The following is a 288,358-nucleotide window of genomic DNA, read 5'->3' on the forward strand; positions in this document are numbered from 1 at the left end:
CACAGTAAGCAGCCAGACCCCTAGGATGACAAGAGTTTACTTTTCATAATATTCTATTTAGCAACCACATACTTGGGTGTTTGGCATCTTTTAGGGAGAACATGACTTGCTACATTCTCTTTCCCAAGCATGTAATTAGTAGCCATGGATAACACTACAAGTTTAGGTCGAATTTAGCAGCGTTAGATCGTTTTAACCCTGCACCCATCCACACAACGAAGCCATTTTTGTCGACTTAATGGGCTCTTAAAATTGATTTCTGTACCCCTTCCTGACGAGGGGACATCGCTGGGTCAAATTTCGTATGGTGTGGATGCAATTCGACGGTATTGGCCTCTGGGAGCTATCCCAGAGTGCTCCATTGTGACTGCTCTGGACAGCACTCTCAACTCGGATGCACTGGCCAGGTACACAGGAAAAGCACCGCGAACTTTTGAATTTCATTTCCTGTTTGGCAAGCGAGGCGAGCTCATCAGCAGAGGTTACCATGCAGAGCTCATCAGCACAGGTGACGATGCAGTCCCAGAATCACAAAAGAGCTCCAGCATGAACCGAACGGGAGGTACTGGATCTGATTGCTGTATGAGGAGACGAATCTGTGCTATCAGAACTCCAATCCAAAAGACGAAATGCCAAAATATTTGAAAAAATCTCCAAGGGCATGAAGGTCAGAGGCTATCACAGGGACCCGCAGCAGTGCCGTGTGAAACTTAAGGAGCTCAGGCAAGCCTACCAAAAAACCCAAGAGGCAAATGCCCACTCATGGTCAGAGCCCCAGACATGCCACTTCTATGAGGAGCCGCATGCAATTCCTGGGGGGTGCCCCTACAACTACCCCATACCTGTACATGGACTCCTGCAAGGGAGTCTCAAACAACAGGGATGAGGATTTTGGGGATGAGGAAGATAGCGCACACCAGGCAAGTGGAGAAACCATTCTCCCCGACAGCCAGGAACTGTTTATCACCTTGGAGACAGTACCCTCCCAACCTGGGCTCCCGGACTTTGCAGGCGGAGAAGGCACCTCTGATGAGTGTACCTCTGTAAATATAATACACGGTTTAAAAGCAAGTGTGTTTAATGATTAATTTGCCCTGAAGACTTGGGATGCATTCGCGGCCAGTACAGCTACTGGAAAAATCTGTTAACGTGTCTGGGGATGGAGCGGAAATCCTCCAGGGGCATCTCAATGAAGCTCTCCTGGAGGTACTCCTAAAGCCTTTGCAAAAGATTTCTGGGGAGGGCAGCCTTATTGCGTCCTCCATGGTAGGACACTTTACCACGGCAGGCCAGTAGCACGTAGTCTGGAATCATTGCATAAGAAAGCATGGCAGCGTGTGGTCCCAGTGTTTGCTGGCATTCAAGCAACATCTGTTCTTGATCTCTCTGTGTTCCCCTCAGGAGAGTGATATCATTCATGGTCATCTGGTTGAAATAGGGAAATTTTATTAAGGGGACATTCAGAGGTGGCCGTTCCTGCTGGCTGTTTGCCTGTGGCTGAAAAGAAATCATCCCCGCTGTTAGCCACGCGGTGGCGGGAGGGGTGAAGCCATCATCCCAGAGAATTGGGTGTTTGTGCGGGGGTTAGTTGGGTTTGTGCTGCAGGTTAACCTGAAAACATCAGCCCCTCCTTTTAAATGGCCAATATGTCTTTTTCAATTTTAGTCTCCCTTTTTTCCCCCTCCCGCAGCTGCAAATGTTTCAACGCTGCCACTAGTATCTCTGTCCCAGAGGCTAGCGCAGATAAGAAGGTGAAAAAAACTGCCCTCGCGATGAAACATTCTCTGAGCTCATGCAGTCCACCCAAACTGAAAGAGCCCAGCAGAATGTGTGGAGGCAGACAATGGCAGAGGCCAGGAAAGCACAAAATGAACATGAGGACAGGTGGTGGGATCAAGAGGAAAGGTGGCGGCAGCATGATGAGAGGAGGTAGGATGCAATGCTGAGGCTACTGGAGGATAAAAATGATATGCTCTGGCGTATGGTTAAGGTGCAGGAAAGGCACAGACCGCCACTGCAGCCCCTGTGTAACCAGACGCCCAAGAATGTGGGGTGTGGGGGGCCTCCGGGCACCCAACCACTCCATCCGAGAGGACTGCCCAAGCAACAGAAGGCTGGCATTCAATAAGTTTTGAAGTACAGTGTGGCCTTTTCCTTCCCTCCTCCCCTCTATACGGAAGTGCATTTGTGTGGGGATACACACAATCGACTGTATAAAATCGCTTTCTAAAAAATCGGCTTCTATAAATTCGACCTAATTTCGTAGTGTAGACATACCCGTAGACAAAAGCAAGCAGATTACATATCAGTTGCATGAAGCTATGCAGTCTGGATAATAACAACAACATCTGCCTCCTGTTTACTCTACTAATGGAAGTATCGTGTTGACTTTATTGTCTACTCCACCAGGAATGGATACATCTTGTATTCTGGAACTCAGTTGTGCATGTCACTCTTCTGTGCATTCTTTTTGCTTATTTCTCTTTTTCTATAACACCACGCCACTTACTAGCTGCTGTTACACAGAACAGGAATCTTGGTGTGACCACACAAAAAACCGCAGCAATTCTTAGATTCAATGTCCATGATCCCCGACTGCATTGGGCTGCTTCTCAGAGCATCCCAGAATGAAAGAGCCCTAACGTTAACACACCCATCTACATGAGCAGACCCCCACCCCACCCTGTGTAGAGAGATTCTCCAAGACACAGAATTAGTGTAGCAGTTCCTAGGCCACCTTCTTCTGGTTGGCAGCATTGGGGGTACGCCAAGGGTTTCTCTATGCCCTGGCTATCTCTAGCTGCAATACTGCCACCCTGGGTCTATTGGCAGCAATATAAATTAGCACACTCTTTAAACCCCTGCAAACAGCTGTTCCAGTATGGGGGTAGCACAGAGTTGACTAAAAGCCAACTCTGCATACACTGTGCCATGCATACCTCAGTTGCGGCCAAGGATTGGGGCCAGTTTCTTTGCAATGGATTATCAGATTTTAAAAGGGACACCTGAGATCCAGAACCTAGTTCTTTGCTGATTGTAACAAATTCCAGTGTGGACTCTAGCAGGTTAAAGGAGATTTAACTTATGGTGAAGTTCCACTGTATTTAATCGGAAGAGTGTGAGGAATAGGTGGGCCAGACTCTTTCTTCACTGACACCTCTGAAAGCCCAGAGAACTCAGTGGAATGGCCCAAAGTGCGTAGTTTTGTAGTCAAGAACAAAACAAAACAAAACAGACCGAGCGCATGCTTAATCAGTGCATTTACTAGCTTCAATACAGCAATACAGTCATTCACCCTTGGAAAAATAAAACAGAACCATTCATATGAAAGGTTAAAACATGTTTTGCCCCATTTACTGTGTGCAATTCCTGTCTGATGGGAATATTTGTTTCTTAGCACTTTGTGTAACTCGACAGATTAGTCATATGAGGCCTCATTAGTATTGCAAAAAAATCACATCTCTGTTTTAACTTTACACTTATTATGTGTTCAATATCCCAAAAAGCAGACTCTACTGTATAAGTCATTTCAAGGGGAGATGGTCAATTCAAAACACAGGGGAACTTACAGGTACACTGCACACTCTCATGAAACTAATAGAGCAGTTATATAGTCAGGGGAAGGAAAAAAACCAAAACCCTGACATTCAATACCAAGCAGTGACCTCTACTGATATTAACCACTTCACTGCTGGCACTTCACACCATCTTCTCTGCTGCTACATTTTACTAATGCACTACTGAAATTAGAGATAGGTGGACTAGCTCAGATTAAAGGAGCATTCCCTGAATCTTTGCCCCAAACCTAAACTAAACAATTTTAGAGGATTAAGTTTGGTTAACTTTTTAAAATATTATTTTTCATTTTTACATCTCTCTGAACCTGCAGATCCCAGAGGGGACTGGAAGTTGAAGGGCCAAAAATGCTGTCAGGAAAGCTATTCTCATGATATTCCTGAGTCAAGCAGCACTGTAAATCCCTGGAGAAGGATCTTTCTGAAGCACCCATTTGGAGTCTCAGGAACTTAGGCAAAAGTTTGGCGGACTCTTAGCCAATCACCAGTTGACAACACATAGAATGTAATCACATACCTGGCACTTGGGGAAGTGTAAGTAGGTTTCCTCATAGGTAGCTGCAGTGGTGAGCTGGAGCCAGTTCGCTAGAACCGGTTGTTAAATTTAGAAGCCCTTTTAGAACCGGTTGTCCCATGAGGGCTTCTAAATTTAACAACCGGCCAAAAGTGGCGCCTTAGGTGCTGACTCCGCGGGTGCTCCAGGGCTGGAGCACCCACGGGAAAAATTTGATGGGTGCAGAGCACCCACCGGTTGCTCCCCACTCCATCCCGCACCTGGCCCCAGGTCAACTCCACTACACTCCGCCTCCGCCTCCTTCCCTGAACATGCCGCCCCGCTCTGCTTCTCCGCCCCTCTGCCCCAGCTTCCCGTGAATCAGCTGTTCGCGCGGGAAGCCAGGGGGAGGGGTGGGGTGCCTGAGAAGCAGGCGGCGGCTTCGCGCTCAGGCCAAGGGTGGCGGAGGCGAGCTGGGGCGCAAGGAGGGCCGCCCACGCTGCAGCAGGTAACCGGGTGTGGGGGGCATGCGGGGGAACCGCTCCCCACTCCAGCTCACCTCCGCCTCCCTGGGCCTGAACGCGAAGCCACCGCTTGCTTCTCAGCCCTCTGCGGCTTCCTGCGCGAACATGTGATTCGCGGGAAACGGGGTGGGGGGGGGCGCAGAGAAGCAGAGCGGGGCGGCACATTCAGGGGAGGAGGCAGAGGTGGAGCGGAGGTGAGATGAGCTGGGGCCAGGTGCCCCGTGGGTGCTCCAGCCCTGGAGCACCTACGGAGTCGGCGCCTAAGGGGCCACTTTTGATGTGATCAGTGAGGGAAGCAGCTGCTCCCCCTGCCCCCCCCCCAGGTATGCTCTTCTGCCCCTAGGAGCCAGAGGGACCTGCTGGATGCTTCCTGGGAGCTGCCCCAGGTAAGCCCCGCCGGGACTCCCACCTCGCCCCCCAGCAGGTCCCTCTGGCTCTTCGGGGCAGGGTGGACACCCACTATGGTGGTCCATGAGACCCTCCTGCCCAGTTCTGGGGGCAGTCAGGGGACAGGGAAGGAGGTTGGATGGGGCAGGAGTCCCCGGGGGGGGGGGGCGGGCCATGACCCCCTCGTGGGGTGAGGAGGGAACCGGTTGTTAAGATTTTGGCAGCTCATCACTGGGTAGCTGGCATATTAAGCAGTAGTCAATGCAGATGACTAATGGGAAAACAGGTAATATGACAGGTTTCAGAGTAGCAGCCGTGTTAGTCTATATTCGCAAAAAGAAAAGGAGTGCTTGTGGCACCTTAGAGACTAACAAATTTATTTGAGCATAAGCTTTCGTGAGCTACAGCTCACTTCATCGGATGCATTCAGTGGAAGTCTCTAAGATGCCACAAGTACTCCTTTTCTTTTTGTGAATACAGACTAACACTACTCTGAAAACTGACAAGATTGTAAAAGGATAGTTCATTTATCCCTGGAAGGTGAATGGTCAAGTTCTGTTTTCTTAATGAGAGACACTGAGACTTAATGCTATGGAAAACATATTGTTAGAGAAACATAATGCAAGAAAACTTTTAATTCAATTTATATTTGCTTTAAGTATCAAATCCCGACCCAGGTTTATACTTCTGTAAATGGTGCATAAAAAATAACCAGAGGCATATAACCAGCTCTACACTAGGCCAACTGACCCCAAGTATGGTTGGGCTTTAGTGCTTGCTCCCTTAGAGCTTAAGGGAAAGGAAAAGACTCTCTGTTGTTGTGCGGGGGGGAGGGGCTATATCGCTGTCTGGGGGATTCAAGTATGTGTTGGGGAAAGGGGAGGGGCTGGCAGCCATATTAAGGTGTTGCACGTTGCCAATAATATGGTGACACCCTCCTCAGGGCAATGTATTCACCTCTGTAGCTCTAGCATGCTGACAGGCTGTGGAGATCGGAGAAACTGGCCCAGAACCTCAAAGCTAGCCTCACTTCCATTGAACTCAATGGGGAGTAGATGCCTAACTGCTTTTGAGGAGCTGAGCCCTTTTGCCTCAGGCCAGGATAATTACAAATATTAAAAGCAATTTTAATTTGTTTAAATAAAAAAGATTTTTTTTCAATAAAATAATTATATTACTGAGGGCTATTGGAAAATATTGTACTCTTTCTCTGATAGCTTTCATCCTTGGTTCAGCTAAAAGTGAAATAGTAAGGTTGCTAGAAGTTATTCTGGAACTTTCCAGTATAGTAACCATATACATTCATATTTCTACTCAGAAAAAGGCAACAGATAATGGCCTTTCTTCTGAAAGGTGTATAGATTTTTATTCTAGCCGAAAATATTTAGCATGCACCACCTGATCTGGTGGAATGTTTAATGAGAAAATATAACAAGCACAGGCTGTTTCTAATTGCAGACGTGAAAACTATAGACAAGGTTAAACAAAGAGAAGCCATCATCAGGTGAAATGAGTCAATCATTAACAAAACAAAACAAAAAAAGGATAACACAGACCACTATTCTGAAAGAGACATGAAAGATTTTTGCTAAGTGGAAATGTTGGATTTTATCTTGTCATGTGATAGTGGTGGTGATTGGCCTGTTAAACATTACAGAAGAGGACAAAAGAATTAACTAGTTTGACTTAGGACTGTGAGATTAGGCCAGCTGATTCATAAAAGAAGTTTTAAAATCACTACAGAAGCAGCCATGCAGTGCGTAGCGGCTTTTATTAGATTTGATGTATCTTACAGACCGGTGAGTGAAATGGTTTCCACATGGAGAGAAAGTGGAAATTTCCAGCAGGAGGAAAGTATCCAGCAGATCATACACTTTGGAACAAATTCAAAAGAACAACATCTTCTGAAAAATGTGATTTTTCAAGACTGTGGAACTGATCTCACTCCTTTTGAAGTCAATAGCAGTTTTACCTTGGAAGGAGAATTGGGCCCAAGCTTAAGAAACAATCAGAAATCAAATTCAAAGGCTTTATACAATGTGGTCATTTGAGTTTTATTAATTGGTTTTTATTGTAGCAATTGCAGCTGTGGTGGGTATTAAAACATTTTAAATGCAGGCCCATATATTCAGAAGTGACTAGTGATTTTGGGTGCCCAACTTTAGATACTTTAAAGGGGCCTGATTCTTAGAAAGCATGGATCATGTATCCTCTGAAAGTCAGGCCTTCTAAGGTGGGCCCCAAAAAGTGAGGTACCAAAAGTCACTAGTTCCTTTTGAGAAATCATGACCATAAATAAACAAAAGCTACTAAAAGTGTGTGGCCAAATAAATGAGCCATCTGATTTTTACTGCAATGATAAGATAGGCCTGGCATTGTACCCTAAAGCTCACCAGACACTGGCTCAGGTGGAAAGAGCAGGCTGCTACCGGCCCCGGAAAGCAGTCATTCATATTGTATCATTTATGTGATCCTGTGCCAAATTAAAGGCCTGATCCCCAAAACCCTCATGCAAGCAGTCCCAGTGGAATTAACAGGATCACTCATGTGTGAGAACTGCAGGAGTCAAAAGGGTTTGCAAAAGCAGGCCCCAATACTTTACTAAAGATAAAATCATAGACAAGTAGGGCTGGAAGGGACCTTAAGAGATCATGTAGTCCAGCCCCCTGTGCTTAGGCAGGACCAAATAAACCTAGACCATCTCTGACAGGTGTTTATCCAACCTGTTCTTAAAAACCTCCAGTGACGGGGATTCCACAACCTCCCTTTGGAAGCCTATTCTAGAACTTAGCTACCCTCCGAATTAAGTTTTTCCTAATGTCAAACCTAAATCTCCTTTGCTTCAGATTAAGCCTATTACTTTTTGCCCTGTCTTCAGTGGACATGGGGAGCAATTGATCACAGTCTTCTTTATAAAGCACTTGACATACTGGAAGACTCTTATCGGGTCTCTGCTCAGTCTTCTTTTCTCGAGACTACACTTACCCAATTTTTTAACCCTTCCTCATATGTCAGGTCTTCTAAACCATTTATCATTTTTATTGCTCTGCTGTGGACTCTCCAATTTCTCCACATCTTTGTTAAAATTGGACACACAGCACCAGCTGAGGCCTCACCAGTTCCAAGCAGAGTGGCACAATTACCTCCAATGTTTTACACTTACATAAATAGAGTCCAGAATCATATTAGCCTTTTTCACAACAGATCACGTTGGATCCAACTTGTGATCCACCATAACCCCCATATCCTTTACATCAGTACTACCACCTAGTTGGTTATTTCCCATTTTATAGCTGTGCATTTGATTTTTTCTTTCCTAAGTGTACTACTTTGCACTTATCATTAAATAAATTGGTCTGAGATCAACAAGATGAATTTCAATAATTTGTCAAGGTTGTTTTGAATTTTAATCCTATCCTTTAAAGTGTTTGCAACCCCTCCAGGTTGCTGTAATCACAAATTTTGTAAGCACACTCTCCAGTCCATTATCCAATAGAAAGCTCATGTTTTTAAAAAGTGTAATTGCCAGGTGCAACATAACACCTGTGAATTATCAGATGTAACTAATCAAAACAAGCACTTCCACTGTGTCAGCGTGCCACTTGGGATGTGATTCAGATCAACACCCAAGGCCAAAACAGAAGAATATTTTTGAACATTTTGATCTATGTCTTATATAAAATAAAAACAGGAACATTTGGAATACTGAATCTGTAATTTCATTGTGGGATTCATTGTGGGATGGCACTCATTATTCAAACTTAATTCTTGGGCTTTATATTATTATGTTGCTGGCTTTATCGCCTCATAATTATTATAATTATAAAGTGCTTTATATTGTCAGTGTGATTTACAAACAAACTCATGAATCCTTACAACACCCTCAAGAAAGAGATATTATCACTCCGTTTTATATAGAGGAAGAGAGATTAAATGACTTGCTCAGGACCAAAAAAGCAAGTCAGTCCCGGTTGGGGGATCAGAATGAAATCTCTGACTCCTTGTCCCTTATGTTCAACCCTATAATTACATCCTAATTCATCGTGGCCTAGTGGAGTCTAAGCCTCTAATGCTAAAGGCTCCCTTTGCAGGTGCTTGTAATAGCTGATACTTTAGGTTAAGCATGTCAAAGCCGGGGGCAATGGGTTTTGGAAAGTCGGAGCAGAGAGTCAGCCTATTGGCGAACGCCCAGGATAAAACCCCCATGTTCGCCATTATAAACGTTTTCGGATGGTAGCTTGAGCTGCTCAGCCAGGGATGGGGGTATAATAGAAAGCTGACATTTGGCCTGGAAACTTATTCAGAGATGCTTTTTCCAGTGTTTTAGTGAAAATCCATTTCAATTTGGCCCAATTATGGAGATTTAACAATTCTGCTCTGTTCCACATATTGCGTTAATGTTGAAAATAACGCTAAGGGCATAGTGATCTCCTACTAGTCTAATGGCAGGAGGGCTGCAAAAGAACCATTATGGAATTTGAGTTCTTTAAGAATCATTTTCTGAACTTTGACTCATTCATTCATCAGCTGCGCACTAAGGCAGGGCTCAGTGTGACCCAGTGCCTTATTCAATAAGGCACAGACTCAGGAGGAGGAGCTCTGCTCCCACTTAGGGTATGTCTACACTGCAATCCAAGCTGTGACGGCAGCATGCTTAGACATATCTGAGCTACCCTAATCTAGCTAACTTGGGTACCAGGAGCAGTGAAGCCATAGCAGAGTGGGCTTCAGCACAAGATGTACAGCCCACCTGGGAAGCCCCTGCTTTTATGCTTTCACTGCTCTCGGCCCTTGAGATAGCTAGATTAAAGCTAGCCCTGGTGTTCCTACCCAGGCTGAAATCACCCTGCTCACTGCAATGTAGACATACCCTTCAGCATCGAAATGAAATAGATTTTCAAAAGTGTGTTCAGCACTTTATGGGAGCTGCTGGGTACTGAAGATTTTTTTTTAAATCTGGTTCTTAATGTCTTTGAGTGCACATTTTCTAAAGGAGTGCATGCTTTGTACAAATTGTCTATTGCCGTCTAGCAAATGGGTTTTGTATTGTTTTAAAGCACATAATAAAGGATATTTCCCCCCCTGGAATTTCTTAAGAGAACATCAAACTTCTAAAATTACTCACTCAAAAGTCAGGAAATACCAAATTAAAGATGCCTGTGATCTGGCCACCTGGATTGAAACCACTAGCTGAGCTCACATCACTGAAGCTGTTAGATAGGAATTTGTTTGGTTACTGCCAATCTGAGCTAGCCTCATACTGGTAACCTAGCACTAACTCCTGCCCAAGACCTCCTGTGTCACAGTGGGCAAGTCACTCCATTTCTCGGTGCCTCAGTTTCCTATCTGTAAAATGGGGATAATAATACATCCTTTAGCCTACCCTCTGTCAATATGTTTATTTAAGGTGTAAGCATTTATGGGTATATATATATATAGTGCCTCACACAATAGGGCTGGATCTCAGTTGTGGCCTGCAGGTGCTACTGTAATACAAATGAATAATATACAGTAATAACACTCCCATTGACATCATAACCCAAGAGGAGCAAGACTGGGCCTCAGAGGGGTAGAGTTCCATCTAGTATTACCAGTTCCCAAAGCCAGCCAATAAACAGCCAGCAAAAATCACTGCTTTAGTTTCTGGAACGAAACTAAGTGAGCCTGGAAATAGAGTCAATGAATAACCAATAAAGTCATCATAAGTCTTCAACTCTGAAATCATATCTTGGGAAAGATTGGCAGGGAGTCAACTCACATAATGTTGTGTAAATTCTTCTAGGACACAACAAACCTGATTATTAATGGGGCGAACCCTGGCTTCCATCTGGGCATGCAGATGCACATTGTTCACACAAACACCTACCTGCATAGGCGATGCGTTGCATGAGCAAAAACAATCCACTTCTGCATGTATAAGGCCCAGCTAGCAACTTCAAGGAAGCCTGTGCATGCACATGTGTTCATAGGATCCAGAGAATCAAGCCTCCAAAGGCAAATGAAGGGGAGCAATTTGAGCTCAAGAAAATGTACACATTAAGAAAAACTTGCCAGGTGTATCAAGCCCCACTTCACCGGAGGAATTCAAAATTACTTTTAAAGTCTGTTGATTTGACTAGCACTTTATTTTTAAAATTTTCGTACAGAAGCTTTTCCGTTCACCTTAGTGTTATGTGAACTTTTTCACCGCTTGCCCTGCTGTTCTGGTGATCATTTCTCATCAGAATGGCTTCAGTGGCTGTTGCCCTTCATTTGCAGTGTTGTACTTCTCATGGCAATGAGAAACTAGTGTCGGTGCTCACTCAAAATCTCTAGGACGGAGCGATTTAGAGGAACAAACTAGTTTAACACTATATTGTGGCTGAGAATTTACAGACATAAAAGTTATGTCTGCCACAGAGGGCTTTATACACACTTACATGCTGCGATGTTACCATATATATTGCAGCCCTCTCTCCGCAGAGCCTGCTCTCCTGGGGCAGCGCTGCTGCACTTCCCAACTGGCTGACTGGTACACACAGCTACCATGTGCTCATGTTCCCAGCAGCAAGTAGTTTGCTGCCAATCTGTCCCACCTCCACTACCGGACTTCCCTTCTGCTGCTGCTTGTCTGGTCATATGCTTCCTTGCCAGTCACATGGCTCCTTACCTTGCTTTCCTCTTCCAGTCCAGTCCTCACTGCTCTGGCATCCCTTCCCTTCTCACTACCTCCACATCCCGTGCCCTTTCCGAACCTTCCTTCAGCTGCTACTAGATTTCTCCCCCCCCCTCCCATTTTTGATTTTTTTTTGTACAAGAATTCAGGCCCCAAAGCGTTAAAGTAAGTACACTCAGTGCAATCATCTGTATGTTCTCACATGCAGTTTGACAGGATACAGCTCCACAGCTTCATCCAAGAATTCTTACTTTTTAGGGAGAAACTGACATCATCTGCTCTGTGTTGTTAGACTCAGGTCAGGGAAAATGTAAAGCCCTTGACCCCAAACTCTGGGCTTACAGTATTCATCCCTGGGCTCTCACTTCTGAGAATGTGTCCCTAGACCTTCCACCTCTGCCCTGCTTGCACTTTGTGTTGCAGTAACACTGCAAGTCCGTGAGGGAGGGTGGGGGTAGGATGAGTCATCCCTTTGTGGGCTTCTCTAAAGCTCTCACTTAACAAAAAATGTTATCAAACTTCCCTAAAAGCAAAGTAAAAACAAAACCAAATCAGCTTTCGCCTGAGGTGCACAGGAGCTCTTAGCTCCAGGGGAACTTTTTTAGAGGGCCTGAAAACACAGACTTGCTAATGTTCTAAAGCAGTAGCAGAGCTGAATGACACTGCAGTTTCCACGATATGCATCTGAAGAAGTGAGCTGTAGCTCACGAAAGCTTATGCTCTAATAAATTGGTTAGTCTCTAAGGTGCCACAAGTCCTCCTTTTCTTTTTGCGAATACAGACTAACACGGCTGTTACTCTGAAACAGACCCGTGTGTTGCACAACCTGGATTTTTTTTATTTTAAAATGGACTAACCATGATCCTGCTCTTCTGGAATTAATGAGCTTACATCTCTACAGTAGTCATAAACTTGTACATATTCCATGCTATATTATTATTTATATTACTTGTATAGTTCTATTATTTATGATCATAACCAGGGCCACATTCTGCTAGACCCTGCACAAACAAAATGTGTCTTTGTTACGTTAATTACCTACGTTATTGATGTTTACTGACTGTAGCTTCAATAAGAAAGTGTGTGTCTATATTTCATTGTATGAAAACAGACCTCCAATCTACTTTCTAAGGCATAAGAGGTCTAATATTCTTGTCAGGGAAGGGATGCCTGTTGGAAACTTTTATTTTCTCTTTATCTACCAGCAAACCAACAAAAGGATATTGTCTTATATAGTGTGTGAAAAGTTATTTACTTTAAGATTCCACGTGCTTTTAATGCTCTGTAGTTTGTTTGCTTAGCCATTCCTCTTTTCTGTCAAACTATGTGCTATCAGCACAGGAGGAGGAGAATCATCAGTCAATCAGTTTTAGAAATACTTATATAAAACTTCCTGAAGTAGGTCATCGAGCATGAGATTATGGCTGAGTAATGTCAGGTCAGCTGTGAATAATGTAAACACTTTCCATGACTACCCTTAATGTAAATTTGTTTGTCTAGTAGCGTTGCCTCCCTCCCTGGTTATCGTAATGAGAAACAAAGAGTGCATTAGGTACAGTAATTGAGACTGAAATATTTCTAGATAAACACTAAAAAGAACTTGGGGAAAAAAAACAGTTCCCAATTTTTTTTCTAATCACTTTAACTTACTTGGAACTGGAAAGAGACTTTTAGCTGCATCCACTGTATTTTTTTTTTTTTATTAAACATGATACTGAAGACTTGCTAAACTACCACCCTTGTTTCAAAAAGCTGACATATAAATCCTGACAATTAGTTAATGGACTCTTAGACCTAAGCGACTAACTTGGAAAACATAATGAGAAATGATAACTGGCATTATGATACTACAAAGGAGGAAAAATTATGTTACTGTACCCTCAAATGGCGAGCAAAAATGAAGATAGGCACTGCTCCAGCGAGGAAATGAAAATGAAATATTCCAGCAAAGATTAAATGTGCTGTCATCTTCAAATAGCCATGCCCTTACCATCAGCTTTTAAAGTTCTGTGAATAAGGGTCTCTATTCATGTGCACAGTCATTACTTGTGCCTAATGAGACACAGCTACAGTAGGCATCGTACCATTGGCATTCACCACACAGACCGCTAGAGCAATTCATTTCCAAGAGCAAATTGTTTCATAGTGTTTTGCAAACACGATGCAGCATCGCACTCAGAGCCAGGAAACAATAGAGACAATACTACTGAAAACATGACACTACAGACAGAACACTTTAGACAACGTTTTACATGGCACTTCATCTAGACACTCTGATGTGGCAGGCCAAAAGATAAATAATTTCAGCCAGGTAAAAAAGATAATTCTCCTGAAGGGTCAGACTCAACTGTTCTGCCTTCCGCTGTGTGTGTGTGTGGGGGGGGGTGGGAATGTGGGGGGAGGGGATACCTCCACATGGTGCAGTTTTGTAGCAAATACACATACAATACCATGGAGCAGAGGTCTCAGTATGCTTTACTGGGTTAGACCCATGTAAACTAGCCTAATACAAGAGTGAATCAAGCTCTCTAACTGATAAGAATTTTATTGCATCTACACCTCTGAGAGTTTTGCCTGCAAGGACAACTGGCTCTCGAAAGGCAAAAAAAGAAGGAAAACTTCATTGGGTGAAACCTGTAGACTCAATACATTACATAAAGCCAATGAGATATGCTAGAGTGGTGTGTACAGACCTCACTGAAAATCTGCCTCCAATGATTGCCATTGTTCTTCAACTCCAGCCTGTAGTTATTTTGAAAGGCTTTTGGCTACAGCCAGTTAGAAATGTGGGACAGCAACATTGCTTTCCCTTCACTCATATGCAGAACTACTGAGCCATTGTCACAATTTAAGGTAGATTGTTACCAGATGTGCCCATTACTTTGGGGTATGCTCATTTATTAGGGTTACTCTTCTGGGGCGGGGGCGGTTCTGTAATTCTGTCAATGTACTGCTTGTGTCACTTGTGTGTTCATATGGAGCTCTACTCCTTCCTTCTGCAAGTCCCCTCCCAGTGGAGCTATCCTGCAGGACCTAGGTTTCCCAGGGCTGGGTTCCTCCAGCCCCAAAATCAGATGAACACACACACACATGCACACGCGAACAGAGCAAGTCTGAGTGGACCAGGTCAATCAGCACTCTCAAGCTGACCCCCTTATATGTCCCTGTACTCAATGGGCTGGGCCAAGCAGCACTTTCAGCTGTCACCCTTATATGCCACAGGTTCAGCACGTCCCTATCCCCACTTTCACGTCACAATTGCACTGGTAGTAACCCACTTGATGAGCAAACCCCAGAGTATTTTGGGCACTGCAGGGATCCTTAGCTTAGGTAAAGGAAGTGTTGCTGCAGAGTATATGGGGGAAGCTAAAAAAACAAAAGAGTAAAGTGCAGCGCAAGAGAGAGAAGCAACCAGCTTAACCATAAAAGTTATTTATTGAATAATAGTGATAACTACACAAGGAGAGCCTAAACCAGCATAACAGTTACGTTATTAAAGGTAGAAAAGAAAATAGAGAAAGAGAGAAGAGAGAGGGATCTCACCCCCTTCATGGAGCTTGAACTGGTCGGGGTTCCCAGGTGATGGTGGTAGCTCAGGGTCCTGAGTGCTGGAGAAAGGCAGAGCCCCCAGCATCATCAGTCAGGAGATGGAACTGATTCAGAGTTTGGGTCCCTGCATCAGAACAATGACTGGAGGGTGAGTAGGGATTTTTGTAGAGAAAATACAATGGTTCAACGGAGAACACTAGATTTGTTTATGGGTAAACTGATGACTCAAGGGTTTTCTTTAGGTTAGACAATAGGAGCTGATCACTCTTGGCTATGGGTGATGTTTGCTTCCAGGGAGCTCACAATGCAACTAGGCTGCTTCAGTATTTTGGATATCAATCAAGGATTTATTACTAGAATTGGTCTGATCATTGCTGAGTGGGTGTGTGCAGGCATAGGTTCATTAACATCTGGAGCAGAGATCCGCCATGATGCCATGCCTCCCTGTTTTTCTGGTCCCAGAGTTCATTGCGGTTCTCTATTCTCCATTCTGTATGCAATTTGAGATGTCTCCCTGTCCCATTTTTCATGCAGATGAGGCTAGGGGAGTTGTCTCTGTTTTCCATTCTGTATGCTAATGGAGATGTGTTTATCTTCTCACCCTTGTCAGGAGGGGTCTAGGTGTGTCTATCATCCATCCTTCATTGCTCTCTGCAAGTCTTTTCTCTGATGGGTTTTGGTTTAAGCAGAGGCTGGTGGTGGGGATGTCTTTCATGAGTCAGACAGGCTGGATACTGCACCCTGGTTCCCCAAGAATACAGAGCTGACTGGTATCAGCAACATACAATGTACCATTACATCTGATCATCTCATAGTCTTTAATGGGGATGGTATGAGACTGCCTACAATGGCATGTTGCCAGTTTGTAACTGCTAGCAGCAAATATCTCCAATGGCTAGTGATGGGACACTAGATGGGGAGAGCTCTGAGTTACTACAGATAATTCTTTCCCAGGTGTCTGGCTGCTGGGTCTTGCCCACATGCTCAGGGTCTAACCGATGGCCAGGAAGGAATTTCCCCCTGGATCAGATTGGCAGAGACCCTATGGTTTTTCGTCTTCCTCTGCAGCCTCGGGCACGGGGTCACTTGCAGGTTTAAACTAGTGTAAATGGTGAATTCTCTGTAACTCGAATTCTTTAAATCAGGATAGGAAGTATGGACTGCTAGACCATACTTCCCATCAGGGAACAGAGCATACTCCCTGCACCATGTTTCACTGAATATGTCATTCTTAATAAACATATCAGTTAAGAGAATCTGTGAGATCTGTAGTGTTATTGCTGACCCACACAATGTGGTGTTCCATCCTTCTTTCACACCCTCGGTCCATATAAAACTTGCCTCTGATTTTCACCTAAATCACTCCATCAACCTACCTAATCTTTTCCCCAAGCCCCATTCAATACCTGGGGCAGCCTGACTGCAATGGTTAGATGCTAAGCATAGTAGGACTTGCCATCTCATAAATCACACAGATCCATTGTTGCTCATGGGGATGATGTTAGAAGGCCACCCAGACACTGTCCAAGGTGGCAGTGAAGGTGTTCTGATTCCGAGTATTCTCTGGTTGCCTCAGTCTTGCCCCCTCTCTGCAACCAGTCCCACCACCTCTTGGGGACAGCTGGGTTCCTGCTTACCCAGGTGCTCACTAAACTACATGGGGAGATATTCAAAAGCACCTAGCAAATTTAGGAGCTGAAGTTCCATTGGGACTTGGTAAAATTTTCAAACATACCTAAGCAATGTAGGAGCCTAAGTCCCATTCAAAGTCCCACACAGTTACTCCTCATTAATAAAAACTGTGAAGGAGATATTCAAAAGCACCTGGGCTTCTAAATCCTTTAGCTGCTTTTGAAAATCTATCTCGTTGTATTTACTGAGCAGGAGTGTTAACTGGAGAAATATTGTCTTAAGTGGAGAAAGAAGAGCTTGCTGTTTCTACTTACACATTTTTGTCTTATCTCATATTTCTCAGAACTGAGTCAATGAAGCTGTGGGAAGCTCAATGAGTCAGGGAAGCTGTGGGCTTGTCTTTGGTGGAATTGGGGGAGTAGCATCTTGGACAACTGGACAGGGAAAGAGGGGAAAAAAGTTCCCTCCAAAGTCCTATCTCTTTCCTTCAGCCATTATTAATCATGTACACAAGGTATTAATATGTCCAAATATTGTAGATTTAAAAAGTTAATATTGCCTCATTATTTAATACCAAATATAAGGACAAAAATGTACAGTGGAAAATAATGAATAATAAAACAATAATCTTTTAGGCCTTAAAACCAATTAAAACTGTTCCAGATCATATTAGGCACAAAGTCATAAGTCAGAGCATCAGCAATCCAGTGTCCTTCATTTAAAGCTCACTCTGAAAACATATCTTCTTTTGGGACCCAGTGCAACTCCCATCAAAACCAATGGAAAGGTGCCCAGACTTAAACAGGAATTAAATTGGGGGCCTTAATTAACTGTTAACTAAATCCATAGGATTATATATGGGTTAATAGAACAATATATATTATTTTTAAATCTAAACCATTATTTCTCTAAGATAAAGCATGCTTCACATAATGCTAAATACAATTTCTCATACTTTGGCCATTTGATTTGGGTTGATTCTAGACAACTTGAGATGACTGCGATTCTGATGACTTCGCTGCCATCCCTTTTTCAAACATAGGCATTTTATTTTAATTTTAGACAATGTCTCCTTCCTCCCCAGTCAGCACAGTTGGAGCACCCAGGGCCTTTTAAGAGTGAACTGAAAAGGTTTTGTAAATGAACAATGAAAGAATGATCCCCCAATAGTGAGTCAATTATAGTAAATACTGAGTATTGTCTTTAAAGGCCACTTTTGAATTCAAACACCAAGATGTGCATATAACTAAATGGAGTACCTGTGTGATCTTATTGTTGTAATCCTCATCTTTCCTGGCCCCTTCACCTTCTACTGTTTGTTATCCTATACATGGTGTCTTCTCGGAGGAGCGTAAAATATAAGAAAAGGGACAATGTCTTTCTCTCTGTGTTGTACAGCACATGGTATATTTGGCACTAACATAATAAATGACATCTCAGGAAAGACTGTTGTATTGTCAGTAGGTGTGACAGAATTCTGTGGCAAGGTTTAACAATGTCTTCATATTTCAGTGGCACAAATAAATAGTTAAATAAATATTAAACAAAAATGGGGAGAATGTGGGTGCAAATTACATGCAAACCAGTTCAAAGAAAATTACTTATGGACAAGTAAGAATGGACATTATAAATTAGAGACATTTAAGTAGGATATGGATTAGCTAGTTTTACTAGTCTAAATAGGAACATGTTCCTCACATTCAATTAGTTATTTCAAATACTTGCCATGTGTGAGAGTGTGAAGTTTAATATAGTTTACCCAAAATATTTATTAAAATTTACTTGGGCAGGGCACAAAATTAAGGCAAACTAGGACTTTTTATACTCACCCAAATAAAGGTGCCTGGAGCTGGCCCTGCTTTTATGTACGCTGGTACGTGGTTTTCAATCTTTACTATCTAAGGATCTTATTTTTATTACTATCTAACAAAATGCTACTGTGACAGCTAGCTAGTTTAGTACTGTACTTATGGTCTCATTAGTGTTATTACTGAAGCCCTGATTCTCAAAGATATTTTGCTGCTGATTTCAATGGGAAATAGACACCTAAATACCTTTGAGTATCTGGGCCTGACTGCCTTCCAAACACTAATGAATTTATCCTCAGAAGGAAATTTGGAATGTGGGTGATTGATGTGTATTTGCTCTAGAGATAGCATAGAGCCTGTTAAGAGCAGATGAAAGGACCAAGTGATGCTCTCCTGCCCCCCCTCACCCCTACCTTCCAGTTCTAGTCAGAATCTAATGAATTATTAGATGAGCACAGCTGCCAGCAGTCTTGGATTTTACACTCCAACCCATGTATCTTCACTACCTTAAAATAAGGCAAAAGTAAAAAAATGTATTTACAGAACTAGAGCACAGACTTCCAATCCCTCATTTTGAAGTCTTCTGGAAGGAAGCCTAGAATGCCACCTACATCTCCTACCTCTGTTCCAATCAGCCCCATATCCTATGTCAGATACAGCACCAAATGGAGAAAGTTTGCTAATAATTTCAAAGCCCTCTAAACAGAACAGATGCCACCCTCATTGCTGAGAATCCTAACGGTGTCTGGTGCCAACTAACCTTTTTCCCCTGTGTGTGTTTTCCTATGCCTAAAACCAGGTTTTAACTGGAAATATCACGAATGATGAGCTGCTCAATGATTTGATTAAATGTCCCTCATTTTCACCATTTTGTGTAAAAGACCGAACTTAATTTTTAAAATTATGTTTATGGCACCATAGCTATGCGTGGAGTTTTGCTGCCAAGTACAAAGCTCTATGGGGAGTATGCAGTCTACATAAGGCAAAAACCTCATGATGGGATGACAAATTAAATTTGTGAGCGGAGGTATGGGTACACAACATAAAGACAGAGTTAGGTATGCTTATTATTACTTAAGTTGCATCATGCAAAATGTATGCAAGCATCTGATGCAGGCCCAATATTTCACATTTACACACATTTGTTAGAACAGCTTAGATGCCTGCCTTTGAATAGATAGCCCTTACAGATTCATACCAAAGATCTCAGCTCTGTTACATATCTGCTTGCAGAACTCCCATGACTTCACTTGTGGGTTCTATCTGTTGTACACTTATAGAATACCTGGCAGAGACTTGCACTGCAGATAAGAATGTGGTTGGAGTACAGTATAAGAATACCTATTAGCACTTTCCTTCTTCAAAGGACCTCACAAAGGTTAATCTAAGATCCAGTTCTAAACAGCTTGTCCGATATCGCAGAGACCCTGGGTCCTACTCCTAGTGAAGTCAATTAAAGTTTTAGCATTGACTTTAAAGTTGTCCATGTACATTCTCCCAAATGGAATTGCATTAATGAGGAATTAAGTGGAACCTTGATTGAGAACCTGGATTGTCAGCTAACCAGGACTTGATTTCCATTGGGACCAAGAACAGGTGGCTCCAGTCAACCTTAACTTCTCTTCATTACATTTTATCAGTGGGAACTAGGTCCCGGCCAAGCTTATGTGTTTTTAACAAGCCTTGGTGTTCAACAATAAGGAAAACAATAAGAACTGAGAAAAATTAGAATTGAATGAAATACAAACAAAAAAGCGATTGTGCAATTTTTGAGTTATCGAAGGACAAATAAGTAACTGATTTTTTAAGCATGAAAAATTGGGCTTTCCTTGAAAGAATAACTAAGAAAAATAACCCAGTGTAAGGTTACTAAATTTACCAAAAATTTCACGCTCAGCCTGAGACCAAATATGAGATTTCAGGGCAAGGGATTTTTTTTTCATGAAATTTGGCAGTGCCTGAAAAACAAAGGTTAATAATAAAAGTGCCTTTTTCAGCCTCAGTGCTACAATATAATGACACATACCAAAGGTGTTTTACAGATGTGGATATTTTTAGGGGGACCCAGGCATCTCAGACTACATTCTAATAAATGACTAGTGATTTTGGATGCTTTACTTTTTGTAAAGTAATGTCCAAAGTGACATGTGTTGGAGGGGCCTGATTTTGAAAAAAGGACTGAGCTCCCACCATCTGAAAACAAAGCCATTTTAAGGTGTCTTAAATTGGACACCTAAAATCCCAAACACCCTAAATAACTAGCCATTTTAAAAAATGTAGACCAAGATATAATTTTGAGTAGCTCAAAGCACTTCCCCCCAAGAGACATATACTGTTTCCCTAAGAAGAAAGTTACAACTGGGTCAACTATTCTTTCCTATCAAACTGCAAAATAACCCATACAGTGAGAACACATAGCAAGTCAAGTCTTTCAGGGGCATTATCACACTACAATGTTACCAGGAGATTTCATAGAAACTCTCAGCTGCTGACTGTGCAGTTATTCCTTGTCATACAGAACATACGTATCCAATTCCCAGGGAAACATTTAATTCTTTATGGACAATATCATGATTCATTAAGCCATGGTCCATGTTAGGGCTGTGTGGAGAAAGAGAACCGTGACTCCATGGTAGCGGTGGTTCTAAGAGTTGATATGGCTTATTCAGTCAGAATTCCTCTGGGGGAGCACACATCAGAGTGGGAGCTGCAATACAGGGTGCAACATATGCCTTATGATGGGAGCTCTGCTCTCCCTTGCTTCCACTCCTTTCCAGCCCCCTTAGGGAGTCTTTGTACTTAAACCTGGGGAGCACAAGGCCTGTGACCAGCCCAAGCAGAAGTGCAGAGGGATGAGAAAAGGCTCTGTCATAAATATAAAGGGAAGGGTAAACCCCTTTGAAATCCCTCCTGGCCAGGGGAAAGCTCCTCTCACCTGTAAAGGGTTAAGAAGCTAAAGGTAACCTCGCTGGCACCTGACCAAAATGACCAATGAGGAGACAAGATACTTTCAAAAGCTGGGAGGAGGGAGAGAAACAAAGGGTTTGTGTGTCTGTCTGTAGTCGTCTTGGCCAGGGACAGAACAGGAATGGAGCCTTAGAACTTTTAGTAAGTAATCTAGCTAGGTATGTGTTAGATTATGATTTCTTTAAATGGCTGAGAAAAGAATTGTGCTGAATAGAATAACTATTTCTGTCTGTGTATCTTTTTTGTAACTTAAGGTTTTGCCTAGAGGGGTTCTCTATGTTTTTTTAATCTAATTACCCTGTAAGATATATACCATCCTGATTTTACAGGGGGGATTTCTTTATTTCTATTTACTTCTATTTTTTATTAAAAGTCTTCTTGTAAAACACTGAATGCTTTTTCATTGTTTTCAGATCCAAGGGTTTGGGTTTGTGGTCACCTATGCAAATTGGTGAGGCTTTTTATCCAACATTTCCCAGGAAAGGGGGGGTGCAAGTGTTGGGAGGATTGTTCATTGTTCTTAAGATCCAAGGGTCTGGGTCTGTGGTCACCTATGCAAATTGGTGAGGCTTTTTACCAAACCTTGTCCAGGAAGTGGGGTGCAAGGTTTTGTGAAGTATTTTGGGGGGAAGGACGCGTCCAAACAGCTCTTCCCCAGTAACCAGTATTAGTTTGGTGGTGGTAGCGGCCATTCCAAGGATAACGGGGGTAATATTTGTTACCTTGGGGAAGTTTTGACCTAAGCTGGTAAAGATAAGCTTAGGAGGTTTTTCATGCAGGTCCCCACATCTGTACCCTAGAGTTCAGAGTGGGGGAGGAACCTTGACATGGTGGCGCAGCGGTGGGATTAACCTGAAATCATTTTGAGATCCAGTTGAGATTTTTTGAACTAGAAATACAGATTTTAAAAAGGAATTTTTAGGAAGTCCAGAAGGCAGCTTTGAAACTGAAAGCAGCTTGGTTTCTCTCTGCTTTGTGGCCAAGCAGAGACAAAAGGGGATTATCTTGTGAATTGCAGGTTTCATTTGCCTGGAGGCAGGGTACTTAACTCCTGCAGGGAAATTCACAGTCTTCCAACCCAGAGGTTTGTTTTTTTTTTTCTTTTCTTCCTAAAAGTAAATAGGGGGTGTGTGCTCTACCCATTTGCCTGGAGACAAAAGTGGCAGGGTTTTTTTTAGGATTTTGATTTTTTTTTTTTGTTTTACAAGGAGCACAGGTTTGAAAAGAAATTTTTTTTTCTTTGGGCTGGGTAAGCAGGTTCCCAAGTAGTTCGAGGTTTTTTGCTTTAATTTGGGCCCAGAGCAGAGACAAGGGAATTGTCTTTTTCTGTAGGCTGACAATCACTATCAGAGAATAGGTATTCTATTCCAGCACAGCAAAAAATTACAGCCAAGTTTTGTTTGTTTATTTCTAAACCTCGGGTGTAAAGTTAGTTAAAAACAGAGAGGTTAGAATGGCCAAATCCTCGGCTCGACTACAGCTGGAATTAGCCAAATTTCAGGCTGAGGAAAAACAAAGGGAACATGAAAGACAGATAGAACTCATGCGGCTGGAGAAGGAGGTACAGGAGGCTGCCCACAAGAGGGAAATGGAGGCGAGGAAGCATGTGGAGGAGATGGAGAGAATAAAGGCCCAGCAGAACATACCAACAAACCCTAACAATCCTTCTCCAGGTACCACTTCCCATCCCAGAAAGTTCCCCACCTACAAGGCAGGTGATGATACCGAGGCCTTCTTAGAAAACTTCGAAAGGGCCTGCCTTGGGTACAACATCTCTACTGACCAATACATGGTAGAGCTGAGGCCGCAGCTCAGTGGACCCTTAGCTGAGGTGGCAGCTGAAATGCCTAGAGAACACATGAACAAGTATGAACTGTTTAAATCCAAGGCGAGAGTCAGAATGGGGATAACACCCGAGCAGTCTCGTCGGAGGTTCCGAGCCCTAAGGTGGAAACCAGACATGTCATTTACCCGACATGCCTACCACATTGTGAAACATTGGGATGCCTGGATATCAGGAGCAAGTGTTGAATCTCCAGTAAATTTGCCCTTCCTAATGCAAATGGAACAATTCTTAGAGGGTGTTCCTGAGGAAATAGAAAGATACATCCTAGATGGGAAACCCAAAACTGTAATCGAGGCAGGAGAGATTGGAGCCAGATGGGTGGAGGTGGCAGAGAAGAAGAAAACTGGTCGCAGTTGGAGCGGAGACCAGAAGGGACCACCCCAGACCACACCCTATTACCGGGGGCCGCCCAAAGCCCCACCTACCTCCCAAAGAACCCTCCAGACCCCTTATCGTCCCACCACCCCGTTCTCCAGCAACCCTCCTCGTCCCAGTGACCCGTCAGCTGGACGATGTTTTAAGTGTAACGAGCTGGGGCATGTAAAGGCCAACTGCCCCAAGAACCCCAACAGATTACAGTTCATTGCACCGGAATCACACCAGAGGTCCACAGGCCCAGATACCTCCCAGATACCCTTGGAGCGGAGGGAAACTGTGAGTGTGGGCGGGAAGAAGGTCACCGCGTGGAGGGACACCGGAGCACAAGTGTCAGCTATCCATGCTTCCTTAGTGGACCCCAATTTAATCAACCCAGAGATCCAAGTGACGATTCAACCCTTCAAGTCCAACTCTTTCAATTTGCCTACAGCCAAGTTGCCTGTCCAGTACAAGGGCTGGTCAGGAATGTGGACTTTTGCAGTCTATGATGATTATCCCATCCCCATGCTGTTGGGGGAAGACTTGGCCAATCATGTGAAGCAGGCCAAGAGGGTGGGAATGGTCACCCGCAACCAGGCTAAACAAGCCGTGAGGCCTAGCTCTGTTCCGGAAACTTCTATCAGGACCCAGTCAGAGGTGATGGACCTGGACCCCAGGCCAATGTCTGCAACAGCAGTAGTGGATCCAGTCCCAGAGACCCAGACGGAACCAGTCCCAGAACCGGAACCAGCCGAACAACCAACACCAGACCCCGTGTCAGCACTGAATCCAGTACTTGCAACCTCAACACCAGAGGGCCCCACCGAACCTGAACTGGCAGCAGCCGATAACCCTACACAAGAGGCTCAGCCGGAGCCTGAATCCCAACATAGTGCACCAGCGGAGAGCGGTTCACAGTCAACAGAAACAGCTCCATCCCCTATATCGCTTCCAGAGGGACCAAGCCTAGGTCCACAATCCCATGAGGAACTGATGTCTCCAGCATCAAGGGAACAGTTCCAGACCGAACAGGAAGCAGATGAAAGCCTCCAGAGAGCTTGGACGGCGGCACGGAGCAACCCACCGCCTCTCAGCTCTTCTAATCGATCCAGGTTTGTTGTAGAAAGAGGACTTTTATACCAGGAAACTCTTTCTGGGGGACACCAGGAAGACTGGCATCCTCAGAGACAGTTGGTAGTTCCAACTAAATACCGGGCCAAGCTCTTGAGCTTAGCCCATGATCACCCTAGTGGCCATGCTGGGGTGAACAGGACCAAAGACCGTTTGGGGGGGTCATTCCACTGGGAGGGAATGGGCAAGGATGTTTCTACCTATGTCCAGTCTTGTGAGGTGTGCCAAAGAGTGGGAAAACCCCAAGACCAGGTCAAAGCTCCTCTCCAGCCACTCCCCATCATTGAAGTTCCATTTCAGCGAGTAGCTGTGGATATTCTGGGTCCTTTTCCGAAAAAGACACCCAGAGGAAAGCAGTACATACTGACTTTCATGGATTTTGCCACCCGATGGCCGGAAGCAGTAGCTCTAAGCAACACCAGGGCTAAAAGTGTGTGCCAGGCACTAGCAGACATTTTTGCCAGGGTAGGTTGGCCCTCCGACATCCTCACAGATGCAGGGACTAATTTCCTGGCAGGAACTATGAAAAACCTTTGGGAAGCTCATGGGGTAAATCACTTGGTTGCCACTCCTTACCATCATCAAACAAATGGCATGGTGGAGAAGTTTAATGGAACTTTGGGGGCCATGATACGTAAATTCGTAAATGAGCACTCCAATGATTGGGACCTAGTATTGCAGCAGTTGCTCTTTGCCTACAGAGCTGTACCACATCCCAGTTTAGGGTTTTCCCCATTTGAACTTGTATATGGCCGTGAGGTTAAGGGGCCATTGCAGTTGGTGAAGCAGCAATGGGAGGGATTTACACCTTCTCCAGGAACTAACATTCTGGACTTTGTAACCAACCTACAAAACACCCTCCGAACCTCTTTAGCCCTTGCTAGAGAAAACTTACAGGATGCTCAAAAAGAGCAAAAAGCCTGGTATGATAAACATGCCAGAGAGCGTTCCTTCAAAGTAGGAGACCAGGTCATGGTCTTAAAGGCGCTCCAGGCCCATAAAATGGAAGCATCGTGGGAAGGGCCATTCGTGGTCCAGGAGCGCCTGGGAGCTGTTAATTATCTCATAGCATTCCCCACCTCCAACCGAAAGCCTAAGGTGTACCATATTAATTCTCTAAAGCCCTTTTATTCCAGAGAATTAAAGGTTTGTCAGTTTACAGCCCAGGGAGGAGACGACGCTGAGTGGCCTGAAGGTGTTTACTACGAAGGGAAATGTGCTGGTGGTGTGGAAGAGGTGAACCTCTCCATGACCCTTGGGCGTATGCAGCGACAGCAGATCCAGGAGCTGTGCACTAGCTACGCGCCAAAGTTCTCAGCCACCCCAGGACTGACTGAACGGGCATACCACTCCATTGACACAGGTAATGCTCACCCAATTAGGGTCCACCCTTACCGGGTGTCTCCTCAAGCTAAAACTGCTATAGAACGGGAGATCCAGGATATGTTACAGATGGGTGTAATCCGCCCCTCTGAAAGTGCATGGGCATCTCCAGTGGTTCTAGTTCCCAAACCAGATGGGGAAATACGTTTTTGCGTGGACTACCGTAAGCTAAATGCTGTAACTCGCCCAGACAACTATCCCATGCCACGCACAGATGAACTATTAGAGAAACTGGGAAGGGCCCAGTTCATCTCTACCTTGGACTTAACCAAGGGGTACTGGCAGGTACCGCTAGATGAATCTGCCAAGGAAAGGTCAGCCTTCATCACACATCTCGGGCTGTATGAATTTAATGTACTCCCTTTCGGGCTGCGAAATGCACCCGCCACTTTCCAAAGACTTGTAGATGGTCTCCTAGCGGGATTAGGAGAATATGCAGTCGCCTACCTTGACGATGTGGCCATATTTTCGGATTCCTGGGCAGACCACCTGGAACATCTACAAAAAGTCCTTGAGCGCATAAGGGAGGCAGGACTAACTGTTAAGGCTAAGAAGTGTCAAATAGGCCTAAACAGAGTGACTTACCTTGGACACCAGGTGGGTCAAGGAACTATCAGCCCCCTACAGGCCAAAGTGGATGCTATCCAAAAGTGGCCTGTCCCAAAGTCAAAGAAACAGGTTCAATCCTTCTTAGGCTTGGCCGGTTATTACAGACGATTTGTACCGCACTACAGCCAAATCGCTGCCCCACTGACAGACCTAACCAAAAAGAAACAGCCAAATGCTGTTCAGTGGACCGGAAGGTGTCAGAAGGCCTTTAACAAGCTTAAAGCGACACTCATGTCTGACCCTGTACTAAGGGCCCCAGACTTTGACAAACCGTTCCTAGTAACCACAGATGCATCCGAGCGTGGTGTGGGAGCAGTTTTAATGCAGAAAGGACCTGATCAAGAATTCCACCCTGTAGTGTTTCTCAGCAAAAAACTGTCTGAGAGGGAAAGCAACTGGTCAGTCACTGAAAAAGAATGTTATGCCATTGTCTACGCTCTGGAAAAGCTACGCCCATATGTTTGGGGACGGCGTTTCCACCTGCAAACCGACCATGCTGCACTAAAGTGGCTTCACACCGTCAAAGAAACTAACAGAAAACTTCTTCGGTGGAGTTTAGCTCTCCAAGATTTTGATTTCGACATCCAACACATCTCAGGAGCTTCTAACAAAGTGGCTGATGCACTCTCCCGTGAAAGTTTCCCAGAATCAACTGGTTAAAATCGTCCTTGAGATGTGGAAAATATTGTTAGTCTTTATGTACTTGGTAGTATATTTAGAGATGCATGTGTCTTATTAACTCTGTTTTCCTAGAGCTCCAGGAAGAAATCCCAGCCAGTGTTTCACCCTAGCTGAGATTTGGGGGGCGTGTCATAAATATAAAGGGAAGGGTAAACCCCTTTGAAATCCCTCCTGGCCAGGGGAAAGCTCCTCTCACCTGTAAAGGGTTAAGAAGCTAAAGGTAACCTCGCTGGCACCTGACCAAAATGACCAATGAGGAGACAAGATACTTTCAAAAGCTGGGAGGAGGGAGAGAAACAAAGGGTTTGTGTGTCTGTCTGTAGTCGTCTTGGCCAGGGACAGAACAGGAATGGAGCCTTAGAACTTTTAGTAAGTAATCTAGCTAGGTATGTGTTAGATTATGATTTCTTTAAATGGCTGAGAAAAGAATTGTGCTGAATAGAATAACTATTTCTGTCTGTGTATCTTTTTTGTAACTTAAGGTTTTGCCTAGAGGGGTTCTCTATGTTTTTTTAATCTAATTACCCTGTAAGATATATACCATCCTGATTTTACAGGGGGGATTTCTTTATTTCTATTTACTTCTATTTTTTATTAAAAGTCTTCTTGTAAAACACTGAATGCTTTTTCATTGTTTTCAGATCCAAGGGTTTGGGTTTGTGGTCACCTATGCAAATTGGTGAGGCTTTTTATCCAACATTTCCCAGGAAAGGGGGGGTGCAAGTGTTGGGAGGATTGTTCATTGTTCTTAAGATCCAAGGGTCTGGGTCTGTGGTCACCTATGCAAATTGGTGAGGCTTTTTACCAAACCTTGTCCAGGAAGTGGGGTGCAAGGTTTTGTGAAGTATTTTGGGGGGAAGGACGCGTCCAAACAGCTCTTCCCCAGTAACCAGTATTAGTTTGGTGGTGGTAGCGGCCATTCCAAGGATAACGGGGGTAATATTTGTTACCTTGGGGAAGTTTTGACCTAAGCTGGTAAAGATAAGCTTAGGAGGTTTTTCATGCAGGTCCCCACATCTGTACCCTAGAGTTCAGAGTGGGGGAGGAACCTTGACATCTCCTTGCATCCTTCTCTATCCTACGAACTCTCTTGCAGGGCCAGAAACAATATAGCCCTTTACTTGTATTGTAACTTTGCATATTTCTGAACTTACCATACACACTGTATTGCATTATGAAACAGGGCTGGTTTGGGCACTTTTGGCGTTGAGTAATACATGATCCACAGTTTAGCAATCCACCATCCTTGTAATGATGCACTCTTTCTCCAAAGAATTGACTCATGGAGCCGTGCCTCTTACTGTGTACCACATCATTAATGTACATATACAGAAGAGGGTGGCTATTACATTGAATTTCTCAAGCCTGAAATTTCTCGAGCATGTGAAAGCACCAGCATAGTCCATAGGAATATTCATCTTATTCACATTTTTCTTTCTCAGATATCTATTTTTAGAAAATGCATTGAGTGGGTTCTTGCACATCCACAACATCCAGTCTGTTACTCTCGTCACACTGTAGTCATTTACTTTAAAAAATCCATGTTAATTAAATCTATCCTTAAATAAGAAACTACCTGAATGATCACACTAAAACGGGTTTCAGAGTGATAGCTGTGGTAGTCTGTACCAGCAAAAACACCGAGGAGTCCCTGTGGCACCTTAGAGACTGACAAATTTATTTGGGGATAAGCTTTCGTGGGCTGGAACAGTAGGGGGAAATTAGGTTTTGTAATGACCCAACCACTCCCAGTCTTCATTCAGGCCTAATTTGATGGGAACACTTCAATCTCTTGGGTCACGCAATAACAGGCCTAAAAGTGGCAATTCTTCAACAGAAAAACTTCAAAAACAGACTCCAACAAGAAACTGCAGAACTGGAATTAATTTGCAAACTGGACACCATCAAATTAGGCCTGAATAAAGACTGGGAGTGGTTGGGTCATTACAAAGCCTAATTTCTCCCTACTGTTACTCACACCTTCTTGTCAACTGTTTGAAATGGACCACTCTCATTACCACTACAAAAGTGATTTTTCCTCTCTTGGTATCCTACTGTTAACTGAATTGTCTCATTCCCACTTGGTAAGGCAACTCCCATCTTTTCATGTGCTGTGTACTTATAGCTGCTACTGTATTTTCCACTCCATGGATCTGATGAAGTGGGTTCTAGCCCATGAAAGCTTATGCACAAATAAATTTGTTCGTCTCTAAGGTGCCACAAGGATGCCTCGTTTTCACACTAAAACAGTTCACATGAGTTAATCTAGCCAGCCACTGGATGGCACAATTGCTCTACCTAAATAATGCTAAACCAGTTTTTCTTTTACTGAATAAATTATTTGAACAAATAACATGAACAGTCTCAATTTGAACTACTTCTCTTAAAAACAATGTAATAAATGTAAGTGCAAAACCAACAAGGTACAGCAAGGAAGAAACACAGTTGTTTGAATCCATAAGTGTATATAATATTCTGCAAAAAATACTAATTTTAACAAATTAAAAAAATCATCAATTATTTGAGCAATAGACAAATGGCAGAATTCTGCTTTCGTTTACACCCATGCAGCTTCGTTAATTTCAAGGGAATAAACAAAGGCAGAAACAAAGACAGGTGAGTCTTCAGTGGCAATACAGAAGTTTAACAGAATGAAATTTGGCCTGTTTATTATCCTAAAAAAGTATTAAAATTCATAGGACCTAATTCCGCTCTCATTGAAGTCAATGGGAATTTCACAGTTGAGTTTACTGGGACTACGATTTGGCTCCTCATGTTTCGAGAACCTTATTTATTATGCAATATACAACACAAACTATTTTATCTAGCTGCATAGGTGCTAGAACTAGGAGTCCTGCGGGTGCTACCACAGCCTCTTGGCTTGAAGTAGTTTCTTTCACATACAGGGTTTACAGTTTGGTTCAATGGCTTTCAGCACCCCCACTGTACAAATTGTTCCAGTGCCCCGCCTTGCTGTGGTTTCTTTTTTTTAAAAAAAGCGAGAAAGATGTGAAATTGATTTGACATATGCTGTGGTATGGAGGGTTTAGATTATAGGCTACTACAATGTGGTGGGCTATTGTGTTATTGGGAAGGGAAAATTCTATAAGGGTGATGTTAGGGGGCTTATTCCTTCACCCACTTACTTCCCTGGTCCTTCTCGCATGAACAGAGAGCAACAATACCCGAAGTCCAAAGGTGCAAACAATTCGATGTTTATTGGGGTGAACTTCCAGCAAGCATGATTCCAGTTTCCTTCCTTAGTATCCTCCTTCCCAGCTCTGACACCACAGAGCCTTACACCTGTGTCCCTGTTCCCATTCCTACCCTTAGCCAAACATGATTCCAACTTCCTTACTCCCATTCCCTGTTCCCATTTCCCCCTTTAGCAAAACATGATTCCAATTTTCTTACCCCCATTCCCTTTTCCCATCTCCCCCTTTAGCAAAACATGATTCCAATTTTCTTACCCTCATTCCCTTTTCCCATCTCCCCCTTTAGCAAAACATGATTCCAATTTTCTTACCCCCATTCCCTGTTCCCATCTCACACACCCACATGCCTATGCCCATGCCCACCCCCACCCCCACCCACACCCACTCACTTCCTCATTGACTACAGATTATATAGTAAAACTTGAGTTCTGCTTAGCTATACCTTAACCAATCATTTTCCTGAAATTTAACTAACCAATCCTAACATATTGTAACATGATTATGTAACCAATTATATCCCACCACCTTAATTAGTTTACACCCAGCAAAATTAATTATACAGCAGACAGGAACAATCACAGAACCAGAGAGATTATACAGACAAACAATAGCAAAGTGGGAACTATAATGACAAAACAATACAGAAGTGAGGATTTCACATCCCAGCTATTGATAAGTGAGTTCTTGCCAGACAGGATGCTATCAAACTAAGTTTTCTTTTACATTTTCTAGGCACTTCCCTTTCTCTGGAGGTGATAGGAATACAGTCCTGTCCTGATAGTGCCTAACAGCCCAATAGCACCTTATTTCAATGTGACTAGTGTGACTAGTTTGGAATGTGAGGATGTGACTGTTCACTTCCCAGCTTATGGCTGCCTCTGCTGCTTAGCCAAAGGCCTTAGCCTAAGAACAGGGCCTCAGACTGTCACAGTAAGAGAAGGCCCTTACACCAGCAGACAGTGATTTTGATTCTTTCTTTTATACCTCTATAATTAGCCAAGTGATAAGAATACACCTAAATTCTTAGAGTATAGGCCTTTACAGACAGGCCTGAATATCTATATCCTAACAGGTGACAATTCATCCCTGTGTAGCACAATGCCTATGCACCACAAATCTCACTTAAGATCTCAGGTTTAAGTGTAACTAAAGAGGGGCATAGTCCTTGTGTTGAACCTCCGCACAAGGGTGAATTTCGCCAGCAGGCCCTGCTCTTGGAAGTTGTATCTAATGGGTGTATTGCTGACTTCAGTAAGGTGCATGAGAACAGGTGTCTCCTCACACAAAACAAGAAGTGGAGTCTAAGTGTTTATGACTTTAAATTGATTGGTTTTAAAATTTGTAAGGCACCTAGAATCCCAGACAGGTCCTGTAAAAATGAAAGGAAATAAATATAATCATGAAGTTGTAAAAACACAAAGCAACTATGGAGATTGAGAATAACTCAGAATTTACAGGTGGAAACAATGACACATGGCCAGTTTAGAATCCCAGAGTCTCCCAAACTGTAACAAAGCAGATTTTTAATAGGCATAATTCAGAAACAGATGAAAAAACAGTAGTTATATGAATATCTAACCAATTCAAGTGTGGAGGAGGGATTCCTTGATGAGGAAAGGAGTGTTCCCTTGAGATTTGAAACCACTGTGTAGAACTGAAAAAGCCCATGTTAAATACTACCAAATACTCCTTTACAGATCCAAGACATTACTGTTAAGTAATAGCTTGTTTTTCATCATGAGAACAGTCCTTTTTTAATAGAAATAATGATATTATTAGAATACAATTGCTGCACTAGTTGATGCTGTTATAAAAGGTGTATTGGCCATACTTCATGGTAGATTTTTCCTGCGAGTTTACCATTTAGAATCAAATTCTATATTCAGTTCATAAAACAATGCTCATTTTTAAAGGAATAGAATCAATTAACAATACATTTCTCTCTCTCTCTCTTTCTCTCTCTCTCAAAAAAAAAAGAAAAAATCAATTTCTTGCAATTTCCCTGCTCCACTGGCACAAATTGAACCTGAAACTGACAGTGCTGGCTAGTGGATGATTACTCTAAAGTAGTAGACTCCTAGGGTGGCATAGATCCCATGCATTGTAGAGGATGATGTTGCAACTTCGCAGTGTCACCGAGTCACTGTATAAATCAATGTGTTGATTTACGGTACTTGTACAACAATTGGGAAGATAACAGTTGATACAGAATAAATATACTAATTTATTCTCTGGGCTTCACTGATACCACAAACCGCAACTGATTCCTTAGTGTGAATTAAAGCACATGTTTACTTACAGCCAGGTGTTTACAATGCATATATTTTGGGCCTGATTCACCTGCCATTACTCCAGCTTTATAAATAAGGGTCAATCAAATTTGAAGCTGTGAAAATCATGTCACAGACTGTGAAATTTGGTCTCCCCCATGAAATCTGGTCTTTGGAGGCAAGCTCTGAAGGCAAAGTGGAGATCAGTGGCTCATGGCCCGGCACCTAGCTCTGAAGGGAGCACCGCTGCCAGCAGCAGCATGGAGGTAAGGGTGGCAGTACCGCCCCCACCAATAGGCTTGTGACCCCCTTTTGGGTCTGGGCCCCCAGTTTGAGAAATGTGGCTGAGAAATCACTTTTATGGCTTGGTCATGGCATAAACAACACATTTCACAGACGTGTTACACATCCACAAAATTTGCTATTTATGCTGTGACCCTAACCCATGAAAAAAGTGGGATTTCTCCGAAATTTATGTTATGCTTCTGCTCTTTAATCTTTAAGTGTTTATCTTTTTAAACGTTCACAATTATTAACTATTCAAAGAGTTAAGGATTTTCACTGACTCTACTCTCTATGTTGCCAGGGAAAATGAATTGCAGATTTTGTCCTTCCTACCATTGTCTAAGAAATAAACTTACTGGAATATTTTACAAAACACAAATATTGAGCAATTTATTTGGGGCTCTTCATCTCTCTCAATGTGCATTACAGCATGTGAACATTCTAATTATCCAGCAAATGAACATAGTGTCCACAGTTACCTCCTTATATGAGCTCCCCCCTAATATGGCTACACCCTTCAGGCTCCTGTGCTGAATTAAGTCCATTATAAATATTGGGAGAAATCCTGAGTTCATTACAAGTCAATGAGAGATATGCCATTGACTTTAATGGGAGCTAGGATAACACCCTCCCTCTTTATTTATAATACAAAGTGTTAGACGACTTTAGGACATGCACCTCATTAATACAAAAATGTTGCATTCCCAAAAACAAAAATTAGGCCTGGATCCAACAATTGATGGCACGGACTGGGCACACCTCTGCATCCAATTGCAGGATTGGGGCTTTAAAAGGAGAAACATTTTTTTCAGCAATCAGTTTGTGAAAAGGATTCTATTTCTGAGAAGTTTTATCACATGACCAGAAATTTCATCTGCGATCTTGAATTCTATCATGTCCCCATATCAAGTAATTCAATGAAGCAAATGCCATGGTCTGCTGGCTTATTGTAGTGAATCAAATGTCCAAAAATGGAATGTGGGCCTCACCCTTTAAAATGTGGCCATGAAACAGAAATATACTTGGCACCTGTCCAAATCCCACATTTGCACATGCAGCCCATGGGATTACACACCTACTCTAGCTACCCAGAAGTACAAGCAAGAGCAATTTTTGGCAGGTGTGGCCATTACATCCATGTTTGGAAATTTGGTCCAATTCATTTTAAAATACAAAGAGGAAGGTTCAACTTAATATACAAATCGGGCTAATAATACACGGTTCCAGGATACGTTCAGCTTGTGCACTAATTTTGGACTCCTAGCTTCTTCGTCATAACATTTCCTCTCCCTATCTGTCAAATGGAGTTTAAATGAACAAATAAATCCCTAAGTAAAACAGTCACCAAGAAATCAAATACAATTAAAAATCTTTGCCCACCTCACCATACCCAGCGTTAGTATGATACATTATGAAATAAACAGTAAACTGTACTGCATTGTCAGTCACTGAGTTCTTTACTTTTTTCAAAATATGGAATTAAAATTAGTCCAGTTTCAGTTTAAATTGTCCATCAGCTGGTCACTTTAAAACAAAGTATATTCATTTTGTAAAATATATCCAGTTCATGTTCTGTTTGTCTGTTGAGGGAATTATGCCACCTTAATTGTTGTTGTATCTGAGTGCCTCTTTGTATAACACTACTGTAAGTGGTACTATGTTTTACACAGTTTATAGCACTCCTGTGTTGGAGTCTTATGTTTAATAATTAAAGGTAGCTTTTACCCTGTAATTTGATGATTAAATACAGTAAAATGTTGTGCAATGGATTAAACTTTCTTGTACTTATACTTTTCTCTGCCAGAATGGATTTTTTTTTTATAAATCATCAGTCAGCAACTAAAGGCCCAACACTTCCTCCCAATTACACACATGCAGTTGCTTTCACGTCTGAAGTTTAAGAGAGAAGGATTTGCCCCTTACAATTCCATTTCAATAAGCAAGATGTTACTTCTACACTACAATAGTTCAAGCAATGTTGCAGAAACCCTGAAAAAAACAAAACAAAACACTTTTCTATGACCTTGGGCAACACATACGCAGTTCTGGTTTCTATTGTGTCTGGACCAAGGTTTCTATATGGAAAAACTAAACTGTTTTTTCCGAGTCTACTCAGTGCATGTTAGTTATGGCCTGCAGCCATACCATCCTGGATTGTGGCCTACTCCAGATCTTAATGGGGTCGGTCCTGTTTATCACCTCAATGAGAAACCACCAAGAAAACACACCATTCAGTAGGAAGTGATGTTAGTGGAGGTGGCATTCTTCCCTTTGAGTCAGTACTATTGCGCAAAATGTCCCACCAGCAGAGGAGTAGGGGACACAGTGCTGATGAGATGAAAAACTATGACCCTTACCACTTGTGCTCATTAAAGAGTCCATATCAGTTTTCTCAACATCAGAGTTGTTAAGCCCAGTGTACTCCCTACATTTCGCTATGTGTAATTACATTCTAGCTACTTAAATTCCATCTGCAGTTTCAACTGGATAAGCAATTCTTCATATCATCCTGTCCAGAAGTATTGTGTAGTGTTACTATGCATAAACAGCTATTGCAGTCCAACATATAAACATCTGCATTTGAGTAGGGGGTGATATAATTTATGTTAAAATAAACCAACAAAACAAACAAAAACCCTGACACAGGTATATCCAAGCATAACTCAGCTGAAGACAACAGTGTTGCTATAGATCAGTGGCTTCCAACCTGTTGTCTGCAGACCCCTGTGAGTCTGAAGACTATGTCTAAAATTTCCAAAGGGGTCTACCCCTCCATTTGAAATTGTTTAGAGGTCTGCAAATGAAAAAAGGCGGTAAACCACTGCTATAAATTAACATTAGTGTCACAGAGAGCAGAATTTGGCTTATAATTTGTAAAAGTGCTTTGGGTTCCTTTGGGCTGAGAACTTGCTATTTATATATCATGTTCTTTTAATGTAACACACTGAGTTTGCCTGTATAAAAATTGAGCAAGACATAGACAAGTCAAATAAAAACTTAAGACGTTAAGATAACGTCCTTCTGATTGTAAAGTTAGATTTGTAAATTCTCCAATTGGTATATGCAGATTCCCCATACAGATTTAAGCACAGATAGAGGAGAGAATAGACTTTTTTAGGCTTTGTCTACACTAGAAAGTTTTGGTGCTTTAACCATGCTGATATGGTACAACCTCCCCGTCTAGTGCTGATGGAATTACACCACTAAAAAGTGCAGACAAATTCAAGTTAGAAATAAGGCATTTTTAACAGTGACGTTGATTAACCATGGGAACAATCTACTCAGGGAAATGGTGGATTCCCCATCTTTTGAGGTCTTCAGATCCGGACTGGATAACTTTCTAGATGATGTGCATTGGTCAGACACAAGCTATTGGGCTGAATACAAGGGTAACTGGGTGAAATTTAATGGTCTGTGTTATACGGGTCAGACTGGAACTGGATGATCTAATGCTCCCTTCTGGCCTTAAAAATCTGTGAAAAACTTACTCTGGTTCAGGAAGTGCAACAAAATGTAGTGGTATAATGCCTCCACAGTAGGGTTTATACCAGCATAATTATATTTGTCAAATAAAGTATAAATAAATAGATAAATAAAATCAACCCCCATTGCCCCCCAAACCAGCAAAGTTATAGTGCCATAATTTTTTTGTGTGAACCATGCCTAAGCAAGCAGTTTTACCCTCTGAAAATTTGGGAATCCGTATTTATTTAGTATAAATTATATTTGCAGCCAATTTAGTAAGATGGAAGAACCCAGGGACTGCTTATCCTTGCATAAGTGGATAGTGTCTAGTACCTGCTCTACTACAAATAATAAAAAGTAATAGTGGGAAATTGCAGCTTTACAAAGATTTAGCTGCTACAGATGTAATTTCAATAAAAATGGCAAGCAGACGAGTAAAATCCTACACATTTGTTTTTATTGTTGCTGAAGATGGCAATAGAAATGATCTTGTTTGTATTGAGACTCAGTTGGGAGGGGCTGCATAAGTGAAGTTTTCTCATATGCTCTAAGAGCAAATATTATGCGATTTATCCTCAGAGCTATTTGGCAATTCCAAACATGCTGGAAAACCTTACACTATTACAGAGAAACATTTTCTACATATTCTCGTGCATGTGTGTGTATGCATATATATATATATATATATATATATATATATATATATATATATATATATATATATATATATATATAAACTTCTTAAAGTGATACGTATAGCATTCCTGACAGATGCAAACCCAGACCCTAATCAATGTAGCCCAGTGCCCTCTTTCTGGGCCTTGTCTGCACTGGAGATCTGTCCTGATTTCAGCCATTAGAGGCCAGCCATAAATAAAAATGAATTGGTGTAACCCCCTAAAATGGAGACAAGCAAAGCCACTATTTGCACCAGTGGGACTTACCCTTGCTGAAACTGACCAACTATATCAGTGGCTGGCCACTGATGGCTGAAATAAGGACGGATCTCCAGTACACCCAAGACCTTACTTATAAAAGGGGTGAGCTACACGCACAACTGGCTACCAATAACTGGAATTGGAGCAAATAACATTTGGTCTTATTTTGATGTGTAATGTTTTTGGCTGGAGGTGAACCTGTGGAGTTGTATTTCAGATTATCCATTGGGACTTAGGTCTTTCTGCAGAAACATCATAATTATACTTCAAAGATATTCCCAATAAGGCAGATGATCACTGTAATTTCACCAGATGAAATGACACTGGCACCTCTGGGAGGCAAAATGATGTATGTTACGAGAAAAACATGCAAGATAAAGAGCTGGCTAGCTTTTAGGCGAACACTACGGGCAAACCATACCTTCAGCTATGCATGTGCAATTCCCATTGAAGTTAGAGGGATTTGTACATGCCTATCAGCAGAATACGATCTCTTGTTTTAGATATCATTGTGCTGAATTTACTTACTTCTTCAAATGGACAGGATTTGGCCCTTTAAGTAGACTTTCATAAATGCAAGTCCCCCTTCCCATTGTTTTCATACTCAAAGTAAAACAAAAGTGGAAACATATTAATTAAGATTTGTATTTAGGATGGCATTGCCTCACCTTGCAAGGGCCTCCACACTTTAGCCCCAAGTTAATTCCTTTATGAAGCCTCAGTGGTTTGGACTGCAGAGAATCTTCTAAGGGCCTGCTGCAGGGGGATAAGAGTTGCTCTTCATGTGAGCACCATAATCACTCTGGGTTTTTTCTTTTTCTTGCCTATCCATTTCTCAGTACAGTATCACTAATACAAGCTAGTGTTTTGGACCCCCACTGTATAATACTAGCATACTGTTCTATAAAAAGTGAAGTGCTTTGGGATCCTGTATGATGAAAGGTGCTATAGAAAGTTGAAATATTATATTGGTCTACATTAATCTTCATATTTTAAAGGTTATTATAGTCAGCCAAAGAGACATTTCACAGTGATTTAATTTAAAAAAACAATTGATTTAATAGTCTCACTTTGTACCCTAATCTTTGGGTTTACTGAGATTTCTGATTCACTTAGAGTTTATTCTGGATGTTTCAGGGATACCTAGTGATGAGTCTCACTTGTGATTTTAAATTGGATATAACTGCAGTAATCCAGGCACTGTAGTCATAACAAAATTATAACACTGCCTTCACTGCCAAAGTTTGCAAAAGAATAATAATTCCTTTATCTCAAAGGCCACTGCAGGCTTTAATTCACTGGCAAACACCCACATTATGCTAAGAGAGACATAGTAACCAGGTACTGATCAAATAAGCAAAAAGAATTTGGCAAGTTAAGGTACTTAAATTCTGTGTGAACTAGGTCACTACTATTCAGCATCAAATTGCTCATATGAGATTAATTAAATTTAGTAACTCACTTTGCCCCATGAAGATTTCTGTAGTGTTGCTGGAAGCATGGCCCATTTGATGAATTTTTATTTTTCAAGAAAATATATTATATATTTATATTCTATATTTATTTCTTATTCATATACTTAAGAAAAAGTAACTAACCAGGAAAGCAGGATCCTTTTAGGAAAAAACCTGAACTACTAAACTGCACATTGCATTACAGTTTCAAGTAGTTCTATTGCAACCTCTCAGTTTTCACTGAGACAAACAGAGATAAATCTAAAATGCAAGAAACATGGGAGTGGGGAAGCACAAATGAATGCTTCCCAATCCAATCAGGGACATCAAATTAGGCAACAAATGAAGTTTTTCATTTTTTGGTCTGCAAAATAAAAATAAATATTTAAGAATTTTGCTTTTTACATTATTAGAGAATCTCAAAAGATTTTACAAATACTAATTGATGCCATCATTTCTGTAAATCAGATATAATTACATTATACCCACTTTCAGAGGCAAGATTAAGGACTTGATTTTCAAACGTGATAAAGCACCGATAGTTCTGACTTACTTCAACTGGTATTTTGGGTGGTTAGCAATTAAATCTGGCCATGTTAAATGATTGCCCAATCACACAGAGAACAGTTAGTGAGCAAGCCAGAATTCCCAAATCCTAATTTCATGCTTCAACCACTTGATAAGAATTTTCTCCGTTGGAGCTTTGGAGACACTTGAAACAAAACATAGAAGAAAATCTTAAGTCAAGGCTAATATAAAATCATTGAAACCAAAAGGGTCTGGCTCTTTGGCTGGAACTTGATCCAACTAATTTTTATATTTGACAATATGTAACACAGTAGATGGTCTGTTTTCCTCTTTCATACAACAACACATTTTCTTAATAGGAAATTCAACTTTCTGCTGGTTTGCAGAACAGTCTGCATAAGCATTCTCCCTCATATCTATTCTTGAAGAATGAGAAAACATTGGCCTCCTAATTGTCACATACAAGGTCACACTTTCAAAGTCCTGTCCAATAACTGAGCCATGGAAAATATGCATGTACCCATTTCACATGCAAAATTATTTTCTCCTTTAAGTGAGTAAACTCCATGTATTCCCATGGGCACAGACAGATACACAGCGAAATTTCATAGTTACACAAATGCATGTTTATGCTCACTCACAGCTATGGTATTTGATGGGTACTTTGAACATTGTGTGGCATATCCATTGCAGAGGCCATGAAACAATGGGACCCACAGACTACAACTTAGCTGGAGAATCCCCCTGTTTGCTTTAGGCTGGACAGTCCCAAAAGAAACTACTGTCTCTTTTCCATGATGCAAGACACCCAGAAGGCTGTGGCTGCAGAGCAGGTCAAGTTGACCTATTTGAGAGTCACTGTGCCCTGCACAATAGACTTCCTTCTCTCTCTCTCTCTCTCTTTCTCACACACACACAAATTACCAACATTGCTGAGAAGGCCCTTTGTGTCAATGGTGAGATATCTGCAGTGAGTCCTCCTCAGTGGTGGAAATCACGTTCTCCATCAGCCAAATTAAGACCTGTTTCGAGCGCAGTTCTGTTCATTTCAATGGAGCTGCACACTCTTTTACAGCAGTAATGAATCTGGCCAAATGTGTTGGTTTCTGTTTGCTAATTAAAATTTGACTGAATTTAAAAATATATTGGAGAGCGTCCCTTCAGTAACTGATACCTGAATGATTTGTTTTGCTGGTAATAGTTTTATTGCATCTTTATTTACATTCACAAATGTTATTACAGAACAATAACATTCATACTTTGGGGCATTGTTTGGTTTGAAGGCAAGAAAATGATCAAAGGCCAGATGATGATCTGGGCTGAGTGGAAAGCACAGAAGCTGAAGCGGAGCATGACGCACTCTCCCAATGCAGCCTTGGGAGGCCGGTGCGTGCTGTGTGCCCACTACTCCCCATGATGGGGAACACATCTTATTTACTGGGTTAGCTAAACATTTAGGCGTCAGTTCTTTGGATGTGCCCACACATGCACACTCTCCCAACAGCATCAGTGGGAGCTAGCAGCTTCAGCACCACAAGTTATTTGCTCATGCTTACAATACCGGAGACATCACCCTCTCAAACAATTTCAGGCCAGGCAAGTTTCCTATATAATCAAAGTTTTATTTATTTTGTACATTTTAAATGTTTTGTTATAAACCCAGAGTTTCAAGTGCATATTTCTAAGGTTCTTTTCTTTATTGCAGATCAACAAAATAACCCCCCCGCAACACCCTTCAGAATCTGCTCTTCTGCTAGTAATGCTCAGCTTGATAACAGCTTCTTCTCCTCTCTCCCCACTCCCATTGATCCCTTTTCAGTTGCTACAGTGCCACCTCATAATCCAGATCTTTACTCAAACCATCACTGTACTTTTTAGCACAGATCTGTTTGGACAGATCTCTCTCTCTCACTCACACAGACACAGACGACTTATACTTCTTTAGGTATGTTGGGTCAAATCTTGCCCTTAGCACAACGGGAATCACACAGAGACTGAAATTACACAGTAGGGGAGTACACCTACATCACTGTTGTCAAAGAAGTAGTTGAAGTCACGGCCTCTTTCATCCCTAGGCTCTAGAGGCTGTAAGGGAGGTTTCCCTCCTCTTCTGAGAGCTTGAACTACAAGCTTGTTTCTTGTCAAGGGGATCTGCAAAACAATACAAGTAGCATTAGATTAGAGCCAAACCACCTTAATCCCAATTAGGGTCACTGACTGTGCAATGAGGTGAATGTCGTGAATAATTATAAGATATTATATGCTGTAATGGTGCCAAAAACTATCACTATGTGTACAAATAACTGTGTAATCGTCCAGTTTAATAGCTGCATTTCACATCCTGTGTAGAAAAAGAGAAAGGCTTCATAAAGCTCATTTACCATCATTCCACAACAGGGGTGAGGACTGGGAGGTGCACAACATAGCTTAGTACCAGGACCACTGTCGTTAATGGGGAGAGGGCTTTGTAGGTGCATAAGTTTATTTGCTATAGCCCATACTTTGCCTCTAACAGTTCCTCAACTTCGTCCTCTTCCACTGAAATTATGAAAATTGTGGTCATTGTTCTAGCTTTTGAAAGAAAAAAAAAGAGGTAAAATGATACATTTTTCCTTTTCTTAACATTCAGAACACTCTCTTCTTATGTTGCCATATATCATTTCCAAGGTTTCTCTCTTGCATTGCTGAGTCCAAGGGCTCATGTAAGCGACATACAGATTGTTATGAACACAGCAGCCCTTACCTGAATGCTAATTCTTGTCCTGGCACTGTTGTGCTATTTTCAATTAAGCAAAAACAGTTCTTGCCAGAATTAGCAATTTATGGTCATGATGAAAGAATGACTAAGGGCTAGGAAGTGATTATGTGAATCAAAACAGAGCTAAAAAGGTTAATTTTGGTGATGTCACATCATGGGCTAGTTTTGAAAACAGCTCTGCTCATTTAGACTTTCTTGGCCTCATCGGTCTCTATAGTTGATCAGGTATGTTCTTAAAGCATAGAAATCCTTTTCATGTCGACGGTTTGGCATACATTTTTGTAGGGAAACTATTATGACCAGAATCAACACAAGAACAAAGTGCATGTCCCTTTCACAATTTACAGACACTATTTTGACCAGTGTTAGTAAAGCAGCATAACTGTGTCCTATGAAGGTACAGATGTATGCTTAAAAGTATACCCCCATTCCAAGCCCACCCCAACAAGCCAATTTTTACCCAGAATAGGAACAATCTGTAGAGAGAGGGAGGAGGGATATTTTTAGCCACGTATTAATATTCAGATCATGCCTTCATGCCCTTAGCTATGCTATGTTACACTCCTTTGAGGCTCAGAGACAGTTTACTAAGTAGCGTCTCAGCAATGGTTTAGAGCACTAGCAGGAGCGCGGCTAGCACAAGTCAGGAAGGCTCACTTCCAGATGCAGCACAGACATGCCCAAAGGGGCCCGAATTCAGGGAGTCAGATACTGTTCCAACATACTCAATGCTGCCCAATTGTTTGCTGATAAATTCCTAGCTACACTGTCAGACAGAGTTCTGGACCATCATGTGCTTTCATATGTTTACCTAAACCTATAATCATGCTTCTTGAGATTTTGGTCCAGCACTCTTTATACAGTCCTATTCCATCATAGATCAATTCTAAGCAAACTCCTCTTTCCTTAACATAGTCCTACAAACGAACTACCTTTATATTCCTAGACGAAGCATTATAGTGAGGATAACAAATATTTTTTTACAGTATCAGTGATAAAATACGAGTGTATTACAAAACATGACACTCCACAGGGATGAAATACTGCTTTTTTATTTTATTTTTTTTAGAGAGCAAGTACAATAACGTTGCATTAACTTAATGCTATGTCATAGCTGTTAAAGCTCTGATAGAAAAATAAACATCTCACAGTACACTACAGTATCAATTCATTAATAAATATAATCAAAATAGAAGTTAGTAGTCAACTGAAATGAATAACCAGCTACAAAAGTATATTATTTTAAACAAAACAGAACGTTTTCGAGACAAATTTAAGTAGTGATTCATTTTAAAAATGTCCTTTCAAGCTGGAAATGAACAATAAGAGTTACACATCTATTAAAAACCTGCTTCCCTTCCTAAAATTTTCTATGTATCAAACTTTTTAAATCTAAAGAATTATTATATATTCACATACTTTATTTTTACAAAAGGCAGCACATTAAACATGAAGATAACCCCCATATTATATTATTAGTAATTGTATCACTACTTTGCTAAATGAGACACTTTAAAGTAGTTTTACTTTTTTAAAACAGTAGTAGTAAGCGTGAAATAGATCTCAGCACAGTGAATGTGTCTAAAACTAATGTGCTTGCAAACAGGAAAAAAAGGTAGGTAGCTGGGGTGAAGCCGTGGCCCCAATGAAAACTCCCATTGACTTGAAAGGGGACAGGATTTCAACTCACGTCAACACATGCCAGACATTTTACTCATTTTTTCCTAACTACGTACCTTGTTTCAAAAGCGTGCAACAGGAAAAAACAAAAAAAACCCCAAAAAAACAAAAACAAAGAGGAAATGCTAGCTGAAGAGGAATTTCTAAAGCAAAAGAATTTCCTGGACATTTATTTTCAGAAAGAATCATCTTGAACAACATTAAAAACATACTGGGCTCTAATTCTAAACTGGCTCACGCTCCATGCAACTGCACTGATTTGTCCCATTATATACAAGCTATTCCTGCTGGGCAATTTTAACCTATTGCTGACATCAATGTACAGTACACTCAAATTTCCCTTGACTTCTATCAGAGTTCTGGGTATAGAGCAATAGGTAAAAACAATAACATTCTTCCTAACTACTGCTTCATTATTGTTTACCATGTAAGTCTTATTTTTTATATTCCAAATGCATGGCATAAACGCTATGGAGACATTTCATTTCTAATTTGATTGGACAGTTTGCGTTTCATTCAGCACTGAATGATATAGTTCAGTGAATCAATAAAATTTCTTGCTCCACACCTTGGCATTTCCAACTAAAAATAAAAGCAGATGTTTTCTTTCAGAAGTGCATTTTTCTAACTGTGAATTGTACTGCTTCCTTAGGGCCTGCTCCAAAGCCCACTGAAGTCAATGAAAACATTTCCACTGACTTCAACGGGCTTCAGTTGAGGCTCATAGAGTCCAGTCCTACAACCCTACCTCAAGTAGTCCCTCTTAGTCAGTTGTCAACATTGCTCTTTGTGTTTACATTAGGGAACAGGGTTAGGTACAGAGGGTGCGAACAGCCTCCTCATCTATGCAGGGGCTGGACACAAATGGCCCTTACACTCTACTATGCACAAGGAATACCTTGTGAGTGCCTCTGCCAGTCGAGACTCTTCCAAGTATATGGGAAGGGGCATGGTTTCCTGCACTGGCTAGTAGAACAGGTTGGGCACAGAGGATGGATACTGTACTCTCCTTAAGGACTGCACACAAACCTCACTCCCCAAAGCTCTTGGATGCATTTTGCCTGCTTTAGACACTGTGCCTTGTCAAGCTCCTGCTAAGGCAGTACGTTTTTGCACATCCCTCAACTCCGAGCTGTGCCTTAAAAGGCATCATAAAACCCAACGAGGCTAACAGGAAGAGTAGGTGTTGCCTGAAAGTAAGTTTCACAGGTTCACTGCCGTAGTTAGCAACATAGTCACAATCACACACATATGGGAAAAAACTAATTCCCTAGTGTGACTTGAGACAACAACGGTATCATAATATTTTACCAGCTACAGAAAATTATTTCTTCTCATACAATACAAAACCATACTTTACATAGGAGATTTTCGAGCCATCACACTGAAAAAAATTAATACAATTCAAATAACTGATAACACATTAAGAATGGCTAGACAAATGCAGTTTCTTTTTAAGGTCCCCTTTAAATACTGCTTGTGAATATATAGGAGTATTTCAATCTGGCACAATGAAAATTCCACATACATCATGTGCACATTTTCAAAATGAACAACCCATTTCCCCATACTCATTTGTGACACTATAATAAATGTATTCATAGATCTTGGAAGTAATTCATAGAATTACAGTGACTCAGTGTCAGTGTTTTTTTAAAATCAGAAGTAATGAGCACATTTTTTACTGCATAAGCATCTGTCCTTTCTAAAATATACGCGAACAGGTAGTTAGAGATGAATAGGCTTCAGCCCTCTCTATGCTCAAGTGTCTAGTTTAGAACTGGACTAATTAAACCATTCATACAGATGTTTAAACAAACACCAACAATTTTTCTGCAGATGCTCATGTAAAGATTGTGCTTATGGGGCATAAAATAAAACAAATAAAACAAAAAACTCCCCAAATGACCAGTTAACAATACAAATCTAGTACCTGTGTGTATTTCTTTAATGAAATGTTCCGTATTTTGGAGATGGCCTACTGTCAAAATATTTGAAATTTGTTTAATTTTTCAGTGGGCTTACCTTTCTCTCATAAGCCTGTAGTGACTTTTGTTGAGGCCAAATTTTATATTTTTTGTTTGGAGAGAACACCTTAGAGACACAATATAAAGAGAAGAAATCATGATATGAACTATGGAGAACTATCTTGTTTACAATAACTCACACAGTAACTACTACACAAAGCACAACCACAGTACCGTAAGTGCTGATCAAATTTCTTGTGAATTATGGGGTAAGTGCTTTCTCATTTAAGGTTATGTGCAAATGGGAGCACAGATCCGCACCTTTGTGAGGCTTTTGTTGGGTCATTCCTCCTCTGCACCATCCCTTCTGAAAAGCAGGGCCAGTGGCCGAGGGGAACAGCTGGCAGGCAAAGCCACAGTTTCTCATGCATGGCAGCCATCCTTGAGAATCAGGCACCGTCTTGAGGATCTTGTTCTGCCTGACCTCCCAACAGGCCTTCTAAAGATTAGCTTTTGGCCTTCTGCATTGCTAGCAGCTAATTCTTTGTCAGTAGTCCACTCGTAACCTCCTCCATGGGACATTAACACAGTGGGAGGGGGAGTTACAACTGTTCAAGACAGCAGCAGCTTACAATGAAATTTATGTTGCAAAGTTCCACTGACCCGAGTGGAATATAATGCATTGAGCAGCTGGTCTGATGGCAACATGCTGGCGATGCCCCCATTTGAGTAGAGCCGCAGTTCCAACAAAGTGCAACAGGAAGAGAGAAACAGTTATAGGATGTATTTTGGAGGTAGGGAGGAGATGTTACCATAAAGACCCCTTTCTCTCCTGTATGTGAAGTCCCCAACTCCACTTGTGTTCCATAATTTGACACTTGTGAACAATGAAGAGAAGTTATTTTAAACAATTATAAGTTATTTTTACCAAATATATCACTTAACTATATGTTGTCTTAAGGGCTATTATACTTCATTCCAAGAAAATTAGGTTAAAAATCATATTCCATTATTTAAAGAATAGGTTCACATCTTTTGTGAAGCACATGAAATCTTTCAATTAAATAAACAGTTACTGATATCCAGACTGTACCCTGTTTCCTCCTCTCTTTAACAAGTTGTGACCGGAGCAATATTAAGTATGCTCATTTCTCATGGGCCTTTATTCTGTTCCCTGTAAAGTCAATGGTAATCATCCCATTAACTTTCACAGGAGGAGGACTGAGTCCCACACTGTGCAGTATAAAGAAAAATAATTCAAGTTAAATACAGTATAAAGTTTAAATGACTCAATGCCATATACTTTTCAATAATCTATAATTAACAAATAAAAATGAAGGTTATCATGAACACAAATAAAATCAGTGTAATGTATTCCACTTTCTAGTGAGACATTTTTAAGCTGTCTGAACTGAAGTTCAGATACGACTGTGATGTGTGACATAAAAATACTTAACAGAGGAGTTTAAAAGGTGCCTTATTAGGGGGAAGTATGTAGTGACTACCACTGATAGCTAGAGCTGTTAGAACAATGACAATGGACATTTTGAGCCATTGTCTTTGTAGGATTTTTTTTTTCAAACTTCTGTTTGATCAGTGTATTAGGGAATGCTCTCTGTGAAACACAATCCATAAAGCTGATTATCTATTCCAAATCCTGCATTCCTTTCACATGCACATCTCTCACAGATTTCAATGGAATTTACTTGTACAGAAGGAATGCAGAATTGGGAGAATTCATATTTCTCGTTTCTTATAAGTACCTCAACAATGTCTATTATGCTTTTTTTTTTAAATAAAGACTTCCCCCCTTTGTTTCAGTGAAAAAAATATTCTCTGCAATAGGCACAGATTAGTATTGAATATCAGTATTTAGCACTGATAACATACATCATCTCAGAGAATTTTTTGCCAACTAAATTTTAGTGCATATTTCAAAGAGGGTTACCAGGACTTCCTAACTTTACGACAACGTAAAACAAGCCAGTCTGACTACTGGCTGTGCACTTTATATGGCATATAGCAACAAGACGACAGCCTCCATTGTTGCAGAGTTTGTTTTATGGAGAAGCGGAGTGTCTTTGCACAATTTATTCTGTGTTACAAATTCTGCCCTCAGAAGCATCCATATTGGTCCCATTGAATCTAGGAAGGATCTTGCAGACTTCTGAACGCAGAATTTGAATCTACATTAGTCAATTCAACTAGTTCTCACAGGAAAATTCCTCTCCTTTTTTCTGTATTCTTTTTCTTCTTTTGAAGTTGACACCTTCACATCCTACTGGATACATATCCCAGTGAACAGCAACAACAATTTAGGTGGTTAAATAAAGGATTCATGCAAACTGATTCACTCAGCTAAAAAGTAGCAGATGTGGAAAAATCAGACATATCAGATATTTAACAAGAAGAGAGCCCTTATTTGGCAAAACACTGAAATGTAGCTAGCAGACCAAATACAGCCCTGGTGTAACTTAACTGTCTTCAATGCAGCTCCTCTTGCCAACCCCAGAGCTGAATTTAGCCAGAGTATTCCAGTCAGCTAAAACAAAAAACAAAACCACACAACAACAACTCTCCCCCTCCCCTTTTTATACTGACTCAATTTTCACATATCTTAATACATATATATATATATAAAAGCCTCTATTTTGGAACAAAGGGAATACTAAAATGTATACACTTTATCACATATGAAGAATAAACCCTGTTTAAGTGACATTATAATCTGTAGATTTTTCAAAATACCAGTAGTAACTAAGCACTCATTAATCCAGTTATTTTTGATAAGTAACTATAAGAAGATAAACTGATGTCAAAGCAGACAAAATCAGTGGAACTTCGAAAGGAAAACCAAAAAAGTTTTAAGAAGTATCATTTTTACACGTACAAGTACTCCAATAGCTCCATCTGTTGCCATAATGTACAGGAATGTTAATATTTTAATCACAGTTTTGCCCATTCCCACAGCGCACATCAATACTAGCTACATGTAAAGTGAGATCAGTGCTTTGTCACCCCTGTTCATATCTACATTCTATGCATAACTAAATAAATTATTTTACATTAAAGTGCTACACCAACACTAATGGTCTTGAACAGTAGTAATGCACATTTCTCTTTCATAAAATACAGCAGCCATAACTTCAAACATAGTCACATTACGTGACTATGCTTACATGTTGGTTTGTTACAGTATTCAAAAAATGCATGCCACAAAAACAAACAGTATCAGTCAAGACTCTTACACAATAAAAAATAAGATAGCTTTTTTAAAATTAGAAAATGATGGAAATAGAGATTTGCAGAAAACAGTCTTCAGAACTCGCACTTGTATGTTTCATTTAATCGTAACTTGCTGATGTCGATATTTATTTCTTCTGGTTTGTCACGTCTGTATGTTACTGTTCTCGTACAAACAGTAGGCAAAAACATCTTATCCTTGAAGGAGAAGATACAGTTTATCAACAAATAGCTAACACTTATATGCAAGCAAAAAATGTACTGAATATGATTTTCTCTAATCAATTACCTTCTTTGTTGCAGATGCTCTGTAATCTGACGAAGATTTAACTTTATTGCTATTCCACTGTAGAATTATCTGCCTGATGATAAGTACATTAAGCAACCCAATCAGAAATGTAACTATAAAGATTATGAAAAAGATTCTAAAGTAGCTTGAGTCAGAGAAACATTCTGCAATAAAAGGAAAACAAGAGTGTAAAACCTAAAATATTGATAAGGGCCATCCATTAAACAAGTTTGAATTTAACACTGCACATTAATTTAGCATAGCTTCACTAAACCAAATTCCTAAAATAACCCCAAATGATTTTACATGTGAGAGTATTTAATGAAGAAGGAATAATTATTCAGATTGCCATATGCAAACTATTTTTAAAATAGCTTTAGCAGGAAAAAAATTGCAATTAGGAAGATCCAGCTATATAGTCACAATTTTTTTTATTCTTTAATGTTACAGTAGCACCTAAAGGTCCCAACTGAAATCAGGACTCCATTGTGTTAGGTACCAGAAAACAGAGTAACAGATAGTCTCTGCCCCAGACAAGACAGACAAAGGGTGGAAGGTAAAACTCAGGCTGGTCACTTTCCCTCCTGCTCAGTAGTAAAGTTGGGAATAGAACCCAGATCTCCTGACTCCTAGTCCTATGCACTGCACCAAGCTGCTTCTCTCAATAGTCTTGGCCTCTAATGGTTTTAAAAATTGACAGATCCTTCTCATAAGTCCCAAATAGAATCACTGTCACTTTTATATGCCTCTTTAAAACTAAATGTCTACGTAAAGCTATTAACTGACAAAAAGTGATTACATATATGTAATTTTCTTTGCAGTTTGGGCCCTGTCACGTGAATGGGCTTTGGCTGTGTTTATTAATAGAGAAAGACTTTTACACGCCCTCATTACTTTACAGCTGTGTACACTTAAAGACGCATTAAAATGTTTCTTTGAGCTATGCGTTCTATTTCATTTGTTCAGCTCTGGTAATGTGAAATAATGTAAACATATGAGTAGTAGTAAAACAGATGGATACCATAATCGATTTCTGTAAATCTTTCTTTAAACATTACTGAGGCAGGATTCACTATTGGATGCAACTTCTCAAGGATCTGGGAAATCTGATTTAGCAATGCTTGCCAATCACATTTCCTGTTTTTATTTATCTTTCATTTTCCCTGAAGCAAAACATAAACTTTCTTCAAACAATCACAATCTACTTCTGAAGGAGAATATAAATGCTAACTAGAGCAAGGAATGTTATTACAGAAATATCTGTGCATCAGTGCCAAGTGTTAAATACATCATTCATACGAATATTTAAGCAGGACGATATCAGATTTAATTTTGTTACAAAATAACACGTCAAGATGTACCGCATTTTGCAGGGCTGAGGAAGGCATAGGGGAAGGGAAGAGTGGGGACTTTTTTACAATTAAGTATTAACTGTTAACTAAGGGGAAAAATTTATCCCAATGCAGAGGGCCTATACCAAATCCTATACATAACTTACACTCAATTTTAAAGATTTAAATGGTTCTTAAGTGATGCCTAGTGTGCTGTGTGAGTCCTCTACGGTGGGGGTGAATTTCACTATGAATTTTGATGGTTTTCACACTTTTATTAAAGTGATTAGGCAAAGCTAGGTTTTTACATACCTGATGCTGGATCAATATAATGCACCATATAAGCACATGAGGTTTTGCACTGGTCATGTGTAGTTTGTGATGTATTGTTAGAATAATGGCACTGAACACAATTCCTGAAAATGAACATATAAATATAGCACTTCACCACCACTATAACTTAACTGCATTTTCCTTAAACGATTAAATCAACAGAATAATTAGTGTGTTCAAATAATGTTCTCTTGCTGCTAGAAAAATACAGAAGCATTTATTTATTAATTTTGAGACATGCTGTCTCTCTCTTGCAATATTTTAACCCATTGTTATTTGCAGTGTTGTTGTAGCCAAGTTGATCCCAGGGTATTAGAGAGACAAGGTGGGGGAGGTGATATCTTTTATTGGGCCAAATTCTGTTGGTGAAAAAGACAAGCTTTCAAGCTACATAGAGCTAATAGAGTGACCAGAAGAAGAGCTTTGTGTAGCTTGAAAGCTTGTCTATTTCACCAACAGGTCCAATAAAAGATATTACCGCACTCACCTTGTCTGTCTACTTTAGCCCAACAACATTTTTCAAAACTATTTGGTGATAAGTAGTGAAGTAAAATAGTCAGATGCTGGCTCAAAGCCACCCGCCCCTGGCCCTGGACTACACCTTTCATGCTGTACATCTAAGGGGGTGCAGCACAGAATCTACCTTGTGGTTTCTTTAGCTATCAGATCCACAAACTCAACATGAGCTACTAAAATAAAGGTGGGTTCTTTCCCTTCATGCATCATCAATAGTAGTAACGATCCTGCAGTCCACTTATTCCCCCTTACACCACATTTTCACTGTGTTCAATGGGAGGCACAGGAATAATTAAAGGGAAACATTTAGCCTTGCAAATGGAATTCTTTTGATGATACATTAGGAAGAATAGATATGAGCACTTTCTCTGCGCAGGGCTGGGTCTGCATTGCCTACAGAAATAAAGTAGCAAACACCTTACTGTTGTCACTAAATGTCAACAGATCAGACTCTGAATACAAACAGGGAGTAGCTAATGCCATTTTTACTACTACTTTGAGAGTAGAACTGAACTTTAAATGACTACAGAAGACAAACATCAGTAATGTTACTACAAAAATGCAATTGACTTTTTAATTAAGTTGAGATAGATTGTTCAAAGGCATGGACACTAACTCCCTTTGACTTTCAGATATAACCCAGATATTCTATTTTCACATCATTCTGCCAAGTCTTAGCATTCACCTTTTCAGACATGGTCTGGGGTTTACCTCCAACAGCATGTACACTAAACAGCTCAGAATTCAATTGATAAATATCAATTCTTTCTATTTTTACTGTTTTCTTTTTTAGATGAAGAGTTAAATTGCCCACAATGGGGACTGCAGAAAGATGCAACATTCCAGCAGGAGCTTTTGGAAGCAGCGTGCCTGAGAGATTGGCAAAAGCCTTCAGCAGCATGTCGTTTTTGCTACAATCTTTGAAAGAGTGGATAATTTACTCCCCCTTGTTAGCCCAGCTCTACTGGTTAATGGGGACGGAGACACATGGCTAAGGCCTGATCTACATGAGAAAATTAGGCTGGCATAAGCACGTTGCTCAGGGGTGTGAAAACTCCACACTCCTGAGTAGCATAGTTTAGTTGACCTAAGTGCCTGCACAGATAGCACTAGGTTGACAGAAGAATTCTGTCGACCTAGCTACTGCTTCTCAGGGAGGTGGATTACCTACACTGATGGGAGAATCCCTCTCGTCAGTGTAAGTCGTGTCTGCAGCTGTGTTGCTGTAGTGTTCTGACTGGAGCCTTTGTCTCCAGGCTCATTCTTCCTTGTCTTATTTGGGGAGAGAGCACAAGGACAGGGTTGTGACTAATCTCTCTGCAAGAGTAAGCATTGCAACAGGATTGATCCCTTTCTACCTCTTTGCACATGGGAGCAGAACTAGTCACCCGAGGTATTCATCTTTAAAACTCAAAGCTGCACTCCCCCCCAGCCAGCCCCTGTAGATGATGTATTTAGAACCAAATTAATGAATATACTACCCTCCTTTATTACTCTGTTCCCAAAACAACAGTGTTCCCTTAACCATTTATGAATAGCCTTGTTTTCATTGGCAGGAATGTTATTTTTTATGTTTTAACCTTTCTGATAAAGGGTTAGCAATCTGTGTAGCAGATACCACTTTCAGACCATCTTTAAATTATTCCCGCTTAGTAATAATGCAGTGGGAAAATATGTTGCCATGATAATCCTGTATTAATGGAGAAATATATAAAACAACCATCTTGACTACAGTTAATGGGATACTGTTTTTTGTTTGTTTTTTTACTTGTAGTAAGTTTCAGTGCATTGCATGTGGATCTGAGCATGTCACCATGAATACCTTAGCTGCAGATGAACTGTACAGTCCAAGCCTCAATTTGAGACTCAAAGCTTCATGTTTAAGTAAGGTTACATTGAGAGTAAAATTCTAATATATACAGCATCTGAATGGGAATGTTCTGGGAGAGGTCAACACAACATTAAAAATGGAAATTAAGTCAAGTTATTAGAAACATACCTGTTTTCGTCACAGGCATTGTTACAAGTAGGGCAATATTCACAAAACCGGCCAAAACTCCTTGGATCAGTACACTCGCATTTTCCACATATGCATGCTCCTCTTCCACTGCAAATCTGGCCTTTGGAATTTATGCAGTGTTCTGCTGTCAATGATGAACATTGACAGCGGTCACCTTCCCAGCCATGAAAGCATTTACATTTACCAACTTCACATTCACCATTACCTGCAACATCAGAGAGTATATAAGTGTTGAGTTAAACCCCATCTGCCTTAGTAAGTGCACGTCTTGGATCAAGCATATTCAAAATCCTTAGCATTCTCTAGATTTCTCAGAATCGGAAACGATTAGAGTTAAATTTAGAAGTGTGAAATCCCTATTCAAGTTAAGCGTAGAAGATTTTAATAAGCAACTGTATATGGCAGTTGTTTCTATTTCAAATATGTCATCTTAGTTTTCCCTTATTAAAAAGACTCATGGGTATGCCAGATATTTAGACAGTTTGTTTAATAACTCACTAAGGAGGACCTTTACAACACTCCATTTGCAAACCATGCAGACAGCTTACTTAGATGGCCGATGTACTGACACGGAGAAACATAATTGTCGCTGTCCACGCAGCTCAGGGTAAGAGGAAGATCTATCCCATTATTTAATAGGTTGTATTGCCATTTGAGGTCAAAATGACTTTCTGTGTTTTTGTCTCAGATGCCTTTTTCTATGATTTCTCAGAAATGAATGAGTTAGAATGGAAAAAGTAAGTCAACCTAAGCACCTGTTTTGCTCATAACTTACTGAAATTTTCACCTTTCAGGCTGAAATTTCCCCAGCATGATATATACCTAACTTTTGGGGGGAAATCTGAAAAAAAGCAGTTACACTGTTCTCATCATACAATGTTATTCTGAAATTTTCTAAACAGGTCTCACATTAAAGCAGATAGAGTTAAAAAGGGCACATCTAGAAAGGAGATAGTTTTTAAGGATGAAAAACTCATTTTAGTGCTTTAGTGAAATATGGTTTGATTTGGTCAAGCTCTAAAGGTTTGAAAAAAATCATGTACAAATGGTAGTTTGTTTTTGTTTTTAAAGACAGGACTATAACAACCATCTCCTAGTGTTCTGAATGAAAGAGGGCTGTATCTAATTTAGAACCACAGTAACAACACCACCACCACATGTAATGAGCTCTGCTTCATTCAATGGGAATTTAAGCATACATTCTAAAGGAGTCAAGGGCTATATAGAAGCCCTTACCTCCTTTAAAGTTTTCTATGTGAAATGTCGGGAGCCTGAGACAGCTAAAAATGTGTGCAGACAAGTTTTCCATTTTGTAGACACTTATATAGTTTCACTTTTGACATATGGTAGTGTCTATTCCCTCCCCCACCCTATATGTGACTAAAGATACTTTTAAACTTTGCTTTTTCGGGGAGGGGGGGAGGGAAGAAGACCACAGGCATATATTCTATGCTAATATATAAAGCATATGTTAAAAAAACAGTAAAGTTGCAAAGTTCTGCATTCAAAAATCAGGAAAAGTGAACCTTAACTCCCTCCCCTTCTGCATATGCATTACAATACTGTAATTATTTAAATGATCACACAGTATTATTTGCAAAAAGAAAAGGAGGACTTGTGGCACCTTAGAGACTAACAAATTTATTTGAGCATAAGCTTTCGTGAGCTACAGCTCACTTCATCGGATACTTCGTAAGCTCATGAAAACTTATGCTCAAATAAATTTGTTAGTCTCTAAGGTGCCAAAAGTCCTCCTTTTCTTTTTGCAAATACAGACTAACACGGCTGCTACTCTGAAACCTGACAGTATTATTTCTACTTCATCTGAGCAAAGTTATGTTCATAGTCACTGTGATGAACTGGGAACATGTATTTTTATGAATATATTATTAGTCTGTTTTCTTGTTCTGTTTTGTATTGCTGCCTAACTGAATGTACACAGCTATATCAAAGGAGGCTGTGAAGAAGCTGTTACAGAACTGAACAGGAAAGGTAAAACAATGACACAGGTAAGACATGCTCTCAGGTATCTTGGTTTTCTTCCATGGAATTAATATAACGGGTGGGCTCTCCAGCTAGCGGCAGACTTTGCGTGGCTGGCTCCATTCAGGTTAGGATGTTTTACTGTTCCCAAGACTAAGCCTGGGATCAAAAGAGATCCTAAAAGATCAAAAGACCAGGAATGCTTTAAAAAGTGCCCCTGGAAAAGGAGGGTTTTTTGGGGGGAGAGAAAAGGGGTCAGCTGGGAGAGGCAGCCCTAGGTGTGTCTGGAAAAAGCTGACAGGCTGTGAGGTCTCCAGTGAAGAAGGCTGTAAGCAGCATAGGTTGGTTTTCACAACTCAGAGATGGGGAATAAGCCATACCAACCTGAGCACCGGATAGAAATGTTAAGCTTAGGTAAGGGAACTTTTGTGTAGGTCAGTTATTTTAAATGTACTTCTCTAAGCACTGCGTACCTGTTGGGCAAAATAAAACATGCTTCGGTTTCTATATCATTGCAAATGTAGGCTGTCACAGGCGCCCAGAGAAAAAAAATCTTGCAGGTGCCAAGCTCACTGAACTTGCTAAATAACATGGCTGGCAACCAGGGAAGTAACCCAGAAACTCAGCTGGAGAGTGGTTGGATTGCAAGATCTCATCCCAAAGAGAAGTGGATGCCTGACACTTGAAAGGGGTGCACTCTCAAGGGACTGGAAAAGGGTCTCAGCGTGGGCAGCCTACTCAGGTACTGCAACAATTACAGTAGCGTTAAACCAGAATAACTCTACTGAAGTCAGAGCATTGTTCTAAAATTGCACTACTGTAACTGTGAACTAAGTTTGACCATCAGTGCACAGGTTGGGCACTATACAGTGAAGTGAAATTAAATACATGGATGCATTTCGTTAAACAGTGAGGACTACAAAACAGATATTTACAGATTAAGTTATGTTAAAATAAAAAATTAAAATAAAAATTTAAATTTTACTTCCATTGAGAAAAAGAAAATAATTTTGGCTGACCGATGCTAATGGTACTGTCTGCCTCTTTGCTTCTGTTGTAATGGTGTTTTGGCATTCATGTCACACTCCTGCATCAGGCAAAATTTTCATTTTCACACTTCTTTGTGAACAGAATTTCACCCCAAGAATGGAATGAAGGCCTAAAGTACCAAATCAAGAGCTTATTTGGTTTCAAACTGCTCACACTGTCCTGTTTTTGGCTTGGTTGTTCTGAGCTACTTTAGTCTGTTAGCATATGAAATTGAAGATCAACCTAAGGTCTGATGGCATTAATTTGGGGTGACCTGTAGTTATACTATGTTATGCATTTGCATCTTCTTCAGAATCCATGTCATAATATAACCAGAGATGAGCCTGAGACACAAAATCAGATCCAGAAAGATATTTCCCAAAGTTTGGTGGTGTTCGCACAAATGCATATTTAAAAGCTGCTTCTCTTCTTTTATAGAAACAACAATACTGGTATCATGGATAAGCTATCTCCGGAAAAAAATGTGCAAGAGTTTAGTCTTGAAATTCTTGAATTTAGAGATTGTCTAAGTCCAGGGTTTTGGTTCAGACAATCTCAAAAGTGTAGGAGATTTTGAGACACCTGTAGTTAACAGAGGACTTCAGTCTCCAGAGCTACAGACACTCTACCAGATTTTAAAAATAAATAAATTAACTTAATGAAATATTTAGTGTTTGACAACCATATTCATTATTGTTAGACTACATACTGTATATAAAACACATGGTTGAGCAAAAACACACTTAAATTCTGTAGCTTACCAGCACACAGGTTTCCATGGTAATATGGGCAAGAAAAGTCATCCATTTCACAGTATTTGCCATACACTTTGCCCAGCTTGGTTTTGTGACAGAGACATCTTCCACCTATGCAGTCTCCTTGACCACTGCAGATGGGCTGGTCTGGGTGCAACTTACACCTCTCAGAAGGAAATGTATCTTCACTGGAACTACAATTAGTGTCTTCACAATGGATGCTTTCACCATCGAGAAAAGTTTCATCGACACATATTCTTTTGTGCCTTGCACTGTCCTCACACTGACAGGCACAGTTTTTATATATATTAATTATGGTGGTTTCATTGAAACCAATAGGTCTGATTATCACATATTTTCTTCCTCCAGTTGTACCACATCCTTTCATTGCAACTGAGACATTAAAAAGCACCTAAGACAAAAATAAATACTGCATTTATAATGTAGTAATTATTTCCTGTAAATTGTTTCAACATTCTATCATAAATTAAACAAGAAATCATACCACTTATAATACCTACCAAGCAATAAGACTGAAGACACAGTAGCAATTAGTGAATGCATCATATTTTAGTAATGACAAAAGTAACAAGCATAGTGATACCCAATAGTACAAGACAAAAACAGCCTACATTTCATGTTGAAAAGACATTGTACATGATCTGCAGAATGCAGATTTAAAGAAAGGAATACAGAATTTGCAAAGATAGCTGTTCTATTTCTAACTTCTGACCATGATGTTAGAAATGTCCTTTTCTTGTTATTATTTACATTATGACAGCCCCTAGAAACCTCGATCATAATCGGGACTCTGCAGTGCCACACGTCCCTGCCACAAAGAGTTTACAATTTATGCCAATACAAATGTATCAACCTTTCAGAGTAGCCTAACATCAGTGAGTTAACATATCAGTAACCTTTGTGTCACTTTAAGATCTAAATAAAAGTATTTGTTCGAACAACATATACATGCATATTGCACTGTTAAGCCTGTAACACCACTTTCACTTTTTGGCACTTCACCAACACTAGCTCAGCAAATAAAACAAAGTTAAAATATTAAATATTTGAAGGTTCACTGTGTAATCTGAATGATACGTTTCCTTTGGAGACCCAATCTGGCTTTTAGGACTTCTGCATGAATACCTTGGATTAGGCCATGAATGTCCTCTTCTACTTGAGGACTACATACACTTAGTTTCCAATATGCAAAATATGATATCACTGTGACCCTTAACACTGTGTGTTGCTGGCATCTTAATGAGTGCATGGGTAGGTTATTCCCTTTATGACTTATAAATGAGCAAGGAAAAAAATAAGGTCTGTAGACTGTACAGAGTGAGATCTTTCTGGCTGCCAACTCATTCCCGCTATCAGCAAACAGAAAGCAGGGACTCATCAAACCTTCTTCCACCAGACAAAAAGCCAGCTGGAGGGGATGATGGAGAAGACCATCTTCTAAGGAATCTTCAACAAAAATCCCCACTACTTTCAAGTGGTTAGGCATGGGAAATACCTCCCTCCAACCCCCTGGATCTTATACAAATGTAACAAAAACAGCAACAAGAACCAGCCTGAAATCTGAGCCCAGAACACATCCAACTCTTGCCCTGGGATGAGAGAGGGCTACGGGAGCTCTTGGTGGCTACCTAGATTCTAACAGGGGCAGGAGAAGGACAGACAGTCGCAGAACATAGAACTGTAGAGAGCTAAAGGCAGTAGTAGTTCTGCAAATCACTTCTGCAGAGCTGTCCTTTTTTCTTCTGGTCCTTCTGTCATGGGATATCCATCTTCTTTGATATGCCAGCCCACTGATGAACTAAAACCCATGGCCTTTGGAAACTTTGAAGGCAGTAGATATTTTCCTATGGGTTGGGTCAACCGAGTATTAAAACCTTGACATTTCCATTGTCTTTTCCATTGGTAGGGTACTGCCTATGAAGGCAATCAGGCATGGGGGCCTCTTTTGAAAAGCTGCTCAGCCTGCTGATTGGAAAGGGAAAGCTCCCACCTGTGTTCATCAGAGCAGGAATATAAACAGAAAGAAGGGGTGGTAAAAGAATTAGGGAAGAAGGAAATGTTTTACTTTACTCTTCTCCAGTCTAAGGAGGTAACTAGGTCTACAGACTTCTAAATCAAAGCCCAGATACAGAAAATAAGAAACTGACTATTATATTACACAAGAAATTGGACTAAGTACAAGAAACTAAAACTGCTTATTTCTCCTTTTCTTCTCTCCCCCACACCTCTCTGACCCCCAGCTAAAGAAAGCCAGCCTTTGTTTGGCAGTTACCTCTATCTTGGGACCAGACTGAAAAAAGCCTCAGACCTGATTTGTATATGGGTAACAGAGGAGAAAGGCTGTGCCTCCAAGCAGCAGGACATGGTATATTGTCTTTCTCCCGTGTTTTCTTGATGCATGATCCTAAACTCCTGGGTCACCACTGTACAACATTTAAAAGAGTATCATGCTTTTAGGACACAGTATGAAGACCACCAAACATTATGACAGGCCTTACTAGAAAGACTAGCTGAAGTGCTTATACCTTGAAGAGGTCACAGAATCTTCCAAAGTTTTGTGTTTTGGTAGGAGGAGAAAGGAAGGAGGATTGTGCAATGAAAGGAATGTGAGAATGAAGGAAAAGCATTCTCTGAGTAAACAAATACTGAAAGGAAGATTTACTGTTAAGAAGTTAACCTCTTGAAGAAGGCTGATTTTCAGCTGCTGCTAGTTTTGGACCACATTTGCTATCTTTTTTTTTTTTTTTTTTATTAAAAGGAAACAGATAAACATTTAACTGGGAATTGGTCCTGCTTTGAGCAGGGGGTTGGACTAGATGACCTTCTGGGGTCCCTTCCAACCCTGATATTCTATGATTCTATGATTCTATGATTTGTTTTTCTGTTCATTAGACAACAGAACTAATTACAATGATACTACCTATAGCAAGCATAGGTGGGAACACTGTAGCTGAGCTTAAAGGAAAAAACTAGCAAGCCGATCTGGAACTAGTCATGCAAACAAAATCTACAAAAGCATAAACCATGGTGTAATTTCTAAATTTCACAGAGCAAATCCACTGATTTGTGACTGCATACATACATAGACATGAGTGACGTTAGCTAAGCTACATAAACCTGGTAAGAGGAATAGAACTCCTTGAACTTACACTCCAAAAAGCACAGACCTCTTTTTAATGAATTAAATAAATTGCTTTGCCAATTTAAGCAATGGAATAAAGATATAAATGCACGCACAAATAGAACCAATTACATCCACTAGAGGACAATGCTCCAGATGGACATAAATTGACCCTTTAATCTGATTTACACAATATAACCAATTACCAGGATCTCTGGGCATGTGTAGAAAACACAATTTTTAAGCAAAGAAGCAGAAAAAAAATGCCCCAAGCCATGGCCAAGCAGTTGTCAATCTGCCTCTAATGACTCTTCTCTTCTCCTTACATACCTTTAAGGCTCTTCAGCTGAAGAGACCTTTCATATAAAACATGAGCACATTCAATGGTGGGCTGTGGGGAATGATCCTCATCAATATTATTTAGATTGTTGACAACAATGCTTTGAACCTCATCTCCAGGAGATCAGTGAGAACAAACATTAGCTTTTGGTTTTAAATAAGGTTCAGGAGAAATAATGCCAAGGTGAATTTGGAGAGTTGATAATCAAGAACACAGAAATCTACTTTTGGTCTTAAAAAAGCTCTAGAAGATACCATACAACTAAGAAACATATAATACATGGCTCAATTCCTTTGCAATTGAGAAACTCAACATACTTCTTCATTATAAGCCACATTTTTGCATCCTTCCATGCCTGTTTTTCTACTTCCATCAGGACAGATTGCAGTTACATTAAAGTGTAGATCTTGGATCTGGTTATCCACCTGAATTTTCACTTCAGAGATTAGTTTCTGTAATGAAAAACAATTTTTAATTACATTGCATTTCAACATGTAATATGCATTAGCATCTAAAACATGACCATGCTTGACTGAGTGGATTTAACTGAAATGAAAAAATCTTGTCTGTTCGAATAATGGAATGAATTAAAGCATTGTTTTCCATATAAAGGCCCAATTATATTCCAAATACATACAATCAGTTAACTAGTAATCCTGAAAAAGAAAAAACGGCTACTAACCTTTCCGTAAGGTTATTGTTCTTCAGGATGTGTTGCTGATGCCCATTCCAATATAGGTGTGCGTGCGTCGGATGCACCATCGCCAGAAGTTTTTCCCCTAGTGGTATCCATCAGGTTGACTATGATGCCCCTTGGAGTGGCGCCTTCATGGCGCAGTATATATTCACCTGCTGGTTTGCCGCCTCCTCAGTTCCTTCTTGCTGACAACTCCAACAGAGGGGTAGGTGGGTGGGTTGTGGAATGGTCACGAGCAACACATCTCAAAGAACAGTTACAGAAAAGTTAGTGACCATTTTTTCTTCTTTGATTGCTTGCTCACATCCATTCCAATATAGGTGATTCCCAAGCAATCAGTCAGGTGGTGGGATCGGAGTTTCGCTGAGACACAGACTGGAGGACTGCTGTTCCAAAAGCTGCAGAATTTCTGACCTGTTGAGTGATGGCATAGTGCGAGGTGAATGTGTAGACAGAAGATCAGGTCACCGCCCTGCAGATATCCAGGATCGGGACTCGAGCCACAAATGCTGCTGAAGAGGCTTGGGATCTTGTGGAGTGTGGATTCTTTATTCGGAATTGTGGCAAGAGTGGAGGTGACACTTAAGCTACATCGTAGCACGTGCGGATGCAGGATGTGATCCAAGAGGAGATTCTCTGTGTCGAGCAAGGATTCCCCTTTATCCTCTCTGCAATAGCGACAAAAAGCTGAGTGGTCTTCTGGAATGGCTTGGTCCTTTCTATGTAAAAAGGTGCGCATCTAATGTCCAGAGACCGTAACCTCTGCTCAGGCCTATTAGCATGAGGCTTGGGATAGAATATGGGAAGAAAAATGTCCTGGTTACTGTGAAAATAAGAGACCACTTTCGGAAAGAAGGACGGATGTGGTCAAAGTTGGACCTTGTCCTTGAAGAAAACTGTATACAGTGGTTCAGAGGTGAGGGCTCAGTTTTCTGAGACTCTTCTGGCCAAAATAATGGCTACCATGAAGACTGTCTTACAGGACAAGTAGAGCAAGGGCATGTTGCCATTGGCTCGAACGGTGGCCCTGTCAGTCTTGACACTACCAGGATGAGGTCGGAAGGAGGCAGAGGCTGGCACACTTGTGGATACAAATGCTCTAATACCTTCAAGTATTGGGCACAGATCAGGTTTGAAAATACCAACCAGCCATTCACCGCTGGGGCCGAGATTGCAGCTAAGTGAACCCTGATGGACGATACCGCAAGACCTTCCTTCTTCAAGTAGAATGGGTAGTCCAGGATAACGGGCAGTGGGGCCTCCAAAGGTAGGATCTTTCTCTTCAGTGACCACAGCATAAACCTATTCCACGTAGCCAAATAGGCCACTCTAGTTGACTGCTTTCTGATACCCATAAGGACAGCTCGCACCAGTGCCAAGCAGTCCTGTTCTGCCTCACTCAGCCATGGAGCTTCCAGGTCTTCAAGTGTAGGGGACTCCAGGTTTGGGTGGAGCATACATCTGTGCTCCTGGGCAATCAAGTCCAGCAGCACCAGAAGACTGACTGGTATGCCGGTGCTATAAGGATTATGTGCACCTTTGTCCCTCCTTACCTTGAGCAACACCCTATTGATGAGCAGTGTGGGAGGAAAGGCGTAGAGAAACTTCCCTCTCCAGGGAAGGAGAAGGGTATTCAAGAGTGAGCCTGAGCTGTGCCCCAGGTATGAACAGAACTGGAGGCATTTCCTGTTAAATCTGGTTGCAAACAGTTCCACCTGGGGAAACCCAGACCTCTGGAAAACTGCATTCAAGATGTCTGGTCAGACGGACCACTCGTGATGATTGGTGAAGGATCTGTCAGGTGGTCTGCCAGCCTGTTCTGAGTGTCTGGTAGACAGGAGGCTTCCAGGGGAATGGAATTGACTATGCAGTACTCCCATAGCCTCAGCGCTTCCTGCCATGGGGGAAAAGAGCGAGCCCACCCCCTTGTTTATTTATATAAAACATTGTGGTTGTGGCACGCATTTGCCATGTACGTTGTGACAGAATGCCTGACAGGCTGGGTGCACTGCTCTTAATTCCCTGACATTGATATGTAGGGCTAATTCCTCTGGCGTCCAGAGGCCCTGAGTCCTGAGGGGGACTCCCCAAGTGAGCTTCCCATCCCATGTCCGAACTGTTGGTGACCAGCAACATTGAAGGGGTGGGCCTTGTGAAGGAGATACTGGCACACACTGTGTCTCAGTCCAGTCACCACTGGAGAGTGAGCATTCCTGCTGAGGGAAGAGTGATCACCTCGTCCAATGGGTGATGGCCTGGTTACCCAATGCCACCCATGCTTGGAGAGGCTGCAGTCTGAGCTGTGCATGCTGCACCACGTAGGTACAAGAGGCCATATGTCCCAGGAGCCTCAGGCAGGTGATGGTAAAGGACTTCAGACTATTTATGATCTCTTGGATGGCCTTGAGGCAGTTCTCTGGCAGGAGGCTCTGGCCTGGTTTGAGTTGAGAACCGCTCCTATGAACTCTGTCCTTTGAATAGGAGAGAAAATCGACTTGTGCTCGTTTATCAGAAGCCCCAGGTTCCTGAAAGTGGACTGTAAGAGGTTCATATGCTCTTCTAGCACATCTCTCAACCAACTTTTGATCAGCCAGGTAAGACCTGCACTCCTTGCCTCCTGAGAAAGGCCACCACCACTGCCATGCACTTTGTGAATACTTGTGGAGCTGCCGACAGGGTAGCTGAATCTTAGGGAAGGAATATTAGAGGCTAGGAAGACCATACTGAACTTCAACTTCTTCATAAACTTGTTGAGGTTCTGCAGGTCTAGGATGGGTCTGAGATCCCTGTTGACCTTCGGGATCAGGAAGTAGTGTGAGTAAAACCCTTTGTCTCTTAACCCCACAGAAATGACTTCCACGGCTCCCACCCTTAGGAACAACTATACTTCATGGGCCAGAAGTCTCAGGGTCCCTGAAGAGGGACAGGGAGGGAGGGTGGGAAGGAGGGGAAGAAATGAACTGCAGGGTATATCCCACTTCTACCGTGTGGAGCACCTAATGGTCTGAAGTGATGTTGATCCAGGCACAGTAAAAATGGGACAAATGGGCCACAAACATAGAGGTAAGATCCAGGCTTTGGTCTGGTGTGCCATCCTTGGGCGGACCCACAAAATGACTGCTTAGACCCCGCCGGTTGTTTTGAGGGCATAGACGTGGATGTTGAAGGGGCGTGAGGTGTATGCCTCCTCCGAAAGCCCTTGTTCCTCTACCGACCAAAGTCCTGCCTCTGCAGTTGATGAGGCTGGTAGAATCAGCCCATAGGTTGGGGCTTATAAAGTTTATGAGCCGGGGCTGGTGTGTGAAGTCCTAACGACGTCAGAGTGGCCCTGGAATCCTTCAGATTATGAATACGGGCATCCATTTAATCTGAAAAGAGAGAATTTCCCTCAAACATCAGGTCCTGAATTGTTTTCTGGATCTCATGAGGGAGTCCAGAGGACTGGAGCCAAGAGCTCAGTCTCATTACTACAACTGTGGCTGTGGTGTGGGCTGCCGCATCTGCAGGATCAAGGCCGCCTGGATGGATGCCTGGGCTACAGCTTGCCTTCCTCCATCAAAGCTGCGAACTCTGCTCTAGACTCTGTCGGTAAGAGCTCTTTAACATGGCAGACTATGAATTAAAGTCATAACAACTTACGAGGACCTGGTGGTTCAAGATCCTCAGTTGGAGGCCCTGTGTAGAGTAGAACTTTCTCCCCAACAGGTTTAGTTTCCTGGCCTCCTTTGCCGTAGGCGAGGATTCTTGTTGTCCCTGTCTTTCCTGCTTGTTTGCAGCAGCCACAACTAGGGAACCCAGCGGGGGATGAGTATATAGGTACTCATACCCCTTCAGGGGAACAAAGTACTTTCGTTCCACTCTCTTAGCCGTGGGTTGGAGAGATGCAGGGGTTTGCCTTGCTGTAAAATGGCATCGTTTAAAGGTAGAGCCACTCGAGCTGGACCTGAGGATGTCAATATGTCCACCAAGGCCAGAGCAAATTCCTCTATCTCCTTCACTTGTACATTCAGGTTCTGAACCACTCGATACGAGAGCTCTTGATGGGCCCTGTAATCAACTTGCGTGGGTGTTATGGACATACCTGCCACTGCCTTGTGGGAGAAGATGAGGAGGAGGCTTGGAATGTCATCTGGGACTGCATGTCCTCCATGGCTGGTGGGTCCCTTGTGGGGGTGTCCTAGGCCTCCTCCATTTCTGCCCCCAGAACTGAACCCCTCTCCAAAGGGGAAGGTGGAGGTACCCTCACCTCTGAGGGCACCAAGTGGGACCGACCCATGTGGGAGGCTTGGTAGGTTTGCGCTGCCCATGGAGTCCACATTGGCCAATGTAGTGGCAGCTGCCACTGGGCAGGTGGCCATGTTGCTTGTGCCAACCCCTGGGTCACCAGCACAGGATGCCCAAGGTCCGCCTGATGTCTGCTGTGTCGCGAGGTATAAGACCCTGCCTGCAACTTTGGAGCCAAGGACCCGCTCCTGAGTGATCATGGCGGTGCTCTACCCATCAACCACAGTTGAACCGCGTTGAGGAGCGGTGCCTCAATGGTGATTTGCTCCAGGAATGTGATCAGCGCCTCAATGGGCAGCAGTGCCAGGGTCGTGACCGGGTGTCGGAATTGCAACCGGCACTGGGGCTGCAATCGGCGAGGAGTGGAGCTACTAGAGAAGGAGTGAGATGCCGGGCAGTGCTTCACCATTATTGTCGGCTTGCCCAAGACAAGCCCTTGCCTCTGTGGGACAGGTTCCTACAGTACTTGGGCTGCCACCGATGGGCCTTGGCTTAGAGGAGCTGCTGGAAGGGACAGAAGGTCTCTCACTGCCTCATATGTCTCTAGGGTTGAGTCACCTCTGGCTTACCCTAGGTGGGGAGCCCACGCGCACCGGACTCAACAGGTCCCTTCCCGCGGCTGAAGTCAATGGTGCAGGCTGGTTGCTGCCCATGTAAGAGTGGCCCAACACAGGTCTCACTCTCTCTGTGGCTTTTCTCAGATTGAATTGTCCCCGGTCTGACTTCTTTGTCCTTTTCTTCTGCACTGGTGATGGGGAGCAGTGCCAACAAGCTAGGGTTGACTTCTTGGCAGTCGGGGAACTGTATGGGTGCCACATAACCAGTGCCAGGCATCCCGGGTCTCACTGAGCCTCTCTAAATGAGGGTTTTGATGCAAAGTGCTGCCTCCATTAAAAGAAATTTTAGTCTATTGTCTCTCTTCTTCTTAGTCCGGGGCTTAATGTTCTTACAGAGTCGGCATTTTTCCTGAATGTGGCTCTCTCCCAGGCACTTCAGGCAGCTGTCATGTGGGTTGCTTACCAGCATGGGCTTGTGGCATTTTGCACACTATTTGAAGCTCTGAGACCAAGGCTTGCCCCGGGACCCTGGTGGTAAGCACCTTGGTGCAGGAGCTTACAAATACCCTATCTTAACTAACTATTTGCTAACTACCAACTAATTGAACTATTTACACTCTATTTTACAGGAAACCACTAAGGAGTATTTGCATGCAGAGCAAGAGAAGGAGAGTGTTCCTCAGTTCCTTCTTCCCATCCATGAGGGTCGCTGGAAGTGGTGGGTCAGCAGGTGCCTATATACCACACCATGAAGGCACCACTCCAGGGGGTACCAGAATCGACCTGATGGCTACGACCAGGGGGAAAACTTCCAGCGACCGTGCACGTGACATACGCACAACTATATTGAACTAGACATAAGCAAGCACTCGAAGAAGAAGATTAGGGTATCCACATTCAAGTTTCCTGCTATTTTTACATACTTTTGTGACTGTGTATTTATGACCATTGAAAAACCTATTCTAATGACTGTGTGTAACAAAAACTGGTTATTGCAGTGACAATGCTGTCTTAACAGCACTCTTTAAATAAAAGAGCAAGTATGCATCTATTGTTATCTAGCAGGAAGGGTTCCAAATTAGCTTGACAGTTTCCTCTTATGACATTTTGCATCTGCTTAGGAAAATTTTCTCAGGACAAGCCTCAGGTTATTCTAAAAGCTACTGGATTATACTAACTGATTTATTCAGGACAGATGGTATTAAGCAGGCAACTAGCCAATCCTGATTGGGGCATTTGAGTACTACAGTCATATGAAACAAAAACCCAACACAATCAAAAACTGCACTACTGTGCAATGAGTCCACCTGTTCATTTTAGAGGGAATATTTCTTCTATTTGGCTTATTACAGATTTATTAAAACTGATTGCTAAAAGCTACTACTATCTGTACAAAAGTGATATGTATACTTTCCCCTATTTTAGTGGGTTTTAAATATTTAATTGGACATTTTCGCTGTTATAAAAGGAAGATAAATTACATGAATCTGAAAACATGTTTTTTGACCTCTGAAAATTAGTGACTCATCTATCGTTTTTTAGCCAAGGATTTTCAGGCAGTGTTTTCCATATATAAGCCAATAGATTTCCCTGCTTAGAACACAAGTGCAAAACGCCCACTATCTAACATTAACAACTACATTTATTTTCTTATATTAACACATTTGATTTCAGGAAGGCAAAACATCCAAGGCCAGTTCACAATGTATTTGTGCAGCACACATGCTAGAACCATTTTAAAAACTGAAAGTACCAAACCCACAAGGAAGGGAGGAGGGAAGGAAGAAAAGAAATAATGGATATTTGAGAAGTAAAAAACAGGATGAGAGAGTGGGTGGATGGAGCAGGAAAGACCTGAATAATCTTCGATAAAACAAAAAGGTTACATTGTGAAATTTTCATTTCTTCTCATTATGTCCAGGGGTATCTTCTAAAAATTGAGGTAGGATATTTGATGACTAACACAAATGTGCCATGTTACTGGTCAGAAACGATGTAGCAAGAAATAATCTACTGATACTATGGAATGCTAAAGAGGCCAGTGGCCTTAACCAAATGATGCTTAGCACAAACCTTGGAAGTTTTCTGGAAATCACCTTTCAAAATTAACATGATCAGAGAAGACACAACACAGATTAAATTCACTGAAAAACTGATTTGTATCAATTCAACTCCCGCTATTTTGTCTGTCTTTGGCTATTTCATAGTGTTTGCCTTTAACAGCACTGCAAGTTAAATGTGCAGTGACATACTTTAGTGACTTATTTGGTATGCCTTGATAATCCTCAGACCTCAAAAGACAATGGTTTGTAAAACTTTTTCCTTACACAAAAGATGTCAAATGCTCTGAGATCTCCTTGCAAGTCCAATTTTAACATAGTTATCCTGCTATGGCAAAACCTACTTTAAGACTATATCACAAGTGGACATCAGTAAATAAGACACCCCCAACTCCTACAAGTAAAAAAATGTTGTAATATACAGCCATATCGCAGATGCAATATCTATAGTTTTGTATTACATTTCTTAGCCTTTATGTAATATTGGTTTTGGGAAAAACAGCTAAAAAAGAAAGCATATGTATAGGAAAACAGAATGGGTAAAAAGTAAGAGGATAAAGGAGGGAACAGAGATAGAATATAGAACTAAGAGGGAGAAAAAAAGAGAGACCAAAAAGGAAAAAAATTAGAAAAGGCAGAAGTGACAGAAAAAAGTTAAGGAAGGCGGAGACACAGAAAATGCACCTAAACCCACAAACCACTTCCTAGGAAGTAGCATGACAACCAGTGCAAAGGATTCCTTGGGACAGTCAGGAGCAATTAAGGCACCAATAAACTGAGAACCCATTCTAACCATCAGAGGAATAGGTCACTTACAATGTTCACCAGATACGGACCTCATGCTAGGAATTTCAAAGGAGCCAGGCACTCAACTCCTATGGACTTTCAATAGGAGTTGGGCACCTAACTGCCCTAGGCACTTTTGAAAATCTCAGCCTTAGGCTGTAGTTTATTATATGTAAGAAAACTGCACAAACAAGAAAAAAAAACAATACAAAATCTTCACGGGAAACACACCTGATAGGCTTCTACCACCAAATCATTGAGATTAGCTGCTTGTGATTCTATTTGTCTTGCGACAGTACCAGGCAACAGAGGCAAAAGATCCTATGAAAAATGCAATAATTTATTCACATTTATAATCTTAAGACTGCACTTTTTAAAAATAAATCAATTGCAATTATGACTTTTATCACACCTTATACCAGTGAAACTGGTTTCCTTGAACTGCAAAGATAACATTGATGTTGTTGTCTATCAGTTTTTCAGAAAGTTGCCCAAGCGATGGATGCTCCTGAAAAATATAATGAACTATAAAAGACTTCAGTTTTGGTAGACAAAACCCATGTTAATCATATTCTGTGGTCTCTGAGCAGTAAAATAAACATACTTGGGAGTTATTCCAATCTTTGAATACTTAACAAAAATTAAATTAAACACATATGATTCATGGTAAAGTACAGGGAAATTAATCAGGACTTAGTTCAATGCTTCTCAACCTTTTGATAGAGACACCATCTTCCATGGTATTGCTTTATGGGCACTGGTACCACAGTTGTTGCCTATTAACCTTCCTCCCCCACACCTCTCTTGTATTTTTCTATGCCTGTTTTCTCCTGACACTACCCATATCTTGTCTCATTTTTCAGCTTCTTTTTCATTGTTTGTTTCCCTTCTTCTGTTTGCTCCCCTTGTTACCTGAAGACGACATACTACTCAGGATGATGAAAGTGGTAAGGACATAGAGCTTGGGGTATTTGGTGGTGTTTCCGTAAGGGCACATGCCTGTTATTGACAAATGAGGTGGTCATGGAAGCAGAGAATAGCTGCGCTAGTGCCAATAAGCAGCTACTTTCACTTGTGGCAGGGAGGGAAGGGAGGAAGCTTATAATCCAAGTGCAGGAGGATGCACCTTACCCACCATTGCTGGAGTAAGGTAACAGGAGTTATAGAACCCATCCCGACCACGGCTTTCTTCCTATTCACATCGCTCCCACCCACCCTGGACTGACTTAGCAACACCCTTGGGGGCCCACCACTCAGGCAGACACACACTGGCTAGATCAAAGTCCTGCAAGGAAATCAGATCTAACAAGGGAAAATGACCCTTTTGCACCTCTTTGTAGCAAACTTTGGAATAAAAGTTATTTTGGTAGCCCTATGTGGCATTTCCACAAAACTCCTCCTGTATAGACTACTGTAGAAAAACTAATGAGAAAACTGAAATAAAGTCTACTTATAATAGGTCTCTGTGCCTTTATAAGATGGGACAACCCAACCAGTACCGTTGGCCTGTACGGATCAGGGGAAGGGGAGGAAGTTGTGGAGATGTCATTTATTAGGATCACTATGGGATATCAATGGGAAGACCAACTGTACGATTGCAGCTGCAACAGCTCCTGTTTATACTAGCACAGCAGCAAAACATGTTGGGTGAAACAGTGCTTAGCTTTACTCAGATCAAGTGCAGTCATAACAGCAGACTGAAAGCCCATTCACCAAAGGAGAGGAATTGTGTGAATGGATGCAAGGTGCTTTTTATAGAGTTGCAACACCAAAATGTTCTAGTGTAGACAAGGCTTAGTACAGCTGGTAAAATGCAGTTTATGAATTTGGGTTGAATTCAGTTTTGGCTGAATAAAAAAATAAATAAATTTTTAAAAAAAGAGGAGGAAAACAATTTTGAAAGAATCAAAACAGTTTTGAACCAAAACTGAAATTTTTCCAGTTGGGGGATGCAGGGGGAAATAAAAAAATCAATTGTGGTTTGAAATAAACCAATTTTTTTCCAGATTTTTTGGTTTGACCACTGAACTAAAAAATCAGTTATTCACTCAGCTCTATTTCCGAGATGGTGAGGCCCAGCCCAGTAGTCAAACTGCAGGAACAAACATTCAAGCAAAGTCAGCCAGAGGCAAATCTAAAATCAATGGCAAAAGCTCTTAACGAGTTCTGTGGGAGTAGGACTGGGCTCTTAGGCCTGATGACACAAACTCTTACTTAGATGGGGCTCACTGAAGTCTTATGCATGTAACAGTTTGTAGGATTGGGTCTCAAGTCTATGCCTCAGCTAGTTAATTTATAAGTGCAACTACAGGCTACCTATATTTTCATTTTAACTCATTGTAATGTCTGAATTTGTTATATCACGTATTAAAATATCATTTTAGATGAGTTTGAAAACGTGTTTCTTATTTTAAAAAAATAAGGCCGAAGTAAAATTTGTCAACAGAAAATTCCAGAGAGCGCTAATTTTCTATTATATTACAAACATATTACAATATCATAACAAGGCACAGCTGGCAACAGGATTAGTCATTGACCCCATTTTGCTTCCTGTAAGAATCTTACTATGTTTTATGTATTTTATCTTATCTTTTCTCTCTACTAGCCAAGAAAATGTACTCCATTTTGAGACAGCCTGTCTAGTTTTAGTTACATCATTGCTCTTTTCCTACTCGAACCTACTGTTTTCTTGAATTTAGAAAATAATTATCAGAGATATTAAATATTTCAGGGGAGGAGGTGAGGGAGTGAAACAAGGACATTTCTAATCAAAAAAGGAAAGAGTCTCCTTTCCTCCCATCACTCATGGGGACCTTTAAAGGCCAGAAAGAAGCAAGGAAAAAAGTGGCAAACTGGAAACAATTTCTGTCTTAAAGGCAAGTATTTGTATGTAAATAAGGCAGAATCCTCTTAAGTGGCACAGCTAAGTGAAAACAGAACACACCAATTACTCTTTCTTCTATTATTCCCTAGTTTATTTCTAGAGGCTAGTAGGAATACAGCCTGATGGCAAATGGCTCCTCTACTTTGTAAAAAATATTGTTGGAAAGTGATCTATAAGGGAGAAAAATAAAACCAAAACACAAATAGGTGTGAGTGCTTTTTCTTTTGTAGGATGTATTTTCAAAGAGGAAAAACAGTCATGCCTTCTTTCTACACCAATGCAGAAGTTTTCTTTTTTGTTTTTGCTTGTTTTATTAGAAAGTCAGGTCTGTGTCTGTTTTTCTTGGAAGGGTCTCTAGGTGACTAGAGGATAAGTAGGATTATCAAAGGTATGAAGAAAGTAAAACTTAATCAATGGTGAGGAGGACTTTTCCACCAGATTTTAAAATATCTTATTAAAAAGTGAGTCCCTTAATTAAAGGCAGAATAAAAGGAAACCTCCATCAAAAACAGGGTAGACAAGATCTGACAACCCTATTCCTACAGTAATTAGAAAATCAGAATCACCTAACCAATCAGTCTGTTCAGGTGTTCTATAAGCAATAAACAGCATCAATCTCTATCTCTCCCAACACCTTACTGGGCATGCTTAGAAGAAGCCACAACAAATTTGATTTATTAAAAGGGCAAGGAAGCAGTCTGTAGTGCACAAATGAGAACCTAATGATCTACTAGATCAGCAGTTCTCAAACTTCATTGCACCGCAACCCCCTTCTGACAACAAAAGTTACTACACGGCCCCAGGAGAGGGGACCGAAGCCTGAGATCGCTTGAGCCCCGCCGCCCCAGGCGGGAAGGGGATGGAGGAGAAACCAAAGCCAAAGCCTGCCCTGGGTAGGGGGTGAAGCTGAAGCCCAAAGGTTTCAGACGCAGGTGGGAGGCCTGTAATCTGGGCCTCGCTGCCCAGGAATGAAGTCCTAGGGCTTTGGCTTTGGCCCCGGGGGGTGGGGCTCGGGCTTCAGCTTCAGCCCTGGGCCCCAGCAAGTCTAACGCCAGCCCTGGCAACCCCTTTAAAACAGAGTCCCAACCCACAGTTTGAGAACCGCTGTACTAAATCTTTTCCATCTGTAAGATCAGGCTGGCAGGGACCACCAGACATGCCATGTACTCTGTATGGAGAAAAACACAGCAACAATTTGTGTAGGAAACTGCACAGCAGCCCTGCATGGATAAGCATTATGCTGCTGTATCACATTTATTCCAAAAAGTCTGAAATCGTGAAAGATCCAGAGTGCAGAGAAACTCTTTCCCATGTTTGCTGCTACACATCTTCCTACATGTCTGCATGCATCAGCCAATGGCAAAACTGGAAAGAGGGTCAGCAGAACAGTTGTATCAAAACATGCTTCACTGGGGGAAATCCATGGATGACTTGGTTTGGGAGGCTAAACCTACTGCCTGTTCCACAAAATCTCTGTCACAAAAACTCAGGGCAAGGCTTGACCCCATTTGGAAGTATCCATCCACAGAAGAGTATGACCACAAAAGCCTTTAGTTCAGAAAGATCATTTAAAACTCTTTCTGCAATCAGCAGCCATCCTGGCTTAATAAAGAAGCTCATTTTTTGTTTTGTTTTATACTGGTGTTTCCAGCTGTAAACTGAATTATCAGTTAAATTCTTGACAATCACAGAAAACAATGAACTTGCTTTGTAACAGATGGACTATCTAGAACATCAGAAGAGTCTTTGGCACCAGAGAAAAGATCTATATTTAAAGCAATTGTTTAATATACAGAGCCAAATTCTCCTCTGTTATAGTAGTGCAACTCCTCTGAAGTAAAAGGGGTCACACACGAGTGGAACTGAAAAGATACTATAACTCACAAGTATATAGTCTTCTGTTCTGATGAAGGGATGCCTGTGGATTACTTTCATGAAACAGATTAAATGGAATAGTTGTTTACATCATTGGAGCAGTATAACAATACTGAAACCAAACAGGCTAGCCGAAGGGGAATAAACAAGCCTGATAAGCAAGGGGAAATATACAAAAGGTGACAGAAGGAGTAAATTAACGAAAGGACATTAGATAATCTGAAATCCAAACAGCCTTGCAGTCAGTCTGCCAAGCTTCTAAACACCCACTTGTTCCGAGAAGCATTTCAGCTTCAATGGTCACACAACACAAAGTGGCTGTTCTGGAAGGTATTCTACTGCTTTTGTACATACGCACTGTTAGCTCTATTGTGCCATTCCTGCGTACACTGTGCTTTTGGGATCAAAATCAGCCCTGGCATATACAGATGGCGTTCCTACTGAGTTAATGGGGACTACTGCTATCTTACACTGCAGCTAAATGCGTGTCTTACAGTGTGAGCTCCTGGAGGCAGCAAAGTTGCCTGTTGGCAATGTTTGTCTCATGGACGATGCTGTGTTGCAATGGCACTGCATAAACCAAAGACCCACCTGCCATTTAATATTTCCGGTATCTGCTTATTTGACTGTAATGAAATTCTGAAGCACTTAGAGGAGAGGAAAGTGATCCGGAAGAGTCAGCATGGATTCACCAAGGGCAAGTCATGCCTGACTAATCTAATCGTCTTCTATGACGAGATAACTGGCTCTGTGGATGAAGGGAAAGCAGTGGACGTGTTGTTCCTTGACTTTAGCAAAGATTTTGACACGGTCTCCCACAGTATTCTTGCCAGCAAGTTAAAGAAGTATGGGCTGGATGAATGGACTATAAGGTAGATAGAAAGTTGGCTAGATTGTTGGGCTCAACGGGTAGTGATCAATGGCTCCATGTCTAGTTGACAGCTGGTATCAAGTGGAGTGCCCCAAGGGTTGGTCTTTGGGCCTGTTTTGTTCAATATCTTCACAAATGATCTGGAGGATGGTGTGGATTGCACCCTCAGCAAGTTTGCAGATGACACTAAACTGGGAGGAGAGGTAGATACGCTGGAGGGTAGGGATAGGATACAGAGGGACCTAGACAAATTAGAGGATTGGGCCAAAAGAAATCTGATGAGGTTCAACAAGGACAAGTGCAGAGCCCTGCACTTAGGATGGAAGAATCCTATGCACCGCTACAGACTAGGGACCGAATGGCTCGGCAGCAGTTCTGCAGAAAAGGACCTAGGGGTTACAGTGGATGAGATGCTAGATATGAGTCAACAGTGTGCCCTTGTTGGCAAGAAGGCCAATGGCATTTTGGGATGTATTAAGTAGGGGCATTGCCAGCAGATCGAGGGACGTGATTGTTCCCCTCTATTCGACATTGGTGAGGCCTCATCTGGAGTACTGTGTCCAGTTTTGGGCCCCACACTACAAGAAGGATGTGGAAAAATTGGAAAATGTCCAGCGGAGGGCAACAAAAATGATTAGGGGACTGGAACACATGACTTATGAGGAGAGGCTGAGGGAACTGGGATTGTTTAGTCTGCGGAAGAGAAGAATGAGGGGGGATTTAATAGCTGCTTTCAACTACCTGAAAGGGGGATCCAAAGAGGATGGATCTAGACTTTTCTCAGTGGTAGCAGATGACAAAACAAGGAATAATGGGCTCAAGTTGCAGTGGGGGAGGTTTAGGTTGGATATTAGGAAAAACTTTTTCACTAGGAGGGTGATGAAGCACTGGAATGCGTTACCTAAGGAGGTGGTGGAATCTCCTTCCTTAGAAGTTTTTAAGGTCAGGCTTGACAAAGCCCTGGCTGGGATGATTTAGTTGGGGATTGGTCCTTTGAGCAGGGGGTTGGACTAGATGACCTCCTGAGGTCTCTTCCAACCCTGATATTCTATGATTCTAATGTATAGGTTAGGCAGTGATTCCTATTCCCCCAACTGAACTAATATTAAGCAATTTCACTAAACCCTACAAATCTGAGAAAAATTGCTTTCTAAAACTATAGAATCTTTCATACATTATTGAAGAAGACTTTTGAAAGCTAAAACAAGCCTGCTGAATAGAAACAGGTTATCATTGCATGCCAATGTATTTGATGCATTTTTTGCATGAATACATAAAACAGTAAGTCATGTCGTGTGGAATTCTGATGTATCTAAATCTCTGCTAACTCTTTAAACCCCTCTGGCACAAGACTCCTTTTAGTGTGCCAAGATCGAATTAGTTCCTTACTATTATACGTCATCCTTCCTGCCTGATTTCTACAAGGCCCTATCCTCTACTCCCTTCAATGCCACAAAGCATCCTCCCTGACCTTAAAGCATTGTCATCACTGTTTGATTTACTAGAAGGAGTCCCTACCATATAATGCAAGACTCCTGCAAATTGCTAACATATTCTCGTGCAGAGTAATGCAACAAAATGATAATTTCCCTCCTTCCCTTTTACATTCTATACAACAGAGGCAGGTGATCTATCAGATGGTAACTTACCTCCTAAAAATACCTTACTATATTGTGCTTTGCAGAACACTGCTGACCCCACCAAAATGGATTACTGAAATATTTTACACCAGATAGAAAGGATATCAATAATTTTACTTCCATCACACTTGTTCTTGGTCCTACACATCCTGCTTACTAAGGCAGGTCTTAATGTTTTACTAATTTAAGTAGAAGCATCAGTTTAGTCCCAATTTAAAATCTTGATTTTTAAGTTTGACAATGCATTGGCTTCCCAAAGGTAAGAGTGTATGACATATACCTTACCATACTTGTAGCTTTGATATACACATTATCTTTCAGATGGCAATTTCCATCATTGGGAATTACTATCCCGGCCAATTTACTATCAAGGGCCAGATGAGAGGTCTGATCTGTCATCACAAGAAGTAATCTCTTTGCTTCTTTGCGCCAACCAATATGGCTCTAAAAGAAAAAAAAATTTCATGAGAATGAAATGTAACTCTTTTAATTCTATAATGGTAAATATGACTAAGGAAGTCCAATGTAAGTCTACTTTTAGGTACTGCACTGCTTAAAAACGAAACAAACACTGAAGCTGAGTGTAAGCACACACTCAAGGCAGATAAAGTAGTTAAAGCACTTCTTTACATATGGGGCTGGGTATTTATCCTGAAAAGCACTCTTTTAGCAAAGTTCTGCACATGTTTAAATGCTTTAGAGAACTGAGGCATAGGGTTAGCAAGTCCACAAGAAATGAGTTCTGTTAGTTTCGATCCACCTTGGAGCAGATGGATTTATTTTCCATTGACTTGTCTCCTCTCCTCCGCCTCCCTCCACCTTTTTTTTTTAAAAAAAGGGGAATAACCCATAAACACTGAGTCAGAAATATTTGTTGTGCAATATACAATGTGCTGGTACAACACAACTGCAAAATTCCATTTGTGATGTTAGTACCTATCAACTCAACTGCACAGTGTTTGTAAAATTCTTTGATTTGAGATCACTACATACAAGAAATGCATAAAGCAATTTTCTGTATGAATGCAACACATTTTTGAATATACTTAATGATACCAGAATCAAAATAAGAGAAACACTTTTTTTTTGTAAATTCCTTTTACTACACAGCTTCTCAAAAGGGACACAAAACATAGCATCAGTTAGGATATTGCAGTCTACTAAACAAAATTTAACATGAAAAAAAAATCACAACTATCAATCATGGGCGCCAGGTTTGTGTAATTTTTGGTGGTGCCCAGAAAGGGTCCAAGCAGAACCGTCCCGTCCACAGGACAGACCAGGGCAACTGCCCGGGGCTCTGTGCTTTGGGGGCCCCACGCTTCAGGGGGACACAGGGTCCAGGGTGGACTGGGGGAATAGCGAGGGCCTGGCGTCGGCAGCAGCGAGCGACCTGGAGACGGGGCAGAAACCAGAAAGAGGCGGGGGCTTGGGGGAAAGGGTTAGAATGGGGCAGGGGCAGAGCAGGGGCAGGAAGAGGTGGGGCTGGCTGCGGCCAGGTTGCTCGCTGCTGCTGGCAGCATCATGTATCACACCCATGCATTCGGCAACCCAGGCATATATTCAGCGGAGCTGCAGAGCTGGCCTGTGTCTCCTAGCTGTGGTGCCTGCTCTACCAAAATTTGTGTAGCTCCATGTCCTAACCTGCCACTTCTTGGGACAGGGTATGTCGACAGTAAGATGAAGTTTATGGCCATATGCAAATTAGTCCATTAAATAATTGGATAAAATGCCCGATGGAGCTGCACAAAACTTATTAGCTATGACTCTGAGAAGCACAGACCAAAGGATGGTGAGTTGAAGGATGGCAAAAGAGTGGGTTGTGAAGTATTATCCTAAACAATTAAGCTAAACTATACTTGTAAAAATTAAGTGACCAGAGAACATATTGTGATATGGTATCTTTTATTTTTCCTCTCAGAATTTTTCATTCACTCTCTAATTTGTAAAGATGGTAATTGGCAATGAGTCTCCTACTCAAAGCAAGTTAGAAAGTTCTGCTCTATGAAAAATTAGTTCATATTAATTAACTTACAGCTCACACTTGTTGTTATAAAATGCACATTGTTCCTATCCATTTTAGCCCATTTAGTTAATTCAATTAACAGGAAGGACTGTCTATACTCATGAATGTTTTCATTCTATTATTTTTGGGAGCATATAACCCCTTTCGAACTTGAATGTCAGAAGTATGGAATGTATCCAGTGATCAACATTTAAATGCGAGAAATCCTTTCAGTACTTCAAAGTAATTTTTGTAGCAGATGTGAATAGGATATCTATGTTTTGTGTTTATTTTCCTGCTTTACACTATTTATCTTTTAAATATAAAGAAGCCCACAGTTAATCTGTTTTTGGTGGGGTGTTTTTTGTGTGATTATTCTCTCAACTCATTCCCCTTTCCTAAAAGAAAATGTATAAATGGATAAGAGAGAAGAACCATGAAAAGAAGCCTGATCCTCTTGACTTGAACGGTACCATTGTCCAGAAGTCCTACCTGCTAAGCTGGACAGGAATTGCATTGCTTGACAAAGCAAAAAGTAAGAGGACTGGATGGCACTCAACTTTCTGAATCATGTAGATCTTTCCTCATTCAAGAGTATGAAGATGTTTCTGTAAGCATGCAGTAAAGTGGGTTTTTTGTTTTTTTTTAAAGTACAAACTCTTTACAAGATTGAACTGACACTGAAATGCATCTGTATGCTAAAACCATACAAGGCAATGACAATTTAGTCCTCAAATATTTGCTAAAACGGAGGATTTTAGAAGTTCAAACCACATGAACAGCCCTTAGAACAAAGGTAGAGGGAGGACTCTGTATTGCTCAGTGGGATCCTTCTTTGGTCAGCTGAAGAACAGGTCCGCTCTTTAAAGAGCCTAAAATTGTTAAGTGGGATTTTATCATTATTGTGTCTGAATCATTTACAAATATAAAATATGTTCAGTTTATATTTTTACAGTTAGTTTTTTCTAACTGCCAACCCTGAAAATCCAACCCATGATAGGAGAATCAAGATGGGAATTTTCCATTGTCAATAATAAAAGTTTTCAGGCCAAATCTGACACTCAGTTACACTCGTTCAACTCCTGACTTTAAATTACACCTTTAATAACTTGTGTAAATGCAATTGATAGGAGCTTAGTAAACAATACTGTTGATGCAGGAGAACTTACTCCCAACTCTGTCTCCCATTGCGGTGTTGACTCTGCTGTGCTAACGGGAATAAGACACAGTAAAACTTATTTTTTGTCACCAAAATCAGCACTCTTGCAGCGGATCACACACACGCGGACCAAATCTGTTAAGTAGGAAAGTGCCATTTTTACAAGGGCTGTCAAGTGATTAACAAAATGAATCGCGATTAATCACACTGTTAAATAAGAATAGAATACCATTTATTTAAATATTTTTGAATGTTTTCTACATTTTCAAATATATTGATTTAAATTACAACACAGAATACGAAGTGTACAGTGTTCACTTTATTTTTATTACAAATGTTTGTGCTGTAAAAAACAAAATAAATAGTATTTTTCAATTCACCAAAAACAAGTACTGTAATGCAATCTCTTTATCATGAAAGTTGAACTTACAAATGTAGAAATATATACAAAAAAATAACAGCATTAAAAAATAAAACAATGTAAAACTTTAGAGCCTACAAGTCCACTCACTCCTACTGCTTGTTCAGCCAGTCACTCAGACAAACAAGTTTGTTCAAATTTGCAGGAGACAATGCTGCTTGCCTCTTGTTTACAATGTCACCTGAAAGTGAGAACAGGCATTCCCATGGTACTGTTATAACGTACGCCACAAGATATTTACGTACCAGAAGTGCTAAAGATTCATATGTCCCTTCATACTTCAACCACCATTCCAGAGGACATGCGTCCATGCTGATGACGGGTTCTGCTAGATAATGATCCAAAGCAGTACAGACCCAACACATGTTCACTTTCATCATCTGAGTCAGATGCCACCAGCAGAAGGTTGATTTTCTTTTCTCGTGGTTCGGGATCTGTAGTTTCCGCATCGGAGTGTTGCTCTTTTAAGACTTCTGAAAGCATGCTCCACCCCTTGTCCCTTTCAGATTTTGGAAGGCACTTCAGATTCTTAAACCTTGGGTTAAGAGCTGTAGCTATTTTTAGAAATCTCATATTGGTACCTTCTTTGCGTTTTGTCACACCTGCACTGAAAGTGTTCTTAAAACGAACAACATGTGCTCGGTCATCATCCGAGACTGCTAGAACATGAAATATGTAAAAGAACACGGATAAAACAGTCAAGGAGACATACTATTCTTCCCCAAGGAGTTCAGTCAAAATTTAATGAATGCATTATTTTTTTACGAGCGTCATTAGCATGGAAGCATATCATCTGGAATGGTGGCCAAAGATAAAGGGGCATTTGAATGTTTAGTATATCTGGCACATAAATACCTCACAATGCCAGCTACAAAAGTGCCATGTGAATGCCTGTTCTCACTTTCAGGTGACATTGTAAACAAGAGGCAAGCAGCATTGTCTCCTGCAAATTTGAACAAACTTGTTTGTCTTAGCGATTGGCTGAATAAGAAGTAGGACTGAGTGGACTTGTAGGCTCTAAAGTTTTACATTGTTTTGTTTTTGAGTGCAGTTATGTAACCAAAAAAAAAAATCCACATTTGTAAGTTGCACTTTCACAATAAAGGGTACTTGTTTACCTATTTCACATTACGGTACCTGTATGAGGCAATTGAAAAATACTATTTCTTTTGTTTATTGTTTTTACAGTGCAAATATTTGTAATAAAAATAATAATATAAAGTGAGCACTGTACACTTTGTATTCTGAGTGGTATTTGAAATTAATATATTTGAAAATGTAGAAAAACATCTAAAATATTTAATAAATTTCAATTGGTATTCTATTGTTTAACAATGCAATTAAAACGGCAATTAATCGTGATTAATTTTTTTTAATCATGATTAATTTTTTGAGTTAATGATGTGAGTTAACTGCGATTAATCAACAGTCCTAATTTTTAAATAACCTTTTTTCCCATACAAGAGCCACATCAATTATCAGCACTGAAAGGGATTCCCCTACTCAGTCCTCCTCCAGTAAAAGGACAATGAACTTCAAGGGGAGCCTTGATGATGGCTTGGAGATTGGAATGGTGCTGGGGGGAAATGTCATGCCTCTGTCAGGCATAAAGATGATAAGGAGCATGATTGCTATATTATAAAGGGCTCAGTATCATTGAGAACAGAAACAATGATAAATACACATCTGTTGCTGAACTGCCATTCAGTTGTTTGTTCAGAAATCTCCTTACCTGGCACACAGCTGCCTGAAGCATAGCATCAAACCCCCCTTCAGGTGTATCAATATTCCCAGAGATCTTTTGTTTATTCACAGCATTTTTGAACTCTGCTATGTTGTCAGTCAGGGAGAGCACATGAATGTAGCCATGAGGTGGCATACAATCTAAATTATAATCACTGTAAGAGAAAACAAAGCAAGCCCAACATATTATATTATTATTTAAAAATAATTTTTATAACTGCAGTACTAAGTGGGTTTTTCGAACATGTGAACATAGCCATTTTGAAAAATATATATTTTGTTTTTTTTATAAAAGAATCTTTATTAGACTCACTGGAACTATAAATATTTCTAGTTTATGTTGAACAAAAAATAGTTTATGTTCTTTTTTCTTCTATTTATGTGAAAAGTGTACCCAATCCTAATTGCTTTCATGTAATCATAACAAAAAATAAGCAATGCTGAAGTATAGAATTTAATGTACAGCAAAACATGGCAAGAGACAGTATAACCTCAAACAGCACATTATCCCTTTGGAATCCCTAAGAAAGGGAACAATTAGACTTTAAATTCAAAGTTTCTGTGTCCCGATAAAAAACTACTACATACTAAGGACCAGATCCTGTAACAATTTCACATGACTATGAGCTACAGAATCAAAACCTAAAAACTATCAACTCTAAAGGGCATAAACATGCATATACCTCACATTGAGATTAATAACAGTTGTCTAGCCACATGGATGGAAGAGTAAGTTCTCAAATTCCCAGAGGTTAAACAATTTTTACCACTTTATGTTAAGGAAGCTTTGAGGAAGAGATAGCTGGGCTGATTCCAGAACCCATAGATTAGGCCCTTTTTCTGCAACATAGTTAAGCACTGACTTCAGTGGGACTGAGGCACATACATAAGTGCTTAAATAATTCAGAAACACAGTTCCTTATCCAAGGCCCATGAAATAACTGAAAAGATGCCCACTGATTAAATGGACTCAGGCCCTTACAACAGAGCTAATATGTAGCAACGAGTATATATGATGTAAAAAAGATTAATATTAATTATTCATAAACAACCTGATTTACCTATAAGGGAATTTGGATTTGTTGTGTGGAGTCTTGTTCTGTAGAGGTTACGGAAAGTGATCCCTCACCTTACATGCATGTTGAATACAAGGAATAATGTCTGTGACATGCAAAAATAATTGGTCCAAACCTGTACTTCTCACTTGGGGAAAATGGGGGTCTGGCCAAGTAAGAATGGCAGAAGCAAACCCAAAAGGTTCTTATTTTGTTTGTTAAATAGAAAGGGAGAAATATCTATTACAGGGATGAAAGCGAAAATTTCAAGGGAAGCATTTTAACACCCAAGTTTTGAAAGTACTGTACCTAGGAAATAAACATGTAAAATAATCAATCACAACATCTGACTGTTTTAAACACAAAAGCATATGTAAAATGTACAAAACGTATGTCTTAAGCGGTTCTGAAATTTTAAAAATAACCACCGAATACTGCGTGAAAGAAGCCTTTTTTTCTTAGAAACCGAACATTGCTGGGAAACCAAGCTGATATCAAAGAGAAAGACTCATTGTGAAGTTTTAAAAAAATTATAATGTAGCATAACATGTTTAATTAACTTATTATTTATACATTTTTTGTCACTTGGCATTTCCCAAATAAACACACATCATTACATACCGGCACTGATTATGGATTCTTTCTGGGTGAATGCTAATATAGGGTGATGCAGTCTTGTCCACATATGATCCAAAGCCAAGTCGAAAATCAACGGAAATATTTGCCATCTTTTTAGATAAATCAAATCCAACAGAATTTAATTTTTCTATGTTGTCGTGCATAGAAGCTGAGACATCAACTAAATAATAAAGGTCCACTGGATACTTCTCTAGAGGATGGACTTTTAACATAAAGCTTGCTTTACCTCCTGGTTAAAAGGAAACAAACAAGTTTATTACATATTTTCAAATGTACCCTTTTAATAATACTGCAAATTTACCTTTAATGTTGCAGGCACTATAAACACTTGCAGGCAAACAGAAAAAATAAATTAAAAATTAAACGAGGGTTTTAAATGTACATTAAAAATAAATTTTAAAGGGTGTGTTTATAAAACTTATTTAGCTGGTCTCCTTTGTGGGTTATTGTTAAAAATGGGCCTTTTCCTATTATCTTTTAAATTCTTCATTACACAATCCATTTGGCATTATACCAGACAGGAACCATGACTCAAAAACTGAAAGAATTTCTATCACTTCAAGGTTGATAGTTTCTAAGGGCATGTCTACACTTACCTCCAGAGCAATCGATCCAGCAGGGGTCGATTTATCACATCTAGTGAAGATAAATCGACTGCCGAGTGCTCTCCCGTCAACTCCTGTACTCCACCAGAGTGAGAAGTGTAGGTGCAGTCGATGGGGGAGCGTCAGCAGTCGACTACCTCAGTGAAGACACCGCAGTAAGTAAATCTAAGTACGTCGACTTCAGCTACGTTATTCACGTAGCTGAAGTTGCATAACTTAGATCAACCCCCCCCACAGTGTAGACAAGGCCTCACTGTACCATTTTACTTTGCTAACAAATGGGTCTGTTATCCCCATGATGGGTGTGTCTAACTCTAGAAGTATTATATACACACATACCCCAGAGAGAACAGGACCTGAAATGCCTAGTTATGTACGGCTTCAAGTTTTCCATTACATTGTTGCTAAAGAAGTCAGTGAGAAATCTTTCCAGGATTAAAGAAAAACTAAATGTGAGTTTAAGAAGAAAAATCCCTATGCTGACCTCAGACAAAACCAAACAAAGGTAACATTTTATCTCAGGATGTCAAATGTCGTCTGTCCCCCAGAGCCACATTACAATCTCTTATGTAACAAAAATCACTAACCTTTAAAAAGAACAGCCTATTGCATTATTTGTTGTTTTTGCAATACCAGCAAAAAACAGCAACATGAATACACAACTGGGTAGCATTTAATTTCAGCATTGTGAGGGTTTGAATTATTTGTTATTTCACAGCACTCAAAAATATGCTAGACACTTTGCACAACAAATAAGATTGTGGAAGATCCTTATGGAGAGATCATGCCATCTAGTATGATATGACACAATGAGGAAATAGCAAACCAATAGGGAAGGACAAGTGCAGGATAGGGGTTACAGAAGAAATTATTGTAGCTGCTCAACAAAAGCTAGTGTGCAACATGCTTGACCAGAAGGTATTTAAAAAAAAATCATAAAAAAAGTGGCTATGCATTTATTCCCGATATTAGTCTACAATGACACTACTCGACAAGATCCTCAGCTAGTGTTAACTGGTGAAGTTCCGTTGACTTTAATAGAGCTATTGCAATTTACACCAACTGAGGATCTGCCCCATTGAGTTAAAATGAAAACTATTTTAAAGGCAAATTACCTGATGATTGGGGGGGAGAGGTGAAGGGCAGGGAGGGGGATATATGAACATTTTCTGTCTGAAAATTTCAGCTTTTGTCCATGATCAGCTCTTGTATGAACAAAACAAAATTTCAGTATGCTGAAACTCCACCTATATGCATCCTACTTGCCAATGAAAACAATTTTTTTTTGTAAATGAACCTCACAGTCTTTAATTTGCAATGCAACTCCCACGATGTAAAATATTTTGTCATAAATAGAGCTTTTATTTTCTTCCACATAAATCCTGGCTTTTCTGATTACGTAAGTGAATCCTAAAAGCCAGGATTAAAAACAAAACAAAAATCCTTCCCCCACACACACTTTTATTCTGCATAACATACCATACAAACGCCATACTGCGAGTCAAATTCCTTCCACAGTTATACCTATGCAACTCCACTGGGTATAACTAAGGGCAGAATGTGGCCAATCTATTCAATTCTGAGTCTTAGCACCGTGGGCAATTTCAGTCTTATGCCACTCTTGAGCAAGAACTGGCAACTGCTCTTACTCTGTGAAACGTTGCGACGTGGACAGATGTTCATTTAGGACTAGGAGGAGATCTCTAAACTCATTTTCACTTATCGGAAGCAGATTACTTAACCAGCTTTTCAGAAGGTTGTGTTGCATATTAGTCCAAAACATTTCAGAGCCCTCCTAAAAGAATTTAATACAGCTGCTAGATAGGCCCAGATTCTGAGACCCCTACTCAGCCTGAATTCCACCTTACTCTACAAGTAGTCCTACTGCAGTCAATGGGATTTTTAGAGAAGTAAAGTATGATTCAGTGTGAATAAGGGCATCAGAATGTGACCCACCATTTCAATAATTTGAGGGGTGGAATAGGTGGACGGCTAACATTCACTTGTGTTTCACTCCTGCAGTAAGACGTGAAGATGACTCAGACCTTAATTCCCTTAGTGCTTTTCTACAGAAGACCCATCTTCCTCGTTAAATGTCCAATTGTCTTTGTGACAGTGGCTATAATTTGTATAGAAGATTTACAGTAGTATACTTTTGATATTATAAAGATAAAAAAATTTCCTCCCCTCACTTCACCTTGTGTAGGCTACAGTGAGTTGAAGGACACATGATCACACATATTTGAGTTGATCAGACAACGACTTTCCATTCGTTCGAGGACAAGTTTAGGTGTACAGATGTACCTGGGAAGTTATTCCTTATATCAACTTTAGGCGTCTTTGCAAGCATATAGTAAATGTGAACAAAAACCAAACAAAAATATAGTGCTGTCAAGCAATTAAAAAAAATCAATCACGCTTAATAGCGCAATTAAAAAACATTAATCGCAATTAATTGCGCTGTTAAACAATAATAGAACAAAATTTATTTAAATATTTTTGGATGTTTTCTACATTTTCAAATATATTGATTTCAATTAAACACGGAATACAAAGTGTACAGTGCTCGCTTTATATTTATTTTTGATTATAAATATTTGCACTGTAAAAAACAAAAGAAAATATTTTTCAATTCACCCAATACAAGTGCTGTAGTGCAATCTCTTTATTATGAAAGTTGAACTTACAAATGTAGAATTATGTACAAAAAAACCCTGTATTCAAAAATAAAACAATGTATAACTTTAGAGCCTACAAGTCCACTCAGTCCTACTTCAGCCAATTGCTCAGGCAAACAAGTTCGGTTACAATTGGTAGGAGACAATGCTGCCCACTTCTTGTTTACAGTGTCACCTGAAAGTGAGAAAAGGCGTTTGCATGGCACTGTTGTAGCTTGCGTCGCAAGATATTTATGTGCCAGATGTGCTAAAGATTCATATGTTTCTTCATGCTTCAACCACCATTCCAGAGGACATGCATCCATGCTGATGGCGGGTTCGGCTCGAAAAGGATCCAAAGTGGAACACACCGACATGTTCATTTTCATCATCTGAGTCAGATCCCACCAGCAGAAGACTGATTTTCCTTTTTGGTGGTTCGGGTTCTGTAGTTTCCACATCTGAGTGTTGCTCTTTTAAGACTTCTGAAAGTATGCTCCACCCCTTGTCCCTTTCAGATTTTGGAAGGCACTTCAGATTCTTAAAACTTGGGTCGAGTGCTGTAGCTATTTTTAGAAATCTCACATTGGTACCTTCTTTGCATTTTGTCAAATCTGCTGTGAAAGTGTTTTTAAAGCAAACGTGCTGGGTCATCATCCGAGACTGCTAGAACATGAAATATACGGCAGAATGCGGGTAAAACAAAACAGGAGACATACAATTCTCCCCCAAGGAGTTCAGTCACAAATCTATTTAAAGTATTATGGTTTTAATGATCATCATCAGCATGGAAGCATATCCTCTGAAATGGTGGCCAAAGCATGAAGGGGCATGCCTGTTCTCACTTTCAGGGACATTGTAAATAAGAAGCAGGCAGCAGTATCTCCTGTAAATGTAAACAAACTTGTTTGTCTTATCAATTGGCTGAACAAGAAGTAGGACTGAGTGGACTTGTAGGCTCTAAAGTTTTACACTGTTTATTTTTTGTTACATAACTGCACTAAAAAAAATCTGCATTTGTAAGTTACGCTTTCATGATAAAGAGATTGCACTACAGCACTTGTATGAGGCAAACTGAAAAATATTATTTCTTTTGTTTATCATTTTTACAGTGGAAATATTGGTAATCAAAAATAATAATATAAAGTGAGCACTGTGCACTTTTGTATTCTGTGCTGTAATAGAAATCAATATACTTGAAAATGTAGAAAAACATCAAAATATTTCATAAATTTCATTTGGTATTCTATTGTATAACAGTGCAATTAATTTTTTTAACCATGATTAATTTTTTTAAGTTAATCACATGAGTTCACTGCGATTAAATCGATAGCCCTACAAAAAAACAAAACCAAACAAATCTACAATCTAGGAATTTTAGCTCACAAATTTATTGTATGGGTTCACAAGCAATATAGATTGTGTATCCTCAAAGGAAGATTATTTTTATAGGAGAATCTAAACTTAGAAGATAAAGGAAGAACACAAAATAGAAAAGACCAGAAAAAAAGAAGTAGCAATTTTAAGGTTAAAGTGCCAAATTCTGCAGTCTCTGTTGAGAGTTTTCCTTAGTCAGGGACCACAGAATTTGGCCAACAGGAACTAGTAAACGAAGGGACATATTAGAACATCTAGTTTATCTCCTGCCAGGACAGGTGTTCCCTATGGTACACTGTCTACTGCTTTGTCCAATCTAGTTTTCCACCATTTCTCTCAAAAAAGTCTTTTTACAACCTCAGGGCCGCCATCTACATTACAAAAATAATCCTGTTTGAACATGACTGTGAAACATGGCTGCGGCCCAAATGCATTACAGAAATGTTTCTTCTTGCCTGTGTGAAATACTCCCCACCCATTTAGATTATAAACCTGTTAAGGAACAGTGTTTAAACTCAGGTAACACCCTAGGTTAAAATTCCGCAGTATAAATATAAGAATTATGGTTTGGTCTATTCAGGAAAGAAGAAATATTATTATAACAAAGTTGAGTCCCAGCCATATTTCACAGCTGTGCTTAAAACAAGTTTGTTTTAGGTTCTAACAGATATCACCCTAAGTCTCTTCCATATATTCAGCCTAAATCTTCTCTTTCTTCATTTCACTACTCCAAGTTACACCCTCATGTTACAGTACCAGAAATTATGAGTTCAGCAAAAGTAACAGGCATATAACAGGTCATTCAGATTCTTGTATGAAAACGGGAAAAATAAAATAGGTTTATTGATACATCTGCTAAGGGCAGCACAATTTACATCGGACGCTCTTCTCTTTGTTCTGACAGATCCATGTGTGAGAATATAGCCGTGGGAGATGATTTCATATCACTGCTTCTCCCAGATATGGTCAGTGTTTAACCTGGAGCTATGACAATGAGTTTCTATTATGCACTTTTTAAAATCTACTGTTACGCTGGGTTTCATTCTAGTTGTCCAATTCAGTAAAGACTTCCTCCCATTTCTTCACCAGATAAAAGAGATGTATATGTTATAAGCATTGTATCTAAAAAGATGTCTAAAGTTGCACAGTTTATCCATTATATTTATAAGGAATAGTATCTCACAGTTTATAACATTTATTCTCTATTTTTCATCTCTGATCCATGACCCTTGCACTGACCGCCAACATGATCCAACAATACCATTTATTTGGGAAGAACGAACTACAATATTTTGCAGTTAAAGTTGCGTTAATTTGGAAATATATGGCTTTTCTGAGAGAATAAAGGCAAATTTTATAATTCTGACAGACCATAAACCGAGAGGCAAGCTTCAGTAAAAGAGCGGTGTACCACTTCATTGGGATGCACAGCAGAGGTAGATAGTATTATCAATTTTCATTCAATTGTGGTCTGAAACAGCTAAGTAAAATGCAAATTACTGTATTTTACAGTCACTTGGATTACTTATTAAATATAATACATATGAAAAAGTCTGCTCATATAAGTGCACGTAATCCATTTAATGATTTTTGAACCTGAAGTGCATAATAAAGCTGACATATACATAATGGCTTGGAATTTTCAAAGGGAGCAAAAAGAAATAGGTTCTAATTCCCACTGAAAGTCAATAGGACTTGGAAGCCTAAGTCCCTTAGGCCCCTTTGAAAGTCTCAGGTGATGTCCCAAGCTTCACAACAAACATCACACACTTTAGCAAAGTGCTACTTTTGAATATGCACACGTGCCAGTGAGGTGAGGAAACAGGTCACCTGTGTGAGCTGTATATGAAAAGTGTGTAGGAAAAGGAGCAGCTCCCTTTCCTCTAAGGCATCAACATCCCTTTGACACTATTGTTTTGCAGGTGGGGGCTGAGGCATTGCTACCAGGAAAGAATGTAGCAGGAGTTGCAGCTCTTGCTCTAAAGAGCATGCACCACTTTGAAACTCATGGCCTTTCCAACTGATGACTTCACTGGAAATTAATGCTATTCAGACCAGTATTAATCTCCAATACATGATGTCTATCCCCTTGTGACAACGGGGTAGAGTGGATGGCTGTTGGCCAGGGATGAATTGAAACATGGCCACTGAGCCAGCCAGGAGCTTGAGGCTGAAGGAATAGGAAGATGGCTGGGGAGCAGTCTAGAGGGGCAGGCATTCCAAGCTATGCTCCAGGATCCACAAGTTTGGGGTCATCCATACAGAGCCTTCTTGAGTGTTCATGATTAGAAGACCTACAACCACTGCTCCCATCCATGAAGCTACTAGATTCTCCCCGCTCCTTCTGGATGAGGCAATTTCTGGGGTGCCTTGTGGCTTCTAAGCCAGATATATTTTGTATTATCTATTCCCTTTCTGGGTAGTTTTCATCAAATGGGATGACATGGTCATATGATATGGCATGGTTTAGATTATAGGTGAGAAAATAACTACATTACAACAATACTACTGACATTTTAAATTGCATGAGAGTCAGAAAATTCTATGCGGGTTTTTACAACAACCCTACAGTCTTCTATTCTGTTATAACACAACATACTCCAGCATTCTCACTCTAGCACTTATGTGCATTAAATTTACACTACAGAAAAAAGCAAAAAAAATCTGATTTCAAGACGAGTGTATCCAAAAAACATCCTAAATGTCTTTTTTGTGTTTGGATGCATGAACTAGTAAGTCACTTCGTAACAATTTGGTTAGACAGTCAACATTATGGACCAAAGAATGTTTTGGTATTTAGTTTAATGAGGTGGGTTTCATTCTTCCAATTCTGGGATAATTCAACAGAACTATAACCTGTCTTTTGTGAGTCTCTGGAACTTAACCTGCATATTTCCAAGTGCAAAACTCCATTCTTGACGTTAACTTGGTGGATCAGGATGGAAACAGCTAACAAATAAAAACGAGACAAAACACCGCAAAATGTTTTCACCTTCACCTCCATGTCCCTGTTTGTGAAACTCAATAGCAGCCTGATCCTGAGTTAATGGGCATAGATGCCAAGAGATATAATTTTTAGCTATATCAACAGGAACATTGGAGTTATAATTCTACAAATAGTTTTATAGATGAAAGATGGTTAGTTTCATTCTTCTAAACAATAAATTACAGCCATTGCCTCACAAACTGGATTGAAGCATCCCTGTATTTAGTTTAGATTTAATACAGTAGCAATGTTTTAGATAACCAAACCTGGACGCAGTTGGATTGAAACCTCTCCCGGTGTTACTTGTGTATTTTCTTTGTGGTCGCTGGGTATCGTTACACGAATGGTGGGATTTTCTATAAATTCTGATTGGCAGCCTTTTTTTATTAAATTAAAAATCATGTCACATCGTCCCTTCTGTGTTGCTCCTGACATGAAATCCTGGTTGAAAAGAGGCAAAAGGTACAAACCATTTTAAGTTAAAAAAATATAATCTTCAAAGGAAACCAAGTTACCAAATAACAAGTGTTTCAAACACTAGAACGTGCTACTATAATTGCAAAGACTGTTGTGCAAGGCCATGGAAGCCACATGTTATTAATAAGAACAATGACAAGCAAATACTTAAAATAGAAATTAAATCTAAACATATTTTTTCTTTAAAGGACAAAACTTTTTGAATAGAGAGATGATTTTGCACTATTAGAACAAGCTGCCTTTGGAAAAAGGATGGTATACACTGTCATTATGTCACTGTAAAATTGTTTGTTGTGCTATATTCACTAAAGCAGTTCCACCAAAGTAGTGTGATCCACACTTACTATTTTACTTCAAAATGCACTGCTCATTTCTCAGAAAAAGTCTACTGGAAATTTTGTTTAAGACAATATTTTCCAAATTAGGACCAATATCTATAGTTAAGTTACTCAACAAGTGGCCAGATTTTCAAGTTTCTGGAAACTCAGCAGCTCCCACTGGGACCAGTGGGAACTGCTATATTTCTGGAAGTCTTTTGTAGGGGGTATTTGAGTGTTTGGTGAGGAGGAAGCCTATTACATCTTCCTAGCAATTGCACAACTGTGGGTGAGCTGTACTGGGCTCAAAACCGGGGTGAAGTTCTATGATGCATGCTATACAGGATGACAGACTACATGATTTAATGGTCTCTTCTGGCCTTAAAATCTACAAGCTGCTGAGCCCATCTGTTCCCCCTACATAAGCCAGAAGAGACAGTTAGACCAGTATCCTCCTTGTTTTGTGGTTGCCTGTGTATGAGATAGGAAGTGTCTTAAATAGGGCTGTCCATTAATTGCAGTTAACTCATGCAATCAACTCAAAAAAATTAAATCGCGATTAATCACAGTTTTAATCACACTGTTAAACAATAGAATAACAATTAAAATGTATTAAATATTTTTGGATGTTTTTCTACATTTTCAAATATATTGATTTCAATTATAAATGTACAGTGTACAGTGCTCCCTTTATATTTTATTTTATTACAAATATCTGCACTGTAAAAATAATAAACAGAAATAGTATTTTTCAGTTCACCTCATACAAGTACTGTAGCTGATTTCTTCATCATTAAAGTGCAACTTACAAATGTATTTTTTTGTTACATAACTGCACTCAAAAACAAAACAGTGTAAAACTTTAGCGCCTACAAGTCCACTCAGTCCTACTTCTTATTTAGCCAATCACTAAGACAAACAAGTTTGTTTACATTTATGAAAGATAATACTGCGCACTTCTTATTTATGTCAACTGAAAGTGAGAAAGTGTGTTTGCACAGCACTTTTGTTTCCGACATTATAAGGTATTTATGTGCCAGATATGCTAAATATTCATATGCCCCCTCATACTTTGGCCACCATTCCACAGAATATGCTTGGTAAAAAAATAATTTGTACAATTTGTGACTCAACTCCTTGGGGAGAATTGTATGTCTCCTCGTCTGTTTTACCCACATTTTGCCATATAATTCATGTTATAGCAGTCTCGGACAATGACTTAGCACATGTTGTTCGTTTTAAGAACACTTTCACTGACAAAATGACAAGAAGGTACCAATGTGAGATTTCTAAAGATAGCTACAGCACTCAACCCAAGGTTTAAGAATTTGAAGTGCCTTCCAAAATCTAAGAGGGATGAGGTGTGGAGAATACCTTCAGAAGTCTTAAAAGAGCAACACTCTGATGCAGAAACCACAGAACCTAAACCACCAAAAAAGAAAATCAACCTTCTGCTGGTGGCATCTAACTCAGATGATGAAAATGAACATGTATCAGTCAGCACTTCTTTGGATCGTTATTGAGCAGAACCCGTCATCAGCATGGATGCATGCCCTCTGGAATGGTGGTTGAAGCATGGCGGGACATACTAATCTTTAGCGAATCTGGCATGTAAATATCTTGCGATGCCGGCTACAACAGTGCCATACAAACACCTGTTCTCACTTTCAGGTGATATTGTAAACAAGAAGCAGGCAGCACTGTCTCCTATAAATGTAAAAAAACTTGTTTGTCTGAGCAATTGGCCAAAAAAGAAGTAAGACTGAGTGGACTTGCAAGCTCTAAAGTTTTACATTGTTTTGTTTTTGAATGCAGTTATATTTTGTACATAATTCTACATTTGTAGGTTCAACTTTCATGATAAAGAGATTGCACTACAGTACTTATGTTAGGTAAATTGAAAGATATTATTTTTTAACAGTGCAAATATTCATAATCAAAAATAAATATAAAGTGAGCACTGTACACTTTGTATTCTGTGTTGTAATTGAAATCAATATATTTGAAAATGTAAAAAACATCCAAAAGTTTTTAAATAAATGGTATTCTATTACTGTTCAATCATGCGCTTAATTGCATATTTACTTTTTTAAATTGCTTGACAGCCCTAGTTTTAAATTGACAAAATACTGGGAGATGTAGATGACAGTAAAAGGGGGCTTCTGCAATGGAGCTCTCCCTTGCTTATAGCTCCAAAACTTTTAGACAGAGGTGGGTTTGGGTATGTTTCCCCGCATTCCAGAGCCTTAGGGATGGCTTGCGTGTCAGACTAAGCAAACTATAGAATGAGATGATCTTTCATGGAACCTTACTTAATTAACTTCTGTGGCCACAGATTTTTTTAGTGGGTTACTTTCACAAAACAGGTTGTTTTCAAAGGATAAATTAAATGTATGAGAACTTCTTTAAAAAATATCAAACAGAAGTGGATCAATCAATTTTTCTTTTATTGACAGATGAACTCGGGCTTTGTTTGCTGAAATTCATAAAATACTCCCATAGTAGCTCACACAGTTAAAGAAATGCAGAAAACATAAAATGGGAAAGAAAAAGAAAGAGGGTGTGGTTGCAAAAAAATTCTCTTACACAAGGAGTTTTGAAAGATGGTCATAACAAGCACAGACAAAATTTAATAATTAGTTTTGATGACAGAAAGTCTTTCATTTAGTTATATGAGAGCTAGTTGAATAGCTTCAAATTTGTTTGTGTTTACGTGCAAATAATGTAGCAAATTATCATTTCTGGGGTATGTTAATTGTTATTCGTGAGTATGGATGCCACCAGTTATTTATGAAAGGGGTGGCAAATCCAGAAAGTTTAATGAATTTTAAACAGGAAAAATGATTCATCTAAAATATTCATAATGACAGTGTGTTATTCATTATTTGCTAGTCACTATCTGAATTCTCTTCAGCAAAATAATAAAACAAGACAATCATTCAACCAGGGAGTAGTAATGACAACAGGCAACTCAGATGACCAACCACACATGGCAATGAGAAATAGCACAAGGGTAAAAGACATTGGCCTGTTCTACATTTAAAATGTAGCTTGACATTGCTATGTTGGTCAGGGGTGTGAAAAATCCACTCTTGAGTGCTGTAGCTCTACTGACGTAAACCCTCCCCTCCCCCCCCCAGTGTACATGCAGCTAGGTCAATAGAAGAATATTCCCATTGTTTATGGAGATGGTGTTCATACAGTGATGGGTTATGGCGGCAAAGCTACAGCACTGTAGCTATTCCAGTATAGTCCCTAAAGAGTACACATGCCCATAGTGAAAGAGAAAGGGTGACGTTTGTTCACAAATTACTGGATGAACACTTGGGGGGTAACAAATACACATGTAGAAGTTGCAGTCAGTGCATACACAGAAAGAGAAAAATAGTACCATCAGTTCTAATTAACAACTTTAAAACAATCAAATTAGCAATTTTTGTAGTATATTGAAGAAATATAAAAATACACACTTTAAAAATTGCATATACAAAATGGAAAGTTTAAAAGTGATTTTGTAACAAAACAATATGGAAAAATACGCAAAGATTAAATGTAATAATGTAGTATTTTAACTGACCCACCATTGAGCCTCTAAAATTATGCTGGCATGAAGTGGAGAGAGAGAAACCCATTGGCTGCAATATGAGCATCAAAATACATGACCCCTTTTGAAGACAGCAGATGACATCTTACACTATTACTAATTGCCTAAAGGTGCCCTTAAAAGTTTTTGTGAACTTTTAATTGCCAGTAAACAATCTTGCAAATAAAATAAAATAAAAACCTACAAGTCACCCTTAACACCCTACGGAGACATGAAAACTCATAACTGGGTATATACAAATTGTAATTAAGTGGTCATTTGTCAAAAACAGAAACCTCGCTGTTTTCAATACAGTACTGATTTCAGAATAATTCAATTTATCACGAAAGCATTATAATTCCTGGTAACTCACAAAACTGAAGGTTTACTGTGTCAAAAATAGCAAAGCATCAGTTCTTCCATATGTGACAAAGAAAATTATGTATGATGAAATCAAATTGACTCCAAGAAATTCAAAATCAAAACATTACTAGAAAAGTAATTTGCTGAAATGTAATAAGCACAAATATGAAAATGATTTGCTTCTGATATATAATGAGAGTGTTTAATACAAATTATTGATAAATAATTTCGTGTTGTTGAGGCCAAAAACTTTTGAACTCCCCAAAGTTACTTTTAGTCTGCCAATGCTGTCTATAAAGTAGATGGAAAACATAAAAAGGTTCACACTTTATTTAAAAATTACTGTAATTTTCCAAATAAAAAAAGTAACATTTTCTCTTTTGGCAACAAAATATATTTCACATGATTTCTCAGGTGTTGTCTCCAAGAGTAAGTCTAAATAGATTTTCCCCTGTGATTTCTCAATATCTTTCTTTTTCATATTTTGGAGTTCCTTCATCTGCGTGTGTTAGAAGCATCTAAAATAAATAAATACAACAATAAAACAAAGAAATAGCTCACCTCCTGAGAACACCATCCACACTCTGGGCCCAGGGCAAGGCACACTGTGCACGTTAGTGCATTTGAAGTAGCACATCTGTTTTCCGCTGTAATGAAATATAAAAACAAACATTAGTGATTCATGATGGTATGTGGGAACTCTGTAAAATGCCTAACTTTAAACTCTGATTAAATAAACTGCTATTTAGCAGATTAAGACTGATGACAAAGTTTTTGAATAAGAGAAGGAAAGGACAGAAGACAGGTAAACAGAGAGCACCTATGCAAATCTTAATGACTACATTCAGATAATTGAAATATTCTTCCCACCCATCATTACACTGCTTAGCATATTGCTTCGTCCCTGTGTTTTTGGAGGGCATGGTGTCAACTCTCACTATTCTCAAACCTTTCATACAAAAGACTGGCAGTTTGCCTCTGAAACGAGATCTATTCTTCTAGAGTTAATCAGCCCTCTCTGAGCATCAACATGAAACAGACTCTTTCAGCATATTCAGTGTAAGGCTATGTGTACACTGTACTTTCATCGTTAAAACTTTTGTTGCTCAGGGGTGTGAAAAAAAGTTTTAACGACAAAAAGTGCCGGTGTGGTCAGCGCTTCTTTGGTGGGAAACACTCTCCTGCTGACAAAGCTACCGCTGCTCATTAGGGGTGGTTTTATTTTGTCATCAGGAGAGCTCTCTCCTGGCAAAAGAGAAAGGCTACACTGCATACCTTACAACGGCGCATCTGTGCTGCTACAGCCGCGCCATTGTAAGGTATGCAGTGTAGACATAGCCTAAGTGATTCTCCATCGGAGTGTATGTCTGTGGTAGCAGAGACTCTTCCTGAGAGGGAAGTATATTTAAATTGGAGTGCAGCAGACACAGTGATCAACATCAAAATACATGACCCCTTTTGAAGACAGCAGATGACATCTTACACTATTACTAATTGCCTAAAGGTGCCCTTAAAAGTTTTTGTGAACTTTTAATTGCCAGTAAACAATCTTGCAAATAAAATAAAATAAAAACCTACAAGTCACCCTTAACACCCTACGGAGACATGAAAACTCATAACTGGGTATATACAAATTGTAATTAAGTGGTCATTTGTCAAAAACAGAAACCTCGCTGTTTTCAATACAGTACTGATTTCAGAATAATTCAATTTATCACGAAAGCATTATAATTCCTGGTAACTCACAAAACTGAAGGTTTACTGTGTCAAAAATAGCAAAGCATCAGTTCTTCCATATGTGACAAAGAAAATTATGTATGATGAAATCAAATTGACTCCAAGAAATTCAAAATCAAAACATTACTAGAAAAGTAACTTGCTGAAATGTAAAAAGCACAAATATGAAAATGATTTGCTTCTGATATATAATGAGAGTGTTTAATACAAATTATTGATAAATAATGCTGGAAATGTCACAATCAAATTGTGCTGCTGGAAAATGTCACAATCAATTTGCACAGAAGCCGGCAGCGACTGTAAGGCTAAAATTTTGGAAGATAATATTTTAGTTTCATATGGTCCAAATGTTAAAGCTGTAATTTATACTGGGAACAAAGTCAGTAAGTGCAAATGTAATAAATTACAGCACATGGGATCCACCAGTACACTGAATATTATAATACACAATCTTGCATCCATTATAACATGCACATGCTGCTTTAAGAGACACTTGTTTTTCATTCAAGATTTTGACATTGAATAAACCAGAGGTTCTCTAACTTTTCCATAGCATTGACCACACCTTAATAAAGATCTCAAAGATCACCTCCTTCCCATTCATCATCATGCAGGCCACTTCCCCTCCCAGAACAAAATCCTTATGACAGTTAAAACAACAGCTCACACTAAAAATAATATTGAGAAAGTATTTAATATTTTAGCTTCTTTTAATGTGATTTTAGCAGCTGGATTCAAGGAGAACCAGCATTACACAATCAGCCAGCTCTCCGCAGGCAACCAGCAAGAGCTCCTGGCATAACTGATGCTCACTTGATGATAGCTTGGGAACTACTGGTATAAACAAAATAGATCAATGTTAATAGAATAGGACCTTAAGGTGTTATCCTGCTCACATTTTTAAGTTAGTGACAAAACTCACAATGACTTAAATAGAAGTTTGATCTGCCTTCTATTTTATACGAGCTATATACAAAATGTTTTATTATAAAATATAATAATAATAATAATGCAGAGAGAGAAATTAACACATATACAAAAGGGAGAAAATATGTGTTATCAGATGACAGAGTGTTGATAAACTGAAGAGATACAGGAACACAATTTTAGATGGCAAGAGATGCAGAGGAGAAGGTTCTTGCAGCAGAAGAGAAACTGCTTGAACGGACAAAGAGGATGTCAGTGCTAGGTAAGTGGAGGGAGCATCAAGGAAAGTAAAAAGAGCAAAAACTGGTCTATGAGGTGTACTTTAAAAAAAGAAACATGGTAAACTTGGACTAGACCTGAAATGAGTGCAAGGCAGGGCAGTGTTGTTCTTTGTTACCATCCAACTTCTTTTCATTTGTGAGAAGATGGGCAGCAGTATTCTCCATGTGCTGAAATCTAGAGAGCTGGAACTTGGATGCCACAGAGAAGGTGGCACTACAAATTGAAAGGATGGGAGAAGACAGCACAGATGAGGATTTCAGTCAAGGCAGTGCACTGGCAGGGTTGTGAAGCTGACGATAGACAGATCTGCAGGAATAAGAGGGCCCAGGACAATGCCAAGGTGTTGGAGGAGGAAATAGTGGGGAGTTGCATTTAGGATTTTCTTGCTCAAGAGAATCCCTTCTCTCTTCAATTCAACATCTATAGAAGCAGGGATGAAGCCAGAAGTTTATTTGGTCATGAAAGACAGAGAGAGGAACAGAGAGAAGTCATTAAAGGTGCCAAAGGGTATAGAACGGCTGATCATCATCATAAGTGTGGCAACAAAAACAAAAGGTAGGGAGAAGCTGGACAGAAAAGAGGCTAAGACCTAAAACTTGATGTGATCCACTGAGATGCAGCCACTTCTAGCAGAAGAGTTGTTTGACAGGTAAGAGCAGAAAGTTTACAGGAGGAAACCAGCAGGAGAAAGTGATCCACAATACTGAAGGCTGCACTGAGGCCAAGAAGAACCAGGAGGGAGAAAGTGCCTTCAGCAGAAATAAGGAAAAGGTTGTTAGTTACATGGAGAAGATCAATTCTACTATTGCCATTTCCCTTAAGAGCTTTTAATATGGTGTATTGGCAGGTATGACTAAATAGATATAAATGGGCCAAATAAATCCCTTGTAATCATTTTAATAAATGGAGTTAAACCAGAAATGAATTTGGTCCAGTGAATTTCTTATATTCATTTAAGAGAGTCCCCACTATAGATGTAGACTCCAATATGCATAATATAGGTAATTTACTTGCAGAGTTCTTGAATGTATTTCTTAAAAACATTTCCCAGAATGAAATATTACTGCATGTGTAACTTTACCCTCACAAAAAGAAAAGGAGGACTTGTGGCACCTTAGAGACTAACCAATTTATTAGAGCATAAGCTTTCGTGAGCTACACTTTTCTTTACCCTCACACACTCACACCTGCCAAGAAGGATAATGAATGTCAATCATCAAAAGGATGAGTGGACAGCATCAGGAAGCTGAATAAGCACAAAACTTCTTCCAGGTTTTTTTTATTAATGGTATTGTTGGTTATGAATATAGCTAGCGTCTATTTGGTTAGAAACAGCCAGGAGTGAAAACAGCAAGAAAAAGAGGAGAAGGCCCTAAAACTCCAGTTGGGATTTTCCATGTGATAGTTAACACATGGAAGACTATTAACAAAGGAGATCTAGAGTACTGTCAGAGGGAGATCTTTTTGCTGATGACTCTTCAGTCTCAGAAGTTCTGTTTTCCGATCATGAAATTAATAACTGGCAATTGAAAGGCTTGTTATCACTGGCTTAAAAGATTAATTCATTTGGAATGAGGAGGAGGGAAAACTTGAAACTGATTTATTGATACCCAAAATAGACTCTGGCTAGATCATTAATGTTGTTCCTAAGTTTTTGTTTCAACATGATCTCTTATAACAGTTACATTTATGGACATGTTTTCATTCACAAAGTATTTATTATTTAGTTATAAGTCTATTCTAAAAGTTTAAAATGAAAAGCTTATACTAAATCAGTTTTTAAAAAAATCTTATTCCAAAAAATAAGAAACATTTTTATGAGCTGGCTCAGTAAAAAACGGAGAATTTTTCTGCCACTTCACCAACAACAGAATCCAGACAAGACTGACTTACTATACAGCCAAAGTTAAGAGCAAGTTTCTATTGGCTTAGTTAGAACTGATGTATGCCAAAAGGTATTTTAAACAAGAAGGGCCAAATTTTGGCTTGAGAACCATAGGCATATGCACATAATAAAAACTAAGTGTAGCAGGTTAAACTGCATATATCCAGCCACACATACAAAGAAGAATTCCCCACACAAATCATAATTATCACAGGTATTGAAGAAGTGAATGCACTGCTTTTTGGAAGGCACACTCTTAGGATGGCAAGCCAAAAACATTACCATCAACTTGTACCCTCTCAGATTGTTTAATAAAAGAGTACATGGAGTTGAAGGTGAGAATGGCAATTTATGATCATGTAGCATACATAACAGAATTTCACCCAGTCACTCCTGTAACAAGACCAGAAACTTTTTGGGAACTAGAGCATAGCTTTTAGAAAGACATCCGATCTTGTCTGAAAGACTTAAATACACCAACTCCTTATCTAGGCCTCTCTAGTTATTATGGTCCATAATAGCCATTATGTGGCAACACTTTGGAAGAAGGCCACAGGTTTTTCCTATGCCTGTAATGCAGTATATTAGAGTTGCCTTCACCCTTCTATCTTGTTTGATAGGCCAGACAGCTTATTCCCAATAAGTATGACAGCCAGCAACTGCCCCAGATAACAGACAGTTTGCACACTGAAAAAGTATTGCAAAAATGGCACGGACCAGGAGGGTTTCCATTTTGATTGTTTTCAGAGTAGCAGCCGTGTTAGTCTGTATCTGCAAAAAGAACAGGAGTACTTGTGGCACCTTAGAGACTAACACATTTATTTGAGCATAAGCTTTCGTGGGCTAAAACCCACTTCATCAGATGCATGCAGTGGAAAATACAGTAGGAGGATTATATATATACACATACACACATATACACAGAGAACATGAAACAATGGGTGTTATCATACACTTTATAACGAGAGTGATCAGTTAAGGTGAGCTATTACCAGCAGGAGAGAAAAAAAAAAACAACACCCCTTTTGTAGTGATAATCAAGATGGGCCATTTCCAGCAGTTGACAAGAATGTGTGAGGAACAGTATGTGTGTGTGGGGGGGAATAAACATGGGGAAATAGTTTTACTTTGTGTAATGGCACATCCACTCCCAGTCTTTATTCAAGCCTAATTTAATGGTGTCCAGTTTGCAAATTAATTCCAATTCAGCATTCTCTCGTTGAAGTCTGTTTTTGAAGTTTTTTTGTTGAAGTATTGCCACTTTTAGGTCTGTAATCGAGTGACCAGGGAGATTGAAGTGTTCTCCGACTGGTTTTTGAATGTTATAATTCTTGACGTCTGATTTGTGTCCATTTATTGTGTCTAACACTTCTTGCTCACTTTCCAAGGGGGAAAAAGGTTTGTTTTAATTGCCAATCCTGCAAACTCATCCTGGAATCTGAAAATTCAAATGAGTTCTTTCCTGCTTGCATACCACCATCAACAATATTGTACAGGGTAAATTAAGCTATCAGGATATGCTTACACTACACACTAAGTCCAAGCCCTGACTCAGGTTTGAGCCCAAGCTCCTCTTTTGTACACACACAAATCAATCTGACTTGGATCAGCAAGCATTCAGAACCTAGGACTCAGCGAGGGTAGTGGGTCATCGTCTGAGTCCCACTGTCCATTGGGTCCAAGCCCTGTTGTTCTGCAGTCTGGATGCAGCTCAAGTGGCAGACCCAAGTCAGAAGGTGGACACATCAGCACAGCTATGAGACCCAGGTCAAGCAATTGTAAACCCAGGTTTACAATACAGTGTGGCTGCTAAAGCGCGGGTTTGGAAACACTAAGTCCAAAAGGCATGGTCCCACAGACCCAGGTTTACAAAGCAGTGTAGATATACTAGCTATTTCCAGGGAGTTGCACCTATGTCTTTAAATTAATTTTTGCTATAACCAATTTCCCAGTAGGATAGCACAGGTGTAACAAAGGACAGAATTTCAGACTAAAGGAAGACCAATTTGAAAAAAAAAAATTCCTTATGAAAACCTGAGAATCTGCTATTTTTACAAGTAATCCCTCAGATTACTAGAAAAGAAACATTCGAGAAAAACATTTTTCCTCTATTTTTTCCACTGTACTTTGTGCAGTTGCCAGTAATTTGAGTTTAGCCTGTTTCACTATTTTATTGATGGTCACTTGCATCACTCTCACATGGTGCTCTGATGGGATCTCAGCTGCATGCTCTGCCACAGGATGTGAAAGAGGGTGCTTAACAGCAAGAGCATCAGCAAACCTGCAACTGAACTGAAGAGGTAGCAGGCAGATGCATGCACAAAGAAAATGGTAATGGGGAGGAGGGCAGGATTGAACAGGTTTGGTATTGCTGCTCTTGGCCCACCCAAGAGACTTTTGTCAACATGGTAAGGAAGTAAAATCCACTCCCATAACCATTAAGATCTATTTCCCCATTTAAAATTTCTAGACTTTAAAAAAAAAACTGGCTAATTTAAAAACTTCCTTATTTTAAGGAACACTGTCAACTTGAATGAAGTGTTCTGGTAGTTTCACTGAAAGAGAACAAACTACAAGAGTTAAACGCACTCATTTAGATAAATACTGTGGAAAGCATCGCTAGCGAGCAAGACTGGGAGCTGGATTTGGATTCTAGTCCTAACTCTATCATGGTCTTGCTGTGTGCTGTTGGTAGGTCAGTTAACCTCTCTATCTCTCATTTACTCCTAAATGGAAATAATAACCTTTACAAGTCACTCTGAGATCTCTGAATAAAAAGCACTACCTGCATGTGCATGGTATAGACTGACACGCAGTCAGGATTTTAAAAAACTAGGTACAGGAGATCCTAAGGCATGTGAGATCAATTTCTGAATACTGTAAACTTTATTTTTAAATAAGCAGAATTTCTAAGTCTCTATGGTCACAAAGAAAATCTTCAAAATGTTAAGTGATGCAGCATTATTTCCATGAAGCTTTGCTGCTCATAGGTTTGCAGGTCTCTGAGATGAGCATTATTAGCAAGTCTAGAAGATTTTAAAAAAAGAAATGTGGTAAATTTGGACTGGACCCTGACATATATGGCTCAGCTGTGCCTCTGTTGCTGCTATCCATCCTACCACGGCGACACTGCTATTTATACTCATGCTAGCGCAATGAGAGCTAGTGAGAGTATACCTAAGTGAGACGGGGAATCACACCCCTAGCTCATAGTATAGACGTAGCCAGAGATTAAGGAAACTGGTCACAAGTCATAACACTGTGGGCAACAGCAGTCACCTCAGTTTCATGCTGCATGGGAAATCTAGGAGCAGCAGCAGAGGCAGTCATAGGAATTATTAACTGGGAAGATCAACCAAGGAGACAGAAGTTAGGGGAAGAGTAACCAAGATCTCTTTCTATCCCCCTTCATAGCCAGAGGGTTTTGGGGTAGAGAGAGTGGCAGAGACCTCTGCCAACACAGCATCCAAGAGGCTGTGAGGGAAAGAGAGGAGACAGGTCGTTGGGGATGGAGGGACTGGAGCAAGTTTATCAGAAATATACTACCCTAAGGCAGACAAGGAGAGATGGAACCACCAAGTGGTGCTCAGAGAGAGCACCCTCCCCCTCTCTAGCAGCAGGGCGCTGACATGGATTCTGACCTTCATCAGGATGCTGCCTTGGGACCTTCTCTTGGCCTTCATATCTTCCCCTGTCCAACAGATTTAGTCCTACAGCTAGTAGGTGTCTGGAACATTTTTCAAGTCATCCTTGAAGTTGGTGAATATCCCCATCATTCACATCTAGCCCTTCTTCTCTCCCTGCATTTTCTTGTGGAGCTGTCTGCCTTTAGATAAGATGACTACAATTCCTTGATGCGATACATGCCTGTAAACACTGAGTCAAAGAATATTCTGTTTCTGAAGCCATCCTTATTCTGAATCTGTCTCTCACAGATACAAGTATACACAGTAATTTAAGATGATCATATCATTTGGAAAAAGAAAAGGAGTACTTGTGGCACCATAGAGACTAACCAATTTATTTGAGCATAAGCTTTCATGAGCTACAGCTCACTTCATCGGAGCTCACGAAAGCTTATGCTCAAATAAATCGGTTAGTCTCTACGGTGCCACAAGTACTCCTTTTCTTTTTGCGAATACAGACTAACACGGCTGAACACACTCTGAAACATATCATTTGGAAATACTCATCCCACACCCATTAGCTGCTGTGTCCTAAGTTTGATGGGTCACATTCTTGGATCTACTCAAGTTGCTTTGCAGCAAAGTGATGTTGTAAAATACCAAGAAAGCTGTCTTAACTGCATCTTTGAGGATTACCCTGGAGTAAAGGGGACCTCAGAATGCAGCTACAAGAAAACACCCTTGGTTCCTGCTCTAGGAGCATTCCTGGAAGGGACTGTGGATGTGGGTGTCTTTATGCCCTAATCTCCAGACGCTGGAATGGTCCTTTGCAGCTGTGCATGATTTAGAACAGACTGAATTCTACTCTGTGTTGCACTGGAAACCAGGAGCCAATATCTCAGCTACAACTAAGTTCCCTCTCTAGCCTAATATCTATGAGCAGCACTTCCATTAGTACCTCATCAACACTGAAATAACAGTAGGCCCTTTGCATTTAGTATATGCAATGATATGGGGAAAATACATATTTTAGAATCACACACATTTAAAAACCACTATTTATACAAAAAGTAAAATTAATAGCAAACAGGCTGGACCCCATCCTTCTGGGACTCTGTGTTCAGTGGCAATATTTAACCTTTTGAAGATATAATCTGTTTGTGAGGGTATTTTAATGTTTTGATTGACTTTTGGAATACAGAAAGAAAAAGGAAAAACAATGCTTGGTAATTTTTCAATAGACTTTTGTAATCTTAAAATATGGTAAATGATTAACATGAATCTCGGGGAGTATGGTAAATAAAATTTCAGGAAAAGAGTTTCAGGTATTAAACTTTTTTTGGTTTGGTTTTGCACACTTTGAACTTAGAATAGTTAATTAAGAAATATCCCTCTTCAATTTGTGGTACACAAGGCAATAGACAGTGCCTGCAACTGATGAATTGTCTAAGCATAAATTCATAAAGATGAACTAAGCTATAGAGATTTTGTAAGTGTCTGGCCCTAAAATGATTGAATACGCTACTACATCTTATAACACAGTACTGTGAAGTCGGTTCCTTTTATTGTTCTGTTAAATTATGAGTTCAGCATTTGTGCTTTGTTGCAGCAATTTTTGACCTCAAACACACCTAAGAGCAGGCAGTTCCTGTGTTCTGTTTTAGGTTTTTAGAATCCTCTTCTCAATAAAGTCAGTTGGGAGGTTTGTCATTGTTTTCAAAGGGAGAAGGATCACACTCCTGCATGCATGACTTGACAGGTAAGCGATGGAACAGATTACAGAATAATTTTTTTAAACTGTATTTATTGCTAATGTTGAGGACAAGATTTAAAAACAATAGCAAAAAAAAAAAAAAAAGAATGATCTAAGTTGTGCCCATAAAATATACACTCATACACCCATTGTAATCGTATGTGTAAACACACTTTTTTATATGCAATTTTTCTGTTGTGCTTGCAAATTCGTTTGTTCCTTCCAGTGTTTTGCAGGTGTAGTTTAGGTATACAAGGGTGGAAAACAGACAATACATTGCCAGACTTTAAACAGTTAATTAGTGTTTTAATGTTTCAAAACCATTCCACAGCACTTCCAAGGCAAAATGAAAATTTACAGTTGTTTAGATTGGAAGAGCACACTTAATTATGTCATTAGCTTTGTTTTAGCTAAAGATATTCTGTGTCATTCTTGCCAAACTTTAAATCCCTGATAGACTTCATATTCCTTGGGGGGGAGAGAGGGGTGGAGTCGCATGGGGGTCTTTGTACAAGCATAGTGGATCCTATGTTTTCCCTGAAAATTACTAAGCTCTCCATTCTAGGGGTGGTAGGGGTCATGGAGTGACAAGGAATTCCCATCCCATAGAAATGTGCTTTTGTCACAAAACTGCAAAACTCTATCAGTCTGAGAAGATGAAAATGGGAATGAAACCAGGTGTTAAGTACAGCAGAAATGTACATGACTCACCCCAGTTCTCCAGCACAGATATCTGTATACTAGAGGGATTCACTCTGGGAGAGGGGAGCTGCTTGGCTGAATCAGCAACTCCTCTAGGTGCACTCACTTGGCCCAGCTCCACTCATTTTTGCAACGGCACTGGCCAGCCACCACAAAAATGGACAAAATTATCCTGAATTTTAAAGTAGTGCCGGAATATACTGATGTTTCACCAGACTGAAGGGGGAGGTTCTTGTAGGATAACTGCTATGAATTTTAGCGACGATGACAAATCCTTGGGCCCTATCAGTGCTACCACCTCTGCTATAAGGAGCTTGCTGCAGCTTAATCAAATTTTTAAGGAACCCACCCCACTCCATCGCAGCTACCCAATCCCAGCCCTGCCTAGAGATGGTGTTGGACTCTACTCCAACTCTGAGCGGGAAGGGATATTTGGGAGCCATTGACAACACAGAGAGCGCCATCCCAGCTTAGTGGAAGAAGAGGGTAGGTTCCCAAATAACTGACAGTCTAGGCAAGAGTTCTGTCAGTTGACATCTGAAATGGAACAGAGTACAGGCAAAAGTAACCCCTTCCCCTATATTGACTGGGGTTACTACTGGCCTAACATGGCAGTAGCCATGGCTGCCATAACCTGGAAAGGGAGCCGCTTTCATTATCGTGTGAAGCAAAGTCAGGTTGTTGTCTTACGTTTGCCCTCATCTATTTTCAAATCTGTCCTTTTTCCAGTACTACTGTAAAATACACAGCTATTAAAATTACTGGGCACAAATTAAACCATGAGCCTCCATTTAGGCTTGATAATCAATACATAAGTGAAGAACCATCTGTTGTACTGGCTATTATAATACACATGTTTTAGGCCCACAGGAAATTGTTTATGATTTGATTTAACAGTGTGGAAGTGAGAGAGAAGGAAGAATTATTCATTACCTCATGAGCTTTCCTGAAATCCTTTTTTGTTCTACAGTGACCTTAAACTAACATAGTTTGTCCTCTGTACTAGCCCAGCGTATCCTTTTTAAGTATTAAAAGACAGTTTCCATTATCAATATAGACAGGTATTTAAAAGGTCTATGCTGGTTTGAAGTCAACAAGATCATCTTTTACATATTCTCACATATCAAAAGTGAGCAAGAAGGTAATAACATTTTCATTCCAGTGAACAAGCTATACAGTTTGAGTTCTGGTGTTCTCTCATCAGGTCATTTGTGCTAGTCCAGCACAATGTATTGTAATTGTTCATTGTTAAATAATTTTATTTCTGAAGTTGCCAAGATGATAGAAAATCTAAAATAATTTATAAAAGAAACAAATTACAGCAAGTAAAAGAAGTTTATTCCACTAGTATTACCAAAAACGCTAACCATTCTTCTGGAAAATGAACATAAAAACAGAAATATTTCTGTCTTATAGCACATATACCATACGTCCGTGCTAGCATACTTATATATTTTATTGACGTACCAGAATCAGGCAGAAAACACACATATTATCCTGATGGACATCAGCAGACAATGCAGTGGGTTAGACTCAAAGATGTTGAGGGAGAGAGGATCTTGTTTTTAAGGCACTAGATGTTCTTAATTCCTAGTTCTGATCTTTACTTTACCAAAACAAATAGCTGCCAGCGACCTTCATCTCCTGAGGGTGCAGGTATCTTAAGGCATTCAACAGTGATCCCCTTAGCCAATTAAGCAACAATTCTGTTGTGTAGAGGAATATACGCACCACACATGGATGCGGTCTGAAGGGAAATCAGTCAAATGCCGGGACGGAAGGTGGCCATGACATGGGGTTTTGAGGACCAAATATAAAGCAAAAGGGGGAGAAAATGGGGGGTCCTCACCACTCTGACAGAGATATGGAGGACCTTCAGCAATGGGGGCCAATGTTAAGTGGATACTCCTCCTCCTCTTCATGAACAGAAAATGGAACATACCGGTACTTATTTTAATTACACTAGTACTAAAAAATAACATGCAGCTATACTTATACAAAAGGTACAAAAGCAACATGCCAAAAACTTGGGGTATTTTAAAGCTTTGAGTCCAATCCTGCAAGGCAATGAGCATCCTTAACTCCCAAAGAAAGCAAGGGGAATAGAAAGTACTTTGAAAATTTGAAAAATCCAACCCCTAGAAGTAACCACCCTATTGCCTGCAGCAAGGGCATATTCCTTACCTGAGCCACTAATTAAAGAAAATTAAAGAGGGGGGGAAACTGCAGTCTCCAGATTTTTTTAATAGTTATAAATTATTCTTAGTCATTACTGTTGCCTATTACTAGTAATAGCAGGCAGAAATTACTTCAGACCCATAACAATGAAGCAATGGAAAATCCAGAAACATATGAAGAGAATGCTCAATTATCAACTTTGCAAATACTTGAACTTAGGCAAACATAGAAGTTGTTTCTTGGCAGCTTGTTGGTGCTGTAAATTCCTATCCTCCTGAAACACTTACATTTTGCTCAAGGGGTTTTTCTTATTCTGCCACCAGAACAAGAGAGAATCCTGAATGGCTGGCAAGGAGTTTACTTTTCTTCCCAAAAGGTTCCATTACAATGGACAGTACACTAATTCATTAGAGCTGTTCTTCCCTCTCAAAAGACTGCACAAAATAGCCAAGTCCATTTATATTAACAATCAACTTCAATACTGAACTGCCAGAAATGGAATGATTTTAATTAATAATCTTCAAGAGGCTTAGAACAGAATAATAAGGCATATTCTATTTTGTTCATCATAACTTATGCCTGTTCCAAGCAGATGGGAAGAAGGCAGAAAGTCTTTTAATTAGGCTGGAGAGAAAGCAGAAGTTAGGACAAGAGCTTTGACTTTAGAGTTAGCTGGGAAGGGAGATATATAATTTGGAATGGAGACTCTTAGTTGCGAGAAGTTTGATAAGAGTCCAGTTAAAAATATCATTTTTCCCTCCAGTATTTTATTTTCAAAGCATTAGGCTTGATAAGCCAGCTTTACATCAAAGCATCTGGACTACCAGCCTCCAGTACAAGCACAGGTATTTTCCATATATTGGGCTTCTGATTTTAGGTTTTAACCAAAAACAACTGATAAAAAGAACTGATAAAACACCCTCAAAATAAATAAATAACCAACCCACACTGAAATTGGTGTTTATCCAATAAACAGAAATATACCAGAAATAGTTACTCAAGCTGTGCTAATTTCACTCCTTTCCAGTGCAGTTTGTTTATTCAGGCACTACCTAGGCTCCCTGGCTTTCATCTAAGGGCTTGTATACACAGAGAATGTGATTTCCAAAGCACACTAACCTGTCATGCATAAATTCATCCCTGTAGACCTTGCTGGTGCATGCTAAAAGTTACCTAGTATGCTTTAACATAATGTGTTACAGTACAGTAATACAGTATAGTACATGTATATACCAAGGGAAAGTCCCCAAAACACCCCACTCTGTGGACACCTCCACAGAACTCAAAAATTGCTAAACTCCCCCCCCCCGCCCCAAACCAGAAGCCATATCCATATACCATATTATATGGCTTTGGGTCTTTAATGTTTGTAGAAGTGCTTTGGAGATGTATTTAAGTGTGAATTATCTCCCGAGTGGTATAGCTGCCAGAACCGTATTTTTTCATATTCTCTGTGTATAAATAAAGTCTGCTGCAGTTTCCACGGCATGCATCCGATGAAGTGAGCTGTGGCTCACGAAAGCTCATGCTCAAATAAATTGGTTAGTCTCTAAGGTGCCACAAATACTCCTTTTCTTTTTGCGAATACAGACTAACACGGCTGTTACTCTGAAACCTAAATTTGGCTTGTGGTTCTTACATCCAAAGACTCATAAAGTTACACTCACAGCATAAGATGTAGAATGGTCACAATATTTATATAAATTATTTGATCTTAAATACTAGTGTGGACCAGCTTTTCAGGTGTATATCCATCATGCAAAAATATCCCATGTTTCTGACCTCAGTTATTTTTCTGCATTGTGGGTTTAACATTTGTGAGCCTAGTTTAGTGCTCAAGAAAGGAAGTAAGTCTCCATTCACTACAATGGAGTTACAATCGACTATGCTAATGATTATTTTGGCCTTGTGACTGTAGACTTAAAAAATGCTAGCAGCCATCAAAGAAGAAATATTTTCAGCTTTCGCAATCTAATCATAGTGTCATATACTTCCTCCCTCACAGAGTGCTCAAGATCTGATCATTAGCATACTAATGGGGATTATTCACATTTTGATTTTTAATTTTGAAGGTTCTATTGTTTGTGGCTTTATATTTTGTTATATTTGTGCTTATTTCTGGTACTGATGTGTTTTCATCTTCAGGAGTCATCTTTGTGAAAGGTGTTCCTAATATTCTTATCTTACGATTTTTAATTCTTCTCTTTAGGGACTTTTTGTAAAGCATTTCAAGCATTCAAGCCCTTTGTTAATTCAAAGGCAGATTATAATATTCATTGATTCCATGTGTTAGTCACCTTTGTTGAATGGCTGAGCAGGTCAGGGTTTATTTGATGCAGATTTTCTTAATTCTGTTAAACATTCTGATAAAGAGCAAACCTGCAACATTTTACTCTTGCTCTGGAGAGAATGTTTGACCTGGATTCTATTTTAATGACGAGAGCCATCCATTTCAGATGCATTGATTGGTAGAGTATGATTGTCATTTCTAACAGAGGCCATGGGACTGCAGATCAACTCTTTTGCAGCTATTACTACAGTCCAGCCTAAGGATCAGAAAAGCAACTACTATCCCTTGGACACCTGTGGTAAGGGTATTCCTGGCCAGTGCAATCCCCAGCTTCTATTCAATGCTCCCTTCCTCAATAGCATGTTAGTTACATGCAGCTAATCTCAGTAGCGCAGAAGAAGTACAGAGGGCCCTCTTCACAGCTTACACCCTACCCATGCCAGAACAAATCTATTATAAGGCTTCTGTAGTGTGGAGTGCTGTGCATGGGGCTGTTTCCTTTATCATGGACAAGCAACAGAAAGAACATAGAAACTAGAAGAGAGTGCATCAGCAGCCAATGTGAAGAGGGTATCCTGAAACTGAAACTGTTTCAGCAATTCATGCCTTTGGTAAAAGGTACTTATCAGGCATAGTAGAAGGGAAATAATGAATAGGTGAGCAGAAAAAACAGAAGAACTACATGACCTAGAGTATTTTTTTCCTCATTTAGACTCGTTTACCTGAGGAGGGTCAAGTCTTTTCCAGAAGAGGATCACCCAAGCAGGCTCAAGGAAAATGAAAAAAGGATTTTTCTTCTTGCTGGATTGTTTTCATTTAAGGCTCAGGAAAAGCAGAGCTGTCTGAATATTGAGTATTCTATACAATACAGCTTTCACTGAGTCCTCAATGGAAATGAGCCAGCAAGAAAAAGAAATCAACAGGCAGGCCTGTCCACATGCTTTAACTGACTACCAAAATACACTATTTGCTTCAAATTTTTTCTTGAGGGACTCCTCCTTTTAAAATATATTTCCTTCATGGGAGGCTTGAATAGTATTCCCTGAACCTTAGAGAAATAACACAATAATGAAGTAGGAAGCGTTCGGTGCTAGAACAAACAGGCATGAGAATGAGATGTGATAAGACTGGCAAAACACCAAAGGAGCAGAAGAGAGAACAACTGACCATTATTATATTTGGAGCTAGAAATCATTCTATTGGGACGGACCAATAAACATCTGTCCATGCTATGATCAAAGGATCTTCCACTCTCCTAACCCTCCCAACCTGCCCCTCTACGTGAAACTTGACATAAAGAGAATATAAACTCTGAAAATCAAAAGTTTTGTCAACCCTGGATGCTGCAGCAGCAGCCATGGAACTGTTATGTCGGTGCTCCAAACTTCTGGCTCCAAATTAGAGATAAAGATTCCACGCCATCCAACCCTTGCATGGGTAGTCAGGGTAAAGCCTGCTTATTTAACGTTAACACAGGGATCATAATCTGGGTATTTCTAAGGCTCCCGCCAAGACCAAAGTACATGAATTCCAACAAATGTAAAAGCTTATTTTGAGCCACTGCTGGAATTTAAACCCACAATCTCTTGTTAATCTTTACCAACTATTTCTCAGACTGTAGCTCTTTGAAAAGTTTCATATATGTACTTAACTGACAAACTGTAGAATTATTGTTCTATATAGTTTGTCAACAAGATGAGTTAACTGATGCTGTATCTCTATGGAAGTCAACAGAATTAACTAGCTGATTAACATGGCCCAGTATAGCAATGTCTTGTATTTATCTTTTATTCTGTTCAGTGGTTTACTAAATTAAGAGGTATTTGTTTTTTAGTATTTTATAAGCACAGGATCTGTGTAAATTGCTACTTGGCAAATCTCATTTAGCAAAAGTTCCATTCTCGTGTCAGGTATTTGTTTTATTTGGCTTAACTGAACTGCAAATTTCCTTTCGTAAACGTTTCTGAACAAGAGATCCTTTGTCAATGGCAGGAAAACTAATCTTTTATCTATGCTTAGAGGACATTTAGTGAGACGTGCAACTTTGCAGTATTTTCTCAGATTTTATTTTGTGCTCCAACATTAATCCAAATGAAGGATCAAATTTTACCTTAATTTACACACCCACGCAACTCCCCATGCCACAGACTTCCATGGGTATAAGTGAATTTGGTGCTATTTTTAATGCAACTGTTAAGTAGAATTACAAGCAATAGTTAAATAGAATAAAATAGTATATTTTTATCAATAATACATGACAAATGTGTCAACAAGAATGAGTAAAATTCTGTTTTTTAAATTATATCTCTCTATGCAAGCATGTTTCTTTTTCTCTTTCACAGATGCAATACAGCAAATACATAGGTCTGAATTGTTACCTCCATACATGAGCTCTGCAAACGTACAAAAACCACAAACCAGAGGATCTCCTCACAGGGAAATACCCCCATTGGAATAGGGCTGTATGGCAGGATGGAAGCAAGAAAAATGATTTTCTACCACACCTGGCATAGGGGCATACCAGGGAGGGAGCAAAGAGGCATGGCTGTCCAATTACTCTTACTGCTAGATGTCCATAGGGAGCTGTTGTAGCACAGTGAGAGTTAGGGAAAGGATACAAAGAATTCTATAGTGCAAAGATGCCTTAGTCACCCTAGCTCAGGGGTTCTCAAACTGGGGGTCGTGAGGTTACTACATGGGGGGGGGGGTCACGAGCTGTCAGCCTCCACCCCAAACCTTGCTTTGCCTCCAGCTTTTATAATCACATTAAATATACTGAAAAGTGGTTTTTAATTTATAAGGGGGGGGTCACACTCAGAGACTTACTATGTGAAAGGGGTCACCAATACAAAAGTGTTTAAGAACCACTGCAGCCACTCCCTCAAGCCCAGCCCATGTTGAACTCAGCTCAGTCATAGGTCAAAACTTCAGGGCGAACGTGATCATTCATATTTTATAGAGGACACCAAATACAGGATGTCACTGTTTCATAAGCAACTTGATATTAAACTTTTTTTCTCATTGACATTTAGTTTGGTTCATTTTTAATTAAAAAAACAAAGCCAAAAACAAAACAAAAAAACCCACACCATGAAAGTTAACTGAAGTTATTCCATTGTTATGTCATTTAATAGGACTGAGTAAATCTTATTGAATTAGACATTAGCTTGTTACATATACAACAATTAAAGCTAAGATGCTGTTCCCATCATAAATCTTATTTTATAGGGTTATAATTTGGACATTTTAATTAACTCCAGGCTGAAACTTGGCATACAATTTTAATACCTAAGAGTACATTTTACTCTACAAAGTTACTAAAATTGGTTAAACCCTTTTCTAGTGCAGGAGGTTAAAGGTGGGGGGGGGAGGGGATTTAATTTCATGACTAAATTGCTTTATGAATTTAGAGCCATTTGCATGCATGGCCCTCAGTCTGCATGCAGGACCCCTATTGAAGTCAATGGAACTTCTGCCTGTCAGTGCCCTATAGCCTGCACTTTGGGGCTAAGGCTTGTTGGAATACCACCTGTATAACCTGTGTAAGGAATTTAAGTTCTCTCTCAACATTAATGTTATTTTTTCTTTCTTGGGGTGTGGGGAAGTATGAGGGGAAGAAACAATCACCCTTTACTGGGCTGAACAGTATTGATGAAACAGTTAAATGTTTTCACTCTGACTATAAACTGTACCTTTGCTTCATCATTTAGCGCTACAATGACCTGCATTATCCATACTGAAAACAGCACATAGGAATAACACACACTGTACGTGCAGACAGAGGGTGGCACCATGAAACTCTTTATCAGAGTTTCTCTCTCTCTCCTTAACCTTATGGGCTGCTCCGATGGGAACGTTGTTCCTCCTGCAGTTTTCTTTAGAAAGTCGATTCAACGTCAAAGGGACAGGAATTAGGCAGGATGCACCTGGCCTCAAGGGAGGAGCCCGTTCCCAAGGCACACGGGGAAGGATCCTGCAGGATTAACCTATCTCCAACCCTCCAGCTGTCAAGTGCAAGTTCCCCAAGACTTATGGCTCCTGCTGGCAGTTTCTATGAGTCAGGAGCCCTGCACCTTTCAGGCGCCACTTTCTCCAAACCTGCCCGGCAGCTGCTCACCTGCCCCCCGTTCAACCCACTCACGAGAGCAAAAAACCGACCCAAAACAAAGCCCGGCAACTTACGGCGCTGGCACAGCCCCGGCACAGCTGCGAGCACACTGGCTGCCCGCAGCATGGGGCCAGGCCCTCGTTGGCATTTCTGCAGAGAGACGATTCCAGCAGTAAGAAAAGCCAGGAGTGGGATCCACATAATGCGAAGCAGACGGCACCTCTCCCTGTCCTGGCGGCCAAGTCTCGGCTGGGCGGCTCGCTCGCTCTCAGCCCCGCCGGGGGCTCGGGCGGCTGCGGGGGAGGAGGAGGAGAAGCGGGAGGAGGGACGCACCCTTCGCAGGTAGGAGGCAGGGCAGGGGCGGCGTGCGGCGCCGCATGTCAGGGGGAGCGTAGGGACCCCCGAGCCCAGCGCAAAGCCACTTGGCGGCAGCAGGAGCCAGGTCCTTTCCGGGCAGGGACGGCGGGTGCCTCCATCCGCCCCCAGCCCGGCTCACAAAGGGCTTTTGTCTCCCCCTGCCCGGCGGCGGCGGCGGCACTTGGCAAAGCCCCAGAAGCAAGGCGTTACGCTGCCCCCCCCCCCGACTCAGGGCACCACCCTCCCGCGGGGCCCGGCCCGCCAGGTGGGCTCTGCCGGGGCAGGGTCGGTGGCCCCGGGCTGCCCCTCCCCGGGAGCAGAGAAGGCTCTGGGCGCGCGGGCCGCCCTTGCCCCCGCCGGCGTGCGGCGAGTCCGGCTCGCGGGGTCCCGCGTTGCTAGGAGACCACCAGCGGCAGGGCAGGCTCCGAGCCCGTCCGGGTGCTGGGGGCGCTGAGCTCCGGCTGCGGCGCGCGGGGCGGGGCGGGGCGCCCAGTCTCCGCCCCCGCCCGGCTCCCTTTGTTGCGCCGAGCTGCGGAATCACGGCGCTTCTCCCCGCCCCGTCTTCCGCGGCGGTGCCTAGATCCAGCGGGGCCGAGCGGGCGCCTGCCTTGGCACGGCGTCCCCAGCCTCAGCCCCGCCCCCTCCTCCTCCTGACCCCCCCTCCCTCTGCCATTGCACCCCGGGGGGGGGGCCCAGCCTCGCGACTCCCATGCACCCCACCATCCGGAGTCCTCCTGCACCTCCTCCCCTGCCCCCTCCCCCGCACCTGCCCCCACTGCACCCCCTCGCCCTCCCCCCGCACCCGTTCCCCTGCGTCTTCTCCCCTCGCCCCCCACGGCACCGCCTCCCCTCGCTCCCCCCGGCACTTCCTCCCCTCACCCCCCGGCACCTCTTCCCCTTGGCCCCCTGCTCTCACGCACCCTCCATCCGGAATCTTCCATCCCTCTTCACCTCCTCCCCTCGCCACCCCCCATCCGTCCCCAGGGCACTTCTCCGTCCCCCCGCCCCACCCCACAGTCCTCCCCTGGCCCCCCTTGCTCCCATCCCTTGCATGTGAGGAACCGCAGTTGTCTCTGCAGCCCCAGGATCCTCCTAGCCTCCCGTCTGTGCAAAAATGGGAAGAGGGCAGTACATCTCAATCACACCCTGCATGGTAGGGCAGATCTGGCAGCAGTGGGTACCATGGTCGCTATAAGGTTTCCCGCTATATGAAGCCTGACCAGGGTATTTGTGCTGAATGTTGGCATCTGCCCTTGTAGGCACGCACTCTCTCTGTCACACACCTCTTGGATAATACCTCTGCTCCCATATCTCACTACCTGTGCTGCCCAGTTGTAACTCCCAGTTCACCACCATTTGATTGCCTAGCTCCCTTTTCTCCTAGGATGCCTTGTCCCCATTAGGAATGCCTGTGACCCTATGGGAATACCCTAGCCCCCTTCCATGCCACTCTGTGTTGGTTCTCTTTTAATACTTATTTTACTCTACCTCAGATCAGGTAAAAACAAAAATAAATTAGTTTGTAACCCCTCCTTTATCTCCTCCTGTCACCCCTCTCAGGCAGTCTTCTAGTCTGGGTTTCCACCCCCTCAGGCAAAGTAGGAGTGTTCAAAGGTTAAGACTACTCCTGAGTGAGTTAGTAAGTGAGTGGAAAGTACCTTGCTTTCAAGCAAAAGCTAGGAAACTCCCTCCCTGTCCCCAGGTACATTCTGTCACTTGTACCTATCACAATAACATCTCAAATCTTCTTAAGAAAATTTAACTCAATTCAGTTTATTAAATCATTTATTTTGGGGCTCAGTTTTCAAAAGATTACATGTTGCTTTGTTTACATCTGAGAGGACCAGGATTTGTGCATCTAAGCAGCCACATGTGGAATTAGACAAGCATGACATGTTTCAAACCATGTAGATACACATGCATAGCCGTACAGCTTGTTCTTTATCAGTCAAAAGTTCAAGGGCCTATGAATACAGTCAAGTTCTTTCGATTTTTGGCTGTCTTTCTTGATTATTTAGATTGTAGCTCTTCAGGGGCAGAGATTCTAGGCACTACTATAATACAAATTAAAATTAATCTAAAAATATACCATAACACTTAAGCTTCCATTATTGTTGACATCAGTGGACATGTAGGACAGGGTACTTATCCAGAAATGGTATAAACGTTTGTCTGTGTTATTGATTTGTATAGAATTAATAATTCATTCAAATGTAACTGAAACATAATTCTTGACAAAATGACACCTAACAGTACCTGTCACATCTAATGCCCTTAAAAAGTGAGGATCGCAAAGCACTTTCCAAGCAATGCACTAAGCCTCACAGCACTGTGAGATAAGCATATTTTATTTTCCCCATTTTAGAAATTGAAGAAAGTAAAGCTTAGGTTAAATCACTTGCCTAAGATTACAGCATAAATCTGGGGAAGAGATGGAAATGGAACCAACATCTCCACTGCCAAACTGGTGTTTTAAAATGCTACACTATCATTCTGTCTCAAAATTTCCCCCTTCCTAAAATTAATTTTGGGTACCAGACCTCAACCTATGAAGGCCCTAATGTGGAATGCAAACAGACTCATAAATTATGGGAACAAAAATTATTCATTCAAGGAATTTAATGCTGTGGGATCCATTCCTTTGGCATAAAATAACTCTACAATTTCAGTTTTTGATGTAAAACAATAAAAGGGAAGGACTGCCAAGTTTGTATGGAACCTATGTAACTTTGAGACTGAAATGAAGCATGTTGGGGACACCCTAAGCTTGGCTCACTCTTATCCACAATGTCTAAATAATTGTGTCAAGACACTCCAAATAAATCTGGAATATTTTAATTAGTCTGCAAGACCTAAAAAAATCCTGCAATGGCGACCTGATTACAGGTGACCTGCATTATCAAAAACCTATTCAAAGTTGTCTGGGTGGCTAACATCTTTCTGAATGTAGTCTTGGAGTTTTTATATACAAATAAAAGCTTGTTTTCTACTTTCAAGCAAATATTGTAAGTCCGAAAGTTCCATTAGAAGGGAATATAACTTTGCAATTTTATTTGTTTGAGGATATCTCACAGAATTTTCACTCTTCGGGTCTCTAGCACAATATGAACACTATGAACACTAGTTGTGGGAGGCCTGCATATCCCTCCCCCATCAGTAGATGGAACATGTGAGTGGTACAGCCCACTGGTAACCTCCTCAGTTTCTTTTTCAAGCAAAATAATGAAATACTCCCTTGTGTGCTGCTATAAAGACACAACCTACCACTTTAAAAGCAAAGTTTCTAAACTCAAAGGGGAGGTGGGTGAGTGAAAATTTGTGTGACAGTCTCTGCAGACAAGGAGAATTACAAGAGAAGAAATTTCCCTTCAGGAGATTCTTACTCTAAGGATTAGGTAGTATGAGGAAAAGCAATACTACTTACTAATTCAGGCAGTGATGAAGATAGAGGGCCATGCTAAACAAGCAACTGAAACGTTTTTGGTTGAACCAAGGAAGGGATCAAATACCTCCAAACAGCATGAGAGCTAAACCCGAAGAGCTTTAACAATGCATTCCATAAAAAAGAAAAAAGTTCATAAAAGCAAAAACAAGGGACATCCCAAAAGAAACAAAAGCTCTAGGGGACTGAGAAAGCTTGCACCCCTCTGCTTTGGAGATTGGCCTCTGAGCTCTTCATAATTAAAGCCCTGCAAATCTGCAGATATTCACTTTATATCCGCTGATATTCACAATGCAGATATCCACAGACCATTTTTGAGGATTGCGGATCTGATGTGGATAAAAATTCTGTATCTGCACAAGACTCTATCCATAATCCAAGTGAGGTTTGAAGAATACCAACAATATTGCTTTATAAGTGTATGCTACAAGGGTCACGTAGCTACCTGTATCTGAACAGAATTAAAACATCTCTAAGCATGACAGTGAAAACTGCTCTACATTAGATAGCAGGAACCATTTTGTGAACTTAAATTATATAAAAGAACGAGGAGTACTTGTGGCACCTTAGAGACTAGTTATTCATCACAGTAGTGAGAGATGGAAATACGGATATCTTTTTGACAGTGAGATCCAAGGAACTAGTCTCAGAAGAAACAAAGCTGGATAGACCACAGATGCCTTTAATCTAAGAAAAAAAACCAAATCTTTTTAATGTTGAATTTGGGGAGAAGGACTTCACCAAAATGAACATATAGGCACTAATTAAACACTGAAAACATAGAATAGTGTGGATCAGTCAGCAGAGCCTGAAGACCATTTGCTGTGCAGACTGATATCATTGTCACCAGGAAATGAGTAAGTCTAAGCACAACAAATATTTTGTCCAGATGGATTTAAGAACTCACAGTGCAGGGGAATTTTAAATATGGGTTTCCTTGGGTGAAATGGACAGCGAGGGGCTACAGAAACACTGGACCACCTTCCATTTAGGTCCAGAGAGGCCAACATATCTACCCCATAAATGAAGTATGCAATCTGTCTGAAAACTAGGCAAATGAAAGGTGATCAAGCAGTTCATGAGGACCAGGTAAGGAAACCCAAAGGACCTGTGAGCACAATACCACAAACCTGAACTATGAATATTTTTGGCAGATTTCTTCCAAGAAATAAACATCTGAGACACCTTCTCAGAAACACCATGCCCCCAGAACTCTGCATTAAAAGGGGAGTGTTCCCAGGGTGGGATGGAGCAAATGCCAAAGGTTTGTCCTTTTATCTTAGGGTATCACCTTGCCATCTGCAACAGAGTTGAAAACTATGGTCACCACAACTTGAATTGCTTGCATAGCACTGCCACGGATAGATATGGACAGTTCACTGAACCTGTAGACTTCATCCAACTCAAAGCATGTAGAGACTTCATAACTGCACTATAAAATCTGATATGGTAGCAGAATAACCTAATATGTCTAAAAATCATGTCTGAAATTAACTCAATCCTGAGACACAACATGCATCTACTGAACAGCAAGTCAGTTTCTGGCACAGAATAAATTATAGTAAAAATATTACATTTCATATGGTTATGGTTTTCAAATGCAAAATAATAGAAAAAATTAAAAGCAATATATTTTAATATACCAAGAGCAACTGATCTACACATAAGAAATGTATGGCTTTGGAAATGTAGTTTGTACTTATTTAAAATATGAAGATTGGGTTTTCATATATAATTTCAAACATGAAAGTTACACAAGTCAGCTTCATTAATATAGTGTTTACTTCATACACAATTAAAATAAATTAGAGAACTTCTGATATAACTATACTAAATTAATTCTAAGTTTTCTCCTGCTTCTCTACATCTCCTATGTCTATACAACCTCACTATGAATTATTACTTTTTAAATAATAGTTTACTATCTTTTTAGACTATGGTAATTAGTTTTACATTTTAGGCCTTCTCTTGCTCCCATTGACATTAATCTGAACAGGTCCTGGTCTTCTGCCACACAACTATATAGAAGAGCCACATACTTGTCTGTTACATACAATCATACTTATTTTGCTTTTTTACTTTGAATTTAAAAGGCATCTCTTTTGTGGCCATTATATCAAAGAATAAAGAAAATCAGTGTGTTAACTTGTCTTCTTGTTCCACAAATGTGCAATAGCTGGACTATTCAAACTCAACAGCTGGTCTCATAGAATAGAGGTACCTGTAGCTTCTATAAAAATAGCACTTCACCACTGACTGACAAACCTTATCTACCAACCCACAAGGATATGTGTCTGTTGAAAGTTGTAGTTCTCTCTTTGAGTGATACAGACTACATGATACACCATTTTTCATGCCCATCGTAATTATGCATACAATTCCAATTATCCTAATCCAATATGGTTAATATTATTGAAACACTGGAATGCGTTACCTAGGGAGGTGGTAGAATCTCCTTCCTTAGAAGTTTTTAAGGTCAGGCTTGACAAAGCCCTGGCTGGGATGATTTAATTGGGGATTGGTCCTGCTTTGAGCAGGGGGTTGGACTAGATGACCTCCTGAGGTCCCTTCCAACCCTGATATTCTATGATTCTATGATTAATATGCTGCACATCTTTGAAAAAAGCTGTGATACATTTCATTATAAGATGTAAACATTTTGCACATTGGCACTTATTTTTCATGGCATAACACTGTTTGGTAATAATTTCTAGTTTTAGAGGACAAAATGCTAGATATTATTAATGAGAAGATACATAGAAGAAGATACTAGGTCAACATCACTGAACTTCAGAATCCACATGTGAGGAAAAGAGAGTTCTCCCGTCAACATAATTACTCCAGCCCCTGCAAGCCGCAATAGCTATGTTGGTGGGAGAAGCTCTCCCACCGACACAGAGTTGTCCATACTAGTACTTAGGTCGGTGTAACTTACGTTGCTCAGGGGGATGGCTTATTCACACTCCCGAGTAACAACTTCTACCGTAAGCTGTAGTGTGTACATAGCCTATCTTCTTGACTTCACTGAGTATATGTGTCAATGACTATTGTCATGCAGGAGACAGGTTTAGTAGTAACTTCCCTTTCCTTGCTTTTCAGCCCAGTGGAGTCTGGTATGTTGCATTTGTGAATGATATTGTTCACCATTTATTTGGATTTAAATATAACATGAAAGAAGTCCTCTCCTGTGTTCTAAGTACCAGGACCATTACTTTAAAATAAAATAAATAAATAAAAGAGGTACAAAATCATTACAAACACCCACACAGTACATTTCTTCCCCTTATTCTATATATCCATCAGTCAATCAAATTCTATGTATGAATCTATGTATGCATATTACAAATCAGAACTGTGCACTCTTCACGTCCCCTTAATTCCCAGAAGGGAATTCTTCTCTCCTTCGTATTGAAGACTATTTCCCCTATTCGGCTTCCCTCTTTGCTTTCTCTATTTATTTTACTCTCCTTTCCACTGTTTTCTTCCCCATCACTTTAACCGGACACCTCAGTTATTCCCCCAAACCTGTAACAATATAGGGTCAGTTTTAGCACAGAAAAGAGAGGAATATCCAAAGGATCCTTATAGTATCAACTATAAGGCTACAACTACACTGCATATAGGATGAGTGATTCACAGACACAATGCTAGTTTCATGACATTTGGCGCACTCAATTATGGACTGACAAATACAGGTAAAAATCCAAAGGCAAACTTTAATTGTTGACTTTTCCATTAGAGGTCACCAAGAGGTTATCAGTCTAATGGGAGGCATTTCAACTATTCAAGTGCTATGTTTAAAGTTACAATCTTGAAATTTGGTGTGCTTATTATGTATGGAACACGCTCTCTGACCTGATCCATAAAGCTGCTATCCTCTCCTCCTCCAAATCCCATCTCATGACTCACTGAGGCCGTGACAACTACAAGAAGTCAGGAAATGCTTAATGGCCAGGCTAAGGAACAGTGGAGTCCAGCAGTTGAGAGGCATTTGGAGAAATCATTTACTGACTTATGTAATATTACAAGTGTTTATTTCTATAAAGTGTAGATATATTTACTTTTCTCTCCACCACTCTTCTCTCTCTCTTTGGGGTAGGAACCATGTTTGCAGGTATGTTTGTGCAGCACCTAGCACAATAGAGCCCCAGTTCTGAAATAAGAACAATTCATTCATTATGGATAACTCTTCTCTGACACAATTCCAAAGACAAGTAGAATGGTTAATATTTTAAACAATGTATTTCTCATTAGATCAATGGGACAGTCAAGTCAAAGGTAGATCCATGGCTCTTCTTCAAACAATGAGTATATTAACTTGCAGGACTCTTTGCTTCAAGATAAGGACTCTATGGAGTTTAAAAATACACTTTAAATGTCTCGTGTATTTTATGAATTTTGTATGCCACTACATTAGCTAAGATAATAGCTCATAAGGGAGATAACCTTTCAAGCTCCAGAATAAAAACCAACCATTAACTATCTGGGGTTAGGGAGAAATGACCCACACAGGCATATTATTGCATAACTGAATAGAGCTTTAATACCTTCCTCAGAAGCATCTGGTACAGGCCACTAGTGGAGACAGGATACTGGATTAGATGAACCATGTGGCAGTTCATCCATTCCTCATTCCTTTCTCCAGTTTGGCAGAGAGGCTTCTAGACATAGCTGATGTGCTCATTAATATTTTAACAGGAAGAGTACTTTGCGAGAAATTGTGGGGACAAGCTTACACTAAGTTCACAGTCAGTCCATTTGTGTATACTGCCCCAGTGGATTGCTACCTTGACATGTTGGAGCAGCTTGAGTGTTCCCACGATCCTGAGACCAATGTTGACAGGAGTCTTGCACTCCTGTTAGGATCACCCAAGGCCGTAATATCGAAGGTAAAGTTCCAGATGAACAGTGATCTGACCCCCCCACCCCCGCAAATCCTCAATGGTAGTGCAGGCAGATGAAGAGATAATTTCTCTCAATGGCTGCGAAGGCAGATAAAAGCTGCAGCAGGATGGTGGTCTCCAATCATCTTGGTTCCTCTGCCATGAACAAAAGATCCTCATCCTGTCAAGGCCCATGTGGATTCTGGTGTTCAATCTGTCTCCACATTAAAAGATGCTCACCAAAATTTGTTGCTGTTCTCCAAATCCTCAACAAAAAAATGTCCGTAAGGGTCATCAGCAATGGATCTGAAACGGACCCTTTCCTAGTCAAGCAAGGCTGTGTCATCGCTCCAATCCTCTTCTCCATCTTCCTTGCTGTCATCCTTCTCCTCATTGCTGACAAGCTCCCCTCTGGACCTGATATCCAATACAGAATGGATGGCAAGTTCTTCAAACTCAATCACCTCCAAACCAAGACAAAGACTATTACTAAATCAGTCATTAAACTCCAGTATGCAGACAACTGAGCTCTGTGCACCCATTAGGAAGAAGATCTTCAACGAACAGTCAACATCTCTGAGACCTACAACCAACTAGGCCTCATGCTCAACACCAAGAAAACTAAAGCACTCCACCAACAGGTTCCGAACAGGTTCTGAACCACCAGGATCCTGCTCCCGCAATCAAGATCAACAAAGAGAACCTGGAGAACATCAAGCACTTCCTCTACCTTGACAGCTATCGGTCACAGACAGCCAACATTGACTAGGAGATTCAACACTGTTTCCAATGCACCAGTGCAGCATTTGGACACTTGAGAAAACATGTCTTCAAAGATAATGACATCAAGAACCAAACCAAGCTTCTTGTGTACCAGGCCATCATTATCCCTGCTCTCCTCTATGGTGCCGAAACCTGGGTCATGTACAGTAGACACCTCTAGGCTCTTGAACAATACAATCAACGGTGCATAAACAAGATCTTCTGAATCAAGTGGGATGACCGACACACCAACGTCAGTGTTCTGTACCAAGCCAAAACTTCCAGCATTGAAGCTATGATCATTTGCCACCAACTCCGTTGGGCTGGTCATGTTCTTTGAATGTCAGACACTCGACTCCCAAAGCAAGTCATGTTCTCACAACTGAGCCAAGGCCAATGGATGAGGGTAGGGTAAAAAAAGCAATCAAAGACCCCCTCAAAGCCGACATGAAGAAGAGCAACATCAACATAAACTCCTGGAAAACCCAAGCCCTCGACTGATTAAAGTGGAGAAGGATCTTGTGGCAAGGATCCCAGCATTTTGATACCCAATGAAGACAACAGGAAATGGAGAAACGGTAAAGGAGGAAAGAACATGCTGCTGTCTGACTCAACAATCTAGATCCCCCCTTCCACCAGGAAACATCTGCCCCAACTGTGATAAGATCTGTGCATCCTGGATTGGTCTCATTAGCTACCTGCGGATCCACCAACAATAACTGGCTATCGTTTCATGGAAGACAATCATCCTCAAACTCTGAGGGATTGTGGACTACAACGTGGTAAAAGCATATAGCTACTTGGAATTCAAGGGCTAGGTCATGAATTCTGTATCTCACACTGAAAGTACTTTAAGCAATTTTATGAGATCTAAACTATTAATAAAGCACATTAGAATTTAGTTAATGAAAGATATGACCAGCAAACAATCTCTAACTGGGGTACTAGACTGGAGAACTTTGGGGCACAAGTGGAAGTAAAAGATTGCAAAGAAATTTGTGAAGATGCCCCAAAATTTAACTGTGGAAGAAGATAAGAACATCTGATTAGACTTTTTCTCTATTCTCTTCCCCAGCATGTACAGTACTTAAACCAAGACTGGATGTCTTTCTAAGAGATATGGTATAGTTCAAATTGCAATTACAGAATTTATGCAGAAATTACTGAATGAGGTTTTATGGCCTTTGTTGTGTAGGACATTGTATTAGATGATCTCTTCTGTACCCACCCCCCCGAAAAAAAATCTATGAATCTTTTAAACTTCCCCTGTTCTATGAACAATTTAATTTCTTATCCTCATGTGAGAGCTGGATTGGATGAGGTGGGTGTAGCCAATAATGCAGGAATTCTGGAGTTGAATGATCATCATGTTACACAAAGTACTGAAAAAAGAATACCTGGGGAGTGGAGGAAAGATAACATAAGACAGGATAGGTGCTTTTCCTGTGGGAGCCTGAGATTTCTTCCTTAGAAAAACCTGGGGTAGAAAATATCGTTTACACGTGGCTGGAGGCATATAGGGCCTGACTGGGTTCTCATGTACACTGGTGTAAATCATAAGTAATGCCATTTATTTAAATAGAGCAACACTAGCATAAAATCAGTGTAATTGAGAAGTCAATCAGCACCATAATTCGGAAAAAATATCATAGTGACAGGTACCTTATATGTAACAACAAAAATAAAGAAACAAAATGCCGTAGTAGATCAGGATATCAGGATAAAATATAACCTGTGCATTCATTCTGAGAAGGGAGAAAATATTTTTAGAAGACACTAAGGCAAACATGATCTTATGCATTTTTTTTCCAACATGAAGGTTTAGACACTGTCCTTGTTATATGGAGCACAAGTAAGAGAAGAACACAATAGTGACTTTTTTTTGCTCTTTACCATTAACTGACTAGGTATAAGAGAGGGACAAGAACATGTTGTAACTACCAGAGTTTGAAAATGCATTTATTGGAAACTTGTGGATTTTAATTTTTACAACAGGGGGTTAAAGTGGTGATGTCAGTCAGTACTCTCTTCCCACAAGTGGGTGAAAGCCATCAGTTCTCTGTGGAGTCATGATTTATTTCTTAATACAACATCATTGCCAGATGGTCAAGCCACTTCCTCATAAGAGCACGAGAGGTGTATTCCTGGAGGAGGAAAGGGTAAGCCAAAAATAAAGAAATCAGTCTCTGTGGAGAAGCCAAGTAGATTAGGGTTTGTGAATCAGGATTAGTTTCACAACAAATATTATGCTAGACAGAGTCTGCAGGGGTTGACAGAAAAAAGAGTTCTTAGTTCCCCAACAATTCTTTTAACCTATGACTTTCTTTCTTTCTTTCTTTCTTTCTTTCTTTCTTTCTTTCTTTTTCTTTCTTTCTTCTCTAAAGCATAGTACCATGTAAATTACCCAAACATTAAAAGACTGTGCGTTAAAACAGCTCTAATTCTGTAAAGGAGAGTATAACTTTTATTATAAACTATAGATTAGCTCAGTGGTTCTTATACTATCATTCTATGGATAATATCATGGGCAGATCTCCTCAGGGACCTTTTTTCCAACATCCCAGTTCCCCATTCAAAATTCTATAGTCCACCGGAACAGCTCTGTGTGCCACTGGTGATAAAAAGGACCACAGTATGAGATTCACTGTATTAGATTATCCAATCTAGAGAGATATTTATCAATTTGACTATATAATCTGAATAATAACTGTAGCATTGCCCACAATAATTTTTATAGATTCTTCTTCTTAGCAGATGTACAACATGCCTCAGGTGGCACGTGACCAGGATTCATCACTGAATTTGGTCCGCTGGTTGGATCATTAGCTTCCCCAGCCTGGGCTGGGTACAGATGGGGAGTGTGACATGAATGCTGATCCATGGCCCCCTTTTATAAATTACTTACTTGTATAAGATTCCACCGTATACAACCGACCTTTTATTGAAATGTCCTAATTTATAATGGATTTCAGACACCTCTGAAGTAGGCAGGTATTATCCCCTTACTACAGATGGGGAAAATGAGATAGAATGAGGCTAAGTGGCTTAGCCAGAGTTACCAAGACAGTTAGCATCAGAGTGGAGACTGGAGTTCTGCAGGAGAGTACATAAGGGGACGATAGCTATGCTCCTACCTCCTCTGAACTGCTGGAGTGTTTGCATTCCAGAGGATACACGGAGAGAGCAGTCCATGGGGAATGCAAGGACTGCAGCTGTGCCTGCCTGCTGTGAGTAGTGGCATTTGGCCCATGGGGTCCCTCTGCAAAGCTCATTTCTGGGGCTCCTACATGTTCAGAAGATGTCATTTTCCTACAAAATGGCATCCTCCACAAAGGTAGGGCGCATTCTGGCTCCACTTTCACTGTGTTTGTCACCAGGTTCAAGTAACTGAATCACTATGTCAGAGGGCCCCTCACTGAGTCAATGTGATTACATGGGCTGCAGATGCCTAACTCCACCACTGCATACTGCCCTCCTCCTTTGCACAACCCATGAGATAGTTGGAAACACTTTGGCCCTCAATTAGCTCAAGAGCCATCTGTTGCTTAAAGGTGTGGGGTATGTTTGTTTTTCACTAAAGCCAGTTGGTGTGACCAGAAATGTTCCTCATTTTTAGATCTGTCATCGCAAATCCAGAGGATGTGCAGATGGGAAGAGTTATACTTTTTGGAGGGCTGCCACATGCATACAAGATTTATTTTTTTCAATTCAGTTTTGTCCCTCTAATCTCTTGCAGCTATAGTGACCTTAGCTGTTGCTTATAACAACAGCAGTAAAACATTTCCATGCATAAAGTGTGATGCATGGAAATGTTAAGCTGATGGTGTGCCCTTAAAGCATACGAAACCTTTAGGTGGCAGCCAAGGGCTACAATTTGAACTCCTATATTTACTCTTGTGTGCGGTTTATGGACTCTAGTTCTAACAATGTAGAGAATACCTATTAGAAGAATGAGTTTCCAGTCCACCCAGAGGCAAAATTAAATAGAAATTTAACACTTACAGCAAGACATCAGCTAAATATACATTTAGACACATTGGAATGTAACTGGGACCTCCCTTCCTGGCCCAGCCAGCCACAATGCCTCCACTCTGTTCTCCTGCAGATCGCTTCTGAAAAAACACTTTTCCCATTAAGCCTAAAATCTTAGTTGTTCTGCTAATCTGGCCTGCTACCTCTGGGTCAGGCGCTTATTAGTCCTGGGGCATGCATCCATGGGTGGGGTGGAGGCATACAAGGTGGTATCTCTCTCCTCACCTCCTTCCTGTACCCTGCTCAAGGGCCCATAGCAGTAACAATTGTTGTGAGCTGGGACTGCCTGTCCTCTCCATTCCTCCAAGTCATCTGGAAAGGGGAGGAAGGAGAGGGATATCACTCTGCCTTCATCCCCCTTCCCTCCACACTGGCCAACAGAGCAGGGCCAGAGTACAATGATTTGTAAGGAATAATCTAACTATACTGAAAATTATGCCTTTGCGGTCTTGGAGTGAAAGTGAGTCACCAGGGAATTATGTGTCTCAGTGCTGGCCCATTCAAGCGGGAGGGAGTTGTCAGCCCTCCCTATCTAGCTGATTATGTAATGTATTGCTCAATTGTCTACTTTTTCACCAATCCAGAAAAGTCAATGGAAAACCATTGAAGATAAACTATAAACATCAAAACCACTTGGAGGTACAAGGGAACATTATACCAGACAGTGGATCACCCTTTCTGGGAAGAAAGACAAAAGAATGACTCAGAATAGCACAGGGTGGAGAAAGAGACTCTGTATCCATTCACTGAGGAAACGTCTTGTTGAGCAGGGGTGTTTCATGAAAGATTAGATCCTGGTTCTTAGGGAGCCAGCCAGCTCTGCAGTAGACTGAACTTTGGAGCGCTACTTTAGTAGATAGGAAAGGTAACTGTTAGTAAGTGTAGGCCCTACTTTGCATTTTATGATTTTGTTTTGTATTGTGACCATTTCCATCATTCTCTCATTTTTAGTAGAACCTCCATTCTTTCTAAATAAACCTTCTTTTGCTTTATTATAAATCCTCACATGTATTGTGCATTATACAGGAGCAGTGATTTGAGGTAAAACTGGTAAACTGGAGTACACTGTTCCTTTGGGAGCAAAGGATCTGGGATTTCCGTGAGTAGCTAGTGCCAGGGGCTGGAAATCACAGAAGAATGCTTCAAGGGAACTCGGGGACTGGGATGCACCTATTGTTAACCTGCAAGGCAAAGTCAGGGCTCGCATAGCCCAGACAAGGAGTGGCTGAAAGGCTGATGGTGTTAGGAAGGTAGCACTCAGTTACCATAGACAAGACTCCCTCTTGCTAGAGGCCGGGGTAACGAGGTAATTCATAGTCCTGGGTACCCAAGATCGGTCACAATAAGGACTACCATCCTACCATTTTCACATAAGAAAATTGGTGACTCTGCAATGTACACTCTGCAGTTCTAGAAATGGGAAATGGGAAAGACCTTCAAATAGTGGCAAATATTTATTTTATAATCTTCAACATGCTTCACATAATTAACAACTATACATGGAAAAGAATCCGTTTGTTTACTCGGTAGCAAAATGCAACTACCTCTAAAGTAAAATGCAGCATATGCTCTGTTGCCATCTCTAGGATAAATTGCAGTGTTCATTATAATGGCACTAATAACCTTACACAACAGTGAGCAGTGATCCAAATTCAGCAGTGATATAAGTAGCTGTATGTGTTCCACATCAGAAAACATGTGTAAGGGGCCAAGCAGTTTACACCATTTTAACCATGGCTGTACAACTTCCATTTCAATGGCTTGCAACATTTTATGCTGGGCTGAATTTATGGGTGTTTGTTAAAGTAAGAAGGGCTTGCTTCAGCTGACACCTTCCACAGTTGCTTTTTCTGCTACTCCTTCCACTCTGCATATTGATTAAACTCACAGTATACACCCACTGAATTCCCAATGACTGCAAGCTTAGCAACTACTTTGCTTTTATAACCCCTTACACGCACTATTGGATCAACTCTCCCCACCTTGAAAGTGAGCATTCTGTTTATTCCTAGATGCAATTGGCTGAATTTGGCCAAGGAAGTGAAGAATACCACATCTAATCAAAGTAACAGAGGATCTTAGGTTTCAGAGTAGCAGCTGTGTTAGTCTGCATCCGCAAAAAGAAAAGGAGTGCCATAAGTACTCCTTTTCTTTTAAAGGAACTTAGGTAAGCAGAATGTTGTTAACCGTTATGGAATTTAGCCAGGACACAATAAAAGGTTCCCCTACACTTGCAAGAAGCGACATGGGGTATTTAAATTATTAGAAGTGGTTACTAGAGTCTTTCACCCAGAAGACCTGACAACAGTTTCTTTCATGTAAATTTTCATTGATACTGATATCAATTTCATTGATATTTATGTTCACTTACATAACAAAACATTGCAGAATGAATTTTTAGGGCTTGTCTACATTTAGAGCACTGCAGAGGTGCCACTGTAGCGTTAGTGAAGAAGCTACCTACGTCAGGAGGAGAGCTTCTCCCAACAGCATAGATACTCTGCCTCCTCAAGAGGTGGTAACTATGTCAATGGGAGAAGCCCTCCCATCAACTTAGTGCTGTCTACACCAGGAGTTAGGCTGGTATAATTACATCACTGGATTTTCCTCACCCCTATGCTGACACAAGTTTGTAGTGTAGACCAAGCCTCAGAAGCAGAGCTGTTAAATGCACTTGTTTTTAATTAAATAACTTATCACTGGGCAAATATCCCATTCAGGCATGCCGTCTCTCAAGGAATAATATTTCTTTTGATCCTATGCTTCATATCACAGTGATATTCCAAATACCTATGATCAGTGGATCATTTATGTTCTCTCCTACGCTGAGCTAGAATAAGTTCTTGTCTGACATTTAACTTCGTAGGGAATGGCATGCCATTTGTTGTTATGGGTGATTTTTAAAATGCTAGTTTGAGAAACGTTAAAAATAATCTCCCAAGTTACAGTATTTCTGTTGGATTGTAAAATCCTGCCTTGTTTGTGAGAGATAACGGTACAGTTCTAGTGTGATGTAGAAGGAAGTTGGCTGTCTGCTCACACAAATAATAATAGCAGTTGTGAGTAATTACCCTGTGGTGAAAATGCCTTCTGAAGTGGCTACATTTGAATTTCTAAGCAACTCCTACTAAACTGCCACATTTTAAGTGGTTATGGTTTTCAAGTAATAAAATGCCCATAAAATACCCTACAATAGCAAGAAATGCTCTGATTTCATTCTTTTCCATTTTTCATATCTTCGGTGACTGACTCTCTTCAACAAATCCTTGTACAAGGTCTGCACAAATGAAAAAAATGGCTGCTAATAAAGCAGCATATCAAAACATCAGTATTTTGATGTGTTAAATGTGTTGGGTCCTGACGTATAATTAAATAGGTCAGGCTAGACACTTTCTGAACGACTCTTGTACACTCCTCTGGCACAATGGAACTCTATAATAAGAGTAAAGAATCTATACAGGAGACAGAACTTTCTCATGGTACAGTCCAAGACTGTGGAATGAACTCCCACAGCAACTAAGGACTGGCACAAACTTCACCTCCTTCCACTCCAAGTGAAAGGCACATTCCTTTGTCCTATCTTTAACATAAATACATAGCAACATGTATATTTAAAAAAAATAGCAAAGCAAGATACTCCTCTGCACACACTTCTCCCCCTGGGGAGAGAATGAGAGAACAAACACCACGTGACAGATGTTAGTCACATTACTTAACGAACTACTGGAAAATGCTCAGATACAATCGTGGTGAGCACAGTGTAAGACACTATATAGAATAGAATAGTATGTGTGTCTATATAAAATAGATATTGTCATAGTCTTATAAATAAGAGGATGGCTCACTTTATTCAATTGACTAGTTACTGTATATGTTTACCTTCCTATAAAAATTTTACATACCCCAACCTTTGGTAAACCATAGGTTCCAATATGACTATAGGCAAAAGGCATTTACTTGTTATGTGATCCAAAAACACACAAAATTCCCATGGGCTTCCAATGATGTCTCCATACTTTTAGAGGAAGTTCCTAAACAAGAGGAAGTTTATTTAACCATCGCTTTACGTGATTAACTAATGACCCTCCAATATTCTTTTAGCATGAAAAAGTTACTAATTCCTCTCCTTTTTACAAGGGGAATCTCATTGCCGTGCAGGCTCCTTGTTTCATATTTTTTTAAAATTGTAGATACAGTATATTATCCACCTCAGTTTTTTGCAACATAGTCAACCTATTGTTCATTTTGCTTTTTCACATATTTCAAGACTTTGGGTCACTCTTTTTATCTATTTGTTTGTTCTACTTCTCCAAGTAACATAAAAATTTGTCTTTCAATGCTTCTCTGACCTACTTTTAGTTTTGTTCTGTCCATTTGGTGAGTGTTCATGATTCTGCTCCACTGTGGCATGGTACATTGATGTTATACTGCATGAGATCTTTGTTGAATGCAAGCGTCAGGATGTCAGAGACGCAACTGTAACATCTTCAGTTTCCTCAATTCTGCTGAAAATCTTTTAATTTTTTCTGTATTTTTCACACATCATTCAAACAAAGAATTGTTGAATGACAAGCATTAAGTGGACTCTGCAAGAAAAATATCCTTTCCATGCACTGAAGCTCAAAATGTTCTAAAACAGCTTATAATTCTGAATATTTCAGTTTTAGGATATCCAATATTAGCTAGCTAGCTAGGGCCTGATTTTCAGAGGTGCCCAAGCACCCTAGGTGCCAACTAAAATAAACTAGATTTCAGACTTAAAACTTGAGATGCAGTGTACACACAGCAACCACAGAGACACCCACCCACCCACACAGATTCTTTTTCGGGGAAACTGATGTTCATTCCTAACTAAGGCCACACTGCAGTTGCATGTATATTTTTTCCTAGATAAATGCTATTGATCCTTAGTAATCCTGCTTTAAATGATTATGCTCAAAGTTAGAAATCTTTCAGTGCTATTTTGATTAACAATCTAATAATTACAAACAGTTGTTCATGTCCATTATCTTTAGTTTCACATAAGAGTAAAGCAAAGGCACCTATCTTTTTTATATTATCACCCTCCATCAGGATGAACAATACTACTTTCTTTCTTTATTAAAGATCCCTGAATCATTTTCATACCATTTAAGTATACTGTCCTAATTTATATCCAGAAATTATTTTCTGAACTGTACATGTTTATCATATCAAGTAGATTTTAAAAACATTTCTCTATTGGCTGATGGTATAATACCTGTCTTGTAACTGATTATGCCTGAGAGAGACAATAGTGTCTCCAGACAGCCTTTATCTAAAGTTATCAGCTAAATCATGGACAGTTCATTTTCTCCTTTTTGTTTGTAATCTATGCTGGAAATACAACAGTGTGATTCACTGTTATATAAAGCAGGTCCATATTTTCTTCTCGACTGTATGCCTCTTGTCAAAGAATTCACATGCCAGCACTAATGTGGAAGTGGCATCACTGGGAAAGAATGTGCAGATAGAATAACAGTATTTATTTCTTTCGCCAAAATATTCAACCTATTTAAAGATCTTACAACAGGCAGATGGGAAATGCCTAACAAAAATACAGGCCAAGAGGATGTAGAGAAAGAACAGGTTAGGATAGACCATCTGTGAAAACTTTTTGAATGTCAGATATAAAACTTGAATAGTTGGCATAAATAAATGAAAGCCCCATTATCTCCAGATGATGCAGATGTTGGGTTTGTCTTAAACTATTACAGAATTGCTTTGACTTTGTAGCAGTAACATAAGATAATGCTGGTAAACATTTACTATCATCATCTGAGTTGAATTCAATAGGTTAACCCCCTAATATTCTCCTGCCCGTGCAAAGAGAGGTCTTTCTTCTATGCTAGTTTATACACAGCTTTTTCAGTTTGGTATATTGTGCAATGCAAGAAGGCTGATTTTGGTCAGCCAAATCTGGCAATTCTATGTGAATTCCTGAAATTGTTTTAGTGAAAATCAAAGTGGATCATTTTACCACTAAACTTACAAAGACTTCGAATTCGGTACATGAAATCTTACTATAAAATAACAGAGTATATAGTTAGGGATTCAATTTTTCTCATTTTCACTGGTTATTTTTGTGCCTAGTAAGTTTAGAATAAAATAATTTTTCTAGGTTTATCTGAATTGTGACCGAATAAATTTAAGCAAACAATCTCTTGTTTCACTAGCATTGAAATAAACATAAAATGTTAAAAAGAAATAAAAGCTTGAAAATAATCTTATTACTTGCATCTCTCAAAACTGGGCGACCGGGCAACAAAATGGCAGATGAAATTTAATGTTGATAAATGCAAAGTAATGCATATTGGAAAGCATAATCTCAACTATACATATAAAATGATGGGGTCTAAATTAGCTGTTACCACTCAAGAAAGAGATCTTGGAGTCATTGTGGATAGTTCTCTGAAAACATCCACTCAATGTGCAGCGGCAGCCAAAAAAGCGAACAGAATGCTGGGCATCATTAAGAAAGGGATAGCTAATAGGACAGAAAATATCATGTTGCCTCTATATAAATCCATGGTAATTGCATATCTTTGAATACTGTGTGCAGATGTGGTCACCCCATCTCAAAAAAGATATACTGGAATTGGAAAAGGTTCAGAAAAGGGCAACAAAAATGATTATGGGTATGGAACGGCTTTTGTATGAAGAGAGATTAATAAGACTGGGACTTTTCAGCTTGGAAAAGAGACGATTAAGGGGAGATATGATTGAGGTCTATAAAATCATGACTTGTGTAGAGAAAGTAGATAAGGAAGTGTTGTTTACTACTTCTCATAACACAAGAACTAGGGTTGACCAAATGAAATGAATAGGCAGCAGGTTTAAAACAAACAAAAGGAAGTATTTCTTCACACAACGCACAGTCAACCTGTGAAACTCCTTGCCAGAGGATGTTGTGAAGGCCAAGACCATCACAGGGTTCAAAAAAGAACTATATAAATTCATGGAAGATAGGTCGAACAATGGCTATGAGCCAGGATGGGCAGGAATGGTGTCCATAACCTCTGTTTGCCAAAAGCTGGGAATGAATGACAGGGGATGGATCATTTGATGATTACCTGCTCTGTTCATTCCCTCTGGGGCACCTGGCACTGGCCACTGTCAGAAGACAGGATACTGAGCTAGATTGACATTTAGTCTGACCAAGTAGGGCCATTCTTATGTTTTCTGTTACCATACAATAAAAAACCATATTGGCCATATTGTTGCTGTGTGTGACAAATAGTGAACCACAGAAAGCATGAACAGGAAGTGATACCAGCTGTAATTTACAGCGGACAATCTGAAGAGGACCTGTCTTATTTTGAAAGTCTTTTAAAAGCTATCTTGCCCTCCCCCTCCTCCGAAGTTTTTTTAAACTAAGATCTTAATTTCTAACCAAAAATTGGAATCGCTGTATGATACCACAATTAGTGAATACAATAAGTGAACTTTTCAAATTGGAATGAAAAAACAAACAAACAGCTTTTATAACAGCTGCTAAAGTCATGTGTATAAACCTGCTCCCAGTCTGAACATCAGGGAAAAGAAACACCAAAGGATTGTTTATAGCAAATATCTAGGATGGGGTGAAAGAAGCCCAGGAAAATAGCTGTATTTTCTGTCTTTTTTATGCTCGTCTTGTCCAGAATTATTCCATAAAAACCAGAATCCATATTTTAAAAATTTCAGGCTCAATTCAAAATTATTCATCTTCTTTCTCCATGGGAACAAACATGTTGCTATGGAGATGGACTGTAGCAAAGACAAAATATAGATGCAGATAGATTCTCTGGAGGAACTTAATTCATGACATAAGTTAAATACTTGAATAGTATAAGCCCTGTCCAGACATGTCTTGTTTTGGAGAACTGCTGCTTCAAAGATACAATAAAATATCCACAATCTTCCACTATTACTGGGAACTGCTTTACGAACAAGATTAAGCACCCTTTAAAAATAGTTTATCTCTTTTTAGATAAAATGACAGTACAGCAATCTTTTTATGGCTACATCAAGCTTTATTACAGTATAAGGGGCAATAAATAACAAGAGAACAACCCCTCACCCCAAAGATAATGTTTGCAGAAAAAAGCAGAGATTGGAGCTTTATTAATGCGAAGGGAAATCTATAGCCATCTAGTACATCCCTGCTATCACTATACTTTGCAAAAAGGCTATTTGGAACAGAGAGAGCAGAGAAAAAAGTCAGATCCTCCTTCTCCAAAAGGCCCCTACCACTTGATCTAAGAAAGAATCTCCATTAGCTGTTCAGATTATAGGATTATAACTAGGCTTGGCAGAATTCGATTTTTTATTTTTTTAAAAATAATTTTGATGGATAATATCAGTGTTTATTTTTTAAGCATGTGATGGGCTAAGTTCCCTCTAAGCTGAGTGGCCGGGAGGTTGCTCAGTTGGCTATCAAGTGCCATGCACTTCAGATGTCCCTCCCCGACTGCTGCACTGCTCCTGCCCTCTGCCTTGGAGCCCCTGGCCTGGTGCTCCTCGGAGCCTCCTGCTTGCTGTACAGAGTAGTGCTGATATCAGAGTGTTCCCCTCCTCCCAACCCTGTACCCCATCTCCACGGAGTGGGGGGATGGGACACGACAGTGCAGGATAGGGCTCAGGACGGAGAGAGCTTGCTGGCAGCTGTTGAAGGCTACGGACTGCTGATCTACTTAAAAGGGCAGTGTACTTAAAGAGGCAGCACATTTCTCTCTCTCTCTCTCACACACACACGCACACACACACTGTGTATCTCTCTGTCACATACACGTACACTGTGTCTGTTATACACACACACACAGAGTGTGTCTCTGTTTCACACACATTGTGTGTGTCTCTCTCTCTCTCTCACACACACACACAGAGTGTCTCTGTCTCAGAGTCTTTCACACTCACTTCCCAACACATACTTGTATTATTGTTGTTGTTACTTGATACTTCTTTCAAAGTATGTTTTTTTATTTTTTTGACTTTTTATTTCTCTCATGCTTAAATTTAATTCTTTGAGTAGTGAGCTCTAAAATGCCTAACCTGTCCTGGCTGGAGTAATTATCCCTATGGTAACATTTTAAAATATATATATTATATCTAGGTTTTTTGTTTCTACTGGTGGCACACATCTGCACATTACCTCAATATGATGCACATAACAAAATTCATTCCGCACATGGATAGAAAAAATTAGAGGGAACATAGGTGATGGGGTATACCTGCCCTGCACTAGGCCGGAAGTGGTTAACTCCATACTGTGGACTGAAGAGACCATGCCCCCTTTCTCTTAGTGGGCATGTACCAACTGGACCCACAGTATAAGAGGGAGCATCTCAGCTCAGTCTGGCCTGACTGAGGAGGAAAGAGGATGTGCGTTGCAGGCTCTTACTCGGGAGCTGTCGGAGCCCCAGACCAGAAAGCCAGGTGTGCCAAGACCCAGGTTAATACCTTCCTGTCTGAAGAAACCCAAGCAGGGAAGGTGTTGTCAGGAACCTTTCCTGTCACCTAGCCTGGAGAACCAGAGGGCCTGCAGACTACAGAGCAGAAAGACAGAGTAGGAAGTAACCCAGGGGAACCAGACATTGATCTGGTTGTGGTATTTGAAACAAAGTCAGCGTGTTTCAGAGGGATCCCTGCTGACCCTCCACCAGGTATGCTTGCCACTGATAGGGCCATGGGCTGGGACTCAGTGGAGTAGGAAGGGCCTGGGGTCCCCTACCCCTGTCAGCAACGCACTCCTGGATGGTGCCCCCGCCCCCATTTAGGCCATACCACCTTACGCAGGAGGGCGGCCTTACTGACTCCGGCCACTGGGCCATGCCGCCCTGTGCAGGAGGGAAGCCCTATGGACTCTGGCCAGTAGGTCATATTGCCTGAGAAGAAGAGTGGTTATTTGGACTTGGCGGCAGGGTCATAACATCCCCAGCGTATAACTACCCTGCAACAAAGCATTTTTCCAATTTTTATCTATTTAAGTTTTCACAGTTCGGGAAAATTATGAGAGGATCAGACAATATCGGGAGTCAGAAAATAATTATGTAGTGACAGTAGATGTTGAGATTCAAGAAATTAAAGCTTTATAACCATTAATACACTTTGTGAAGATCTCATATAAAAATGTACAAAGTAAATAGCCTTAAATCCACCTCTAAAAAGTTCTCATGCAGCATTTTTCTTACTTTGCCTATCTGTACATTTTGGTTATTATTGGTGGAAATATTTTTTCGTCGGGGTGTGTGTGTGCAGTGAAATTGACATCTAGAAACGTTTATGGATAAAAATCTAATCTTTCCAAGCCTGTTTATAACACATGACTGAGCAGTTCTGATTCTGTCCATTAGAGGCTAGTGGTATATACACTAGCCAATTCATTACAACCCAAATATAAAACTGTGAAGGTCATTTAGGGCTCAGGTAATCACAAAAGGGGATATTATAATGATGCTTCTCTACAGAAGCCAGTAATTCTCTGACTTACTGAAAATTTATGGAAACACACCATTATATATACATATGCTGTCTAATAACAGTTTCCATTTCAAATTAAATAGTTCTCACAGCATTATAATCTGTCCCTAGCTCTCTATTAAGTTATCATGCATGATAGTCCATTCTATTAAATAGGCAAGTTGCCACCATTCCTACAGTTTGCAGGATAGGTCTTATTTTCATGGGTCTGGCCTTTGCTGCAAGTATACAGTAGCTTGCATGACAACTAAAGAATCATAAGTGTATTTGGATTCTACAGTGATGTGCCACAAGGTAGCATCACAATATATGTCAAAGCTAGGTGTTGGTTGACTTCCTTTCTCAGTAGCCCCCCAAAATCAATCCTAAAATCAAAGCTTTTGGGGTCTGTGATTGTGAATGAATACAGAGTCCATGCATTAAAGCCTAGATTTTTAAAGGTACTTAGGCATTGCTCTGATCAGGACTGCAAGGCCAAATTGACTTAAAGGGTTAGGTCTCATTTTTAAAAGTGACTTAGTCTCAACTTTTTGTTGGTGACACGGGGCATTCTGCCAAAGCCTGCATCTTTCCCACCAGGGTGTGGGACTACCTCCCCATTGTATACCAGAGGTACATCACTTCTTGGTAAGCTAAGTGGCATTTGGATGGGTTGGCTGTAAGCCCTGACATTTTGAGAGTCTGCAAGTTTGCAGCAACATGTTGTGTGTGATCCTTCCAAGTCTTGCTATAGATCAGTGTTTCCCAAACTTGGGATGCCGCTTGTTCAGGGAAAGCCCCTGGCAGGCCAGGCTGGTTTGTTTACCTGCCGCGTCCGCAGGTTCAGCCGATCGTGGTTCCCACTGGCCACGGTTCACTGCTGCAGGCCAATGGGGGCTGGGGAAAGCCGTGGCCAGTATGTGCCTAGGTCCTCCCACTCCATTGGGTCCAGCCCAGGCTCCAAAGGGGATAGGCATGGAAGGTCACCTCTTTCTGGTGAATCTGACCATCATCCCCTGGTTTGCTTCCTACCTCCCCACTCTCTCTTCAGTTTGGGGTGTAGTAACAGCCCGCTTTCTCCCCAGCAGGAGTTCCCAGTCAGTCCCAGAAGCTCAGTCAGTCAACTCAGCATGCCCCAGCTCTCTTCCTAGTGTCCAGTAATTCTCCCTGAGCAGAGAGTGGGTGACAGGAAAAGGGGCAGGCCTCTATCTTCCTAGTTGAGTATTACCCATGGTCCAGACCCTCTCCTGTGGATCAGTTTGTCCCCAGAAGCTGAAAACCAGCTTCCTCTTTCTGGACTACCTCTTCTTCACTCTCCATCTCCTTTTATTTCATGGAGAATCAGACTTAGTTGTTGACTCTACGACCACCGAGTACTGGACACCATAGATAATTAAAGAATTAAAGTCTTTTACTTTTCCAAGTATTTTTAAAGAATTTCAATATAGCTTTTTAATATAGGGCCCCATTTGCTTGACTGCCCATAATAGGTTTTGCAGTGAAAATTTTGATACTTTAAAGCCTTTAAGTTTTCATATGAATACCTCCTTTTGATCACACACTCTTTACATCCCCAAAGGAGATGATCAACTGTTTTCCGGACCTTGCACATCCCACATAATCCATCTTTATGCCTGTTTCTTAGAAACAAATTACCATTTAAGCTACAATGGCCAGTTAAAATTCTAAATAGATTCACTTCACTCTGTCAGGGCCTTGGAGTATATCAGCATTTTCTTCTCTTGGGCATATTTCCCAGAATATTTTCCCTTTGTTTCTTTTGCCCATAGATCCTGCCATTCCTTTCTGAATTACATTTTAAAATTCCAGTTTTTTTTAAATCAATTTGCTCATGTCTGACAGCATCTTTTACTACTTTGTCTGCCATCTCATTACCCACAACGTCTACATGTGCTGGGATCTATGTTATTATTATGATTAAATCCAACTGCATCAATTCTGTTAACAGCAATATTTCATTAAGTATGTAATTTCTGCTGTCTGAAGCACCGTTTCTGTTCACCAGTAATCCTGATAAGGAATTGGAGAGGATGACCACAGCAGCTGGGTGCACATCTATGACCCAATTTAATGCCAGGATTATCCTTGCCAGTTCAGCCATCAAAATAGTTACAAAATTTGATAGCCATACCATTGTCTTTATTCCGAGCAAAGGAACACAAAATACTGTTCCCATTCTTCCTGTTTTTACCCTCTCCGGAGCCATCAGTATACATTAGGCAGTAGCATCCCCACTTATCACAAATGTATTTATTTGCTATATATCTTGCACATTTTTCACTCCTTTTCCTCTTTTCATTTCAATATACAATTCCATATCTACCTCAGGATGCAAAATTTTCCAATTATAATGGATTTTCCCAAAGCTATAGATTTTAACCTCTTTTATAAAGCCACTATATAAATCCATGGTATGCCCATACCTTAAATACTACCTCCAGTTCTGGGTGCCTCACCTCAAAAAGATATATAGTATTAGAATTGGAAAAGTTGCAGAGAAGGGCAACAAAAATGATTAAGGGTTTGGAACAGCTTCCATATGAGGAGAGATTAAAAAGACAGATTGTTCAGTTTAGAGAAGAGATGCCTAAAGGGGGATACGACAGAGTCATGAATGATATAAAGTCATGAATGATCTGGAGAAAGTGAATAGGGAAGTGTTATTTACCCCTTCACATAACACAAAAAACTAGGGGTCATCTGATGAAATTAATAGGCAGCAGGTTTAAAACAAATAAAAGCAAGTACTTCTTCACACAACACACAGTCAACCTGTGGAGCTTATTGCCATGGGATATTGATAAGGTCAGAAATACAGCTGGGTTCAGAAAAGCATTTGTTAAGTTCATTGAAGCTAGGTCCATCAATTGCTATTAGCCAAAATGGTCAAGGACACAACTCCATATTCTGGGTGTCCCTACACCTCCAACTGCCAGAAGCTGAAACTGGATGCCAGGAGATGGATTACTGGAAATTGCCCTGTTCCGTTCACTCCCTCTGAAGCATGTAGCACTGGCCAGCGTCAGAGACAGGATACTGGGTTAGAAGGACAATTGGTCTGACCCAGTATGGCCATTCTTATGTTCCCTCTTTGCCTGTAAACACCATGTCATCTTTTTATCCCCAGTATCACTCATAACACCCTTTTGAAAACTTTGCTTTATTATTTCTTTTCCCTAATTGTGCTTCCTCTCTTCCTCCCCTTTTTCTTTGTTGTCTCCTAACAGCTTTTGTGTATGTTACTAGTGATCTTAATTTTTTGCCAGGTTTCAGAGGAACAGCCGTGTTAGTCTGTATTCGCAAAAAGAAAAGGAGTACTTGTGGCACTAAGGTGCCACAAGTACTCCTTTTCTTTTTAATTTTTTGCATTTCCTTTTGCTACAGTACATCCCCCGTATGCTGACCTATGTTTTCCTCCATAGTTGCTACACTTTAATTCTGCCCCTTCCACACAAGAGTCAAATGAATGCTCTCCTCCACATTTACTGCTTCTCATTTTCCCTTTACAATTATTTGCCACATGTTGAAACCTTTGGCATCTGTAGCATCTCAAAAGAGGATGGATATATAGCTTAGTCCAGAAAATCTGGTACCCTATTGTCATTCTTTCTGACAGAGACTCTTTTATATGTGACAAGGACAGCTGTTGAGGGCTTGTTTCACCTCTTCTCCTGCTGATTAACCACTTAGCATAAATCACCTTATCATTACTTATACCTTCCTTTATTGCATCTTCAATCAGCATAGCATAAACTAGCCCTCTGGTTTCCATCAGAAATTTGAGCAGCTGACAGCTTACTTTCAGTTTTCCTAGACCCTTAACCTTATGTAGTTCCCCCACTTGTTCTTTGTTTTTACATTCCACTAACAAATCACCACCTGTAGTTTCTTAGCTCTTACTATATCACCATCACATTTTGAATCCACTCTGCTACTCTCAGGGGGTTGATATCCCCTATCTTCACATCTGTTAGCAGTGATTTCACAATTATGAAGTTTCCCCCACTGCTCATTCCTTGCTGCTCCTTCTTCTGGATCAGACACATCCACCTTTTTCTTTTTTCTAACCTTCAACCAAGTCTTCTCCCTGCCATCCCCTTCTACATTTTCTAAAATAGCTTCAGTATCATTCATTAAATCTTCCATCTCCATTTGTTCTCCTTCCTAGTCTTGTGGAGCAGTTCAGTCTTCAGACCAGGCACCTCTTCCCCCAGAGCCTTCCCCACTCCACAGCTAGGTCTGGCTTTACCTGAGCCAGCCAGCACTCTGGTTCTCCAAGCTATTACCTAGACCCTCAGCAGCATGGTCATCAAGAAATGCAAGCCTCAGCCTCCCTCTCTCTACTTTACTGTCAAGTCCCCTTTTGAGCAGATCTTCCTGTGATGCTTTCTAGACAGGTTACCAGCTCTGTGATGCAGACAGACCACTTCAGATCTGAGCAACAGGGCAATTCACTTGTGTTTAAATATCAAAGAAGGGTTGAGTGGGTCACTATGTACTCAGGAAGAAAAGGAGTACTTGTGGCACCTTAGAGACTAACCAATTTATTTGAGCATAAGCTTTTGTGAGCTACAGCTCACTTCATCGGATGCATACTGTGGAAAGTGTAGACAATCTTTTTATATACACACAAAGCATGAAAAAATACTGGCACATGATGGCATATATCACATTGGTGGATGTGCAGGTGAACGAGCCTCTGATAGTGTGGCTGATGTTATTAGGCCCTGTGATGGTGTCCCCTGAATAGATGTGGGCACAGTTGGCAACAGGCTTTGTTGCAAGGATAGGTTCCTGGGTTAGTGGTTCTGTTGTGTGGTATGTGGTTGCTGGTGAGTATTTGCTTCAGGTTGGGGGGCTGTCTGTAGGCAAGGACTGGCCTGTCTCCCAAGATTTGTGAGAGTGTTGGGTCATCCTTCAGGATAGGTTGTAGATCCTTAATAATGCGTTGGAGGGGTTTTAGTTGGGGGCTGAAGGTGACGGCTAGTGGCGTCCTTGCAACAAAGCCCATTGCCAACTGTGCCCACATATCTATTCAGGGGACACCATCACAGGGCCTAATAACATCAGCCACACTATCAGAGGCTCATTCACCTGCACATCCACCAATGTGATATATGCCATCATGTGCCAGCAATGCCCCTCTGCCATGTACATTGATCAAACTGGACAGTCTCTACGTAAAAGAATAAATGGACACAAATCAGATGTCAAGAATTATAACATTCATAAACCGGTCGGAGAACACTTCAATCTCTCTGGTCATGCGATTACAGACATGAAAGTTGTGATATTACAACAAAAAAACTTCAAATCCAGACTCCAGCGAGAAACTGTTGAATTGGAATTCATTTGCAAATTTGATACAATTAACTTAGGTTACCTTGCATAATGACTTAACCACTCCCAGTCTCTATTCAAGCCTACCTCCCCCCCCCCCCCAGACGTTCTTGTTAAACCCTGGATTTGTGCTGGAAATGGCCCACCTTCATTATCATACACATTGTAAGGAGAGTGATCACTTTAGATAAGTTATTAGCAGCAGGAGAGTGGGGTGGGAGGAGGAATTTTTTCATGCTTTGTGTGTATATAAAAAGATCGTCTACACTTTCCACAGTATGCATCCGATGAAGTGAGCTGTAGCTTATGCTACAAATAAATTGGTTAGTCTCTAAGGTGCCACAAGTACTCCTTTTCTTTTTGCGAATACAGACTATCACGGCTGTTTCTCTGAAACTATGTACTCAGGCAAATTCATTTCTGCTGATAAAAATCAAGAGATGTTGATTGTATTGTTTTCATCGGGTCTGTATCCTGTACTTAATTGAAATGTGTGTTAGCACTTAAATGTGAATTTAGTTGATGTGTAAAGCTGCATGAAAACTAATGAAGAATTCAGAGTAACAGCCGTGTTAGTCTGTATTCGCAAAAAGAAAAGGAGTACTTGTGGCACCTTAGAGACTTGTTTCTAGCTATCACATTGTGGTTAAATTATGTTTACCCACTGGAGATTGGAGCCTTGGGAATGTAAATGAAGGAACCTGTTGACTTCAAAGTGTGGGTCGTTGTGTGTTCAACAATGGGGAATCTATGGACCTATGCTGTGATGGAAATGCTTGACAGACTGTTTTCAGCTACAAGAAGGGACCCTGGGAGCGATTCTGAATCTCTGATCTATTTGGATGCTGTCAGGAGGCATTCCAGGGATCCCCATGACAGGGATCCCCAAAGCAACCCTGAGAGACCTATGGGAAACTAGCAGATACCACATCAGTGCTATCATTTGGACTTAGAAACTCTGCCTCATCTGTTATGTATTTTACTAGCTTTAACCTCTCAATAACTCATTTCTTTTTCTTAAAAAATAAATCTTTAGTTAGTTTACTAAAGGATAGGCTACCAGCATTGTTTTTGGTGAGATCCAGAGCATCCAATGACTGGCCCTTTAGGGCTGGGAGTAACCTAATGTGAGGTGATTTTTGGTTTTAACAACCTTTCATCACAGAAGTCCAGCTTGTCTAAGTGCTGGAGAGCTTAAGGGGACCAATTTCAGAGCAGCAGCCATGTTAGTCTGTATTCGCAAAAAGAAGAGTACTTGTGGCACCTCAGAGACTAACAAATTATAGTGAGACTAATATAGTAACCAGAGCACACATTTGTTACTGGCTTGGTGGAATCTAAATTATAGAATTATAAAACCCCAGTTTGGGGTGTCTGCCCTGTTTTCTGACAGTCTGACCTAAGATTGAAATGTGACTCACAACTGAGTGTGCCAGACTCCAGGACACCTCCATTTGGAATATGCTCCGCAGCTGCTGAGGGGCAGGGCCCTGTTGGCCCAATATTGCTCCACCACTCCCTTAGCCCAGGTCTACACTATAAACTTATGTTGCTATAACTACGTTGCTCAGGACAGGTATACTGACCAAACTCCCACTGTAGACAGCGCTATGATGACAGGAGGGCTTCTCCCGTTGATATAGCTCCCACCTCTCAGGGAGGTGGAATACCTTCACTGATGGGAGAAGCTGTCCCTTCGGTGTAGGTAGAGTCTTCACTGAGCACTACAGTGGCACAGCTGGATGCAGCTGTGCCACTGCAATGCTGTAAATGTAGACAAGTCTTTGTGTGGGGTCTCTAAATCAAATCACCAGCTACATACAGTTCTGCTAACTTCTAATAGCATTAATGTGCAGGATTGCTTGTAGAAGTTATTTTGTCTGAAAGATTCCCCCGCCCTTGAAAATCGTATACATGTCGCCAGACAGACAACAAAATTAGAGGTCAAAAAATAACAGCACATTTAGCCTCTGAAAACTGGTAGCAGACACAACCCTATTAAAATTCTATCAAGCAGAAAGTCCACACAGCATAACAGATACAGAGCAAGGCAAAAGAAGATAGAGTTCATCAGGCATACACAATATATTAAAAATGATTACGTCAAACAGGTTGAGTTAGTATTCAGAATAAAACCATATTAGTATGAGACAGTCAGGCCAGATGCTCACTTCTTAATTCCACACAAACAATGTCACACTGCCAAATACTTTGGAATGGGCACTTCAGTTGTGTGTCCACATCATAGGTTTTTAGTGATACTAAACCCTAGCAAATAAAATAATTAAAAAAGGCACTTATTTGGGGATTTCCATTCTACATCAAATTCCCCTTCCTTATATCAGACAGACCTTGAGCACCATTTGTCTAATTTGACAGCAGAGATGAGAATAAAAACCATTCAAAAGAGAAAGTAAATGCTAGGCCATATTGACAGTTTTACAGAACTTGCCTTCCCTAATATAGAAATGAAGTATGAGCCCCAGTTTCAGTAAATCCTCTTTTTAATAATGGGAGACAACTCAGTGAAATATTTCCCAGAGAACACTGAAAGTCAGTGGGCAGATCTTGGTCTCCACTGTGGCCCTTGTTTACACGCCTCTGACAGCATATAGGACCTGTAAAGGGAATACATAAAGCACATGGAGGAATTTTCCTGGTGCTGGAGCAGTGCTGGGATGGTGAATATGCTCCTGTGCTACCTCTCTCAGTTCTAGTGTAGAGACTTCTGGGAATACAGAGCCTCCCACCTATTCTGTGCTGCACAGCAGCCCTTGTGACACTCACCTCATAACTGCTTAAGTCAGAGTAGCCCCTAACAGTGGGTGTGATTTTGCCACTAGGCCACTCCAGCTTCAAGCCATTTTTACCTCCATGCCCTTCCCCTCTTGTACTTTGGCTTCTCTATTCCATGTCAGCAAAAATATCTTACTCAGTATATAGGAAACCCAAGAGGAGTTAATTGGAATATCAGATATGACAAGATTGCTTTACACAGAGGCAGGAGGAGGATTGTAATATCTCAACAATTCATTGTAGACTACCAAAAATGGAAGGTCCGATGTTATTCAGAGTACGTGCGCTATAAATACAAAACCACAAAAGGTCTAACGACAAAAAAATAGAATACGACAAGGCATACAGTACCGTAGTTTGCATGAAATCTACCTGATAATGGAAGTGATTGTAAAGGATACAGTCATATCTAGAAGGACAGAAATACTAAACTAATGTAAATGTCTGACAGAATGGAAAACAATTACAGAGGAACTTTGAAAGAGGAAGTGACAGCTTGTTGATATATGCTAATTATTAGAACTAGTTGAGAATTTTCCACCAAAATGTTATTGCTACAGAAAATGTGGATTCCCCAAAAATCAACATTTTCTGAGGGTAAATTTTGTTTTTGCTAAAATGTCTAAATTTTCTGTTGGGAAAATCCAAATCAAGTATTTCATTTTTGGGATGGGTTGTCTTGAATTGAAACATTTCAGTTTGTCAAAGCATATTGAAATATTTTGGTTTGGGTCAGTTTGACATTGACCTGTGTCCGCCTGAGTTGTTGTGAGGCTTCATAAGAGTTGTAGTTCAGGTAACTTTTAATGCCCCTGTTCTCCCCCATGAGCAAAGGCCCCACAACCTACCATGGAGTCTCCTCTAGTTGAGCTGCCATGATACATTATGGATGTCCTGTGAGTGTGGTGCATCATGGGAGATAAAGTAGTCTGGTCAATTAGCCTGGACTATAGGGGAGAATGGGGGCCTGAGGAACCCAAACTACAGTTCCCATGAGGCACTGTGGGAGGTCAGGAGAATCCTATATTAATGTCAAACTGACTCATATGAAACAGGTTGTTAAAACATGTCAAGAATGTTAAAAAATTGTTTTGGAAATATTGACATTTTTCTAACAAATCAAAAATTTTTGGAACTTTTCAGTCCAGAATTTTTTTTTGATATTTCAACTTTGTCTCATTTGGGGAAAAAAATGAATGTCAAAATATCAATTTTCTGTAGGATGAAAATTCTAATTTTTGATCAGGTCTACTAATTGTTAACATGACACTGTGGGCCCAAATTTTCCTCTAATTGATACCATTTCAAATCAGGAGTTGGTCCATTGAACTCAAGAGAATTATACTATTGTAAAACTTGTGTATCAGAGATGGGAGCCCATGGTACTAACAGTGCAAGTGACTTTGATGCATTTGAAAATGCATTTTAGGCTTCCATGCTTTTAGGTACTTTTGAAAATGTTATCTTTTGTCAAAAGCATTTACAAACCTTGCAAGAGAGGATGTTATCTGGCAGGTGATGAACAAAGAGCTTGGATAAAGTTTAGAGAATCGTATAGGAAGGAACATGGGAGTATAACTAGGGAGTAATGGAATGGGATGATATTGAGCAAAACAAAATTTAGGTAAATATCAGAAATTTTTAAGACTGAGCATGATTTGACTGTGCAATAAAGTCCCAAGAGAAGTCATAAAACCTGCCGCACTTCAGTTCTTTGGAACTCGATTGCCTAATAAAGATGGCTGAATACTTTACAATGGCAGGTAAACATCTCCATTTCACAGATGGTGAAATTTAGCCACATAGCATGACCTGCCCAAGGTCAAACATCAGCTCAGTGGCAGAGCCAGGAATGCAATCTTTGTCTCTTGACTCTCAATTCAGTACCCAAAGAACTGGAGATTATATGGAAGCATCTGAATAAATAAAGGTGGGATCATTTTTCTTTGAATATAAGAACCATTTTTAAAGGATAATGCCAACAGTGCAAGATTATTCCATCAAAATAAAGGAGACCAGAATTTAAAATATTATCCAAACAGATATGCTGAAATTCCTTTGAGAAGAGTTCAATAAAGTCTTAAACCTCCTGCATCTCACAGAGAATTGGTCCAATGAACAATAAATAATGTCTAAAATCATATGATGCAATATTTAGAAAAAAAAGAGTCCAAAGTCAGGACAGATTTGAATCCAATAAAGTTGTACTATTTTATATGCTACAAATGGAGCATGTGACTGAAACCACTGAATAATTTATCCTTGCGGCCAAGCCACTGAAAACTGATTGGGTCAGCAGGTATGTCGCACTTGGATGCCTTAGATAAAAAAGTTACAGTTCTGGAAGTTCAAGACACTAGAAATTATTAAATGGATTCTGTTTACTTTACATTTATACAGAGTTCAGATAAGATACATACCAAGAAGCATAAACCAAGCTCTCCACACCCATTAGCTGGCATCAGATCTCCCCATTTCTCTGTTTGCCTTCTATAGGAGGTTCTCCACCTGTCTCAGCCTTCTCTCCTTCATTCCTTGGTCTTCCCTAAATCTAGCCTCTTCTGTTGCTTTCAGATTGTAGCAGTAACACTTGCTTGGTACGTCTTTATTCTATATTCCAGCGTGGATCAAGTTCAGCACCATCCTGCAACTGTGACACCAATGGAAACTCTGTTGTATCTGAACAAAGGGGAGAAACCACAATTCCTTCAATCCAACAGACCTTAATATCTTTCTGCATAGACACTTGTCACCCCAGTACTCCCAAGTAGTAACAATAACAATTTACAAAAACATTTCCTTCCCCAGGTGTAGGAATAAACTTGAATGGAGATGGAGTAGATGGAGTGTGTGTATGCGTGTGCATGTGCAGGTAACTATGTATGTGGAAAGCTATTGTGAGAACATTAAGTCAAGAGATGGGCTTTGAATTCAGTTCTGAACACTCAAATCCATGGCTATTACCCTACCATATAGGCAGTTCCAGTGAATATTCTGTCTCTGGCACTCAAACTTCATGCTATTGGCTGATACATGCAATAGTTCTGTTGGCACATAAGTGTGGAGGAACGTAATGGTCATGAAGGAAAAGAGGCGATCTTTCAGGTAGTTCAGGTCAATCCTATTGAGCACTGAGAATATTAGCACAGAGACCTTTAAAAACAGAGTTCATTAACAGTGCAGAGGTTACTGTGTTGCCAAAATAGACAAACTGCTGCATTTCTACCAGTTGGAGCCATTTCAGGGTTTGATGATGTTTCAGTGATATAAATAAGGAGATGCAGTAATCAAAACTGGAAGTCACAAACAGATTGATCAGTGGGGCTAAATCTGTGGGGTATGAGGCCCTATCTACCTATAAAAGGTGATGTCTCCCCTAGAGCTGGCTACAGGAGACAGCAAAACCACTTAGCTTCTACATTCCCTTATATCATCTCTCTAGCCCCACTCAAAGCTAGCGATGAAGGGGAAACATTGCAGTACGATAAGGAAACAGCCCTGCAATAGCTGGACAAGGTGACTGACAAGTCTTTTCCATCTCTAAACTTGCACCTAGGATTCTATGGACATTGTATTATGGTTTTCACTTGGTCTTTCATTTTATTTAATACAAAGCTGTCACCAACCTGTACTGGGTATGAAGAGCACCAGGGTGCTCTTTAACATGAGCTAATTATGTACTCCAAGGATTTTTCAGGAAGAGCAAACTGTCCGTGCAATTACTGGAAAGCCTACCTCAAAATATTTTGATAAGGAGGTGCTTGTTTTTCCTTCCTCCCAAGAGACAGGTATTAAAAAAAAAGCACAGCACTAAGATCAAGGGGCACTGTACAAACTGGAACAACTAAGCATCTGCAGGGATTACATATACATACACACTACAGTTAAAAGAGGTTTCAAAACTAATTGGAGAGAGAAGTTAGGATTTGAAGCTAAAGTTGGAGCCATAATGAACAGATAGATAAGATATCACTCTGCATGGCTGATTTCATGGAAATGAAGTAGAATTGGCTGGAAATATTCTGATGAAATGTTTTTCCACACACTCAGGGCTTGCAGGCTCCTAGGCAGCTTGCCTGGTGGGCTGTCAAGGAACGGGAAGCCTTGGGAACCCTTCATCTAGTTTCCCAGGGCTGCCAGTCTCCCTGCTCCTCAGCAGCACACCAGGCAGGCTGTCCAGGAGCAGGAAGCCAGGAAGCCCAGGAAACATGGAAGCATATGTCGTTTCAGAAATATTGTTGGTGTTGGTGTTTCTGAAATGAAGAATTGTGGACTTCAGTTTCAAAGATTTTGAATTTTCAGTATGATTCAGGACAAGTTTTTTTTTTAAACTAAAAACCTATTTGTTTTCCATGAAAGTCTATTTCCTGGACAGTCCTAGGTGGATCTCATCACAAAACAATCAGAGCTGGATGAGGAGACAAGATGAACAAAACAGAGGCTTGAAAGGGGAGACTACACATGTGAGCTGTTACAGAATCAAACCCTAGCCCCCTCAAAAAAAAGTCCTAATTTGAGCTATAACATGTAAACGCAAGCTACCTTATCTCCATCCTCTTCCCTTCATCATAACTGTTCTCTGCATCATGCTTTGTTGTATTTAACTTAGGGATCAATACTGTGACCACTAGCAATGTAGCAGTTACTACTGTGAATGATTCCACTGAGGTCAATGGGAGTATCTGTGAGTTTACGCCCCTAGATTGCAAACTCCATGGGTCAGGGCTGAAATTCTGGCTCTACTGAAGTCAGTGGCAAAATTCCCATCAACTCCAGTGGGGCCAGGATTTCACCTCATATCTTTAGTTTCTACTTAAAGTGTCATGCACATCTATGACATGAAATAGAAATGTTAAATAATGATGTCTCTGCAAAGAGGATATTCAATCAACAGTAAGGGTCCAGTTTTCACTGAGCCCACAACATTTGCGAGTCTTATCAATTTGCATGTGAAGTTCAATTCAGATTTCAAAACTGGGTAACCTTTACAAAACCCTAATCTACAGGTACATACTTGTCTCCTAAGTTTCTAATCACACAGGGCTGGCCTTACCATGAGGCGAAATGAGGTGACCGCCTCAGGTGCCAGACTGTGTGGGGGTGCCACTAGGACTCAGAGCGTAGAAAATTATGTCTGCTGCTGGTGCATATGTATTCTCTCTGCTCTAGATGCAGAGAGATGGTGGAGTGCTGTGTGGGAGGAAGGAAGGCACAAGAGACATAACAGGCAGGCAGGAGAAAAAGTGAGGGAACAGAAAGCAGCAGGAGCTGCAGGGAGAGAGAGGAGGAGCCACCTCTTATGTACCCCTCTAACACCCCCAGGAGCCTGGACTGATTAACACTAGCTTCTCAGGGAGCTTCCTGTTTCCTGCTGCTTCCCTGAACCCACTTGAGGAGAACCGGCAGTCAACTGAAGTAGTAGGAGCCAGTCAGGCCCTTAAGACGCTGATATCTTCCCCTCACTCAGGCCCTGCTACCAGCCTGCTTATTTGTCCCCTTCAACGGAGAGTTGAGAGCCACTGTAGCTGGCGCAGAACAGCAGTCATGAGTGAAAAAAGAAAATACCCCTCTAGGGCAGCATTCAGAAAAAGAAAGAAAGCTTCTCTATCTAAGCAGGAAGGAGCTCTCCTGAGATACATAGACACAAATTTTAGAGTGGTAGCTGTGTTAGTCTGTATCAGCAAAAAAACCAAGGAGTACTTGTGGCACCTTAGAGACTAACAAATTTATTTGGGCATAAGCTTTTGTGGGCTAAAACCCACTTCATCAGGGTTTTAGCCCACGAAAGCTGAGGCCCAAATAAATTTGTTAGTTTCTAAGGTGCCACAAGCACTCCTTGGTTTTTTTTTATAAACACAAATGCTCACGGTGAGCCTTCCGGCCCCCGTGAGGATGTGAGTGGTGAGGCGATGCCTGATCTTCCAGTTAGTCAGCGTGCAGGTGACCTGGCAGCTACTGCAGCATCCATATCTCCATCTCAAATGGATGTAACCATGCACATTCCTGAAAAGTGTAGATCAGACAAGAATGTGGTGGAGGCACAAGAAACAGCTGCTGCTGAGTTTAGTTCCTTAAATCTAGATGATCCAGGACTGTGGACCCACTTGAGCAGTAGCCTGAGGGACTTCCTTGTACTGCATGGGCCACAGCAAGCAAAAAACTTAATGTCCCCCAAAGACAATGAAAATAGAAGTTTCCATCCAACACATTACTGGCATGAAATCCCCAGTGGTGACAAAGTGGAGAGGCCAGGGCTTATGTACTCAAAACCCAGAATGCTGCATACTGTTTTTGTTGCAAACTTTCAGTCTAATGTCCTAGCCACATTGGGTTCTACAGGAACAAAGGACTGGAAAAATCTGGGTAGAAATCTGATGATTTGCTGCCTTCTCATGGCATGCCAGAGAGCATCCCATAGGTGGAAAGAGCTTGAGATGAGACTAAGTTTAAAGGCCACCTAGATGATCAGCATCAAGAGAAGATTGCATCAGAGTCTCTTTCCTGGAAAAATGTTCTGAAAAGGCTCATTGCCATTGTGAGAATGCTTGCTACACAAAACCTAGCACTGTGTGGCACTTCAGATCAGCTGTATGTGCCAAACAATGGCAACTTCCTTAAAATTGTGGAGCTAATGGCTTAGTTTGATGGTGTACTCCAGGAGCATCTAAGAAGAGTCATCACCCAAGAAATGTACACACCTCACTACCTAGGAAAAACCATTCAAAATGAGATCACACAGTTATTGGCTTTGCTCCAGAATTCTTCCCATCTTGTGAATACATGATGCTGCTCTCTGGGTTGGCAAAAAAGATACCTGTTTATATCCAATACAGCATATTGTAGCAGAGAAAGTTGTGATGATTCATTCCCAGCATTGGTGGTGCAATTCCAGTAAAGCCCATGGAATTAAGCCTGCTTACACCAGTAATAAATTTGGATCCCCAAATTCTGATGATTAAAATACAAACCAAAGTTGGTTCAGGAGAGAGAGAGTTCCATCAGTAGAATGATTACCATATTGCTCAAGTTTCACACAATTCAATAAATGGAAGCAAGGTTCCAATATACAAACAATTCTCGATTAGCTGGTAAGTGGGTTGAGAGGGTGACAAAGTTCCAAGCCTGTATTAGTGGGTCCCACGCTTCCAGGCAGATTCAGTGGCCTCAAAAACTCACTAAGGCCCCAATGTGACCTTCCTTTCACAGTGTAGCAGCAAGAGTCACACCTATTAACTTACTATCATCACAGGCCAGTATGGGGGTTTGGAAGGGGAAATAGCCTACAGTCTCTCTCACTCCATAGAGCTCAGTAGCACAGTTCGGCCTCCTGGCTGGATCGAGGCCTGCTTCCCCTCTCAAGGGGATCTCTGTGGAGCAGGGGCAGGAGAGAACCTGCACCCACCCTCTACTCCAGGTTCCAGCCCAGGGACCCTAATGGTAGCCGCTGTTGGTGGTTTCCCTTTCATCACTGCAGCTGCTTTGATTCCCTGGGCCACTTCCCCCATAGTCCCCTTTTTCCTAACTTCACCCTTATCTCAGGATACAGCAATGCTTCCTTACCTCCAGCTCCTTTCACCTGGACTTCTCCCCAGGAGAAGTGGGGAGGAGAGCTTTTAAGCAGTATGAGTGAGACCTTGATTGGTTTCAGCAGTCTTCGTTAGCCTAACAGCCTTAACTGACCCTTTGCCAGTTAATTGGGGTCAGGTGCCAGCATTAGCCTAATGACCTTAACTGGTTAAGTGGCATCAGGTGTCTTGATTGGCCTGGAGTAGCCTTTGTTTGGCTATCCAGGGAACAGGTACCTACCTGCTCATTCTAAGACTGATATACCTGCCTTCTGCTACTCTCTTATCGTTTGACCCTTTGACTGCACTCTTGTCCCTGTTGTTCATTAGTTGTCCCCCGTAATTAATTGGTTTCCCAGGTCCTGTGGACCCCCCACTTAGGCTGGGGGGGGATCCTTAGGCAGTGGGCGGGCTTTGCCCGCCCACTTCCTGGATCCCAATAAGGCTACTCTTTTATCCTTCTGGTCTGAGTCTGTCACAGAGATAGACAGTTTTCTCAAGATATCTAGAATATTCAGAAGATGAGTGTTGCCAGTGATCTTACTCCATTTTAACACATGAATGAATGGATGTTAGTGCTGAACATATGGTAATAGTTGGTTCTTCCTCTTGCTTTTTAGGTAATCTCAATGAGCCAAAACTTTAGAAGCAAACCATGAAATCCTGATGAACAGAGAGTCATGGTAATTTCCTACTTGATGAGTTTATTACCCATAAAGTGGGTAAATTGGGATTAACCTATAGAACTACACATATACTGACCAGTGTGCCAGGAAAGCATTGCTAAAAGTGGCAACAATTGGTCAAGAAGCTGTGGTGGAGTTGTTTTAAATGCCGTTATTCCTTTGCACTGTGCATAGGTTAGTAGATACTAAATTTGGACCTCCCTCATGTCTTCTTTATCTGTAAATCAGTGTAAATCACAACTGTTATGTATTTTCATATTAGCTTTTCTTAGGTTACCCATAGGTGGAACTCTCCATCTGAGTTAGAACTTAACCAGAGGCCAAAAAAGATGAACCAAGGACTTGAAATGGGGTCACTGTGCTGTTGGAGGTGAAATCTTTGTGACGATACAGCAAATTGAGGCCCAAATACTGATGTTCATTAAAGTCAGTCGTTTTTCCTGATAAGATCATAAAGTACACAGGTGAGGAAGGCTATGATGCTCATAGGTGCTGGCTATGTTAGCTACACACTGAGTACCTACACGGAAGTCAATGCATTTGCATCAACATACAAGTACAAGCAGAGTTTGTCCCATTTTACATAATTTATGTCTCACTCTGGTCTAGTCATAACTCTGAGTTTTTTGACCTTTTTAATATTTCATGTTTTGAGTAGCTAGCAAGGTTCTTCCCCACAGATTACAAAGGTTGAAACAAGAGAAGAATTAAAATGTCCATTGACTCAAATAAAAAAAAGACAAAATACTGAACAAGTTAAAGCTCTAATTAATACAAAATATGAGACACTGTTACAGATTTGATCTGCAGTTCAAAGTGTTAAAGTTCATAGTCAATGCAGTTGCATACGTTAGTCTACAGATAAGTACAGACTGATTCATAGACATATGCAGAAACAAGCTTGTCTTTAGTGCACATTTGAAGGAAGTTGTCTCAGTGTGAATTGGAATCAATTAAAAAGCGCTTATTGATTTCACAGTGGAATGAATGTATAAACCAGTATATTATGGTCCAGATTTATTGGTAAATTCCAGTGCTTTGTACTGCTCTGCTGATGCAAAACAGCTGTAAACCACCTGAGTCAGTCATTTCAGAGGGTTTTACTGCTGCTTTACATCACCAGAGCAGTGTAGAGTCTCCAGAAGATACTTACAAATCTGGTCCGAAGTGTATAACAAAAATGAAAAAGTAGGTCAACCACAAGCACTGATGTGCGCACCATTACATTTTGTGGTTTCATAAACATATTTTTGAACTTCATGAAAGATGGATAGAAATCCTGTTTCTGATAAATACACATCACAGACGTGTCAGTTGTGTAAAAAACATTCTATTGCTTAAGTGATGACAATTTAGTAGACGTGATCAAGATGCAGCAGCTCAGTTTGCAAGGGGTCTCGGTGTTGTACTGAACTAGTGTGCATACATGCGTGTTTGCACACAGCTGCCTTCTACTAGAATCAGAAATGCTCATCTGTGTCATAGGCCCTTAGTGCTAGCAGCTGGCAGAAATTCTCCTTTAGCTTTAGAGGTAGGGCTGTGTGCTTTTGCAGCAGGAGAATCTGGGTCCTCTCACCACAGTTAAGAAATTTGAGTGATGATAGTGTGCAGTATAGACTCAACTGTGAACTCAGATAGCTATGGATTTGTTACAGCGTAATCTGCCACTTACACATGATGGCATATATCACATTGGTAGATGTGCAGGTGAATGAGCCTCTGATAGTGTGGCTGATGTTATTAGGCCCTGTGATGGTATCCCCTGAATAGATATGTGGACACAGCTGGCAACGGGCTTTGTTGCAAGGATAGGTTCCTGGGTTAGTGGTTCTGTTGTGTGGTGTGAGTTTACTGTTGTAATTTCTACTAGGAGGGCTGAACCGCCAAACCCAGCCATTCAAAATTTATGAGTTAGACATTCCCCTCAAAATCATGAGATTAACTTAAAAATCATATTATTAAAATAAAAAAATGTTTGTCTCCTTTTGTTTGCCTTCTGCTTTTTAGCCTTTTCCTGAAACATTAAAAAAATATAAAAAATGAAAGCAGAGATTCTCCCTAATCACTTAACTCCAGGAGCTGGGGTTTTAGAAAAAAACACCCAATATTGCCAGACTTGCAATAAAATTGCAAAAGCTGGCAATACTGGAATGTGCAGGAGTCATGAATTCATATTCCAGCTCCATCTCTCCCCAATCTCCCCAGATACTAGCTGCTGTCAAACGATACCATCTATGTTAGCATATTGAGTGGAATAACTGCAACAGAGGGGCTTCACTACAGCTCGGTAATCTTCCTGTGGGCTGAAGGGGTGTGTGTGTGTGTGTGTTCCATGCAAAGCCAGGTTACTCAGAGATGAATTTCAGACCAGGAACACATCATTCCATGGTGATGGACACAATGCAATAACCTAAATAGAATACATTCATTGTGCACATTTCCACACACATTTTTAACACTAGCACATATGCACAAACGATAGACTTTGCATATGCAAACTCATGCTCTAAAAAGTGACTATGTAAAAATAGCACCTTCTTGCCTAACAGATCTGCTCCCTAAGTATATTCAGCATCACACCCACTTATTTTAGTAACGAATATAAGGCTGTGTCTACATGATGGGGATCATACTGGCATAGCTATGGCACCATAGCACTGACTGTAGCATAGAGGGTTTTCTCCCCTATACGAACACAACCTCCCCAAGCTTTCTTCCATCCACCTAGATCATCTACACTGGGGGTTAGGTCAGCATAGCTATGTGGCTCAGGAGTGTGGATTTTTCACACCCCTGAGTGACACAGCTATGTTGATTTAAATGTTAAGTGTAGCCTGAGTTTTTAAAACTTTTCACTCATAAGCCCTGTGCATTTGCAAACATTTGGGGTAGAGTTGGCCTGTCAGTACATGTGTTTTCCATACCTAGCACAATAGTAACCTAAAACCCAGAGGCTAGTGGGCTATCACAGGACAAAAAATAAGAAGAAATAGAATCAACAAATTCTGACAGAGTGAGCTTGATTCTAACTTGGCTCATGTATCATGCGCAGAATTGTTAACTGAGTTCCAGCTGTCCAATTTTTATTGCTGATGCTGTGTGAGCCTGAAAGGACTCAGTTTGACTTGGGTTCCAGATAGAGTTTAATTGGCTGGCAGTTAGAAAACTTTTTTATTTTTATATTTCAGCAGGTTTCATCTGGAAATCATTGAGAAACATGCATATGATCTATCAAATCTTAACACGTTAAGCAGCTCTAGGATAGCTCTCCCCAGATCTAAATAAAAATACCAATATACTCCTTTAGAAAATGTTTTACTTAAGCATAATAGACTAAGTGGCCTTGAATGTAAAAAAATAATAAACTGTGTGTGTGCGCATATGTGCGTGCAGGTGGGGTGGGGTATTCCTTTTAAAGGAACCAAACCTTTAATATTTCTGATTAATGTATTGGAATGATTCACACTGGTGGTGGTGGGGCGAAAAGGGGACGGGGAGGGAAGGAATAACTACTGCCACTCCTCCATTTATAGCTGTAATTTACAGCTTTCAAAAATTATGAGAGTAAGCAAGTTTCTATTGACATCTCATTTAAAAATAGTTTTAAATGATAGCAAGCCAAAAATTAACTTCCAAGCTAATGGCTGAATTCAACTGAAACACACTGTCTGGATTTTGAAGTGTACAGACTGACTTTTTTGTTATTGTAATTTATGATTTCATTGTCCTCTCCCTCAAATGAGGCAAAATATGGTGAATATATAAATCAATCTGTAATGCTTCATTAACAGTGTAATTTTTGCTTACCATGGCCCCCATGATGGTTGTATAGGAGTGCCTTAAAGTCTTCAATGTGTTTAGCCTCACAATACCCCGAGAGATATAGAAGTGCTATTATCCCAATTTTATGGGAACTGAGGCACAGAGAGACTAAGTGACTTAACCCAGGGCACACAGGAAGTCTTTGACAGAGCAAGTCTCTGGAATCCAAGCTTAGTACCCTAACTGCTGGACCATCTTTCCTATTGAGTAATACATTGTTTTAGGGGATTATTTAGGTGCTTTTTAGGAAATTCCCTCCTCTAGAAATAACAGTATTTACTGTATAAAAGTGTGATCCTGTCAGGTGTTAAGTGCCTTCAACTCCCATTGACAACAGTGGGAATTGAAAATGCTCAACACTTTACAGAACTGGACCCCAAGTCTGTTCATTTACAAGGTTTGAATGCTTCCGTGCTTCTGTTAATACTCTGGAATATGTTTATACTTGTTAATCTGCCAGATGAAAGCGTGATATACAGTACTATCGCTAGTCCAAGGATTCTTCATTACTCGCTGTAGGAGACTTTCCAGTCATATTTGAGTTGTTGTTCTTTTCTTGGAACAAATAAAGTTCCACATCTGGATTTTCCCTAAATCCTAAGTATTTTGACAAATCACTTGATTAAAGGCCAAATTTTCAAAAGCGGCCTGAAGACTTGAGCCCACAATTTTTCATGCCTATGGTTTTGATTGTGCTGCCAATGGGAACAGGAACGGGCTCTTATTTTTTACATGTACAACTCAAATCATACACATGAATGGGTTAACTATCTGATTTACGTGCAGAATTCAAGTTTTTGCACACGTAAAGGTTGGACATGAAATGCTGCTTGAATAATTGTAGAAGACAAGATGAATGCCTTTAGGAAAATCTGACCCGAGAGAAAATATATATATATATTTAGGACCCATCAAGACAGTTGTGCTCCTCTGGGACAGTGCAGATACAAAGGCCAGAATGAAGAGTGCAAATGAGAGGCTGTGAAACAAACTTCTAGAGGAGATTAAATGAATAAAGACTCTGACCACCATTAGGAAATGCTGCAACCAGAGACACTGGCTTTCTAATTTCCCCAGGAGTGCTTGACCCCCCCGCACACGCCCCAGGCCCTGCCCCCACTCCACCCCTTCCCCCAAGACCCCACCCTGCCTCTTCCTGCCCCTGCTCTGCCTCCACCCAGCCTCTTCCTGCCCTGTTCCACCCCCTCCCCAAAGCACACCCTGCCCTCGCTCTGCCCCCTCTCCTGAGCGCCTTCTGCATGCTGCTGAACAGCTGATCCACAGCGGGTGGGAGTGCTTGGAGGTGCTGGGAGGGAGGGGGAGGAGCTGATCAGCAGGGCCCACTGGCAGGCGATGGGGGGATAAAAGGGGAAGCTGATTGGTAGGGCTGCTGATGGGTGCTAAGCACCCACTATTTTTTTCCCCGTGGGTGCTCCAGCCTCGGAGCACCCACGAAGTCGGCGCCTATGGCTGCAAAACCTTTTTTATTAAATAGTTTTTCCACCTTAAACAGAATGATTTTCACATCAGCTCCTTTTATCTGATCCCATTTTAGAAAAAAAAAAAACCAGCAAAAACCTACCCCAGGCAAAGCTTTTTATAACCAAAAAGACAACAGCCATAGACTCCATCGAGTTCATCAGGAGCCATTTTATATGGAAGATGCTCAGATACTACAGTGATGGCCAACAGTACAAAAACCTAAGGTACAGGGACATCAGTCGTCTAAAGATTAGTGCTATTGTTAGGGCTAAAACTGTACTGCAGAGTCTTTGGCATCGATAGTACTCTGGGCATCATATTGTCAGGCTAACAAGGTTACTGATTTTGTTTTAAAACGTGGTCCTTTAATTCCATTCACAGATTAATGCGACTCTCCAACTGAGTATCTGAAGCAGTCCCGACAGACGCACAGGAGGCTGTTCAGTGAACAAATACAAGTTGGCACATTTCACTTTCATTTTACACTTGGGCTAGGGGTCAGAGAGTGCTGAGCTGTTCTGTGAGCTAAGTCACCACAAAGTGTGCACGCACGCACACAAAAAGACACACCAGCTAGGCACAATCATAGACTATGCCCTGTATGTGGGTTTGGGGATGCAATATTTTCCCCATAGCCTCACAAGCCACCAGACATTGGAAGTAGCCAGGCAGTCAACCCTGAAGAGAGGCATTAGCAGTTGCACTTTCCCCTCATTTCAGGGAGCTCTAGGAGCAATTGATCCTCCCTGAGGTGGAATGGCCAATGGAGGGCTCCCTGTAATGTGGCTGTTCTGCACTGTATCAATGCAGGGCTGCACCTAAATTGCCTGACCAGTTAAACACTGGATTTGTGTATGCCATCTCTGCCCATGTGTCCATCCTGATGCTAATGAGAATCATAGACACACAAAAGACTATAGGATAGTTTGCTTTTACTGACAAACATCCTTCATTGTCATTAGATCATTTAACTATACAAGGCTTTGCTGATACTATTATTAGATGGCCCCAATTTACTTAGGGTCTGATCCTTCAGACACTTATTAGTGAGCACAGTTCAGTTCCCCCACCCCCACAAAAATCATATTTCCATGCTGAAGTGAGCTATTTGTCATCAGAGCTGCAGTCACAGTCGCTGGCAAGAATGACCTCTGTTGGCACTGAGACTTAGGAGAAAAATGTGAAACTAAAAACTGAAAAGCCCCCAAAGAAGGGAAAGAGTTGACTGATTTCCCTGTAGACTGAAAAATATGTTGCATGCTAATCACGCTAAAAAATGACATTTTTATAGAATGTCTGATTTAATACAATCAACTCCGCAAACAATTTCATGTAAAAGCAACCCACTGTTTCAAATCTCAATGACAAACTGCGCATCTATTTTAGCAAGAATACTGTTCCTAACAATGGGAGCACTTCCAAAGGTTTCTAGTTCAGTTTAATTGAGGATAATCCTCTAAAGGGTCAGAGAGTTACCAGAGGCTTGTTTGAAAACAGGAAAAACTTTGATAAAGCCCTCTGGACTTATTCTCCTAACAGTTCTTTACAACCCAAAGGGTCCATGACACTAGCCCCCACCCCCTCATAACAGGCCCCAGGTTTATGGGAAGATACTACAGCCTGATATCTCCTCCAATATCTGTAGGGGGGGCCTGATAGTCCTTCATCCCCATCAAGTAACATCTGGTGTTGTCCCCCTCCATCCAATGAAGGATGGGAGTGACTTGATAGTCCCTCTCCTTTTATTATTATTCTTAAAAAAATGCTACTGAGGTTATAGAGTCAAGCACTCAGAAATTAAATGCCAGAATTAAGGATGCCTATGCAAGCTTAGTTCATCCCCACTGAATTACATGATCACATGCTTCCTCCCTCACCCCAGGAGACCCTTTCTTTGCAGATTTTGGGGGAGGCCTCAAGTTCCCCTAATTCTGTGCTCCCCAGTGTCCCAAACTACTCCTCTAAAGACCTGATTTGCCTGAAACTCCTCAAGGTTTCCTGATTCTCTGCCTCCCTTTAATGGGTTTCTTCACAGAAGGGAGCAATGTGGTCCAGTGTGTCTATTTTTTGGACAACTCAGTTAAAACAGACGAGAAGCAGATACCTCCAAACTATCCTTAAGTCTTGTAGAACAGTATTAAAATCTTTTGCATTAATATGTGACAACTATTACATGAACAGAGCAAGGGAAAAACCCATGGATTTTACCTCACTTAAATTGCTCATTATTGCAAAAAGAATGCACAGAAATACTGCTTTGAGTAATTTCAGAAGATGAAAGAAAACCACTGCTCCTGTCCCTTAAGAAGGCACGTGGTGTCTGAATATCAAAAGAGAAGGTAACAAAAAAGAATTAGCAAGACAGCCAGAATTTCTATTAACTGTGGGATGTTTAGATCTGATAATATTTCAGTTTTGATAATTTGGCTATGTCATTTGTGAAATCTAAGGGTCATTTCTATCTAATATCATAGTATCTAAGCGCTGCTATTTAGGCTTTTGTGAGCATTGACTATTGAAGTCAATGGGATGACTTGCACATGTAAAGGCAGCTCATGGAAGTAAGTGTGTGTAAAACTGGACCATAGAATAGCCATGGCCAATGAGGGGGCGCAGCTTAAACAACGGGCCTGATTCTCCTCTCTCACCAATTTTACAACCAGGTAACTCCATTGACTCCAGTAGAGCCCCTCCTCATTTATACTAGCTAGTGTAAGATAGGTGAGCATTAAGTCCCGTGTGTGTAACAGCCACCAAGCCATTCCATGACAGATGCCAGAGAAAAAGTATATGTGGTTACCTCATCCCCAACCCCACTATCAGCATGGTTTAAATATCTGCAGTGGGACCAAACCGAACCTGTGGAATGTGCTGCTCAGACGGAACTGACTAGTGAGCTTCTGCTGTCAGCAGTGCAAAGGCAGATGACCTTATTGCTTCCAACTGCTGTTAAATTCACCCTCAACTTGTGTTCCGTATTTCTCAGTCTAATCTTTTTAGGAAGGTGATAATAGCATTCAGTGACTTCATTTGGGAATCATACCCAGTGCTTCCTGCAGCTGGCCCCTTTGCTTGTCCATGCACATTTGTAAGAGCTGTATATTATTCTGTTCTGGATTTCCCTGGGCTTAGGATCAGGCCTCACACGTTTTTTTTGTTTTGTTTTGTTTTGTTTTTTTTAAGAGCAACATTTCAGAGGCTATATTGTTTTATGTGGCAGACAGCATGCTGTCAAGAATGGGCTACTTACCATGACATTTTGCCAATACAGCGTGTGGAGCTAATGTTATCATAGGGTCCTATGATTATTTGTAATAACTGTACTCCCCCTTGCCTCCCAGGATTAGTAAAACCCCATTTATTCCTCCCGCCTAAGGGATTCTGTTGTCTACTTTTAGATCAATGTGCCCCCTGGGTCCAATGTCACCATATTTTCAGGTTCAACTGGGAAATTACTAAGGGCTAGTCTACACTACCGCTTAAGTTGATGTAACTTAAGTCACTAAGGGGGGTGAAAAAGCCACCCCCTTGAGTGACACAAGTTACATCGACCTAAGCGCTGTCCACACCACCACTCAGTCAATGAGAGACGCTCTCCTGCCAACATAACTTCTGCCTCTCGCTGAGGTGGCATAATTATGCTGAAGGGAGAGCGCTCTCCTCTTGGCATAGCGTGTCTTCACCAGACGGGCTACAACAACTCAGCTGCATCAGTGGGGTAATGCGATAGAGTAGACTAGCCTTAAGTGATGAGAGGTTTTGTGACAAGGTTGGAGGGACCCCGTCTAGTGCGGGGCAAGTGTGCCTCATCTCCCTTAGGTATAAGCGTGCAGGGTATATGTCACCTGCGTCTATGTCTCCATAACCAGAGTCAATATACTCGCCTCTATTAGCAGGGAAATGAGGTCTAATGGCCGAAGTCAATGTATTAGCCCTGCTCAGTGGGGCAGTATGGCTCAATGGCCAGAGTCAATAGATCCTCCCTCTTGGCAGGGCAGTAAGGCCTTGCGGGCAGGGTCAATGGATTTGCCCCAGTTTGCCAGGCCGCAAGGCCTGGGGACCAAAGTCACTGTATCTGCCGCTGTTAGCAGGGAAGGGTGGCACAGGGGCCACAGTCAATGGATTTACCCCCATTCGCAGGGCAGTATGGCCCAAAGGCCAAGTGGCCTCAGTCTGGATAGGGGGCCACCACACCCAGAAAGGGAGATAGTGGTGCCCAGGTAGGGGGACCCAGGCCCTCCCTCTCCACTGGGCCCCAGCCCAGGGCCCTGGTAGTGGAAGGAGCATGTGCCACCAAGTCAGCAGGGGGCAGGGAGAATCCAACCAAAACACACTGACTCCATACTCCAGTTCACTAGCCACCGGGCCACTATTCGTCTCCCCTCGGCTTCTTCCTACCATGTTTCTTGCCGCTGCGGTCTGGATATCTTGGCTGTCTCTGGGTTCCCTGGGCTGTGCTGTCCACAGCAACTCTAGACTCTTCAGAGCCTCTGTGGGTAGCCTAGCATCGACCTGGGTTGTAACATCTCCAGCTCCTATGGCCTCGGGCTTTGGCTTATCAATGGCTGGAGCCTGCAGCATGCCTCCTTACCCTCTGGCAGCCAGCCCCAACTGAGCGGAGCTGCTCCCTTTTATACTGGTGCATTTGGAGCATGCCCAATAAAGTTGAGGCTGCATGGCTTCCTCAGCCCACAATGTAGGGTTAACCCCCCTCAGTCCAGCGTGGGGTGAGTGCGCCCTATCATAGGTTTCCTTAACATGAAAATCACAGAACAGTTTTACAGTGGCATTATTCTGATTAAGTGCTGCTGAAGTCTGGTGTGCTTTTACTTGCTGAGAGGTGGGTGCAGAGGTGGAACTTTGAAAAGATTAAGTCAGATAACTTCCTAGAAACGTTTCCTTAAAGCATAAACTTCAAACATTTCAAGACTGATATGTAAAAACAATTCTAGTGGGCAATTTTCACAGTAGCAGTTATCTTCCCAGCACCCCTTGAAATTCAATAGGAGATAGATGCCCAACTGATGTATGTGCCTTTGAAAATCTCCCCACTAATTACTGGCTTTCCTGAAGGTACACAACACAGGCAACTTCATTTAATCAGCCCTGGTAGTAACATCTGTTTTATGTCTTTTTTCTTACCACTGAGCGGTTGTCTCCTCCTGATGCTAGAGCCTGATCCTTTGCAGCCAGGTCCTTTCTCCAAAACACTGTCTGAACTGACTGTCTGAACTCAGTGCGTGTGTCCGCCTGGACCCAGGCTTTATGTTGGCTATCCTGGGCCTACAGTTAGGTGTCACTGTATGTCAATCAGGTTCTTGGCCTGGTAACTCTGCCTCCTTCTCCCTGTCCTAGTCCTCACAGGCTGTCCATGTCTCAAGCGTACAGGTTAGACAGACCTTTGGAGTCCGTGCAGCCTCACTCCTTTCTGAAGGCTCCAGATAAACTTCCAGTGTCGCCAAACAAACATTTCACTTTGTCATTTTCCCCCCAGCCATTGCTTCTGAGCTGGTGCCTCTGGGAGCTGCTTCTAACAGACCTTCTAATGGCAGGCGGCTATATAACTAAATTCCATTGTTTACCAAAGTTAGATGCTCTCTATGCCAGTCTATCACTGATTTTCTCTAAGAGCCATAAGCTACAATCATGTTTTATGCATTGCATTATTTTCTCTGACTTCAAGTGAAGTTCTGTGCCTGAAATGCTGGCAGGATATGGCTCTGTGATACTTGCACTGCTTTGTATTAAATGGCCCAAACTTGCCAGGTTGCCCTATTCATGTGACAAACCTCAGTAATGTCAATAGGACTATTTGAGCTAGTGAGGATTTGGCCCTAATTTTGTAAACAGATTACTTAAATTCAGTGACGTAGCGATTAGAAGGTAAATTTATCATCTATATTGAACACTTTGAAATAATAAAAAAATCAAAATAAAACCCTTTTCTATTTGGAAAATTCTAAAATGTTTTAGAAAGTGTTACCTCAACTTTTCATTTATGTTATTATTTAATTCTACATCTAGTCACCAGCATGAATCCTTCATTTATAATATATATTGATTTGTTGACTAAAATACAAAATACATTTTTAATATAGTTTCCTTTCTTTGAAACTGTATTTCACTTACTTGGGTCTGCAGAAATCCACACTCTTTTCAGCTGATCAAGTGTAATGTGTTCCAACCCTTGTATTTCATAGAGGAATATTTCTGTCTCCATAGGAAAAAGCTGGCAAAGTAGTAACCTCTGGAGCAGAATTTATCCTACTATAAAACCAATGTGAGGTTCCAGCATTTTTGTATGTGTATAATAAAGCCCTTTTATAGCAGCTTTTTTTATTGCAAAGCTTTTAAGATACAAATCACTGATGTTTTGTCAATGGAAATAATTGTAAAAGACATTATAGCCTCTCTTTTAAAAGTGGGTCTGTTAACCCCAATTTCCACTATTTATATACAGATCACATTCAATAATCTCAAGGTTCAAATAATTCTGAATATAACTCATGAAAGATAAACATCACTTCACATCTTCTGTGCAACATTCCACGTGGCATCTATTACAGTGTATTAAAATACTGACAATTTTTCAACAATATTGAATCTCAGCCCTTTAATTCTGTTTGAATACCCCAATTCAGGAAAGCACATACTTAACTTTAATCACTTACTTATGTTTAAAGTTAAGGAAACACTTAAGTACTTTCCTGAATCCGGGCCTAAAGGAAAAGGAAATTAACCATATAGTACACAAGTGAATTAAACTAATTGCTAATGGAACTCGGTACTGAAAAAAAATGGATAAAAGCATATTTATGCTATCCCATATTGATAAAACCATTACATCATTAAGGTGTGCATGTAAAATATTAAAGATGTTGAAATGCCTGCTCATGCTATAAAATAACTTAACAGTAGATAGCTGAAAAACCTAAGCATATGTGGTTAGAATTTTATTGTGATTTTTAATGTATGGAACGTTATTTTTCCCTTTCTACGGTATTATACAGGGGCCTCTGAACTTCTGCTCTGTGATGGTTCACTGAACTAGGGACCATTTTTTAGTGAAATGAAAGAAGAAGAGAAGAGGTGAGGGCGAATTATGTTTTAGTCAGGAAAAAATAAATGCTACTCTTTTGTTTTTTACTTTTCTAATTAGATAAAATAATTTTTCAAGGTGTTTGTGTATCTCAGATGCATCAGTATTTCTGCTGAAGTTCAGTGCTATAAATGCACATTTCCCTTCTGGCTGTATTGCCCTTTCTGATGAAGATGAACCTGAGACATTCAGCTGTGCATTACCAAACAGAGTTTGTTTTCTTCAGATCTTGCTCTTTTCCTAGTTTCACGATTTTCAGGAACAATAAAAATGAATACAATTAGAGGAAGCTGGCACTTCAGTGAACACGTGGGGGTATAAAATTTGGAAATACAGAACTGAGAGGAAGGTTGATTTTAGATTGGATTTAGAAAATCTGGATTCAGTTCCTCAGCTCTGCTACCAACTTTCTGTGTGACCTTGAGTAAGTCACTTTAATCATAGAGCTGGTCAAAAAAATTCTATCAAAATTTTTATTTTTTAAAAGTGCTTACATAAAAATGTGAATAAAATCGATTGTCATCATTTCTGCCCACTTGTGGACTAGTAGGCTCTAAAGTTTTACATTGTTTTATTCTGGAATGCAAGTTTTTTGTACATAATTCTATATTTGTAAATTCAACTTTCATGATAAAGAGATTGCACTACAGTACTTGTATGAGGTGAATTGAAAAATACTAGTTCTTTTGTTTTTTACAGCGCAAATATTTGAAATAAAAATAAATATAAAGTGAGCACTGTAGCCTTTGTATTCTGTGCTGTAATTGAAATCAATATATTTGAAAATATATATAACATCCAAAATATTTAAATACATGGTATTCTATTATTGTTTAACAGTGCAATTAATCACCATTATTTTTTTAATTGCTTGACAGCCCTAATTTCTACTGGGGGTTCCTGCACCCTTTAAGACTGGCCTTCAATGGACCATCAGTGAGGGACTCCAGCTTTCCACCTGCACAAGGTACACAGAGGCCGGAGGTTTCCCCCACAGCTCCTTCTTGGCCCATTGATCATCACACCAATCATATCCCATAGGTCTTTTCTCCAGTTTACTTTGCTTCTGGCTTGTATCGACCCCCATGAATTGTCCCCCTAGAGCCACAATCTCAAGATCCTCTCTTCTCCTTGTTTACCTTGCCCCTGGTTCAAGACTCTTGGGGGTATGTTCACTCACCAAGGCTTCCTCTTTCTCTTCAGTTTGTTCTGCATCCTGTGCCTTGTCTGTGGCTTACTCCTCCTTGGAGTCAGTCAAGCCTCTGCCCTCCTTCTCCTCTAGGTGTCCCTGGCCTAGCACTGCCTGCTTCACTGCCCCCTACTTGAACTGTTCTCTTCCCCACAAGTCCTCCAGTATGTCGGTTTTCTCCAGGTTTGTTACACTAGACCTAGGGTCATTACACATTGAACTGCAGTGACCAGGGTACTACCACTTATAGTGCCCTGTCACAGTCCTATAGCAAGAAATGTCTACAAAAAGGAGATTTTAATGAAAAACATCCTCTATGATCCAAAATGTAGTCTGATGCCATGTTACGCAGCCTTGATTGATTTGTGTGTGTGAGTTTTCTAGAAATGGGTGGTTTATTTGCAACGTTTTAAGAAAAACTTACAACCCTTTTTATTTGTTGTTGTCACCAGAAATCCAACTCGCCTGGGCAAAATTACCACTGGTGTAAAACATCTGAAGTCAGTGCGACAAGCAGCATCAAGGCTGAATCTGGCTCAGTCTCAATTCCATCAGCCCTGAGTAATAACATCTTTCTCACTTTCTCTCTGCAGGGCTTATGCTGTTCTTTTGAAAAATCATTTAAAAAATGCCAAGATAATTGTATTCTACACTTCAAGACGTTAGCTTCAGAGATCACAGATTACATTGTTTTGTTGTAAAATGTTCCCTGAAACCACCCATGTCATTTAATAGACAAAATTCAATGTACCTAATTATTTCTTCTTATCCCTCTCCTGTGGGTGTCTACAGAAATAAATCAATCTCAAAATGAAGACAACACACTAACAAGTGTCACTTCTCACTAAAGGCAATGGGAATTGAAAGCACCCAGCACCTGGCAGGAAGTGCTCAGCAGTTCACAGAATTATCCCCATAGCTTCCTTACATAGGTCCTCCAAAACATGCCACTCTCAATTAATAAAGACCAATACGTACATAAGTTAATTTTGGTAGATGTCATACATTTAAAAGTACAATGAAATATAGAACATCGCACCAATAGATACCTGTATACTATCCTAGGGAACCACTTTAAGGATTTCAGATAATATTTCCAGCTCAGTTTTGTTTGGCCTTTGTCACTGTCAGGGTTCCTTCCCCACTCTGAACTCTAGGGTACAGATGTGGGGAGCTGCATGAAAGACCCCCTAATCTTATTCTTACCAGCTTAGGTTAAAAACTTCCCCAAGGTACAAACTTTGCCTTGTCCTTGAACAGTATGCTGCCACCACCAAGCGTTTTAAACAAAGAACAAGGAAAGAGCCCACTTGGAGACGTCTTCCCCCAAAATATCTCCCCAAGCCCTACACCCCCTCTCCTGGGAAAGGCTTGATAATAATCCTCACCAATTTGTAGAGGTGAACACAGACCCAAACCCTTGGATCTTAAGAACAATGAAAAATCAATCAGGTGCTTAAAAGAAGAATTTTAATGAAAGAAAAGGTCAAAGAATCACCTCTGTAAAATCAGGACAGAAAATACTTTACAGGGTATTCAGATTCAAAACACAGAGGATCTCCCTCTGGGCAAAACCTTAAAGTTACAGAAAAAAGGACTAAACCTCCCTCTTAACACAGGGAAAATTCACATAAAACAAAAGATAAACTAATCTGCCTTGCCTGGCTTACCTATACTGGTTGCAATATTGGAGACTGGGATTAGGATGGGTTGGAGAAGATGGATTTCTGTCTGGCCTCTCTCAGTCCCAAGAGAGAACTAACACGTAAACAAAGAGCACAAACAAAAGTCTTTCCCTGCCCCAAGATTTGAAAGTATCTTGTTCCCTTATTGGTCCTTTGGGTCAGGTGCCAGCCAGGTTAGCTGAGCTTCTTAACCCTTTACAGGTAACAGGATGTTGCCTCTGGCCAGGAGGGATTTTATAGCACTGTATACAGAAAGGTGCTTACCCTTCCCTTTATATTTATGACAGTCACGCTGTACAATAACAATTGTCCTCTGTAGTCTTGAGTAGTTGCATAAAAAAAGTTTCACTATATTTATATTTTCTTTCCCAGAATCTCCCTTATAGTCCCTTTAAATTCTCCCTTTAAATTATTAATTTCATGATTCTCCTTCTCTTTCTCCTCCTCCTTCTTCAATTTGTTCTAGAAGCAAAAAAGCTGGCCTAATAACCCACCCCATAGCCATTTCAGACTTTTAGTATACATATGAACTGGCACAAGAACATAAGAACGGCCAAGAACTGGCACAAGAACTGAAGGGACTGAACTGGCACAAGAACATAAGAACGGCCATACTGGGTCAGACCAAAGGTTCAACTAGCCCAGTATCCTGTCTTCTGACAGTGGCCAATGCCAGGTGCCCCAGAGGGAATGAACAGAACAGGTAATCATCAAGTGCTCCATTCCCTGTCACCCATTCCCAGCTTCTGGCAAACAGGGGCTAGGGACACCATCCCTGTCCATCCTGGCTAATAGCCATTGATGGACCTATCCTCCATGAATTTATCTAGTTCTTTTTTGAACCTTGTTATAGTCTTGGACTTTACAACATCTTTTGGCAAGGAGTTCCACAGGTTGACTGTGCATTGTGAGAAAAAATACTTCCTTTTGTTTGTTTTAAACCTGCTGCAATGGTTCAATTTCTCCTACTGCAGGCCACTTTTCCGTGACTCCATGTGCAAACAAACTACCTGGACAAAGTGACTTTTCCACATGCTGCAGTGGGTTGCTTAAGGCTTGTTCACCATTTTTACCTGCCAATGTCAATGTACCACCTGTCTGCTCCTGCATGTGGGGCAGGAAAAAACCATGTGTGGGTTGTCAGAGATCAACCTCACTACATTCTATACATGCAAATGGCTGCATACCAGAATTACTTCATCCTGAGGCCAGGAGCAACAACTGTTGCCCAGTAACTTCACATGATGCAGTATGTCTGAACTGTATGGGCCAGAATTTGTCCTCACAGATACCTTAACTACTTTCACTGACTTCAAAAGCAGTAATAATGTGGACTTAGCTACCTGTCCCAACCAGCTCGGCCACGTAGGGATTTGCATACTCTGTCCTTATATAGCCTTATTTGTTATATGCTTGCTGCAGGTTTTCTTCTAGTGTTTGGGAAATCGTGTTTTAAGAAATACTAAAAGCCCATCCCTCCTCCCTCAAACATAACAGCTGAAACTCAAACCACAGGCAAGCACAAAATTGACAGAAAACCTGACGTGCGCACGTTACTTTCTTCTTACTAGACCCAGATGTGGAACACAGTGGTCCCACGCAGAGAGCGTGCACATCTCCTCCTGCCTGTGAAGCTCTTCCATGGCCAGATGCACAAATGGAGAGTTATATCAGGTCCTACTTTCCTGCACAGAGCAGTACTGCCAGCAACTGTGTCCATTTTCAGCAATTACACCAGATTTAGGATACACAAAGGATCAGTAACACCCACTGGAGTCACATGATACAAACAATATTTCAATGTCCGATTTAGTATATTACAGATTAATGAATCTCCTTTGTGAATCCTTTCGGAAGTTTAACTTTTAACAGGTGGATTGCTATTATTTTCAGGATTGTAACACTTTCTACTTAGGACATGCAATTGGTAGAACTGAGACATACCCTTTGTTGTTTAAATCTGTGTTCAGAAAAACACTTAAGCATATATCTAAAAAATTAAGTCAGATGTTTCCAGCCCTATACAGCAAAACACGTAAGCACACGATTAGCTTTAAACACGTGATTAAATTGCATTGACTCAAAGGGATTTAAGCATGCAATTATTACTTCTCTGAATCAGGGTCTTAATTTCAACATCTAAATTCTTACATAGTTTAAATGTGTTCTTATCAAAGGAACTCTTTTTCTTCTTTTCTTTACACTGCTACTGCACCCATAGATATACTCGTTCAAGTTAAATAATGTGCCTTGTTTTATGTAACTAGTACAATTGTGAAAAGAGCAAGATAAGAAAAAGAGGATCAGATTCACAATTCTGCACTTAAGGCATCTGTTAAAGGCACAGAATAATTCAATTGATTAATTACTTTATTGATATAAATATGATTTAATGATCTAGGAAAGTAAACAAGAAGTGTAACTGAACTCTGAGATATTTCATCTATGAATTGATGTGTATATTATCAAAACAAATTAATATCACTCTGTTCTACAGATTCATGCTAACTTTGCACAGAACTGAATACATCTTTTTCATGCCATTGGCATTTGTAATGGGATCTATAAACCCCACACTGAGCATAGACAGAAGGGGGAGGAGAGCCTTACATGTTTAGGAGCAAGCAGCTTGACCCCAACCCCTTGCAGCTGCCAGTGCTGCCAATCATAAAGGCAGACACACATAGTTGCAGCCAATAGAGGAAACAAGGCCTGCTGTAGAGGGGACAGTACAGAGAAGGAAAGGAAGGCAGAAAGGTCTCGGACAGCAAAGGGCGACATCCTTGCACCAGACTGCCTCCACGAACACAGCCAAGAGACTGAAGCAGACTGCTAGACTTAATTAGAGGTGAGGGTCCAAGAACTGCCTTGACCGAAGGTAAACTAAGGAGGGCCAATCAGGAGCAGCAGAGACCCCTCAGAAGACCGCACCAGGAGCCAGTGTACATTATTTAAACCTTTAGTCCTATTTTCAGTTGAAGCTGACATTTGAAAGCAACTCCTTATAGTTCCTTAGCTTAAGCACCTACATGGTAAATATGACTAATGAATAGTTAAGGTGGTAGGCATGTACCTGTGCAGAAAAAAAAATGTAATGGACAAGATTATTCTCTCAGTTACCCAGGTAGAACTCTGGTATAATTCCATTTACCTCTGTTGAGTAAACACACATTAGTGTAACTGACAGCAAAATCTGGCCAAGTGATGACAAGAAGAGACTGGAAGTCAGCACTCAAATTCCATCCTTAGCTTCACCACTGACTTGTAGGGCAAGTTACTTAGGCCCCAGTTCAGCAACGCAATTAAACTTGGGCATGTGAGTAAGTCAAAGTACAGTTAACATGAAGCAGAAGCTTAAATGCTTGGCGGAACACGGCCTTAGCCTTTCGTATGCCTTGTTTTACCCAGCTGTAAAATGAACAGTTATACTTACCTGTTTTACTGAAGTGTTGTGATTCATTGTTTGCAATAAGCTTTGAGAGCCGCAGAATAAAGACACCATATCAAAATATACAAGTTATTTTTTCATAGCTCTAGATATTATAATTGTGCTGTGATTTATGTAAATTTAGGAAAAGATTGTAGAACCTGGTAGAAAGTAATAATATGAAAGTACTGTATTTTTTCAGAATTTTACTTGTCTTGCTCAAAAATAAATAAATAAAACTCTATCTGATAAATACATATTGTTTGCTTTCTATTATTTTGAACAAGAGAAGCAAATAGTCATTTACACAGCAAGGGCAATTTTTAATAGACATGGACACAGCAGTTAAACACCCATGGCTGGCCCAGGTCAGCTGACTTGGGCTTGCAGGGCTCAGGCTGTGCGCTATAAAATTGTAGTGGAGTTTTTGGGCTTGGACTGGAACCCGAGCTCTAGGGCCCTCCACCCCCGCAGGGTCCCAGAGCTTGAGCTCAAGCTTGAGCCTGAATGTATACACCGTAATTTTTCAGCCCCGCAGCCTGAGCCCCAGCCTGAGCCCTTTAAGCCTGAGTCAGCTGACCTGGGCCAGCCGCGGCTGTGCCGTGGGTCTTTTATATCCATGTGGACATACCTACTGACGTCAATGATCCAGGTTTTCTAAATAACTCAGGGGCAGATTTTCAAGGACTCAGCTCTCATTTAGGCACTTAAACAAGTGTCCCATTGTGACACTTATGGCCAGATTTTCAAAAGAGCTCAGCACTGTAGTTGTTGAAAATCTGGCCAAATTTCACTATTCACGTGATGAAAGTTAGGCATGTGTTTATATACTTTGCTGAATCAAGGCTTTAAACTGGAGCAATTCCATTTATTTCAGTGGAGTTACCCTGGATTTACAACGAGATCAGATTCTGGTTCTTAATTTCTACTAAAAACTGCCCTTGCTGTGCCTAGATAGTTTGTTTGAAAAGGAAAAATAGACTTTTTCCTGATTTTTTTTTTTAAAGAAATTGAAATGGAATCTCCCCTCCAAAAGAGCTCTCTAATCATCTGTCCTTTACTAGCAGTATGCAGTTGGGAACAATGCACTAATTATATCTAGACGCATAGTATCAGAAGATAATACAAGAGACAATCGGGCTGAGAATAGCACAGCACCTTTTGCTTCACTGAACAATTGCTATTTTAAGAGGAGAAATTCCTGGCTCATGTCCCATTCTTTGGCTCAACATTCTTGCCAGCTGAATGTTTCTAGAGAACACCAAAAGAGAACTTGTGGTGGTGATTTAGTATAAATGAATCACTCTCTTTTAATTAAGACAAGGGATTTAGTGAGAAAGCAGGTGAAAAACACAGTCTTTCTGCCACAGGAGCTGCTATGCTTGTGAAACGCTGACAGACACTGGTTGTCGGTGGTGGGGATTGAACCAGGGACTTTTGGAGCTTAGTGCATGAGCGTCTACCACATGAGCTAAAAGCCAACTACCTGTTAGCTAAGACTGTAGAGCGGACTCATTTAACTCTCTCTCTTTAAGTGGTCTCAGTACCAGTAAATGGGACAGAACACCACACCCTGATGGTGTGTGGGTTACACTTGGGGGCAATCTAACACTAAGAATTGGGACCCCACTGTCAACTCTTCCTTGATTCCATTGTCATCTCCCTGAGTCTTTGCTCACCACAGCCTTTATGGGGAGTGGGCACCTTCGCTTGGGCTTTATTGACTGACATGAGAGTAAGGGGTTTAGATTGCAGAACCTCTTTTGAATGCTTTTTTTTTTAAGGAAACAGAGAATATAGAGTAAACACAAAAAGAAGCAGTTTGCTTAACATACTTGGATTTATAATATGTGTAAACTAAATTGGCAAGTTGTTCTCAGCTTCAGTTCAAGAAAGGAAACACAAATATATACATATTTCAAAACGCATTATCCGGCTCTCACCCTAGCGTCACAGTTCCAAGCCCCTCACTGACCCAAGAAGGAAAGAATTTTTTTCAGTGTTCGGAAATCTCATTTTTCCCCTTCTCACTCTGGGTCCACACCTCCCATGATTTAAAAAAGATACCCCCTATTTATTCTCCAAACCAGTTTTCCAGTTACCTACCTCTGTAAGGTTTCAGAGTAACAGCCGTGTTAGTCTGTATTCGCAAAAAGAAAAGGAGTACTTGTGGCACCTTAGAGACTAACCAATTTATTTGAGCATGAGCTTTCGTGAGCTACAGCTCACTTCATCGGATGCATGCCGTGGAAACTGCAGCAGACTTTATATATACACAGAGAATATGAAAAAATACCTCCTCCCACCCCACTGTCCAGCCAGTAATAGCTTATCTAGATAAGTGGGGTGGGAGGAGGTATTTTTTCATATTCTCTGTGTATATATAAAGTCTGCTGCAGTTTCCACGGCATGCATCCGATGAAGTGAGCTGTAGCTCACGAAAGCTCATGCTCAAATAAATTGGTTAGTCTCTAAGGTGCCACAAGTACTCCTTTTCTTTCTACCTCTGTAAAAGTGTTAGACTTGCTGCTCCTCTCAAAGGCCTTGTCTTCACCGGAAAAAAGGTGTGCTCTTGCCTTGAGTAAGCTAACATGTAACTGACATGGTAAGAATCCCAATGAAGACAAATGGACCACAAAACCAATGATATATCTAAGCTACATCAATGATATTTTCATCCTCTGGACAGATGACCTAAACTCCCTCATAGATTTCCACCATAACTTCAGCAACGCCACCGATCCATCAGACTTTGTCTGGAACACTCTTGCACCAGCATCAACTTCCTTGACACCATGATCAGCTTCAACAGTGGAACCCTACAGGCTATTATATACAAGAAACCAATGGGTCACCACATTTACTTTCACAGATCCAGTAAACACCCTAAATACAACAAAAAATCTGTTATATACAGCTGGGCCCTCAGATGCCATAGAATATGCTCTGAGGAGAAAGTCCGGGATATACACCTTAACACACGCAAACCCACCTTCACCAAACAAGGACACTCTACCAGAGAAGCAGATTGCATCATGGAAGGGACTACCGAAATACCCTGAGAGAACCTACTTCAATACGGGAAAGGAATCCTTCCCCTCTTCTTGTCATCTACCACCCCATACTGGAACCCATACAGGTTATCATCAAACAATTATAACCCATGCTCAACGGGGACCATATCCTGAAAAAATCTTTCCTGACCCCCCTCTTCTGGCCTTCAAACAACCCCCTGACATCAACAGAAACAAGCTCCTTATAGACCTGGACCCACAAACTCAAAACTTAGAATACGTGTTAACAACTTATGCTAAACTATCTGTTCCACCTTGTCTTTAGCTGTGACACTCGGTGTACTTTTCCCAGTGCATGTCTACACTACAAAATTATTTTGACTTAAGTTATGTCAGCATATGGCTGCCACATACTTAAATCGCTTGTGTGTGTTCACACTACGCTCCTTGTGTCAGTGGTGCATGTCCTCACCAAAAGCGCTTGTACTCACTATACTGGCAGTATGGGACAGCTTCTGAAAGCCAGTAACAGTCGACGTAAGCAATGCAGCGTCTACACTGACACTGCGTTGACTTAACTACATTGACTTTATGCCTCTCATAGAGGTGCAGTTATGAAGTCAGCATAGCAGGGCAATTACATTGGTGGGAGTGAAATTTTAGTGTAGATTGACATAGTTAGGTTGACATAAGCTGCCTTGTGTCGACCTAACTGTAGTGTAGACCAGGCCCCAGACATGAGGAAGAGCTCTGTGTAACATGAAAGCTTGTCTCTTTCACCAACAGAAGTTGGTCCAATAAAAGATGTTACCTTACCCACCTTGTCTCTCTAATGTCTCTCAAGGTAGTTGTAATTTTCACATGTGTTAGCAGGTCAAGGTAGATACTAGAGGGAACCTAAGTTTACGTTGACCTGATAATATGTTAAAACTACAACTGATTTGTCTTCACTAGGATTTTACCTCACATTAGTTTCATGTTAGGTAACGTATTAAGAAGACACCTTTTTTCCTAAGTGTTTGTCAAACTAAGATCTAAGAGATAGCCCATGGAGGATACAACAACCTTTCATATCCACCTTTCTAAAGCTTAATGACCCAGCCATCTTGGAAACTGCATTTCACAGCCTGGTCTGCCCATCAAATAAAGTGGTTTCTGATAGGTCATATACATTGTTAATTGAGGAAGGCAGTTTCAGCTGGGGTGGGTGGAGTTTTTCTAAGGCCAGGTCTACATGAGAAACTTTTGCTGGTTAGTAATGCTATATAAGAGTGTGATTTTTTTGCAACATTTCTACACCAGCAAAAGCCATAGTGTAGACACAGATATAAAAAGTGTTTTTGCCAGTATAGCTTATTTCACCTGGAGACGGATATGACGTATAAGGACTCTTTTGCTGGTATAAACTGCATTTACATTAGAGAACATTTGCTGGTCTAAAGCTGGCTCCGACCTCCTCACTTCTTTTGGTTATTGTTCTTGTTGTCTTGTCCTGTGATTATCATGTCAGGCCATGAATTTTGAGAATGAATTCGGCAGCTCATATCAGGTTCCTTTGTAAGGGCTTCATTCAAGGTGCCCCATCTAGGGTGACCAGACAGCAAATGTGAAAAATCGGGACGGGGGTGGGGTAATAGGAGCCTATATAAGAAAAAGATCCCCAAATTGGGACTGTCCCTATAAAATTGGGACAGCTGGTCACCCTAGCCCCATCTAAAAATCTACACTTTCCTGACAATATTACATTCAAAAGCATGGGCAGATGTTAAAGCCTGTTCCCAATGCATCTTGCAGAGTGGATATATCTTGGCCCCATATCTGTGGATTTTCATTCCTGCACTGTGCCCCATCTGCAATCTCATGATGGTGGATGCTATTTTCCAAGATGCCTTGATATCAATCAGAGGATCTTTCATCTTTTGACCATTTATTTAAGCTAATATCTCGCTTGATAGGGCATCAATATCCTCAACCATTGTCATTCCAGCCTAAGTTTCTGATTGGCCAGGTCATCAGCTATATCACTTTCATATATACTATATATATATATAATGTCATGGAATCCATTGAAAAATCATTTTTTGTCTTGCTTTCCCATCCTCTAAGACTCTTTATGAATTGCATTGTTGCCCAGAACTGTCAAGGTAGTTTCATGGATGTAACCAGGCAGTCACTTTTGGACCTGTATTCTTAGTTTTTTCTTAACAAGTTCATAAAACTGATTTGGGGTACAATTAGCCAAAGAAAAGCACAGTTGATAAATACAGAAGTAGCGTATGTCATAAGCAAATATAGAGTAAGAACATGGCTGCTGCTGCGTGTGTGCACCTGGCTGGGCAGAGGGCATCCTGATCCTTTTCCTTCTCCACATGAGCAGCCATAATGTGGCTGCTTGCACTCTTAAAGTTTCAAAGGGTTCGCCACCACTGATGGCAGGGCTGCCCAAGCCACAGGCTGTGACTTAGTGCCATCAATCTGCTTCCAATGTGGAATACTTATTCTAGAATAAAATCACATTTACTCCACAATAGAGTGTCCATATGGGGAGCTATTCCAAAATAGCTATTGTTACGCTGGGCATTTACCCATGTAGACAAGGCCATAACGTGCCACTCTTGTCACTCAGGTGCTTCACATACTTGTTCTGAAAATTCAGGCTGTAAGAGCAGAATTGAGCCCACAGATCCCATTTTGCCCTGAAATCCTCACCCACATCTCCCATTGACGTCAATACACAAAAGCATATCTGAGATCTGAACAGAGCCACAGTCTAGCAAACAAAAATGTGGAAATATGTTGCCAGATGGATCAGTGGACATCTGCTATTGCTTTGTCTGCATGTACATACAGCATGTGGGTTTCCCCTGTATACAAACGCAGCAGTTAATTAAACAAACACATGAAATCACTTATTAACTATCCACAAAATACTTAGCATTCCTGAGAGATAATGATCTAAATCTGCTTAATGGAAGATTTTTGTTTAGGAAATGAGCCAAACTTTATGAAAGGCAATAGTGTCTCATCACTGGTTTTCAAAAGAAAAATGGTCTGCGGGTGAATAGATTTCAATGGTGTGTGGCAAGAGGAGCTTGACTGGTCAAATCGATTTTTATAGAGATAATCAAGAATAATCAAAAGAAACACCTACCTGCAATGTAAGCTTCCATCCGGTAATAGTATAAAAGCACCAGCACATGCAGACATTGCACTGGTTTCATAAGAATAAGTATATATAAGTATATATAAGTATATACCCAGGACTCATTCATTCCTGTGCAGAGTGCCCACATAAATATATGCACCACATAAACCCTATTGTGAGACCTTAAGTGGCTCTGAAGTAGTGCATATTCAAGTCTGCTCCGCAGGGGTTAATTTTCACCCCTATTGAACAATTCCAAAACCAGGGGGAAATATGCTTAACTGATATTTACACCTGAGATGTATTTTAATATATTTATTAATACACTGAAAAAATACAAACACCAGATTGATTAAATATTTTGATTTATTTCCAGGACAGAAGGCTGTTTACTATGACTTGAAGGCCCAATCCAAAGGTCTGTCATTGATTTCAATAGTTTTGTTTTTTAAATGTGAGGAAGGACTGACAAAGTGTCTAAAAATGCCTCTCTAGGGAGTGCAACGTTTCTGCTCTGGGCCAGTGACCCTGCAGAGAAACAAGGAGTGGTGAGTGGGACAGTAACTGCCTGCCATGTGAAGGCTGTCAGTAAATGGAAGCTTCGGAAATCATTCTGGAGGACAGAAAAAAGGGATGGAGCTTGATACTCAGGAGAACAAAGTCTCCTTTATTGTTATTAATTATTATGGCATCAGTAGGACTCAGCTGAGGTTCAGGCCTAATTGTGCTAGATTCTGGGCACACACTGTGAAAAACAGTCCTTGCCTCAATGAGCTTACAATCTGAACAGAAAAGACAAACAGTCCCTGCTTCTCCAATGGCTCTGAATAAGCCAGCAGAAATGGCTGGCATTATTTCCCCTCTCCTCCCACTGGCAGTGCCCATTTCCAACTACAAATTCTCCCTGAAGGCCCTTAATCTCCAAGACCTTTAGAGGGGATCTGGAGGGAGAAAACCCTTTCTATTTCCATAGGCAGAGTCTTAGCAGAAGGCCAGGCCCTGCCTGGCTGTTGTGGGCATTTTTCTGACCATCCTCCTCATGGGAACAGAGCAGAGCCCTCCCAGGGGCTGCATCATCTGGCAAGTGGGATTTATTAAACATGATTTCAGAACTAAATCCAACGTAAATCAAACTGTGGTTGTAGATTAGAGGCTCCTATTTTCTAGATAGTGGGTTTTAAGATGAGACCCACCATTAATTAATTGAATGCAAGTTATTAGGCTCAGTACTGGGAGAAATTCTTTAGTATGTGATATAGAGGAATTCAGGTTGAATGGCCTAATGGTCCCTCCTGGCCATAAAATCCATAGAAAACATTAATAAACTACATGGCTGAGCTTATGTAGTTCCATAAGATATTTAGCTGTCACCATGATGAATATGGTATTGACAGATTCATTCCCTTCTAGGGCTCTGTCTCAGTGTGACATTCTGAGGGAATGGGATTGAAAAAGAAACGAGTGAGATTTTAAATGTCTCACTGGAAAATAGGAACATTTGTTTCTTTGCCTGAGGGAGATACTTTAAAAATACATTAAAGAAAACCCTAAATGAGGGAGTTACCCTCCCCGAGGGCCAAGTCTTCTGACCCATGTAAATAGCCCATGAATGCAGTGGAACTGGTGCAGCTCTGCTGCGTGGGGAGGGGCAGGACACTAGTGCAAACTGTGCACTGTGCACTTATCACAGACAGGTGGAGGGGAACTTGTGGGAGGCAGCATGGTCAGGGGATCTAGATGCAGTTTCAGTAGCTAAATCCCTCTCCTCAACTGCTGTAGCAGACTCATTAGAGGAAGAATGGTTTTGTGGTCAAGACAGTGGACTGGGACACAGATCGGAGTTCAATTTCTGGTTCTGTCGAGCATTCCTGTGTGACGTCGGTGAGAAACTATCCCTTTGTGTCTCCATTCCCCATCTGTGAAACAGTCAGAATGCTGCCTCTCTCACCCCCTTTGTGTTGTGTCTATTTATATTTTACATCTTGGTGGCAGGGACTGCTGTGCCTAGTACATGGGGCTGTGATTGCACTAAGTGCTGCTGGAACACAAATAATAAATCAGGATGGGAGATTTACGTCCTCTCTGAGTCATGCCAAGAACCCCTGTTCAAAGACTATTTACTTGGGGTCTGGCCAGGTGCAGGATTTGGACCTGAGTGCACTGAAATATGGTAGGTACATTCTTCCAGCTGTATGGTTGCCTGTTGTATCCAACGATGGCTTTGCAGCAACATGGGTTGATACATGAATGCCTGTGCATGAAGTGTTAAGTTAGAATACCATTGCACACAAAGGCAATCTCACTCTCTCAGTTGTTGAAGTCAAAAACCAGTGGCACAAAAGGTCGCAATGACTGGAAACATCATTAGGTGCAACGGATAGCCATAGACATCTTTGTGCCTTGCCAAACCTTGTGTATGGCACATAACATGGCTGCAGTGCTTTTCCATCTGTTGGACTAAAAGGTCTCCTCTGCCTGGTCTGCCAAAGCATACTCCTGGAGTGTGGCCACTGCTGCATGCTAGCAGCTACTTGGAGCCACGGGTGAGAGCTGGGTGTGAAGTAAGGACTAATGAAAGAAAACCACTCAAGCGTGTGACTGCTCTGACTTTCAGTGGCACAAACTCTTCTTCCGAACCCCATCACCCCAAGTTCTTCCAACCAGAGTGTGCGAAGAACTGATTTTTCAGTTTGGTATCAATTAAAATTTAAATTAATTTTAGGAAAACCCAACAAAGAATTTGTTTTCGAAATTTTTGGCAAATCAAAGAGATGGTTTCTGATTAAACAAAATGTGTTTTGGTTTCAAGCTTTACTTACATTAGTTTTTTTTTTTTTAACTATAAGGCTTAAGGAAATTTTGAAGTGAAAAGTCATTGTAAATCAAAACATTTCACTCTGACTTTTTCAGAATTTTTGTTTTTTGTGACAAATAATGGGGCAAAATCACATGAACGCGTTAAATGTTGCAGTGCTGCCAAATGTGCATCTTTTACCGAAAAGAGTTTCAACTGAAACATTTTACTCATCTCCACGTCTAATAAAGTCTCCATATATTAATTTGTTGCGACGATGTATGAAATTTTACTCTTGGAATCTTTACGTCTGTTTTGTCAAGGAACATGGGGTCAGAAAGGCTCTGTTCTCTTTCCTGGAATATATGTCTGTATTTCCGCCTCAGTTGATGACTAAAGGTTTTGGAGCCACCCCTAGCTGAGCTCATTCAGTAGCTGAGAGTGTGTCTCTCGCACAGATAGACGCAGAAGCAGTTATGCAGGTTTGTGCTAGTTTGGATGTTGTATTATTTACTTTGAAGCTAATTGTTTTAAAATTCAACAATAGCGCTTTATCCCAATACTCCCCTCATCTGCCCCTTCCAGAGAGCTCTATATACCTTCAGCATGGCACAGGAGAGTAAAAAATATAGACAGAACGTCTTCCAAATGCACAAACTGAGGATACATTAGTTTCCCTTTCCCACTTGCTTCTTTCTCTCCCTCCCTAAGGTGAAACTCCAGCAACCAGACCTGCTCTCCTGGTTTCAGGTATAATCAGAAATAAACTGAAAGCAATTATGGGTAATGTAGTTTTTGCTTTCCCCATAATCTGTTTAAACAGGTGGTGCTAAGCAGCAGAAGGACTGCAAGTCCCAGAGGGCGTTGCTCACAAGCCCTGAGAGACACAAGGTGTGTGCGGTGCAGCTAACCTAACCCTGTTGTAGTGACATTCTTCAAAGCCAGCACGGAAATGGGCACGCTTTATACATTGCAAACCTCCCAAACAATGTCATAATTTGGACCTGAACGAAAGCAGTTGCTGCTTGTTTCCATAACAGTAAGTGTTTTGTTTTTTCTAAATTAACTTTGTTATTGTTATTTCTATTTTAAATGCTGTGAGGTGCTTGGATATTAGGGTGGGAAGAGACTGAGAACCTAGAAAGGCGCATGAAAATACTGGGGGAAGATGGTGCAATTTTATAAACCAATGTGTTATAGGAGGCTGTTTTGCCTTCATGAATCCAATGGAGTAAGGTCAGATGAGATTACTGGTTCTGTGGATGAAGGGAAAGCAGTGGATGTATTGTTTCTTGACTTTAGCAAAGCTTTTGACACGGTCTCCCACAGTATTCTTGTCAGCAAGTTAAAGAAGTATGGGCTGGATGAATGCACTATAAGGTGGGTAGAAAGTTGGCTAGATTGTCGGGCTCAACAGGTAGTGATCAATGGCTCCATGTCTAGTTGGCAGCCAGTGTCAAGTGGAGTGCCCCAGGGGTCGGTCCTGGGGCCGGTTTTGTTCAATATCTTCATAAATGATCTGGAGGAAGGTGTGAATTGCACTCCCAGCAAATTTGCGGATGATACTAAACTAGGAGGAGTGGTAGATACGCTGGAGGGCAGGGATAGGATACAGAGGGACCTAGACAAATTGGAGGATTGGGCCAAAAGAAATCTGATGAGATTCAATAAGGATAAGTGCAGGGTCCTGCACTTAGGACGGAGGAACCCAATGCACAACTACAGACTATGGACCGAATGGCTAGGCAGCAGTTCTGCGGAAAAGGACCTAGGGGTGACAGTAGGCGAGAAGCTGGATATGAGTCAGCAGTGTGCCCTTGTTGCCAAGAAGGCCAATGGCATTTGGGCTGTATAAGTAGGGGCATTGCCAGCAGATCGAGGGATGCGATCGTCCCCCTCTATTCGGCATTGGTGAGGCCTCATCTGGAGTACTGTGTCCAGTTTTGGGCCCCACACTACAAGAAGGATGTGGATAAATTGGAGAGAGTCCAGCGAAGGACAACAAAAATGATTCGGGGTCTGGAACACATGACTTATGAGGAGAGGCTGAGGGAGCTGGGATTGTTTAGTCTGCAGAAGAGAAGAATGAGGGGGGATTTGATAGCTGCTTTCAACTACTTGAGAGGTGGTTTCAGAGAGGATGGTTCTAGACTATTCTCAGTGGTAGAAGAGGACAGGACAAGGAGTAATGGTCTCAAGTTGCAGTGGGGGAGGTTTAGGTTGGATATTAGGAAAAACTTTTTCACTAGGAGGGTGGTGAAACACTGGAATGCGTTACCTAGGGAGGTGGTAGAATCTCCTTCCTTAGAAGTTTTTAAGGTCAGGCTTGACAAAGCCCTGGCTGGGATGATTTAATTGGGGACTGCTTTGAGCATGGGGTTGGACTAGATGACCTCCTGAGGTCCCTTCCAACCCTGATATTCTATGATTTTACGATTCTATGATTCATTATTCAGTTGTTAGCCTTCTAATGGTCATAGCCAAAGTCTGTTGGAGTCAATGGAAAGACTCCTATTGGCTTTAACAGGCTTTGGATTAAAAGTGGTTTTCAAACTTTTTGTATTGGTGACCCCTCACACAGCAAGCCTCTAAGTGTGACCCCCACATATAAATTAAAAACAGGGGTGGGGGATTTAATTTACTAGGGGCTTGGGGCTGTCAGCCCCACAGAGCTGACAGCTTGCAACCTCCCCACATAACCATTTTGCACCCCCCCACACACATTTGAAAATCCCTGGTTACAAACCCGAGTCAATAAAGTTTGAAGAATCCCAGAATCATACTGATTAGAAACAAACAAAAAAAATCTCAGAGGCCAAAAGAACAGCAGTAAAGAAAATGTATAGATATGAACATTAAGGAAAGGAAAAAAACTAAAAGCTAAATATCCTCAAGAGTAAAGAAGGAATCCACTGAGAGAAAATGAAGGGATATTTGCATATCTAAAACATTATGAGTAGAACTGGTCAAAGTTTCTGATTTCAATGAAAAACTGGAACGTAGTCTGATATCTAATCTGATAGTTTGTCATTTACAACAGCCAATGCCAGATACTCCTGTAGAAGGTGTAAAACTCTCATGTTCTATCTAATTGCACAGCACTACACCATGGGGGAAGCACTGGGGGAGTTAATGGGGATTATAAGAGCTGGTAATCATTTTGCTTTAGGGTCTAAAATATTATCTACCTGAGCAACATTAAAAAATGGACTGGCACTGGCATTGTGGTTATTTACCACAATAATATCCTGTGACACTGTGTTAACCAGGCTAAATATATATTGGATTCAAAGTCCTATTATCTACTTAAATGTGTTGTCCTTTAAAGTTTAATGTTCTGTTGTCCTTTATTAATGGAAAGCTAAATGGGAGCATTTGACTGACATTTTCCTCTGCTATTCACACTTCTGTATAATTCTCTGTCATATCTCCTCTCAGTCCTTTTTCCACACCAAATAGTAGTTCAAATTCCCTGAAGGACTACATTGGCTCATCCTGGTATAAATTCTTGCCTTGATCTCTGTGGTCAAATCTCCACTCTTGAACTTCAAGGGCCCACAGGGTGGGGAAACATAAGGAGCTCACCCAGTAACAAAAATGGATGTCACTGTCTGAAAAGACGCTTGATCAGGCCTGAGCTGTCAGACAGTCCATCTAGTCAGCAGCTCTGCAGAGAATTTTCCATCAGCACAGCTCTTATGGAGCACCAGTAGGAATTCAAGCTATTGCCCATAATGGAAAACACAGAGGGAGGAGGGAAAAAACAACCTCTCCCCTCAACTCTGAGAGTATATCTCCCTTGAGATGCACGGAGCTCTTACTGTCATGACTAAGGCTACGAGTATGTCACAGAGGTCGCAGAAGTCTCCCAGCCCTGCAGGGCATGGGGGATACCCTCTCCCAGCTTGGCAGCTCCCACCCTGCAGGGCTGGGGAGATCCCCTGGAGCTCCCTAGCTGCCCCCCAGTGGGAGACCCCGCAGATCCCAGCTCCAGCGGGAGACCCCTGAGCTCCCAGCCTTGCAGAGCAGCCGGAAATCAGGTGTCCCTGCGGTCAGGTGTCCCTCCCAGCCACTGGGCAAGAAGCAGGGGGGCTGCAGCTCCCTGCCCTGGCATGCTGTGGGGCAGGGTGCTGGACTCTCTGTCCTCCCCATTTTGTTAAGGAATGTCTTTAGTAAAAGTCAGGGACAGGTCATGGCTTCTGTTAATTTTTGTTTATTGCCCGTGATCTGTCCCTGACTTTTATTAAAAACATCCATGACAAAATTGTAGCCTAAGTCATGAAGAACTGTGTTCAATGTCTCTTTAAAACAGTGGTTCCCAAACTACGGGTGCCACTTGTTCAGGGAAAGCCCCTGGTGGGCCGGGCTGGTTTGTTTACCTGCTGCATCTGCAGGTGTGGCCAATTGCGGCTCCCACTGGCTGTGGTTTGCCGCTCCGGGCTAATGGGGGCTGCAGGAAGGTCAGCCAGCACGTCCCTTGGGCCGCACCGCTTCCCGCAGCCTCCATTGGCCGAGAACAGCGAACTGAGGCCAGTGAGAGCTGCAATTGGCCGAACCTGTGGACGCGGCAGGTAAACAAACCAGCTCGGCCCGCCAGGGGCTTTCCCTGAACAAGCGGCACCCCTAGTTTGGGAACCACTGCTTTAAAATATCTTCTGATCTGGAAACCCCCTCTCTCCACTCTCATCCTTTTTCATATATGTTTCTGTATGTTTTCTGCTTTTGCTGTGTGTTTTCTGAAATGTCCTTCCCAGAAACTGAACTCTACAGTGAAATAGGGCTATACATCAATTTGTCTACAGCGATGGCTCTATAATATTTTCCTTATTATTTTTGTCCACTTTCTAATACAGCCTAACATCTTATTCACTTACACATTGAGCAAATACCCTCATTAAATTGCTCATAATGACATTTTGACTTTTCCTGAGATGTTACAGTTCATTCAGAATCCATCAGTGTGTATCAGTAATTTAATTTGTTGCTTTCAAAAGTGCCTTTCTAAGCACTCATCTGCTGTGAATTTAATCTTCTGTGTTGCTCAGTTACCTAGTTGTGTTGGGCCCTTCTGAATTACTCACCTCTTTTTGAGCTTTAATTAACCTAAATAGTTTGGGTCATCATTAAATATGACCATCTCACTTTTCTCCTCCTCCTCCTCCTCCTCCTCCTCCTCCTCCTCTTCCTCCAGAGTTTAAAAGTATATGTATATTCTGAATAGATGTAGATATATTGAGTAACAAGCCCATGTGCTGGGGCACTCTACTGTCAATAGAATTTCTTAAGATAAAACAAGGCCCAGAATCATTAAAATTCAGGAGTTTCCCCAAAATATCACTCCACTATAGGATCCCCTTAAAACACAAGGGCTGAATTCTCAGGTGAACTGGAACAGGTCCACCACCTCTCACATCCCAGATTCTAGGAGGAACTGAGGTCTGGATCAGCCCCTGGCACAAGTGGGAGCAGCCTTTGGCTGCTCCAAGCTGCACCAGCATGTAATGGCTTGAAAGAATCTGTTTTTCTGGCAGGGACGGCCTTAACATAGCATGGTCAGCCTCAGCCTCTCCTCCCCTGTATATTGAGATGGAGGACATAGTTGACTGTTCTGGCTCTATGCTAGCCTAAGTGTATGTCTACACTGCAATTAGACACCCGCAGTAGGCCCATGCCAGCTGCCTCAGGCTCAGGTTGTGGGGCTGTTTAATTGTGGTATAGGCATTCAGGCTCAGGCTGCAGCCTGAGCTCTAGGACCCTCCCACCTTGCAGGGTCCCAGGGCTAATTGTAGTGTAGACATACCCTAAGATTCCCCAATAATAAGCCTGAGCCTTTGTCAGCTATCCCATTTAGGGCAGCTTTAACTTCAGAGGCATAAACAAGGCCCAGAACAGGTTAAGGGCCCTCTTCCTGATTCCAAAATCTACCACCTTCTACCTTTCACATAGCTCCAATCCAACCGCCAACCCCCTAGCTTCTGCCTAGCTCCTCTCTAGCCCCAATCAAACACCCTCCCTGCTCCTCCTGACCCCCAGTTCATGCCTAGCTACACCATAGTCCCAATCCAGCTCTCCCATCTACTGGCTCCCCCAGATCCCCACTTAGTCCTCTTTAGTTCTGCTCCAGCTGTCCCAGCTCTCCCTCAACTCCTCTCTAGTTTCTTCATCTCCCCCAGCCCCAATCTAATCACATCCCTGAGGCTCTTTTAACTCCCCTCCTGCTCCATTATTGCCCTGATCCACCCCCCTCAGCCCTGTTTCAGGCCCCCACAAGCCCACCCCCAGTTCCCTGTCAGTCCCCTCCAGCTCTGCTCCAGGCTCTCCCTTCCATCCCTATTCCCCCAGCTCTGGAGCAAACTCCCACAAAGCTCTACTCCAACTCCCTTCCCCCGCCCTCAACAGCTCCGATCCAGATCCCCAACTCTACCCAGTTCTGCTCCAACCCCCCAGTCACCCACTCTGATTTAGCCCCCTGCCAACCCTCCCCCTCCTCATACAAAGCAACTGATACTTTTACCTTGTGCTCCATCTCTATGGGTGCCCCCCATCCCTGCTCATCCCCCATTACTGTGATCCCCCTCCATGCATTCTCTGTGCATCCTTGCCAGCAGCTCATGCCCAGGGCTGCCCTGGCTGGAGGGTGCCCCCTTTCCCAGCCTCCCCGCTACTCTGGGGGACCAGTGAGCCCCACTCTCCCTGGCAGCCCCTCTGGTAGGACCCCAATAACCTTGTGGTCTCTGGCATGACTGCACTACTTGCACCATTGTAGTTACACCATTGTTTAACTACCCCATGCACCACCGGAGAATTTCTCAGCCATCCTGTACAGTGAAGATAGATTAAAAGAAATAATTCACGTTCTCTGTAGCCTCCATATCTTCACTGATTGTTCCCTACTCTCTGGTGGTCTAAAAGGTGCTGAAAGACTGTTGTACTTAAAAACCTGAGTTTTTGCCTATCCGTAATTGAGAATTCCTCTTGCCTTCTTAATATCCATTTTACAGTGACCTACTGCTTCACTTGTGTGTGCTGCAGTTTCATTTTACAGTTTTTAAAATAAGGAACCTTTTTTTTAGTTCTTATGTGCCCCTTGCTACTGAGATATCCAAACACCTCACAAGCTTTAATGTATTTATCCTCACAACAGCACTGTGAGGGAGGGAAATGCTATCATCCCCATTTTATCCTGAGAGCAGGTAAAATGGAGATGGACTCCGGAGATTTTGGCTCAAATCCTGGCTCTGCCACAAACTTCCTGGGTGACTCTGGGAAAGGTATTTAATCTCTGCATGCCTTGTCCCGGGGAGTACATGGGCATATAATACTTCCCCGCCTGAGGGAAGATGAGGGCAAATTCATTAATGTTCGTGAGGGCTCAGGCACTTTAGTGATAGGAGTCTAATAAGTACTTACAAAGATACATTGTCTACGCTGCCTTGGTTTGCCTCAAACTCTGAATAAGAAGGGAACATTTTTAGCTATTACCTTTTAGCTCACACTGTAAGCAACAGTGCCTGTCCACGAGGAACTGTATTGAGGCAACCAACTCATTTCATAGACCACAGAACAGCTGCAACAACAGCTTTATCATTTAACACTTGGAAAAGCACTATATACACATGCAAATTATTAGCATTACCATATTATTAATACAACTTTGGGTCACTATTGATATGGGCTAGAATCAACCCTTCAATCTATCAGTGACAAGCTCTATGTCCTCATGACAGCCCCCTGACTCTCACAATACCGAACCTTTGGATATTTTTCAAGGGGAATAAATTTATATAAACATTCCAGCATCACCAGCACTAAAGCCTGCACAAGATTATATAATTAAGGGGAAGCAGTTTTACCCATGGACTAATAATTTAGAGAAAAATTGTTAAGGAGCACTTTTTTTTTTAACATGATCTCCTCCAACACCAAACATCTGAGCATGAGAGAGGAGCAGAGTGGATGAATCATAGAATCATAGAATATCAGTGTTGGAAGGAACCTCAGGAGGTCATCTAGTCCAACCCCCTGCTCAAAGCAGGACCGATCCCCAATTAAATCATCCCAGCCAGGGCTTTGTCAAGCCTGACCTTAAAAACTTCTAAGGAAGGAGATTCCACCACCTCCCTAGGTAACGCATTCCAGTGTTTCACCACCCTCCTAGTGAAAAAGTTTTTCCTAATATCCAACCTAAACCTCCCCCACTGCAACTTGAGAGCATTATTCCTTGTTCTGTCATCTGCTACCACTGAGAACAGTCTAGAGCCATCCTCTTTGGAACCCATTTTCAGGTAGTTGAAAGTAGCTATCGAATCCTCCCTCATTCTTCTCTTCCGTAGACTAAACATCCCCAGTTCCCTCAGCCTCTCCTCATAACTCATGTGTTCCAGTCCCCTAATCATTTTTGTTGCCCTCCGCTGGACTCTTTCCAATTTTTCCACATCCTTCTTGTAGTGTGGGGCCCAGAACTCATCACAATATGTGCACCTATACCCTAGGATCCATTAGTCCCAATTTAATAGTATTTCTCTAAAGGCAGTTGTTGGACAAGGCTTGGAGTCTAGAATCCTCTATTTTATTCACAGAACTGGTACAGTTCAGATGGTGCAAGCTACATCATCAGGGGTGAAAGTTCAGTGATCTGAAGGAGAACAGGGTTTAGTCTCTGTGCTCAGTCAATCCTCCTCCTCCCTACTGAGATTATTGAGTCTGCGTTTTTTAATGTAGACTCCTGATCTGGACTGGTGACCTGTTAGAAATGAGTTAGCGGTCTCAAACAGCCATCATATTGAAACTGAAGTCAAGGCAGCCAGACAGATGTGAAAACCTTATTTCCAATTTCCCAAGCTGTCCAGTCCACTCACACAGTTACTCTAATAGAAGAGCTTTACAGCCATGTAATAGGAAACAAGCTCAGATTTTAATCTATTTAAAAAAATATCACCTGGCATCCTACAGTGGGACAATTATGCTTTAGTCCAGGTTTTTTTGGGGGCAGTTGAGGGTTGCCTGTACCTTTAAATGAGCTCTGGTATGGCTGCTGGCTAAATTCAGGCAGAAGAGCCTGGCTAACCTGGGAGGGGATAAGGAATTTCCTCTGTAAATCTACTCCCTGGAGTTCCCCTCTATGTAGTGACTATCTACCATTCCACAGGCCCTGTGATTGAGTCAGGGTAGTAGGGAATGCTAAACTCAGCATTCAGTTTGCATGCCAATGGGAGGCACTCTTTTCTTAAAGAGTAAACTTTTGAATCAGCTTTAGATTCCACTGGCCACACCTTAAAATCAGTCATTTATTTCAAAGGAAGTTTTGCACATGAATCAATAGTAGCACATAACTACAAGGCAAAGGACACCCACAGAATGACAACCAATTTAAGGCTGAACCAACTTTTTTGATAGGGAAGTTCTATACCCAGTTATCAAATGTACTGTTTAAAAGCTGCAAGAAATTCTCTTTAGTACAAGTTTCTTTTTTGTATGCTGCATTTTGCCTGAAACAAACAAGCGATCAGCAGGTTTAAGCTGAATTCTTTATTCAAGCAAATGCATAAATACACAGATCCAACATCTTGATGATTTGTCACTCCAAATCCCTTCCCCAAGCTCCTGTTATGTTTTCAAGCATGTATTATATCTATTGAGTCCTGCTCTATTCAAGTAGCACTGGCTATCTTCTTATAGAGTGCCGGTCACTGCAGAATTTAGATGTCATACAATAGATATATATGATACAAAGCAACACAACTGTAGGTTTGCTTTTAAAAATTGTCCATCTTCTTTTATTTTTAAATCAGTAATGCTCAAAGTGATTTACAAATTGGATTTCGTTTGCTAACTTGCACTGAAAATTGTTTGATTTTTTAAAAAGACTAGTTTTCATTGATTAGCAATATTGAGTGGTAGTACAAATATGCTGGATTATATTCTCCGTGGGATGTAATATGTAACAGCTCACCTAGACATGAATCATGAGAATTTGAAAGGCACTTCCAGGTTTTAAAAAAATGAAGTAATTTTAAAAAATAAGTTTCCCAGTGATAAGTTTCCCAGTGATAACCATTTGGGAAGTAGCTCTTTCGTTGATCCATTAGTCAAGTGCATGTGTGTTTGCTTGTATTTATTTTTTGGCAAAGCCTGTGCTAAGGCAGGGGGCGTTGTTGACGTAACAAAAGGCTGAAACGTTTTGAGTTTCCAGCTGAAGCAATAGACTTAAGTTTAGCCTGCAGGTAATTGCCTGCTCTGGTAGATGTACATGCTAGCTTTGCTCAAGCTAGCATGTTAAATGTAGCATTGTGCCCATGGCAGTGAAGGTGGTGGCTTAAGCTAGTCATCTGAGTACGTATCCTGGTTGTGAGGCAGGATTGTAGTGGCCACAGCTACTCCAAGATGCCACCCGCACTGCTGTGGGCACAGTGCTCTTATTAGCAAGTTAGCTCAAGCAGAGTTGGGGCATGTACATCTCCCAGAGCTGGGAATTATTACATCTCTCAATTGCCATGTAGATACACCCTAAGACACAGTCCTGGCCTCAGTGAGTCTGCAATCTGCATGGATTTAAAGAAATGTTCTTCCACAGCACATTGGTAGGACTTGGGGGTGAAGGGTTGGGAGAAGGTGCGGAATAGTGTCTTGCCTTTCTCTCTAGACAGGAAGCATCCATCAAGATCAGCTGAATGTACCCCACACAATTAACTATTAGTAGCTCAGTGCTGTGTAGATGTACCTTTTGTATGTCTTTGTACAGGTCTCAGTGAGGACCTGATCCTGGTAGGAATGTTGTTCTTGGGGTTAAAGTGCTGGACTGGGACTTAAGAGAGCTGCTGTCAATTCTTAGCTCAGCCACAGATTTCCTGAGTGGTCTTGAACATGTCATTTTGGGCCAGATATTTATAGTGCTCAGCACCATTCTTCTCAGTTTGGGGCTGTAGCAAAATAGCTACCCCAACACACCCCCTACTGGTTGGGGCACTGCAGCAACTTTTGCCTCTGTTCCCCCCACTGTCCTTCAGTCTACTTCAGGCATAGGAGTGTTTATTAAAGTCTATAAGTCTTTATTAAAGTCTATAAGTATCTAGCTGGGGAACAAGTATTTAATAACGGCCTCTTCATTCTAGTAGAGAAAGGTATAACATGATCCAATGGCTGGAATTTGAATCTAGAAAAATTCAGTCTGGAAATACAGTGTACATTTTTAACAGTCAGAGTAATTAACCACTGGAACAATTTATGAAGGGTCGTGGCGGATTCTCCATCACTGACAATTTTAAAATCAAGATTGGATGTTTTTTTCTGGACGATCTGCTCCAGGAATCATTTGGGGGAAGCTCTCTGGCCTGTGTTCTACAGGAGGTCAGACTAGATGATCACAGCAGTGCCTTCTGGCCTCAGAATCCATGAACAACTCTCACTTTCCCCCTGCGCAGGTAATTCAGGCATAGGGTAGAATTTAAGCCTTAGAGATTTGGTACTGATCTCTGAATACCATTGAGATAAAAAGGTAACCTGTCTGCACGGACAGTGTTGATTCCGTGTACTGATTACTGAAAGAAACAGAGACAAGTTCTGCTCTCATTTACCACTGGTGAGTCTCCACTAACGTCAGTGGAGTTCATGTGAATTTGCACCACTGTGACAGAACAGATTCTGACCTCATGTATCTAGTTCTGCATTTTCCTGTTAAAACAAATTCAACTGTTAATCTTTTTGGCAAGATGCTGTGTGTATGAGTAGGAATAACTGCAATGTAAAATAGCTTTGCAAAGATATGTCTAATCTAGATTAGCTGAAAGCATTATTAGTTGGCAACAGTGTGTGTTTGCATTAAATAAGGACAAAGATATTTTTACATGGTGTCACTGATGGCTTGCTTACCAATGCTCCATGCTTCTGAAGCCAGTGGCCTAGTTAGAACGTGGGGACATAAAATATTAAATCAAGTTATAACTCAGAACATTACATACTCAACCTTTTATGGGCAGGGCTAAGTTTCTTTCACTGTATTGAAGCATCTAGATGGCCTACAGACATGTGATCTTAACAGCTTTAACACTTTAAGCTAGGTCAGGCCTGGTCAATACTTGGATGAGAGACCTCCAAGGAAAATCCATGATGCTTCCAGAGTAAGAGTGCTGCCTAGCCTTCAGTTTGAGTAACTACATTCTGCCTGAGATTTCATTTTGACAGTATTCTTCTTCACTACTCATCTTAAAGAGTTGTGTAGTGTTTGTGTGTGCTGTTATATAGTAATAGCTCTTCTATCCTCTATCCACTGGAGGATCTTATGATTTACAAATATCCATCAGTTTAACTTCATAGCTCCCCTGCAGGGTAGTAAAGACATGCCTATTTTAAGTGACTTGTCCATGATAATGAACTGTTACAGGGTGTCTGGCCCTTCCAAGGGAGATAAGTCAGCCCACCTGTGATACAGCTGATTTGCCTCCCCAGGTGGACTGGAGAGAATGAAGCAAGTCATGTGACTAAACCAGGCCTCTGAGGGGGCTAAAAAGCAGATGCCGGTAGATAGTCAAAAGGGGTGGAACTGCTGAATGAAGCTGCTGGGAGAGTTTCCTGCAGAGGTCCCTGAGAAAGGGAATTGTGGATGGGGAAGATGCAGCTGAAAGTTCTTTGTTTTCCTGTTGGGAAGAAGGCAGAGCAGGCTTTGCATCTTCTCTAGCTGCTCAGAGAGTAGGAGGAGAGAGTACCTAAGGAAGGAGTGGTTGTGCCCAGTTTATGTCTGTATATGGAAGACTCTCTCTTTGTTTTGGAACTTTGTTTTAATAAAATCAGACCCCAAGAAGGGCTCTTATTGGAGTTGTGAAAGCTTTTTGTGTGCTTTTTCTTTTTTAAATAAACCAAGAGAGGAAACTGAGGCTGGGTACTGCAGAACCTCCACTGGCCACCAGAGGGGGTGTATGTGAGAGGCAGCCAACCTTTTTACACACACATAGTCTGAGGCAAAGTCAGGGATCCAACAGAGGACTCCTGACACTAAAAGTTGGTTGGAAACCTTTTCAGTGGACAATTTTTGGTTGAAAACTACTGTTTTGTTCTGATGTTTAGATTAATTTTATAGCAAAATATTAATTTTATTATTTGTGTATCTTCTATTTAATATAATTAATATAAAAGTTTAAACAAACTGAAATGAAACATTTCAATGGTTCCAAATAAAAACAATGTTCAGAAGGTTTGTTTCTTGGGATATTTCAAAATTTTAGCTTTTTCATTCTGACTGGGAACAATTGCTACCCCCTCCCTACCCTCCCCCCCCCACCAACTGTTGGAATCTCCCACAGAACAGAAATTTTGAGTTCCCAACCAGCTCTTCCCAACATTGTTTTTTTGGTGGGGGTGGGGATTAACCATTATACTGACCTTAAGTAGCTGCTGCATTTCACCCTAGAGGTGTCTGTGTCTGAGCTGGGTTACCTACCAGCAGAGTGTTTTGGGATGCTTCAGGATGTGCTACACTGGTACTTTTATGGTGTAACAATAAACTAGCCCGGCCAAGGTGCTGCATCCTCTTCACAGACCTAATCCTGCAAGATGATGAGCGCCTTCAATGCCTACTTCTTGCAAGAGGCACCAAACTTGTTGAAGGATGAGGCCCTCAAAATTTTGGTTCGTGGTTTTCAGGAGACTGCTCTACCTGTGAAGATGGATTTACTGTGCAGATGTCTTGATATAGTGCAGGACTGTCTACAGTTGATAAAAAAGCTGGAGAACAGATACTAAAAATCCAGTGACGAGGTTTAAGAGTTAGTGATCTGCAGCCCTCATCTTCTGCTTGGGAGGCAGTAATTTCAGTCATGATGAAAAATAGTAAAGCTGTCTGACACAGAATGAATGAAGTGGAAAACTGGGCACATATTTTGAATCGAGGGTTATAAACCACAGCATGTTGAACCTGGCTCCTGAGAATTCACTGCATGGTTATTCATAGTATCTAAGGCCAGGAGGATCATCAGGTCTGACCTCCTGTTATTTGAAATGCTAATTCACACAGCATTTTGGGGTGAGCTTGCTAAAATTTTTGGCCCACCCCAAACTTCTCAAACTCCTGTCCAGTGAAGTCACATCACTATGCACCATGTTAGTTTCAGGAGTGTGGGGCTGGTCAGCCAGATGATTCATTGGGAACTCGCTTCATCCCAATTTAACTGACTCATTTTATACACAAAAGGAGGCTATTTTGCTGTCACCATAATATTCCTTCTATTATTATTATTTTTTTTACTGTGTGAGTGAAATGCATGAGTGCAATCCCTCTCACTCTACCACTTCACTAGTTCCTCCCTCACAGTATTGCCTCCCCTCCAGGACACACTTGCTCTCTTACTTTCACTGTGTGTGAAAAAAGGAAGAAAGAAAGGGGGTTACAAGGACTCTCCTTACTTCTCCAAAGCCGCCTGCACACAAATTGGCTGGGGAAAAAGAGAACCAGAACTTCCTCCCAGGTTGGTGACACAGAAAGAAGTTGGGAAGGAGGAAGGAGGTGGAGCTTTCTTGCTTGGGCAGGGATCTGCTGCTGCGTGCAGTGGTTGCCAGAAGGTGTCACAGCTGAACAACTGCTGCTCTGTCAGCTACTTCTGTTCTCCTATGGCCTCCTGAACTCACTAGAGGGGCTCAACAGAGAGCCCAGAGAGGAAGATTTGGCAGCACGGAAGCAGGGGAAGAACGGGGTTAGGACATCAGGAGGGACGTATAGGAGCATGTGCGGGGCCAGGGTTGTTAGGAATAGAGTGATCTCTGCATGGGGTGGTACTGGGGGTGCTCAGGAAGGTGAGTAGCGTGGGCCAATCGGGGCATAACAAGGGCTTGAAGAGGGGAAAGGCAGACCACTTCCCCTACCACCTCATCATATGAACCACAGGAGGCTTGTCATACCAGCACTGCTAGCTTTGATGTGAAACATCATCCAGAGGAAGGGGTGTCACTGGGGCTAAGTGCTAAGTGGTTTCACTGGAGGGCACAGATAACTCCCCCACTTCATGAGTATTTTGGGGTGCAGGAATATGTTGCGGGGGGGGGCCGGGAATGAGGGTTGGTAGAGCACAGGGGTATGAGGGAAGGGGAAAAGTGGGGACATAGTGCCAGGAATTATAGCCCTTTCATAACTGCTGCATAAAATTAGATAAGATGGGACATGAACAGCTGTACAGAATGACAAATGGTATGGAGAAGACAAGTCAGGTGCTGCCAATTCCCTCTCCATCATGCTAGAACAAGAGGTCAGTCAATGAAATGGGAAGGCAACAACACTAAAAAATGTACTATATATTTTTGGAAAACCAAAACAATTCACCCCCATGGAACTCCTTGCTGCAAGATACCAGATAGAGTGAGGCCAAGGTCTTAGTAAGATTCAAAACAGGACTGCAGAATGAGAACATCCACAATTAGATCAGGGAGGATATTTTTAAAATATAATAAGGGCTATGAGCCCTTCGTATCTCAGGATATAAAACTACCACTAAAAGTCAGGCTTAAGGAGAAGCTTCCCATTCGGGCAGGTGTGTCCCTAATTGGCACCGCAGGATTTTTTGCCTTTCCTCTGAAATATTCGGTCCTGGCTGTGATGAGAGAGAGAGAGAGAGAACACTGTAACTGGGTAGCTCGCTGATCTGATCTAACGTAATTCCTATTCCTGTGAATGAGCGCTAAAAAAGCAGTGTTTTAATGAGAAGCAGAGAGCCAGTCACCTTAATCTAGTAGGAACAGACCAAAGTTGTGAGCAGTGCTTCTGGTAGTAAGTAGTTAAAAGCAGGATTCAGAGATTTCACATGCTCTTTGTTAAGTGAGAAATTGACAGTTTAACATGAATCCTGTATGACAGACAGAAGCAGATCTTCGCTTGTCTAAAGCTTGTATAATTGCTCCATGAAGAAAACACTGCTACATAATGATGGTTCTGGTTTTGGTTTATAGAAAAATAACATGGATAGTTGAATTTGCTTTCCCTCCTCACCTAGCTTTGCCCCTAAGAATTCCATTTTTTAATTTCCGTCCTCCACAACTGCAAAGTGTGTCAAAAATAATAACTTTTCACTGGTAAGGGTCAATTTTTCTAGCAGGAAAACAAATGGATAATCGATCAGTCCTTTTATTAACAACATGTAGGCAGATCTTCCAAAGGAAGCCAAGTCTCATTATCAGAGAAAAGCCACAACCAAGCATCAAGCATCATTATAATTGTCATTCAGGGGAATAAGCAAAATGCTTGCTTTGTACAGTTTTATCCCCAAAGGTGTCATGGGGATAAGAGTTCTCATTTTGATACTGGGTTCAGAGTCTGCACTTCCAAAATATCAGTGATAAAAGGACTATTAAACAAGGTCTTCAGCTGAACCAGATCAATATACACAAACAGGCATCATTCTTTCCTTGAAAATACTATCACTGTCAGTCACATACAGTAATCTGCACTGTGACTTCTCCCCTGAGTACATCAAGTAGTCAGTGTACTATTAGAGTGACACACATCACATGGCTGCATCAGTGAATTATACCACATTGTTTTCTTCTACAATTAGGGACATCACCTCTTCCAACTGACAACAGATGAGGGCCAGAGGATTCTATGGGCCAAAAGGTTGAATTCCACTCCCATATTTAAGGGGACTATACTCCTGTTGCAGATGATTTTTTGACTGATGACATGTGATCGCATGTTGGATGTTCTTCCTTCCCACAAATGTGCCCTCTCAAGTACCACCTCCCCGCAGTCCATCAGATTTTCCAGAAGAGATTGAAGGAGTGCTTGCCTGGGACACATTTTTCTTCCTCCCCACATTCAACTATGATTTCATCTTGGCTTGTTTGTTCAGTGACAGCCTCCTGGGAGCTTGACTGACACAGCCTCAGAGCTGCCAGACTTAATCCTCCTGTCCCAACCACTGACTTAACTCTGCATTTGAGTAGAAGACCAACATCAGACTGAGGTACAGGGCACTACGCATCCCCAAAGTTCACTGGTTCTTTCTTCCTGGGAAATTTTCCTCATCTGGTACAGAGGCACATGGGACAGAAGGAATTCAGATACCTAGATGTGAGTCCTGCTGTTCTTTCCTGAGCAATCACACTGAAAGAGCAGCCCACCCATGCCAATTACCCTGACTGCCTGTCCTGTCCCTCCCTTTAGCAAGCCTGAGATGCCACCAGTGCACAATCAGGTGAAAATGCATGGTTGAAACCTATTACATTCCTAACCACATGGCGTTACACCAGAGGTGGAATTGCTCCAGGATTTACTCTGCATTATATGTCTGTGTGTCAGGTGTGCATAGCTGCAATATCTTCCTACATCAGGCTACCATCTCTCTACTTGACAGCTGACATGTCAGTTCAGAGGCATGTCTGGTATCCACCATCCTGGAAAGCTCAAGGCTATGTCCCATTGTGAAAACTATTGCACTTTAGGCCCAACCCTTGGCTGTGACAACTGTATGGTAGCAAGACATGCTGCACAAGTGTGCAATGCACCCAACTTTAATAAAGATGTATACAAATCATAGTAGTAATGCAAGGGTTAAAACCCCACTCTAACAGTGCACTAAGTTGCATTATCTTTAGTGTTTTAAATTAAAATTGCCTGAAATGGGCAGTGAGTGACTGAAGCAGTGGCCTGTGTATAGAAGTGAATTCCGTGTCACCTTGTCTGCCACTGCACGTGCGGTCCCGGCAACGACACATGGGAAGTGTAATTCTTTCAGACGATTGCTAGTCTGGGCTGGCAGGAATGTTTTAATGTTGAAATAGTCAAGATTTTTTTTTGTCTGATATGAGCAGTTAAATTACAAAGGTAATTATGTTTATGACCATGCAGCTCAGTGGAGTGCATAAACGTCAATCCCCTGTGAAGGACTAGCTTACTGCTCAACCCAGGTTTGTCTTTGTTTGGAAAATGTTATCGTCTTACCCTGTGGGGGCTTTTGTAAATCACACCAGGTGAATTGATGAGTGGTAGGGAATTGTATCGTTTCTCCTGCCAAAATCCAGCCTGTGGGAGACAGGAAGCCCATTGACAGAGCTTCCCTCTTGATTTTGGGGACCTAGAAATATAAAGGATAATCTCATCTTTCAGTTTTAAAAAAAAGCCTCGAGCTCTTTTCTTTGAAAAATCAGCCTTGAGGATGTCAGTTGCTACTGTTGATACCATGTCGCTATTTTTTCTCTTCAGACCACAGTTTATTTATGGGGCCGCACTGAGACCCATCCAGGGCTAGCCTCTGGCACCAGCATGAGTCTCTTTTTGGGAAGAGTGCAGATCAATTCACAGTTGGGAAGGACTAGCCTCTCTCCAGAACAGCTAATATGGCCTCAGGGTACAGCTTACAGTTGTGAGAATCAGTGTGGTCTAGTGGACTAAGTGAGTAATATAGGAAGGGACTCCTGCACTCTAATCCTGACTCCCTTTGTGGCTTTAGTCTATTTATTTAACCCTTTCTACCTATGTTTCCCCATCTTTAAAATGGGACCAATACTTACCTGTTTCATCAGTGGATAGACCTAATGCCTGGGGCTGCCCATCAGCACTGTCATTCCCAGAAGTAATTAGAAGCTTATCAAGGAGGTTTGATAGCCAGATCTTCATTCACCACCAGGTGATGACTGAAGTGAGTTAGCCTCATCTCTGTCATCTTTGGTTGCTTGTCCTGTCTCTGCACATGCCCAGACCCTCCCCCTATTAAAAAAGTCCTGGATCTTTTAGAATGGTGGTGAGATGGAGCAACATGCTAATACATGGTGTAATGTGCTGAAAAGAGCTACTACAGGAAAGTGTTGCTGTAACGCAATCTGCTTTTGAAAAAAGGCCAAACAGAGTTAAGTTTGAATAAAAGGTAGGATTCTAGTGTCTTGCTGTTCTAGAATGTGGATTTTTAAGATCTTGACTGTAACTCTCAAACACACTATGGTGCCACTCAAGTGAACATACTCTGTGTAGTTTTAGGTGCAGAGTCAGTGATGGGGGAAGCTATTTTTTCCTTTATCACCAGTATTTTAACCGTGGCAGGACATGTTGTCTTTGGTAGCGATAATTCTGAAGAACTCACAATTTAATTTAAAAGGATTCAAAGATTTGTAGAAGCAGAACATCTTGCAAAACACCATGTGCTGAACAAGCCACCTCTTTCTGTGTTCTCTAGAATTTCATGAATTTTTTACTTTGGGACTATTCTCTCTTCCTTTAATGCATTTTTTTCTTCCCTCAGCTGTTACTATGGCAAGACTTTTGGAATCCCTGCAAGCTCCCAATTCAAGTCTCTTATGAGTCAGGTGATACCTTACTGTTAGGGCTAAAAGTATATCACCTACCAATGTGTCTCTTGCCCTCATACAGTACAGAACCATTTCCCCTGGCTCTCTCTCAGGTTCTCTCACCAATCACTTGCAAGGGTAATCTCACCCCAACCTCCACATTTCAGTTTCTGCTCAGTACTCACTGTGTGCCGATACAAATAGTTCTCTGCACCATTAAATGTTGTCACTTTATGTTTCACTTTGTATCTACAGTGAAATGCTTAGCTCCCATTGCTTGCTACACATGATTCTATCCAGCGGGATGTCAGCCCCTTCCCCTCCTGCTCCCTCTACTCCAGCCCGGTATGTTTCTCTCTCCTCAGGCTCCCACACTCAGCATTCATTCCTGCACTGTCGCTTCTTACCACACTGCTGATGACCAATAACATGCTTAAATCACAGGACTGTCTCAGTGCATTATTGCAGTGAACTCTTTATAGAGAGCTCAGTATAGCTCTTAGTTTTGAAAGGAGTCTTTTTCCTTCTGAGTCTCTGTTTTTACAGTCTTCATACTAGTTTAGTCGTGAATAATGAAGGCATCACATGGCTATTTTAAGGAGATCCCAAAGGGAATCTTTAGGGACTAGTTTGTTCCATTGGCAGTTTTTACTAGCATTATAAACAGTCTGTATGTGATACTATTGTCAGATCCATGATGTCAACATACTTCCACTGTGCATCATCTCCCCAGGCTTTTGTTTTAGGATGGATGGAATTTACAGCAATTAGCCACTGTGCATCTGTCTGATTTGTGATGTTGTGTCTTGCTCTTCCTTTATTTGGGCTCTTAAATTTGTATTTGGACTTTGGCACGTCTGTCAGCTCAGAGCTAAGTAATCACAGCTAAGGCTGAAATGTTTAATACTGATTTTTATTTCTGTACTATAGACTTTTAGACCAATTTTCATACATAAACGAATGCATAAATATGCTAATACTCCTAAACATTGCACTGTCTGTAGTTTCTTGTAGTTTTTCTGTGCTGCTTATTTTGTGTTAGCTTGTGAAGCCCTTATTCAAGAAGTGCTCATGAATAGTTACTCACCCGTGTAAGATATTGACAATCTGGCCCCTTAATGAATAAGCCCTGGAGCTAACAAAATTATAAATTTAAAGTATTTTATGTTGTTTGAACATTTTGGGGCACAGATATTATACAATAAAAATTAATGCACATTGACAAATCTATACACTCTCACCTCTGGAAGCTTTTCTATTGTCCAAAGTGTTTTTTAGCATTGGCAGGTCATGGCACATTGGACCTTGAAATCACAGTATTCAGATTAGAAGGTGGCTTTTAGTTTGCACTTCAATTCGGGCAAGCTTTTAATAGAATCATAGAATATTAGGGTTGGAAGAGACCTCAGGAGGCCATCTAGTCCAATCCCCTGCTCAACGCAGGACCAACACCAACTAAATCATCCCAGCTAAGGCTTTGTCAAGCCGAGCCTTAAAAACCTTTAAGGATGGAGATTCCACCACCTCCCTAGGTAACCCATTCCAGTGCTTCACCATCCTCCTAGTGAAATAGTGTTTCCTAATATCCAGTCTAGACCTCGACCACTGCAACTGGAGACCATTGTTTCTTGTTCTGTCATCTGCCATTACCGAGAACAGCTGAACTCCATCCTGTTTGGAACCCTCCTTCATGTAGTTGAAGGCTGCTATCAAATACCCCCTCACTTTTCTCTTCTGCAGACTAAATAACCCCAGTCCCTAACCATTTTTGTTGCCCTCCGCTGGACTCTCTCCAATTTGTCCACATACCTTCTGTAACGGGGGGACCAAAACTGGACGCAATACTCCAGGTGTGGCCACACCAGTGCCAAATAGAGGGGAATAACCACTTCTCTCAATCTGCTGGCAATGCTCCTACTAATACAGCCCAATATGCCGTTAGCCTTCTTGGCAATGAGGGCACACTGCTGACTCATATCCAGCTTCTCGTCCACAGTAATCCCCAGGTCCTTTTCTTCACAACTGCCACTTAGCCAGTCAGTCCCCGGCCTGTAGTGGTGCATGGGATTCTTCTTTCCTAAGTGCAGGACTCTGCACTTGTCCTTGTTGAACCTCATCAGATTTCTTTTGGCCCAATCCTCCGATTTGTCTAGGTCACTCTGGACCCTTTCCCTACCCTCCAGCATATCTACCTCTCCCCGCAGCTTTGTGTCATCTGTGAACTTGCTGAGGGTGCAATTAATCCCATCATCCAGATCACTGATAGAGATGTGGAACAAAACCGGCCCCAGGACTGACCCCTGGGGCACTCTACTTTACTGGCTGCCAACTAGACACCAAGCTGTTGATCACTACCATTGAGCCCGACAATCTAGCAGCTTTCTATCCACCCTTTCGTCCATTCATCCAATCCATACTTTTTTAACTGCTAGAAAGAATGCTGTGGGAGACCGTATCAAATGCTTTGCTAAAGTGGATATCACATCCACCGCTTTCCCCATATCCACAGAGCCAGTTATCTCATCATAGAAGGCAATCAGGCAATGCAGCTCTCATTAACTGCTAGAGTTGGAGATTAACATTTTATACCTTCTGAAAGCTGGGATTCCAAGCTCCATGTTTAAGATTTCTGGTATGAGCAATTCTTGATATAGGAGACACTAAACTCCCGTTGGAATTCAGGTGGAGGAGAGAGGGGAAAAAATAAAAAAAAGCATGAGGGTATTGAGAATTGTGAGTTTAAGGTTCAGTATTTCAACAGCCTCTCAGGTCTAGAATAAATGCTTTATAACTTTGGAAAGCTAAGACTCGCAGGTTATAAAGCACTTGTTCATGATTTGAGAGAGAGATTTAACACTGTCAATAGTCCCTAAGTCTAGAACAGAGTTTTTGGCAGACCTCAGACTAGTTTAACTCCCCCTTCCCTTGCCCTCCCCCGACCCCATCCTTTCTTAACCCCACTGAGTATTCATATCAAATGTAGCTGGGCAGTTCAGTTATTTCAGATGATTCTTATGTTAATGTAGCCAGTGCCCTAATCTCAAATAGATATAATGGACCTAACAACAGACAAGCAGATCTAACTCCTTTTATAGACTAAGAGCCTGATTCTCATCACATAGCAGCAGTGTAAATCAGGAACAGATCCATTGACTTCAATGGAGATACATCAGTGGTTGACAAGATAAAATGGAGGTGAGTCAGGCCCCAAATGTGTCTTGTAGTTTTGATTTCAGACAAGGCAGGGGAATCTGAAAATGGGGCTGCTGTTCAGATGACAGGCAAACCTGAACGTCAGCAATGCTTCATGACCTCTGCAGACATCCGTTTGGGAACAGATTGTCACCTGCAGCTTGTGGTACCTGCTGGTTAAAAACAAAAATGATGCTCTGCGCTTGTGACGAAGCAATCTGTATTTTACCGTAGTATGTTGCACCATGAAATGAAGTGTAAACCGAGTCGAGGCAGTGCCAATATCTCCCCTAGCATCACTTTCAATTAATGTCTACTTGTGGCGCCTTAGAGACTAACGCATTTATTTAGTCTCGAAAGTGCCACAAATACTCCTCATTCTTTTTGCGGATACAGGCTAACATGGCTGCCACTCTGAAACCTTTCAATTAATGTGTTACATGCAGTTTCATAGCCAAACACCCAGACATGCAAGGCTCCCACTTTCTCGTAGCCACGGAAGAAAGCAAACACAACACATCTTGTCTGTGCAGATGTGGGGGAAGAAGAGCTGCTTAGCTGTCACTCTTGCTCCTGTATAGGGGGACAGCCTGCAGTCCATCAGTCCCCGAAGCAGAGCTGGCTTTAGTATTTTGAGATAGGCCCGGAGAACGATTCTGGCCATTGCCTTAAACTTAACTGGCTCATGTCCATCACCATCATCCCACTACACACACAACCAGCCTGAGGCTTTGGAGAGGGTTAGTAAGGTGATCCTTGGCTATACAGACTTCCTATGTAAAATGAGTCTCTAGGGTATGTGGTGTATCTGTGTGTGTGGGGGGAAGGGGGGATTGTTCATTTTCCCCCGGCTTCCTATTGCTGCTGTGGAGCCCCGCTGCTATTTTTTTTTCAACTATAGCACTGTGTTTACATCTCCAGGCGTCTCTCCAGAAGGAAAAGGGATAGAATTTATGCTGATTTAACTGAAAGCTGAGATTCCCCTTCATATTTCTAGCTCCCCCACCTCATGGTACATATCACCAGGACTGCATTTGCTGTTCCTTTTAAAGATGTAGCAAGATACCCCAGTCTACCCTGCAACCCCCAGCACCCAGGAAACACTACATCTTACAGCTCTTCTCTCTAGTCCTTGGGGCACTGCAGGTACTTCATACTCCTCTTGCCCTCCCTCGGCTCTCAAAACCTTAATAAGCCCATGTGCACACACAGTGCAGCAGGGTACTGGCTCCCCAGACAGCAGAATCCCCTGGCTGCAGAAGAGGGGTGGGATTAGCTCTTTAATGCATATCTTGCTGGCCTCCTTCATCTAGGTAAAGTTTATCTGGTTCCTTTGGCCGGCTATGGCAGATTGCTAAGACTGAGCACTCAGATGGCATCAGAGAAGGAGCAGAGCTATCCCAACCAGTGTAAAGAAGAGGGGGTGCTGAATCTTGTCTCACTTATACTGGGATTAGGTCAGGATATGTCCATTGACTATAACGGGGGTGTCAGAGTGGCCCCACCCAGAGCACCTGCCTGTGGCACAACAGGCGTGACTGCCTCAGCTTCCCTCCTTCGGAGTTTCCAGTAACTCTCTATGCAAGGTTCTCCTGCCTAAGTAATACCTCTCCTGGTCTGGCTTATTACAAACATTCCACAACACATGTCCCCAAAGCATTGTCCATTTATCACCCGCTGTGCATTTGTCCTTAAAATCCTAGGACATCTAGTTCCCTCAGTGCCCCACAGGCTGTACTCTGATGGCTTCTGCCACTCCTGGCAGTTTGACAGTCCTCTGCTGTCCTTCTGCCGGGACAGTCACCCCCGCTGGAGTGCACTCCCACTCTCTCCACACATGTACATCCACAGCCTCTCTGCTGGGGAAGCATCCCTCGCTCCCCCTGGTCCATTAGCCCTCTCTGACTCCAGCTCTCCAGCATGGAGTCATCAGTAGGTAAGCCTCTCCACTGCCTTCACAACCCTCTCTGGCCCTCTGCTTCCACTCTCCAGGTCAGAGATGTCAGCAGGCAACTCCTTCTACTGCTCTCTAGCCTTCAGCCTTCCAGCCTTGGCTCTCTGGCTTGGGGAAATCAGCTAGCAAAGCAAACCCCTCTTGCTGCTCTTCTGCCTTTCCCCTCCTACAGTCTCCTGATCAATGACAGTTCTCCCCTGCTGCGCTCTTACTCCCAGGCAGCTCTCTCTCCTCCCTTTTCCTGACTCACTCAGGTAGTTCTGACTCACCTCTCAGCTTCTCCCTGATCCTTTATAGTCCCAGGTGCTGCCTGCCTTTTAATTGGCTAGACTGGGAGCGCCTGTTCTGGCACAGGGTGCTGGACCTGCTTCATTTACAAGGGCCAGACACCCGGTGACAGGAGCTTGCTTCTGATTTACATTAGTGTTGACTAAGAGGACAATCTGATAGGATGTCCACTCCAAAGAAATGCATAAAAAGAACAGCTGAGCAGAAGTGGGGGGAAGCTGGTTATCTGAAACTGGCAGGGGAATGGACAGATGTGGCTTTTCATTTTTAATATTTTTCTATTCAATCCTATCTCCAAACAGGGATTGGGATGGTTATGCAAAGAGTAAAAGGCTTATTTTAAAAATATTTTTCCTTAGAGACACAGTAAGTTGAAATTATTGGATTTTTTTTGTGTGGCAATCAGCCCCAATTCAGCAAAGCACACTCATGACCTATGGGACATAACTGCTTTACTGGATTGGGGGCTTAATGTAGTGTTTTTACTTTTAATTTACATATTGAGGCTCCAGTCCTGCAATGTGATGCACATGGGAAGACACCTGCACCCAAGAGGAAACCTCAGAGTCTCCCACGTGTCTCATTGTAGGATTGGTGCTCAAGTATTCTTCAGTAGCTTCCCCTTTCTCAAACTGTACACTCACTAACATACCCTATTGTTTCCTAGGAGGAAAAAATGTCCGCTAGCAGAACAGCTTCTTCTCACACTGGAGAGATAGCACGGAGTAGATCCGAAGGAACTGTGATTGACTTGGACGAGAGCAAACCTTCAACGAGCTGCGAGTTGTCAGGTCTGTTAATATTTATTACAGTGGGCCAACACACCTGCAAGTCTCTACTCAGGCAAAACTCCCATTGGTGTCAATATCCAAGCTAGAACTACTCTGCTCATACGTATGTTGCCTTAAATACAAGGGGACAGCTTCTCTTTTGTATTACGTTTCCTTTGCACTACTCAGGCAGCGTGTAATGGGCCATATTCTAATTCCAATGCCTAGCAGAATGCCCCCTTGGTATAGGGGAATTCTGCGGTGTATTATTGTACCAGATCCAGGTCTGCGTTACTGCCATCAGTATAGGGGGCATGTCAGGGGAGAGAGAAAGGGAGTATAGGATCTATTAAGGATCTTACATCAGTGCTGCTACCTCAATATTTGTCCAGCAGCAGCTGTAAGTACCACTGGGGCCAGACCTCATCCTGAGAATCAGGAAGCTGTAATCAGCTCCATATCACCCTACGCCACTCCTCTCCTATGCTGAGTGAAGCTGGCATAATGACTGCTCAACTTGCAAGAATTACAGTAACCTTAGGGATGGAACAGTAACCTATAGGGAGGGACAACATTAAGGGAGGGGCATGGGTGTGCTGAAAGAGAGAAATAAAACCAGGCTGAGCTGCTGCTTTCATTGGTTTTTAAATAAAGATAAAGGAGCTTTACTGGCAGGCTGTGTATGGGGAAGGAGGAAGAATCCCGTCTCCTGCTGTTTATATTATTCTCTGCATGCAGAAAACCTGTATAAGGCAATGGGAGTTGAAATCACTCCGTCAGTTCCTTGCAGGGGTGATGAGCATCTCATGCAATGGAGTCTTTAATCAGCATATGTTGTCATCATGCAAATTTATTCATTTGGATTTTGGTTTTATATGAGCTCTAAACGAAAGGTAATTAACAAACAGATCCATCCATAACAAATAGATATAAGTAAAATAGATTTTATTGTTAACAATACATATTTCAATCTAAAAGGGTATTTAAATATTGTCAATATAGGAAACAAAGTTTTTCTACTTTTGACTCCTTTTCACTATTCAAATAATCAAATGAAAAATTCACTCTTTAGTTGATTCCAAATTTAAAATGAGTAGTTGAATCTATAGCGGTGAGAGTTATGAATTGTTACAGTGAAAACATCAACACATTCTTCTGAGACTGAAACCAAATGAAATTAACAATAACCTTTCTAAGATGTAGGAAGAAAGGGAATCCTGAATGTTGTATGATCTTTTCTACAATGTGGACATGGTAGTTTCCAAAATGTAAGCATCAGCCACTGTATTTCTGCACACAGCAAGCCACTAGGCCAAAAATGCCAATGACCTTTCCTAGTGGACGACATTCTTTAGAACACACAGTCTAAGGATCTGCTCCTGATGGAGCTCAGCATCCTCAACTCCCATTAATATTACTGGGAATTGCAGGTGCTGCAGATACTCCACACCTTGCAAAATCAGGCCCTATTATAAGGACTAATTTATTGGTGCTTTTTTGTTAATATTGCTTCTTTAATCCTAATTTTAATCCTAACACATGATTGACACTCTGTTGGTTATGTTTAAAACCTTAAAAGCAATTTGAAGGTATAAACTGACCCTGCATGTTTTACAAGCTATACAAATTTTAACTTGGGATAAATTTAGCCCTAGTGTACTGTAAGTACATCAATAGGTTTACTGCAGAGATGAATTTGGCCCATTTTGTCCAATAAATAGGGCTTGGGTGTGGATAGGAATAATTACCTCAATTTTTTTTTAAACAGATGACAAAGAGAATAAATTGGATTTAATCATTGACTGGCCTGAGGTGTTCAAACAACATGCTTACACTGATTCCAAGACTAATCCTTTCCGGAATGATCTGTCAGCATCCAACCCATTTGTATATGATGTAGCTCAGTTAAGTAACAGTGACAAGAACAGTAAACACATTTCTATCTTAAAAGAAGACCCCTATCTGTTCTCCAGAGATTCAAGCAACAGGGATTCTTTTGATTCATCAGGTGATGAGCTAGATATTGATCATCTTCTAAGAAAGGCTTCAGCAGGGAAATCTGGAAAATCGAAGAGTGTCTCTGAGCTTTTGGACATTGTAGATGCCAAAAGATTTGATCCTGACAAGACAGCATCCTCTGGCCAGATTTTAGCTGCAGACATGGAATGGCTTCAAAATGACCGTGAAGCCTACAAGATGGCTTGGTTGAGTCATCGACAGCTGGCCCGATCTTGTCTAGATTTGGATGTGATGAGTCATAGTCCAGGATGGGCACAAACACAACCTACAGAAACTCATGTAGTTTGTAAACTGAATCATGAAGGGGGTTCAGTGCAGCTACCTGACTCGGATATCGCTGTTCACATCCCTGAGGGTCATGTATCACCTGGGGAATTCCAAGAGGTTGGTTTACGGGCTATTCTGAACCCTCCCCCATCACTTAATCATGATCTTTCAAGCACTGTGAGCCCATTGATAGAACTTACTTTAAGTAACCTCAACACAATGGAAGCCATTTTACTAGAAATGAAAATTGCAGCTGAAGTGAAGAAGGATCCTTTCAGTCAAGTTATGACTGAAATTATGGGGTTTTATAGTCTCAACAAAGAAGGTCCTTTTGAAAAGCTACACAACTGCTACCTTTACAAAGATACCATACAAGTGAAGTTGACAGACCTAAGTCATGTGATGTACACAGTGGTTGCAGTACAAGCAAACCCAATTCAGTCTCTGGCTACATCTGTTTGGGAATACATCTACAGAAACCTCTGCATTGGAATTTATGGGCCCAAACATATTCATCCTTCTTTCACTGCTGTTTTTACTGTTTTTGGTCATAACTACATTCCAGAAAAACTCACAGTTTGTGACATTAAAAAGGGTGGAAAGAGCATGCCACCAGTGGTGTTTAATCGGTGGGGAAAGCATACATTTTTACTTGACAAGCCACAAGATCTAAGTGTTTCTTTGATATCCCGTGATCCTGATTTTGAAGTGAAGATGGAAGATCAAAGCAAAGAAATTAAAGAAGGGCAGTTGAAAGCAGGTGAAGTTGTCCACCTGCAGTTTCCATTTTCTGTACTGGGAACTGGGGAAATGCATTTGTTCACTTTCCTAGTTCAGATTAAGGGCCCAAACAACAATCTAGTGACCCAATTCCCTATTACAACTCCCGATCCAGCTCCAAAATTAACTGGGATGACTAGTAAGCCAAACCACTTACAGAAACGCAAAGAAATCAAATCTGCTCCTTTTTTATTGACACCGACAGTTAAATACCCCAAGTTTCAAGATAAGACTTTAAATATTACCAGCTATGGAGTGGCCTTGAAATCTGTGCTTCGTCAAAGTAAGATTGACTATTTACTAGAGTATTTTAAAGGGGACACAATAGCGTTTCTCGGTGAAGATAAAGTGAAAGCCATTGGACAAACTAAAGTTAAAGAATGGTATGTGGGAGTTCTTCGCAGAAAGATTGGTCTAGTGCACTGTAAAAATGTAAAAGTGATTTTAAAAGAACAAGCTATAGATATCACTGATAGCGTGCTGCCAACCAGGAATCTTCTGGAACAAATTGCACTGCCTTTTAAGAAATTGACATATATCTATTCTTTAGTCCTATCCACGGTATCGGAGAGAGTTTACAACTGGAAAGCTTTGGCTGATGTGCTAGGATATTCACATATGTCATTGGATGATTTCAGTGAGGTACCAGCAGATAAAGAATCAGAAAGAGTCGCGTATGTGGTGAAGAAATTGAAGGAAGATTGCCATGCTAACAGACCCAGAAGGCAGTTTCTTTATGAGCTCATTGTTGTAAGTACTGCTCAAGTGGACTCATCTGTTTTGCATTGGTAGTAAATGAGTACTGTTTGCCAGTAATGATTGTAAGTAATGAAATATGATACTACATTAGTACAGTATTGTGAATCTTTGCAAGTATGAATACAGTAACTGAAAACTGTAAGCACTCAAGTTAAAAAATTTAAGCAGATACTCTACATAAATTAATACAATATTCAATACAAGCCACATAAATTTATGTTAATTGATCCAGCCCATATAGGGTCAAAATTGTAAAAATTAGAGGAGTACTGCTCAGTAGAGAGCTGGCTGGGATGACAAAAACCATGACTTTGTATGAAAAAAACCCCACTAAAACCCACACTTTCTATCACAAAAGTAGTGTTTTATAAACACTGCTTTATTAGGAACTTTTTTAAACTATCAGTCCAGTCTGGATTTGAACCAGTGACCTACAGGTGAAAGTTCCAGATCCTTTTGCAAACCAAAACCTATCATAAACTAGCTGCTTAGAATTTTTTTATATTTTTAAGGCAAGGAAAACATGGTATATTTACTGAAGACTTGATTTTCTGTATAAAGCTACCATGTCTCACACCTTGATAATCCATGTAGCTGCTGCTTAAAGAAAGGCAAATAAGTCATTACAGTTATTTTTAGATGTTTAGATGTTTAGATGTTCATTTAGTTATTTTTATGTTCAGATTTTCATGAGGAAGACTTGCAATTTGCTGAACAAGTCTTGGATTCAGTATGTTTTTCTTCAAGAACTGCTGTACTTCAACCTTTCAGGTGAATGGTTGAATTACAAACCCTATGATCCTCATGTAATCTAGATCTGAAAATGTGCATATCTACAACAATGTTTCTGTTAAGTCAAGAAAAAGTGGAGTTGAGCTTACTGCCTGGGGCCCTTCGACTGATAAGCAGACAAGGCTTATTTAGGACCAAGTTTTATATTTGTTATAATAATGGCTCTCTGATGAATTCACAGCTGTGGCTTTTCTACTAAGCCTTCCCCCTTCAGCCTGAGCCTGAATATCTACCCTGCCATTGAACAGCTCCATAGCCTGAACTATGAGCCAGCAGGGGGTGTTTTAATTGCAATGTAGACATACCCTTAGCCACTCCAGTTCTGAAGACACACTTATAGTGCTAGCTGACATAACTAATCCATTCCCTTTGAAAAGTCAGCATTCCAAAGGACCTCCTATAAATACACCGCCCAGAGGCGATGGCAGCAGCAGCCACTTGCAAACCGAGTAAAGTTCTTAACGTCCCAGGACAGGGGTGGCCAACCTGAGCCTGAGAAGGAGCCAGAATTGATCAATGTACATTGCCAAAGAGCCACAGTAACACGTCAGCAGCCCCCCATCAGTTCCCCCTCCCAGCGCCTCCCACCCAGCAGCTCCACCGATCAGCATCTCCCCCTCCCTCCCCACACCTCCCGATCAGCTGTTTCGTGGCGTGCAGGAGGCTCTGGGGGGGAGGAGCGAGGGCACAGCAGGCTCAGGGGAGGGGGCAGGAAGGGGTGGAGCGGGGGCAGGGCGAGTGGCAGAGCCAGGGGTTGAGCGGTGAGCACCCCCCGGCACATTGGAAAGTTGGCGTCTGTAGCTCCAGCCCTGGAGTCGGGGCCTGTACAAGGAGCCGCATGTTAACTTCTGAAGAGCCGCGTGTGGCTCCAGAACCACAGGTTGGCCACCCCTGTCCCAGGAGGTGATATAAAAATGAATTGGGTTCAAGAAGAGTTAAAGGGGTAACTAGCCAACCTAGCAAATGGAGACAGAGCTGTGTGAAGACCTCATTATAAGACGGGGAATGTATATACGTGCCAGGATAAAACATCAGAGGACTAAGGAGATATCCTATCTGTGAATGGTGTACGATTTCCAGCTCTGAAATGCCAATTTGGCTTGCGGCCTTTATAAAAGCTACAGTTACAGATACAATATCACCTATGCCACTTACGGGAAGGTCTTTTTAACGTTTAAAATGAGATAAATCCCAGTTCTTCAACAGCCAGGGTCCAGTGCTGCTCAACAGAGCATACGTACAAATTGCATTTGTATTTTGAGCAATATGTTAGACCTATCCAGCTAGCCAAAAAGATTAGACATCCTGGGCCAGACTCTGCTTTCCATTGTACTGACTTCAGGGGAGTTTACTCTGGATATGCACCAGCGCAGCACAACTTAAAGTCTGCTAAATCTAATGTGATGGACAAAACCTATGACTCCCATCCAGCAAAGAGGGCACAAAACTGTGGTAACACTGGTTTCAGAATAGCAGCCGTGTTAGTCTGTATTCGCAAAAAGAAAAGGAGGACTTGTGGCACCTTAGAGACTAACCAATTTATTTGAGCATGAGCTTTCATGAGCTATAGCTCACTTCATTGGATGCATACCGTGGAAACTGCAGAAGACATTATATACACACAGAGACCATGAAACAATACCTCCTCCCACCCCACTGTCCTGCTGGTAATAGCTTATCTAAAGTGATCATCAAGTTGGGCCATTTCCAGCACAAATCCAGGTTTTCTCACCCTCTGACCCCCCCCCCCACAAACTCACTCTCCTGCTTTGTGTGGTGGGGGGGAGGGGCGGAGGGTGAGAAAACCTGGATTTGTGCTGGAAATGGCCCAACTTGATCACTTTAGATAAGCTATTACCAGCAGAACAGTGGGGTGGGAGGAGGTATTGTTTCATGGTCTCTGTGTGTATATAATGTCTTCTGCAGTTTCCACGATATGCATCTGATGAAGTGAGCTGTAGCTCACGAAAGCTCATGCTCAAATAAATTGGTTAGTCTCTAAGGTGCCACAAGTCCTCCTTTTTTTTTTGTGGTAACACTGTCAGTTCTGCTATGTGGGGAAGAAAGAAGTCTGAGCAGAGGTCAGGGGAAAGTGGGATTGACCAACCACTAGCTCCCTGTGGAACAATGTTCTGCTGTAGCTGTCTCCACAGCAATGCATCAGAGCATTTAATAGGCGAGGTGAGCAGGAGGGGCAGCAATATGGCAAGTTATTTTGTTAATATGCCGATGAGCTTTCCAGAAAACCCTGGGAGAAGAAGGGCTGGATGCTACTTGAAGTCTGAGAGTGAGGTGGCAGTTTTGGGTCAGCTATGTCAATGCTCTTTGAGGTGCGAGGGAAAAGGAGGTTTCCATGCCCCCAGCCCCTCACAGAAAGCCTGTGTATTCGTATGTTGGTCTGGGGGTTCAGGATTTGGACCTTTATTTGTAACTTGTCAGGCCCCTTCCCTATGCCATTCAATGCAACAAGGAACATACAAAGTTATTTATAGAGGCAGGAACTTTAAAGCAGTAAAGTGTAAAATTCATAATGGTGCTTTATTTAGTAATCTGAATGTTAGTCCTGAAATCCATACACAGGCAAAATTCACAGTGCTTTTAGTTGGAGTTTTGCCTGAGTAAGGACTTCAGAACCAGAGCTATAATCATTCTGTATGAAATTTGCAACTAGCAATGAACACTATTACTATTTGTGTCAAATTACTCCTGTTCATAAAAGGTCTGGCAGCACAGATCAGGGGTTTCATTCAGTCCCACAAAATGCACCCCATTGAAAATTTTCCCTCAAAACTGTTTTTCAACAGAAAATTGGGGTTTTAGCTAAACAAAATTTTCCAAAAATTATCCGCTTTCTGCAGAACATGTTGATACTTTTTCAGAAAAACTGAACATCTGAAAACCAAAAACTTAAATTTTTGGTGCAATATTTTGGTTTTTGGTATTTCACTGAACAGTTGATATTGTCCATAGAAAATTTTCTGCAGAAAAAAATGTTATTTTTCACCCTGCTCTAATCTAAGCCAATAAGAAAGCAGAAATATAACATGTATTCATTTCAGGACTTTTCTACTGGAACCATTTTAATTTGCTTTGTTCCAAATAACACGTTTTGTTTTCCCTTTTTGTGTCCTTGTAAGTTTGAATCATAGTCAGCAAATTATCAAGTATTCAGAAGGATGAAATTAAAATGCTCTGGCCAATGTAATCAGTGATTTTCTGGAAAAGAAGTGGAACAAGGACCGCACCTTATTATAACCATCCTCTGATTTCATTTTTAAGGTTCATGAAGCTAAATTTTAGGTCCCAAATATTTATGTTGGAGAAAGCTATTTTCCCTTCAGGATCCTCAAACTTGGCAGAATTCAGCTGATGCTGGAATGCTGAAGCAATGGGATGCCAATTTAGTTTTTTTCTTGAGATTATGGGCAACTTTCCTATACAAAATATTGGCTATCCCTTTTGTACCAAAGGTGTAAACACGGTTACTTTTTTTATAGAGAACCTAAAAAGGTTTAGCCTAACTTAACGTTTGAAAAGATCTACTGGATAGTTACAGGAACAAACAATAATTATTTGCTCTCAAATACTGACCAAGCTGCTTGATTCTAAAAATTGTTCTGCAGGCACTTCTGAAGTTAGATTGCCAAGGATTAGTAGCACGTCTTATCCAGGACACTGTCCTTTTGACTTCGGCTGTCAAGCTTGGCAAATGCTGGAGAGAGCTGGCAGAAAGATTAGCGCGACTCACAAAACAACAAATTGAGGCTTATGAAGTACCTCACCGAGGCAGAAGTGGAGAAGTTGCCCTGGAGGTAAGGCTTCCTGCTCTTTACTTGCACAGCCTTGCTAAAATGTTTACAGCACACTTTTCTATGTGCAAATACTGTGTGAGCCTTTCTTCCCCATCCTTGTGCAGTCCACCCCTCCCTCCTTTGATTGTCTCCCTATTTAAACTGTGAACTCCTCAGGGCAGGGACTATCTCTCACTATTTGTTTATAGGGTGCCTAGAAATTTCAATAGAGGCCCTTGGAACTACTGTAATCAAATAATAAATAGATTAAACTCTTGAAATCTTTGCTTCTGTCCACCTTAAATCTCAGCTTATTTCCTCCACTCCATGACCCACTCTTCCTCCCTCATAATCAGCCTTTTTCCTTCCCTCTCTCTTATCAGTCACCTCTGGCTCCTTTCCTTTATCTTCAGCATGTTGTTTCCTTGCCCAAGTTAGCCCTCACTTCACTCTCCTTCATCTTCCCTGGGGCTTGCTTCATTTCAAAGCTACTGAGGTGGATTATCTATTCCCAGAGAACTTCTGCCTTTCATTCAAGTGTTTTCTTGATCTCCCCTTCTCCTAGTGAGATTGCTGCTCTCCCCCACAGAAAAGGGCCTTAACAAAAGCCACTTACTTTCTGAGTCTAAGGCAGTGGTTCTCAACTGGGGCCGTAAGCAGGTTTTAGGAAGTCCGCCAAAATAAACCAGAGAGCAGGGCTTGAGTTAGACTCGCTGGGGCTCAGGACAGAAAGCTGAAGCCCAAGCCCCACTGGCCAGGGCTGAAACCAAAGGCCAAGCAACATAGCGTCGTGGGGCCCCCTGTGGCATAAGGCCCCGGACAATTGCCCTGCTTGCTACCCCCTAATGCTGGCCCTGGTTTTTAATCTACTGGCTATGCAGAGAAACAGTTGTTGTGGCACAGGTGGGCCATGGAGTTTTTATAGCATGTTGTGGGGGCCTCCGAAAGAAAAAGGTTGAGAACCACTGGTCTAAGGGAGGAGGAGGGATGGCTTAGTGGATGGGGAACTGGACTGGGACTCAGGAGACCTGGTTCTATTCCTAACTCTGCAACCCTCCTGTCCCGTTCTGTGACCTTGGGCAAGTCTCAGTGCCTTAGTTTTACTCTCTGCAATGGGCCTAATGATACTTCTCAATAAAGCCTATGAGCTATGTAGATGAAAAATGCTAAGTAAGAGTGAAGTATTCTTCATTTCTCAGGTGTCTTTAACACCATGTTTTTAACACCCACATCTCCTTTAGACCCTCCTTCCTTCCTTCACTTTCCATAACTCCTTGGTTCTCGTACTTCATGGATGAGTATTAATTCAGTGGATCCTCTTTCTCCTACTTGCCCTTATTAGTCGATGATTTCCAGGATTCTGTTCTCAGCCAAGTTTTTCCTCCTGAACAGCCTCATGAAAATACTCTCGCACCTCTGCAGATACTCAAATCTGCCTCTCCATTCTGATCTCTTTCCCTGTCTAGGCTCCCATCTCTCCCCATCTTTTTGGCATTTCCTCCTGTCTTGATATCTTGGTACTTCCACAAACTGTCCATGGTAAAATCTGAATTCATCACTCCTCCTCTACTGCCTCATTAACACTGAACTCTCCACTCTTTTCTCAATCATTCAAGCTCACAATTTTTGGTCATTTTTTGCTCCTCTCTCTTTCTTTTTCTCTTCGCATCTTGTTGACAGCAACCTCGTTTCTTCTCCCTCACACCTGGTGTGCACCACCTACCTTTTAGAATCCCTGATCCTTCCCCTCTTTCCTCTGTTCTATCTGCAGCATGTTGGCTAGAATGATCATCCTTTCCTTCCATGCTGATCTTGTAACTCCAACCCTTTAAATCATTTGAGTGGCTCAGTTTCTATCTGTATCAAATTGAACCTCCTTGTTCTCACTTTCAAGGTACTGAATGATTCTGCTGCTGTCTGAATCTCCGCCCTTGTTTTTTACCTACTTCCCAAGTTGCATCCCAGACTCTTCCCACTCTTCTTGCCTCATTGCTCCCTTTGCCTCCTCTTCTTCCTCATGTCTCTATAGCTGTGCTCTCCCTGCCCTGTATGTGCTTGAATGCATCCTCTCTGTCCTTCAAAATCCTTCTTCAAACCCACTTCTTTTAGTTAGCTTTCCACTGCTAGTGCCTACTCCCCCAATAACTTTCCACTGAACAGCCCCAGCACTGTTTGTTCCACTTTTGCCTTACCTCAGTCTAAAATTCCAAAACCAAACAGAAAATAATCACTAACGACTACACAGGCAACTTAAATGTCCATCATATTTCAGCATCTGACTTGCTATAGTGCTTATTCTTCTCTTTCCTGCCCCTCCCTTCATCTGTTGACAATAACCCAGACTGTCAGCTCTCTGAGGTAGGGACAATAGGTCAGATTCTATTTTTTTGCCTCCATGGATATATATCCATTGATTTCCATGGCGTTCCTTCAGATTTTCCCCTGTGTAACTCAGAGCAGAAACAGAACTTTTTAATTTCTCTCCAGCGCCATGCAGACTTATGGTGCTATATAAATACTAAATAAAATGATAGAGAATAAACCATTTAAAGAGAAGTAGGGTGCCCATTTTCATAAAGCCCATATGGCCATGCATGGTACTAAAATGAAAGATTAACTAGGTGACAAAAACACCTTTCCTTTGGTGTAAATTTTAAAAACAGCACATGCATTGTTTGTGGCAGTTGCCACACTGGCAGCCATGGAAAATGAAATCCTTAGGTGTACTATGTGTAGAAGCACTATCAAATATCCCCTTCTGGTCATCGATGTACCTCAATCCTTTTTCTAGAGCAGCTGTTCTCAAAGTGTGGTCCATGGACCACTGTTGGTCTATAGAGCACATGCCGGTTGTCCTCAGAGAGATTTGGCTCGGCACAAGCTGCTACCTCTCTTCCTTGTATCCAGATGCTCAACAGCTAGTAATATACCAAAACTGTATTTTGTGTGTGTGTACTTGCTACTGGGATGTTCTACAATTTCAGTCATGTGGGGCAATGACCTTCATGATTGCAAATGAGATGGTCCACATTGCAGTCTCTAGGAAGTGAGGTCTACACTGTGAGTGAGATTGAAAGTCCCTTTTCCAGAGGGACTAATTCTTGCATCGAGAAAGTAGAAATTAGGTCAATTTTATAGAAGTCGATTCTTAGAAATCGATTTTATACAGTCGTTTGCATATGTCCACACTAAGTGCATTAAGTCAGTGGAGTGCGTCCTCACTACCATGGCTAGCATTGACTTACGGAGCGGTGACACAGTTCCTGCAGTCTCTGCTGTCCATTGGAATTCTGGGTTAAGCTCCCAATGCCTGAAGGGGCAAAAACATTGTCGCGGGTGGTTTTGGGTACATGTCGTCAGTCGCCCCTCCCTCCGGGAACGCAACGGCAGACAATCGTTTTGCGCCTTTTTTCCATGTAGATGCTATATCATGGCAAGCAGGTCCTCAAAGAATCAATCCTGAAGCACTTGCATGAGAGGAAAGTGATCAGGAACAGCCAGCATGGATTCACCAAGGGAAGGTCATGCCTGACTAATCTAATCGCCTTTTATGATGAGATTACTGGTTCTGTGGATGAAGGGAAAGCAGTGGATGTATTGTTTCTTGACTTTAGCAAAGCTTTTGACACTGTCTCCCATAGTATTCTTGTCAGCAAGTTAAGGAAGTATGGGCTGGATGAATGCACTATAAGGTGGGTAGAAAGCTGGCTAGATTGTCGGGCTCAACGGGTAGTGATCAATGGCTCCATGTCTAGTTGGCAGCCGGTATCAAGTGGAGTGCCCCAAGGGTCGGTTCTGGGGCCGGTTTTATTCAATATCTTCATAAATGATCTGGAGGATGGTGTGGATTGCACTCTCAGCAAATTTGCGGATGATACTAAACTGGGAGGAGTGGTAGATACGCTGGAGGGGAGGGATAGGATACAGAAGGACCTAGACCAATTGGAAGATTGGGCCAAAAGGAATCTGATGAGGTTCAATAAGGATAAGTGCAGGGTCCTGCACTTAGGACAGAAGAACCCAATGCACAGCTACAGACTAGGGACCGAATGGCTAGGCAGCAGTTCTGCGGAAAAGGACCTAGGGGTGACAGTGGACGAGAAGCTGGATATGAGTCAGCAGTGTGCCCTTGTTGCCAAGAAGGCCAATGGCATTTTGGGATGTATAAGTAGGGGCATAGCGAGCAGATCGAGGGACGTGATCGTTCCCCTCTATTCGACATTGGTGAGGCCTCATCTGGAGTACTGTGTCCAGTTTTGGGCCCCACACTTCAAGAAGGATGTGGATAAATTGGAGAGAGTCCAGCGAAGGGCAACAAAAATGATTAGGGGACTGGAACACATGAGTTATGAGGAGAGGCTGAGGGAGCTGGGATTGTTTAGCCTGCAGAAGAGAAGAATGAGGGGGGATTTGATAGCTGCTTTCAACTACCTGAAAGGGGGTTCCAAAGAGGATGGCTCTAGACTGTTCTCAATGGTAGCAGATGACAGAACGAGGAGTAATGGTCTCAAGTTGCAGTGGGGGAGGTTTAGATTGGATATTAGGAAAAACTTTTTCACTAAGAGGGTGGTGAAACACTGGAATGCGTTACCTAGGGAGGTGGTAGAATCTCCTTCCTTAGAGGTTTTTAAGGTCAGGCTTGACAAAGCCCTGGCTGGGATGATTTAACTGGGAATTGGTCCTGCTTTGAGCAGGGGGTTGGACTAGATGACCTTCTGGGGTCCCTTCCAACCCTGATATTCTATGATTCTATGATTCTATGGAGCCCACTCAGCTCAGCTGTTGTGCCCTGGGTGCTGCCGTCAGCAGACGGTGCAGTACGACTGCTAACCGTCATCCTCCACCGCTTCTGCTACAGCTCTGCTCTCCTGCTCTTGTAAATGAGCTCAGTCTCAATAGCAAATTTCTCCGTGTTGTCGTCATCCACCACTTCCACTGCAACTCTGCTGTCTTGGTGCCATGAATCCACCTCGCAGGTCCTCTCGTCGTTCTGTATAAATATCTATTCTCATGGCATCCGTCATCCACCACTTCCGCTGCAACTCTGCTCTCCTGAAGACGCCATACCACAGCAAACATGGAACCTGCTCAGCTCACCACTGCTGTTGTGAGCATTGTAAACACCTCACGCATTATCCTGGAGTATATGTGGAACTGGGCTAAGAGATGCCAGCATGAGGACGATTTTGATAAGGACATGGACACAGATGTTCCTGAAAGCATGGGCTGTGGCAATTGGGACATCATGGTGGCAGTGGGGCTGGTTGATACAGTGGAACCCGTATTGTGGGCCTGGCAAACAAGCACAGACTGGTGGGACCGCATAGCGTTGCAGGTATGGAATGATTCACAGTGGCTGCAAACTTTCACATGCATAAGGCCAGTTTCCTGGAACTCTGTGAGTTGCTTTTCCCCCGCCCTGAAGTGCAGGAATACCAAGATGAGAGCTTCCCTGACAGCTGAGAAGCAAGTGACGATACCCTGTGGAAGCTCGGGAATCAATTTGGAGGGGGCAAATCTACTGTGGGGGCTGCTATGATCCAAGTAGCCAATGCAATCATTAACATTCTGTTATCAAGGGTAGTGACTTTAGGAAATGTGCAGGTCATAGTGGATGGCTTTGCTGCAATGGGTTTCCCTAACTGTGGTGGGGCGATAGATGGAACGCATATCCCTATCTTGGCTCCAGACCACCTTGCGAACCATTAAGTAAACTGCAAGGGGTACTTCTCAATGGTGCTGCAAGCACTGGTGGATCACACGGGATGTTTCACCAACATCAACGTGGGATGGCCAGGAAAGGTGCATGACGCTCGCATCTTTAGGAACTCCGGGCTGTTCGAGCAGCTGCAAGAAGGGACTTATTTCCCAGACCAGAAAATTACCATTGGAGATGTTGAAATGCCAATAGTTATCCTTGGGGACCCAAGTAGTTACCCCTTGCTCCCATGGCTCATGAAGCCGTACACAGGCAGCCTAGACAGTGCTAAGGAGCAGTTCAACTACAGGCTGAGCAAGTGCAGAATGGTGGTAGAATGTGCCTTTGGCCATTTAAAAGCTCGCTGGTGCTGTTTGCTGACTAGGTCAGACCTCAGTGCAGCCAACATTCGCATTGTTATTGCTGGTTGCTGTGTGCTCCATAATAACTGTGAGAGTAAGGGGGAGATGTTTATGGTGAGGTGGGAGGTTGAGGAAATCGTCTGGCATCCCATTTTGAGCAGCCAGACACCAGGGTGATTAGAAGAGCACAGCAAGGCGTGCTGCACATGAGTTTCATGACTGGCCAGGCTTCAGTGTGACAGTTGTGAGTATTTCTCCTTGATGCAAACTTGCCCCCTTTGTTGATTTTAATTTCCTGTAAGCCAATAACCCTCCCCCCTTTGAAATAAAGTAACTATTGTTTTGAAACCATGCATTCTTTCTTTATTAATTTTTTAAAAAAGGGAGACAACTGACAAGGTAGCCCGGGTGGGGTGGGGTGGGATGGGGTGGGGGAGGAGGGAAGGACAAGGCCATATTGCTTATTGTAGCCACACTACAAATCAAACTGTTTGAATGACAGCTTTCTGTTGCTTGGGCCATCCTCTGGAATGGAGTGGCTGGGTGCCCAGAGCCTCCTTCTCCCCCCTGCCCCCCGCCCCGCATTCTTGGGCATCTGGATGAGCAGGATATGGAACTTGAGGAGGAGGTCAAGTGGTTGTACAATGGATGCAGCAGGGGTCTGTGCTCTTGTTGGCTTTCCTGCAGCTGCACCAGATGCTTCATCATGTCCGCTTGCTCCCGCATTAGCCTTAGCATTGCCTCCTGCCTCTGCTCTTCGCGCTCACTTAATGCCTTCCTAGCCTCTAACACTGAATGCCTCCATGCATTCAGCTGTGCCCTATCAGTGCGGGAGGACTGCATGAGCTCGGAAAACATGTAATTGCCAGTGCGTTTTTTTTCGCCTTCTAATCTGCGATAACCTCAGGGACGGAGATGATGGGGGAGCCTAGAAACATTTGCACCTGGGGGGAGATAAAAAGGGAGAGTAAAATTTAAGATGATACATTTCTGAGAACAAAAAGGAGACTCTTTCACAGTGAATCAAGTAATTCACAGCAGACAGCACATGTGCTTTAGGTACAAGGTTGCATTTTGCCTTTTATATTGAGCACCTGCCGGTATGGTGACACATCACAAATGGCTGGGCAACAGAATTCGGTTTCCATGCAGCCATGGTAAGGCAAAGAGTATGTGGGGTTGGCTTCTTATGCATAACATGTGGGAATGTTTTCAAACTGCATTGCCATCCTTTCCCATAGCAAGCAATGCGTGGGGTTTCACATCTAAAAGGAGGAGTTGCAGTTTTTGGGTGGATGTGCAGCACACATCTCCCCCTACACCACTGCGTGGCTATTCTCCAGGATGATCCCTTTTAGCCAAGCGCAAACAGCCCAGCATGAGCGGGTCCTTTTACTGTTCCCTTGCAAAAATTCCCCTATTTCAACCAGGTGACCATGAATGACATCACTCTCCTGAGGCTAACACAGAAAGATATAGACCGAATGTTGCTTGAATGTGATCAAAACCCAGGACCATTCACTTCCATGCTTTGTGCTGCAATGATGCCAGAATACTTTCAGAGTACCTCCAGGAGAGCTTCATGGAGATGTCCCTGGAGGATTCCCGCTCCATCCCCAGACATGTGAACAGACTTTTCCAGTAGCTGTACTGGCTGCGAATGCATCCCAATTCTTCAGGGCAAATTAAACATTAAACACTATTGCTTTTAAACCCTGTACTATAGTTACAAATGTGCACTCACCAGAGGTGCCTTCTCCAGCTTCAGGGTCAGGGATCCCACCTTTGGAGGGTATTGGCTCCAGGGTGATGAAAAGGTCCTGGTTGCCCAGGAGAACAGATTCACCACTTGCCTGCTGCGCATTCTCCTCCTCCTTCTCATCCACAAAATCCTCCTCCCTGTTGCGTGAGACTACCCCCTTGCAGGTGTCCATGGACAGTGGTGGGGTCCACTCCTAGAATGGCATGCAGCTGATCATAGAAGTGGCATATTTGGGGCTCTGACCTGGAGTGACCATTTGCTTCCTTTGTCTTTTGGTAGGCTTGCCTGAGGTCCTTAACTTTCATGTGGCAAGGCTGTGTGTCCCTGGTGTAGCCTCTCTCCACCATGCCCTGTGAGATTTTGGCAAATATATTTGCATTTCTTCTTTTTGATCGGAGTTCTGCCTGCACAGATGCTTCTCCCCATACAGAAATCAGATCCAGTGTCTCCCGTTCGCTCCATGCTGGGGGGACTGCATGGTCACCGGTGCTGCTGAGTTCGCCACGCTGACCAAACAGGAAATGAAATTCAAAAGTTCCTGGGGCTTTTCCTGTGTACCTGGCTAGTGCATCCGAGTTCAAAGTGCTGTCCAGAGCGGTCACAATGGAGCACTCTGGGATAGCTCCTGGAGGCCAATACCATCAATTAGCATCCGCACGACCCCAAATTCGACCCAGCAAGGTCGATTTTAGCGCTACTCCCCTTGCTGGGGAGGAGTTCAGAAGTCGATTTTAAGAGGCCTTTAAGTCAATGGAACGGGGTTGGTTGTGTGGATGCTTTCATTTTAAAATTGACCTAACATGGCTAAATTCGACTGAACTTACTCATGCTCACTCAGTCCCTGGGTAGAATTACTTTTTGGAGCCTGAAAGCTGCCAAAACCTAGATTGCTGCCTTAAGACTATTTAGGTCTGAGGTCTCCTTTTCAGACACAAGACACAGTAGTAATTTATGACCTATTCAATATATTATTTTTCTTTTCCATTTGCACTACCAAGGAATCAGTACATCTTTGGGAGACATCATCAAATTGTCATTTTTATATTAAATGATTTCCCAAAGTGGAATTCAAAATCTACGTTATTTTATTTTAACTGATTATGTTGTTGTTCTCGCATCCAAGCAAATCTGACACAATGCAAGTAATGTTGGGAGGTGTAATAAACATTTCTCACTAGATTCACTGTCAACAACTGAACGTACGCTTAGGGAAATGTAATAGTTATCTTGTTCCCATCAAAAGTGTAAGAAGAATGCCCTTTGGGTTTTCAAATGTATGCTGCTGCTCTCATTTGTATGGCTAGGCCTATGCTTCAACACTGGCAGACTGTGACTTTGATAAGATACATTTCAAATTTTAGAAGGAAAATTACATTTAGTTTGTAGCCTGCATTATATGGAGAATATTATTTGACACAAAAAGGAACTAAATTGTACAACGGTCTTATTCCTTCTCTGGCTATAGTGACAGCATGTAGAGACATTAGTCAAACTTCGATGCAGATCCCAATAATATTAAACTGTCACTATGAAACATCAAATGAAATATTTACTGCAAACAAATAGCTGTCCTTGTTTAGCAGGGGTGGGGGGTGGAGAGGGCGCACGCGGGGAAGCGCATCAACACACACACACGCATTAAGTTGGCTCAACACCCACGTCTCTTATTTTCAAGAGATTTGTATATTCTTGATGTTAAACTACATACAAAATTCTCTACTGTTCAGCGATGCTGGCTGCTGCAAACATAGTGTAGCTACTTGCAACATAAAAATAGCAACATATATTTTAAAAAAAAAGAACATTGTAGAAAAAGCTACACCTGTCTATCAGTTTGTTTAATCATTTATTTATTGGGATGAGTAAGGATCCATCCTAGATGACTGTGTATTAAAAAAGCCAGTATACAATATTTTAAAGGTACAAATGCAAAGATATCTAGCTGGAAACAGTGTCAATCCAAAAAAGACTTACAACCCACCAGAACGTAGGACTAAATCCAATTCTTCTTAACACCCTTATTCTTCTATAATCAACTCCTCATGAAAAACCTAGGGAACGAGAGTGGGGTTGCTAAAGGTTCCTTCTCTGAAAGTCAACAAACTTAGGGTGTGTCCAACTGTCACACGGTGAAAAAAATTTAAAACACTGGCCTCTAATTTTGTGCTCACAAAATTCTACATGCATACATGGAATTATACATATAAAAATCAGGTCAGGATGAAAATGTACTGTCATTAATTTCAGTAGGTGCAGGATTTCACCCTAAGTATCTTTACAATATTATCACAATCTTACAACTTATTCTAAAATGATTGCTAATACTTATTTCTTAATATACTTCACAGATATCAGAGACTCCTGATACAAAACACTGCATTACAACCTGGAGTCCTCGCTCATAACTAGTTTCTAATTCATGACTGTAGCTGGCTCAATAACTGGACATGGGATGGGGAATGATTTGTGAATAATAACTGGACAATTAACAGGAAACATTAATTGAATCGATTATTTGCTGAATACTATTTAGCCACCTGTAACATTGGCTAGATAATGAAAAAAGCATCAATGTATTTAAATTCAAAACTAATATTTGAAATGAATAATCATTCAGGCCACTTCAATCCATGAAAGATCACCTCTCACTATATGACCACTTAGGCCTCATTGACATACAAATTAATAATAATAATGATACCTCTTACAGCTCTTGTCATCAGGACAACACAAAGGAGGTCAGTATCATTATTCCCATTCAGAGATGGGGAAACTGAGGCACCAAGCAGTGAAGAGACTTCTCTAGGTCAGCTGACAAAACTGCACTAATTAAAGATGTTGTTTTAAAACTGGTTTAGTTCAAACCAGTGCAATGCTGGTGGGCATTCCTCAGCTGATTAAAAACCTGGTTTATATCAGTTTAGTTAAACCAACATAGGCATTTTTAAAGCAATGTATGTCCACACAGGGATTTGCACTGGCGTAGCTGAACCAGTGCAAGCTTGTGTGTAGACAAGACCTTATTGTAGTTTCCTTAATATCTCCTTGTAATGGACCCTATCCAAGGGCTTTGGCAAAAAAACATGTTTTGTTATAAAGCAGATGCTGTGTGGACCACATTTGTTCAATTTCACTTTTCAGAGTGAAAGATTAGCTATTTGTTTTCCTCCCCTCAGTGAATTCTTGGGCACATACACACTGACTTGCTGTTCTTTCATCATTACAGCTTAGTGAAATTGTAAAGGCTCTTTCTTTAAAGCTTTATAGGACTGCATCTTATTAATGATCTTATATGGATTGGATTGGCTGGATGGGGTGGCTGGATTGGATCACTTTGGTTTTTAGATCCCGAGAACTTTTTAAAATAGCGCTTGGAACCTTCAGCTTTCCCGTGTGATGTGAAGAGTGCAAGCTTAACTCTCAAATCATTTCAACCCTCCAATTGACACATTCAGCTAATAGTGGAGATGGCGCTGAACGAGCAAACATTAAGCAGTAGTAGCAGCAGTAGTAGCAGTAGTAGCAGTAGTAGTAGTAGTAGTAGCAGTAGTAGTAGCAGTAGTAGCAGTAGTAGCAGCAGTAGTAGCAGTAGTAGTAGTAGTAGTAGCAGTAGTAGTAGCAGTAGTAGCAGTAGCAGTAGTAGTAGTAGTAGTAGTAGAGATTTTTGCATGCAGACAGCAGCTGAGTTAGTAACTCTAACAAATTCATTACAGAGTTAATTTACACAACCGTTTTGAACTTTTGCCACAGTGTTTGATAATGCAGGCGTGGATGGGATAAATCTTTAGCTATGTTGGAGGAGAGCTCAGCACAGCTGAAGGGAAGGAAAAGGCAAACTGTTCTCCTACCCACCTTTCTAACAATCCTCTGGCTGCCCAGGGCCATAACTAGCCTCTGGCACAAGTCAGAGCTGCTTAAGGGCTGCTCTATCATTGCTTGCAATGCTGCCCTTCCCTTCCCTCCCCAAAGCTAATGAGGATTACTGGTTACAGCATGCTGCAGCCCCATCTTTTTAACCTTTCCCACACTCTGGCCCTCCACCTAGTCCAGAGAGGCTGGCATAGAGCCAACATAGCTAACTGCACAATACCAGCAATTCCCTTATATCATGGGAATCCCCAACTGCCCACTGCAGCAGCTTTCTGGCTGCTTTTGCTACCTAAGCACCAGGAATGCAGCAACTGTTTGGCACGTATACGATTCTGCAGTGATGAGCTTCTTAGGATAGCTATAAATAAAATAAATGAGTATCTTTATTCTCATGATGGTGTTAATAAATTCTTTGTTTCAGCATGTTAGAGCATATGGTCAGAGTTAAAAACAAAAACCCAATTAAGATTTTTTTATTTGTTGCCTGAAATTTTTACCTGATAACATTGTGCTAGGTTGGTTTAAAGCTCATTGAAACTGTGTGTGTGTGTGTGTGTGTGAGAGAGAGAGAGAGCCATCTTTCATATGGGATAAATGCAGGAAACAATTAAGTTCCTTTATGGACTCAAGAGACCTGGATTCAATTCCCAGCCTTGCCACTGGCCTGCAAGATAACCTTGGGCAAGTCATGCCCTCTTTCTGTGCCTCAGTTTCCCCTTTTGTAAAATGGCGATAATTTGAAAAGCACTTTGAGATCTACTGATGAAAAGCTCTGTATAAGAGCTAGGAACTACTAATATTATTATGAACTGGATTGCTGAAGCAATAGGAGCCTTCACCCAAAACACAAAGACACCCAAGGCTTGCCAGAAATAGCGCTATGTGGGTGGGGGGGGGTTCTCTGGGGATTTTTTGGTAGAGGTGTGTGTCTCTGTGAGAGAAGTAGCAGAAAGAATCATAGAATATCAGGGTTGGAAGGGACCTCAGGAGGTCATCTAGTCCAACCCCCTGCTCAAAGCAGGACCAATCCCCAACTAAATCATCCAGCCAGGGCTTTGTCAAGCCTGACCTTAAAAATATCTAAGGAAGGACACAGCCACAGAAGCACTGATGCTCTTGAGAAAAGGTTGAGCGAGAACTTTTGGGCTAAAGTGCTGGCAGGAGCCGTGAGCAAAGAAACTGTCTTTGCTGTGGTTTGATTCCTGCTGTGTTCAGGGAATCAGTCCTTTGTACAGTCTTTGTAAATAAATGGGATTGCGTCTATCTTCAATTTCTCCTCCCCAGGAGAACAACCCTCAGGACCCTGGCTAGCTGGTTTGGTCAAAAAGGAGTAACAATATCCTACAATAAAACCCTATTAAAGTGCAGGAATAGTCAGAAAGTACCATTTTGGCGTAGCCTTTCTTACTCAACAGATCTGTATATACACAGAGTCCTATCTGCTTACTGCAGCTTTATATTCCCATTAACACAGCAGAGCCAATGCACCTCTGGGAAAGAGACTTGGATTCCATCCTGCCTTATGCATCAGCTATGCAATTGCTAACTAAGTTCCAGTTGCAGAATCTTTATTACTGATGATGATCAGCAAGCCAGAGAGAACACAGCCCGACTTTCACAGTCCAGGTTAAGTTTGCAGAAGTAGCAGTTGGAAAACAATTTTTTTATTTGTAAACCAAGCTAACGGAGGGAATTTGATCTGGAAGTCCTTCAGAGATGGAGCTTCCCTCCCCCGAGTGTCTATCAGCACTTTAAAAGATGTAGGGACAGATCGTCAGCTGGTGAAAATTGTCATAGCACCAATGACTTCAAATGCCCCATAAACTCTGCTTGTCATGAACTAAATATTAAGGAATACTTTAGAAGGGGTACTATCAACTTGAATTTTTTTAAATTAATAGAAGTTGATGATAGATTATATGTCCTGATTTTTGATTTTAAGTTTTTATAAAGGTTTTTCTACTCCCTTGCTGATATTTATAAGCAACCCTTTACGCACGAGTGACTTCAGTGTTTCTAGGATCAAAGCCACAGAGAGCAAAATTCCAAATATGCTTAGGGCTACCCCCCCTTTCTTCTTTTCTGGACACTCACCTGCCTGCTGCCTCTTCAGTTTCAGCCTTTCTGCTGCTCTCACTCTCTGGCAAAGCAGGTATATAAGCTCCAATCTGAGCAGTGCATGAGGGAGACACCATAATTCTGATTCACAAGACAAGTGCAACTGACCATCCACAGAATAATGAAGTTCACCATGTGCAAAATGCTATTGAATGCATACATTAAAGTGAAACAAGAAAATATTCCTCCCCATCTTTTCACTGTTAGTGATATTTTGCATTACTTGTAACTATACTAGGTACAAATTATTCAGACAGATATATGGTTGTCCATTTGATAGATTCAACATTTAAAGGGACACGATCATTTTATTGCTACTTATTTCACTAAAACGTCCATATCTATAGAAAAGCTGACAGCATGTATGGGACATTGCAGTTTTTATCTGAACCTGCTTTACATGGGAAAGTACTTCAATGTGTTCAAAGAGCAAAAGTTAATTTGTTTCCTTTTCTATAACTTTTTAATTACTATAGTCTTATAGTAGATCTAGAAAGCCATTGTATGTTGCTTTGTTTTCTCCTAATATTAAAAAAAAAATTCTTTGCAGATGATGTGGAAACCTGCATATGATTTTCTGTACACATGGGGCGCTCACTATGGAGACAGCTACAGAGATGTGTTACAAGACCTGCAGTCGGCTTTGGACAAAATGAAAAACCCTTTGACCAAACAGTGGCGAGAGTTAACTGGAGCTTTGATTCTAGTGAACTGCATGGAGACCTTGAGGGCAAATGCTTTCCCCAAGAAGGAGGAAGACTAGAATCCCAAATTCTTTTATGGACTATCTATTAGGAAACTATGGTGTTGATTTTTATACACTTCAATTATTTTTAGGACCCTGATTTTTGAAAAGAGAACAGATCCTTTCATTTTAGCTTATTTTTTCTGCACTTATATGTGTTACAGCACAGACCATATGGAACACAATTTACCCGAAGGACCCTCAGGGCTTGCAGAATAATATTTTGAGGACCATGCAGGGGAGAAATTGGAGTTAGGAGGTAAATTAGGTCCTTGAAAAGATTTTAATTCCATGGACCAATTCCTAAATGAAAAATTCACAAGACCACAACTATAGCTTCTAATAAAGCCAACTTTTTATTTTGAGATCAATTAAGCCCCACATGTTCTGGGCTGCTCTGATAGTATTCACTCAGTATGCCCCAAAATTTCAAAAGTGACAATTTGGGTTCCAATCCTGCAAGTTGCAACACATGGATCAGCCAGTGAGCTCATTTGGAAGACCCATTGGAGTCAATGGGATTCCGTGCAAGCACAGAGGATGTTGTGAAGGCCAAGACTATAACAGGGTTCAAAATGGAACTAGATAAATTCATGGAGGACAAGTCCATCAATGGATATGAGCCAGGATGGGCAGGGATGGTGTCCCTAGCCTCTGTTTGACAGAAGCTGGGAATAGGAGACAGGGGATGGATCACTTGGTGATTACCTGTTCTGTTCATTCCCTCTGGGGCACTTGGCATTGGCCACTGTCAGAAGAGAAGATACTGGGCTAGATGGACCTTTGGTCTGAGCTGGTATGGCCGTTCTTATGTTCACACTGCTGTGCCTTTTCATAATCAGTTGCAGTATTGGGGGCCTCACTACAAGTTTCTTGGGTTTGGGGTGTCCAGAAGAAGATATCTGAACATCAGACTGAAGGTGTGGTGAGCTCTTGTAACGCCAATGGAAGTCAATGGCAGTAGAGCTGGCTGGGAAACCAAATATTAGTTCCATGACATTTTTTGGAATTTTTCACCCCAAATCAGGATGCCTGGAATCCATCAGGAGTTTCTTAAAATTGAACCTTTTCCACAAAACACTGCCATTTTGATGAATAGACAAATTCTGCCAAAAATGTTTTGTCAGAATTTTTTTAACCAGCTCTAAACAGGAGCTCAGTACTTCTGTAAAGGCCAGGGTGTCTTAAATTGGGCACCCAGAGAGAAGGGCACCCAAATTGGTGGCCACATCTGGAAAAAATTGGCATATTGATGCAGAAATAGCTCACTATATTTTGTATCACTAAGTCTGTATACATGATGCACAGTGGAATTTTACTAATCTTTCTTTTGCATGCTCCCCAAAAGGAGTGGAATCAGATAAAAAAGGCTGATACATACCAAGCAGTTATCAGAATGGTGGCCACATCAGATGGTCCTGTATATAAGCCACTGCCTCTTATATAGCTATTTTGAATGGAAAAGAGTGGCTTGGTGGGTAGAGACAGAATGTATATGCCATTATTGTACATAACTCTCATCTGTGCCATTACTGAGGGAAAATGGGAGAGAGAGGCAGCTAGTATTTTGTCAAGAAAGGTATGTGCTGGTCCTATTGGTAACAAAAAGGGTTTCAGTTAGGTTCATTTATGATTTATTTTTGCAGCAATTCATACGTGCCTGATTTCCACTGATTACATGCTCTGAAATAACCTGGCATAGATACTCTCAAATGAAGTCTGACCAGTGGCCAGAACCAAGCTGCAGTAAACGTGGCACCACCTTATGGATAACACTGGTTTGTGTAACAACCCCAGTCCAACCAAATAATTCCTGGTAAATGGGGTGGCATTTAAAACAAACAAAAAACCAAACTTTTGTTAGCAGGAAGGTAGTGGTAAAAACAGAAGCAACCTGCAAATAACTCACAGAGCATCTCTGGTAAAGGAGCACCTGAAGGCTCATTTGGATAAACTGGCAAACTCACTGTTTGCCAGCAGTGGTCTGGTTGAAAAGCAAGCCTGAGAGCTGGTGGCTGGAGAGACAAAGCCAAGTTCTACTCAGAGCTGTGCATGAACATCTCAGGGCACAGCTGGTTCTTTAATTGCTTCATTTGAGAGTAACGTCCTTCTACATGATGAGTCTAGAACAAAATAGCACATTTACATTTTTTCTTCCTGGGCCTTTCTTTAACAAGTTCCATTGCACAGTCTCTAGGTAGGAAGAGCTTTGGATGGGAGGATAGGGCACAAACCCAGAAGACCTTTGCTAAATACTCAAGGCCTGATTACCTTTCTTACACTGACTTTGCACTCATGTAATGCAGTTGGCTTCAGCAGAGTTACTCCTGCTTTGCACTAGGGTGAGCAAAGAATTGGGTTCACTAAGTATTAATGCAAAAAAGCATCTTCTGTGGTGATCAAAGGAATGAAAATAGAATTTGAATACACGGACTATGTAATGTAGCCTTCTGTGTCCCAAAGAGACATTTACACCCACACTGTGCTGGCTCTGTGCAGTTGCACAAGGAATTGGGGATAGAAGGTACTGCAGAGCTTCCCCATTGCCTTGCACATCTATGCAGGGGCCAGCTATTGTTCCCTGTTAGTACCACAGGTGGCAATGAACCCCCTAAGCAGAGGGGAGGAAGGGACGGGCCATGGCCAATGTCCTCTTTCCCTCTTACACTGCTGAGGTGTGTGAAAATGCACACAGTACCTTCTTAAAGAGTAGTGAGGGGCTCCTACATTGTGGAAGGATTCTGGTTACATCTCCCAGAATGCCTCCTGGGGTTCCTACTTCAGCATGGCTCACCGCCAGTCCTGCTAAGGGCAGATTTCATTATGGTGCCGTGGTTGACCGACCCATGCTCAATGTCTTTGCTACTGATTGGGGTGAATAAGTACTTTGCTACTCCTTACACTCCCTAAAAGCAGACTGACTTGACTCAACCACACCACTCCTTGCACTTCACAGTGCCTTCTGACACCTAGAGATGAATATGCCACCTGAACATAACCCCTTCTTTGATGTCAAGCTCTGTTCAGCTTCTCTGCTATTCCCCTGGCAGCAACCACCACGTAAGTCCTCTTACATCTACTTCTGCTGCACTGCACATATCTCCAATTTCAATGCCATTTTTTGCATTTCTTCTTATCACTAATGCCAATGCTGTTGCTTTTTCCTCAGCAATAATAAATAATAATAATAATAATAATGAAAAAGGAAATCATAAGAGTTGCTTCCCAGCTAGAAGAGAGAAAAATGCAGCCCAGAGCTATGAGTTACCAAATGGCCACTTCAGGGTTCCAGCTGCTTGGTTCTGTCAAGCTTAAAGGGCCAGCCCCAAAAAGAGGCATGCTGGGGAAAAAAGTTCCTGTGATAGGGCAACTCTGCGCTACAGAGAAATCACAGTGACCAGGAAATCACTAAGGAGGTTGGCTTGTTTTGATGTTATTCCTACTATTGCTATACCATCTCCTCTGATTTTAGCCCTGCACTACCAATGAAATGTGACACTCTCAAACTAGAGTTGAATTTGGCCCAAATTATTTAGCAAAATATTGACTTATTGAGTCAGTCAGCTCCTCAGTTTGTGATATTATGTGATTGGCCCTTGAAGTTTGTTTATATTCTGTCCGATTAGGTTGTGCTCTGGGGCCTGCAGCTGTGGCCTTTATTTGCTAATTCCACTTTCATTTTTGCTTTGTACTTCTCCCCATATGAATGAAATGTGCACTTGTGCAATACTTCTGTTTACTTTAGCAGCCTACGCTCAGTGTAAAATAATACAGAATAAACTCCACATTTTATTGCTGAAATATTTTAAACCACAAAATGCCAGTTCTGCTGAGAGTGGAAACAGCTGCTTTCAGCAGCAGCAGCATAGAGTTAGGAGCATATGACTGGTGAAAACTCTCTTGGTCTTGATTTCTCTTGAGGGGAATGGAGTGGAGGGGAGAGGAGAGGAGAGGAGAACTGCTCTCTCATGAGCCAGCTCACATACCTTCTTAGGTCTCTGTGGGGAAGGATGAAAACAACAACCTCTCCCTGCTCCTGGGCGAGGAGAAGAAATCCCCTCCCTAGTTACCATCCTTCAAAGACCCCAGCTTTCCCCATTTCTTTTGTTGTCATTATTGTCTTTGAGCAATGAGAAGTCTGGGAATGTTAGCCAACTCCTTTCACCTCTATAGTCTTCAGTGGAAAAGAGGCTTTAACCTAGCCTCCCTCATCACTGGGCAAAAGAATTCAATATTCCACCCCCTTTTGCAAGGAGAGGGTCTTATTGAGATGGGGGCCTGCTCCTGCCCTATCTGGGGGTTAGAATGGGAATCAGTCCTACTGTAGTGGCCCTTCATAGGGCAGACACTCCCACAGTGCAATGGACTAAGGGAGACTCTTCCCAGATGACTCACACAGGAGCAGGTTTCCTCCTGAACCTGGGAGTCAATTCCCTTAGGCCAGTGCTGAGGTATTTCTGCCCCACAGTATTTAATGGGCCTCTGCAGCAGGACAGGAAGGAGTGTTTCACAATCTAGCAGCTACAAGGTAAGCGGTCAGAAGACAAGTTATTCACCCTCAGAAGATGTTCTCCTTGAGTGGGTGGGGAGGCCTCCTTGATGATTCCTCTGAAAGCAGAAGATTAGGGAGGAAAAATCAGATTGCTCCATGAAGAGAACATAAGTGAGGGGACTACGCCACAAGCCACTCCACAGAAGACAGCATAGATAATAGAATAGTAGCAAGGTGTATGATGTGGGTGAGTATTAAGGGCCCAGCCATCTTCATCCCTGCTCTCTGGGGACAAGAGAAAAGGACAAGGACCTCCACCCTCCTTTCTGATGTGGACAGGCAAGTGAGTGGGACTTGGCATGAGTGGTTTTTCCAAAAGTATTGGGTTTGCATTATAATGCAAATTCCTATTGTAAAAGCTTAACGGTTTGAATAGTAAAGCTGGAGGATTATAGAAACTCAAACTCCACAAGCTTCTCACCCCCCAAATAAGGTTTATTTGATTCTTACATATTTCTGAGCTTCTTCTTAGTAAGCTGTCAGGTCAGCTGAAATCTTCCATACTACAAACATTTAATTGTTTAGAGTCACAGTGTAAATATTCTATTCTTAACTGAATCTCACTGAGCCCAGTTCTCTGCTGCCTTGCACCTTGTGTCGTCGCTGACATTTATGCTAAATGAGAATAAAACACTATAGTAAAATGTTACATCCACTTGGCTCCAGTATAAATTTCAGCACAAGGGGCAAGTGAACAGAGAATCAGGCCCATAGGGTTTAAAAAATAGAACATGTGCCAGGGAGACAAGGTGGGTGAGCAAATATCTTTTATTGGACTAGCTTCCGCTGGTGAAAGAGACAAGGTTTTGAGATTACACAGAGCTCTTTTTCTTGTGTGGGAAATGTACCTCACGCACGTTTTTCCTCTATTGTCCTGGGCCCACACAGCTACAACAACATTGCAAACAGCATGTGACAGATGCACATTCTGAGCCTGTTTTCCTCCTTCCACGCCAGTTTAACTCCCATTAACTTCAGTGCAGCTACTCATGATTTTCACTGGTGTGAGAGGAGAATCAAGCTATCTGAGTCTTTGAAGAAGTTTCACAATAATTTTAGATCCATAAAGCCAGTGCTAATCAGATGTGAGTAATGATAACCATTTTTTTCCTAATAGTTTACTTGCTGTCAGTACGAGTCTGAAAATAGGCACCAATTATAGGAATAAAGTCCTTCTGGTATCATTCTTAGTACAGAAAAATTGTGATTTTGTATTCGTTAACCATTTCTTTTTTATCTGAGCTTTTTTAAAAAAACAATTACAGTATGTATTTTTAAACCTAATAAACAAGGGAAAATGACTGCGTACACTGGAATCTTTGCATTGGATCAACAGGATGTTTAAAAAATAGTCACAGGGTGAGAGATTGCAGACCCTTTTAGTAATAGGGGAATGACAGTAATACTTCATCCTTTAAAAAAGGAAATACTCTGCACCTTCACCTCTGTTGGTGACACATATTAATGTTTTTGCTACTAGGTTAACAACTATAATTTGTACCTCTGACTATAAGCAAAAATACTGCTTTCTGAAACAATAGACTAAATGTAGTATTGTAGACAGGACTCTGTGTCTACCATGGAATTTGCTGTGGAATCCACCTTTACCACAGAATTGTGCCCTAGAATCTCAGATTTTGTTAACAAATATATGTTGCTGGTCCACATGGTTTTGAAGATAACGGCAAATGTGAACAAAGTGTAAACCAAAGATGTGTTGTCTTCCTGACTCTGCAAGGTGCAGGAAACAATAGTTCTGTGTGGTGTGAACTGCCTCATGCAGCACTGGCTCAACCCTGAAACCTAATTATGACAATTTTAAAATGTCATTACTTGACCAGTTTGTTGTTCATTTTAGCAGACATATACAGCAAGTTTGTCTACACTTCAATCCTAAATGGCGGTGAAGTATTTAATTTAACAAATAACACAAGGACTACTGTACTATGTTATATATATATACACACTCCACAAGCCCGTTTCTGTACAGGGTGGAGGTATGGTGGACTCAGGATAAAAGGTGAAGATGAAATATGAAATACATTCAGGTGCATCACATCGTTTTGAACATTCTTTATGGAGTCCCCATAATTTGCTGTTCTCCATGCGGGAGATCTAAGCCGGTGAGACAAATCTGGAAGGAAATCTCACATCGGAAAGCCTAGTTCTTAAACAGTTCTGATTATGAGCTGTGATGCTTTGGTCTCATTATGGCTGTTGGGTTTAGTGTGTGGGTGCTGAGTGGTGCTGGTGGCCTCGATATACCGGAGTTCAGAGTAGATGATCTAGTGGTCCCCCTCTGGCCTTAAACTCCATGACTCGATGACTCTATAAGCAGCACTGCAAGTAGGGTTGTCCGGTCCGGTCCGCCATACCAGCAAGATATTTATAGCTGGTATGGTGTACTGGAAAGATGCTTTAACATTGTTTTCAGAGATTGTCCTTTTTGGAAGTGACACCCCAAAGTGACATGCTAACTACAGTTCCTCATTATCTCATTTTCTGAAGCACAGCACTCACACTGCATTGGGCCCACACATGGGCCTCCAACCATGGTAGCTGCATTTCAGATATTTTTTCTCAACTCCAATTATTTCTGGCCTCAGGGTTGTCCATTAACTTGGAATATTGCTTCTGGCTCACTCCCATTGAATGTAGACTGGACTCATTAGAAGAAATGTGTATAAGCCAAGGCTGACCTGTCCCTGCATTATCTCAATGATATAATGAGAGACTTCACTGTATCTATTAAAATTCTAAGAATACAGCACCTATATTGTCCTGTATTCTGCTGCCTTTCTATTACCACATAATTTAAACTCAAGCATCTAGTTTAGGAAATACAGTATGTGGTTGCACTTTAAGAACAATATCCTCCGCCTCCTAACAAAATATTAAATTCCTTACGAAAAACCCTACACACGCACATATAAATCTCCTAAATTAAAAACCTTACATTCAAAACATTCATTTCCCTCTCTTTTTAAAAGGAATTTAGTATTCCCCAGTTCCTTTCCTCCTTTCTGTGCACCATTGGGATGCAGGATTTATTACAAAGTAAGGGAGAGTATTTTGTGGGAGTGCTTGGTTAAAATATTGGCTGCACATCCCTGAGATTTATAATAATAAGAAAAGTATCTACACCAATGCTTAAAAGAAGCCAGTGTAGTCCACTTTTCTTAATGCATGGCAGTAGGCAGTGAAATAAAATGGTGGTGGTAAAAACAGGATGCCCAGATGACAAAGATTTATTATGGTTTACCAGAAATTTGCGAAACAACCGGATTTTGGAGGAAATTATCATCGACACATTTATTCTCTCTAGGAAATCACCAATTAATGAGGAGAACCAGACTGACTCTTCATCATACTGGAGACATTTTCTTCCTTCTGTGTGTCACTTAATGGAAGACACCCTATGGATTTTACACATACTTGCAGTAATGAAAAAAATATAGGTACCTTTTTCTAACCTTGTGTGGCTGCCACATGATTCTGTAAAATATTAATCTGTGGCTAGTACTCCCTTCAATCAAGTCAATTAGCTCTGTTCTTTGGTATAAGCTGTTACAGTAACCCAGCAGGAACCTTAGACTTCAGCTTGCATAATCCTGCTTGTGATTTTATGTCTTATTCATGTTTTGCAAGTACCCACAGAGCAGTAGCCAATAGCCACTAAAAAGACAGCACGATGAATCTCAAACTTCCTTCCTTGTCTACCATTCTGACTGTGTCATGTCCCTCCCCTCTTTTAATTCCTCTGCTGGCTCCCTCTTCTCCATAACATTCAGTTCAAGATTTGTATTATTACCATAAATGGAGTACATGACCCTACCACTCCCTCTTATCCAACTTTTTCTTTAATTACTGTCCTCTGTACCACCCCCACCTTACCCCCTTCTGCCCCCTTCATATCACGCATGCTGCTGTCTCATTGGCCTGTTAGCCCTACTCTCCCACAGCCATCCCCACACTTTCATCCACACCACCCCAAATACATGGGACACCCCTCTGGATCTCGTCCAACTCCATCTTGAAGACCCACATTTACCATGATATTTATAAAAAACTAAATCAGTTACTTATTACTTTCATGTGTGTGAACTGCTCATCTACGCAGAGGGAGGAGATAGAAAGTTGGGAGGAAGGCGTGGCTGGACACGGGAACTGAAGTTGTGGATTGTTGTACATGGGAAGCTGAAGGACTCGGTTACCAGCAGGGGAGGGGAATTGAGTTTTTAAATTACAAGCAAACAAACGTGAAACTAGCAACAAGCACTGTGATCATGTTGCCTATGATTGTGTTCTCCTTGGGGGCAATACGTTGCTCTGTGTTTGGAAAGTATCTAGAAAATATTTGGGGGCTACTGCAAACTAAATAAATAAGTCAGTGCCTTGTCAAATACCACCGAAGATACATGCAGTGGCTGTGTTTGTGTGTATGCAGCTGATTGCGAGAAAGGCCAATATAATATTGAAAATAAAATACAAAATATGACACCCCTAAACTTCTTACAAAGGAATATAGTCTTCTTAAATAGACATGCCCCAAATATTTAAGGCCAGATTTTCTGCTGGTTAAAATTAGTTAAAATTAATCTACTGAAATCAATAGATCTATGCTGATTTATAATAGCAAAGGATCTGGCCCTTAGGTATTATTATTTAGGCATTTTTACATAATGCCACCTTATCCCAAGATGTCTTGAAGTAGTGGAATAATACAGGCTGCGATGCCAAACTAACTGAAAACACAGGAAAAATAAGTACCTCTTCAGTTTTGATTTAAACAGGGAAAGAACATTAGGAACTAGTTCTTGAGCTTTGTAGTCAGCTGCTGAAAAAACAAAGCTGTACAAGGTCAAAAGGTAACCTAGACCAATATTTAAAAGGACTTTAGTGTTATTTGTATTAGAATCCTCAGTCAGAATCAGAGTCCCATCATGCTAGGCACTGTACAAACTGAGGGTGAAATACAGTTGACAAGAGCCCTTGAAGCAAATATGGAATCCAACTGTAAAGTGTCCTATAAATTACAGTAGTTTCTCTCTCCCTGTCTATGCAGAAAGGTCACAGATGTCCATTAATTTACAGCTGTCATATTTCTTTAGATCATCACTGTGTTATTTCCTTGCCATTAGCCATTAGTGATCCTGCAACAGTGATTTGAGCACTGTAGATTTGATTCTAATCTAATTTAGATTAGTGGGATATGTGTGCACACATTATGTATATGTATGTATATGAGAGAGAAAGACATCTAGTGGGTTTAGGACGGGGATTCATGAGTCCTATTCCCAGCTGTACACTGATTCCCTCTGTGGCTTTGCACATGACACCTAGGACAATACTTTCCAAAAGTGTCCACTCATTTTGTGTGCCCAGTTTGACCCAGCTATCTCAAACCAGGCACCCAAAGTTAGTGGACTTTTTTTAACCTTCTGCTTGATTTTTTTTTTAACCCATTGCTTGATTTTCAGAGGGGCTGAGCTCCTACAGCTCTCCCTGTGATCAACAGGAGCTCCAGGTGCTCGGTACCTATAAAAATGCCACTTCTTTAGGTGTCAGCATATGTATTCAGATAACTAACTCTAGGCATCCAAATGGAAAGTGTTAGCCTAGGTGTCTAAAGTTGGGCACCCACAAATAGATGCACCCAGTGTTGAGCTGCCAAAATCTTAACAACCGGTTCCCTATAAAAAGTTCTGATTTAAGGGATGTGCCCCAGTATGTATTTTTTGTACCAACAGGGTTACCATACATCCGTATTTTCCTGGGAGGAATTTTTAAAATTCCTCCTGGACGGCGATTTAAGAACCAAAAAGCCTGACCTGTCTGGGAAAATACGGATGTATGTTAACCCTGCCTAAAGTTATTTTTTAAAAAGATGGGCCTGAACTAGAAATGAGCTCCATTTCACATGTGTGGGTCCCCACCACTCCCTGGGGGTATGTTAGGGTGACCAGATGTCCCAACTTTATAGGGACAGTCCTGATTTTGGGGTCTTTTTCTTATATAGACTCCTATTACCCCCCCACCCCCTGTCCTGATTTTTCACACTTGCTGTCTGGTCACCCTAGGGTGTGCACATGTGTGGGTCCCAGCTGCTCTCTGCCCCCCTCATTGAAACAGGTGTGCAGGGTTACTGCCCTGGGAACTGCAGGGCACCAGTGGACGTGGGGCCAGCTGCAGACAGGGGCGTGGGGCAGGGCTAGCTGGAGGCAGGGGGTGCCGGGCTGACTTGAGACAGGAGGGTGTGGGGTTGGCTGGAGGCAAGGGGGTGTGGGGCTGGCTGGAGACAGGGCAGGGGGGTGCAGCGCTGTCTGGAGACAGGGGCTGGCTGCGGGCAGGGCAGGGGGTGCGGGGGTGGCTGGAGACAGGGGCTGGCTGCGGGCAGGGCAGGGGGGGTGTCTGGGACTGGCTGCAGGCGGGGTCGGGGGTGTCTGGAGGCAGGGTAGGGGGTGGCTGGAGACAGGGGCTGGCTGGAGGCAAGGGGTGCGGGGGTGGCTGGAGGCAGGGCAGGGAGTGTGGCAGGGGCTGGCTGCAGGCCGGGCGGAGGTGGCGGGGTATCTGGAGGCAGGGGGTGCGGCGGTGTCTGGAGGCAGGGCAGGGGGTGGCTGGAGGCAGGGGCTGGCTGCGGGCAGGGGGGTGGGTACTCATGGGGAGAGCAGCAGGACGCAGCCCAGGCCCAGCAGAGCAGCCGGGGACCCACCAGGCAGCATCGGGAGCCCCTGGGCCAGGGGAGCAGCAGCAGCAACAGGGCTTGTGCCAGGGCCAGGCAGCAGCCCACATGGCTCCCGCAGCGCAGCGCCCCTGGTGGCCGGAGCAGGAATTACATCACTTCCAGTCCGGAGCCCATCAAAGCCTCAGCGCCCCCTGCAGGGAAGCGGGTTAACAACCGGTTCTAAAACGGCTTCAAAATTTAACAACCGGTTTGCGCGAACTGGTGCGAACCGGCTCCAGCTCACCCCTGGATGCACCCTTGTGTTAGAGGCCACTTTTGAGAATATTAAACTGTATGTCTTTAAAATAAAAATAATAAAGTTTAATCAGCAACCTCACATGGCTATTCAGAAGATTAAATAGTACGCCAGATCCATAGCTGATGTAAATCAGCCTATCTCAATGGAGCTAAGCTGACTTATGGCTTACTTTTTTGTGGTTTGAAGATGCTGGCTGCAGCCATGCTTCTATTTTAAGCAGTGCATGAACAGAATGATCACCCTACTCCACTTCCTAGAACAGAAGTGTACTCTGCAGCATTGTTAAAGCTGTGGAGATTGTCACTGGAATTTTATTGCAAACCCCAGCGGATACTCACAGCTACATTATTATTCGTTTGTTGGTTTTGGTAAGTTGAATGGATGTGGCTAGACTCCTTTAGGACACATACATCTATGACATAGACTAGGTAACGAACTGCAAAATGTCCATCTGATGTCAGCTGCAGAAGGCCAAGAGCTCAATGCACTTAGATGCAATTTGAAATAATGCACCTTAGAGCAGAGCTCACACGATCTTCACTAATCATTTTTCAGTAACATTCAGTTTGCTTTGCTGTTAACTCCTTCCTTTCTAAAATATTCTCTGATCTGAAGCCCAACACAAGGGGACTGTTTTTTCCCATGTTGCATCTTACTCATATTTCTATTAAAATTTCCTTTTATAGGTGTGTTTCGTAAAATTAGCTTGAACGACATTTAGGACAGTCACCGAGCAGTGCTTCTCCCCATCTCCAAAGCATGCACTGCCATGCCCAATCTCAGTCAAGGAGGTTTATTTCTTTAACAGAGGTTATCAAGCCAATAGAAAACAGCCTTAACTTCGTCCTTGGTCACAGAGCTACCCCTGCCAGGGGTCTCTGGCACCCCAGCTCTTGGCAGTCCCTTAGCTTCAGTCAGCTCTATTCCGTTCCTGGAGCAGTAGCTACAGGGCAGCTTCCCTAAGCCCCTGGCTCCTTGCCCCAGGGATTGAATACAGGAGCTAGCTCCATCCCAGCATGGCTTTCCCTCCCCAGAGCTTAGCCTTTCTCAGTTCTTTCTCCTCCAGCTGCCCACTAGCAGCCCTTTTATAGATTCAGGTGTAGCTCAGCCCTTTTAATTAGCTGGATTGAGCTCACTTGCTCTGGTCCAGGGGCTCTGGGCTTGGTCTAGGCCCAGGGACCAGCTACCCTGTGACAAGGACTAACATGAAAAATGTTGGCATTTACTTGCTCTCCTTACATGAAGGATGGAGGCTATCATTTTCACCAAGGGTGAAATTCACCGCAGGCCGAGGGCAAGCACAAAACATAGGCAATTACTTAAGGCCTATCTTGAGGCTTTGGTTGGTGCCTAGCCTTGTGCTCCACTTTCGGTACAGGGGTGATTTTTACCCTAGGTGTATGTCTTCCTTAGCTTTTACTTTAGTACTAATTTTAGGTTGTATCCTTGTGGTCTCACTCTCCTTTGTGCATCAATACTTGCCTGGCATTAGACAAAAGTTAGAATTACTCATAGGAGCTTATGCAGAAATCCCCAGCATTGCCTTACAGGGAAACAAAGGACAATGATAAAAGATGCACATTTCAGAATACTTTCAGTGTGCTGAATATGGAGGGGGTGTAGCGTAACCTTTAGGATCATTTAATTATAGTTTAGTTTCACACCACAATGGTAACAGTTGTTCAGTCTAAAGGCAACTGAGGGATGTTAAATTGTGCATGCAACCATATGGCTGTGGGTAAGAAGTTCCAGCAGAATTAAAATTGAATGCCTAGTTCAGTATATCTTTTATAAATAGCCCATATGACATAGGGATTTTACTTGTGTGGACAGAGAGTAGACATTGCAAATGGTGGGCCACGTTTTCTGCTGGTGTAAATAATTTCAGTGGCGTTTTGCCCATTTACATCAGCAGAGAATTTGGTCCTCTATGCCAAATTGTGAAAATCAGGAGTAAGTCAGCTGAAGTCAATGAGCCAGATTCCACATGGCTTTGAATCTTTTGTAACTATTTGTACCTCTGCAAAGTGGATCTCAAATGCTACCAGCTCAGAATGGTAACATTTTACACCGATTTTGCACAGGTGTTGTCAAGGTTCCTTCCCCGCTCTGAACTCTAGGTACAGATGTGGGGACCTGCATGAAAGACCCCCTAAGCTTATTTTTACCAGCTTACGTTAAAACTTCCCCAAGGTACAAACTTTTACCTTTTGTCCTTGGACCTTATGCTGCCACCACTAAGCGTGTTAAACAAAGAACAGGGAAAGAGCCCACTTGGAGATGTCTTCCCTCCAAAATATCCCCCCAAGCCGACACCCCCTTTCCTGGGGAAGGCTTGATAAAAATCCTCCCCAATCTGCATAGGTGAATACAGACCCAAACCCTTGGATCTTAAGAACAATGAAAAAGCAATCAGGTTCTTAAAAGAAAATTTTAATTAAAGAAAAAGTAAAAGAAAAACCTCTGTAAAATCAGGAAGGGAAATACATTACAGAGTAGTCAGATTCAAAACATAGAGAATCCCTCTAGGCAAAACCTTAAGTTACAAAAAGACACACAACCAGGAATATACATTCCATTCAGCACAACTTATTTTATCAGCAATTTAAACAAAACAGAATCTAACGCATACTAACTAGATTGCTTATTAGCCCTTTACAGGAATTCTAACCTGCATTCCTGCTCTGGTCCTGGCAAAAACATCACAGACACAGACAGAACCTTTGTTCCCCCACCTCCACCCTCCAGCTTTGAAAGTAACTTGTCTCCTCATTGGTCATTTTGGTCAGGTGCCAGCGAGGTTATCCTAGCTTCTTAACCCTTTCCAGGTGAAAGGGTTTTGCCTCTGGCCAGGAAGGATTTTTATAGCACTGTATGCAGAAAGGTGGTTATCCTTCCCTTTATATTTATGACAGGTGTCAATGACTATACAAGGTTCAAGGCCAACGGAATTATCCCAGTCTCAAACTCATGCAAGCGAGAAGGGAATCAGGCCCTTCATGTACATTGGCTAAACCACTAAAAGTTTCAGAAAAGCAGCTGTGTTAGTCTGTATCCACAAAAAAAAAAGCTTATGCTCAAATATATTTGTTAGTCTCTAAGGTGCCACAAGTACTCCTTTTCTTTTTACCACTAAAAGATGTATGCCAAAGAATGTGATAATACTTTTTTATTTAATATTCATTATTTCTGTCAGCTACCATTTTGCAGTAATATTGCATCTTTCATCCCAGGGTTTCAAAGAGTTACATGATCTCCCAAGGTCTCACAGCACTGTATTGGCAGAGCTGGGAGTAGAATTCCTACTCATCCTCCTGCTTTTATGTGCTAGTATCAGGGGACTGGAAGGAGTTATTTGATGAGATCACCTGGTGCACTGTAGAGTCTTTTAAATGCTAACTAGGTAGATCAGAGGAGCTCAGCAGAACGGTTACTGAGTTCCTCAGCTCCAGAGGAGGAAGGAGCAGCATTGGTTTCTGCAGAAGATGCCACCAGAGTGAATCAGAATGGTGGAGATCAGAATGGCTGATCCCTATTGTTGCTAGCAGAGTAGGCACTCCTAACAAGATGACAACACTACAAGAATAGGAGAACATAGGGCTTGCTGTAGGAGGGCACTATTTGTGGACAGAAGCTCCCAGAGCTTGGTTGGCACTTTCCATGGTTGAATAATTCAGACAAGTTTTAGATAAGGTGTGTGTGGGGGGGAGGGAGTTGTTTCCACACAGAATCATAGAATATCAGGGTTGGAAAGGACCTCAGGAGGTCATCTAGTCCAACCCCCTGCTCAAAGCAGGACTGATCCCCAATTTTTGCCCCAGATCCCTAAATGGCCCCCTCAAGGATTGAACTCACAACCCTGGGTTTAGCAGGCCAATGCTCAAACCACTGAGCTATCCCTCCCCCCATAATCTAAACTATTGTATGGCTATCTGGTGGTCTAATTTTAGTTATTGGGTTTAGTGTGCAGGTGCTCGGTAGTGTTTGTGACCTGTGATATACAGGAGGCCAGATCAGATGACCTGGTGATCCCTTCTGGCCTTAAACTCTATGACTCAATGAACAGAACTTAACCCCCCATGTTTAAGATGTCATCATCGCTAGTTTGTGTCTAATATAGTTCCACTTCTCCCTACAAGCAATATTAGGCTCTCTCAACATATGGAGGTCACAAAATCTCTCACTAGCACAAGGATCTTTATATGCCTTTTTGAAACACAAGGTGTGAAACTGCCTGTTAAAGACTGTCAAGAATAGCAGTGAAAAGATGCATCACTGAAAAATTAAATTACTTTGGAAAAGTTGGATTCAAGAAAACTTCAGAACTCCAAGGAATGGAGAAGGCATGTAACTAGCCTACAGCTGTGAACTCTGTCTCCATATTAACAACCACAGTCACACTCACTGGAGGAAGACTCGGGGACATGGTCCCCCACCAGTTTTCAGCCTAGAGGGGATACCAAAGTCTTCTCTCCAATCGTCCCAGCTTCCAGCTGCTTGATGGGGATGGAACAGAGAGTGGTGTCTGCTGCTGCCAAGTGCAACAGCCTCAGCAAACCTTCCACCTGCCCCCTTCCAAAGGGCTGACTGGTTCTGCCAAGAAGGCTGATCTGACCCCTGCTGGGCAAAAAGGAGTCTGCAGCTGAGGCTCCTGCAGGAAGCCAGCCCACTTAACTACCTGCCTGGGTTTCTTTCCAGACAGCTCCCATGGTCTGAATGTAACCAAGATCTGCCCCCCAGGAGCAGTGGGAGTTTCTCTCTTCCTTTGCAGAAATGTGTGCTTCGTGTCTCAGTAAAGTGTACAACATATCCTGGCAAAGACAATGGTATCGAGAGCTGGTCAGAAAAAAAATCAAACCAGTTTTCTGTCAGAAAAAGCTGTTTTGATTAAAATGATTTTTTTTTCAAAATAGTATTGATTTTGATGAAATTTTGTTTAGAAAAAAATTGAAAAAAAAAACGTATTTCCACAATGTCCCTTTTCAATGTTTTCAAAATGAGAATTTTTGACTTTTCATTTTGAAATGACTGTTTTGTTTCAAATCTCTTTTTTGAAATAAATAATGTTTCAAAACTGAAAAAGGGTTAAAAATCAAAACAAAACATTTTGAATTTGTCAAACAAACATTGTGACTGACCCCAAATGCTTTTTTTTGGGGGGGGGGGGGGAAGGGTCGGTAGGAGGATTTCATTTAATGAACAATTTCAAATTTTGGCTTTTTGTCCTGATGTGGGGCAGAGACATGCTTGAAAACTTGAAAGTTTTGGCAAGACAGAAAATCCATTTTGCGATCAGCTCTAATTGTATACCCTAAGCCCCAACAAGCTGAAGTGTAACCATTCCTGTTTCCCTTTGTTGAGATTCTCTGGCCCAGTTGAGCTACACTCAGTCCAGGGCTGGAAGTCAGGGGTTGGGGGAAGGGATCCTTCAGACACCTTTGCAGCCCTCCAATCCCAGGAAAACTGGGGCTTTATCTGATCCCCAGTATAAATTACACAGCCCAAAGAGAACACATTATGAAAATCCCAGTGATTTATGCAGCAAGTACAATTCATATCAGATGGTAAAACTGACTGTCAGAGAATCTAGTGTAATAAAGACTGCTTTTTCTACTTATAAATATCTTTAAACTATGAGCAGAGCCATATATAATCTCATATAACAGATGTAGTCATATTTTAACTAGACTGGAACACTTTAGATGATGTATTTCTTCTACTGGCAGTACTGCAGGAATTTCAGTTTTTCAAAATTATCACTGACATTTTCCACTAAATGCCATAAGCTTCCTAATGGGACCAAAATAATGAGCTGAGTTTCATAAAAACCAGACTCGGAATTGGCTATCTTTAATCAGAGCAATGAGTCAGGATTAAGAGAGAGAATCGGAACAGTCAGGTGTATCTCAAAAACACCTCTCCAGAAAAGGACCCAAAGTTCTCTGACCTAGTTTAGCTCACTTCTTTCTGAAACTGAACTTTATAATTATACAGGAACCACCTGGGGAAGTTTGAGGATTCCTTACCTTGGGCCAGATTCTAATCCTGGCTCCAGCAATGCAAAGCAGGCAGAAAACCAGCATAGTGGCTACCTGTCAATTCCCTTTGTGCAAGGAAAATCCTTGGTAGCATATAGTTGGTACCATAGACGCTGACTCTGTAGTGGGTGCTCCGCAGGCTGGAGCACCCACCGAAAAAACCTAGTGGGTGCTCAACACCCACCAGCCACCCACCGATCAGCTGTTTGGCAGCGGGCACGAGGTGCTGGGGGGAACGGGGGTGGGAAGAGGCCGAGTGAAGGTGGGTTGCCCTCGGGCGAGGGGCAGAGCGGGGGCGGGAAGAGGTGGGGCAAGGATGGGACCTTGGGGCAGGGGTCTTGGGATGGAGGCAGGGTGGAGCACCCATCCAGACAGAAGAAAGTCTGCGCCTGCGGCTGGCCCAGTAGCTAGGTCAATGCTTGGAGCTGGGCATGTGATTCCCAGCTCGCATAGACATACTCGTGCTAGCTGTTATCCATCTAGCGTGCTAAGAATAGTACTGTAAGCAGGATAGCACCGGTAGTGGTGAGCAGCAGCAGGTGGGCTTGTAATCAGCACACATAGCCCAGGCCGCGGTTAGCCACTACCCATGCTCCCCTGGCTACACTACTGTTTTTAGCATGTTAGCTTGATGAGAGCTAATGCAAGCATGTCTATGTGAGCTGGGAATCACCCCCCAGCTCCAGCTGTAGACAGAACCATTTGACTCCCCCCTAGTGTAAAAAGGTCCTAGAGGGCCTGGGTGAAAGAACAGGTTGGGGAACCCGATCTCTGGCCCTATAGCCCACAAACATTTCTACCCCAGACCCTCACCCACCACTGCATAAGCAGACTGACCACTCCCTGGCGCACACACATACTCAGTGTTCTGCTGCTGTCCTTGGCTAGTGCAGCTCTTCTCAATCGTGGTGGCCCAGTCACTCCACTTGCTCCCATCTTGCACTCACGCAGCATGGGCCAAATTCGACTGATGAGTGGCATTGTGACCTGGCACAGAGGGTTACAGTGCCATTCAGGTTTGGCCCGACACCCCCTCTGTCTGATGGAGGGGCCAAATTTGAGTGAGGCATGTTGTGACCCCGTGAACCAGGTGAAGTGCTGGCTTGCTGCTCCATCTTGTTGGGCCCCCATAACCTTGTGGGCCTCGGCATGACTGCACCTCTTGCACCATTGTAGCTACATTGCTGTGACTCTCCATCCATCCTCCTCCCCCATTCTTGGCTCCTGGTATAAGGTGCATTCCTATGAGAAAAGTATTATGGCTGGGGCACCTTTACATTCCAGTTATTTCCCTTGGCATTGAGAACAGCCAGGCATAATTTAGAGCATTATTTTCGCTGTTCTAGCTTGCACGAAGGACAAGACTGGCTTCCACACCGCCTCAGAATCCAAGGGCCACGTGGTGGTCCACACAAATCTACTTTACTCCTTTCCTTTCCTTCCTTGAGCTATGCTAAGCACGGCTTGGGATTGGGGTCTACAGGTCTCAAACCTCTACTCAGCTTGGGAAATCCCATTCTCTGTCTTGGAAATACCCATCCATTCCTGTGTGTAGAATAATAAATCAACCTATGTTATTTACTCTCTGTCCATCTATGCAGTAATACTTACTATTAAGTCGAGAAGTTGTTCTGCCCTGTATATGTCTGTAATATTTTCCCTTCTCAATAGAACACCTTTAATGATTAGAGCTGGTCAAATCCCATAAAAAATAAAACAAAACTCTGAGATCTATAGAGTTTTTTAACAAATTTCTTTTGACCATGTACACATCTTACTTGTGTTTGGCTAGTTTATTTGCAGAAAGCAGGAGATTTAATAGCAATGACATAGTGAGTTTTTAAACACAAATTGCAGAATATATTTTTAATTCAAATTTCATAATCATGAATACTTGCACTGTAAACCTGATTCCTGGCTCATCCAATCAGGGAGCAAAATCATTGCAAGTGACCTGGGTTCAATCAACACAGCTTGAACGTCCAGTATTGAATACTAGCAACTCGCTGCTACTAACTTGTAGAGACCTAGAATTATTTAATTATTCAAGGAATACTTTTTAATAATACATAAGTTTGGAAAAAACACTCAGTCTATTTATCTGCAGACAATTCATTGTGAATTATTTGCCCAGCTCATCTCTTAATTTCTTTCTCCCTCTCGTACTCTGTAATTACACCCGTGTGGTCATGGTGATGCAGACTGTTAAAAGAGACAATCACACAATGCGCTTTTGCACGGGAATGTTCTTTTTTGGGGGGCTTTCTTGCTTTAATCTAAAATGAAGGTCATTCTAATGGAAACTATTTGTTGGCTTTGTTTATGAGAAACAAACAAAACAAAAAAAAACACACAGAAGAACTATTGCTGTCAGAAATGAAGAGATACTAGAGCATTTGAAAACATTCACAAGAACTGTGAATATGAATAAAGTTTACAGTTCTAGAATTGACATACTTGCCAAAATATTCTGTGATGGCGTCAGTGCCTTTCTGAGTATGGGTGTTCCAGCCAAGAAGTACCCACTTAGCAGAATTTTTTAAATGTCAGACAATCTTCCATAATTTTAGCAGAGATGTTCATTATAATATCTATACAATGCAGTAAAAATCCTTTATCTCATTGCTTTTAATCACAAATAACAAACATCTTTTTGTTTGCACAGTTAAGTGTAAGTGATATTTTGGATTAGGTGATATTTGAGAAGGCAAACTTCATGAATTAATCATGCATTATTTATAAAGGGTAAAAATGGATGCATTTGAATGACACCTTATACATCATTTAGAGCAGAAATGTTTTTGAAATCTAAGTTGAACATAATTAACTCTCTCATTTTGAAAAATAAGTATTGATGGAAAAAATGAAGTATTTACATTACAGTCACCCATAGCCTAGTTTATTCACATACCCAGATGCATATTTAGCAGCAAGCTCATATATCTGATTATTTTTCAAGACCCGAGTAAATTAGACATGTTGAGTCAAATTCATTGGTGGTGTAACTCCATTGATGTCAGTGCCATAATGCAAAGTAAAAATCATTGAAGTTAATGAGTGACTCTGAATCAAGGGATGAATTGATTCGTTTTCATTATTTTAGACAAGTGTCTTTTAAACTCACTTTCCAGACACTAATCATGGACATAAATGTAAGAACCTTTTGTTGATTTCTGGTTTGAAAGGAGCATTCTCTCCAAAAGTGAGATGTATTATAAAGCTAACTTCAGCATTAACCAAATCTTGTCTCAGCAGAGGCTGCCAAGTATACAAGATTGAATGAAAATGTGTGTGACAGTTTTGTGATATGACCAAAAATCCCAGCAGGGATTGAGTGAGAGTAGCAGTGCTGTTTCAAGTGTATTGTGTTGCATTTCAGGATGGATGAACTTGAATTTTGTTGGTACTTTATTCAGTGGCTCACCTATCTTTTCACGGTTTTGCATCGTGTTGTCACTGAATTTTTGTTTTGCTGCCAGGCAATTTCACAATCCAGAATATAAACCATATTTCGCGCATTACCCAGATTTGCAATCCAGTTTAGTGGCACATTGCCAGACTTGCTGAACTGACAGACCTCAATAGTGATTTAAGTTATATTCTAAGTTTTGAACAAGCAATGATTTTTTTCTGCTTCAGAGAGCAAAACATTGTCCTTACTGCAGGCTCAACTCCCTTAGACCAGGAAACCTGGCATTCCTTTTCTGATAATTTCAAAATAAAGTATTACACTGATAAATGCCTAGGGCCATAAATACTTTATGGGCCCTCTTAAGAAATAGTGGAGAAGATCTTGTATCTAGCCATGTTGAAATGAAAGCATGCATTTCCTCCATCACCGGAGACATAATGTCAAATCTTGGTGCCGATTCAGATTGTTTTGTGTTACTCCATCTTAACCAGATACACAGTGATCCCCAAGAATCATAGTCTGGCCTGAGGAGTGAAGGCATGTTTTGATGTACAGTGACTTTGTATTTTAGTGTATATATCCAAGCTGCACTGGAGTTTTTTGGATGATCAACTTTACAAATAAATTCACACATTAATGGGAGTAGTTCATACATTTAGTAACTCAGTCTAGTAGACACTCACGTCATGAGATTACTTCATTTGTTTCATTTGATAAAACAAAGCTGTCTAAAACAGGTCAAAGGATATCCAGTATGCCAGAAAAGCAAAAGGGAAATGTATATGGGATGAAATTTACCCTGTGCAAATAGCCAGTACAATGCCTATGCACCACTTAACAGGACTCATGGCTAAGCACATGGGTCGAAAGAGGTAACAAAAATGTTATCTACGTAATACATCATGGCTGAGGTTCTGTGCTGTGCCTCCATGAGGTGCAGCAAAGAAAGGCTCAGTCCAAACTTACAGGGTGGGGCAATGTGCCTCTGAACCACTTTTGTAACCCTCTGATAGAGGCAATTGTGTCCGATTGCTGAAGCAGGGCACCCTGTGATTAGCCAAATTCGGGGTGTTGCAGGGCATTCCAGTTAGGAGGAGAAATTGTTAATGGAGTGAGGTATTTTCTTGGGCACAATCTTGTTTGGTTACAAAGACTATGCATAAAGTCCTGTTTCACTTTAAGGTCAGAAGGGACCATTATGATCATCTAGTCTGACCTCCTGCACAACGCAGGGCCACAGAATCTCACCCACCCGCTCCTGTAACAAACCCCTGACCTATGTCTGAGCCATTGAAGTCCTCAACTCGTGGTTTAAAGACTTCAAGGTGCAGAGAATCTTCCAGCAAGTGACCTGTGCCCCACGCTGCAGAGGAAGGCGAAAAATCTGCCAATCTGCCCTGGAGGAAAATTCCTTCCCGACCCCAAATATGGCGATCAGCTAAATCCTGAGCAAGTGGGCAAGACTCACCAGCCAGACACCCAGGAAAGAATTCTCTGTAGTAACTCAGATCCCTGAACACAGTAGGAATCAAACAGTGGGAGAAAAGTCCTTTCCTATCATTCTTATTAATCTCAGAGGGTTTGGAAGCATTCACTTTGTTGCTGAGATAGTGTTGTCAACTCTCACGATTATGTCATGAGTCTTGAAATATTTGGTTTTGTTTTTTGGTAACATCCCAGCTCCGGGAGGCATGTGATTAGGTGAGAATCTCAGATTTCATTTTTTAAATGAGTAAATTTCTAACCCACATAATTGCAGAGAAGAGCTTGAAAACATGAGTCAAGAGCATGCTAATGGTTCAGAAATCAGAAGGTAAATATAAAGCAATCCAATTTTTCAACCAATCTCATGATTTTCTGAGGCCTAACTCATGGCTTTTGAACCTTGGGGTTGGCAATACCTAATCCAGGTACTATGTAAACCTAACAGGGTTGTGCTACAGAGCGAATGCTTCCAAACCCTCTGAGATTAATAAAAATGATAATGGATATTTTTTATTAATTAAATTATATAATATACAATGAAATTTATCATAAGGTTTTGGTAGTTACTTTGTGGAACATCATAGAAACAAAACAGAAATATGCTTTCCCAAATAGCCTGCACTTATGTTCTATCATGAAAATCGTTTAAGAAACTGCACAGTTGCATGTTCAAAAAATTCAGACAAGATTTTATAAACTTTCTTTGAAATCAGTAAAGAAGCATAGACAATATTTGCATGGAGAATATAGAAAGACATCTCTGTGAGGAAGAAAATATTATTCACCACCACAAAAAAAATGTAAAAATACATTGCATGATGCAACAATGTTGTCTGATGAATCAGAAGATAAGCAAGAAAGTAGAGGTTTACGTGTAATAAAACACCCACTCTGTCAGCTATACAGAAATATGGGTTAGACCTAAATACTAAATTACTAGAGCATATCAGTTTAGGAAGCAGAAGAGAAAATGTAAGCAAAAAGATTAAGAGTGTTAGTAAACTAATCTCGGTGAAAATGTAAGTGTTTTCATTAATGAGATTAGAGACTGCAAAGAGAATGATTACTAAACCATTAATGATACATGTAGGCCAAAAATAAGAGCCTATTTTTAGGCTCCAAATATGTCTTTATTCTCTTAAATCTATGTTTAGGTGCCTAAGGGTGGGATTTCTGAAAGCAGCTCAGTGACATAGGAAAACAATTCCCATTGAGATTAATGGTTTTTCCCTTAAGTATATCATAATGAATTTCATATAGAACTTTAAAATTCTTTAACTGACATTTGTCAAACGAATGATATTAATATTTACTTATCTGATATTGAAATGACATTAAACCACAGTGTAGCTTAACAAATATATATCAGAGATGAGAAGTTAAATTGCAATTTTAGTGAAAAGAAATACAGAAAAACTTCTTGATGACATGATGTGAATAAAACCATTGAGTACTCCCTTTTCCCTTTTCTTAAATAGCTCTATCAAAAAAAGAGCATTTGCTGAAATATCAATGTTTGGAAATACAAGTACTCCTTTTCAGTTATTGGAAGAAATTCAATATTTGTTCATGGAGACTTTGTAGAAAGATAGTTGCCTTTCTGACTGAAGTATATTTAATTAGTCATGCGAATTTTGAATATTCCTATAGCTAATATAACACATCCTCTCGTCTAACAAAGAGGCACCACTCTCCTAATTAATAGGATGACATCTTTATTGCCAGTGTATTTCCTGTATTTTGCCAGTGTTGCCATTCATTTTCACTATTTCTATCAAGTAAAGGGTTTGACAGTGGAAAGAACACATTATAAATCACCTCAACGATAGTGGGTCTTGACCTTGCACGAGCAATACTAATACAAGTTGCATGAGGAAAGCCTGGCTTTCAGCCCTAAAGGGTTAAGCGTAGTTTAGCCCTCGGCAGCACCCTCTAATTGTGCTTAGTATCCCTGCACTGTATTGAGTGACAGTATTGGAGAAGTTTGAAATGGACTAGTCATTTTGCCCCAGAGGTTGTGCAGGTTTATGTAATGACTTATCATGTTAATTCAGCTGCCACTCATCCAAACAAACCTTCAACTGTTTTGTAATCACGTTCTTTTAGTGAAAATGTAATTCCCCTGGTACTCTGTACGTGTCCAGAGACACTAGTCCTATTTCAGTATGAAAAATCCCTTTAGTTTATAGGCATCCAACCACTTATGGCTCTCCAGACAAACCCTTCTAAGCCTGAAGGAAAATAATTAGTCCAAGATGATACAGGTTGAGCTTTATTTCTTGGTTGCTATGCTTGACCACACTAGATTCCTACAAGGCTCCTGGAAAGTTGGCAATATGGCTCTGGTCTGGGCAGAGTTTGGACACCCATGCTGCAATCACACCATGAAGGGCTCTCCTTCTGACCCACTGTGTCATCCAGTCAGCACAGTCTCTTTTCAGTGAGGTCCATGACACTTATTTTCAAGAACCATTTTGAATTAATTTGTGGGACAGCTCTAGAGACTTTATCTTTTTTATTCACAGTAGACGTAAAGCATGTGATAAGACAGGAAGCTTTCCTCCTGCTCCCTCACCCAGGTGCCTCAACCTTGGCCTAGAGGGCCCAACTCTAGGGGAAAGAAGAGAGCTCAACCTTCCATAGTCTTTAGGCTCTCCAACAAGAATGTCAAAAATGGGGCTCAGTTGTCTGCTAGGGACTGGACTGAGAACCCACCAAATCATTTTAAATAGGCTACTGAAGTACTGGGACTCAATTGGTTGGCCCAGTGGCCTGGAGGCAATCCACTGAGAGGTACATGGAGTTCCAAGTTAATATTCTGATCTTAGTCCTTTGCCTTCTAGACTGGCAGAACATTGCACAAGTGATGACTTCAGCAACAAAGGGTGAGAAGATGGCTTGTATCACTAGAATAGCATTCCATTGGCCAGTTAAGTTGGAAGAAGAGGATCAGACCATCCTCAAATGGAGGGTGCCTCTGCTTCCCCTTCACAAAAAGCCACATTCAAAGTAGCTATTCCATCTAATTATTTTTTTCCAACACTATCTTTCTTATAAAGTAAATGATACATTTATGCTGTGCAGTATATTCTGTGGTAGCGAGGGATGGTTGGGAAAGGTGATGTCTCCATCATTGGCTTTGTATTACAGTACTGATTTCATAGCACAAAGTTAACACTGAGCCAACCTTTCTATTGGAAACTCATTTTTCAGGGCCTTACAACAGTAATAAAAGTTTCCTCTAAACTGAAATCTGTCCCCAGTATATGAGATGTATAGAGGTCTCTTATGCTGTCTGTATTATCCAGCAGTTTGAATAAGAGCTATTCCATGAGGATGATTTGCTGAGTTAGGTGGTACCTGGAAAAACTTATGCATGGATATGGTCTAACCAGGAAAACAATACAGACTCTCTTATCCATAATACTTCCATTGCTAGTATTGGCCATTTAGTATCTGAGTACCTCACACCTCCCCATGAGGTAAGGAAGTAGTATTATCCCCATTTTACAAGTGGAGACATGAGGCACAGAGAGTTTAAGTGACTTGTGCACTGTCATCCAGGAAATCTGTGATAGAGAAAAGAATTTAATCTAGCTCAAGTCCCAGGCTTGTAGATTAACCACTGTACCGTTCTTCTTCTCTATACACCACTTCCCCTTATATCATATTGTTGGTATTGGATTAGCATTTCCTGTCCCACTATTCTAGCAATTGTCATCAGACAGACCAGGTACCTGCTTTTGCCATTTTTGATATAAGCTTTTCATTTTTAAAGATAATTTACTGATTCCCGCCCCCCTCAGTTGTTCTATAAATCTTTCTCATCTGTCATTCTAGAGAGGTAGCATGGACTGCATGTGCGAGACATTTTGCAATCTGTGAAATGGGTATAATATGTAGCTAACTCACAAGAAAATTCTGAAGATTTAGACTACAATTCAGCAACGCACTTAAGTAAGTGATTTGCCTTCAATGGAAGCTATGGAACTTAAGTGCATCCTTAAATACTTTGCCAAATTGGGACCTACGTTTAAATTTGAACTTTGTATTGATCATGTATAGTGGTGTTATGTAAATATAATTAACCTGACAGGCCTCATCATGATATTTAGAACCATTTTATTTCATATTAAATCAATTCATATCTCTAAAAGTTATCTGAAGGCTGTCAATAGTAGATTCTTATGGAAGCTCTGTTTTTGGATCAGAAAAAAACCTATGAAAACTAAAATACATGATATTTCATAAATCCTATTTTGGCTGATAAAAATCATCAGCTGTCAAACTAGTATGTCCCATTAGGCTTTCATTCTTTAAATTTGTGAGTGGATGTCAAAAGGTAGAATCAACATCAAAACTTGTGAAAAAAATCAACATCTTTGTCTACTCCTGTTGGTTTGAGATGGTTGTAATTGCGGGAGAAATGTTTATCAAAGGCATATTGTGCTCAGAAAAATATATGGTTGGTGAACAAACTATGATTATTTTTTAAAACTTTATTTTTATTTTCAAATTTAGAGAGACTATTATTAATACTGGTTGTACTGATACTCATAACAGCAGCAGAAGGCTTAAAACACACTATTCTCTTTTTGACAGGTTTCAGAGTAACAGCCGTGTTAGTCTGTATTCGCAAAAAGAAAAGGAGTACTTGTGGCACCTTAGAGACTAACCAATTTATTTGAGCATGAGCTTCTAAGGTGCCACAAGTACTCCTTTTCTTTATTCTCTTTTTGCTTTCTCTGGTTTAGAAATCTGCACTAATCAGCGATTCACAGAGAAGTTAATTTACAAGAGGCACAGTCAGATAATTTACACCAAAAATTGGGTTTAGAATGTTTTCAATGGACAAAATAATTCATTTGCAGGAAAAACCCACATAAGAGACAGAAACTCAGCAGATTTCAGCTTGTGGAATTTCCTGTCTATTGTTCTATTAGATGCATGTGAGTTTTCCCCCAGTGGAGCAGAGTTGGGGTGAGGCTCAAACATGCAGAGGTTCTGATATTCAGAGGGAAATCCTGCAGCTTCTTGGAATTCTTGTGCAGGGTGGTGCAGTTGTCTCTATGCTTAATTCTTCTGCTGTGCTTCCTAGGTCCTGCCCCAGCAGCTGCAGGAATTTTCTGGAGTCATGCTTCCATGCCTCACCCAAGTAGCTGTCCTGGCCCTTGAGGAGTAGGTGGTTTACAGTGTAGTGGCAGAACTTATGGGATATACTAGTGAGCAGAGTTGGTTGGGGATTAGAATTTGGTCCATGGAAAATTTTTAAATTAGTTTCTGTTCTGAATTAGAACAGAAAGCTGAAATATTGAAAAGTTTCAGTACAAAAATTACCAAAGCATTTCTCATTGGAAATGTCAACATTTTTTGTTTGGCATTTTTGATCAGGACAAAACCATTTCAACATGTTGAAAGGAAAAATGTTGAAATGTTGACTTGCCCTGAGATTTTTTCATTTTGATTCTCCCAGTTAGAAAATTGACAAAATTAATCAAAAAGAACACTTTTCTGGGGAAAATTTATTTAAATGAAAAAAAAAAACTCATAACATTTTCTGATGAGAAAATCTTCTGTGTAAAATATTGTGCAGGTCTATAAGTGAGTTTGTCAGTGAGTACAATGCCACAGAGATTGACCATCACTTTGGTTCTATCCTCTCCCATCCTGGTACACCCGTGCTCGAGACCTCAAAGTCTTGACCCCATGGTGCGGGGGCTGAGAAGAAAGAAGCATGCTGTGGCTCCCTGCCATTCCTCCCCCGCCCCCATACAGATTTCTTTTCCCTCTATTCACATTGGCAAAGGAGCCGGAAAACTGACACATCTCCTCAATCCAACTTCTACACATCCCCATTTCATGTAGCTCCTGTGGTAGGAGGTGTGACGAGGTATGCAGTGACATGTCCTGAGTACTAATTGGCTATGACTATTCTTGGCTTCAGAAGCCATACACAGGCAGCATAGTTTGAACAATCCCAAGTCTGCTCTAAACTCTTCAGCAGCTAGCATGGAAATAGCCCCAGAATTGAGGATCTGCAACCGGCTTTGTGTGCCAGGCTCCCTTAGTTCCACCCAGGGGACACTGGAAACAGCTAATACCCTGGCCAATGGTTTTTATAATATGATCGCTTCCTTTAACAATGGAAAGAGTGAGTTTTCCTAGCTTTACCCCTGCAGCTGCATAATCCTTATCCAGTTACTCAGATTTAATAGAACTAAAAGAAACCCATCCCAACTGCAGAAAGATTGTCCGGTAATAACTGAAAACTCAAGTTCCCTCATGCACTGCTGATGGTAGGTATAGAGAAGGGTGGTAGTAATGGTCTAACAGGGGCCCAGGACTTCTGACTTGTAATAGTGACTTTGATACTGATTTCTTCAGTGGCCCTGGGACCCTTAATCTCTTTGTTTCAGTTTCCCTGACCTCTGGGATAGTATTCAACTACTTTTTAGGAAAACCAAGAATTAATGTTAATGCAGCATGTACAGGTAAGTGCTCAGTATTATATTAATGAGTGTGTTTCAGTCCTTTACCATGGTGGGATAAGGCCAGAGTGCTCAGGTTTGAGTGTTGGCACCAGCAGCAGCGTCTCTCCAGTAGACATGAATCTATCTGGTGAATAGTAGTACCACCCACAGCATACAATGGGCTATTCACTGGAACCTGAAACTTAGAAAGGACATGTGCTAAAGCTTAGATTTTAAATCCAGCTGATTCAAGGATCTGGCTTGGAATGAGCATCCACCTGCCTCTGACATAGCACCACATTTACTTTTCCAAAGTCATCACATCAACTTTCATTACATAATTAGAGTGGTTTGGAAAATGTTTTTGGCTCTTCTCACTGCTTGTGGTTAAAAAGTTTAAACTGTGACCATAACAAATTTTATGAAAGCAAACATACTTTCCCAACTAATCCAAACAGGGAGTAATAAATTTTTAAAAATAAATACATAAACATTGTTTTTGTAAATGTCACTTTCAATCAATGTTGTAATTTGAAAGAGTTTGCTCTTCTAGTAAATTGCTTCATACCACAATCTCTCTGCTGTTTTATCTCAGGTTTCAGAGTAACAGCCGTGTTAGTCTGTATTCGCAAAAAGAAAAGGAGTACTTGTGGCACCTTAGAGACTAACCAATTTATTTGAGCATAAATAAATTGGTTAGTCTCTAAGGTGCCACAAGTACTCCTTTTCTTTTTGTTTTATCTCAGTGCAGCAAGCCACAGCAGATAAAAGTGGACTAGGGCCCAGATTGTCAAAGATATTTAGGCACCTAACCCATAAAAATCAATGGGAGCTAGGCACCTAAATACTTTTGAGGATCTGTGCCCAGTTCCTTCGCGATACATGTGATCATTAAGCAAGGTTTATGTATTTTTAAGGTAGTTTCATTATCTACCTCAGTTTTCACATCAATATCTTTTTTTAGTTCCATTGTTACACATTCTCCTCCATCTTGCTAGGAATAAATCATCCAGGTTTTCCAATGATCATTTTACACTGAGTAACTCCTTTACCGGTCATAGCACATGGGACAAATTCTTGTTGGGACTGGAGTGGAGATGCAAGGAAAGAGGGTGCCAGGAAACTTAGGGTGATTTTGGATTCTCACAGTTGCTCAGCAATCATATAGCAGCATCCACAAGTTACACATTCTACCACTGTGGTTGGCTGCTAGTCTCCATCCCATCCTGCTGGATGATGATCTGGCCTCAGTTATGCACACTTTTGTCACCTCCCCACTGAACAACAAGCAATGTGATATACCTAGGTGTGAAACCTTCAACATACAGTTTACTCCTATTAGTATTGAATGCTGCAATGCATCTCCTCAGCACCACTGGCTATGGCGAGGACATCAAACCTGTCCTCTGCTACTGGCTACCCACAAAATATTGAGTCAAGTTCAAGGTCTTGGTCTTGGTCTTTATCTTCAAAGAATTCAGTGGTCTGGGCTCAGGATATCTAAAAGAATGTGTAAAAGAGGGGGTTGCAAGCTTTGCTCCTCTGGCACATTGGAATTTTCTACAATAAGGGTGAAGCTTGTCTGTGCAGAAGACATAGTTTTCTTGGGGGCCGGCCCAAAGCTGTGGAGTAAACTTCTCCCAGAAAATAAGGACCATCAAAACCTCCCCTCCTTCCACACCAAGTGCAAAGTTCACTTCTTGGCCCAGATCAGCCAGAATTCTTTCTGGGGACTCTAGCTGCAGCATGATCCCTCCGCACTATCTCCACCACAACTGAGGGCATCAGTGTCACAATATAGGTCTATGGATCTGGTCCTCTTGTTTCTACAGATGCTGCACTCCAGTCCCTCTAATGTCAGAGTTTATATCTACTCTGTGTTTTCCCATTTTCACACAGATTGTATGCTGACATCGGATGCCAACACCTCAAAAGTACCATATAGAGTGATATACTATTTTCATGGGTCCTTGTGAATGTGAACAAGAACTAAGAAAGATCTTCCTGTGACAGGGTCTATCAGGCCTTCTCTGCTCCCCTGATGAAGGCATTGGTTCCTTAACATAGTGAACACCAATGAAAATGAGGTAGGATAGGGAAAGAACAAGTTAAAAATTACTTTGAGAAGTTAGATGTCTTCTAGTCACCAGGGCCTGATGAAATAACCCTAGAATACTCAAAGAGCTGACTGAAGAGATATCTGAGTCATTAGTGATTACCTTTGAAAAGTCATGGAAGACGGGAGAGATTCCAGAGGACTGGAAAAAGGGAAATATAGTGCCAATCTATAAAAAGGGGAATAAGGACAACCCAGGGAATTACAGACCAGTCATCTTAACTTCAGTACCCAGAAAGATAATGGAGCAAATAATTAAGCAATCAGTTTGCAAACTCCTAGAAGACAAGAAGGTGATCAGTAACAGTCAGCATGGATTTGTCAAGAACAAATCATGTAACACAAACCTAATACCTTTCTTTGACAGGGTAATAAGCCTTGTGGGGAGGGGGGGAAGTGGTAGATGTGGTATATTTTGACTTTAGTAAAGCTTTTGATACTGTCTTACATGACCTTCTCATAAACAAACTAGGGAAATACAACCTAGATGGAACTACTGTAAGGTGGGTGCATAACTGGTTGCAAAACCATTCCCAGAGAGTAGTTATCAGTGGTTCACAGTCAAGCTGGAAGGGCAGATCAAGTGGGGCCCTGCAGGGATCAGTTCTGGGTCTGGTTCTGTTCAATATCTTCATCAATGATTTAGAGAGTACACTCATAGAGAGGTTTCAGAGTAGCAGCCGAGTTAGTCTGTATTCGCAAAAAGAAAAGGAGTACTTGTGGCACCTTAGAGACTGACAAATTTATTTGAGCATAAGCTTTCGGATGCAAGCTGTAGCTCACGAAATCTTATGCTCAAATAAATTTGTCAGTCTCTAAGGTGCCACAAGTACTCCTTTTCTTTTCACTCATAGAGAGTACACTTATAAAGTTTGCGGGAGGAGTTGCAAGTGCTTTGAAGGACAGGATTAAATTCAAAATGATCTGGACAAACTGGAGAAATGGTCTGAAGTAAACAGGATGAAATTCAATAAGGACAAATGCAAAGTACTCCACGTTAGGAAGGAACAATCAGTTGCACACATACAAAATGGAAAACGACTGCCTAGCAAAGAATACTGCAGAAAGGGATCTGGGAAGGCATAGTGGTTCACAAGCTAAATATGAGTGAACAGTGTAACACTATTGCAAAAAAAGCAAATATCATTCTGGGATGTATTAGCAGGAGTATTGTAAGCAAGACACAAGAAGAACTCTTCTGCTCTACTCTGTGATGATTAGACCACAACTGGAGCACTGTGTTCAGTTCTGGTTGCCACATTTCAGGAAAGATGTGGACAAATTGGAGAAAGTCCAGAGAAGAGCAACAACAATGACTGAAGGTCTAGAAAACATGACCTATGAGGGAAGATTGAAAAAGGTGGGCTTGTTTAATCTGGAGAAGAGAAGAATGAGGGGACACACACATGATAATAGTTTTCAAGTACATAAAAGGTTGCTACAAGGAGAGGGGAGAAAAATTGTTCTTGTTAACCTCTAAGGATGGGACAAGAAGTCATGAGCTTAAATAGCAGCAAGGGATGTTTAGGTGGGACATTAGGAAAAATTTCCTGTCAGGGTGGCTAAGCACTGAAATAAATTGCCTAGGGAAGTTGTAGAATCTCCGTCTTTGGAGATTTTTAAGAGCAGGTTAGACAAACACCTGTCAGGGATGGGCTAGACCAGTGGTTCTCAAAGCCGGTCTGCCACTTGTTCAGGGAAAGCCCCTGGTGCGCCGGACTGGTTTGTTTACCTGCTGCGTCCGCAGGTTCGGCTGATCGCGGCTCCCACTGGCCGCGGTTCACTGCTCCAGGCCAATGGGGGCTGTGTGAAGCAGCGCGGGCCAAAGGACATACTGGCTGCCACTTTGCGCAGCCCTCATTGGCCTGGAGCGGCGAACCGCAGCCAGTGGGAGCCACAATCGGCCGAACCTGCGGACGCAGCAGGTAAACAAACCAGTCCGGCGCACCAGGGGCTTTCCCTGAACAAGCGGCGGACCGGCTTTGAGAACCACTGGTCTAGACAATCCTTAGTCCTCTCTTGAGGTCCCTTCCAGTGATATGATTCTATGACACCCCCTGCTCAGGCCTGACTCCCAACAAGACTTAGTCCTCCAGAGGCCTAGAAGGGCCAAGAGCAACCAGTGACCAGTTAGGAGCCAACAGGCCAGTTAAGAAGACTTGCCAGCTTCTTCTCAGGGTAGGGTTTCCAGGTGTCTGTTTTTTGATGGGAACATCCAGTTGAAAAGGAACCTGGTGGCTCCGGTCAGAACCACCAACCAGGCCATTAAAAGTCTGGTTAGCGGTGCTACAGGGCTAAGGCAGGTTAGTCCCTAAGTGTCCTGGCTCCGCGCTGCACCCCGGAAGTGGCCAGCAGGTCTGGCTCAGAGGTGGGGGAGGTGAGGCACAGGACTCTGTGCACTGGCCCAGCCCTGAGCACCTGCTCTGCATTCCCATTGGCTAGGAACCGCGGCCAATGGGAGCTGGGGGACAGGTGCCTGGGGGTGAGAGCCGGACAGAGCCTCCTGCCCCCCCTCCCCCGCACCTCTGAGCCAGACCTGCTGGCCGCTTCCAGGGCACAGCGCGGAGCCAGGACAGGCAGGGAGCCTGCCTTAGCCGTGCTACGCCACTGACTGAGGATTGGGCCAAAAGAATACTGATGAGGTTCAATAAGGATAAGTGCAGGGTCCTGCACTTAGGATGGAAGAATACAATGCACCGCTACAGACTAGGGACCGAATGGCTAGGCAGCAGTTCTGCGGAAAAGGACCTAGGGGTGACAGTGGACGAGAAGCTGGATATCAGTCAGCAGTGTGCCCTTGTTGCCAAGAAGGCCAATGGATCGAGGGACGTGATCGTTCCCCTCTATTCGACATTGGTGAGGCCTCATCTGGAGTACTGTGTCCAGTTCTGGGCCCCACACTACAAGAAGGATGTGGATAAATTGGAGAGAGTCCAGCGAAGGGCAACAAAAATGATTAGGGGTCTAGAACACATGAGTTATGAGGAGAGGCTGAGGGAGCTGGGATTGTTTAGCCTGCAGAAGAGAAGAATGAGGGGGGATTTGATAGCTGCTTTCAACTACCTGAAAGGGGGTTCCAAAGAGGATGGCTCTAGACTGTTCTCAATGGTAGCAGATGACCGAACGAGGAGTAATGGTCTCAAGTTGCAGTGGGGGAGGTTTAGATTGGATATTAGGAAAAACTTTTTCACTAAGAGGGTGGTGAAACACTGGAATGCGTTACCTAGGGAGGTGGTAGAATCTCCTTCCTTAGAGGTTTTTAAGGTCAGGCTTGACAAAGCCCTGGCTGGGATGATTTAACTGGGAATTGGTCCTGCTTCGAGCAGGGGGTTGCACTAGATGACCTTCAGGGGTCCCTTCCAACCCTGATATTCTATGATTCTATGACCGGGAGCTACCCGAGGTAAGCCCACATCCCAATCCCAATCCCAAGCCCCAACCCTCTGCCCCAGCCCTGAGCCCTTCCCACCCCAGCCTGGAGCCCACTCCCACACCCCAACCCCCTGATTCAACCCGCAGCCCCCTCCCACATTCCGAATCCTTAGCCCCACCCCCCAGCCTGAAGCCCCCCATGCACCCCAACCCCCTCATCCCCAGCTCCACCCCAGAGCCCACACCCCCAGCTGGAGCCCTCATGCCCTCCCGCACCCCAATTCCCTGTCCCAACCCAGAGCCCCTCCTGAACCCTGAACTCCTTACTTCTGGCCCCAACCTGGAGCCCACACTCCCAGTTAGAGCCTTCACCCTCTCCCCACCCCAACCCCCTGCCCCAGCCCAGTGAAAGTGAGTGAGGTTTGGGAGAGCGAGCCACCAAGGGAGGGAGAATGCAGTGAGTGAGGGGCAGTGCCTCAGGGAAAGGGTGGAGCTAGGGGGTTCAGTTTTGTGTGATTAGAAAGTTGGCAACCCCATCTCAGGGACAGAGTAGCAGGTGCTCAGTGCCAGCCCAGAGCCTCAGGGCCAGATCAGCTGCAGCTAAGCACTTGCCCTTGAGGATTTGTTTATTTTAAGGTGTGGATAGCCAAGTTCTGAGGTTGGTATTTTTATTCAGCTGTGTGGAGTCTGACGCTAAGTTTATGGTATGGACCACCCTGCTCCAAGCAGACAGCCAGAATTTGTGGATGAAGGCAGCACCTGCAGTACCACACTTGACCCTGCAGGGGAGCACTGCAGAGCAGCTGCACCTGTGATAATTCCCTTCAATCCCATCCCCTAAAGCCACACAAAGTCTGCCTGCTACCATTCTGCCCAGACTCGGGACTATTATGTGATCCCATATAACAGAAACACGCCAACAAATTAATAAAACCATTTCCCCCTTCTGTTCCTGGCTCTACTATTCACAGTACTACCTGGAGCAAGTCACATAGGGCTTGGTTTTTAGAGGTGCTGAGAAAATGAAGCACCCATTGACTTCAAGAGGTGCTTAGGGTGCTATGGAAGTACTAATATGAATAAAAAAGGTTTCTAGAATTGGAACTCAGGAGTTTTTCTGGAGTTGGAGGGGAGTTTTTTGCATACATTTTGTATCTGAAGATATGGCTTTGAAGCCATAAAGCCAAAGCTTTGAAGCCATCACTCTGGATCTAAAAACCATAGAGTGATTCAACTTCCCTCATATTTACATTGCATCCTAGTCATCACAGGAATTAGTGGTACACAGTAAGTTATGTCCTCTCCCCCACTCACCTTCAAGTAATAGAAGATGAGCCCATAATCACAGGTCACTTAGCCGCTGAGATTGATATGCTGACAAGTGAGCAAGACTAGAACACCTAACCTCTGACAAATTCATCCAAATAAATTGCATTCTTCTGTTGTATTCTGACAACAATCTGTTCTAGGGATGTGTCAAGGTTCCTCCCCCACTCTGAACTCTAGGGTACAGATGTGGGGACCTGCATGAAAAACCTCCTAAGCTTATCTTTACCAGCTTAGGTCAAAACTTCCCCAAGGTACAAAATATTCCACCCGTTGTCCTTGGACTGGCCGCTACCACCACCAAACTAATACTGGTTACTGGGAAAGAGCTGTTTGGACGCGTCCTTCCCCCCAAAATACTTCCCAAAACCTTGCACCCCACTTCCTGGACAAGGTTTGGTAAAAAGCTTCACCAATTTGCCTAGGTGACTACAGACCCAGACCCTTGGATCTTAAGAACAATGAACAATCCTCCCAACACTTGCATTCCCCCTTTCCTGGGAAATGTTGGATAAAAAGCCTCACCAATTTGCATAGGTGATCACAGACCCAAATCCTTGGATCTGAGAAAAATGAAAAAGCATTCAGTTTTCTTACAAGAAGACTTTTAATAAAAATAGAAGTAAATAGAAATAAAGAAATCCCCCCTGTAAAATCAGGATGGTAGATATCTTGCAGGGTAATTAGATTCAAAAACATAGAGAACCCCTCTAGGCAAAACCTTAAGTTACAAAAAAGATACACAGACAGAAATAGTTATTCTATTCAGCACAATTCTTTTCTCAGCCATTTAAAGAAATCATAATCTAACACATACCTAGCTAGATTACTTACTAAAAGTTCTAAGACTCCATTCCTGGTCTATCCCCGGTAAAGACCAGCATATAGACAGACACGCAGACCCCTTGTTTCTCTCCCTCCTCCCAGCTTTTGAAAGTATCTTGTCTCCTCATTGGTCATTTTGGTCAGGTGCCAGCAAGGTTACCTTTAGCTTCTTAACCCTTTACAGGTGAGAGGAGCTTTCCCCTGGCCAGGAGGGATTTCAAAGGGGTTTACTGTTCCCTTTATATTTATGACACGCCCCCCAAATCTCAGCTAGGGTGAAACACTGGCTGGGATTTCTTCCTGGAGCTCTAGGAAAAACAGAGTTAATAAGACACATGCATCTCTAAATATACTACCAAGTACATAAAGACTAACAATATTTTCCACATCTCAAGGACAATTTTAACCAGTTGATTCTGGGAAACTTTCACGGGAGAGTGCATCAGCCACTTTGTTAGAAGCTCCTGAGATGTGTTGGATGTCGAAATCAAAATCTTGGAGAGCTAAACTCCACCGAAGAAGTTTTTTGTTAGTTTCCTTGACGGTGTGAAGCCACTTCAGTGCAGCATGGTCGGTTTGCAGGTGGAAACGCCGTCCCCAAACATATGGGCGTAGCTTTTCCAGAGCGTAGACAATGGCATAACATTCTTTTTCAGTGACTGACCAGTTGCTTTCCCTCTCAGACAGTTTTTTGCTGAGAAACACTACAGGGTGGAATTCTTGATCAGGTCCTTTCTGCATTAAAACTGCTCCCACACCACGCTCGGACGCATCTGTGGTTACTAGGAACGGTTTGTCAAAGTCTGGGGCCCTTAGTACAGGGTCAGACATGAGTGTCGCTTTAAGCTTGTTAAAGGCCTTCGGACACTTTCCGGTCCACTGAACAGCATTTGGCTGTTTCTTTTTGGTTAGGTCTGTCAGTGGGGCAGCGATTTGGCTGTAGTGCGGTACAAATCGTCTGTAATAACCGGCCAAGCCTAAGAAGGATTGAACCTGTTTCTTTGACTTTGGGACAGGCCACTTTTGGATAGCATCCACTTTGGCCTGTAGGGGGCTGATAGTTCCTTGACCCACCTGGTGTCCAAGGTAAGTCCCTCTGTTTAGGCCTATTTGACACTTCTTAGCCTTAACAGTTAGTCCTGCCTCCCTTATGCGCTCAAGGACTTTTTGTAGATGTTCCAGGTGGTCTGCCCAGGAATCCGAAAATATGGCCACATCGTCAAGGTAGGCGACTGCATATTCTCCTAATCCCGCTAGGAGACCATCTACAAGTCTTTGGAAAGTGGCGGGTGCATTTCGCAGCCCAAAAGGGAGTACATTAAATTCATACAGCCCGAGATGTGTGGTGAAGGCTGACCTTTCCTTGGCAGATTCATCTAGCGGTACCTGCCAGTACCCCTTGGTTAAGTCCAAGGTAGAGATGAACTGGGCCCGTCCCAGTTTCTCTAATAGTTCATCTGTGCGTGGCATTGGATAGTTGTCTGGGCGAGTTACAGCATTTAGCTTACGGTAGTCCACGCAAAAACGTATTTCCCCATCTGGTTTGGGAACTAGAACCACTGGAGATGCCCATGCACTTTCAGAGGGGTGGATTACACCCATCTGTAACATATCCTGGATCTCCCGTTCTATAGCAGTTTTAGCTTGAGGAGACACCCGGTAAGGTTGGACCCTAATTGGGTGAGCATTACCTGTGTCAATGGAGTGGTATGCCCGTTCAGTCAGTCCTGGGGTGGCTGAGAACGTTGGCGTGTAGCTAGTGCACAGCTCCTGGATCTGCTGTCGCTGCATACGCCCAAGGGTCATGGAGAGGTTCACCTCTTCCACACCACCACCACATTTCCCTTCGTATAGACACCTTCGGGCCACTCAGCGTCGTCTCCTCCGTGGGCTGTAAACTGACAAACCTTTAATTCTCTGGAATAAAAGGGCTTTATAGAATTAATATGGTACACCTTAGGCTTTCGGTTGGAGGTGGGGAATGCTATGAGATAATTAACAGCTCCCAGGCGCTCCTGGACCGTGAATGGCCCTTCCCACGATGCTTCCATTTTATGGGCCTGGAGCGCCTTTAAGACCATGACCTGGTCTCCTACTTTGAAGGAACGCTCTCTGGCATGTTTATCATACCAGGCTTTTTGCTCTTTTTGAGCATCCTGTAAGTTCTCTCTAGCAAGGGCTAAAGAGGTTCGGAGGGTGTTTTGTAGGTTGGTTACAAAGTCCAGAATGTTAGTTCCTGGAGAAGGTGTAAATCCCTCCCATTGCTGCTTCATCAACTGCAATGGCCCCTTAACCTCACGGCCATATACAAGTTCAAATGGGGAAAACCCTAAACTGGGATGTGGTACAGCTCTGTAGGCAAAGAGCAACTGCTGCAACACTAGGTCCCAATCATTGGAGTGCTCATTTACGAATTTACGTATCATGGCCCCCAAAGTTCCATTAAACTTCTCCACCATGCCATTTGTTTGATGGTGGTAAGGAGTGGCAACCAAGTGATTTACCCCATGAGCTTCCCAAGGTTTTTCATAGTTCCTGCCAGGAAATTAGTCCCTGCATCTGAGAGGATGTCGGAGGGCCAACCTACCATGGCAAAAATGTCTGCTAGTGCCTGGCACACACTTTTAGCCCTGGTGTTGCTTAGAGCTACTGCTTCCGGCCATCGGGTGGCAAAATCCATGAAAGTCAGTATGTACTGCTTTCCTCTGGGTGTCTTTTTCGGAAAAGGACCCAGAATATCCACAGCTACTCGCTGAAATGGAACTTCAAGGATGGGGAGTGGCTGGAGAGGGGCTTTGACCTGGTCTTGGGGTTTTCCCACTCTTTGGCACAGCTCACAAGACTGGACATAGGTAGAAACATCCTTGCCCATTCCCTCCCAATGGAATGACCCCCCCAAACGGTCTTTGGTCCTGTTCACCCCAGCATGGCCACTAGGGTGATCGTGGGCTAAGCTCAAGAGGTTGGCCCGGTATTTAGTTGGAACTACCAACTGTCTCTGAGGATGCCAGTCTTCCTGGTGTCCCCCAGAAAGAGTTTCCTTGTATAAAAGTCCTCTTTCTACAACAAACCTGGATCAATTAGAAGAGCTGAGAGGCGGTGGGTTGCTCCGTGCCGCCGTCCAAGCTCTCTGGAGGCTTTCATCTGCTTCTTGTTCAGTCTGGAACTGTTCCCTTGATGCTGGAGACATCAGTTCCTCATTGGATTGGGGACCTAGGCTTGGTCCCTCTGGAAGCGATATAGGGGATGGAGCTGTTTCTGTTGACTGTGAACCGCTCTCCGCTGGTGCACTATGTTGGGATTCAGGCTCCGGCTGAGCCTCTTGTGTAGGGTTATCGGCTGCTGCCAGTTCAGGTTCAGTAGGGCCCTCTGGTGTTGAGGTTGCAAGTACTGGATTCAGTGCTGACACTGGGTCTGGTGTTGGTTGTTCGGCTGGTTCCGGTTCTGGGACTGGTTCCGTCTGGGTCTCTGGGACTGGATCCACTACTGCTGTTGCAGACATTGGCCTGGGGTCCGGGTCCATCACCTCTGACCGGGTCCTGATAGAAGTTTCCGGAACAGAGCTAGGCCTCATGGCTTGTTTAGCCTGGCTGCGGGTGACCGTTCCCACCCTCTTGGCCTGCTTCACATGATGGGCCAAGTCTTCCCCCAACAGCATGGGGATGGGATAATCATCATAAACTGCAAAAGTCCACGTTCCTGACCAGCCCTTGTACTGGACAGGCAACTTGGCTGTAGGCAAATGGAAAGAGTTGGACTTGAAGGGTTGAATCGTCACTTGGATCTCTGGGTTGATTAAATTGGGGTCCCCTAAGGAAGCATGGATAGCTGACACTTGTGCTCCGGTGTCCCTCCACGCGGTGACCTTCTTCCCGCCCACACTCACAGTTTCCCTCCGCTCCAAGGGTATCTGGGAGGTATCTGGGCCTGTGGACCTCTGGTGTGATTCCGGTGCAATGAACTGTAATCTGTTGGGGTTCTTGGGGCAGTTGGCCTTTACATGCCCCAGCTCGTTACATTTAAAATATCGTCCAGCTGACGGGTCACTGGGGCAAGGAGGGTTGCTGGAGAACAGGGTGGTGGGACGGTAAGGTGTCTGGAGGGTTCTTTGGGAGGTAGGTGGGGCTTTGGGCGGCCCCCGGTAATAGGGTGTGGTCTGGGGTGGTCCCTTCTGGTCTCCGCTCCAACTGCGACCAGTTCTCTTCTTCTCTGCCACCTCCACCCATCTGGCTCCAATCTCTCCTGCTTCGATTACAGTTTTGGGCTTCCCATCTAGGATGTATCTTTCTATTTCCTCAGGAACACCCTCTAAGAATTGTTCCATTTGCATTAGGAAGGGCAAATTTACTGGAGATTCAACACTTGCTCCTGATATCCAGGCATCCCAATGTTTCACAATGTGGTAGGCATGTCGGGTAAATGACATGTCTGGTTTCCACCTTAGGGCTCTGAACCTCCGACGAGACTGCTCGGGTGTTATCCCCATTCTGACTCTCACCTTGGATTTAAACAGTTCATACTTGTTCATGTGTTCTTTAGGCATTTCAGCTGCCACCTCAGCTAAGGGTCCACTGAGCTGCGGCCTCAGCTCTACCATGTATTGGTCAGTAGAGATGTTGTACCCAAGGCAGGCCCTTTCGAAGTTTTCTAAGAAGGCCTCAGTATCATCACCTGCCTTGTAGGTGGGGAACTTTCTGGGATGGGAAGTGGTACCTGGAGAAGGATTGCTAGGGTTTGTTGGTACATTCTGCTGGGCCTTTATCCTCTCCACCTCCTCCACATGCTTCCTCTCTTTTTCCTTCTCCTCCTTCACATGCTTCCTCTCTTCTTCCTTCTCCTCCTTCTTCAGCCGCATGAGTTCTATCTGTCTTTCATGTTCTCTTTATTTTTCCTCAGCCTGAAATTTGGCTAATTCCAGCTGTAGTCGAGCTGCGGATTTGGTCATTCTAACCTCTCTGTTTTTAACTAACTTTACACCCGAGGTTTAGAAATAAACAAACAAAACTTGGCTGTAAAATTTTGCTGTGCTGGAATAGAATACCTATTCTCTGATAGTGATTGTCAGCCTACTGAAAAAGACAATTCCCTTGTCTCTGCTCTGGGCCCAAATTAAAGCAAAAAACCTCCAACTACTTGGAAACCTGCTTACCCAGCCCAAAGAAAAAGCAAATGGGTAGAACACACACCCCCTATTTACTTTTAGGAAGAAAAGAAAAAAAAAAACTCTGGGTTGGAAGACTGTGAATTTCCCTGCAGGAGTTAAGTACCCTGCCTCCAGGCAAAGAAAACCTGCAGTTCACAAAGATAATCCCCTTTTGTCTCTGCTTGGCCACAAAGCAGAGAAAAAACAAGCTGCTTTCAGTTTCAGCTGCTTTCTGGACTTCCTTTCCAAAGGAAAAAAAATTTCCTTTTTAAAATCTGTATTTCTAGTTCAAAAAATCTCAACTGGATCTCAAAATGATTTCAGGTTAATCCCACCACTATGCCACCATGTCAAGGTTCCTCCCCCACTCTGAACTCCAGGGTACAGATGTGGGGACCTGCATGAAAAACCTCCTTAGCTTATCTTTACCAGCTTAGGTCAAAACATCCCCAAGGTACAAAATATTCCACCCGTTGTCCTTGGACTGGCCGCTACCACCACCAAACTAAAACTGGTTACTGGGAAAGAGCTGTTTGGACGCGTCCTTCCCCCCAAAATACTTCCCAAAACCTTGCACCCCACTTCCTGGACAAGGTTTGGTAAAAAACCTCACCAATTTGCATAGGTGATCACAGACCCAAATCCTTGGATCTGAGAAAAATGAAAAAGCATTCAGTTTTCTTACAAGAAGACTTTTAATAAAAATAGAAGTAAATAGAAATAAAGAAATCCCCCCTGTAAAATCAGGATGGTAGATATCTTGCAGGGTAATTAGATTCAAAAACATAGAGAACCCCTCTAGGCAAAACCTTAAGTTACAAAAAAGATACACAGACAGAAATAGTTATTCTATTCAGCACAATTCTTTTCTCAGCCATTTAAAGAAATCATAATCTAACACATACCTAGCTAGATTACTTACTAAAAGTTCTAAGACTCCATTCCTGGTCTATCCCCGGTAAAGACCAGCATATAGACAGACACGCAGACCCCTTGTTTCTCTCCCTCCTCCCAGCTTTTGAAAGTATCTTGTCTCCTCATTGGTCATTTTGGTCAGGTGCCAGCAAGGTTACCTTTAGCTTCTTAACCCTTTACAGGTGAGAGGAGCTTTCCCCTGGCCAGGAGGGATTTCAAAGGGGTTTACCCTTCCCTTTATATTTATGACAGGATGTCTTTGCATTTAAAAAATCAATGATATAGTTATATTCTAGCTTGAACAATAATAGTATAGAAATCATTCACACATAATCACATTATACCAAAAAGTTCAGCAGTCTCACCTCAAGTGACTAGAAATGTGTGAAGTGATGAATAAACCCATAGACTTATTTCCTACTTTTCCCCATTTGGTGGTTTCAGAGAAATTCGACACAGATCTATTTTCACCAGTCTGTCTTCACTCATGCTTACAATAGGGGTTTCTCAAGAATTTGAGGGGCTGGATGAATGTTGGCATAATACACATTTAAAGGCTTGCTCTGATGGTTCATCAGCTGTTCAACATTATGCATAAAGAAGTGTGTGAATGGGACACAGATATTACATCTATACACTCTGGGCCTGATTCAAAGCCCGATGAACTCAGTGGGAGTGTTTTCACTGACTTCTGTAGGAACAAGGACCTTATATGTCTTCAGAGGGCAAAATGACGTTTTCCTTTGTTACCCTGCTTAACTAAGTGACACAACTTGGCCTTATTTTCCAGTTCTCCTAATTTTGTGCAATCTTTCATAGAAGAGCAAAGTCTTCTGCAAATCCCTAAGCTTTTCTCCAGATTCGGATTTTTTAAACATGTTGGCATTTTGACATAGTGATAACAGCAAATTAACTTAATTAAATATACATTTCCAAGCCAAAAAACTTCAAGAAGGACCATCCAGAAGCATGCCACAAGGACCCCTTGCTATGACGCAGATTAGGAAACTTTATTTTTTAGGGCTATTATGTGATGGACACAAAAACTTATTCTAAAATATAAATAATTTGAATTAAATTTTAATAGGATTCCCTCCCCCACCCCATTGCTTGTTGTTACCCACACTAACATGTAATAACTACATTCAGCTTAGCCCTCACTGGAAGTGCTACGGGTGTTTCACTGGTCCTAGAAGCAGTACTGCCAACAGTACTATAGAGAGATTGATAAACTAGGGAGTGATGCTCAAAAGAAAAGTGTCCCATTATTATTTGAATCCTCATTTTATCTCACTTTATTGTTGCTGCTCTTTGACTTGTCCTCTCTTTATTTGTGCCTTGTTATTTTTGCCCGGTGATGCAGAGAGCATTATTAAATCATAAGACCAGGAAAGAATGTACTCAGCATACAATTGTCCCTCCCCTGTGCCATCCTGCGGGCTCACCTTCTTCATCACTGGCTTGTTAGTGGTCTGTGGAGATGAACAACAGAACCTTCTAAGCAGATGGTGGGAAGTGACTAGCCGTGACTGCAAACATTTAACACTGAGTACATATTTCAGCTCTCACAGCTCAACCGTGAGATTCTTCTCCCTCACAATTCCTTAATACTCTCATTTCTCCAAGGCACGAATAGAAAACTCTCTCCCTTTCCATCTCTTTCTGGCATGTTTCAGCTGTCTGAGCATTCTGTATTCAGAGAACGACTAGGATTATGCAGTATTCAAAACAGAAATCAGAATAAAGGTTCACGCACAGTAGAGTGTCCGGACCTCCCATTCCAATGTACCCGTCACATTTAAATATGTCAAGGGCATGAGCACATTTGAGAAATGCATTTCTCCTCATCACATCAGTGTCTCAGGTTATCTTGTGTCCCAAGAAAGTGAATGAGAAATATCATGGGACCAACATAGTTACAACAACACTGCAAATGATAACTTCTAGCACTGGAGCAGGTAAAACAAGGAAACAATTTTCTGGGACTAAATCAAACTACATTGTATAGCATGAAAATGTAATGGTGTCCACATGCAGGGTCTAGTTGCTAAGGCATAGGACTAGGATCCAAGAGTTTTGGGTTCTTTTTCTGTCTCTTCAGTTGGCTTGCAGAATGTTTTGAGCAAACAAGTCAAGGTTCTGTACCTAAATTTCCTTATTTATAAAATGCGGGTGACATTACTTGTCTCACAGGGATCTTGTGAGGATCTGTTATGTCTGCAACAAATTACTGGGTTCAGTGCAAGAATCACTGGGTGATATTCTATGGTCTGTGTTATGCAGGAGATCAGAATAGAGGATCCTACTTGTCCTTTCTTCCTAAAACATCTATAAATTCAAGTGCTCTGAGATCCTGGATTGAAAGGTGCTATAGACAACTGTAAATTATGATTACTGTTTTATCCCTAATGCTGTTAAAAGCAATTTGGTATAATACAACAGAACGTGCCTCACTTTCCCTTCTTCCACCCCATAGATCTTTGTTAGTAAGACTCGACATACCTTCCTCCTAAACAACACATTCCTTGGGCTACAGTCTGATCAGTGAAAAGATGCAGTAACTCCATGAAATTTAAAAGATTTGTATACTGACCTATTATACACATTTCTGTAATATTCAAATCTCTTTATCTGTGTTTGTACAGAGCCTAACCTAATGGAACCCCAGTCTTCTGTGATTACTATAATATAAATGTTGATTATTAATGTACATAGGCACAAAGGGAAAAACTCCTAGACTTTATGTATATGTGAATTTACAGTAATATTAAGCAATACATTGTTGTCAAAGTAAGATGTGTTGTTTTATTCCTATTGGTTTTGGTTGCACAATTTTTTTTTTCTTGTTTAGCCAAAACACTCTCGTTCACATTTTCTTTCTAGCCTGTTGATCTATGAAGGCTCTGTAGTGCTGCTGGGCAAAGAAGTAAAGGTGTGTTTTCTAGAAGTCTATAAAACTGTCAGTTCTCGCTGAGATAATGCTAAGCGGCTATTTCAGAAGTATCCTTTACTGTGCTGATACTGGACCCTATGCTGCTAAATTATCCCACCCCATAAATAGTAAGTACTTTGCTCAGCCCATGTTACCAATTCATATTAAACCATGCTATAAGATATAATATAAGACAAAACAAAAATCTTGTATACTGTTCATGTTTGTTGATTTACCTGATGGATATTTCTGCAAACCTAGTTAAAACTAGGCTGATCAATAGTAAGATCAGCAACCTTTACTACTGGAGCTTTTAGAAATATTTTAAAGTGAACGACCTTCAGAAATAAGTATTGTGAATATCCCCTTTTAGAGTCTCAAAAAGGCACAGCACAATCTGACGCTGTGTGTGGGAGAAGGGACCCGTTTCTCGGCAACAGGACTGGAGGCAGTACCCTGGCCAAGGTTTCTGTAAGTGGGGTTGCCTGTGGGCTTTTTAGTCCCCTCTGGTCAAAGTGAATAGGACATGTGTACATTTCATAAATAAGTAAATTGCATTAGAAGTCTGTCAAATTTTGATTCCAACTGAAAATGACCCTCTGCTAATCCTAAAGTTGGCTACCTCGTGCAAAGGGAAATCACTATATACACAGACTAAAAAAACATACAATTGGAATTAATTTGCAACTATTTCCCCATGTTTATTCCTCCACCCCCCTCCACTCTTCCTCACACGTTCTTGTCAACTGCTAGAAATGGCCCCCCTTGATTATCACTACAAAAGGTTTTTTTTCTCTCTCCTGCTGGTAATAGCTCACCTTACCTGATCACTCTCGTTACAGTGTGTATGGTAACACCCATTGTTTCATGTTCTCTGTGCATATAAAATCTCCCCACTGTATTTTCCACTGGATGCATCCGATGAAGTGAGCTGTAGCTCATGAAAGCTTATGCTCAAATAAATTTGTTAGTTTCTAAGGTGCCACAAATACTCCTAAATCCTTCCTGTTAGTCACCTTTTCTTAATGTCTGGTTTGGCAAACAGAACTTTACATTCACAGTGCAAGTTTCCTATCCCAAGCTGCTCCAGAGTGCAACCCTGTGCATGAGATATGCTAGGACTGAAGACGTATTTTAAAATACTCAAATAAAATGGTAAGATACCATGTAATTTATCACTGAGTCAGTTTCTGAATTTCCCATAGTCTAAGCGAAGGTGCTTCATGAGTCAGGGGTAGAGAAGTGAAGGCTCCGTTTACCTGTTCACCTTCTCTCAGTCTTTTATTCACAAAGTAACTCTGTGTTTTCTAGTGCTAAGTGAAGGAAATGGAGAAATTCTGAGATATTAGAAGGAGCTTTGTGATCCTTCCATGGAAGGTGCTACAGAAGTGCAAAGCATTTATATAATTCATATAGGGTCATATATAGAATGATCAAATATACACAGCACTCTACAAAAGGCCAAATCCTGGTCTTATTGCACTCAATGACGAAACTCCCTTTCGATATCTGTGGAACTATGGCCTGGTCCCTAAGGCCTAACCCTCTCTCTTACCCCAGATTATAACAAGTGTAATTCCACTGATTTTCATGGAATGATTCCTGACTTACTTACGTGTCATTTAGATCAGGCATCTAGTTCCCGTCTCTGTCCTCCTTCGCAAAGATGGAACTTTGACTATAATAAATTTATGATCCAAACAATGAAAGGATGAGGCATGAGGACAGAAGCAGAATGAAATTTAAGCTATCAGCAATGGAATAAGGCTCTGTGGAATCCAGAGAGAAATCAATGCTGGCCTGGTGCTCTGTATGCCAAGTTTTATTCTACAGTGGTTATGTAAACAGCAGCAGAGTCAGGTCATCTGTAAATCAGAGGATTAAAAGTATATGTTCAAAGACAATGGCAGTATAAATATCACTATAACTTTTGAAATTTCATGCAAAGGTTCCATGAAGCCGTCTCATACATACAAAGTTAGAACACCCTGTTTGGCAACTATGCTAAACATCCCTCTGCCCTCCCTCTATTGTTACTTTTGCTTTAAAAATGGCTTTCCTGAAAGACTATTCAAAATACATGACCTGGTACCAATTACCAGTGACATGTCACTGATTTTTTTTCCCCCCGATTTGAAACAGTTTCATAATTGATTTCTAAGGGGCTTGGGCAGGGGCAGGAGAGATTGTAGTTCTAAAACAACACACCAGGCTGGGGTGCTAGAGATCCACTCCTTTCTCAACTCCTAGCCCCTATTTCTCTTTGTATGAAGAACTGGAGGCACCTTAGAGACTAACAAATTTATTTGAGCATAAGCTTTCGTGGGCTACAGCCCACTTCATCAGATGCATAGAATGGAACATATAGTAAGAAGATATATATATATACATACAGAGAACATGAAAAGGTGCCATACCAACTCTAAGAGGCTAATTAATTAAGATGAGCTATTATCTGCAGGAGGGGAAAAAACTTTTGTAGTGATAATCAAGATGGCTTATTTCAGACAGTTGACAAGAAGGTGTGAGGACACTTAATATAGGGAAATAGATTCAATTTGTGTAATGACCCAGCCACTCCCAGTCTCTATTCAAGCCCAAGTTAATGGTATCTAGTTTGCAAATTAATTCCAATTCAGCAGTTTCTCATTGGAGTCTGTTTTTGAAGCTTTTCTGTTGCAAAATTGCCACCTTTAAGTCTGTTACTGAGTGACCAGAGAGGTTGAAGTGTTCTCCTACTGGTTTTTGAATGTTATGATTCCTGATGTCAGATTTGTGTCCATTTATTCTTTTGTGTAGAGACTGTCCGGTTTGGCCAATGTACGCGGCAGAGGGGCATTGCTGGCACATAACGGCATATATCACATTGGTAGATGTGCAGGTGAATGAGCCCCTGATGGCGTGGCTGATGTGATTATATCCTATGATGGTGTCACTTGAGTAGATATGTGGATAGAGTTGGCATCGGGCTTTGTTGCAAGGATAGGTTCCTAGGTTAGTGTTTTTGTTGTGTGGTGTGTGGTTGCTGGTGAGTATTTGCTTCAGGTTGGGGGGCTGTCTGTAAGCAAGGACTGGTCTGTCTAGAGTGAGGGATCATCTTTCAGGATAGGTTGTAGATCTTTGATGATACGCTGGAGAGGTTTTAGTTGGGGGCTGAAGGTGACGGCTAGAGGCGTTCTGTTATTTTCTTTGTTAGGCCTGTCCTGTAGTAGGTAACTTCTGGGAACTCTTCTGGCTCTATCAATCTGTTTCTTTACTTCAGCAGGTGGGTATTGTAGTTTTAAGAATGCTTGATAGAGATCTTGTAGGTGTTTGTCTCTGTCTGAGGGATTGGAGCAAATGCAGTTGTATCTTACAGCTTGGCTGTAGACAATGGATTGTGTGGTGTGTCCTGGATGGAAGCTGGAGGCATGTAGGTAAGTATAGCGGTCACTAGGTTTCTGGTACAGGGTGGTGTTTATGTGACCATCGCTTATTAGCAAAGTAGTGTCCAGGAAATGGACTGCTTGTATGGATTGGTCCAGGCTAAGGTTGATGGTGGGATGAAAAGTGTTGAAATTATGGTGGAATTCCTCAAGGGCTTCTTTTCCATGGGTCCAGATGATGAAGATGTCATCAATGGAGCGCAAGTAGAGTAGGGGCAAGAAGGGACAAGAGCTAAGGAAGCGTTGTTCACACCACACAACAAAAACACTAACCCAGGAACCTATCCTTGCAACAAAGCCCGATGCTAACTCTGTCCACATAACTATTCAAGTGACACCATCATAGGACCTATCACATCAGCCACACCATCAGGGGCTCGTTCACCTGCACATCTACCAATGTGATATGTGCCAGCAATGCCCCTCTGCCATGTACATTGGCCAAATCAGACAGTCTCTACACAAAAGAATAAATGGTCACAAATCTGACATCAGGAAACATAACATTCAAAAACCAGTAGGAGAACACTTCAACCTCTCTGGACACTCAGTAACAGACTTAAAGGTGGCAATTTTGCAACAGAAAAGCTTCAAAAACAAACTCCAATGAGAAACTGCTGAACTGGAATTAATTTGCAAACTAGATGCCATTAACTTGGGCTTGAATAGAGTGGCTGGTTCATTACACAAATTGAATCTATTTCCCCATGTTAAGTATCCTCACTTCTTGTCAACTGTCTGAAATGGGCCATCTTGATTATCACTACAAACATTTTTCCCCCCTCCTCCTGATAGTAGCTCATCTTAATTAATTAGCCTCTTAGAGTTGGTATGGCAACTTCCACCTTTTCATGTTCTCTGTATGTATATATATCTTCTTACTATATGTTCCATTCTATGCATCTGATGAAGTGGGCTATAGCCCACGAAAGCTTATGCTCAAATAAATTTGTTAGTCTCTAAGGTGCCACAAGTACTCCTGTTCTTTTTGCGGATACAGACTAACACTGCTGCTACTCTGAAACCTGTCTCTTTGTATGGTAATCTAAGGCTCCTGGATGTCAAGCTCTGCAAAATTATCTCCCAGGTAACAGTGTCTTTAACGGGCAGCATTTTCAGCAGTTGCCTCGGGGTTTTTTAATGGGATGTTCTTTTTTCCTGTCCTCACAGACACTTATGCATTTTTGTCACCTTTACATCTAGGTTCTTCCTGGAGTTCTTAACTATTACAGAATGAAGCTTTACATAGGCTTATCATAAGATGTTTAAAGAATACAGACCTGCCAAAGTGATCTAGGAAATAGGCCCGTTAGGCACAAGTGTATTTTTGCAAACATTTCACACAAGTGGTGGAACCTCATTTTGGTATCAATTCTATTTGACTTCTAGGAAAACACTTAACAAAATAACTAATTTTTTAGAATCCATGCATACGTGATCTAGTTAGGTGTTTTTTGGAAATAAAAAGCCAGTGTCAAATATTTAAAAGAACACATAAGGCCTGATTTTGATCTCAGATACTCCAGATTTACACAGGTCTAACTCCACTGACATTACTAGAAATACTGTGAATTTGCACTGGTTTAATGAAGAAGAGAATTTGGGATGCAGTGCATGAATGCAGCAATTTGTTAGTATAGAAGGAGGGGAATAAAGCCTTTTTGAAAAAGGTATCCTTCCCCATGAACAGTTTGCAGCTGGTTTAATCAGATAGCAATTATTTAGCAAAGACAGTTTTGCTCTTCAGAAGTACCTTTGTGAGCCTGGGATAAAAGTTATCAGTGATAAAAATAACCCTGTCATGGATGGTTTGGTTTTAGGTCAGATAGGGATGAACTCCACCAGAAATAGGGAAATCTTCTAGACAGCCAAACCCACCCCTAATTTACTTCTAACTATGGGGAGAGATTCAGCTAAAAATGTGAGGCAGGCTAGCAATTTGCTTTCAATGGCAGATGGGTGCATACTTGTGCATAGTTGCCAAATTTTAGCCCCTCAAGTGACATCTGTGGATCTGAGCATGTGAAGCGAATAAGCCTCTTCCTATTCAATACTGATGATTTAACGCTAATACTTCCAACCAAGGAATAGGCATGTTCAGTTACCTGTGAGGCAGGTCAATATTATCTCCATTTTAAAGATGGGGAAGGTTGTGTTTACTCAGTTTATCCATTGTTGCACAGCAAGTCAGTGCCAGAGCTGTGATGGAGTCCTGATTCCCTGGCCTGGTCTACACTACACGGTTAGGTTGATGTAAGTTGCCCTACATCGACTTAGCCATGGAAGTGTCTTCACTTAAATTTGGCTCCCGCTGACATAAGTGCCTCTTTACACTGATTTAGTGACACCACCTGCCCGAGCAGCATACAGTCACAGTCAATGTAATTAGGTTGAGGCAGCATCAGTGTAAACACTGTGTTGCTTATGTCTAGAGCCCTGCGCGGATACACAATTTATATCCGTGGAGTCTCAGGGCTCTAGCGACAACGAGCAAGACCAGCAATGCCATGGACAGTGACTGGGCTAGGAAGCATAGAACCAGCGCCTAGTCTGGGCAGCTCCTCCAGCTTGGCTGTACTGCCCCCTGCCCTGCCCACTGGGGTGGGCACCAGGCTCACTGGTCATGCTAGTGTGTGCGATCAGCTTGCACGCTCCCGGACAGGAGTCCCCTGTGAACCTGGTGCCCACCCAGTGGGCATGGCTCAGGGCGGTATAGCCACACCAGAGGAGCTGCCTGGGCTGGGCACTGGCTCCTGCAAGCAGTGGCCCGACATGCTGCTGCTTTTGCCGCTGTCACTAGAGCCCTGCAACTCCACAGTTATCTGCTTTATGTCCGTGGATATACATTTTGTATCCGCACAGGGATCTACTTATGTCAACTGATACTGGCTTTCAGAAGCCATCCACACTGACAGTACAATTGACACAAGTGCTTCTAGTGAATACATGCACCACTGACACCAGGGGCTGAGTATGCTGACACAAGTGAGGTCAACATAATTTTGTAGTGTAGACATGGCCTCAGTCACATGCATTAAGCATAAGACCATTCCTCTCCTTTTTTGTACTTGCAGCATTTCCCCCCCTACCTTTCCCTCTCTCATTCCCACTTCAGCGTTGTTTCATTCTTTGCTCAGGAGCATCTCTCTCTCTCCCCCTCAGCATTTTCTCTGTAACCCCTTTAGTTCTGTCTCCCAGATACCAAGGCTCCCTGCCAGGAGAGAAGGTATTACTATTCAGAGCTATGAAGCAGTAGTGCTTGCCTCCTATTTCTCCCTCTGTGCTTCACTGTGAGTCACATCAGAATGAGGAAACAATGAAAAGGGGAGACAGTATGGGAGTATTGGCTGCCAGGCCTAGAAGCCTTGAGAATAGCTGGGAATCTTGCTTACTGCCTGCGGCCAGGCTTAGGAGCACTACTTCAGCTGGCATGAGTGAGAGAATGAATGGCAGTAGGGGCTAGTCGTTTGTTCTGTCTCCTGACAGGGTATTAAAGTTTTCATAGGACATGAGCTTACCCTTACCCACCTAACATGAGCTTACCCTTACCCATTTCCAGCAACAAATTGTCTTCCAGTGTACTTTCCCCTTTTCTTCCCTAAGGTCAGTATCCCTTCAGATGGAACATTTCAATTTCCTTCTGCTTACCTCGTTATTTCAGAGACTCCTTCTGAATTGGTGTGTTGTTATCACCTTGTGCTAGTATCTCAAAAGGCATAGGTCCTCCTGGGTGCTGTTTGAACAAACATTACTTCTCCCAGTCATGTCTATTAGCACATTAATTATTTACAGAATCCCAGGTGGTCTGTCTGGTTCCTGGCTGTTTTCTTTTCTTAAATGGTGAGTAAGCCCATCTCCCTTAAGCCCAAGCTTATCTTCACTATAGTGTCTTATTCCAAGAATAATTCTTATTGGACAATCAAAGCTTGGCTCACCAGAGGGATGGGAAGTAGTGGATCAGGAACAGAATGAAGGAAACATGAGAAGAAAGAGTAAATTGGACAACAAACGGGTGCTTGGGAAAGGTAGAAGTCAATGTAAGAGAGTCAGCTGCTCCTGATTCAGGGATTGAAAGTCTGACTGAAGATAGAGCCTAGCAGAGAAGGAACAGGTGGGGCTGGTCTAAAGCCAGGAAGTTGGCATTAAGAAGGGGGTTGAGGGGAAGTAGTCTGCAGTCACTCCCTGGGAAAAGAAAGATGTGTTTGGGGCTATAGAGTGAAGCAGCCTGCAGTTACTCTATGGGTAAAGGGAGTTTGGGGTGCTAAACCCAGAGAGGGGGGAGTTAGAAGATGTATGAAGGAGTCTAGGGAAAGAGCAACAGGGTCTGGGAGAAAGTAGACCCCATTTGCTAGACCTAGGCTCTCTGGACTGGAACCTGGAATAGTGGGTGGGCCTGGGTTCCCCTACACGCTACTGAGGGAAGTAGTGCAGACCAGACAGTGGGACAATCATCTGATAGAAGTTTGATACTCTGGAAGGGGTGCACTATAGTGACCTGACTGGAGGGCCAATCCACAAAGAGCCAGCATCTGAGCTGCAGAGAGAGAGAAGCAGCAGGGCATGCAAATGAGTGGCAGAAAGGGGTGGTGGACCTGCAAGGAGTTAATCCCCAAAGCAGCCAGGTGAAGGTGCTCCAGAGGTGAATGGAACCTGTTACAAGGAGTAAATACAGAATGGGAAGATGGGGAATCATCAGCATGTGCAATCTTTCAGTGGAATAAGAAGTCATGAGAGAAGGGGATGACAAAATCAGAATCCTTGTTCAGGATTCTGTCTCACCTTTCAGTTTTTTAACCTCTTACCAAATCTTCCTCTGTTTGCCTTGATGACCCAAGCCATAATCAATCATCACTTAGCCTTGAACAAATGTCCTGAACACCAGCCTCATAAAATTAAGTACAATATAAATGTATAGAGCTACCACAAAAGGTATGTAATTTAGTGTAAGGGCCTGACCCAAAGACTTCTATTAGCTTCAATGAGCTGTGGATCAAATCCTTAAATTCAATTTGTATTTGTGAATAATGGAGTAGTGAGTGATCCAAACCAGAATCCTGAACCTGAATCCTTCTGAATTTTGATGAAGTTTGGATTCTAAGTTGCTTTTTGTGGCTTTAGACCATCTCTGTGCTATATACTAACAACATGACTGCTTCTGGATAGGCTGTGTGTTCCAGTGTATCAGCCACTGGCCCTAGGACTCACGAGAACTTGGTGTTATTATCTGTCCCGTTGACCTACTGGGAAAATCACAGCACTTCTCTGTGCCTCTGATTCCCCTCCCACTCTTTGACTCATTGATTTGACCAGTGGTTCTCAAACTTCATTTCACCACAAGCCCTGTCTGACAACAAAAATTACTACACAACCCCAGGAAGGGGTGACCAAAGCTTGAGCCCATCTGAGCCCTGCCAGCTTGGGCAGGGATTCAGGGGGCAAAGCCCAAGCCCCATCACCCTAGGGCATGGGAGCCAAAGTCCAAGGGCTTCAGCCCCAGGTGGGGGGCCTGCAACCTGAGCCGTGTCACCCAGAGATGAAGCCTCTGGCTTTGACTTCAGCCTCAGGTGGTGGGGCTTGGGCTTTGACCCCAGGTGGTGGGGTTTGGGCTTCACCTTCAGCCCCAAGCCCCAGCAAGTCTAACGCCAGCCCTGGTGACCCCATTAAAAAGGGATCATGACCCACTTTGGGGTCCTGACCCGACCCACAGTTTGAGAACCCCTGATTTAGACTGTAGGTTCTTCAGGGCATGGATAGGCTCTAAATAGGTGTTTGTACAATGCCATGGAAGCACAGCTGGATCAGCAGCCATGCTGCCATTGTCTCATGGCCTAGTGCGGTGCTCCTCTACTCCATGCAGGAGCCAAGAGTGAAGATAGGAATTAATGCTGCAGAATTAATTCCACTGATTTTACCCATGGATTGTTTCTTTTTTTGGCCATATTATGGAACAATGCTACAAGCCCTGGAAGAATGTTACCTCGTCATTGGACCCTCAATTTTTCGTCAGATAAATATGTTTATCTCAATATTATCTAAACTATACTATAGAGAATATCTAAAATACTGGAGATAAAGTTATTCAACTACTTACCACAGTATTTAAGGCAAATGGTAAGTCACTAATGAAGATGGGCCTTAACTCACCCTTGTTTCTTCTGTCAAGTTCAGTAACAATACAGATGAGGGAAACTACAAATCTGTTCTCCTTAGCTATTTTTCTTTGCCTTTGTGTGCTCGCTTAAGTGTAACTAAATGATTTAGATAATAAAATAAGAATGTTGTGGGCATGTTAACAAATTAAGTCCTCCACTTTCCTTCAGCTTCTTTCCTATATCACAGGAGTTATATGCAGTATGTACCATAACCAAATTCCAAAATACACTTATATCTAGTGCAATCCTTATTTATTTTGGATTATTTCAATCACTCATATGATGTAGAGAGTTGCTAGCATGGTATAACATCTAGCGGGCATTCAGTGATTGACTAGTTCTGTTTAGTGCAAATCTGGTTTGTTGCCCCAGGACTAAGGACTGTTTATGCAGCAAATCCAAACTAAAGTATAGCAAATAGAATCTCATGGTTGGAAGGGACCTCAGGAGGTCATCTAGTCCAACCCCCTGCTCAAAGCAGGATCAATCCCCAATTTTTGCACCAGATCCCTAAATGGCCCTCTCAAGGATTGAACTCACAACCCTGGGTTTAGCAGGCCAATGCTCAAACCACTGAGCTATCCCTGATGTATTATGTTTGTGGGATTTCTGAACATCAGGATGTTTTCCATCACTTGCATCCTTTTATACAGTGAATAGAAAACTAGTTTATATAGGGCTCTATGGGTGGACTCAGTGCACAATCAGAGTTTCCCTCCATGCACAGATTTCTCCTTTTCAATATTACAAAGGCCAGCTTCTTCTGCACCATCATCTTGTCCCATTAGTTGGGATCAGCAGCTCTTGTTCTTCATCTCCAAGCATTCTTGTCAAGTGCATCTTCTAAGCTGACACCAACCTTCTTCACGGACTCCTTCTGCATTTCAAACCACATTTCCCCCCGCCCCCCCCGCCCCCCCCCCGGATCTTCCTCGTAGTCTTTGTCTCATGTCTACTAAATCTTGTACTCTCTGACATGCATCTCATCTCACATGACCCCACAATCTGAGTCGTTACTCTCTCAGCTTTCCTGTGATGAGGGCTGCATCTTGGCAGGCAGTCTCTTAGCACACCTATTAAATCAGGCTCCACACATGACTCAGGATGGGGAGCACTTATCTT

The 288,358-nt window shown here is 41.7% G+C and overlaps 2 protein-coding genes and 1 long non-coding RNA gene across 10 annotated transcripts; 2 read left to right on the forward strand and 1 right to left on the reverse strand.

Moving 5' to 3' along the window:
• Nucleotides 1–40,982: 40,982 nt before the first annotated feature.
• ITGB8 (integrin subunit beta 8) lies at nucleotides 40,983–116,208 on the reverse strand. 8 transcript variants are annotated; one of them, XR_012157535.1, is made up of 16 exons: nucleotides 115,742–116,208; nucleotides 96,741–96,826; nucleotides 91,706–91,880; nucleotides 83,797–84,043; nucleotides 82,110–82,275; nucleotides 77,078–77,236; nucleotides 69,935–70,030; nucleotides 69,754–69,843; nucleotides 61,456–61,590; nucleotides 57,663–58,068; nucleotides 53,869–54,094; nucleotides 51,333–51,436; nucleotides 49,690–49,853; nucleotides 46,216–46,284; nucleotides 42,134–42,290; nucleotides 41,823–41,903 (listed from the first exon to the last, which is right to left on the reverse strand). XR_012157535.1 is itself a non-coding variant. In XM_073333765.1 (15 exons), the coding sequence occupies exons 1-15, from the start codon at nucleotides 115,866–115,868 to the stop codon at nucleotides 41,736–41,738; spliced, it is 2,418 nt and encodes an 805-aa protein (XP_073189866.1). In that variant the 5' UTR covers nucleotides 115,869–116,208; the 3' UTR covers nucleotides 40,984–41,735. The 8 variants fall into 8 exon arrangements, 7 of the variants coding, with proteins under 7 accessions (XP_073189868.1, XP_073189866.1, XP_073189867.1 ...); XM_073333765.1 differs by lacking the exon at nucleotides 42,134–42,290 and having other exon boundaries at nucleotides 40,984–41,903; XM_073333769.1 differs by lacking the exon at nucleotides 41,823–41,903 and having other exon boundaries at nucleotides 41,910–42,290.
• Nucleotides 115,680–170,275, forward strand: LOC140907557 (uncharacterized). The gene is made up of 5 exons (XR_012157537.1): nucleotides 115,680–116,009; nucleotides 161,695–161,771; nucleotides 168,324–168,402; nucleotides 169,291–169,379; nucleotides 170,195–170,275. It is a non-coding gene; the product is annotated as an uncharacterized lncRNA (long non-coding RNA).
• Nucleotides 170,276–184,628: 14,353 nt separating this feature from the next.
• On the forward strand, nucleotides 184,629–232,234 carry MACC1 (MET transcriptional regulator MACC1). The gene is made up of 5 exons (XM_073329538.1): nucleotides 184,629–184,705; nucleotides 209,025–209,148; nucleotides 210,896–212,943; nucleotides 217,368–217,556; nucleotides 231,896–232,234. The coding sequence occupies exons 2-5, from the start codon at nucleotides 209,034–209,036 to the stop codon at nucleotides 232,106–232,108; spliced, it is 2,565 nt and encodes an 854-aa protein (XP_073185639.1). The 5' UTR covers nucleotides 184,629–184,705; nucleotides 209,025–209,033; the 3' UTR covers nucleotides 232,109–232,234.
• The last annotated feature ends 56,124 nt before the right edge of the window (nucleotides 232,235–288,358 follow it).

Source organism: Lepidochelys kempii, chromosome 2 (genome assembly GCF_965140265.1).
Source record: "Lepidochelys kempii isolate rLepKem1 chromosome 2, rLepKem1.hap2, whole genome shotgun sequence".
Lineage (NCBI taxonomy): Eukaryota > Metazoa > Chordata > Testudines > Cheloniidae > Lepidochelys > Lepidochelys kempii.

What these genes read in the sequence shown, in the direction of transcription:
- MACC1 (XM_073329538.1), top strand. Translation starts at nt 209,034, where the DNA reads ATGTCCGCTAGCAGAACAGCTTCTTCTCACACTGGAGAGATAGCACGG. An exon ending in AACGAGCTGCGAGTTGTCAG is followed by an intron (nt 209,149 to 210,895) that starts GTCTGTTAATAT and finishes TTTTTTAAACAG; the next exon opens with ATGACAAAGAGAATAAATTG. An exon ending in TTCTTTATGAGCTCATTGTT is followed by an intron (nt 212,944 to 217,367) that starts GTAAGTACTGCT and finishes ATTGTTCTGCAG; the next exon opens with GCACTTCTGAAGTTAGATTG.
- ITGB8 (XM_073333765.1), bottom strand. Translation starts at nt 115,868, where the DNA reads ATGTGGATCCCACTCCTGGCTTTTCTTACTGCTGGAATCGTCTCTCTG. An exon ending in GCCGGGGCTGTGCCAGCGCC is followed by an intron (nt 96,827 to 115,741) that starts GTAAGTTGCCGG and finishes ATTTCATTACAG; the next exon opens with CGGAAAACAGATGTGCTACT. An exon ending in GAGCATCTGCAACAAAGAAG is followed by an intron (nt 46,285 to 49,689) that starts GTAATTGATTAG and finishes TGTGTCTCTAAG; the next exon opens with GTGTTCTCTCCAAACAAAAA.